Source organism: Rhinolophus ferrumequinum, chromosome 15, assembly GCF_004115265.2.
Source record: "Rhinolophus ferrumequinum isolate MPI-CBG mRhiFer1 chromosome 15, mRhiFer1_v1.p, whole genome shotgun sequence".
NCBI classification, from domain to species: Eukaryota; Metazoa; Chordata; class Mammalia; order Chiroptera; family Rhinolophidae; genus Rhinolophus; species Rhinolophus ferrumequinum.
The window spans coordinates 36,171,669-36,419,748 of NC_046298.1; the positions used below are offsets into that span (position 1 = coordinate 36,171,669).

Sequence of the window (248,080 nt, forward strand, 5' to 3'; positions counted from 1 at the left end):
CAGTAGATTAGATGAAGCAGAGGATCGAATCAGTGATTTAGAAGATAAGGTAGCAGAAAACACCCAAATAGAACAACAAAAACACCCTATTACTTTAAATGTAAATGGATTAAATGCTCCAGTCAAAAGATAGCGTGGTTAAATGGATAAGAAAACAAGACCCTTACAAATGCTGCCTATGAGAGACTCACTTCAGATCAAAAGACGCACACAGACAGAAAGTAAAGGGATGGAAAAAGATATTTCATGAAAATAGAAACAACAACAAAAAAGCTGTGTCAGTATTGCTGGCCTAGCAATATTTATACCAGACGAAATAGTTTTGTTAAAACTATTTTGTTAAAACAAATGCTATAATAAAAGACAAAGAAGGACCCAGTAGTCTCACTTCTAGATATTTATCTGAAGAAACCCGAAATGCTACTTCGAGGGGACATGTACATCCATATGTGCATTACAGCGTTATTTACAATGGAGGCAGCCTGGGTGTCTTTCAATGGAAGAATGGACAAAGAGTAGGTGGTACATACTTGCATATACAGTGGAATATTGCTCAGCCATGGAAGAGAAGGGGTTCTCACCATCTGCAGTGGCATGGATTGACCTGAAGGATATTGTGTGTTGGGTGGAGTGTGTCAGACAGAGAAAGACAGATGCAATGTGATTTTGCTTATATGTGGAATCTAAAGAACAAACAAACAAAACAGAAACAAACTGATAGATACAGAGAACATTTTGATGATTGCCAGATGGGCGGGGGTTGCGAATGGGTGAAAAAGCGGAAGGGATTAAGAAGTACAAATTGGTAGTTACAAAATAGTCATGGGGATGTAAAATAAAACATAGGGAATATAGTCACTAATATGGTAATAACTGTATAGTGCCAGGAGGGTACTAGACTAGTCAGGAGCTCACTTCTTAGTTATAGAAATGTCTAACCACTATGCTATACACCTGAAATTAATATAAAATAATATTGAATGTCAACTGTAATTGAAAAATTAAAAAACGAGGAAAAAGGTGAAGAGGAATAAGAGGTGTAAAACAAGTAAGTCTTGGGGATGTAATGTATAGCATAAGGAATACAGTCAATAATATTGTGATAGCATGGTATGGTATCAAATGGTTGCTGGGTTTATTACAGTTTCTGGTGATCACTTCTTTAGGCAGGTAAATGTTGAATAACTATGATGTACACCTGAAACTAACATAACATTGTACATTAGCTATATTTCAATAAAAAATCTTAAAATAAAACGAAAGAAAGAAACAGGCAGAGAAAAACCTAACAAAGACTGAGAATGAACCATCAGCGATTTTAAAAAGAAAACCAGGTGTGATAGCATTGGGGAAGCCAAGGGAAGTGAGTGACCCAAGAAGGAGGAAGGTCCCTCTGTTCATTGCAAAGTTGGATGCCAGTCTGGTAGGGCCTTTAAGCCTTAAAAGCACCCTGGGAAGTAGTTGGTAGCACTGTCTTCACATGGGTGAGCTAAAACTAAAGAGATGAAACTTATTACATTCCAAAGTTAGTTCTCTGAAACACTAAGTCCTGTTTCTATGTGTTTCGTGACATATTTTAAGAAGTACAAGTTAAATACAATCAAGATTAAAAAAAGAAACATCAGCATGCCCCTGATGCATTGTCTGGGGGGGGTGGAGACTTGGAGGCCACCCGGGTGTCCATCCCAGGAGAGGTAAACCACACAGCTAGAAGCAGCAATTGCAAGCAATGTATTAGATGTTCACAAAGAGACTTGGATAGACTTTAAAATCCAAGTGCTCAGTGGAAAAAGTATGAAACAGAATGAAATAGATAACATAACACTATTTGCATACATCTTAAAACATAACACCCAAATTGAAGGAGAAGGACATGAGGGAATTTCTGCGGTGATGGAAATGTTCTATAACTTGATAGAGATTTGAATCGCTCAGGTGTTTGTTTGCATTTGTGAAAGTTCATCAAATGGTACATTTACAATTTGTGCATTTCATTGTATGGAAAATTTACCTGAAAAGAAATAAAATACTGTAAATAATTATCAAACTCTAATTAATTAGTGATATGCATTCTGAAGCATTTGAGGGGGAAGTGTACTGATGTTTGCAACTTACTTTGAAATGCATTGAAAAATAAGATGGATTGATGGATGGACAGAGCAATGGATAGAAGGACAGATTATGATCTAAAGCAAGTATAGTTATGTTAACAGTGGCAGGTATATGGGTGTTCACTATAAAATTCTTTCAACTTCTTTGTATATTTGAAAATTTTCGTAATGAAATGTTGGAAAAAATATGCCCCTAAACAGTATATACTTGGAAAACCAAAATCATAAATCATAATAACAAAGAGATATACATTATACAAGATGGAGAGTGGGTGCCAATGGCAGGCAGGGTAGAACTAGGACATGGAAATAAAAAGGAATGAAAGAATGCTTGGATGGATGGATGGATGGATGGATGGATGGATGGATGATTAAACCAGACCTCATTGATCTAATCATAATTTCCAGCCATCCAGCACACACTGGCATAGCTGAGTTGCTTGATAAAATATTGATATACTTTCTTCTGGTTGATAAAGATCTTCTGTCTCTCACTACTACTCAGAGCTCCCGGCCCCTGGGCCCCTCCCCTAGAACCCCCAGATGACCCATATTCCATCCATTCCAACCATGCTCCAGGGCCATAAGCACATTTATTCTGATTGATCTGAACCTGGAAAGTAGTGGTAGTTACGTCTGAATATCCCACTGGCAGGTACCTGCTACACCCCAGTCCAGGGACTCTGCTTATCCGAGATTCCCCACCAGTCATTCACATCTCCCCCAGCTTGAGATCCTTACCCGCCCAGAATCCATGGCTTCTGCCAGCCTCTCAGAGCACAGCTCCAAGGAAGCCCCTGGCCTTCTGATCCACGAAGTTAGCTCCTTCTGGAATGGGGTGGCGGGTGGAGTGGTGAGGGGGCCGGGTAGGCAGCCACCCCCTCCCCCCACATCGGGCCCATCGCTTACACAGAGCCGAGTGCTGGTCAGCGCCGTCACCTTCAACTGCATGAGGATGTTCCCAGTTGGGCCAGGGTTCTCCGGAAGGCCTCGTGACAGGTCCACACACCGCAGCATAGCATTGAGGTTCCCCTCATACCAGGCCTCACTGCTCAGCCAGAGGGTATCAGGTACTGGAGCCCGTTAACCCCTTTCCGCCATCCTCCCAGCTTCCTAGGGCTCTGGCCCCCTTCTCATCCAGTCTTAAATTTTTTTTTAACATAACCTCCCATGACAAGCCAGGGACTAGGCACATGTGGACTGTGATGACCCCATGAGGGGACTGTGCTTACTCACCCAGTCTTGACAGCTGAGTCTGGCTCCTCCTCAGTGGGCACTGCCAGCAGGGGCCGGAGGCCTAGGGTCTGGAGCTGTTGGACACAGCCCCTCACCTCTTCTGACGTCTCACCAGCCACAAACTGCCCATAGATGGATGCTCGAAGAAGTGCGCCTGAGAGTCGGGAGCCCAGGAGTCGCTGAGACCAGGCCTGGAGCTGGCGGGACAGGGAGGGAGGGCTCAAAGCTGGCCTCTGTGGAACAATTAGACCAGTCCCCAGGATCACTGCTCACCGCCAGGCCGTGGGTGACCAGCGGGGGCCAGGCGCACAGCCGTAGCACCAGCAAAGCCCGCATCAGTTCTCCTGTGCCCTTGAGGTGGAAGGCCCCACCGTCAAAGCTCAGGGCCTGCCAGGCCCCAGTGGAGGGGCCGGCCTGGGAACAGAGCACTTGACAGGTCCGGAGCATCATGAACCCTCAGCACTACTACACCACGTAAAGGGGCTTTGGAGGCAGCAGGGCTACCAGTGCCCCTTGCCCGGCCAAAAGAAGTGATTCATTAACCAGGCAGTAGCCAGGGAAAGGCAAATCTTTAGGATCACTGGCTCCTTGGGGGGCAGTTAATTATTAACTGATGAGGACAGAGTTCAGAATAACGGGGACAAGAAAGGAACCCCGAATAACAGTCCCAACAACCCTCAGCATAACAGCTCACAATTATTAGGTGCCCACCATGTGCCAATGGGTGCTAAGTGAGAGCTGAGCTCTGGGAGCAAGGACCTCTGGGTTCAAGGCAGTTTGGCTTTGTGTCTTGGGAAAGTCACTTGACTTCTCTTGTTGCAATTGCTTCATCTTAAAATGGGAGAGTGCAGTGTTATTGAATAAATTTGAAAACACATATAACCTCTAACCCAGCTATTTCATGCTAAGTACATATCCTAGAGAACTTGAACATGATCATTCAGAAATATATATAGGAAGGAATGTTCATAGCAGCCCTCTTTGTAATAACTCCAAATGGGACTCACCCAACTGTCCATCAGCTGAAGAACGGATAAATATACTATGGTATATTCGTACAACAGAATACTATACAACAATGAAAAAAGAACGAACTACTTATACAATCACATGGATGCATCTCACACATATAATATTAAGTGAACATGAAAGTAGGGCAAATGAAGCACTAAAGTTTTGGGGATACATACATAGGTGGTCCAACTATAAAGAAAAAACAAGCAAGAAAATGATTATCACAAAAGTCAGAGACGTAATTGCCTCAGGAGTTGGGAGGAGTTGTCACTTTGTAGGGGCTCGCGAGGGCTTCTAGGTCCTTTTTTCTTAAACTGATGATGATTTACAGTTGTTTACAAAAGTATTTTTAGAGCCATACATCTATATTTCATACTCCTGAATGTAAAATACATTTCACAATAAAAAGTAAAAAATAATTAATCGTGGGTGGGGGCATGAGGATAAAAACCTTAATCATAGTATCAGTGTCACAGGGTTGTTATGAGAATCCAGTGAGTTCCTGGAGACACACAGCCTGGTCCACAATATGGGCTCAGTAAGCACTGGCTGTGATTGTTACATACTGTGCATGAGCAGTCCCATTGGTGCCTGTGCTCCTGGTGAGGATGTACCATCATTACCCTTGCGTCTGGGGATCCCAGAAACCACCTCATGTTCAATGATTCACTAGAGGGACTCACAGAACTCAGAAAAGCTTTTTCACTCCTGATTATGGTTTATTACCCTGAAAGGATACAGATTGAAAATATCAAAGAGAGGAGGAGCATAAGGTCCAGGAGATGCCAGGCACAGGCTTCTAATTGTCCTTTCCCGGTAGAGTCCAGTGAACAGCACCCAGCTCTCCCTGCAACAGTGTGTGACAACACACATAGAGTACTGAAGCCAGGGATACTATCGTGAGCCTTGGTGCCGAGGCGTTTTCTTAGGGGTCAGTCACATAGGCATGGCTTCGTCTCCAGCCCCTAAAGAGAGCTGACACTGTGCAGCCCAAGGTCCCCAGGTAAATCAAAGCACTCTTAACAAGTACGATCTTCCAAGGGCTTAGAGGTCACCTCCCAGGAGCTGGGCAATTAATCCTTTATTGAACAAAGTTAATCCTTTATCGAACAACCCCCATTCACAGATGTTACAAGAGGCTCAGAGAAGTAGAGATACCGGCCTGAAGTCACATAGCCAGCTGGTGGCCAAGTGTGGGCTGAATGATCTGGTCCTCTAGACCCTACCTCAAGATTTTAACCACTTCTTTCTGCAGTTTTTTCTTTCTGTACACAATTCACAGAACTGAGTGACAAGGCTCATTATAAATCTAGCAAAGCCTGAGCTAAAAGAGTCTTTAAACTATTTTTAAAAATTACATGCACAGTTCATATTAAAAATAAAACAATACAAAAGGGGGCAAAGTGAAAAATTAGTCTTTCTCCTCCCACTCCTGAATTTCAGTCCCTCAATCTTCTCCCTTTAAGGTAATGGGGTGTCCTTGCAAAGATAGTCTGTGCGTAGAATTACACCTCCATATCTCCTTTATTTATTATATAAATAAGAAAATTATACTCGTCCCTTTACACATTAATTTTTTTTTTACTTAACTATGTTTTTTTAAAAGATCATTCCTGTCTCAGAACTTATAGCTCTGTCTCAAAAATTGAAAGAGTCTATATTATTTCTTTGTGGGAAGGTGTTTAATCATGAATTCACTTTCTTTAATAAATATAGGACTCTTCATATCTTGTATTTCATTTTGCATTAGCTTTCATTCTTTGTGTTTTTCAAGGAACTGTCATTTCATCTAAATTGTCATATCTGTTGGCATAAAGTTATTCATAATCTTTTTATATCCTTTTAATGACTACAGAGTGATGAGTTTTCGTTATTTTTTAGAATGCTATTTTATTTATTTTTTAAAGATTTTTATTAAAAATATAGCTAACATACAATATTATATTAGTTTCAGGTGTACATCATAGTTATTCAACATTTATGTACCTAAAGAAGTGATCACCGTGATAAGTCCAGCAACCATCTAACACTGTACCACGCTATCACAATACTGTTGACTATATTCCTTATGCTGTACATTACATCCCCGAGACTTATTTCTTTATACTTGGAAACTTGGACCTCTTATTCTTCCCTTCACCTTCCCCCCCTTTTTTAAATTTTCAACTACAGTTGACGTTCAATACTATTTTGTATTAATTTCAGGTGTACAGCATAGTGGTTAGATATTCATATAATTTAAGAAGTGATCCCCTGACTAATCTAGTACCCACCTGGCACTATACATAGTTATTACAATATTATTGGCTATAATCCCTATGCTTTACATTACATCCCCATGACTATTTTGTAACTACCAATTTGTACTTGTTAGTCCCTTCACCTTTTTTCCCTGGCCCCCAACTCCCCTCCCATCTATTAACCCAATTAATCTAGTGCCCATCTGACACCATATATAATTATTACAATATTATTGACTATATTCCTTATGTTATACCCTACGTCACCATGACTACTTTGTAACAACCAATTTGTACTTAATCCTTTCACCTTTTTCACCCATACCCAACCTGTCTCCCATCTGGCAACCATCAAAACGTTCCGTATCTATGAGTTTGTTTTTGTTTTGTTTGTTCATTTATTTTGTACTTTAGTTTCCACATAGAAGTGAAATTATACAGCATTTGTCTTTCTCTGTCTGACTTACTCCACTCAGCACAATGCACTCTAGGTCCATCCATGTTGTTGCAGATGGCAGGATTTCATTCTTTTTTATGGCTGAGTAATACTCCATTGTATATATGTACCGCCTCTTTTTTTTCCAGTTAGCCATTGATGGACACCCAGGTTGCTTCCATATCTTGGCTATTGTAAATATGCTTCAATGAACATATGGATACACATGTCCCTTTGGATAAGTGTTTTGGGTTTTATTAGATAAATATCCAGAGGTGGCATTATTGAGTCCTTTTTTGTCTCTTTTATAGCCTTTGTTTCAAAGTCCACTTTGACTGGTATAAGTATTGCTACCCCACTTTTTTTTTTCTCATTTCCATTTTCACGAAATATCTTTTTCCATCCCTTTACTTTCAATCTATGTGTGTCTTTTGATCTGAAGTAAATCTCTTATAGGCAGCATATGTAAGGGTCTTGCTTTCTTTCTTTTTTTTATTTTATTTTATTGGGTAACAGTGTGTTTTTTCCAGGATCAGTCAGCTCCAAGTCAGGTTGTCGTCCTTCAATCTAGTTGCGGCTGGCGCAGCCCACCATCCCATGCGGGAATTGAACTGGCAACCTTGTTGTTAAGAACTCACACTCTATCCATCTGAGCCATCCAGCCTCCCCGGGTCTTGTTTTTTTATCCATTCAGCCACGCTGTGTCTTTTGATTGGAGCACTTAATCCATTTACATTTAAAGTAATTGTTGATAGATATGTAGTTATTATCATTTTATTATTCATATTTTTTCTTCTTCTTCTTAAAGAAGTCCCTTAACATTTCTTGTATTACTGGTTTGGTGGTGATGAACTCCTTTAGCTTTTTCTTGTCTGGGAAGTTCTTTATCTGTCTTTTGATTCTAAATGATAGCTTTGTTGGGTAAAGTAATCTTGGTTGTAGGTCCTTGCTTTTCATCACTTTGAATACTTCACAGCAATCCTTTCCCGCTTGCAAAATTTCTATTGAGAAATTGGCTCACAGTTTTATAGGAGCTCAGCAGCGACCATGGAGGGTTCTTGAATACGGTCCCAGATGGTCTGTCTGTGGGTCATATATTTTGTGATGAGAGGGAAAGGGCTTTAATTTTAGTACAGAGGCAGAGTTCTAAGTGGGAGAACAGCTGTGGGGCCAGAGTCTTCTCATTGGTTCTGACTGGGTCACCTGAGGACCCTAAGCCAATCACTGGGGTTGGAGAATAAGACACTCTGGCATATCCAGATGATATGCCTATCCATGGAGCCCCAAGTTGAGTGGGCTAGATACAACACACAAAGCCTAGCTGAAATGGGGAACTAGGCACTGCTGCTTCCCAAGAGTCACCATGGAAAAGGGTGAATGGACAGTGGATGACAAAACAACTGGGCTCATGACTGACTATGATGGTCCCAGGAGAGAAAACATAAAAAGAACAGAATAGGGATTGGCATGTGGAAACAGCTCACAAATGGTGTCTGTCGTTGTTTCAAGTATTCAATGGCTTCCTGTCACCCATAGGATAAAGTACAAACACCCTAAGATGACCTTCGTGGTTTATCATTGCCCATCTCACTGGCCTCAATTCCTGCCTTGACCGTTATTTTCCAGCAACAATTTTGGGAAAATCCCTCTGCACACTGTGCTCCTGCGGTCCTCTATTCCTCCATGCGCTGCACAGTTACTTAGCCTTGAATACTGGAGCTTGGTGACCACTTAACGTGCAGAGGACGCCCGCACCACCCCCAAGTTTTCATCGCAAGCACATACCTTTTCGCTGAGCTCTAGACCCCAATATACAACCGCTTATTTAGAATCTCAGGCTAGATTGGCTCTTCTCAAACGAGGCGGTACCGCCTCCTGGTGGGAGTTTGAAAATTTGCACAAACGTTATTGGTTGCCATAGTGATTGGAGAGCGCTGCAGACTTTTAGAGGTCAGGGACCAGAAATGCCGGACACCACGTCTGCGTCTGCGTCCTGAACAACTTGAAAAATGTCCTTCAATGCACTCATGTGGACAAAAAATTGTTTTATAATTACCTGAAATTATTAATATAACACATATACATGCATGAAAATGTTTAGTATGGTTGAAAATATACTGACTTTTTCTGAAATGAAACTATGATGTAAATACCCCGGGTGCCAAAATAAATTGTGTACATGTGCCTTGTATTCATCTTTTGTTATTGGTATATATTGAGTATTACAATTTTGATAGTTTTTTCCTTTCTTAAAATGTGTATACATTTTTCTGGCACCCTCTGTATAATGAAAATTTGTTTTTGTTCAGCACAGTACCACAGGCTGCTCACCATATCAGAAAACCACAATTCCAGCTCTAATGCCATCTATGAAATGTAATGTAAAATTTTAATGATGCATAACACACGTAAAGAAATGTGCCCATATCACAAGTGTTCAGTATGACAAATTTTCAGAAAGTGACATCTGTGTAACTACATAGTACCCAGGTCAAGAAACAACATTATCAACCTCCTAGAAGTTCTCCTTGTACCCTATTGCAATCACTCTCTCTTTCCCCCAAAGGTGACCACTCTTGACTTCTACTGCCACAAATTTGTTTTGCCTGTTTTTAACTTTAAGTGGATGAAATCATACAGCATGTTCTCTCTGAGTCTGACTTCTTTGATTTAATATTATATTTGTGACAGAAACAAACACATAGATACACAGAACAAACTGATGTAAACCAAGCTGAAAAAAGTTGGTATGAAAAGTATAAATTGGTAGTTACAAAATAGTCACGGGGATGTAAAGTACAGCATAGGGAATATAGTAAATAATATTGTAATAACTAAGTATGGTGTCAGGGGGTACTAGATTTATTATGGGGGTCACTTCATAAATTAAATAGATGTCTAACCACTATACTGTACAATTGAAACTGATATAATATTTTTTTTAAGTTTTTATTGGTGAATATTGGGGAACAGTGTGTTTCTCCAAGGCCCATCAGCTCCAAGTCATTGTCCTTCAATCTAGTTGTGGAGGGCGCAGCTCAGCTCCAATTCTAGTCGCCGTTTTCAGTCTTAGTTGTAGGGGGCGCAGGCCACCATCCCATGTGGGAATTGAACCAGCAACCTTGTTGTTAAGAGCTTGCGCTCTAACCAGCTGAGCTATCCAGCCACCCCAGGAGGCTGTTTTTAAAGTCACCTCTGTTGAGGTATAATTTGTGTACCATAAAATGAACTCAAGTGTACCTTTCAGTAATCTTTGACAAATCTATACACCCATGTAACCACCACCAAAATACAGAACATTTCCTTCACTCCCCAAAAATTCCCCCCATCCCTTTTTCCAGTCAATTCCCTTCTCATGGCCTCAGACAACCACTGATCTGCTGTCACCATAGATTAATTTTGTCTGTTTTAGAATTTCTGTAAGTAAAATCATAAAGTCTGTATTCTTTTGTGTTTAGCTTGTTTTGATAGTCTATTTTATTTTCTATAAAGTCCATTTATGTTTATACATGTGTCATAGTTTATACATCATGCTTTAGAAACTGTGGGAAATAATAAAAAAGTAGGACATAACAATAGTTCACAAATTCTACTTATTATTAGCTATTTCAGATGTAGTTCAACTCAAAATGAACTGAGCTTTTAATATGTCTTTCCCCACTTCTGAAAGTATTACTTTAAAAAGTATAAAAACCTTCAGAATAACTTTTCATTATTGTCTTTTACAACTCACTGTGTCCCTTTGAAGAAGTTTAGTTTTTAAAGCTAACCCCAGGAGGTGCCTTGTTTATACTGTGATACTAGCTTGAATCATCTTTTGTAATTTATACACACTCCTCCATGCCCTCTCCTGAAAAAGTCCAGTCCCTTTGTGTTTTATGGGGCTCACTTATCAAGCTCAGCCCAGGCTGGAATGAAAAGGACTACTGGAATATTATGTCCTGCAGTGTATGAAAAGGTTGTTGAGAAGCCTCTCACACCAGATGTCCCCTCAGCTCAAAGGGTAGAGAATCAGGTTCCGTAGGGTCCAGATCTCCTGCCACTTGATCATAGATTCCTCTTGAATCCTCATACTTGTCCTCAGGCCAGTGGAGGTCACGAGGGCCCTGACAAGCAAATGTTTAGTTAGAACCATAAAGAGATGCCCTGTGGGTCATCGTTGCAGCTCTGGAGGAATACACACTTCTACTCAACTTCCCAGAAAAAAATGTGTTACCTTATAATTATGGAAAATTCCACCATATACAAAGAAGAGAGTGATCATAATGCACTCTTATCCTGAACCCCCCTATATCCATCACCTAGCTTCGATATCAACATCTGGCCAATCTTGATTTATCTATATCTTTATATTCTCATCCCTCACCCCCACTAACTGGATTATTTTTAAATATGTCCAAGATATCTCATGATTTCCTGTCAGAAAAATGATTTACATGTCAGAAATATGACACTTTTAAAAACCCACAATATCAGCTATGGAAATTTTGGAATATGAGTCATGATTCTGTTAGTCGTATGAATTTCCAAAACATTTCCTCATCAAAAGAAAAAAGACAAAAGACCATGTAGGGTGGTTCTTACTAGAGATGTGCTTTGCCCTAAGATTAGGAGAAAATGGTTGTTTCAGCTCAGCAAATTTTAGAGCAGATTTGCCCATGGGCCACATATGGCCTGCTGCCTGTTTTTGTCCTGTTCAAGAGCTAAAACAGTTTTACATTTTTTAATTGCTGGGAAAGTATCAAAAGCAGAAGAATATTTGTGACATATGAAATTCAAATTTCAGTGTCCAAAAAAAAAGGTTTTTTGGAACTTAGCCATACTTGCTTGTCTCTGAATTGTCTATGGCTGCTTTTACATACAATGGCAGAGCTGAGTAGTTTTGAGGACAACAGATCCTGCAAAGCCCAAAACATCTACTATCTGGTCCTTCACAGAAAAAGTATGCAGCCGCAATCTGTGCATTAGAGAGCACTTGTGTTTCAGCACCGTGGACAGCATTTTAGGCTCCTCATTTCTACCCTGGTAGGGAGAAAACAGTGCCCTGTTACAGAGGGAAATCCTTGGCTCCTAGGTACCAGCATTAGCCAAGGCCACACTGAAAGGTAAGGGTTCTGCCTCACCTCCCTTACTGTTGGGCAGTCGATGGGGTTAGTTGATGGTCAAAGTGCTTGTCTCCTGCTTTTGCCTACCTGGCCACCATGTTCATTTCTCTCTGGGCTCTGTCCCTCTCCCAGTTTCAGTCCAGTGGATTGAGTGGGGCCTGCCGCTACTCCTGATGCCATGGGTGGGCACTGATCCAGACCTGTCCAATTAGCATATTCCATGCCCTGCCTCAGTGGTTCACCAATGAGAATGTGACCAAAGCTAGACCAATAAATGTCGGAAATGGGGCTTTGGTGCTATTGGAAAAGATGCATTCTCTTTCTTTGAAGTTGTCTAATCTAATAGGATACAAACCTGGATTTTCTAGGGTCATCCTTAGGGAGTAAATTCTGGGTCCAACTGGGTAGGCTTGAAGACAATTCTATGCCTTGACTTTTCAATTGAGTGAGCAAAAAAAGTCTTTCTCTATATTTCTCTGATTAACCAGTGTGCTGGAGATGGCTACTATCCAACGAAATGCATACTTTCCTTCTTCCACAGTAATAGAACTATAATGAGGTATATAGCTGCCAAGATAGGCTACATTTCTCAGCCTCCTTTGCAGTTAGGTGTGGCCATGTGGCAATATTCTCAGCAGGGGAATGAGTAGAGTGTACAATTTCTGGGCCCAGACCATAAGGCAGGGTTGTGCCTCCGTCACATTCTTTTTCCCTCTCTCACTGATGGAAACCCCCAGTGATCTGGTCCATCCATGCAAACTTGGATGATTCGCTAGGGGATGGCACAGGACAACAGTGGAAAGGACTTCTGTAAAAACTATGTGCAGAAGGGCCACTCACCTATGTGAGAAAGAAATAGACTGTCTTCTTTAGGCCACCGGGTTATGGCCAGCCCTGTTTTTTATTAGTCAGCTAGCTTACCCTGACTAATATAAGCAGGAGGATGTGGGGTTTGGGCACTAGACAGGAAAGACTTCTGCTGATACAAATTCTCCTCACCATTGGTACTTCATCATAGAGGGGTCCCCAGGTTCCGGACGGGGAGTACAGTCTTTCCACTTCATCATATAGGTGTCCAGGAAAGGCCATATCCTCCTCTTCAAGACCTGTGAAACCTGGAGTGGAAAGAAGGTGTGATCAAGGGACCCAATCCAGCTGTCAGGGGTATCTATGAGTTCGGGGAGTTCTGATGTGGTCATAACTCACCTCGGGGGTAAGACACCTCCTCCAGCATTGGTGGCAGCTGGGGGCTGAACTCCTTCATAGAGTGATAATATGGCTCTACATCTGTTGTGCTAACCTGTCAACACCCCCACCCCCAAAAGAAAAACATATGAAGTGTTTCCATCCTCTGACTCCCTATTTCCTGGAAAGGGCAATGATTAACCTGAAGCTAATAGCAGAATTTTAGACCCAGTCAGTTCCCTGCAGAGGGGCTGTCAGGAGCACCCCCACTCACCGTGGAGCTTCGAGTGTCCCGGTCTCCAGACCAGTGGCTCTCCTCATATTCATTCCTGATTTGGTCCTCCTCCGACCTTCCAGGATGGTGGTATGGGGGGCAGTTGGGTGTTGACTCCCTGAGACCTGTCACCTCCAAACCTCCTCCCTCAGAGCCTTTCTTACAGAAAAATATCCCCACTTACCCTGCCTCTGTCTTCTCTGAGATGCCTGAGGGAAGTAGGAAAAAAGGGGTCAGTGACACCCTCTTCAAGCCCACCTGACCCCAGGAAACCTTTGATATGCAGCAGCCCCAAGGTTCACCCTCACCCTTGGGCCTCCATCCCAGCAGGGCAAGTGTCTCCTCACCCTCAGCAAGACGTCTCAGTCTCCTCTGCCAGAGGAATGCTCCAACACAGGCGGCATTAGAAAGCAGCAGAAGACCACCAACAGCAAACAGCATGGGTAGCAGGGGCAGCTCTGAGGAGCCTGAGGGCAGAAGGTACCACCCTCAGTGAGTCCACAACAACTGGCTCTAAGCCTGGAGCGAAGTTCTCTGAGAAAGCCCATCCCTGACCAGGTAAAGCCCTCCTCCTAGTTCAAGGAAGCAGATGGACAGGGGTTTCCATGTCCACTTCTTGCCACCCCAGGGCCAGTGGCTCTTTTCTCAAGTCAAGCCACTAGCAGAGGGTCCTAGCTTTGCATGAGCCCTGTGTAGAGACTCAGGCAGAAGCTTCAGCTCCTTAGCTGGGTACTCAAGACCTTCTGTGATCTGGTCTCTTCTGATGTCTCCAGTCTACCCATCAACCATAGACCCTTGTAGTGGACCGTCCAGTCACACAAACTAACCATGCTGTTTCCAGAATCACTGAGGCAAGCCCACACCCCTAAGCCTTGGAATAGTCAAGTGTATGTTCTTAAATGTCCTTTCTCAACTTCCATTCACCCTTCCAACTCCATCTCAAATGACTTCCTCTTTGTACAAACTTACATCCCAGACAATATCAGACTCCTCTGCCATACCCCTGAGGACAAGACTAAGTCCCTCTAAGTACACATCTGCCCAGCATCCATTCCTCCATCTTCTGCTAACAGCACTCATTTTCCTTTGAGGAAACAGCCACTCCTCTGCTCTCAGTCCGTATGGCTCTGCAGGACTCCATGGAGGACACATGGCTCAGCCTGGCCAATAACAGCACCCATCCCTTTCCACAGTGATCGGTTCAGGGACCAGCATTTGACCCAAGGTGGATTTTTGCCAAAACATTCAGGACACACCTCCACAGGCTGCTAAGAAGTGGAATGGAATGAAAGCTGGAGGTGTATGTGGGACTTCTTTGTACCCTTGATGAAAAACCCTGAGAAGGAAGCCATCAGAGATGAAGGCAAAGTTGAGAGAGAGTAAGAATTAGATCCTTGGTGAATTTTGGGAACACCTGAATCTAGCCAGACTTGGAGTTTTTAATTTCGTGAGCCAAGCAATTACTTTTGTTGTCAATAACAGCTGAATTTCTGTCATTTGCAACCTCCTCCTCAGGCTCTGTAAGAGATTGTTTGCAAAATGGTCGTAATTTTCTTCCTGTATCCATACTCTTGAGTAGTCTCTTCTACACTGATTCTGAGTTGAGTTACTTCACTTGCTTCAGCCATTGAGACAATAGCAAATGTTACAGAATCAGATGCTTAAAAGGTGTTTGTAAATTGGAGCTTGCCCTGTTTTGCTTCTCTTGGGACTCCTATAACCACCTCCATGTGAACAAGGAGTGACACATGGCCCAGTTATCTCTGTTGTCCCAACCAAGAGCCAGATTGTCAGACATGTGAAGAGGAGGCCATCCTGGACCAACCAGTCCCAGCTGAGCTGCCAGCTGACTGTAATCCAGACCAGAACTGTTCAGCCACTCATAAAATCATGAGAAATAATGTTTGTTGTTATAAGTGCCCATGTTTAGGGTGATTTGTTATGCAGCAAAAGCCAACTGATACAGACTCTGCACAGGCATGAAATCAGCTAATTCTTTCAGAATTAAACTGAATTAGGGAGAGAGGAAATTTATCACATCCAGGCAAGAAGAAGAACTAAAGAAATGGGGGAGGGCCTACAAGGAAGTGCAAAGTCTTAAGGGGCAGTGTCCATAGGCAGAGGGAGCGGGGTTAGAGACCAGAAAGCTCTGTTCTCAGGGGAGAGAGAGTTTTACAGGAGATTGAAGACTTGCCTTCAGGCTGCTCTGTGGGCAACTGGGAGTCAGGTTCTCCAGTAGGCTGGTCTAGACCTGGGGGTTGGGTAAAAAGATTGTGAATTAACACCAAGAATCTGGTATAAGTCTTAAATAGTTCTCAGTCTCCTATTAAACTTTTCATCCCATTGTGAGACTCATGGGAATAGGTTTATGACTTCCTAGAAACATTTCAAAAAGAGCTGGAAATTGCCGGTAAGAATGACAATGCTATTAATAGCTATTCCAATGCCTATTATAATTAATTATTGATGAATGCTTTATGGTGTGCAAGTTCCTTTTAACCTGAATTGTCATTTTTTCAGGTTAACCAAAAAAGATGTGCTGGACTCTTAAGGATCCCTTAATAGAGGTATAACTTCTAGAGCAAGGGAGGTGAATATAGTACTTTCTGATTTAGTACTTAAAGGGAAAACTGGAATGGGGCGGAGGGGAGGAGGAGAGAGAGAAAGTAAGATTATAGAGATGGGAATCGATCCTTACTTTCATGGGGTAAAAGACTGCTCTGTCAAAAAAGGAAAGACAGAAAGAGGGTGCTTTCTTGGGGCAAAGTAAACAGAAGGTGAACAGGGGGCATTTCTTAAAAATTAGCATTTACATAGCACTCACTTTGTATAGGGCCCTTTCCTGAACACTTTAGATATATTAACTCATTTAATGCTCACAATTGTCTAAGATATATATACCTTACTTTCAGAAACTAAGGCACACCTTATTTTTAAAAACTGAGGCTCAAAGAGGTTTAACTGAAGTTCAAAGAGGTTAAGTAATTTGCTTAAGGTGTCACAACTAGGACTTGGCAGAGCTGGAACTAGAACCCAGGCTTGTCTCTATGATTAACCACCATACCACAGAGCCTGTCAGAGGTAAAATGTTCCTATTGGTCATATTCAAAGAACTTGTCCATTTCATCAAAGTTGTTGAATTTATTGGCATAAAATTGTTCATGATATTTTCTTTTATCCCCTTAATGTAATGTCCCTTCTTTCATTCCTGATATTGGTGAACTTGTGTTTTCTCTTTTCTGTTTTTTGTTTTTGTTTTTATTTGTTTTGCTTTGATTAACTTTATAAAAGTTGCTGATCTTTTCAAAGACAAAGCTTTCAGTTTCATTGATTTTTCTCTGTTGTTTTTCTGTTTTTGAGTTCACCAATTTCTGTCCTTACCTTTATTATTTTCTTCCTCCTGTTTACTTTGGGTTTAATTTGCTCTTATTTTTCTAGTTTCTTAAGATGGACTTACAGTGTCAATTTGAGGCCTTTCTTTTTTTTTAATCTAATATAAACATTTAATGCTATAAATTTCCTGCTAAGCACTGCTTTAGCTGCACCCCACAATTTTCGTATGTTTTCATTTCATTCAATTCAAATTCTTCTAATTTCCTGTGTGTCATTAATTGTGTTCTGACAGTATAATTTAGTGACTAAAGACTAGTCTTTGGAGTTCATCTGCCTGAGTTTCAATTTCATCTCTACCTCCTTCCAGCTGTGTGACCTTCGACAATTTCCTTAACCTCTCTGGTCCTCAGTTTCTTCATTTGTAAAAGGAGAATAATAGTACTGACTTCACTATATCATCCTTTAAGTGCTCTCTAAGGAACTCTGCAACCTGCCCAAGATTGTCCCTTCCCACCTGGCGTGGTGAAAGAGATCTGGGATCCTTTGTCAGCTAGTCCGCTGTCCCCCAGGGCATTGCTGGCCAGTAGCCAGACCTTGTATCGAGTAGAAGGCTGCAGCCCAGTCAGTGTGAAGGTGGTGGCCTGGGACGGTAGGACATCTATGTAATGGAACCCTGGGGTCCCCAGAGCTTCATACCTGCACGAGAGAGAGGGCAGTCACTCAGGGGGGTGTCCCCAGCCCTGTTGGCTGCCACTCCTTGCCATAACAGGGACACACCTGATTTGGAACTTCTGTGGCAAGCCCCCATCAAAACCAGGCTTCCACTCCAGCCCCACTGAATGTGGGGTCACGCTCATGACCTTTAATCCCGATGGAGGATCAGGGCGGCCTTTAAGGAAAAGGATGAAGAAAGTAGTCAGAAGATACAAAAGGACTCTGGAAGATCCCTTTCAGATTTTTCCTAAGAATGATTTTAAATATACAGTCAATTCTCATTATTCATGGTGGTTATGTTTTATAAAGTCATTGTGAACACCGAATTAGCAAATACCAAAACATTGCTGCTTAGGGGAAATGCAGAGTTAGGTTCCTACAAGCATATAGTCACAACATTTTTATCAAACAATCACTACATGATCTTGTTTTATGTGTGTTTCTATTTAAAGGCACCTTATTTAATATATCACGTTGATTCATTAACATTAAACTTATAGTCAACAGTGCTATAACTCATGCCTGAATGAAGTTTTTCTAACAGAAGGATTTTATTTTCTCCATAAGGCATATCACAGCCTTCTTGCACTTAAGAACACCCAACAACACTTCAGCACTGTGCTTAGGGGACATTTTAAATAGCAAAGCCACCAACAAAAAACACAGCAACACGTGGCACTGAATAGACCTCGGAAACGACATGCATTTACGTATGAGAGCTGAAACAAGAAGACAGAATGTGGCTTTGTTCTATCCCTGCTGAGAATGTGCTCATTGAGTGTCTCAGATTTTTCACCCATTCTGTACATGTCCCTGAATGATTGAGAATGCAGTATGAGTATTGATTTTGGGGTTACAAAAAAATTTTAGCAAGTAAACAAATTTGCAAATAAAGACTCCACAAATAATAAGGATCAACTACTGTGTTTCCCCGAAAATAAGACCTAAGAAGAAAATAAGCCCTAGCACAATTTTTCAGGATGCTCGTAATATAAAATAAGCCCTACCGTATTTCCCTGAAAATAAGACCAGGTCTTATATTAATTTTTGCTCCAAAAGACGCATTATGGCTTATTTTATATTACGAGCATCCTGAAAAATCACGCTACGGCTTATTTTCCGATTAGGTCTTATTTTCGGGGAAACACGGTATGTAATATATATGTTTCTTGTAATGGATTTTTTTGTGCTTCTCTTATATCCATTCCCCTCATTCTTTCTTGTTACCAAACCTTGAATATCCTTTGGAGAAAAACTCTCCCACATTCTCAGGCCACATGCTTCTGATGGAAGTGACTCTGCTCCTTATAGGAGGGACATGTGACCCGGCCTGGACAACCAGAGTGTCTCCTTCCCCTGACTATATGGTTGTTTCAGGGCTGGGAGCCAAGTACAGCCAATAAATCTTAATTCTAGTACTTTTATACCACTGTCAGGAAGAGAAAAACTTCTCTTTCCTCTAGGAAATCTAACACCCACTATGAGGAGCCTTAGAATAAAGCCAACACAGAGAAAAGCAGACCTGATAGATGGAGAGTTCTTGATGACAGCTGAAACTAGATCCGGTGACTCCTGAAAACCTACTTTTGAGTTACTTGGTACAATAAGTCCCCCCTCCTTTTTTTCTTTGTTGTGGGTTCCCCTGCAGAGCCAGTCTCCATTAGAATGTTCAGGTCAGGCAAAAACTCCATTCTTACTTATAAACACTTCCCAGGTTTCAGGAATGCTGCCAGTCTGGGGACAACTGGAGACTTAAGGATTGACCCAGGGAGCCCCCCCCAACACCCTCCCAGCCCCCTCCCACCATACTGATGCTGACGAGTTGAATGTTGGTGCGGTCCGAGCCAAGGGCGTTGGTGGCTGTGCAAGTGAAGAGGGCGTAATCGTGGGCTGCGGACACATTGGCAATCGTCAAGAGACTGCTGTGGACTCCGCCCTGGTGGTATGTGTGCTCCGTGTACCTGGAGAGGCGGGATGGCAGGAACTCAGGGAGAGTGATTGGGGCTGGGAGACCAGAGTTGGGGCTGGGGTGCTACTTGGTTGGGCCTGGGCTCACCTAGGATCCTGGAGATCCAGAGGGACCCCGTTTTTAGACCAAGTGAAGACAATGTTGGGGACACCTCGGGCACGACAATGGAGAGTGGCAGAACTGGTGCTGTCTCCAGCTGCAGCCACCTTACTGAGGGGAGTGGGATGTTCCACCTTGGGAGCAACTAGAAGGGGTTGGGGGCCAAATGAGGCATATGGAAGAACATGAGTGTTGTGGTTTTAATGGCGGGCCTTGAAGTCAAGGGTATGGGTATAACTCACATCTGACGACAAGACGGACCAGCCCTCGGGCTGGAGGTGACACCCCATTGTCCACGATGCACTGATAAGCACCAGCCTGAGCCAGCTTGGCATCGTGAATCCGAAGGCGCCCTGTGGACCCCTTTGACATCGTCTCCATGTCATCCAGGCTCTGGTCTTCCTCCTCTTCTCCCTGGAGGCCCAAGACTCAGGGAGATGGTGCCCCAGTCTTGCCCCAGCTCAATTATTCCTCAAACTGGGTGCCTTCTTTGCCCACTCTCCCAGCCACAATCAACCTTTACAGAGCTAACAAAGGAAAAATTCCCCCTGTCATACATTCATCCATCCATCCATTTATCCAACGATTCATGCATGGAGCTATTTATTCACTTATTTGTTCATCTATTTAACCATCCACTTATTCACTGATTCATCCACTTATCCATCCATCAGTCTATCTCTCCCTCCATACATTCATCCATTCACCCATTTATTCATCCAACCATTTGTATTCCTTCTATCCATCCATCTATTCACCATTCTATCTCTCCACCCATCTACCCCATGTATTCACTCATATGTGCACACACTCATAAGCACATGAATCATTGATTCATCCAGCTACCTATTTATTCATCTCTCCATCTCTCCATCCATCTATCCATCCATCATCTTTTAACAGACATCTTTACACTGATGGTGTATCTATCCATCCACCTACTTTCTAATCTAATCCATTTATCTACTCATTTCTCTCATTCAGTCATCTAGTCACTCATCTATTTATCCATTTATCCATTCATTCACTTGTCCCTTTATCCATCTGTTATTCCATCCTCTCATCCATCCATCCACCTGTTTATCCACCCATTTACCTATTATTCCATATACCCATCCACCTGCCTACTCACTCATCTGGTTATCTATCCACTCATACATCCATTTATCTGCCATTCATCACTTAGTTCTTGGAGCATGCCCTGTCGAGTATATGTAGTTATACAGGGTCATATAGATGTGATCCCTCCTCCCAAGGAACTCACAATCAAGAAACCACCTCTCCCAGTCCCACCCCCATTTACCAAAGGTTGGATCCTCACCAGTCTCTCCCAGCTGAACATCTCCGGAAGGATGGGATTGGCATCAACCGTGCAGACTATGTCCACAGAACCCCCGATATTCACCTCAGTGGGATCTTGGAGAGCTCGGATGATGGGAGCGTCTGGAGAGAGCAGGGGCTTGGGGAAGGCATTCCGGCCCACACAGGCAGTGGTGGGAGAGGGTCTCGGGTGGGAGAAGCATCTTAGAGGTCTCCAGGAAAGTTATGAATGTGACATAGTCTACCCTTCTATGTGGTGCCCTTGGAGTAGTACTCAAGGTTAGTGAAATTGTGCCCACCCTCTACTGTGCCTCTGTAGTGACAAGAGTAAGTCCAGTGAACTTCCAGAATTGTGCGGAGGTGGGGCTTCCACAGTGGGTTTGATGGGAGTAACTCCCATGTAGGTGGGTCCCCTGTCTGGGCAGATTCCACGTAGGATCTCTCTAGTAGGCAGTGTAGCCAAAGTGGGTGTGGTTCAAACACAAGTGGGGCTCCCAGAGTGAGTTGACTATCCCTGAGTGGGAGGAGCTTCCACAACAAGGAGACTCCACAGTGGGCAAGGTTCCCTGGGTGGGTGTGGTTTCTATGATGGGTGGGGCAACCAGAGCCGCCTAGTTTCCTAGGGTGATGGGGGCTCACAGTGTACATCCAGCCGCACTAGAGCTTCAGCGGTGCCCTCCGAGTTCTGGCAGTGCAGCTGATAGAGGCCATCGTCAGCACGGGTCACATTCCACAGCTTCAGAGCTCCACCAGACAGGATGCGATGCCTGGGGCCGCCAGCTGAGGGAGGTCGGGGTGAGGGGGTTGCTAGGCCCCCTTTCTGAAGACCTGCACCCCTCTCCATGCCCATTTTGCACACCTGGGCTGAGGCGGTAGCCCCGGAAGGTCCAGTTGAAGGCCTCCGGGGCCGGGTTGGCAGATACCAACACGGGCAGTAGTGCTTCGCCCTGTTCCACCGCAGTCACCACAAGCACCTGCTCCCCCAGGAACTCTGGAGGGTCTGCGCCGCCAGGAGTCAAGATTGTTCTTAAGGTTGGGGACCGGGATGGATTTGAGATCAAGTACAGGTATAAAGGGTTAAAGTCGGGGTTACAACTGGATTTAAGGTTGTGGACAAAGTAACAATTAAGTTCAGAACTGAGCTGGGGGGTTAGCTTCAAGCTAGAGGTTAGGATCCAATTTAGGAAAAGGGTAAAGGCCAGAGTCAGGTTTAAGGATGGAGAGTGGGTTCAGGGTGGGGCTCATGCTCAGAGGTTAGGATGGAGAACAAAGGCAAGATGGGGTTTGGGCAGGATAGGAGTTCGTGGAAGGTCGGGGTCAAGATAAAGGTCAGGAAACCTTTAAGGTTTAGGGTGGAGGTCAAGGACAGTGTCAATGTGAAGACTCAAGTGGTATATTGTCAGGAGGAAATCAAGAGGGGTTCCAAGCTGGTGCACATACACAGCACGTTGAGGCGGTAGAAGGCGCTCACGGTTTCCTGTAGCTCAGTGCTGTGGGCGCGGCAGGTCACGCGGTGGCCGTGGTCTCGGGATGACATTCTCAGAAGGACGCTCCTGGCAGCCGCAGAGCCTTTGAATGGCGCACTCCGGGGCCGTGCGGCCACGTCTTCCAGCCTGTAGACGCGGCCGGGGGTGGTTGGATCAAGTCAGGGCTAGAGAGGCTGGGGGTAGAGCTGGAGGTGGGCTGGGTACTGGGCAGGACAACAGGATTCGGAAGGTGACGGAGGGGGCCAGCACCGGAGAGGGACGTGGCCGCTCGCACGCTCACCTCTCTCCTTCCTTGTCCCAGGACAAGTTAACCGGGGGGTTGCTGCTAACGCTGACGCACGTCAAGTTTAAGGCATCCCCGGGGCGCAGCGCTGACGCGTTAGCCAGGATCGTCACGTTAGTCGGGGGGACTTTGAGAACCAGGCGGAGGAACGAGGCTCAGAGGGGAAGAGGAGGCCCGGCCTTAACCCGGGGCGCCGCCCAGCCCCGCGTCCCTTGACGGGGCCTGCGCGAGTCCTGCCCCTGTGGTATCTATCCCCTGTTCCCCCCAAGCCCTGCCACCCGGCCCGGTCGTGTGTGCCCTCACACTGCACCACCAGTTGCGTGGACGCGCTGAGCTGGCCCGCCTTGCACGTGAACTTGGCCTGGTTGTCAGAAGGACCCGTGACCAGCACCAGCTCACGGGAGAAGGTGCTCCCCGACTTCTCCAGACTTCCTAGCTGCACCCGCCGCGGCTCTTGGGGCTGCCGTGGTTCTGTCACCGTGCGCGAGTCCTGAGGCAAAGACTGACTGGAGGACAGCGGGTAGCCCTGCCATGCCCCCCACCCCCGCCAGACGCCCCCATTGGGTTATCCGCCAACCTGGCCCAGATAAAGCCTTTGTGAGATGAAGGAAAGGCACCCCCTTCCACGGGCAGCCGGCTAGGGCATAGGAATAGGGTCTGCAATGGATCACCCCCAATCCAGAACCTCTCCCGCCTAACCTGGAGGCCCTGAGCCCAGCGGTTTTGCTGTCTGATCCCGCCTCCAGTCCCACGCCTCACCCCAACCCCGCCTCTTCTGCTCTCCCACAGGCCGGCAATCGTTCCTGCCCCATTCCTCAAAATCCATTCCAGCTACATTTACCAAAGACCATACTCCAGGAAACTCCCTTAGAATTCCCAAGCCTTTCCCAGAATTCCATCGTTTTTTCCTGTCCTTAGTTCTTTTTCTTGAAATTCTCCTTTTCCCCAAAAATTTCCTTCGATCTCTCCCTTAATTCCATTGTTTTTCCACAGATTTCTGAATCCCTCCCCAATATTCTCTTATTATCCTCGTTTTTTGCTAGAATCCCTTGTGTGGCCCAGAGTCTTGGCATGTCCCCAGAATTCCATCCAATTAAATGTAATTCCATTTCCTTCCTATAACTCCTAGTCTTTCCCCCAGAATTTCCTCTTGCTCCTTAACTTCCCAGGATCTTCCCAGAGTTCTGTCAGAATTTCTTTTAATTTTACCGGAATTTCATTTACTTACCCGCAAAGCCCAAGAATTCAATTTAATGCTAACTAATGGATTTTCAACGTTCTGTGGAATTGCTAGTCTTTCCCAAATTTCTAGCCTTTGCTCATCATTGTCTTTGTTCCTGGAATTCTTAGTCTTTCCCTAACAATCCCTGTCATTTCACCTGAATTCTGAGATTTCACCAGAATTTTGTTTAATTTTAATAAAATTATTTGCCTTTTCTTTAGAATTCCTAATCCTGCTCCAGAATTCCTTCTTTTAAGCTAGAATTCTCACTGAATTCCCAGAACTCCCGGAATTTTCCTAGGATTCCATTGAATTATTATGTCCTTGTGTCTTTTCCAATTCCCTGCCAAAACTCAAAATCTCCAATATTTTTCAAGAAATTCAGGTTTTTCCAAGATTTCCCAAGACTTTGGAGGAAAGACAGGGCTTCATTCCTCCCCCACATTCCTGGCCACCTCACAGCCGTTGCTGGGCACCCACCTTGTACCAGGTGAGGGAGGGGTCTGGGTTGCCTCCAATGGCCAAACACACCAGCCTCACCCGGGTCCCAGCTCGAAGGCGCTGTCCTGCTGGGGGCCCCTCAATCCATAGCTTCTGGGCCGGATCTGTGGGGAGAGCCAGAAAGAGTGGCTTTTCTGTCTGGGCTGGGGCCTGAGGGTGGGGCCTCTAAGGCAGGGAGTACCCCTGGGACGAGGGTGGGGGCTCACATTTCACGTTCAGGGTGAGCGACTTTTTGAAGGTCTCCTTGGTGAAGGCCTCACTAAAAGCCTCACAGGTGAGAGTCAGACCATTGTCCTCCCGGCGCACCAGGAACGTCACGTTGGACATGGAGATGTGGCCACCATGAAGACCCTGGCAGGAAAGAGCTTCAGATTGGGGACGAGGACACCCTCATCCATGGTACCAGAGACCGGAGTCTACCCCATATCCCAGCAGGACACATGAAGCATCTCAACCCCCTCTTCTGTCAGGCTCTGGAGACCCGAGCCCCAGTCCATGCTCCCCAAGGACCAAGGGTCCAGGCTGCCAGATCGCTCTTCTTCGAGATCCAGGTGTCATGCCCTCAGCACTTCCTCCCTCAGACCCAAAAACCTGGCCCCCCGCCTCACATCCACGACAGTCTCCTCTGTGGGCAGTAGCTGCCGCCAGCCCAACCACCATCTCAGCAGGACCCGGGGGCGACTGGACTTGGTGATACACGAGAGAGTCACATTCTTGTTCTCAGACTGGGATGCAGATCCCAGGATGGTAACGGCACTGGGGGGAACTGCAGGGATGATGGGCAGAAGAAAGACACGAACCTGGGCTGGATGCCTCACAGACCAGACCACACAGACAGGGATCTGGGGACAGATGATGAGGTCTTTGGCATCAGACAAGCATGATTTGGGGGCACAAACAAATGGTTCTCTGGGGCACAAACTGACAGACGGGCGGCTGGCACCAGGACTTACAGGTGACTTGCAGAGTGACCCCACGTTCCTGGACCCCTTCCGATACACTGTTGTGGGCCTCACAGCTGAGCCTCGCCCCATGGTCTTCTGGCCGCACGATCATCACTAGCATACTGCGGGCCACTGCCTGAGCATGCTCTGTGCCCCACGCTGTGGACATGGGCTGGCCATTCTGGAGACAAGGACAGGCCTAGGCCAGCTCCGGGCCCGCTCCTGGCCCCTGCCCTCCTCCTCACCCCCCGGTCTGCCTCTGCCCTCACCTTTAGCCACTGCAGTGTGGCTAGCGGATTCCCTCCTCGGGCCATGCACAGGAGCTCCAAGCTCTGTCCTGCCCGCACATGTCCCTCCTCCAGGCCTGGCCACTCAATCACTGGGGCTCCTGGGGGGACTGGGGAGCAGTTATCACTCAGTGGGCCTGGGGAGCCCATACATTCTTTCCAGGCTCCATAATCTGCCTCTGAACCCCCATGTTTCTCTTTGAAAGCCAGAATCTTTCATAATCCCTGTGCTCCCCCGGAATCCCCCCAATTCCTGCTCCCTGTCCCCAGTGCCCACAGCTTCCTCAGTTCCCCACTTACACAGAATGTTCATGGTGATTGAAACCTTGATAGGGGTATCCAAAGCGGGGCTGGACCCCTCACAGACCAGCAACTGCCCATTGTCCGAGCTCTGGGGTGTTACCCTGGGTGGGAAGTTGGGGTTCTAGAGTCAGAGTCATCACCTGAAATTTAGGGAATCAGGGTGAAGAGGTCCCCACACTTGGTATAAGTCTCCATGCTGATTCCCTCAAGGAGCTGAAGTTCCATGGAGAAGATTTGGGGGGTCAGCAGTGAGAATTGGCCCACACGTAGCCAAAATCTTGGCACTTGATACTTGGTACTCTGGAACCAGGGTTCCCATGAAGAAGTTTTTGAGTATCAGGGTGACAAATTGGGTCCCAGATGTTCATACCTGACCCAAGTTTCCATGCTTGAATCCCTGGGACATGGGGTTTTCATGGAGAAATCGAGAGGTCAGGCTGAGGGTGGGGCATCCCAACTCCCATACCTGGCTGTGGCCTCTGTGGTGAAGAGTTTCTCCTGGGACCCCTCATTCACATTAGCAGAGATGTCAGAAATTACTCGTCCACCTTGGGGCAACAAGAGGGCAGGAGGGGGTGCCAGGTTCCCCCCAAGGTAGATCTTGGGGAGCATGGCCTGGAAGTCATCAGGATGGATATACTGCCCCCTCTCTCTGATTCTGGAGGAAAAGCACTAACTCCATTCCCTCCACACATGCAGGCCTCCATGGATCCCAGAGTCCTCAGGGCTGGATCCTGGGCCTCTCCCTTTTCTTCCTCTCCTCGCGGGGTGCATCACCCACCCCCATTACCTCGGCTTCTCATTTTTGCACCAACAATGACACCCATATCTCTGGAGCCTCAGCCTCTTCCCTGAGTCCCAGACAACAGTCCTGTGATCTTGGTGCCTTTCCCCGGATGTCCCCTCCCATCCACCAGGTCCCACACTGGCCTCAACATCTCCCCAAGCTGTGTCCCCATCTCAGGAATGTCATATTTTCTGGGGCCGCTAGGAGGACAATGGGCAGGGACACACCTTCTCCCCAATGCCCCCAGCAGTTCACCCACACTCACTCTGGAGGAACGTGATATCAGGTGCTGGCTTTGCATCCCCAGACACACAGCTGATCTCGTATTCCTGCCCAGCTACCCACGTGACTGTGCTCCCTGCCTCTGGAGTCAGCTGAAGCACCTTGGGGGGCACTGGTGAGAAAGAGTCTGGGATAAGCCGCCACCATGGAGAAGGATATGAGGATTTGGGCTTTGAGTCTCATTGCTCATGAAATGAGTTCTGCACCTCGCATCTGAGGAAGGAGAGGGTTTGGGGCTTGGACTCCTGAGCCCTAGGGTAGGAAAGGGCTGGAAGCTCAGATTCATGGGTCCTGGGGGTTCTCTCACCCATACCCAGGACAGAGAGGATCACTCTGGGAGATATGAGCTCAGGGTCTGTCTCTGAGCGGCCGACCTGGCACTCGTACTCTGCGTCGTCACTGAGGTCACATGCTTCAATATGCAGGTGGAATTCACCTGCAGGTGGGACCCAAGGTCAGGGCCATGGTCAGCCTATGCTGGTGGCTCAGGGTGTCAGGCTTTGATCCCTTACCTCTAGTAGGGTCCCCTTCCAGGTGGTACCGCGGAAAGCCGGGGATCCTAGGATCAGGGCCTAGGAGTAGTCCGTCTTTGGCCCATTGCACCGCGCTGCCAGGGGCACTGACCCCACACTGCAGCTCGGCAGCGGCCCCCTCCACCACCGTCATGTTTTCAGGTAGAGCCCAGAAGCCTCGGGAGGGTGAAGCAGGGATCTCCAATTGGGCCAGGCCTAGGGACACAGGAAAGTCAGCAGGAGAGGGCAGAGTGTCTGTCTGGAGAATGTGGGTGGGAAATGAGAGACTTTTAAGGCGGGGTCACAAGGCCAGGATCCCACTCACCTGTGGTCAGCAGCCCCATGACGAGCAGGGGAGCCCAGATGGGGATCCGCAGGGCCATCCTAGGTCCTCTGCCTGTGGCTCCCGAAGTGCCCGCTGCCTGCCCCCTGCGTCTGCCTCTGGCTCTCTCTGGGTCCCTCTCCCTGTGTCTCTGTCTCTTGCTTTTGTCTTTGTCTCTCTTTTTCCATCTATTACTTTCTGTTTCTTTGCTTTTATCTCTTCCCACGAGTCAGTCTCTGAGTCAGTCTCTCCCTCCCTCCCTCTTTCTCTCCTCCTTTCTATCCTTCTCCCCTTCTGTCTTTCTCTCTGCCTGCTCTAAGTCCCCTCCACCTTCCCTCCTTTTGCCTCTGTCTTTCTCTCTCTCTCTCTCCCTAAGGCTCACGCTCTTTCTCTCTGAGTTTCTATCTTCCTTGCCATCAGTTGTATTTCTTTTTCTTCTCTCCTGCTACCCTCACCTCTGTGTTCATCTCACCACTCACAGCCGCTCAGGGGAGACCTGCTTCTCAGACTTCGGCAGGCTCCACCAGCCAAGGAGAGCGATGAGGCCAGTGAGCTCAATGGCAGAGATGTGCCTCGTTCTGGGACCCAGGCTGATCCTGTCCTTGCGCTGTCACCTCCCCCAGGCACTCTCTGGAGTCTCCAACTCCGGGCCTCTGCCCAGCAGGCTCCTCCCGGCTCAGCTGGAGCATGAAATCCCCTGTCAGCACATGCCAGGCATTTTCCTCCATGCCACCCCAACCCCCATGACCCCAAGGGCTTGGCTTGGGCCAGGGATAAGAGGATGCAGGTCAGCCCTAGGCAGTCCCAGCTCAGCATGGGGAGCAGAGAGCTGGGACTGGAGTGGGGATAGGACTCCCCACCTCTTCCCTGTCCTGGTACATGACCTTGGCAAGTCCCTTCTTTGCTGAGTAGACATTATCTCCTCAGTGACATCAGGGATGTCTGCTGGAGAGTGTGCAAAAGTGTGTGTGAGAGACTGGGAGAGTGCAGATGTCTGGGTGCACGTGTGTGTGAAGTGCATGTGAGCATGCGTGTGAGTGTGGGGAAGAAGAGAATGAATTGCAATCTGTGAAAGCATATGCAGAGTGCGTGAGTGTGTACAAGTGTCTAAGGTGTGCAGGGGCAGGGCAGTCAGAGTGGGTAGAAGTGAAAGGTAGGGTCCAAGGCCACCAGCACCAAGTGTGGGTATAGCATTGAGTCCAGTGTGGGAACCCTTTGTCGAGGGCCTCGCGAGCTCTAGTCCACGTAGCTTCTTTCTGTCTCTCCAGTCTCTTCTGTGTCTGTCTCTCTCCCTCCCTCTATGCATCTCGATTTATCTTTCTCCATCTCTTTGAGATTCTCCTCTCTGTCTGTGTCTTTCTCTCTCTCTTTCTCCCTCTCTCTCTCTCTCTCTCTCTCTCTGCATTAGGTGGTTACATCTTAGTCAACATTTAACAATGTCACTGTCTCTCTCTACATATGTCTCTGTGTCTCTGTTTTGCTGTCTTTCTGTTTCTGTTCTCATCTCTCTCTCTCTCCCTTCTACCCCATACCCTCTCACACACACCACGAGCTCAATCAATATTTGTTCTCCGTCATCTGTTGACTATACCTCTTTCTTCTATTTCTCCATCTTTGAGTCCTTCTGATCGTCGCATCTTTAAATTTTATAACCAGGGCTAATTGGCCTGCCCTCCCCACCCCGCGTGCTCTCATACATGCTCACAGAGGATAAACTTCTTCTGTCTGCTTATCTCCTGTAGGAATTGGAACTGCTCGTTTTCTCTCTCCCCCCGTGCCCCCCCTCCCTTACGGTCCTGCTCCAGGAACAAGATGAGACATCTGGCCTGAGCTCCATCCTTGATGCTCATTCTAGTCTTTCTTCTTCTATCCCATTATTGCCTCCTTGCCCTCCTCCTACATTTCCTCTCCCAACCCCCAACCCCCCCGGGGAATGGACTGGATGCAGAGATGGAGGTTCTGTCATAAGGGCCCTCACCAGATGGTGTCCTTTGGGGCCAGGGTGTAGAGGTGTCAGTTGCTGGGACCTTTAATTAGCACAAACCTTCCACCCTCCACTTTGGCTGTTTTCCTTCTCTGGATGCTCCTGGGACCCCAGGCTCTCCATCTTTCCGTGCCTATGGTCCCAGAGAGCCAGGAAGGGGAAGCGATATCAGGTGTTTAGAAAAACAGCCTTACTACCTGACTTCCTCCCTAAGCCTCAGGAGTACTGGCTCCTAGCTCATCCTATTTCAAAATCCAAGCACTGGGTCTCCAGAACAAAAGCCAGAAGTTCAGTCCCCCACATCTAGAAGCCTGTGCCCCCAGGACCCACCCCTCTCAGACTCAGGAGTCCAAGCCCACAGCCCCTCTCCCCAAATTTCCAGGAGTTGAGGACTCCATTTCCCGGCTCCCCATCCCCCCAAACACACACACACACACACACACAAACACACAGAGGACTTAGGGCAGATGTTCACTGTTGATTTTCAAATCCTCCTGGGCCTGTGTGGGGGTGGGAGAGAGATTGAATCCACTGACCCTAAGACTTAAGACCAGATTTTCTGAACCCCCATCATCTTCTCCCAATGGCACTCTGCTGCAGTCAGATGACCTAGTTGAGTCCCCAGCTCCCCAGAACTCGGAACTTCTCAGTCAACAGAGGTCTGAACCCCTAGTCTTAGAATCCTGGAAGTCCAAGCCCCTGCCATTTGGGGACGCAAGACTCTGAGCTCAGGAACAACGGAAAACCTGAGAGTGCACCCCCAATCCTTACAGGTTCTGGAATGTCAGACCCAGGTTCCCAGGGCTACAGTCGCCCCTCAGTGCCTCGGTGTCCCGCCCACCTGCCCGGCCAGCTGCGCAGCGCACCGGTGGCCTGCAGCGTGGGAACGCCCCAGCTGGGCGGCCTGCAGCCGTCAAGACAAGCTGCGCGGTTCCCAGCCTCCCTGCCTGCCCCCGCCCGGGCACCGCCGCCTCCCAGCCGTCTCCAGGCAACTACGGCTGAGTGGGGCAAGAGACTGAGCCCGGACTACCCGGTCTTGGGAAAGGAGGGGCTGGGAGGCTGGATTCCAGGATCTTAGGACGTGCTATGGTTCGCAGCGGTTACAGGCAGACAGAAGGATATTTTGAGAAGGGATTTTGAGGCGGGAAGAGCAGAATCCCGCTTCTTCTCGAGGGTCCCAGCTGCCCCCCAGGAATCCCAATGGCCTCTTCCTGACCCGAAGCCTGGCCTCCCCAGGGCGCGGAAACTAGAGAGGCCCCAGGGGGTCCCGTTTATAGCTCTGTTTCCACTCTGCGCGGTCCCTGCAGGACCTGGGCTGAGCAAGTTTCTTCCACTCCCTCCCCTCTTTCCTCCTCACCCAGGTGTCCAACCCAGCCAGGACCCCCTCCTTCGATCCAGGTGTTCCGGCTCCCAGATACCAATTGGGCTGGGGCGCCCGCCGCCGTCAGTGCCTCCATTCCTGGGCGTCTCAGCCACAGGAGTTTCTCAATGGGAAGAGGGAGGGTCCCCCAGGGGGTGGGGCGCGTTGGCGCTGGGCGAATGGGATCAGACCGGGGTCTCCCAGAGACGCGGCGCAGGCAACTGGGCCGCATTTCCGAACGTCGGAGCCTCGGCTGAGCAGACTTGAGAAACTCCAGGCCAAGGAGGGACAAGGGGGGGCCGTAGCCGGGGGTGAAGAATCGGGCGCGAAGGGGTCTCCGGGCTAGAGTGGTGGGAGGTGTGCTGTCGAGGAAGCCGTTGGCAGGGAAGCCAGCGCGATAGCAAGTCTACTGGTTCTTAGGGGACATTCAGGATGCTGGTTCCCGCCCTCCTCGTTCTGTTCTTCTGCCTCAAAGGGCATGCAGGTACCGCGAGCGGCCGGGGAGGCGGTAAATATGGGGGAGGATGGTTTGACAGCTGCTGCTTTACTGGGGTGAATGGGGCTGAGGGCTCGGACTCCTGGATCTGAGGGAGAAGTCTGGAAGCCTGGGCTTCTGGGTCTGAGGAAAGAGAGAGTTGGGAACTGGACTCCTGGGTCCTGAATGAGGGAGCTCTTGAATGTGCTAAGCTCAGCTCTGCTCCCCGCTCCCATTTTCCTAGGCCTGTTGCCCCACTTCTTGCAACAGCCAGCTGACCTGGTGGTACTGCTAGGGGACGAGGCCCGGCTGCCCTGTGCCCTCGATGCATACTCAGGGCTGGTTCAGTGGACTAAGGATGGCCTGGCTCTAGGTGGTGAAAGGGACCTGCCAGGTGAGGCTTTCTTTCTACTGGGGAAAGGCTGGCTCCAGGGTGGAGGTGTTGGGGTTGGGCTATAAGTGAAGTATCTATTTTGACATTTTCAAGTTTGTGAAATTAGTGGGCTCAGATAAACATTTGGGAGTCCTGAATTTTTAGCCTATACTTTTGGTGTAACCCACAAGGTTTGGGGATTTTTATTTTTATTGTAAATTATTACATAAATGCAGAAAAGCACACAAAACATAAATGGAAGATTTGCCAAATAATTGTAAAGTAGACACCCATGAAACCACTACCCAGGTCCAGACGTCCTCCTTATTCCTTTCCCTTATCATAGCCCACTCCCTCTGCACCCCAGAAGTAGAATCTAATCTGACTTTTATGGCAATTGTTCTCTGGCTTTTTTTCTGAAATTATCACCCCCAAGTTTGAAGTGAATCTAGATTGGGAGAGGGTTAGTGTCTTGGCCCAGCACCCACTTTTAGTCGCGTCTTTCTGGTGTGGGATGGGGCTGGGAACTCAGAACCATGGTGACTGCCTCTTCCCTGATTCCAGGGTGGTCCAGATACTGGATATCAGGGGATGCAGCCAGTGGCCAGCACAACCTCCACATTAGGCCCGTGGAGCTAGAGGACCAAGCATCATATGAGTGTCAGGCTACACAAGCAGGCCTCCGCTCTCGACCAGCCCGATTACACGTGCTAGGTGAGGAGCCAGCCCACTCATCCCCAGGAGCGCCCAAGGGGGAAAGCCAGTCCTACTTGGGAGTCTAAGAATCCAGGGAGCACAGTAGAGTGGTCAGTTAGAGCTGGGAAGATCAGGGTCTCTGGGCCCAGGATCCAGCTCTGACCCCAGATCCACCCCACAGTGCCCCCCAAAGCCCCCCAGGTGCTGGGTGGCCCCTCTGTGTCTCTGGTTGCTGGGGTTCCTGCAAATCTGACCTGTCGGAGCCATGGGAATGCACACCCCACCCCTGAGCTGCTGTGGTTCCGAGACGGGGTCCGGCTGGATGGAGCCACTTTCCATCAGGTCAGATGCAAGTACCTGTGCTAGCCCTTGCCCATTTAGGGAAATGTGGGGGTCCACTCAGACCACAGGCTCATTCAGAGGAGAAAAGGGCATGGGAGGACATGAGTTCAAAGGTTGGAACCTTTGGTATGTGATTAAGGATAAGGACTTTAGGGCTGGACTACCTGGGTTCAAATCCTGGCTCAGTCACTCGCTAGTTTATTGATCTTGAGTAAGTAACTTAACCTCTTCTGTCCCACAGTTTCCTTATCTGTACAATGAGGATAATAGTAGTATGCACCTCATAGGGTAATTTATCGTGAGGATTAAATAAAGTGATCCTTATACGTGCCTAGAAGAGTGCCTGACACATAATAAGCACTATATAAGGGTAGATGAAATCATTATTATCATTCATAACCTCCAGACCCTGCTGAAGGAAGGGACCACTGGGTCAGTGGAGAGCATCTTATCCTTGACCCCTTCCAGCCGTGATGATGGAGCCACCTTGGTCTGCCGGGCCCGGAGCCAGGCCCTGCCTGCAGGGAAAGACACAGCTATCACACTGAGCCTGCAGTGTAAGTGCAGTGTACACTGGGTCCTAAGCCGGAGGTCCTTGGGGGATAGGGGGGCTGGAACCTGGACTCCAGGGTATGAAGAGGGAAGGGCTATGGACCTGGAGTTCCTTGGGGGGAATTGGGAACTGGAGGCCTGCCTGGACTCCTAGCTCAAAGGGAAGAGGGGACTGGGGACCCACACTCCTGGGGTAGCGGGGCTGGGAATTGGACCCCCAGGTCTTCAATGGAGATGTTCCAGGTGCTTGACCACTGCTGATTACTGGCCCACTTCCACAGACCCCCCAGTGGTGACTCTGTCTGCAGAACCACAGACTGTGCAGGAGGGAGAGAAGGTCACTTTCCTATGCCAGGCCACAGCCCAGCCTCCTGTCACGGGCTACCGGTGAGGACCAAGGTCACCTCTCCACAGCCAGAAGCACAGGCTTGGGGAGGGCAGTACTGGGACATGAGTAGGTGTGCCTGGGGAGCAGAGACAACACTAAGAGCCCCACCACCTCCACAGGTGGGCAAAAGGAGGCTCCCCAGTACTCGGGGCCCGAGGGCCAATGTTGGAGGTGGTGGCAGACGCCTCATTCCTGACATCACCAGTGTCCTGCGAGGTCAGCAACGCCGTGGGTACCGCCAACTGCAGCACCGCTCTGGACGTGCAGTGTGAGCCGCGGGGGATCGTGGGTGTGATCAAAATGGGACTAGCTTAAAGGGGCCGGAGGCTAGAGTGGGGCGTGGCTGCGACGGGCTGTGGAAGGAGGTGAGACCGGCATAGTACGTAGGCAGAGTTTGGCTGTGTTGAGTCAGTGCCAAAGTGGAGCTGGGACGGGGTGAGGGCAGGGCCGGGGCGTGTAAGCAGAGTTGTGGACAGGAGCCCTATACTTGGGTTCTCGAGGGTGCCGTTTCTGACCAGCGAATCCTGGGTCAGATGTTGCAGCCTCCCCAGTTACGTGAGCCTCTCTCCTCCAGTCGGGCCCATTCTGCTGGGAAAACCGGAGCCTATGTCTGTAGACGTAGGGGAAGACGCCTTCTTCAGCTGTGCTTGGCGCGGGAACCCGCTCCCACGGGTAACCTGGACCCGCCGCGGGGGCGTACAGGTAAGGCCTGATCTGGGGCCAGTGGTGGTGGCAGGCAGTGGATGGAGCTTCCTCCCAAGGTCCTGTCCCTGACGCCCCTTCTTATCCCAGGTGCTGGGCTCTGGGCCCACGCTCCGTCTTCGGTCGGTGGGGCCCGAGGATTCAGGTGACTACGTGTGCAGGGCTGAGCCGGGGCTCACGGGCCTAGGGGGCGGTGCTGCGGAGGCCAGGTTGACTGTGAACGGTGAGAGAGCGCTGCTTCCTCGAGGATTGGGCAGGTCCTGGGACCGGGATGGGCGGAGGGGCCCAAGTCTAACGGGAGTGGGAGTGGCCTTGAGAGGGAAAACTTTATAGGGACGGACTGGGGTTACCAGCTGGACCCAGTGACCGAGAGCCTCGGAGGGGTTCGGAGTTTGCTGAGGGGCGTGGCCTGGTTGGTGGGGGGTTAGTGGGCGGTGCCTGGGCCCGCCTAATTGAAAACTAGCTTGGGGGGGAAGGCGGGGCCTCTCCTCTGATTAGTCCACTATCTCCAAACCAGCGCCCCCAGTCGTGACCGCCCTGCACTCGGCGCCGGCCTTCCTGAGGGGCCCCGCCCGACTCCAGTGTCTAGTCTTCGCCTCCCCGGCCCCAGAAGCCGTGGTAAGGAAATGTCCCTGCTCTCCTGACCCACCCAACAGTGATCCCTGACCTCCCAGCCAGAACCCCAAAACTGCGTGACTTCCTCTGATTTTCCCGACCCCTCCCAGTCCCCTCCCGCCCTCCCCAGTCTTCTCTGACCTTCCTCTTTTGTGCCCCCAGGTTTGGTCTTGGGATGAGGGGTTCCTGGCGAAAGGGTCGTGGGGTCGGTTCCTGGTGGAGACGTTCCCAGCCCCGGATAGCTACGGGGGACAGGGTCCAGGTCTGATTTCTGTGCTACACATTTCGGGAACCCAAGAGTCCGACTTTAGCCAGGGCTTCAACTGCAGTGCCCGGAACCGGTTGGGTGAAGGAGGCACCCGGGTCAGTCTGGGCCGTAGAGGTGAGACCGTAGGCCTAAGACCCCAAATCTGAGCATCCCACACCCCCAAAATGCCACAATCCCCAAACCGAGGACCTCCAAATGCAGAGATCCCCCCAAACCTTGGGAGCCTCAAAACTATGAGTCCCTTGAAATCTGAGACCCCAAAACAATAAATGCCCTCAAATAAGGAATCCTAAACTGAGACATCCGTCCTACTCAGGGGCCCCAAAGAAAGAAACCTCAAAGGTAAAGTCCCTCAAATTCTAAGATTCCCTAAAGCCAGGGAGTTTAAACTTGTGGAATCCCAATTTCATGAGCCCTTAAGCCCAGGAACCCAAGCTAGGGGACTACAAACCTTGGGTAGCCCAAGTTTGGCAACCTTTTGAACCCAGAGACCCCAGCCCAAGCCCTAAGTCTCTCTTCCCCAATTCCTCCTCAGTCTTCAGCTCAGCCTCCTCAGAATGTTCTCTCTTCTCCCTGCAGACTTGCTCCCCACTGTGAGGATTGTGGCTGGAGTGGCCTCCGCAGCCATGACACTCCTTATGGTCATCACTGGGGTGACCCTTTGCTGCTGGCGCCATGGCAAGGGTCAGTACCCAAGCTCCACCCCAGCGCCCTTGCCTCCACCCCCACAAAACACGTTCACTCTGCCCACTGACAAGCTGGGCCTTGGGACCTTGTCCCAGTGCTGCCTCCCGTGGGGCTTGGCTCACTTTCAGCCCCTGGTTCTTCCTTCAAGCCCTAACTCTACCTCCTCAGGGTCACACTCCTTGCCCTCTCAGGCCAAGGCTCTAATTGGTTCCTAGCTCCTAACCCAGTCCTCTTTCTTCCTGCTCATTGGTCTCCACAAACTGTGACCTGCCCCATGGCTTATCTCTGTCTCCCCCACAACCCCACTCTTCCTGGCCTCAGCCTCTTTCTCCAAGCAAAATAACCTGGTGCGAATCCCAAGCAGCAGCCATGGCTCCAGTTCTCGGGGCCCTGAGGAAGAGGAGACAGGCAGCAGCGAGGACCAGGTAGGAAGCCAGGGTCCCCAGACCTGACTGTGCCTCTAGAACCAAATAGTAACCCAGTCCCAACTGGGCCCCTAAACTCAAATTGGGCCCAACATTGACCCTAGACCCAAATGTCCTCCAAATCCAAATACAGCCCTGACCAAGTTATTCCCTAGATCCAATATGTCCCCAGAGCCCTTTGTTTTCCTGAGTCCAGATGCCAGCTCCTTCCTGCCTGGTCTCCACTATCCAGTTGAGGGTCCTTGGGTTCTGGACCTGGGGCAGGAGGATTCTCTAACAACTCCCTCTCACTGACTACCCGACCCCAGGGGCCCATTGTGCAGACAGATCACAGTGACCTGGCTCTGGATGAGGAGAGGGCTCTGGAGACCAAGGTGAGTGTTGGGAAGTGTCGGACTCCCTTCTCTGTGTCTCCAACTCTCTCCCTGTTTCTGTCCCCTCCTTTTATGTTCTATTTCCTGCGGAGCTGGGACCTAGCCCCCTCTGCTCTCTGCTTCCTGCCTTCTGAACTATCTCATCCACTGTCACAGCCTCAGTTTGCATGTCTGCTGACTCTGCCCACATACCTGTCCCAGCCTTGGCCTTTATCTTGAGCCCCAGATTAGTCCTGTTTCAGGCCTGGATGCCTCTCCCTGGTTGCCTCCCCCAAGCCCCTTCCACCTACCAGGTCCCACATTGGTCTTACATCTCCCCAAACCTGCCCCTCCTCTGGGGGTCCCATCTCAGGACAGGCCCACTACTTCATTCCCCAGTCCAGAGCCCTTCTCTTTCTCCTCTGTACCTAGCACATGCTTTCTGCTATTCTTTTGGCCTAAAACACTCCCACCTTCTTTCCCACATCCACCTAATTCTCTCCCTCCATTCCTCTGGTCTCAGACATTTCTTGTTCTATAAAGCCCATGCTTTCCTCCTCACAGCCCTGATCATTCTGTCTGTGTTTCGACTGTCACAGTCAGGATCACTCTGATCTGGGTTTCCCCATCCCAACTTGATCACTATGCTGAAGGTTCCTCCATCACAGCCCTAGTTACTCTGCCGAGGCTTCCCCATCATAGCCCTGATAATCCTGTCTGTGCTTCCTCATCAAGCCTCATCACTCTTCTTGTGTTTCCACCATTGCAGTCCCAGCCACTCTGCCTGTATTCCCCCTGTCAGAGCCCTGGCCCCTCTGGGCTCTATCTGGTGATCTGTCATTTCCCCTTTGGCCTGGGATCTCCATGAGGGCAGATCCCGGTCTATCCTAGTGATAGATGTCTCTAGGAGCAGCACAGGGCATGACACGGAATCAAAGTCTTGTGGCTGTTGGGCAGATGAATGAATAAATGTCTTGGTCTCGATTTCTCTCTCTTGTTCGCCCTGTATCTTTTTCTACACCAGCAGACCTATATCCCTCTGTCTCTGCCTTTCTCTGCCCATCTCCTTCTGTGTCTTTGTCTCTTGTCACTGTTTTTCTGCCTTACTTTGTCTTTCTACTAGTCTATATGTCTGTCTCTCTGTCTCTGGGTCTCTGTCTGCTCTTGTTTCTGGTTTGTTTTTTTTGTGTGTTTTTTTTTTTTTTTGTCTCTTACTAGGCCTGGCTCTATCTCAGTATGTCTGTCTGTTAGTGGCCCTCATACCCCTATACCCTCACACATCCCATTTGTCCCCTCAGGACCCAACCAATGGTTACTACAAGGTCCGAGGAGTCAGTGTGAGCCTGAGCCTTGGTGAAGCCCCTGGAGGAAGCCTCTTCCTGCCAGCTCCCTCCTCCCTTGGACCTCTGGGTACCCCTCCATTCTATGACTTCAACCCACACCTGGGCATGCCTGCCCCCTGCAGACTGTATAGAGCCCAGGCAGGTTATCTTACCACACCCCATTCTCGAGCTTTTACCAGCTACGTCAAACCCATGTCCTTTGGAACTCCAGATCTGGCTCCTGGGACTCCCCCCTTCCCCTATGCTGCCTTCCCCACATCTAGCCACGCACGTCTCCAGACTCATGTGTGACATCTCTTCAACTGAGGAGTGCTGGGATCTTCAACTTGCCATAATGGATTGTCCTGGTTTCTGAGGAACCAAAACAAGTTGGTGACCTTACTCCTCCAAAACTGAACATTGAGGAGAGGGATACATCATTACTATTTCCTGGGTCACTGGTGTACAGTTTGTTCGGCCAAAGGGATGCCCCAAGTGGGAGCAAGAGGGCCACTATGCCCACCTATTCCCCTGTGTAAAAGAGATTCAAGATGCCTACTGGGCCTTTTGCAGAGGAATAGGGACGGGAGGTGATAAGAGTTAGAGGCAGGGATGGAAGTTGTTTCCAGAAACTGAAAGAAGATATTTCAAGATAACCACTTGTACTGAGAAGAAAGGTAACATGGGGTAGGTTAAGATGGAGTCCAGACCAGGAGCTTTCCTGGCTGTCCCTGAGGGGCACTTTGCATGGCCAATGCTTGTGCAGGCAAGATGGCTGTTCACTCTTTGGGAACCCACGATGGCCACCATCTTGATTCCCTCTACTTTCCTTAAAGGCCCTGGAAGAATTGGGCCCAAGGAATGAGGATAGGGTGAGATCTGCCACTGGACTGGGTGGGCGTGGAATCTGGGGATGAAAATATTTATGTTTAATTAAAAAAAAAGTCAAAGAAGTGACTGCGCGTTCAGGATTCTCTTGGCCTTATTACCCTCCATCAAGAAAAGGATCCATCAAGCCTGCTCCAAGGCCCTTCCTCTACCCTAAGCTATGAAGTGGCTTTAGGAGCAAACTGGGAGCTAACCCTAAACCCCTTGCTACATGTTTAATGCTCCAGGCTCTTTTACTATATACATCTACACAAACATACATGCACAAATGTACACATATGACAAGGCTGCCCCAGTTGGCTTGGGGAGGACAAGTATTCTACACTGTCATTTAAGGAGACAACACAGTGAGCCCTGAAGGGGAGGCAGGGGAGGGAGAGGCTATGGGTGGGAAAATAGAAATACCCTGGTACTTAGAACAAAGATGGGAGTCCAGACCCTTGTCCTGAGGTGCTAGGTACCTGACTCAGGTCATCCTTTAAAAAGGGGCCTGGAGGCTTTTTGTCAGGGATCCTTGAACTAGGAATTAAAGGTCCAGACACCTGAGGGCCTTTGGAAGCGGAGCAGAAGGCCTAGGGCTCTTGGGTCCTAGGGAGAAAGGGCTGGGAGATTGGTCCCTGGTCCTGAGAGAGACGGTATTTGGGACCCAGACTCCTGGATCTGAGGGAGAAGAGAGCGGGGGCTCAACTGCTGTGTTTTTGACTGGGGAAATTTTGGACGCCTGTATTCCTGGGACCTCAAGAGAGGAATTTGTTGGGCGTGGGAGAGTATCTCCAATGCTGACAATCCCTGGAAGAGAAGGAAGCTGATTTGCGAGTGTCTGGGTCCAAGGGAGGAGAAAACTGGGGATGAGGATCCTGAGGGAGCACACAAATCCACAACCGTGGAGCCTATGACGTAGCCTCCTGGCTAAGCCCTAGCATGAGGTGGGACACCTGGAATCTCAAGGGGACGGGGGCTTGACGCAGGCCCCCACCCAAGGTTCGGAGCTGCTCCACATTGCGCAGAGCTGGCACGCTATTGTCCTGGCCAGGAAGGCGGGGCCGGCGTGGGGCGGGGCTGGCGGCGCCGGCGCAGCCCGGGGGCGGAGGGAGGAGGAGGCGGTGGTGGTGGCGCTGGGAGCTCCTGTCACCGCTGGGGCCGGGCCGGGCAGGGCGGGAGTGCAAGGGACGTGAGGGCGCGACGGCCCAGACATGGGGCACGCCAGTCCCGCCACGCGCGGTCTGGGCCGCCGCCGGGGCCCGCCGCCACTGCCGCTGTTGCTGCCACTATTGCTGCTGCTTCTGCGCGCGCAGCTCGCCGTCGGGAGCCTGGCCGGTGGGAGCCCCGGCACGGCCGAGGTGAGACCCGGCCGGGTCCTGGGGGATGGGGGAAGGGGCGGGACCCGGCCTCTGGACCCCCACGCGAACATGTCCAGGGCAGAGAGTGCAGTCTTTCCAGCCAGGTGGCCGGCCCCCAGGCACCCCTAACGGCACTAGGCATTCATGAACCCAGAAATCCAGGCCCCAGCTCCCCATCATCTGTCGTTCCAGGCCCCTCCCACCCCCAGCATAGGAACTGGATTTTCCAGAGCCCCTGGCCCCAGAAGTCCCGTCCCCTCAGACACTCTAGACTTAAGTGATTTAGCCCCAGCCCCTTCCCACCTAAACATAGGACCCACCAAGCAGTAAGACACTTAGATCCAAGAATCTGGGCCCCTTGCATCCTCTGGATCCATATGAGGGCCCTGCAGCCTCCCTGGGCCCAGAAGTCGGGGCCTCGACCACCGCCCCCCGACCCAGGATGTAGTTCTCCAGCCCTCAAGGACTTGATGTCCAGGCCTGCAGGGCCCTGAAGCTAGGCCTTGTCTGTCGTCTTTGCACCGAAGAATGGGAGCCTCAGCTAGGGATGGAGGGAGGAGGGGCCAGAACGCCTGGGTTCTGACCTCCTCCCCCGCGATTCAGATTTAACCCCTTCGGGCTTCAGTGCGGCTGCGCTGGGATGGGGGCGGAGCCTGTCTCCGCCGCAACAAAGCCGCGAGAATCCTGGGGGACCCAGGTCGCCATAGCAACAGGAGAGCTGGGGCGATCCCGCCCCGTGGGAACTGTTTCCCGGGAAACCGTACCTCTACTGAGGCGGGTGCATAGTCCTTGGTGGAGGGGACTAGTTATGGGGGTCTAAACATCTGAGTCCTAGAGAGCAAAGGACCAAGGGACTAGCATGCCGACGTCCCCCGGGCCCTCACTGACCTCTCCGCCTCCACCCCCAGGCCCCGGGATCCGCTCAAGTGGCTGGACTATGTGGGCGCCTAACTCTTCATCGGGACCTGCGCACCGGCCGCTGGGAACCAGACCCACAGCGCTCGCGACGCTGTCTTCGGGACCCGCAAAGCGCGCTGGAGTACTGCAGACAGGTGGGCGGGACCTACTGAGATGGGCGTGGTGAGCGGGGTTCAGGTGCTGCCGAGTAGCCCACGGGAAGCTAGACATGCAAAAGGCCGGGGAGATGAGGGATCTAAGAAGGCTTGGAAAGCTAGGCAGTGTGGCTAACAGACAAAGTTAGGGTAGGGCAGGACCTGTTGTTGAGAAACTAGGTCAGGAAAGCGGAGAGCCGTGCAAAGACTACCTAAGGAAAGTATCCCTCCAATGAAATGAGGGAGTTTAGCAGTAGATGGTGGGCTCCTTAAAGAGTAGGGGTATAGGTGGACGTGGCCAAAGGAGAGGCGGGGCTAAAACAGAAAGACCTTAGGGGCCAGCAAGGTAGGAAAAGGGGTGGAGCCCAATGAGAGTGGAAAGTTAGGAGGCGTGGCTATGAAAAGGCAAGTCTAACACAGAGAGAAGGGACCCTTACTGAGAGTACAAAAAGGGAAAGAGGTGAGGCTTAAAGGTTGGTGGAATCTATGGAGAGATGAACCTGACTGGGGAAGGGGGGCCAAGGTGACCAGAAGAGAGGTGGGCTTAGAGAAATTGAGCTTATGGGCGTATGGAGGGAACCTTTGTGAAGAAACTGGACAGGCAAAGGGGAGGGGTCTAAGGATGGCGGAGCTTTTAAGGGAGTTACTAGGAGGTGTGGCCAATGAGCCTGTGGGACTTAGATATCTAAGACCGGTTCTTTGCAGAAAGAAGTAGGGCCTAAGAACGAGAGGGCCTTATGAACACTGGAGCCTTGAAAAGGGAAATGGCCAGTAAAGAAGAGCAGCTGGTAGGGGCGGGCAGTGGGTTGATCGCCCCCATCCCCTGCCCCCAGATGTATCCGGAGCTGCAGATTGCACGTGTGGAACAGGCGACACAGGCCATCCCAATGGAGCACTGGTGCGGGGGTGCCCGGGGTGGCCGCTGTGCCCACCCTCATCACCAGGTTGTGCCTTTCCGCTGCCTGCGTGAGTCACAGGCTGGGGGAGGGAAATGGAGGTGGGGGTCTCCCAGGGGCGAGATTCTGGACCCCATTCTCAAGGCTCACATTAAGGAGATGGATGCCTGGGTCCTGAGTGGGGCATAGAAGCCTCTGAAGATAAAAAAAAAAAAATCTGAATTCGGAAGAGAGTGGGGCTAGTGGCTCTGTGGGCAGGTCTCACTCTGGTGCCCCCTATTCCCCAGCGGGTGAATTCGTGAGCGAGGCCCTGCTGGTGCCCGAAGGCTGCCGGTTCTTGCACCAGGAGCGCATGGACCAGTGTGAGAGTTCAACCCGAAGGCATCAGGAAGCACAGGAGGTCTGTCAGAAACCTGGCCCATTTATCCTCACCCCCAGACCCAGGAGTCCAGTCCTCTAACACCCTCCTTCTCTAGAACCCAAGAGGCTGGGCCTCAATCCCCTCTTCCCACCAGACAGAACCAGGAATCCAGGCTCCTAGCCCCATGAGCCCCCAAGACTGGCACTCAGGCTCCCCCTTTTACCCTTTCCTACTCCTCAATCCTGGCACCTGGGCCCATTCTTCCCACAGGCCTGCAACTCCCAGGGCCTCATCCTGCATGGCTCGGGCATGCTTTTGCCCTGTGGCACGGATCGGTTCCGAGGTGTGGAGTATGTGTGCTGTCCCCCTCCTGTGACCCCCGACCCGTCTGGGACAGCAGTTGGGTGAGTGGGAGGGAATCTTCCATGTCCATCCCAAGGCTCCTGAGGCAGGAGATGGAAGCCTGGGGGCCTGGGCCAGGGTTCTTATTGCCTTGGGTCTTCTGCTCCCTCAGTGACCCCTCCACCCGGTCCTGGCCCCTGGTGGGCAGAGTAGAGGGGGGTGAAGATGAGGAAGAGGAAGAATCCTTCCTACAGCCAATAGACGATTACTTCGTGGAGCCCCCACAAGCTGAAGAGGAAGAAGAGAAGGAAAGAGTCCCACCTTCAAGCTCCCACCCTCCTGCAGGGATCAGCAAAGGTGAGGCCATTTCTGAATCCCTAGTCCCCTCTATCCTGGAGGGAGAGTGATTTGAGGGAGCCTTGGTGTAGGAGAATCTTTGAGAGGAACCTGTAGGGGAGAGGTCTAATTGTGGGAATGGAAGAGATGAGAGCAGCTTTGGATAAAGTAGAAGTGGAAGGGCTGGCCTGTGAAGAATGCAAAGAGTGAGAGTGGTTTGGGGGTACCTGGAAGTGGAGGAGCCATTTGGTAGATCCTAAGGATTATTTGGGGAAAACTTGGAGGATGGTGTAATGGATTCCTAAGCTTTGCAAGAAGAGGCCTAGTATAGAGCTACATTCCCATGAGGCTAGGCAGCAGCTATGGACACATGGTGGTCTCCAGTGCACTCTAGGAAATGTAGTTCTCCAGATAGAAAAGGTGACCTGGAGATGGGATTCAGGCTGACCTCCTGATCCCTGGCCTTGCAGTGACTCCTACCCCAAGGCCCACAGATGGTGTGGATGTGTACTTCGGCATGCCTGGAGAAATCAGTGAACACGAGGGTTTCCTGCGGGCCAAGATGGACCTGGAGGAGCGAAGGATGCGCCAGATTAATGAGGTAATGATACTGGGAGCCCCAAGATCCCCCACAACACAGAACTTCCTACATACCAGCAGATTCTTCAGGACAAGTTGGGACTACCTCCAAAGACTCCCCAAGCCCCCATCACCCCTCAATACCACCCCTTAGATGACTAGGGATCCTTGACTCTTAGAATCCCATTGAGCTGCCCCCAGATTCTAAGGGAATTCTGGTGCATGGTACTCTTCTACCTTAAATTCCTCTGAGTCTTCTTCTCTCTTGGGAACCCAAGAGCCACTGCAACTTAAGGGATCTGGAGCCTATGAGGTCTTGAAGAGGGATTGGGGACTCACGGGGTGAAGCGGGTGGATTCTAGGATCCTGAAGTTACCCCTGCCCCCAGGTGATGCGTGAATGGGCCATGGCTGACAACCAGTCCAAGAATCTGCCTAAAGCCGACAGACAGGCCCTGAATGAGGTAGGCCAACCTGCAGCGGGTACTACTCATTCATGCCTGTCCACTACCTGGGACACATCGGGTCTCAGCCTGGCTCACGCCTTGTCCTGGCCTCATCCAGTCCCACTCCTTTCTATTTACATCAGCCTCTCCTGGCCTCACCCCTACATTTAGCTTCACCCCTCTTGGCCTATATCAGACCTGACGTTACTCTCCTTCTCCGATTGGCCATGTTTTGCCCTGTCTTAACTCGATCCTTACCTCTAGGGGCTGTCTCTAGAGTCCTTTCCCAAGCTGGGCCTCCTGCAAATACAGCCAGTCCCTCTCAGCCTCTCTTTCATACATTCTTGTCCGTGATAGCCCCCGCCCCCTGGCTTTGGTCCTGCCCCTCTAATCTCACTTTTAACAATCCGTTCTCAGTAGGCACAGCTTCATGATTCTTCATCCTGCCTGTCTCCTCCTCACCTTGATACAGGCCTAACCCCTATACGCATAGACCCCACTCAGGTTATCCCCATTCCCTGACTCTTGCTCCCCACCCCTACCATTCTCATTTAGATACAGCCTGTCTCCAATTGGCCCTGCCCAGGCCTAGAGCCCTACCTTTCCTGCAATACTTGCTCCCTTTCATCTTAACACGGGCCAACTCTGTTCCTAGATTGTTCCCACTTAGTACAGTTTACACCCTCAGCTTGGCTACCAGTTGGCCTAGTCCTTCCCCTGCTCTACCTGGCCCTGTAGCCCCAGCCCTCCGTCAGTCTCCTGTGATCTAGTCCCAACCCCAGGTTGACTCTGCCTGGACCTAGACCCACCGCACCCACTTTGCTTGGCCCATAGCCTGGCCTTTCCAGAATGCCATTGACGCAGGCTTTCACCCATCTACGCCTCTCCTGATCTGTGCCCACCCCCTCACCAGCACTTCCAGTCCATTCTGCAGACCTTGGAGGAACAAGTGTCTGGTGAGCGACAGCGCCTGGTGGAGACTCATGCCACCCGAGTCATCGCCCTTATCAACGACCAGCGCCGGGCTGCCTTGGAAGGTTTCCTGGCAGCACTGCAGGGGGATCCACCTCAGGTGTGGGAGCTGTGGGGGCAGAGGGCAGTGGGTGAAAAGAGCTGGGGCAGGCCTGGGCAGCCTTCATCCTTTCCACAGCCAGAGCGTGTCCTGCTGGCCCTGCGGCGCTACCTGCGTGCAGAGCAGAAGGAGCAAAGGCACACGCTGCGGCACTACCAGCACGTGGCTGCCGTGGATCCTGAGAAGGCCCAGCAGATGCGCTTCCAGGTGCTCAGATTCTTCAGCTCCCAAATATCCTGCTAGCCTTCAGACCCCAGTCTCTTTGGACCCCATCCCTCAGACTCTTCTTTTGTCCCTCAGGCTCTTTCCCTTAGACTTCCTTCCTATCCCTGGAATGCCTCCCCTTTTGTGCCTTGGGACCCTTCCCAGTCCCTTGGATCCCTACTTCCTGACCCTGGAACACTGCTCCCCCTCCTGTGTCTTTGACACCCATCTTGTCCCTTGGATTTCTACTTCCTTTTCCAGAATCCCCCTCCTGTGCCTTGAACCCTATTCCTGTCCCTCGATTCTCCTTTCTCATTAACCCCACTTGTCGTCCTTGGAGCCCCTGTTCTGTGCCTTTAGATTCTAAGTCCTGTTTCCTGGAAGTTGTCTTCCTGTCCATGAACACTCTACTCTATGCTCCTGAGCTCCAAGTCTTGCCCTTGAACCACATTATTTCTATGTGTCCCTCCAAATCCTACTTCCTTTTCTGAAACCCCCTCAAACCTCACTTTCTATTCTTCAGACCTTACTTTCTGCCCCTCCTACCCACTTGCTTCTGCTTCCTATCTTCTATACCATATTCCTTGTATCCTACACTTACCATGTCTCCTGTACCGCACTTTTCCAGCAACTGCTCCTTTCCCTCTACCTTACTTCCTTTCCCAAGCCCTTTACTTCCTGTCCTGTGTACATCTTTCTTTTCTTTGTATTCTGCTTCTCCTCCTCCAATTTCCTTCTTCCTGTGGCCCAATTCCTGTCCCTTGCACCCTACTTCCTATTGTATGTGCTACTTGTCCTTGAATCCTATTGCCCTTCCTCCTTCACCCTGCCTCAGTTTCCCCATCTCTAGCCCACATTGCCCAGTTCATTCTCCATACTCACTCCCCCACAGGTGCAGACCCACCTCCAAGTAATCGAGGAAAGGATGAATCAGAGTTTGGGGCTGCTTGACCAGAATCCCCGCCTGGCTCAGGAGTTGTGGCCCCAGATTCGTGAGTGCATATGACCCCTGCTTCCCATTCCAGATCTGTAAGGGCAGCTCCTGACCCCCAATCTTTGACACCACCCCAACTTGAGTTATCTATTCCTATGTAACAAACACCTGAACTTACTGGCTTAAGTCAACCATCTCCTTCGCTCTTGAGTCTGCCGTCTGGTCTGGGTTCTGTTGGGTGCTGCTTCTGCTGGTCTTGCCAGTAGATAAGCATGCAGCTACGTCTGGCTAGCAGGTCAGCTAGTGGCTGAGACTTTGGCACGAATGGGCCTCTCTACCTCTCCATGTAGGCTCAAGGCCTCTCTTCTCCAAGGAGCCCCTCCATGTCATCTTTCCAGCAGGGTGGCTGGACTTTCCACATGGTGGTTCAGGCTCCTCAAACCTGCAAGTGGAAATTGCCAGGTCTTCTTAACGCTCGGGCCCACATTCTGTTGGTTAAAGCGAGTCACAAACCCAGTCCAGATTCAAGGGAAGAGGCCTACTACACAAGAGCACAAATACCAGAAAATGTGACCTACCACAGCCCCCAGATCTATTGCGACTTCCCATTGGATGCCCCACACCTTACCCCAATTCTCCTGCTCTTTAAGAAGGCCATTCTCTTGAAACTTGAACCTTCATCCTCCCTGCCAGGGGTGCCTCCAACCAGCTCCACACTTTCCCAGATCACACTTAGGGCCGCCCCCAATCACTTTACGCTTAAGGTGCCATCCATTCATCTAGTTTTTTGTTGTTTGTTTGTTTGTTTTTGTGGAATCCCTATGCTCATGACCTCAACCACCTTTCTGCATGCTTCCTCCAGAAGAACTCCTCCACTCTGAACACCTGAGTCCCAGTGAGTTGGAAGCCCCTCCCCTTGGGGGCAGCAGTGAGGACAAGGGTGGGTTGCAGGCTCTGGATGCCAAGGATGGTGAGTTAACCCAAATACAGATAAACCCAGTTTTTGGAGACAGGCTCCAACCAACCTCATTTCTAGTCCCCCAAAGTCTGGGGGGAGTCTCAGCTACCACAACGAGTGGGAGAGGATGGGGAGGAATGTCGCAGGTTGTGGTGGCCTCTATAGGATCCTTAATCCTCCTGCCTTGGCCCTGGGAGGGTGTTTCTCCGCCCTTTCTTCAATGAAGCCCTCCTCTCTTCACTGTTCCCCTTGCCTTGCCTCCTCTGGCTGCCAGCAGACACCCCCATGGCCCTTCCAAAAGGTGAGTATCTCACAGAGTACACCCCAGCCACCAAATCCCATTGAGTCCCCAAGCCCAGAATGGAAAAGGGTCCATATATTTGAGACCCCAGAGTTCCTGGGGTAGAGTTCGGTGTCCCTCTGACCCCCTCCTCAGGCGGGGCAGCACCACTCTGGACTCTCAGGAGTGAGCTAGGACTTGGGGGGTAGGGTCCACAGAACAAGATGCTGCACCCCGTGGGAAGGAGAAGCTGTCCCCCCTGGAACAGTATGAATGGAAGGTAAGTCAGCCCTGTGGGCTCCTGAGGGAGGCCTGGGGAGGGGGCCTGGACTCCAAGGTCTGAAGGAGGAGGGTGCTAGGGGTTTGGATTCCTTGGCTTAAGGGAAGAGGGGACTGAAGACATGGACTGCAGGGTCGTAGGGAACAAGAGGGGGATGCCCTCTTCAGCTCTGGAGGAGGAGGAGTATGGAGCCCAGACTCCTGGGTCCCTGACCCCTCCTGCTTCCCCAGGTGAATGTGTCTGCTCCGAGGGGTTTTCCTGTCCACTCATCGGAGATACAGAGAGATGAGCTGGTAAGAGGAGGAATATTTGGGGTACCTAGAAGGAGAGGTCAGAGGTCAGTGGCTACGCTGTGACTCCCAAAGCCACACTGGGCCTTGGCGAGCCTCAAAGATGACTCCTGCCCCATCTCTTCTCCCTGCAGGCACCAGCTGGGACAGGTGTGTCCCGAGAGGCCGTGTCTGGTCTGCTAATCATGGGAGCGGGTGGGGGCTCCCTAATCGTCCTCTCCATGCTGCTGTTGCGCAGGAAGAAGCCCTATGGGGCTATCAGCCATGGAGTGGTGGAGGTGAGAGAGTAAAGATGTGGTATAGGGAGGAGTTCCAGAGGTTGGGCATGGAGGGGCTGTAAGATCTGTGGTCGGGTCCCTATGCTCCACTGTCCCTGCCCTGCCCCGATTGCAGGTGGACCCCATGCTGACCCTGGAGGAGCAGCAGCTTCGTGAACTGCAGCGCCATGGCTATGAGAACCCCACTTACCGCTTCCTGGAGGAACGACCCTGAACCAGCCCCCTTCACCCCTCTGCTTGAACCCACACCTTCCCTCTTCCTGGAGCCCCAGAACCCCAACTCCCATCCTGGGGAAAGGGTCTTGACAAAGTTCATTTCACACCCTTGTGAGGGGGCTGGAAATTCTTATTCCCTTTCCAATTCCCAATCCCATTCCTAAGAAATCCCCAGGTATTCCCAGCTGCCTCCCTGCTTGGGACCTCCTCACCTTAATTTATTTTGTAAGTTAATTTATTGTTCCTTACGGTGACCACCAGCTTGATCTCAGTGTCTCTTGTTCCCTGAAATGTATCCTCCCACGTGTCCCCCTCTAACATCCCAATAAAGTCCTTTTCCCCACATGGCCCTCCTGCATCTCTGGGGGGGAATCGGTGAGTAATCAAAGTTCTGGACGCTGGTGTACATTCCTGTCCAGGCCTCCTTCACCTCTTTAAACAATAGTAGGAGGGATCTTTGAACTGGGTGGGGCCTGTGGAAGGGGGCGGGGCCCAGAGACCTAGGATAGGCTCCTGCTCCCACCCTGGAGCTTTCCGTGGTGCTGAACAAGCCACCACTTCTAGGCCCCTACCGGCTGGGTCCCAGGGTGGACTCGGGACTGGGCTCTGGCAAGTTCCCCCTGCCTCCTACTCGCCCTCATACACAATTACACACACAGTAGCCACCCGCAACCTATGAGCCCAGTGAGGGCCTGGGAATCTTGAACCACTATTCCCAAGTATTTCCAATACTTCATCCCTTCTTGGGAATGTGATAGGAATCCCCTTAGGGTGTGGGAATTATAGTTATGTGTCCCAGAAAGGGTTATATGGTGTCTGCAAGCACCTACTGGAATTTATTTCCTCGCGTGTTCCATTTTGTGACATGTTAGAGTTATCCCTTTACATAGGCTGTTACCTGTCCCAGGAGGGTTATTATGGGGATTAAAAGGGTTAATATTTGTGGAGACATTAGAACTATGCCTGCCCCTTCACAAATATTTGTTGAATAAATTGTAAAACAGTATGGCAACAAACACTCCTGTGGCACTCACCCTGCGCTGGGCACTGCTCTGAGGCATGTTGGCACACTTCCCTTTCATCATCACTTCTACCCATGAAGTAGGTACTATGACTATCCTCATTTATAGATAAGGAAATAGAGGCAAGACGTTACATCACATTCTCAAGGTCACCATCTAGGAAAGGTCAGAGCTAGGAATTCAACTCAGGCCACCTGGTTCCAGCATCCATACTCTTGGCCATTTTGCTAATCCGCTGTCTAATAATTTGTAGCTGTCCTACATGCTGTTAAGGTAGCGCACTGCAAAATTCCAAGTGATACATTCATCTCCTAAATATCGTAGATTTGCATTTTTACCACAAATTCCCAGCAGATGGCAATAACGTACCTTGTTCTAATATCAGCACAGCACACAATTTTCTAACAGATGGCTTAGGGAGGAAGCACCTATTTCTACTTCTCTCAAAGGATCTATGAGCTTACAGTGGCTCTTCATAATATATGCATGTAAATGCCAGTCTTGTATATTAAAAATAGACCTGGTAGGTATTGACGGGAAGATGCCTACGTGATTCAAGTTGGAGACAATGTCACAGCTTCATTAGAGAACCTAGTTTGCAATGTCATTTGATTATACCTTCATTTGTCCTCAGAAAACCCTAGCAGGAGTCTATGACGAGCACCACAGGCAGAGGAAAAAGCTGCCTTTCTGGTTTGACAGCCAAGGGGGATCAACAGACAAACAGTGGGTAAGGAGCTCCAAGCAGGTGGTATAGCAAATGAAAGAAATTTTTGCTCAATATGCTCAGTGCCTGATTCCTTAATAATGCTTACATTTTAATAGCGATTCTTGGAGTAATTAATTTAAAAACACTATTATTGGGGTAGCCAGTTAGCTCAGTTGGTTAGAGCGTGGTGCTAATAAAACCAAGTTTGCTGGTTTGATCCCAGCATGGGCCACTGTGAACTGTGCCCTCCTTTAAAAAAATAAAAAATAAGCGTGGCCAGATGGCTTAGTTGGTTAGAGCACGAGCTCTCAACAAGGTTGCTGGTTCAATTCCTGCATGGGATGGTGGGCTGCTCCCCTGCAACTAACAATGGCAACTGGAACTGCGCCCTCCACAACTACGATCGAAAGGACAACAACTTGACTTGGAAAAAATCCTGGAAGTACACACTGCTCCCCAATAAAGTCCTGTTCCCCTTCCCCAATAAAATCTTTAAAAAAAAAAAAATGACAATAACTACTAAAACTTGGAAATGAATGCACAGAATAAAAGGGGATAATTTGTGACAACAAAAACAGAAAAGGGCCCCCCCATACATAAAAATTAACTCAAAATGGATTAAAGACAAATATAAGACCTGAAATAATAAAATACATAGAAGAAAACATACGAGGTCTGACAATTAAGTTCATGAACTTGTTGCAATGATGTTGCTAAACTTTTTTGATATTAGAGGGATTATTCACTATGAATTTGTAACAACTGGACAGTTAACCAAGTTTACTATTTGAAAGTGCTGAAAAGGCTGTGTGAAAGTTAGATGACCTGAACTTTTCGCCAAAAATTCATGGCTCTTCCATTACAATAATGTACCAGCTCACATGGCACTGTCTGTAAGGGAGTTTTTAGCCAGTAAACAAATAACTGTATTGGAACACCCTCCCTACTCACCTGATCTGGCCCCCAATGACTTCTTTCTTTACCCAAAGATAAAGGAAATATTGAAAGGAAGACATTTTGATGACATTCAGGACATGAAGGGTAATACAATGACAACTCTGATGGCCATTCCAGAAAGAGTTCCAAAATTGCTTTGAAGGGTAGACTAGGCGCTGGCGTTGGTGCATAGCTTCCCAAGGGGAGTATTTCGAAGGTGACTGTAGTGATATTCAGCAATGAGGTATGTAGCACTTATTCTAGGATGAGTTCGCGAACTTAATAGTCAGACCTAATAGGTACTAAACTTATGGACCTTGGTCTCAGAGAAGGTTTGACCCCAAAGGCAAGGGAAGTAAAAGCAAAAATAAATGAGTGGGACTACAACAAACTAAAAAGCTTCTGAACAGCAAAAGATATCATCAACAAAAAGGCAACCAACTGAATGGGTGAAGATATTTGTAAACAATACCTCTGATAAGAGGCTAATATCCAAAATATATAAGAAATCATCCAACCCCACAACATAAAAACAAATAACCCTGTTAAAAAAAAAAAAAGGGCAGAGGACCTGGACACTTTCCAACAAGGCATAAAAATGGCCAACAGATATATGAAAAGATGCTCAACTTCACTATTAGGGAAATACAGATCAAAACCACAATGAGATACCACCTCACACCTGTTAGAATGACTATTATCAATAAGATAAGTAATAAAACAAGTGCTGGAGAGGATGTGGAGAAATAGGAACACTTGTACACTGCTGGTGGGAATGTAAATTGGTGCACCCACTATGGAAAACAGTATGGAGGTTCCTCAAAAAATGAGGTCCATATGACCCAGCAATCCCTCTTCTGGGTTCTACCTCAAAATTTTAAAAACATTTATCTGTAAAGATATATGTACCCCAACATTCACTGCAGCATTATACACAGTAGCCAAGACATGGAAACAACCTAAATGTCCTTCAATGGGTGATTGGATAAGGAAGAAATGGTAGTTATATACAATGGAATACTACCCCGCCATAGAAAGGATGAAATACTGCCACTTGCAATATGGATGAAGCTTGAGAGTATCATGTTAAACGAAATAAGTCAGATGGAAAAGGACAAGAACCACAGGATTTCACTCATATATGGGATATAAAACAGGAGGCAACAAACAAACTCATCGATACAGACAACAGTATGAAAGTTACCAGAGAGGAAAAGGGTGGTGGGGGAGGATAGAGAGGGTAAAGGGGGTCAAATAAAAGGTGACAGAGAGAGACTGGACTTTGAGTGGTAAGCACACAATTTGTAGATGGTATATTATAGAATTGTACACTTGAAACTTATATAAAGTCATTAACCAATGTCACCCCAATAAAGTTCATTCGAAATTAAACAAGGCTTCCTGGGGTGGGGGCCCTTGGATGATGAGATTGGGATAGAGGCAGAGCAGAGGTTGTGGGGCACGTATGAGAAGGGGACATTGTGGAGGTCTTAGTTTAGGTTTCTCCAGAAGCAGATGCTGAGGCAAGGATTTGAGATCATTTGGAAGGGGTGACCATTGGGAGGGGAGGCAGGAAGTGACATAGAAAAGGGAAAGCAGCCAAGAAAGGATATGTTATCAAGTCAGAACCACTGTGGAGAACAGGGGCTTACTTCTCTTGGGGAGCTTTGAGAACCCATGTGAACACGCACCTCTAAGTTATCCCCACAGACAGGTGAGGGACCTGGAATATTTATATACCATCTCCTATCAGTCACTGGACGAGGGCTCTTGAAATGGAAAGTTGCATGAACTCCCAGACATGGAAGGCTTACCACACTCATACTTGGGGCCTAGCGGGCACCAGTGATCTGAGAGTGTCCACAGGCAAAGCTTCAGGTGCACACTGGCAGTCAAACCACCATGTGTTGATATGGGGAGGGTGACGGGATACGGACGTGGCACCCAGTGTCTGCCACATGCCCCCACCCAGGCACATCCATGCAAACACTCCTCGGCCAGGCACCACAGCCACTCCCCTGCACTAATACCTCCAGAGATTAGACAAGGAGAGTTCGAGTCCAGATTGAGTTTAATAGGGAGTTTCAAGGAGGGATTCACTAGCGATGCAGAGGTCTGGGACAGGGCCCGGCTGAGGTCTGAATTAGAAAGCAGTAGGACCTAGGGGACTCTCATCCAGGAGAGTCCTTCCTGCGTCTCAGGGTTAAGGACCTGAAGGGTGTGGGTCCTGGGGAGGTTGGGGGATTATCTGAAGAGCTCTACTGGGAAGATACTGGGAATTGTTTTGGGATGTAGGGGAATATGAAATTCCCCTACATGTAGTATCATGCAGGGGAATGACATCTCAGGTTCCAGGTGCGAAGAGCTAAATTAAGGGAGGGGATCCCAAAAGATCCCAGAGGGGAAAGGGTTAGGAGTCCAGGGTGTTTCACAGAAACAATCAAGGGGTCTCGATTTCACAGAAATCATCAAGGGGGCTCCTTGTGGGGGGGAGGGATATCATACCACCCCAAATATTGGGGACTGTTTACCCCCCAGCAACCATTTTGGGGTTTTAATGTAAGACCCCAATGGCAGGATATTCCATATACATTATCATGGATTTGCAACATTCGCATACGCTGGCTGTCCCACAGGACGGTGGGGACTGGAAAATCAGTCCAGGTTCTGGGTTTGAGTCCTAAGAGGACAGGCCTGGGGCTGCCACACGGCTCCTCTTCAATAGCTGCCGGAGCTGTGAACAAGACAAGGCAGGGGGAGAAGTATTGGAGGTTGCCATGCAAGGAGAGGAGGGGAAGGCACAGCCGATGAAGCTGGGGGTTAAAGAAGAAAAGCTGAGTGGGGTCAGTTGGGTTCGAAGGTCAGAGGTTCAGAGTTAAGAGTTGGGGGTAGGGGTAAAAATCTGGGTTCACACATTGAGAAAAGGCGCAGGAGCCAGAAGTGGGGATGAAGGGAAAGGAGTTGCTGGTTGGGACTTCCCACCTTGGGGCTCACATTGAGGACTGGGAGTTGAAGGGTAGAGATGTGGGGTCAGAGGTCACAGGTCACAACTTGAGGTCAGGATTTAGGGTTAGGAGTAGAGGTTAAGCTTTGAGGTCATGGTTGAAGTAGAGGTCAGGAGTCAGGATTACAAGGTAAGGGATCAAATACTGGGGTAAGAGGTCACATTTTGAAGTCAGGGTTGGATAGGGGTCAGGGTCACCTTCTGAGATTATAAGTCACCCTCTAAAGTCAGGAATGCATAGGGTCAGGGATTCACCCTGTTAGGTCAGAGGCCACTCTGCAGTCAAGGTGGGTTCAGCACTCACCCCCTCAAGGCCCGGCCCGGGCCGTAGCAGGTGGACAGGCTGCTCGTTCTCCAGGTTGCGCAGTGTTGGATCCGCCCCAGCTGCCAGCAGGCGCCGCACAATGGCCTCCTGGGGTGGCCCAGGGGGCAGGGCAGCTGCCATGTGGAGAGCTGTGTTCCCATGGGCCTGGGGACAGTGAGGGGAGGTCTGGTAAGGATTCAGACTCAGCTGGCCTGAGCCCTCAACATCACACTTCCTATTCTGCCACATCCATGGTGCACATTTCTCCCTTCACATCCACATCCCACACACCCTTTCACATTCCAGAACCTCCTCCACAACGACATTCCACACACCTCTGTCTACGTCCATATCCTACACAGTCCCTGCCCAGGTCCCATGCGTTGTCCCCTCATAGCCACAGCCCACAGGACTCTCAACATCCCACCGCCCTCTCTACCACACCTCTCACATCTGCACAATCTAGCCTCGGCCCCCACCTTCATGTTGACAAAGGCCCGCAGGTCTCCCCGTGGCAGCTCCAGCAGTAGCTGAACCAGGGTGGGGTTGGCAGCCTGCACAGCCAAATGAAGAACTGTCTTGTTACTCTTGATCTCCTACGGGGAGAGGAACGGCAGAGGTCAGGCCAGTCCTCACACCCAGGCCCCCTCCCAGAGCCCAAAAGCCTTGAGAGACCCTGTCTCTCCTTTGCAAACACTCAGGGGTACCTTATACAGTTGTATGTGTTGTGCACTATACAAGAATACAACATTTAAGGAGGTGCCGTTCACATCATACACATCCCAGAACTGTACATTTTATTAAGATAATTTTCCAGCCCAAGTGTCTTTGAGAAAAAGCTCCTTTCCTAATCCTCCACAAAGTCGCTCTCTGGGCTAGCAGCCGCCCTGACCACCCCACATTCTATTAAGTATTAAGCACAGTAAAATGCACCCACATCCCACATGGACTGTACTTATCTATAAGGATGGGAGTTGAGCACCATTAATTAGTGAACTAAGACTATTTCCACTTCCATATTGAGCTGTTCTCTTCATGTTTTAGAGCAAATAAAGCCACTTTCTACAATGAAACTATTATGTGCCTTTAAAGAGTCTGTAATAATAATGAACATTCAACATGTTATGTGTCTATACAGGGCAAAACGACCTAGTTGGCTCACCAAATAAATTATGAAGAGAAAACAGAGATGGAGGAAGAAACGCTAAATTAAGAGTGACTTAAAAAGACATATCATTGCAATATGTGGGCTTTATTTGATCCTAGTTTTGGGGGGTTTTTTAATGAAAAAAATAAGTGTATATCACTTTAGAGCCAAACAGAAATTTGAACACAGTCAGGATATTTGACACTATGAGATTATGAATTATTTTAAAGGTGGAATAATGGTATTGAGGTTAAAAGACTTCTTATAACTTAAAGATACACAAATATTTATGGATAAAATTATATGCGTAGATGTACTTAAAAATAATAAAGTGGAGGAATACAGGGCAGGACTGGCTATGAGTTGCTGGTTGTTGATGACTGGTACACAGAGTTCATTATACTATTTTCTGTACTTGATCTGTACTTGATCTGTGTCAAAATTTAACTGAAAAAACCCCCAAAAACCAAAAACAGTATGTGGATGTTTAATTCTCTCAGCCAGTCTGTAAAGAAGCTACGATCAGGGGAAAGAGAATAATATTATTGTTAAAAGCTCGATTCTGGGATCAAACCACTTGGGTTCTAATCCCTCTCTGACACTCACAAGCTGTAAGATTTTTGACTCCTTGTGCCTCAGTTTCCTTATCAGTAATAAATAAGAATAACACACACGTCAAAGGGTGTTTGTGAGGATTCCATAAGTTAATCTATGAAACTCAGTGCCTGATGAATATGAAGTGCTTGATAAATATAAGCTAAAATCAGTAATATTATTTCCAGCTGACATGTGGGGCAGAGAACAGTGAATAATGTGCTCAAGGACACACAGCTGGGAAGAGGCCAAGTCAGTGTTTGTTTGGAGCCCCTGGACATCCCACACACCCTCCTAGGGACCAGCTGCCCACAGCCCAGCTCACCTGACTGGTGTGATCAGCACCCATGTGCAGCAACATCTGGACGCAAGACAGCCTGTCTCGAGCCTGGGTACTCAGCACCCGGGGACACAGGTCAGATGGGTGCATAGCAACATTGAGGGCCAGGATGGCTGTGTGGAGTGGGGTGAGGCCTGTGGAATGGAGATAGTGAGGGCTCTGCGTCTGGAGCACCCACCCTGCCCAGCTCCACCTGCCACACAGGCCCTGCCCACCACCCAACTTACCCTCGAAGTCTCTGGCTTCTAGGTCAACCCGAACCCCTGAGTTAATCACAGCCTGGGAGGAGAAAGCAGAGTGCTGGATTAGGATCTTTCCAGGCCTCCTAACCCTGAAAGCTAGGATCTGGGCAACAAGTACACCCCAACTGCCGTGGCCATACCGTGAGGACTCCTGGGAGCCCATAGGTAGCAGCCATGTGCAAGACAGAACGTCCCTGATGGTCAGAGGCATTGGGCTCCGCTCCCAGGTTCAGTAGATCCTCAACAATCAGGGGTTGGTTGGCAGCAGCAGCCACCAGGAGAGGGGTCTGCAGGTGACAGGAAAGGTCAGTCAGGCCCCCAGCCTCCTCCCCTCCGAAAACCAGGAATCCGGCCCCCAGACCCTCTGTCCTCATATTCAGGAGTCCAGGCCCCTGGCACTCACCTTGCCCTTATGTTCACGAATGTCCAGACGTCTATACATTTGGAGCATCTCAGCTGCAGCATATGCTGCCCAGCGTAGCCCCCGAGCAGCGAACAGGTGCAGAAGCCTGAGGACAGGTGGGGGCAGCAGTGAGCATAGCCCCCCAGCTGAGCGAGGATCCCAGACTCCATTCCCCTATACTCACGTGTCTCCCTCCTCATCCTGGGCCAGCAGCTGTTGTGGCCCCAAGGCCAGCATATGAGCACGGGCTGTGTCCAGGGATGGTCCAGTGACCACAGGGGGCAATTGTGGGGGTCCTGTGGGGAGTCCGGAACCTTTCCAAGATCCCGCCTGTGGCAGGGAAGGTTCTGCATGAAGCCGAGTATCCAGGGGATCCTGAGGATGCAGGTAGTGGGGAGAGCTAGTCAGCTGAGGATTCCTTCTTCCCAACCCACCACACCCATAGACACCTAAGGAGCGCCAGGTAGAGTGGCTACATGTCCCAGTTGTGCCAAGTAAACTTGGACCTTTGGGCCTCAATTTTGCCCATCTGAGGAATGGGATCTTAATCCAGCCCCAGATAACTCAGAATGCTGCATGAAAGCAATTGGGAATTTTGGGGGCCCTTCAGTCTCCTGTCCCCACTCTGAATCTCACCTCCATCCCCAAAGGAAATGGACACGGCCGCCCTGAATCCAAGGGTGGGTAGAAGTCAGGAGTCAGGAAACTCTCAGCAGCAGAAGTAGGGTAAGAGTAGTTGTCTGTGTAGGTAGCATGCGTGTTGGGGTCCCAGTCCAGAAAGTTTGTGGGGGGGACCAGGCTGCCAAGTCCAGAACCCACAGTCTCTTGGTGTGCTGAGAAGTGAGTATGGCCTGTGTGTGAGAGACGAAGCAGGGGCAGTCCTGGTTACCATAGTTAGGAAAGTCACAGCCAAGGCTGGAGGACCTGTGTGAGGGCCTGGAGTCTCCCAAGGTACTGAAAGCTAGTACTTCTGGGACAGCGAGGGGCTGGGACCTAGAATCCTGGGACATCACGGGGTTGGGAGGTTGGAATTCTGGGACCTGGACTCCTGGGACAACTCCTATGGGTTAAAGGCCTAGACTTCCAGAGCACCAAAACGTTGGGAGGCTGGGCCCCTGGGACACAAAAGGACTGTGCACGGACTACTGGGCTGCAGAGAATCTGGAAAATCAAACTTCCACTGGGTCCCAGCAAGATCAGGGCCTGACTCGTAAGTTCCCCAAAGTTCTAAGAGTTGGGATGTTTGAGTCCCTAAGGGAAGCTGTGGCTGAAAGCTAAGGGAACCAGGTGAGTTTCCAGACTTACCAAGCTCACCCTCGTTCACAGAGGGGGTCAGGGGCTGGGCCAGGGGAGGTGGGAACTCTCCCTGTAGAGACATAAGCAAAAAGAAACAAGGGTGAATTTATCTGGCAGATTCCTCAGCATCCATTCCCCATCTATAGGGCATCTAAGGACCATGTCTCTCATCAGCCCTGAGGACCCAGCAAGCCAGCAAGTCCCTGACCAACAGGACATGGCCTCTATCAAGCTGTAATTGACAGGGCTTCATGGGCCTCACCGGTGCCCCACCAGCGTCAGGCTGTTGCTGGCGCCGCCTCTGTTCTTCCAGTAGCTTCTTCACCGTCTGGGATGGGCAGTGGCTGCGCTCATTCCGGCTTACTGCGGGGGTAGGGGGAGAGAAGTAATCAGACCCCAGTGCGCGGGAGAGGATTTCAGCGTCCTCCTTGCCCTCCCGCGCGGAAAAACTGGCACACTGATGCCGACTGAGAACTCCAAAGCCAATCTAAGATTTCGGGTGCGGCGCCCGCCTCCGCCGTTTCCTTCCTTTTGCTCCGCAATTTCCCCGCTGACCCAACTTTCCACCAGCGTCGTGGAAACTGAGGACGGGGGAGGAGGGCGCCCCTCTGCGCTCCCGCTACTTCCGTGAAAAATGCCACCACCACCACCCCCCATCCCTCCCACCCCCCAGATCTCCCACTCCTGAGGCCTCGGGGGTCACTGGACATCACATCCTGGACTTCCCAACATCTCTGCCCAAGAAACTGCTCAGATATTCTTTCTTCGGGAAACCAGGCGTCCCCAGCCCCTCTTCCGGGGAAACCACGAGTTAGTAGCCCCCTAGCTCATCAGAGATCTAGACGTCCGGACCCCACCCCCACCTTCAGACCTAGGAGTCCAGGCCCCATCCCGCAGTAGTCCAAGCGTCTAGCACCCAGGAGTCCGGACCTTCAGCCTCCTCCTTCCCTTGGACCTGTCCTAGTTCCCATACGCCTCGTTCGCACTGCCCAGGAACTTTGGACCCTCAACCCTCACTCTTCCGAGTTCTGGCGGAGGAAGGGTTAAGCGGTGTAGGGCAGACTCGAAAACAGCCCAGACGCGACGCGCTGACGTCACGGCGCTCACGCAAGGGAATCTTCCATCTCCCCCTTCCTCTCTCAGTCCCGCGCCCCAGGTGTCCGGCTCGGAGGTGGGGCGCGCGGCCAAGCGTGGCGCTTGTGGAATCCCCGCACGTGGGGAATTCCTCCTCAGCCCGGGGACCCTAGATGGGTGGCGACTCGGGAAATCCCGGGGCTGGGACAGAGTCACAGCCAGCGTGGACCCTGCGGCCAGGCGCCAGACCTCCACTGAGACCCGTGGCTGATTTTAAATAACCACGCCCCCAAGGATTTAGTCCGGCCGGGCTTTCTAGGGGAAGAAGTCCAGGCCGCCAGCCCCCTACTCCCACAGAACCCAGGGGTCCCGGCTCCCGGCCCCTGGGACCAAGGGTCTCGGATCCCCAGTCCCCTTTCGCCCCCAGGACTTAGGAGTTCAGAATCCCAGCCGGTCCTCCATCATGACCCCGGATTCGGGGCCCTGTCTCCCCTCCAAACACCGGGTACTCTCAATCTCAGGACCGAGGACATGATGCTCCAGCTCCGTCCCTCAGGGTCTCAAGAGTCCGACTCCCAACCCCTCACTCTTCCGGGGCCGAGTGTACCTCACCTCCCATCCCTCAAGTACCTCGGGGATTCCGTGGCGCGGATTGCGGGCCCCCAGGGCCCCGACCTCGGCGCTGCGCCAGCCTCGCTGTTACCCCGCGGAGCCGCCGCCGGGTCCCAGATCTTGGGTCTGGTCCCCCGCGAGTTTTTAAACCGGGGTTGTGGCACCGCCCAGTCCTGGGCAAGGCCCCGCCCACAGCCTGGGAGTCCCCGCGTCGCGCTTGAGCAAACCCAGACTGAATGGGCGAGGCTGATTTTAAGCACCCGACTCTTGAGTATAGGGAAAAAAGGAACTGGGGGCCTCCCTACCTTTGGTCTGAGGAAAACGGGCCTGAGATACTGGACTCCTGAAGAAGGAGGGCACTGGAGGCCTGGATTTCTGGTTCTCTGTCCCGGGGTCCTGGAGACCTCCATTCCTGGGCCCTGGGCTGGGGGCAATATTACTGGGTCCTACGGGAGGAGGGGACTTGAGGTCCGGACTTCCAGTTCTTCAGGGAGGACTGGTCCGTAGGTAACAGTGATAGAGGTGGACTCAAAATTTTCCCGTTTCCCCACATTGCCCTCTCACTTTTCATAGGTCAGTTCTCATTTATGTATTCATCATTTAAAATAATGTGTTACTGCTGGGGAAGCCCTTTGCTGCTGGGTGCTGTGGTATAGCTGTAAACTAAGCAGGCAGGAATTCCCAGCCCTCAAGCTGACTGACATTCCAGTGGGAGGTGGTTCTCAGTTCCCACCTTGGTGACCATCCACAACACTGACCACGTGAATCATATTTCTCCCGTGCTTTCAAGACTCCATGCTCTCCTGGTTCTCCTCCCTCACTTGCTGCTCCTTCTCAGTTTCCCTGGCTGTTTCCACCTCTACACCCATGGGGGATGTGTTCTGTGTCTCACTTTCTTGGTGATCTCATCCAGTCTTGTGGCTTTAAATACCATCCATAGGCCATCAACCCCCAAATTTACATCTCCAGACCAGACTTAACCCCTGAACTCATACAGGCAGCTGTAGTCATTCAACTTCTCTAAAGGGAAATCTAGCGCGAATTTCCAAATCAGTGGGCCAAAACCTCAGCAAGTACCCCTCCCCCCAAAAAAAATCTGCTTCCCCTTCTTCTCCATCCTATCAAAGGATGCTCCATCTTTTCAGTGCTCAAACCAGAGGCTTTGGTTATCCTGGATCCCTCTCTCTCATACACACACTTACGTACTCCATCAACAAGTTTTATTGGCTCTACCGCCAAAATCTTTCCAGAATCTCCCCAGTGTCCATACTGTTGTCCACTTGTCACCTCCCACCTGGACAATTGTAGCAGCCTCCATGGTCTCTTTAATTCTCCCCCCACTTTGTCCCCAAAGGCAGTCACAGGGACCTATCACATCTCCTCCCACACACATACAGGAAACAGATGGTCTTGCCACTAGCAGGGTGACATCCGCTATTTCTGCCTCTCTACTCTCCCACTGTTCCTCAGAACATCTCTGGACCAAAGCCCTTTGCCAGCCCCCTTCTAGCCCCCAGCCCACCATGGTCCCTCAAGGCAACATCCTGTTCCTGCTTTTGCTGCCAGGTGAAGCCAGCAATTATGTGTGTGTGGGGGGGGTGTCAGGCAGAGTATTGTGAAAGGGGTGGCTTGGATGGCATCTGAAATGAGGGGTGCTGAGTGCGGGTCCTTTTCCCCCCGTGCCCCTTCCTTTCCCAGAGATACATTTGGCTTCAGGGCTTGGTTCTTTGCCGCGGGGGGGAGGGGGGAGGGGAGGGCGGGGGGTCGTTCATCAGGTTGGGAGTAGGAAGCATCAGGAATGACTGAATCCAGGCATCAGGTTGTTGAGGGCAGTGGTTTGGGCTCATCTGTAAAACTGCCTGTGTGTTGGGGGTGGGGGGGGAGCTGAGTTCTGGAGTGCCTATCCGTTAATCTCTCCCTTTCTCCCTGCTAGGTCTTTGCCTCTTCTGATTTCCAATCTCTCTCTGCATCTCTGGGAGCTCCCCTCCCACTTGGCCCCTCTTTCTCATTTGATCTTTCTGGAGTGGAGGTTACTTCTCAGGACATCACCTTTCCCTGCACCTTATTTTGGGAACCACCTCTCCCTGCTGACTACCTTTCCTCTCTTTCCACAGTGGCTACAGCTCAGATAACTCCAGGTGAGAAATCAACACTCCTTCCCCTTTGCCATGCTACTTCAGGTACCACTTCCATCCCGAAAGTGTAGCCTGAGGGTCCTGGGACATCCCCAACGGCTCTCCAGGTCACCATTTTACCTCTCATCCTCAAATCAGAGTCCTGAGATGATCTGCAGACCCCCAGCTCCCCATTTCACCAAATTGAAGCCCTAGGATCAGCCAACCCCCCAGACTCTCTTCAGTAATACCCACAAAGCACAGCATGTCTCACTATGCTGGGACAACCCCAGACTCTCTCTGGATTTCTATCTCCCTTTTTATCCCCAAGCACAACCCCAGGGAATCTGGGACACCCCAGGGACTTCTTCTACCCAGATGCCCAAAGCACCGCCTTGAAGGCTTGGAACCCTACTCAGCCTTCTTGTTTTGGACCCTACCCTCTCAGGTTCCTGTTCCGGATGTGGGCCCCTCTCCCTGCCACTCCTGGCGGGCCTTGTGGCCATCGATGCGGTTGTGTCCCTGCTAATCACGGTGATGGTGTTTGTATGTGCACGCCAACGCAGCAGGCCCACCCAAGGTGCGGGCTGGGACAGAGCAAGGCCTGGAGGGGTGGGGGTGTCCCTAGGGAGGAGGTCCCCATGGAGGGGGCCCCTGGGGAAGCCCTGGAGGCACTGCTGGGGAAACCCTGGGGGCGCTGCTGAGGGGAACTCCTGAGGAAACCCCTAAGGCACGGGGTCCCCACAGAGGTAGAGATGTGTGTGTGTGGGGCGGTCAGGCCTCATGCTTTCTCTCCCCCACCCCCAGGAGATAACAAAGTCTACATCAACATGCCTGGCAGAGGCTGAACCCCTGTAACTGCGACCTTTGACTTCTGAGCCTCTCATCCTGTATTATGTGTGGTGGCACAGAAAACCCACTCCCCTCTTTGGGTTGAAATAAAGTGATTGAAATACCTGACCTCTAATTCTTCCTCAAAGAACCCCAGGGTCCCCAAAGCTTCCCTCCCATTTAGCTGTTTCTGGGTCCATGACCCACCCTCCCAGAACCCCACATATCCACATCCCATCAGCCCAGGGATCTGGAATAACTCAACAGTGTTTTGAGCTCCATGTTTATTTGGGGTTGGGGTGGGGAAACGTCTGATATCTCAGGGAGGGCACTCTGTGGATTGTATCTTGGTGGGAGTAGAAATAGGGTGCTGGGTAGGCATCAGGAATGACTGAATCCCGGCATCAGGTTGTTGACGGCAGCCGTTTGGGCTCATTTGTAATACTACCTCTGTGTGTTGAGGTCACTGTAGACATCTGACCTCTGACCTTGGAGTTCCTAAAACGATGGCACAGGGTGAGGACCATTAGCGGAAGAGGCCACCAAACAAACTTAAAACAAAATCCAGCCTCCTCCCAGTGGCCTGCAAGGCCCCTGGTAGTTTCTTCAACCTTGCAGTCATGTTAGAGATCTCGATTTTATTCAAGTGCATTCAAAGTTCCCCTTTCTCCTCTGCCTCATCGTTATGCCCCAGTTTGAGGGCCTTGGCACATAACGTTCTCTCTGCCTGGTTCCTTCTCCCCCTTCAAGCGTCAGTTCATGTCATTTCCTCAGAGAGGCATTTCTTTATTTCCCAATCTATAGTTTCTTCCCCCCACACCTCAGTCACTGTCACCCCAGCCTGCTTTATTCCTTCCTGATGCCTTCCAAAATGATTTGATTGGTAATTGGCTTTAAGTCCATCTCCCCAACTAGGACATAAGCTCTGCTGCTGTGTTTCCAGCATCTAGCACATATAGGTGCTCAACAAATTCCACCAAAGGAATGAATAAAATGGAGCAATGCTTTGCCCTAAAATTTCACTGCCCCCAGTAACTGGAAAGCCTCTTCAAGCTTCTGGACCTCACAGAGCTGGACTCGAGATTCTTACACTTCATAAAGAGACCTTTTCATCCACAAGTGAGGCAAAGCAAAGCTGGTTGCCAACAAGAGCAGGGCTCACAGTTGCGGGGGGTGGGGGTGCAGGGGGGAGGGTCTATGGCCCCAAGAGGCAGGCGTCAGACAGAACCCCTGAAATCATATGCACGTGGCCAGTCTGAGTGTGCATCTTTCTGGGGAGGGTTCTGTTTGGCTTCCATTAGATTCTCAGAGGAGCTCATGAGGCCCTAAAGGGTTAAGAACAATGTTGATAGAGAGGCAGGAGATGGAAAGATGCCTGAATCTGCATCATGGTTCTTAAGAAAAGTTTCAAGGATATTTGCACCACCCTTAGATTATATCCACAATTTTGTGTTTTTGTGTGGATTTTTCTGAGGAGTCTCTAGCTTTCATCGGCTTCTCAAAGGGACTCAGTATCTCTGCCCCGCCAAATGGTAGCTAGAACTCCTCTCTTTGGAGTTACCAAACTAGGGCTGAATTATATCCTCTGCTCTTATGAGAGCTTCTCCTGGAAATTAGCCTGTCCCAGGAGGGGCTTTTCCAAAGGAATTCGGAGACTGCTTTCTGGCTAAGGCCTGCACTTGCCTTTACAAAGGCAAACCATCCCTGTATTTCTTCTCCACACATTTTAAGCTGAGCATAAGGTGATAATTCATCACTGAAAGTAGTTTTGGACAGATGCCCCATTAGTCTTCAAGGGTTTGAGGAGCTGCTGAGAAAGTGGCTTTAGGGTCTACATTCTAGAGGGACTGGGGACAGGGGTGGGGTGGGGTGGGGTGCAGCGGGTGCAGTGTTTAGGACAAATACCCACAGGGCAGGACTGAGGTGTGAGGAAGAGAAGCTGGTTTCCTCACCTGATAAGGCGACTCTGTCTCTGCGATGCGCTGTTTCTTGGTCACTGCTAGAGGTGGGGAGTGTGGCAGAGTGAGTGAGAAAATAGACATGGTTGTGAACTGGGACCATTTGCTTGGTGCAAAATCAACCCCTCCATCACCATCCCTTTGGATGGTTGTGACTTGGGACCTTACCCCTCCCCTCCAGACAACTCCTCAGAGTGTCCCAGGCCGTCCCCTACCAGCCCCACTCACCCTCCGCGGCCCCTCGCCCCCGAGGGACCAGCCGGCCCAAGGAGTACACAGCCAGCGCGATGAGGAGGGTCAGCACCAGGTCCCCCAGTACAATCCCCGCCAGCACACCAGGGCTCACCACGGAGCAGTTGCATTCTGGGAATGTATGTGGCACTGGGGTCAGGGGAGGTCAATGGGAGTTGGGAATTGGGAGGAGGTGTCAGTAGGGGGAGGTTTGGAGAGATCTGGGAAGAGACAGAGATGAGGAGTAGGGAGGGGAATTTCAGGATCTAGGCATACCGCTCTGTGCCTGGGCAGGGCTGAGACCTGAGGAGAGAAAAAGTAGGTAAACTGGGGCACGAGGCTATGACTGGAGGGTGGGTGTAGAAGCTGGGGAGGGTGGGTCCTGGTAGCAAGGGGGTGAGGGTGGAGTCTGGTAGAATCTGTGGCCAGTGTAAAGGCCACTGGACTGTATTATTTCTACACCGACTTGTCCTATTACAACACCCTTAGAGTTCCCTCTCCCTGCTTCTACCAGACGCCAAATGTTGGGGTCTCAGGTTCTGGGAGAGACACACAGGGTTTGGGGGGCTAGGGATATGCTCCCTTCCCAACCCTCTCCTCCCCTTAAGTTCTCTCTTTCCACCGGTTTCTTGCCCTGCCCCAAGCTGAGCCCAGGGACTCAGGAGGCAGTTGCATAAGCCCCCAACTCACCACCCACAGTCAGAAGGAGAGGCAGGAGCAGGAGCCTGTTGGAGGGTCCAAGGTCCCCCATGACGCAGCGACGCTGCTGGACACTTCAGTCCAAGGGCCCGTGGGATATGGTGTAGTGTCCAACCAAGTGAAGGAGGAAGTCTGAGATGGGTGGTGGCAGGAGGAAGGAGGGGACGATAAGGGGAAGAGGGACAGAAACAGATAACAGCAGAAAAAATCAGGCCTAGACACCCCACAGACCATGCTATGGCCTGCAATGGCTGAACGTGAAGGGCAAAGGGAACGTGTGTCAACTCGTCCTCCATCCCCAATCAGGGGTCAGACATCATTGTACCAGGAGGACCAGTGGCTGGCTATGATAGAAACCAGCTCTGCCTCTCCTAGCTGGGCAACCTTGAGCAAGTACGTCAACCTCTCTGGGCCTCAGTTTCCTCATCTGTAAAATAGGGAGTAAAATAGTACCTACTTCATAAGGTGTTGTGGGAATCAAATGAATTAATGTTTCTAAAACAGAGACTGACACTTTTCAGCTTTTTATAAGCACCAGCTATAATTATTAATCAGAACTTTGTGATGTTCATAGGATATTAAATGAAAGCCATCAGGATGTGGGCACTAAAGATGTGCAGGCACTCTGTCTCAAGTGTTAACTCATTCAACCCCCACAACACCCTTCTGAGGTGGATGCTCTTATCATCACCTTTTTACAGAAAAGTAAAGACACTTGCCCAAGGTCACACAGCAAATAAGGATGGAAATGGAATGCAGGGCCCAAAGTCAGATATTGACCCTTAGAGAGAAAACAAAACAGAGCCAAGATGGAAGAGAGTGGAGGAGAAAATGAGAAAACGATGGTAAAGCAGAGAAAGAGGGAGAGGAACAGACAGTGACACAGATATACACATCACAGACACAAGATTGGGGGTGGGCTGAGGCAGGTGGGAGACGATGTGGTGACCACTGGGCCAGGCTGGGCTGTGCCAACCAGTGAAGAAGTGGCTGGAAGTGAGAACGGAGGGAGGCCATCCAGGAGACAAGGACTTCCAGCCCTTGGCAGGAGCCTGAGCTGGGGCTGCAGAAGAAGGAACCTGAGGTTAGAGCACTGGGGGGATGGGCCAGCAGCAGGAAGCCCCCCTCCCCCGTCCAAGCGTCACACCCCACAGCTCCCTGGGCCTGGGCTCAGGAGAGAAAAGGGGAAACTGGATGCCAGTCATGGGACAGACACTAAGTGGCCCTGTTGAGGGTGGGGGTGGCGGGTTGAGGGAGGGGGGGGATTTGGAGTCCGGAGGAGGGTCAGGGCCCAGTCTCCAAGGCAGCACTGGCTTCTAACTAGGAGAAAATTCTGAGGTGTACTAAATTGAATTACAGCAGGCAGGAGGGTGGAAGAGACAGGAGAGGTTAATCAGTCCACAGTTAAAGGGCAAAAGCAACAAAAGACTGCTTACATTCCTGAATGAGTGTTGCGACTTGTGATTAACTTCCAGCGGGCTATTTCTGCAATTACCTGGAGAACGGTGGAGTAGCCCTCTACCAGGCACCACCAGCCCCAAGCACCTCAGCTTTTGCTTAGGCGTGAACTTTCAGGACTGTTGCCCACAACCAACCCAAAACAGTAAATACTTCTTCCTTATGGACAATACATCTATCCCAGAACTAGCCCTGCCTCACCTCTTTATCTATAGCCAATCTAAATTCTTTCAAAACAACTTACATCTTTCCTCTCCAGACTCATTGTACAAAAGGGCCGTCAACTCCAGGATGGTGGACTGTTATCTTCTCCATCTAGCCCTGCTGTTGGTGGTTTAGACTGCGTACTCCAGGACCTGGTACTTTTCTGGTTAGCACTTAGCTCAATAAACGCTTTCTTTCAGAAAAGCTTTTGGCTGTGAAAGGTTTTTTTTTTGTTTAACGGCCGCCACTGCCCATACCTGGCGGAGTCCTGCTGCTAGACAACCAACACACCCGCCAGGCCAGCGTGATGGCTGTCAGGTCTGGAGTGAGCATGAAGAGAATAGGCCCTGCAGGCCCGACTGGCACCTCAGGCCTTTCAAGGTGGTGTCGACTGAAAAATAATATCGACTAGGTGTTTGGTCACCAAAAAGGATTTATTTGGGAAAAAGAAAGGGTTGCAACCCAGCGCAAGCAGATACGGGAAACCACATGCATACTCTGGCCTGCGTGCCAAGATGGAGGGGTATTTATATAAGGGAAAAGGAAGCCAGTGGAAGGGGAAGTTAGAACCATAGAGCTTTATTACAATCATAGAGTTCTTCCTTTAGGATTTTCGCATACGGTTCTTGTGATTACGTAGAGCGGGAGAACTTCCATTAGCCCTAGCTCCTCCCATAGACCCTCCTATGTTTACTTAAAGTTTCAGTTCATCTTTAGCAGTGGCTGGAGCAGAATGAGCCAGGGATGATCAAACACCAGGGCAGGCTTTGAGCCCAGAGGGCCCTGCTGTTCACTGGCTCCCTGGCTTGGCATGGGAGCAGACTGTAGGGGGCAGGGACAGGAACCAGGGGCCAGGTTGCTGCAATGGCCCGGTTTATTGTGAGGATTTTGTGAGGTCTATTAGAATAATGCCTGCCTGGCACACTGTACATGCTCAATGAACGTTAATTGTTATTATTATTATTATTATTATTATACTTCGACTATCCAGTTGTGGGCTCACCTTCATAAAAATCTTTCCTCAACCCCTCAGCCTGAGCCTCCTGATCTGATCCTCCCAACTCCAGCTAGGCCTGGGCTGTCCCCAGAATTCCATCTAATAGCCGGGACATCCAGGCCCCAGCCAATCAGAACAGATGTGGCCTGGGTCAGAGTCCTGAGTCCCCCTTTTGTTGCTGAGATGTGGGGAGGCCTGTGGTGTCCTGAGGGAATAGACTGGGATGGTGACATATATCTGTGGGATGGGGGAGGGGCTCTTTACTAACCAAAAGAGACCTCAATATTTTGGTAACCAGTATGACTGTACTGCTATAGACCACAGAATGTCCGCCTGGGCTGGTCTCTGATCCATGGTCTCCACTGGGTGAAGGAAGAGACTGAGATGGAGGGTGCCATCTGACTGGGTGCCACCCCAGTCCCATGGTGCCAGACTCCAGGAAGCAGGGCAATCACCCTGGCCCCCATGAGATTTGTGAAGTGTCTCAATTTCTCCTGGCAGCAGCCCAAGAGTTGGGCAAGGCCAAAGCTGACTTTCCCAGAAAGCAGGCAATATGTGTTGAGCTTGTGACAAGCTCGCCTCTGTGGAAACTACAGGACTCCACACTCTCCCTGCTTCCATTTTTGCCTCCTACAGCCCATCTTACCCACAATAACCAGAGGAAGCTCTTTGAAAAATCAGACCAAGAACCCAATTTTTTAAATGGCCAAAAGATTTAAAGGCACATAACAGAAGAAGAGATTTGAATGGTCAATAGCATATGGAAAGGAACTCAACGTCATTAGTCATTAGGGAAATACAAATTAAAACCATAATGAAATACCACTACAAACCCACTAGAATGACTAAAATTAAAAAGACTGACCCTATCAGTAGAGATGTGCAGCAACTGGAAATCTCATACTGTTGGTGGAAATGTAAAATAGAACCACCACTTTGGAGAAGAGTTTGGTAATTTCTTAGAGAGTTAAATACTCACCTATGCAGAGATTCAGCAATTCCATAAAAGCAGGCACTACCCAAAAAAAATAAAAACATAAAGATCTGACCATCCCTCTATCTTCCTCTCCTACCTCTACCTCTCTTCCCCTCGTTTACCCTACTCTTACTACACTAGCCTCCTCGCTGTTTCTTGAACCAGTCAAGCTCATTCTCTCCTCAGGGTCCTTGTACTTGCTGTCCCCCTGCCTATGATGCTATCTCCAAAGTCTCTGTATAACCAGCCCCTTCTTACCCTCTATGTCTCAGCTCAAATGTCACACCCTCAGAGGCTTCCCCTGATCACCACTGCTCAAGTCACCTCTCACCACCAATTTAATTTTCTTCCGGTATTTGTCACACCTGAAATTCTCTAATTTATGTGTTCCTATTTCTACTGTCTGCCACTTCCTCTGGAATGGAAACTCCATGAGAACAGGGACCTTCCTGCCTTGTTAACTGTTGTGTCCCCCATATACATAGCAAGATGCTCAATAAATATTCCTTGGATATTGGACTAAATGATCATCAGTGATAACAGGACAGATTAAACAGGGCTCCTCATCTCTGCAGAGGTTTAAGTGTATCCCAGACATGTCCGCTGTTGTTTCAAGGAGGGCGCAGCTCACAATGGCCCATGCAGGGATCGAACCGGCAACCTTGCTAATAACCGGCAACCGGCTAATAACACCACGCTCTAACCAACTGAGCTAACCGGTCACCTCCCCATTGTTGTTCTTGAATTGATTGCTTAGCAGATAAGAATGCTAGCATACCCCCAATATCCTCTGTTCCTTCTTCCACAGAATCTTTAGCAAGGCATCTGGCCGCTAGACTAAAGACTATATTTCCTGGCCTCGTTTGCATTTAGAGTGGCCATATGACTTCATTCTGGCTTATGGGCAGAATGGGAAGTGAACAGGGAATTTACAAGTCATAGCCTTTGTGGAAAGGTACACTCTATTCCTTTTCTTTGATTTTCTCATTTGCTGGACTTTGAATGTGGGAGGGATCATTTTGGAACAAGTGGATGGTGGCAACATCATAAGGACCAAAGAGCAATAAGATAGAAGGAACCTCAGTGCCCATCATCTTGGAGGAACCACACCAGCCCTGGATTGTAGAGAAGCTTCTACCTTATTTAAGCCACTAGTGGTACGTGATCTCCAAAGATGGTCACCAAGAATTTCTTCCTCCAATATGCACATGCCGTACTCGCATCAAGAAGTAGAGAGTCAAGTTTTCCTCCGCTTAAATTTGAGCTGAACTTGTGACTTATTTTGACTAAAAATGCAATGGAAGCAATGCTGTGCCAGTTCTGAGCTTAGGCCTTAAGAAGCCTTACAGCTTCCACTTTTACTTTATTGGAATTCAGCTGCCACGTTGAAAAGAAGTCCAAGCTCCCTTCTTGGAGAGGGAGGCTGTACATAGAGGCCCTAGAGAATGAGATATGATGTGGAGAGAAAGTCCATGTGGAAGAGAACCAAGGCTCTGCACCGATAGCAAGTTCCAAGGCTCCAGGCAGGTAACAGAATTCACCTTGGATCTCACATGCCATGCCAGCCACCAGCCAAATGAGTGACCCCCGGCAACAACATGAAGAGCAGAAGAACCACCCAGTCAGCTCACTGAATCATGGGAAATAATAAATCATTGTTGTTGTTTTTTTTAAAAAAAAGATATTTTTTATTGGGGAAGGGGAATAGGACTTTTTGGGGAACAGTGTGTACTTCCAGGACTTTTTTCCAAGTCAAGTTGTTGTCCTTTCAATCTTAGTTGTGGAGGGTGCCGTTCAGCTTTAAGTTGTTGTCCTTTCTCTTTTTTCTGTTTTTCTTTTTTTTAATATTTTATTGGGGAAAGGGAACAGGACTTTATTGGAGAACAGTGTGTAATTCCAGGCCTTTTTTCCAAGTCAAGTTGTTGTCCTTTCAGTCTTAGTTGTGGAGGGCGCAGCTCAGCTCCAGGTCCAGTTGCCGTTGTTAGTTGTAGGGGGCACAGCCCACCATCCCTTGCGGGAGTCGACCTGGCAACCTTGTGGTTGAGAGTCCACTGGCCCATGTGGGAATCGAACCGGCAGCCTTCGGAGTTAGGAGCACAGAGCTCCAACCGCCTGAGCCACTGGGCCAGCCCACCATATCATTTTTGTGTGTGTGTGGAATAGAGGGAGAGGGATGGAGGGGAGAGCATGTGGACACTTCCTTCTTCATATTTGGCTGTGGTTTTATAATGGATGGATCAGGCTAACAATATTACCAAAAAAAAAAAAAAGTCCAGACGTTTTTAAGTGCCTTCTGATAGATGAACGTGACATCACCCATGGAGTGTACTTACCCCACACTGAACCTGAATATGACCCAGCCTCTAGATCTATTAGTTTGCAGGACATACAGGGGACAGAAGAACATATTCAAGGACAGCAAGTGCAACCAGTCAAATCAGACTGTGAGATGAATGAGAGGGAATGGGAAACTGTCATAGAATAAGATTTAAAGAGGTACCAACAAAACGCAATGCACCTATCCTGTTTGGATTCTGACTTAAACAAGCCAACAGTTAAAAGACACTTATAAGACAATCGGGGAATTTGGAGATGGGCTGGATATTAGATAATATTAAGGAATTGTTCATTTTTAGGTGTGATAGAGGTGTTATTATGTTTTTTAAATGAACCTTGTATTTTAGAGATACATATGTAAGTATTTATGGGTGAAATTATATGATGTCTGGAAGTTGCTTTAAACTAATCTGGTGAGGAGGGAGGCAGAGAAAATAAAACAAGATTGGCCATCTGTTGATAATTGCTGAAGAATGGTGATAGGTACCTGGAGGCTCATTATACTATTTTATATTTGTGCATGGTGTAACATTACCATAATAAGGTTTTTTAAAAGGTGTGTGTGTGAAAAAAGAGAAAAGAAGGGAAAAAGATTTTTTTCCCTTTAAGACTAGATGGAGCTCCATGAACAGGCGGGATCGCTGACAAGGGATGGCAGAGATGCAGGAGAGCCGGAAGGCGGCTGAGCGGCCAGGACATACACAGTGGTGGGGATCTCGCTTTCCCTAAAGTAAGGGACTGCGAGGCCTCCACCGCTGCCCTAAGTTATGCTCCGAGGGCTGTGGCTCCTGGGCCAGAACGTCGGTCCCTACCCACCTGTTAACATCCAGAGGTTAGACAGACCGCCCGCGCCTGCGCAGCACACCCGCCTTGGTGCGCGGGGTTGTCTTTACACCCCAGAATCCCCCGCGCCGCTCTGGAGGCGCGCTTTCTGAGAGGGCGAGGGCTCCGCCTCCAGACTTGAGCAAGGTGAGGCAGAGGGTGTCGCCTGGCCTTCTGGGAAATGCAGTGCGCATGCCAGGCAAGGACCACTCTTTAACCCGCCCACGAGACTACGCGACCCACAATCTCTGCGCGCGCAGCAGCTGAGCGGTGTGTTGCTGCCCCCACGTGGCGGCTGAGCGGCCTGGGAGTGGTGCTGAGAGGGGCAGGGGTGGGGACGGGGCTGGGGACGCCGAGGGTCGCCTTAGGAACTTCTGGGAGGCCTTTCCAGGGATGAGACTCCCAGACCTGAGCCAAGGAAGGGTGGTAGTGGTGAAGAAATTGGAGGTCGGGCCCTCTATGAGGATTAAACCAAAGTAACAGTTATCTGCATGTTAGCATTATTATTACTAGTACAGCTAGTAATTACAGAGTAAGCACTTAGGTGCCAGACACTGCTCCCCGCGCTTTGCGTATATTATCTCATTTAATCCTCCCAACAGCCGTTTGTGGTACTATTACCACCTCCCCCCGCTTTTACAGGAATTAAGCTGAGGCCCACAGAAGGGAATAACTTGCCCAAAGTTACTCTGTGGCTCAGTGACTGAGCTGGGATTTGAACCCAGGCTGTAAGTAAAGTTTCAGAGTCTGTGTTCTTTATTATGAATAAAACACCCTTTGATCACTCTTAATTTAATCCCAAAATTGTAATTAGCACATGAATCAACTCAAGATGGCAATTAGCATGTGGATCTCTGAGTTGGTGATTTCGCACATATTCCTGCCCGAGTTTGTGATGTAGCCCAGTTCCGGGACAGAGTTGACAATCAACGTAGATTTATAATTTGCACATAAATCAGCACAGGTTAGTATTCATAGGGACCAGATTTCTGATTAGCACTTGAATCAGCAGTGGTGTTAGGAGCTGGAATCATTAGGCTTCTGATTAGTACCCAGATTTACACTCAGCGATTATCTTCATGTTTAGAAAGCCGTATCCGCTTTTGACCCAGGTGACCTCTTCAAATGTTGCCCCATCCCTCCCCTGAACCCTTACTGCCACCCCCATGATCACTGATCACTGGCCGGCAGACTTGGTGGTTTTCTTGTCCCACCCCTCTCCCCACTCTTGTTCATAGTGGAGTATCACACAGTGACAACCTCAGGTTCAGAAATTACCTGTTCTTCTGTCTTATAAGGAGACATAATTCCAAAGGACTGTCTGATTCACGGGCATGTTCCCAGCATCCGATCTGGAACACAGCAAAGGCTCAATAAATGCTTAGAGTAAAAGCGTTGGAAACTCACCATCATCCTTCTGCACTGACCTAGAGAGTTATCAAATCAAGCCAGATTCACTTTGCCCTCAAAGGGGTCATATTTGTGATCAGCCACTCCAAAGACAGGGGCCAGGATAGGTGTGTGAGTAGTTAGTGTGGGGCTAGGAACTTCTCCGTGGAGCAGGGTTTGGTGTAGTGGACGAAAGCAGCTCCCACAGCCTCTTCCTGCAGCTGCCTCTCCTGAGGTTAAGGATCTGGTCGTGATTGATGTTGAACCCATTATAACCTACACTCTCTTTGCATAGTCATGACTGGGAGGGAGCTGCCGAGCCTGGGAATATGTTCTCAGCCTCCTTGCATCCAGGGTTGCCATGTGACTAGTTCTCTCCAATAAAATATATGCAAAAGAGAACTTTGCAGGTCATTTTTGGGCCAAGTTTTTTGTTTTTAAAGATTTTTAAAAAATTTTTTTTATTGGAGAACTGTGTTTCTCCAAGGCCCATCAGCTCCAAGTCGTTGTCCTTCAATCTAGTCGTGGAGGGCACAGCTCAGCTCCAAGTCCAGTCGCTGTTTTCAATCTTTAGTTGCAGGGGGCGCAGCCCACCATCCCATGTGGGAACTGAACTGGCAACCTTGTTGTTGAGAGCTCGCACTCTAACCAACTGAGCCATCCGGCTGCCCCTCTGGAAGTTCAGCGGCAGCTCATTATCTTCAATATAGTTGTGGAGGGCACAGCTCACTGGCCCATGTGGGAATCGAACCAGCAATGCTGTTCAGTTTTTCAGAGCTCACGCTCTAACCAACTGAGCCATCCAGCCACCCCCTGGGCCAAGTTTTTTAAGAAGTTCGTGAAACTTCCCCATCCTGTCCCTTCCATTTGCCAGGTGGAAGCAGATAATTCTGAGCCCCAGAAAATAATGAGGCACAAAATTAACAAGCATGGGGTATAAATCACCAGATGGAAGACAGCTGCCAACCAAGCGGGACATATGTGGCGAGAAATAAACTATCGTATGAAGTCACTGAAATTCAGGGGGTTATTTGTTACAGCAGCTGGCATTACGCTCACTAATGCATTGACTTTTCCTCTCTGGGCCACTGATATCAGAAAAGCTTGAGCATCACTCATTCGGTAAAATGAGCCTCTAACCCCCTATTATATTGGTCAGGCTTTTATGTGGCAGGTCTACACAGTGGCCCAAAGTTCCTATGTTTGCTATCTAAAGTTGTCAGTATATTTCTCTCTATTCTTTGCACAAATGTAAATGTTTCCCCATGTTCTTATGGCAGTCTTCTTCCATGTTGATAGCTGGAAATCCTTAAAGCAAACCCTGAAAGTTGCAGTAGGTCTTCCACTGTGCATAACCTCATGCACAGGGTCTATGTTTGCCCTGGAGAAGTTGGTGCTTGCCTGGGACCCATCAGTCTGATTTAGGGTGATTAGTGTATGTGTATGGGGGATGTACTCATTTTCCTACCCCACTTTTTTGACTCTTTCGTATGGGGGTGCCCCTTTAGGCCTGATCTTTAAAGTGAATCCCTAGGCCTCAGTACAGATTCATGTGTTAACTACAAAGGTGAGCTAATTCCAGTTAACCCCATTGGCTGCACTTGAGTTGGTGAGTACTACTAGTTGAGGATAAAGGGACACCACCTCCATCCCTCCTTGCTTTAATGCCCACCTTGACTTGGAAGGGCCCTAAGTTTATTTATAAATTGACCTTATTTGGGCAGACAGACTGCATTGATTTGAGTGTATGTGCGCACATGTGTGCATGTGTGTACCCACCCCTTGCAGTTGTTTGATATGACTCTGAATATGTTTCTTGTGTGTATATGTAGGTGTGTGACTCACACATGCGTGCAAGAGAGAATCTGTGTGCAGAGTGTGTTTCTGCACATGTTCCCTCTCACGTGCCTGTGAGTCTGTGTGTGTTTCAGAGGTGCGTGTATCTACGTGTGTACTTGTATTTGAGCACGAGTCCAGGTATATGTGTTCCATGTGCCTGTTGTATCCGTGTGTGTTCTGGTGAGCCTCCGAGTATATGATGTGCAGGTGTGAGTATGGGTGTATCTCCTGTATCTGTATCTATTTGGGCAGATTCTGTGTACGGATGCTAGCAGTCTTCGTCTCCCCTAGGTTCCCTCAACTCTCTGGCCGTTTAATTTCATTCTTTGTGCTGTGATTGTTTCCATTCTTATGCCCCATTCTCCAGATGTTGAAATTAAGTAAATGCAGCAATTAAGCAGAGTCTCCCAAACAACCATCCCGCCAGGATCCCATTCCAGGAGCTGATGAGCCCATGCACAGTGCTATCCAGGCACCCCAGGGCCCCCAGACTGCACATGCTATGGCATAAGGCTCCGGTGAGCTGCATACAAAATAGAGGGGCCCTTTGTTCACATGCTTCATTTGTATGTATCATTCAGGTCTCAGCATAAAGGTCCCCACTTCTAGGAAGCCTCTCTGGGGAACAGAGGAGTTGGACTCTGTTTCTGGGGCTCTACACCCCTCTGCTTCCCCCATCAGAGCCTTGAACACTCTGAGCTGTCTGGAGATGTGTCTTTCCCCCCTTTTTGGAACATGAGCTCAGTGAAGGCAGGACCTGGTACTGTCTCTGTCACTATTTTTCTGCAGTGTCATCTAGCACACAACCATACCCAGAAATCTATAGTAAATGCTGAACTAGCATCTTTACCTCTGCCTGTCTCTGTTTCCGAACCCTTCTTTATGTACCTAAATACGTTGGTCTCTTTGGCATACACTTGGGGTGCTCATCCTCTCAATCTATCAGGTTTGGGCATAGCTGTGGTGGACAGTTCCATGCACATTACAGATGTCCCTGTTTAACCCAGTGGATCTCAAAGTGTGGTCCTTGGGGAGGTAGCATTAACAAAACTTGGGAACTTGTTAGAAATGTAAATGTTTGGGCCCCACCTCAGACCTACTGAATCAGAAAGTCTGGGGTGAGGGCCTGGAGGACTATAGTTAACAAGTCCTCCAGGTGACCCTAATGCGGCTAATGTGTGAGGCCCACTGATCTAGCTCACACAGGCAACCCTCCGTGATTTCCTGCCTTAGATCTTAGATGGCTCTCAGTACCAGCCCCTCCCTCCAAAGGGACAATCATCACCCAAGGGGATAAGAATGGCAGGATAAATGCCCCAGCCTCTCTGAACTTTGCAGGGGGAAAGGGGGCGGCGGGCAGGGGGAAATGACAATTCTGATGTGTTCTACAAGCTTGTTCTACAAGTTCTCCAGCAGAACTGAGCCCTAGTTGCCCAGAGAGATAACGTCATCTGCACTTTCTGTTCACTTTCTTCCTCTTCTGCCTCACTCTGCCCCCTCCTTTGCCCATTACCTGGGATCACCCCCCCCAAATCAGCTAGTTCCACTGAATTCCAATCCCAGTCTGCCTGTGGGATTATTATCTTCAGGTGTTTCCTTCTGCCTCTCCCACCTCCACCACTTCTGTAGCATCTCTGTAACTTCTGCGTCCTTTTTTCTGAGTGTCTGCCTAACCAGTATCCACTGTGGAGGCCAGGAGCACTGATGAACTTTGCTAATGATCCGGAAAGGCAGACTTTAGAGCTGAGCTAATTTTAGCTGCAATTTTTCAATACACATAAGTGGAAGAGGTCAAAAGTCTGTTTTGAAACCTTCAGCAGCGTTAGGGATGCCAGGGTGGATGTTCCTGCCCCCAACGAGGTCGTTTTACTCCTCCATTCAGTTGTGGGATCCCAGGGGTGGTTTGTGACCATCCAGGTTCCTGCAGGGGAGAGCCGTGACTACAGGCCAAGGCTGTGTTCCCTTTGGACCAGGGCTCCCAAAAGATCAGGACCATGTTGCTATAACCAAGTTCCCAGACCAGGCTTGTAGGCCACTGCCTACATCCCTCTTTCTGTGACACCATCAACCAGGAGACATGTGGGACCCTTTACCCTCCCCTCTCCTATCTTCTCACAAGCATCAGGATAGGCAGATACCACTCCTGGTAAGTCATGTGTTGGTACAATTCAGTAGCGTCTTCTGTGGGGACAGTGGATGTGAGTAGGGGACAGGGGAAGTTAGTGGACACACTTCTCTGGGTCATCCTGGCAAGCCCCCTGCCTCTGTCCCATTTCCTAACTTCTCCTTTCTCCATGGGATATCTGGTCAGTGTGTCTTGATATCTAGCTTTAATTCCAGAGGGCACAGGTCTTGGAACCAAGTTTTTCCCTTGCAGCCAGGGCAAGGAGTCTTGGGAAGGAACAGAGTATTCCCTCTGGCCTGAAAGAGGGAAGGGTCCAGGTAAGGCAGCTCCATCTGTGGAAAGGACATCCAGGGAGATGGGTGGAAAGAGACAGGCTGGGGCCAGGGGAAGGGTTCTGGGATGGAGGGCCACATTCAAGACTGTGCATGAGAACTGGACACACACACACATATACACACACCCATCCTCACAGCTGAGTTGCCCCACTTCCGTCTCTCTCTCTCTCTCTCTCTCTCTCTCTCTCCTCTACCCACTATGTCTCTGAATTTCTCTATGTTTTTGTCTTCGTCTGTCTCTGACTTGTCCTTGTGTCTGGTCTCTCACTGTCTCTGTGTATCTCCATCTCTCCTTGAATATGTCTGTGTCTTTCTCTGTCTTTGTCTCTCTCATTCTACTCCTCTCTGTCCATCAATCGAAGTCTGCCCATCTTTCTTATCTCTGGCTCTATCTCTGTCTCTTTCGGTATCCAAGGATTCTCGTTCCCAATCAGCGTCAGGGCGACTCCCTGGGAGTGGGGCTGGGGACGCGCCTTTTGAGAGAGGGAGGGCTGCCTACACCTTTAAGCGCGGGGGCGCGCGGGGCCTGCGCCTTTAAGCGCGGGCGCGCGCGCGGCCCTAGGTTCCCGGCGAGGAGGCCGCGGGAGCACCAGGACCCGGCTTGCCTGCCTGGCCCCCGCCCGGCCCCCGCCCCGGCTCCGGCGGGGGAGGGGTCTCTGAGAGCGGCCCCTCCCCCCTGCGCCCCCGCCTGCGCTGCGGTGCCCCTCACCCCGCGTGTCCCTGTCTGTCGGTCTGTTCGCGCCCAGGCCTCGCCCCACCCCGGCCCCGGGGCTGCCTGGCCGCCCCCCATCCCCACACCGCAGCAGACCCCTTTCCTCCAGTCCAGTCTCCCCTGCAGCCTGGGAAGCAAGCCGGGACGCCGCCGCCCCAGATCCAGAGCCGGCACCCCGACATCGGGGTCCTACACCCGGAGATTGGATCCAGAGATCTGGAAACCCGAGCCTGGGGTCCTTGTCTGGGGCTGGGACCCCAATACCTGGAGCCTGAACACCAATATTTGGGGCTGGAATCTCAACATCAACTCCTGGGACCCCAATATTTGGAGCCTGAACCCCAAGACGTGGAGCCTGAACCTCAAAATTTGGCATTTAAAACACCAAATCTGGAGCTGAACTTTGAATTCTGTGCCTGGGACCTTGAAATCTGGGATGGAATTCCCTTGTCTATCCCCTGGAACCCATTATTTGGGACCTGAACCCTGAGATTTAGGCCTCAGATTCCAAGATCTGGCATTCCTAGGGGCCTAAACCTGAGTTCTGGCCTGAAGTCCTTGCTGCAAACCTGAATGCTGAAATTTGGGACTAGAGACCTCCAAAACTTGACTTAGCACCCCAATATCTGAACCCAGCGCCCAGTGTTGGATCCCAGGACTGCGTTTGGAACTTAGAACCTAAACTCTCTATTTGGCTGTTTAGCATCACAAGACTGGAGCTGGGCGACCCTAATTATGAACAACCCAAAGTGGTGCCTGGGTCTCTAAAATTGCATCCTAGAGGCCCAATATTTGGGGATCTGGTACGCTAAGTACCAAGGTCTGGAGACTGCGACCACATAGCTGAGACAAGATAATCCCTGTACAGAGGCCTTGGGGACAAGGAGGCATGACCAGGTCCCCCTCCAGAACCCTGACCCCTGACCCCCTTGGAGCCTGAGGACTCTGCTCCCTGGGGCGGCTTCCAGCTCAGGTAAGGCCCATTGTGGGAAGGGACCAGGGAGGAGCTTTGTGGCTGGGGGTGGAGGTAGGTGAGGATCAGGTACCCCCGGGGCACCCTTGGGGTTTTCCCTGGAAGCAGACACCCCCACCTATGGGTCTGCCTCCAGCTCCTTCTCTGCCTCAGACATTCTCTGGACATTTGGCCAGCTCTGTCCCTCTCTGATCGCCTCTTCTCCAGTTGGTGGCATCTCCAGATCTCTGACCCACCCCTAGTCCGTCCTCTAACTTCTTCCCACCATCTGTCTTGTTTCACCATCTCCAGCTGCCTTTCCCGTCCACCACTCCTCTCTCCCGTCTCCTTTTTCCACCTCTCCTCTCTCTGACCATCTTTGACATTTTTGTCCACTGTTCCTCTCTCTGGGCCACTTCTGGCCACTTCTTTCAGTGACCATCTCTGTCCACCTCTTCTGTCTTTGATCATCTCTAGCAGACCTGTTCACAGATCTTCTCTCCGGCTACCTCTGTCTACTACTTCACTCAGTAACCACCTTTGACATCTGTGTCTGCTGTGCCACACTCTGATCATCTTTCACCAGCTCTCTTGCCCTTGTCCAGTACTGACTTGACCTGTGACTGTCTCTGACCATATTTGACATCTCTACCACTCTTCTCTCCAGGCACTTCGGTCCATCTCTCCTCTCTGGCTTCCTCTGTCTGCCTTTCCTCTGATGACTCTCTCCACACCCATCACCCTACCCAGCTCTCCTTTCCTCTCTGACCACCTCTCTGGCTTTTGACCATTTCTGACCATCCTTGACCATCTCTCCTGGATCTGACCGCCCCTGACCACTCCCCCTCTCTTTGTCCACTGCTCATGTTCTCGATCATCTCTAACCACCTCTCTTTGGTCATGTCTGACTACTTCTAATCACTCCCGCCACCCTGACCACCTCTTCTCTCTTTAGCCATCCTTGACCATCTCTCTGTGACCATTTCTAAAGCCCTCTGGCTTACCTTCTACCCACCCTGACCAATCCTCCCATTCTCTGACTCTGATCATTTCTAACCACCTCCCTTCTCTCGGACAATCTTTGTTCATTTTATTCCATCTGTCTTCCCATGACACATCTCTCTGAGTCTTTGACCATCTTCTCTGGCTTATGATATGTCTGACCTCTCCTCTCTGACCATCTTTAACCAACTCTTCTGCTCCCATCTCACTGTGACCTTCTTTCCTGGTCTTGGACCACCCCAGCCCCCTCTGGTACCCTTCTTCTGACCTCAGCCTGCCCTAATGCCTCCCTTCTTCCCTGTAGGCCGCCCCTGCCCGCGATGGCCGTCTTCCCGCTGCTCCTTTGCCTGCTACCGCTGGCCCCCGCCTCGTCTCCATCCCAGCCAGCCATCGCCCCGTGTCCCCGCCGCTGCCGCTGCCAGACACAGTCACTGCCCCTAAGTGTGCTGTGCCCGGGCGCAGGTCTTCTGTTCGTGCCACCCTCACTGGACCGCCGGGCAGCTGAGCTGCGCCTGGCGGACAACTTTATTGCGGCTGTGCGCCGCCGCGACCTGGCCAACATGACGGGCCTGCTGCATCTGAGCTTGTCACGTAATACCATCCGGCATGTGGCAGCTGGTGCCTTCGCTGACCTTCGCGCCCTGCGCGCCCTGCACCTAGATGGCAACCGGCTGACCTCGCTGGGCGAGGGTCAGCTGCGCGGCCTAGTCAATTTGCGCCATCTCATCCTGAGCAACAACCAGCTGGCTGCCCTGGCAGCTGGTGCCCTGGATGACTGTGCTGAGACACTGGAGGACCTCGACCTCTCCTACAACAACCTGGAACAGCTGCCGTGGGAGGCTTTGGGTCGCCTGGGCAACGTCAATACATTGGGCCTTGACCACAACCTGCTGGCTTCTGTGCCTGCCGGCGCCTTTTCCCGTCTGCACAAGTTGGCACGGCTAGACATGACCTCCAACCGCCTGACCACCATCCCGCCTGACCCACTCTTCTCCCGCCTACCACTGCTAGCCAGGCCCCGTGGCTCACCCGCCTCTGCCCTGGTGCTGGCCTTCGGTGGGAACCCTCTGCACTGCAACTGCGAGCTGGTGTGGCTGCGGCGGCTGGCGCGGGAGGATGACCTCGAAGCCTGTGCCTCCCCGCCTGCTCTGGGTGGCCGCTACTTCTGGGCTGTGGGTGAGGAAGAGTTTGTGTGTGAGCCCCCCGTGGTGACTCACCGCTCGCCACCCCTGGCAGTGCCTGCAGGTCGGCCAGCTGCCCTGCGCTGTCGGGCAGTGGGGGACCCTGAGCCCCGTGTGCGTTGGGTGTCACCCCAGGGCCGACTGCTGGGCAACTCAAGCCGTGCTCGCGCCTTCCCTAATGGAACGCTGGAGCTGCTGGTTACAGAGCCAGGTGATGGCGGCATCTTCACCTGCATTGCAGCCAATGCAGCTGGCGAGGCCACGGCTGCTGTTGAGTTAACCGTGGGTCCCCCCCCACCCCCCCAGCTAGCCAACAGCACCAGCTGTGACCCCCCACGGGATGGAGATCCTGATGCCCTCACCCCGCCGTCTGCCGCTTCTGCCTCCGCCTCTGCCAAGGCAGCTGATACTGGGCTCCCTACCGACCGTGGTGTCCAAGTAACTGAGCATGGGGCCACAGCTGCTCTCATCCAGTGGCCAGATCAGCGGCCTATCCCAGGCATTCGCATGTACCAGATCCAGTACAACAGCTCAGCCGATGACATCCTCGTCTACAGGTGCAGTGTCCAGGAAGTGGGCAGCGTGAGTGGGGGAGTGAGGTGGAGGGAGGGTTAGAGCTATGCTTACCGATACCCAGGCGGCATAGCTGAGAAATGAGGCTACAAGGTCACAAAGGAAATCACATAGCAAAAGTATAAGAAATCGGTCAGCAGTGATAAAAAGAAATAAGGCAGCACAAGTAAAAAGTAACCAGACCAGAAGAGTAAAAAGTTAGTTGGGAGGCAAGTTTGGAGAGAAACAAACAAATTTAAGTAGTAAAGGTAAAGAGAAACCAGGTGTATCCAGATGACAGGGCTAGATACAAGCCAGACTGCAGGAAGAAAAGGAGATCGAGCAGGAAGGTATGGGATCATGGGAAAAATGAAATGAGGCAGCCCTGCTGCAGAGGAACTCAGGCCGGAGGTTAAAAGGAAAATGAGGGAGGAGCTTAAATAGAGACTTGGCTTTGGGTTTGTGTAGTGTGAACTGCTCCACATGTTTGGAGTTCTTATATGGTGACATCTCGATTTTTGATACTCTAAATCAAATTAAACCTAGTTTAAGCTCCACCTGCTAGGTGAACAGGAACTTTCAGTTTGCCACTGTTGGAGATTCCCTTCTATCTTCTGTTGTTGCAAACACAAAACCTGGGGCTTACACTCTTCAAGAGGTGGGTCAGTACACCTTCTGCCCTTGAACTGGAGAGTACTTGGAATATCTGCTGTGGCCACATGAGGTCAGTAGTGGTGGCTCTGACCTGGGTGTTGCTGACACCTCTCATCCAAGTCCAGCCTTGCTGGACAGCTGTGGATGGCTCCCTATTCTCACTGCCAGGCTGGGCCAAGGGTGCAGTCAGTAAGGCCTGGCTGCAGAGAACTGGGCCTCCCTAGGCCTGGGGTCTGCACCTTGTAAACCTAGCACCTGTGTCTCCTTTCCCTCCCCAGGCACCCATACCCCAAGGGATCGTCACTTGATTTCCTTTTCAGTCCTAGAAATCCAATGAGCTCATTCTACTCCCTTTCACAGGCAATACGCAATCGATTCCATGGAGGGGCCACACCTGAAAATCACACAAGTCTTGTCTTGTCCACCATGCCTGGCAGGGGATAGGACGAATGCTTTCCTAGATACTCACCCTCCCACAGACAATCACGGAGTTTCCTGTACCTCCTTTATTAAAGCAGTTTAAGAATGAAACAGATTATAAAAACAAGTTAAATCTCCAAAAGGATGCTGTGTTACAAAAGGAAATATAGTGGAATTGGGTGCTAAGGATAAAAGGAAATGGATAAAGAGAAACCAGGCAACAGAGATAAAAGGGAATCAGGAGGCAGAGCTGGAAAGAAATAAGGCAACAGGGAGAAAAGCAGTGGTGACTGAGGCACATCAGTTTAATGAAAACGGTACTAAATGATAGGACTCACCGGAAAGCAGGCGACAGGTACAATAATGACAAGGCAGCAGGCTCGGAGGGATGTTCTTTGGAAGGTTAGAAGGAAATCCGGCACCAGCAGCGTGGGGGGATCAGGCGGTGAGATTAGAGAGAATCTAGCTGTACACCAGAGGAAAACGGAAATCAGGCACAGGCTGGAGGCAAGTCAGATGGGAGCAGAAGGCACAGAGGGAGACTGGGAGGTGGAACTAGAGGGAAATTGAATGGGGGGGCTAGAAGAAAAGGGGCATCGTGTTAGAGGGAGGTCAGACAGGGTTAAAACAAAATGGGGCGGTGAGCTGGAGAGACGTTTGGCAGCAGGGCCAGAGGGAACTCGGGTGGTGGGCTGGTGGGAAAGTGGGTGAGGGACTGAAGGAGCTCAGGCAGTGAACTAGGGGAGAATCGGATGAGGGGGATCAGAATGAAATCAGGCAGTGGGGTGGAACAGAATTGGGCAGCAAAGCTAGAGGGAACTTGGGCCACAGCCTGGTGGGAAATTGGGTGGCAGTGCAGGATGAAAATCAGGCCGTTGGGTGTAAAATGAAACAGGACGGGGACAACTCAAGTGGCGGGCCACCGAGAAACTGGGCAGTGGAGCTAGAGTGAAACTAGGCAGCAGAGCAGAGGGGAAGGGGGCAGTGGCACTAGAGGGAATTTGAGCATTGAGCCTAGAGGGAGATCACACTGGGGAATTTGAGTAGAATGCGACAGGAAAGTGAGACAGTGGGCTCAGGTAAAACTGGCTAATAGGCCACTGACGAGGTATTAGTCCAAAGGGAATTCGAACAGTAGTTAGAGGAAATTCAGAAATCAGAGTGAATTGAGGGGCAACTGGACTGGGGGGAAATCCTCTAGACTGGAGGGGGGACAGAGTGCAGGGTGGGTGCTGGGCAACTGGAGACCTGACCCCGACCTGCCTGTCTCTCCAGGATGATCCCAGCTGACAGCCGCTCCTTCCTGTTGACGGACCTGGTGTCAGGACGCACCTACGATCTGTGTGTGTTAGCAGTGTACGAAGATGGCGCCACAGGGCTGACAGCCACGCGGCCAGTGGGCTGTGCCCGCTTCTCCACCGAGCCAGCACTGCGGCCTTGTGGGGCCCCACACGCACCCTTCCTGGGCGGCACCATGATCATCGCGCTGGGTGGTGTCATTGTGGCCTCGGTACTGGTCTTCATCTTCGTTCTGCTCATGCGCTACAAGGTGCACGGCGGCCAGCCCCCAGGCAAGGCCAAGGCATCTGCGCCCGTCAGCAGCGTTTGCTCCCAGACCAACGGCGCCACGCCAGCCCTGCCTGTCCCTGAGCCCGCCGCACCCAGGGCCCACACCGTGGTCCAGCTGGACTGTGAGCCCTGGGGGCCCAGTCACGAACCCACGGGACCCTAGCCTTGCGCCCACCTCTATGGCCCTTCTGGCCCAAGGGGTGGCAGGACCCAGGCACGCTGTGGGACCTGGCCTCAGACTCACCAAATTGTTCACGGTTTTTAAAACTTATGGGGAGGGTGTCAGGGGCACTGGGGCACAACAAGAAAGTCCTATTTTTCTAAGCTTGGGCCTGGGCCCTTGCCCTTGTCTCTGTCTGTGGGGGTTGGGATCATGCAAGGGTCTGGAGCTGGGGGTGCCTCCTCTGGTGAGAGACCCGCCTAGTTCTATCTGAGGTCCCTGGATGAGGCTGAGGATGGTCATCCTCCTCGAGCATCGTCTCTGGGCATGCCCTATGCTGGGTGATACTGTGACCAGACAGCCCCAAGCCCTGACCTCAGATGGTGATAGCTCAGAGTGATCAGAGATGTGGTGATGAGGGAAGCCTGGGGGACTGTGGGAGTCCAGAAAAGGAGTCTGACTCAGCCTAGGGTGTGGTCAGGGAGGGCTTCCTGGAGGAGACATGTGACCTGAGAATGACACCTGAAGGAGATCATTGGGCAAAGAGCAGAGGGAAAGGTGTTCCAGGCAGAGGGCACAGCATAAGCAAGTACTTAGTAAGTGCCAGGCACTGGGGGTCCTGTGGTAGAGGTGAGGAAGGACGGGTGAGCAGGATCCAGGATCTCCAGGCTGAGGAGCTCATACTCTGGATTGTTAGTATTGGGAGCCATGGAGAATTCTATGCAGGGGAGGACAGGGTCAGTTTTGGGTTTTAGGAAGATCCTTCTAGCTGTCATGAGAAGGGTGAACCAGAGGGGAAGACTGAAGCAGGGAGCTTGGGGGAAGTCCCAGTAGGGACCTGGGTGGGTAAGGACAAGGCTGGACCAGGGCAGGGCTGGGGAAAGCAGTTGGGGGTTAGGTGAGAGAGGCATTTCAGGAAGCTGAGTGAGTGGGTTATGGAGCTGAAAGACCATGGGGGAGGGACGAGGCCCAACGCTCTGGCTGGGGAGGGGACAGTGGAGCTGCTCTAATGCAGAACCAGGGAGAAGGGGCAGATTTGGGGAAGATGCTGAGGCCAGTGTGGGACTTGGTGGATGTGGGGAGCCCAGAGGATATCCAGGGGGTGGCAGCCAGAAGGTGTCAGGACCCCTGGTCTGAGGCAGAGGCTGGGGACAGAAATGAGGGCTCTGTCAGCAGTGATGGGGAGACTGAGGCCACCAAGAGGGTGAGATGGCCTCTGGGACTTTCTATGTTTAGGGGACAAAGCAAAACCTAGACTGAAAAATAAAGACTAAACAGGAACAGCAGGTGGAGGGACAGAGTGAAGCAAACCAGACAACTGAGAACCAAGTGATTGTTGTGTTTACTGATGTCAAGACTGCAGTGAGAACAGTGAGGAGTCCAGTAGGACAGGTGCCAGACTCAGCTGATTTGAGAGTAGGAGCTAAGAAAGTGTGGATGGGGAGTGTAGACCTGCAATTCTATGGGCCTAGAGCCTGGTTCAGGTGGATCTGGGCCTTTCTGTCCCATGTCTTTCCAGGGCTCGTCCTCACTCTGTCTTGGATTGCCCTAGACCACCCTCAGACACCCGGAGGTTTGGACGACCAAACCCTGGGTCTTGGAAAAGGGCCTCCCTGAAGATCCAGGAATGGGATGAGCAGTAAGAGGAATACTGCTCCTTGACCTCAGGCTACTTGTAGTGGGCCCAGAGGCAGGTATGCGGAGGGAACTTGGGTCCTGTCATTTTTCTCTGGACTGATCTGGTATGAGGAGCATGGTGAAGAGGGCCCAAGACCTGAGTGGCCGTTCTGATGATGTGGTGTACATGACTTGTCTTCATGGGATAACATCCTAGATTCTGTTGCAGCTTTCTTGGTGGGCAAAGGCCTTGGAAATGATCCTCTGTTGGCCACGGGAACAACCTGAGTCCCGGGGACCTGGTCTGACACCCCAAGTCTCCCAGCAGCATCATGAGGTCTTCCCTCCGGTGGCTGAGGTCAGGAGAGGCCATCAGGGACAGTGAGGGATCCTGGGGAAAGGGCCTAGGGAGGGAGAGGTTTGGATACCTCGAGCCACCTACCGAATACCCGTTGCTGCCATGAGGGGGAGCCAGAGCGCACGTTCCTCAACCCTCATTTTTAAAATATTAATTTATTGAGTGCCTACATGTGCTACGTGCTGGGTACTCAATAATGAACAGTTACAGGCCTGTCCTGCTCTTACATCCCTCACCGTTTGGTGGGGAACAAGTGCTAAACAGTCACACAAGCAAGTGTGGAGCATCTGTGGTGACAAGTGGGGCCATATAGGAAAGATACATGGAACTGTGAGCTCCTATACCAGGGGATCTGACCCAGGAAGAGAGGTTGAGGGAGGCTTCCTGGAGAAAGTGATGCCCCAGCTGAGATCTGAAGGATGCTGAGGTTGGAGTTAACTTTGCAGGGGGAGGAAAGGGCATTTCATGTGAATAGAACAGCATGTACTGAGGTCCAGGGGCTGATGGACACATGGTGAGTAAAAGGTACTGAAAGAGACCGGGGAGCTGCAGTGGGATGAGGGAAGGGAAGTGATGTCGTGTTGATGCTGGAGAGTGATAAGGGGGTAGGTGATGCAGGCCCCTGTAGGCTGCTGGGATACGTCTGGATTTTATTCTAAGTGCCATGAGAAGCCATTGGAGGGTTTCGAGCAGTGAGGAGAGCTGTGCTACCTGATCCTAAAGAAGCTGCAATGGTGGGTCTGTTTGCACGTGAGGAACAAAAGTGAAGCAAGGAGACCAGGAAGGAGGCCACTGCAATGGTCCAGGCAGAAAGCTGACCCTACCCAGGTTGGAGCCCGAGTGGATGGATTGGACAGAGATTTGAGACCACCTCACTAGAGGCCTCCATAGGGAATGGAGAGGAAGGTGTGGACCCCGGTCGAACTACCCAGTTCTCAGGCAAAATTGCAGAGAGACTGGGGATGAAGAGTTGTGGGGCCTTGGATATCTGATATCCAAGGATCCATCCCTTAAATGGGGGGAGCTGACCTCTCTGTAGCATAGGAATTACTAATCTTTTCTAGGTTCAAGTACCAGGCAAACAGAGGACCGGGGCTCAGCAAGGCAGAGGCTGTGGCTGATAGGGGGGATATGGACAAAGGAAATGCAGGCCCAGAAGGGGAACACACACCTAGTGGTAGCTTATTACATGTTTGGAAGCAGGGAGGGTAGGAGGAGTTATGTAGGGGCAGGCTGGTCCCTCTAACACGGCCCCCCACTGCCTTCCCCGCAGGATGCCCGGCCCATCTCCCACCCCCAGGCAGAAATAATAGGACTGTGGATAAATGATCACATGTATCTAGAATTTAAAGTTAAAATGTAGCTTGTCCGACACTAGCCAGCTGAGTCCACCAGTATCCTGAGCTCAGTGAGTACTACTCCCTCCACTGCCCCTCCCCTGTCTGGCTTTGAGAATGCCCTGCACATTTTTGAGACCAGCTTCCCTGGTACAAAGGACCAAGTTACTGGAGGATTTTTTTTTAAGTGACTGGTCCTGACACCAGGACTCTGTCCTGTCTGTGTGTTGCCTGATCCAACCCATGTGTCTGAATGTGGCTAGTCTGACAGGCCAAGTGTCTGGGCATCCCTGTGATCCTTTGCAAGGCCTCAGCTCATGCCAGGCTTTTACAGCTCTTTACATGGGCGTATATGTGGGAGAATCAGATGAAGGGGTCTTCCCAGTGGGTTGAACCTGGGCATGACTCTTTCCCTGGTGCCTGTGCCTTTTCATGCCTCACAAAAGCAAGGATATGTATCCATGCTTGGTGTTGCCCTGACCTGTGTAGAGTGATGCTGGTGACCCACAGCCCCAGACCCTGCCCTCACAGAGCTCCAGGCCCATGGAGGATACAGATACCAAACAATGGCAGCCCAGAGTGGTCAGGGCTGGGATGGGGGGAGCACAGGTGAGTGATTAGGGCCTATTTAAGCCAAAGGGACTTTGGGAGTCCAGAAGGGGCTCCTAACTGAGCCTGGGATGGGAAGTGGAAAGGATCTAAGATTTGCTGAAGGCCGGGCCAGTTTCAGGGCAGTATGACCTGTGCAGCCACACAGCCCCACTTTTCGAAGGACCCTGTGCTTTGTTGAATGCCTTGCTGTCACTATTGTGAAATTCGTAATGATTTTTGAACAAGGGACTCCACATTTTCGTTTTGCACTGGGCCCTGCTCACTTGAAGGATATGCAAGCTTTGTGCAGGGCCAGTATTGTAGCCAATGAGGTTTATCCCAGGTGCGATTTTTGCTAATTGAAGGATATATAAAGAGAGCCAAGAGAAGAGAGGGTCTTCAAGGAGACAGAACATCGTGTGCAAAAGACAAGAAAGGAGGAGAGGATTGTGCGCTTGAAGAGCTGGTCAGAGTTCTGTGTAGCTGGAGCACAGCGTGGGAGAAGGGGGTGGGTGACAGGTGAGCTCATCACGTGGGCAGATGCCAGCTACCAGGCTGAGTAGCTGGGACTCCATGCCAAAGGCACTGGGGAGCCATGAGGAGGGACAAGGTCAGGTTCGGACTTCAGAAAGATCCATCTGGCTAGGGTGGGGAGAAGGGCTGGGCGCACATGGCAAAGAACAGGTTGGGGTGAAGGGCTCAGTTGCCTGAGGGGGTTGGGAGTGTCTGGCTGCTGTAGGCAGGCTTATGAAGAGCCTTGACTGCTTGGTGACACCAGGAGACTGGCTGGGGAGACCCCAAAGCCACAGGATAAACCCATAGCTTCCTTTTCACTTGAAGAGTTTCACTATTGAGGGTGGGAGAGGGTGCACAAGGGTAGGTTATAGGGTATCACTGGTAAGTACTTGAAAATCTTTTGATATGAGAACTCACATGGATAGACTAATCGAGATGAATGCAAAATTGGCAAGAATTTAGAGTATAAATGTGAGACTTCAAAGAACTTTATTCTGGGTATATTCTGGCTTCAACTCTGTGGAACCCTTCTCCCCATTCCTCTGGATAAAATATCAGTTCTTTGGGAACCTCCTCTTCATCCACAGCGCTCAATGCTGTAGCCCCAGGGCTGGGAACCAACCCCCTTCCTGCTTCTCCATTCACCTTCTGGGGCATCACCCTCCCTACATGCCCCGCCGCCTCTGTTTTCCTTCTCTGCTGATGACTCTACATCTCTGTCACCAGCACTGGCCCCTCTCCTAACTCTTCAGGCCTCTCACACCCACTGTATCCCACACTGGCCTTAGCTTCTTCCCAAACCTGCCCCTCTTCCCGGTCCTGTCTCAGGGCAACCCCTCTCAGCCTCCTGAGTGTCCCTCCCATCTACCCTTCCTCCCTTATCTGGCCCTATTCTGTCCTAGCTCTGACCTCACCTGCCTGGGACCCTGCATCTCCTCCCTCTGGGCTCCAGGCCTCAGTCCCCCCACCCCCACCCCTAGCTCTGGCCCAGGGAATTTCCCTAAAGCCAAACCTGACCCTACTCTGCATAGAACCCTCAGTTATCCGGGGTTCCTGGCCTTGCAGGTCTTGCCCTCCCTCTCCCAGCTCTGTCTCTGGCATATATGTTCCCCACCTCCAGCTGGAAGGAAATGACTGCTCGCTGAAAGGTTCACACTATAATACTCCCAGACCTGCCCTCACATTGTTTCCTGTGGTCTTGGTGGAGCCTTCCCTGTCTCCTCTGCTTGTGATGAAGAGCCTGGGGAGGATCTTAAGCAGGTGAGAAATGACGCTATTGAAAGAAAGTGGGTTTCTTCTTGAATTCTCCACTACTCCCTCTACCAAAAACAAGGGTTCTGGGGAGAAGAGGGCTAGGGGTACAGGCTCCTAGGACCTAGGGGAGGAGGGGCCTGGGAACGATCTGAGGTCCCTTGCCTCTCCCTGTTTGGAACCAGCCTTGTCCTTCTTCCTGGATCCTCCATGGAGGGTGAAGCTCCATTGTTCTCCAGCTCAGACTGTTCTGGGAGGATGGGAGTGATGTGGAAGCCATTGTCTTCCCTTGAGGAGCTCCACCCCAAATCCTCCAGACCCCCACATCTGTCAAATGGTATCCCCTCCTGCCTCTGCCTCTAGTCACTTCCCCAACCTAGGAGTTCAGGCCCCCAGCCCCCTCCTCCCTCAGACACAGAAGTCCATTCTCCATTCCCCTCCCTTCTCAGAATCCAGGAGTCCTGGCTCCTCGCCCTCACTTCCCCAGTACCTCAAAGGTTCAAGCCTGAAGCCTCTCCCTCCTCAGCAGGCTCAGGAGGCTGCCCCTCTTTTCTTAGGAACGATGGTATTCATTTTTTGTTTTTATGAGAAATAATAGCACATGTCCAAGTATATGAATGGAACCATCGTATTCTTGCCTTGCCCCTTTTGATATCCTAATTCATAATTTTCTGTCTCAAACTTGGACCTCTCCCCCCCCAACACAACCATGTCCTCCACACCCAAAGGCCCTCCTCTGAAGAATTCTTTCTTGTCTCTCTTTTCATCTTTATATCTCTCCCCCACTCTCTCTCTCCATTCCTTACTCTGTCTGTCCTTCTCCCCACACCCATCTCTCCATCTGGCTTGTATTTTTTTGTATTTTTCCTCTCTCTCTTTTAGTGTCTCTGCTCATCTCTGTCTTTCCCCTTCCCTTAACTGTCTCTCCCTTCTTCTCTGTCCCTCCCCCTTCCTTCTCTGTCTCTCCACCTGCCTCTTCTTCCTATATCGCTCACATAATTAGACCTCATTATAATCAATGGCACCACATCAGGCTGGTGTCAGTGCTAACGGGGACATCCGTGTGCTGACCCAGGGAGAGTACTGAGGGCCAGACCCAGGCATCCGGGACTACAAATGCCCCCACAAGGTGCCTGGCCTCGCCCAGCTCCTGGCAGGTGAGACTCCCAGTCTTGTCTTTTTCCCTGGGCTCTGAGGCTGAGCCCTTCTCTGGGCTTCTCCTTGTGCTCCCCTCTGGTCCTGCAGGGGGAGGGCTGGAGGACAGACTAGCAGCAGAGATTACACTGATGAGCCATTATCTATGTACCCCTCACCAGCCATGGCTGTCCTCACACTTGCCCTGCTGTGCCTTGAGTTCCTTGGTGATCTGTGGGAACACAGAAGACGAATGAGCTGGTCTGGATCTGGACTGGTTGTGCTGGCTGGGGTTGGGGGGCTGCCTGGCGTGGATATGTGGCAGGGGATTGGCCACAGGGGCTTCTTGGGACAGGGCCCTGGCCAGCTGAGACAAGGGACTATTTGGGCAGACTCTGGGACAGGGGATTGGCCAAATTGGTTGTGGGAAGGGAGATGGGACAGATGGTCCAAAGGAAGTGACTTTATTTTAAGCTAATTTTTATATACTAGACATTTTTCCATGGCCTTCATATATATTATCTCATCTAATGCTCTCATAGCTCTGTGAAGGGTGTGCTAACATCCTCTTTTACAGATGACACAACTGCAGACCAAAGAAGTTAGGTACCTTGCCCACGTTCACGTGGCTAGAGAGTGGTGGAGTCAGGATTAGAACTGGATGTATTTGGCTTCAAATCCACCTGATTATGCTGACTCCCTTCTCTCTCCTCCTGGTTCCCTTAGGCCCGGTGGCTTCATTTGTGGGTTTCCAGGGCAGTCACCTCATCATCACAGCTTTCTTAGAGAAGGGGGGACGGGGAGAAGCCCAAATTCCTGCTGTTCGTGTAGCTACCAGCGCTGACAGCGATGCACGTGCGTGGGCGTGCCTTCCGGGAGCAAGCACTTCCGAGCCACCTGCTGGGTAGTTGCTCCGTGGTGGTGACACCCTGTCACTGCAGGCCCAGGAACGGCACACGAGTTTGTTGTGGTGGCCTCAGCATCGAGCACGCTGCCCGCCAGCCACTCCTCCTGTACCTTGAGCCCCCTTCCAGGCGCTGTAGGTGCAGAGCGCAGAAGACTTGTCCGGCACCTGCATCGTGCCCATTTATTCCGTCGCACTGCTGGCTGGCCACAGTTGCCTGCAAGCGGGAGACCAGGCCTGGGGCCACATATCCGAACAACTGCTACCCTAGGGTTCCTGGGACCACGTCTATGCCGTGGCCCAGTTTGCTCCCGCAGACCTGTGTACGTGGCGGTTGGGGCCTGAGCAGCCTGCATTTGGGGGACTGGGCCAACGCTGAAAAGGCGCAGGCTCTGAGCCCTGGCGCGTGCTGCGCTCGGCGGTGGACCCCATGCTCCCACTGGTGATGCGCTTCTCGGCCCAACCATCCCTACTTTGCCGACAAGCCCTTGGTGGGCGCGTTCAGCCACAACTTTGCGCTCACCGCACAGCCGGACTTTTCCGACGTGGCGGCGCTGGTGGCGTGCGAGCCCACCCCGGTGCTCCCGGGCCGCGGCTGCTGTCTGCTGTCGGACCTCATTCCCTCCGGCTCAAGCCGCATCACCGGCAATATTCTGGCAAAAGCCAAACCCTGGCTCAGGGCTTCTCCTGGACCGAGGTGGTCTCTGGGCCGCGGAGTGGGCGTGGCGCCGTGCTCCGCCTGGAGATGCGCGGAAGGGGGGGGGGGGTGGGCCGTGATCCGCATCGGCACCACCTACGGAGCTGGCTTTGTGACCCACACCACGCGACAGCCCATGATGGCGAGTAAGCAGCCCTGGGGCTCAAGAGAGGTTGGCAGGTGATGGGATTCCTGGGGTCAGGGGTAGGGCAACACGTTCGATTGATCACAGAGCAGCGGGAGAGAGTTTAAAAAATGCAAGTCACGTTCTTCCTCCACTCAAAATCTTCCCATGCAATCATTGCACCTCACTCCCAGCAAAAGCAAAATCCGTTCAGTGTTTTAAGAGGCCCCATATGATCTGTTGTCATTACCTCTCTGATCTCATCTCCTCTCACTCTTGCCCTTCCCTGGCTCTGTTTTCCAACCACCTTACTTTACGCCCCAGGACATTTGCACTGGCAGTCCCCATGGTATCCTCACAGATCGCTCCCTGGCCTCCTTCAACTCTGCTCAAATGTCACCTTCTTACTGAGGCCAAGCTGACTAATTTAAAATTGCAATCCCTCAGCACCTACAATCTCTAGCCCTCCCCTGCTTTTTTTTTTCACAGCACACATCACTTTCCATATATTTACTCTCTTTCTCTGCTACGCACTATTTCCTTGAGGGCAAATTGTTTTAATTTTTAAGGAAGTTTTAAGATACACAGTTTAACTGTACAATTTTTGTGTCCAGCCTGACACTTATAGAATATTCCCATCACCCCAAATAGCTCCAGGAGGTCAGATTGTTACAAAAATGTTTTGTTCACTGTTGAATCGCCAGCACCTATGACAGTGGCCAGCACTCAGTAACTATTTGTGTAATGAATAACAGTAATAATAATAATTATGTAATAGTAATAATATAATAATAATAACGATTTGTTAAATATGTGCCACTTCATATGCCAGGTGCTGGGCTAAGAGATGTAGTTATTGCAGAAGGTCACATGCTCTTTTTCTTTATTACAGTGTAAAATGTGAACAATAGGGTGGGAGGAAGGGATTAAATAATAATAGTATTGAGTGCTTAACCTTTCTGCTAGCCTTTGAGGTAGACTCTACAATAAGATTGTAGTAATTCCTTTTTTCCTGGAGTGGGAAACGGGGAAGGGCCAGAGCTCAAATCCTTTTCTTTTTTTAAAAAAATTTTTTTATTGGGGAATATTGGGGAACAGTGTGTTTCTCCAGGACCCATCAGCTACAAGTTGTTGTCCTTCAATCTAGTTGTGTAGTGTGCAGCTCAACTCCAAGTTCAGTCGCTGTTTTCAATCTTAGTTGCAGGGAGCGCAGCCCACCATCCCATGCTGGAATTGAACCGGCAACCATGTTCTTGAGAGCTCATGCTCCAATCGCCTGAGCCAGCCGGCCTCCCTTTTGCCAACTTCTTTCAGCTAGAAAGTGGCAGAGCCAGGATTGGAACTTGTGCTTCCAGAGCACAAGTTTTTAACCACCTTTTTTTGTTTGTACTGCCTCACAGGACTTATAAATAGCCCTGACTTATGAGTTGAGTGGTAAGTGCTTTTATATATAATGTATGTACATTATACAATGTATTCCTAATAGCCACCCTCAGGCAGGTATTATCCCCATTTTATAGAGAAAGCAGTTGAAGGTTGAAAGCAAGAAATCACTGCCCAAAGCTACACACTGAGCAGGTGGCAGCTGCAGACTCAGTGTAGCTGGACGCTGACCATGGTTCTAAATATATTATACTGTGGGACTCAGGATTTTCCCGTAATCCTGGAATTAGGAGGCTCCCACCCAATCTTTTCCAGTCCTGAAAAACAGCAGGAGACGAGAGAAATGCAACGGGATACTCAGAGGGAAGCTAAGGTTTCTTAGAAATGAAGACATGGACTTCAGTTCATTTATTCACAATCATTCAGAGTTTGACTCCGGAGTCATGAGGTCTGAACTAAAACCCTACTATAAACTGTGTGATCTCGGGCAAATCACTTCACCTCTCTAACCCTCTATTTTCTCCTCTGTAAAATGGGATAATAATACCAACAACATCATAAGGTTGTTGTGGCATTGTTTAAAATGAGTGAATAGAACAGTGGCATGCAGTAAATATTTGCTTTTCTTCAATAATCTTTTTTTAATCTTTACCTCAGGCCAGACCTGTTCCAGGCACTGGAGATGCAACAATGAACAACATAAACAACATTCCTACCCCGGGAGCTGACACTTTAGCTCACATTCTAATCCACATCAAAGCTCTGTATTTTGTATCTTAATGGAAAATATGCAATGCCCTAGTTACTTTGTAGATGGCTGACTTCATGCACTAACAGCTATGAAAAAATAACTCCCCTCCCTGGAAATTAGGGCATAATACATCTCCAATTCCCCACAAAGAACAGGTACACACACACACACACTCACACACACACACACACACACACACACACACACACACACACAACTAAGTCTGCTTAATGTGGAAAGCCGGAAGTCCTCACCAGCCAAAATCGACATACAGATGTGTTTGCACTTATTGGCACAGAGATTCTTAAATAGTTGATATAGCTGTCTTTAGATGGAGCCTGTGCTCTCCAGCTCATCAAAGCCCGATTCTACACCAAGCCAGCGCGATCAATTCTGTATTGTTCCACAGCCCACTCTTCTCTTTCTGCTGATATGGGCCCACTTCATTTTACATTGGGGAACCCTGATAGATTCTGAATGTTGAGTCTCCGATGTCAGGAACCCGGGAGGGCTTGGATGTGGAGGCAGGTCAGGAATGAGACTAAATGTTAGGATCTAATTCTCTTGCATCCTCTCCTCATTTCATCTCCAGATAGTCTGACTGAAGACTATCCGAACCCTCCCATGGAATCCATCCCCTCCTGGAGTCTTCTCTGATGATGTCATTCCAGTTGTCAGTCTCTGGTAAGAACCATACATGCTCCAGTGGGACCACATGTCATCTTGTGAAGCCTAGGTGTGTACCCAACACCTAAGCCACATCTGGACCTAAGACCATCCAGTTCCAAGATGATATCTCTGGAGGACTCCAAAATAGTGTCTATCTCCAGCTCTAAAACCAAGGCAATGGCCAAACCAGGATCAGAGAGCACACCTAAAGCTGACCCAGGGCTTGCACAAGGAGCTGTGAATGAACCCTGGCCTGAATCTGTAGCTGCGGTTGAACCAGCACGCACCTGTTCCCCTGCCCTTGCCCATAGCTGATCCAGAGTCCAAATCTAAGACACTGTCTGGATCTGGGTCAGAAATGGTTTCAGTAACCAAGCCAGGGCTCCAGGTGGTAGCACTGATTAGCCAGGCTGTGACGAAACCAGATCTTGAAACTGTGTCTCGGTCCAAAATGGTATCGGTGGACAAATCAGAGACAGTGGCTATCTCTAGTAAGGGGCAGTGAGGCATCACAGAGGGTACCTGCTGGGCCTCCAGGCTGCCATACATCTGCACTTTTTATGGCTACTCTTTCCCCAGGCCTGGGGGGCTGCACCTACATGGTGAACCATTGCCCTTAGGCCTCCATGCTTTCCAGCTATGGTCTCCCGCCCTGGAGGTAGACAGCCCATGCACTTTGTCACATTGCACATGTTTGGGATCACTGTCATTGCTGTCAAGCATGAGTTTCGCTTTGTCTGGGTAAAAATAATAGTGTATGAAACCCTGGGTAACTCCATCCTTCTCTGTCTCTCTTTTTTTGTCATCTCTAAAATGGAGGCAGCACACAGGTCCACAGTCTCTTATCTAAAATGATTGAGGCCCTGTGCATTTCAGTTTTTGGAATTTCAAATGGTCGTACCATGCGAATGCCATATGTTCTCCCAGTGGGTGTTACACAATCACAAATTTTAATATCTCTGCAGTGAAATGTCTGAATATTCACATTCAGTAGAATAAATCAAGATTTTAAGCGACCCCACATAAGTTCAGGTCAGCTTTTGCTGTCAATCAAGTTTTAACATCAAACACACACACTTTTCAGTCTTCAGACCACTTTTGCATTTGGGGACTGTGGATCTCTTATCATGTTTTTGTGGGGTGAGAATGGGTTAACATATGGAAAGCATTTGGAACAGAGTCCAGCTCATGGAAGTGTCATTTGGAACCTGCAAATTTTCTGAGCTTTGGACATATCCTAGGACCACATGCAGCCACTGGCATGCCCCAAATTTTTCCTCAGAGAAGATTTAGGGGCATTGCCCTGGTTGGAAGGTTGTGGGGGCTGGACTATATTTAATCAAACTGGTGGAGGTTATGGATGTACGAAGTCACCTCTCAGCACCCCTATGGAAAGATAATGGACTCTGGATCCAATTGACCTGGGTTCGAGACCAATTTTGGCCACTTGTTATCTGTATGACTTTGGCCAAATTAGTTAACTTCTCTGGGTCTCAGTTTCTTCATCTATGAAATTGGGACGATGCAAAGACCTAGCTCACAGGGCGGTAGTGAGGGCTGAAGGAGCTAATATACGGAAAGCTCAGAAAGTGCACGAGGCATGAGCTGTGATGCTCCATACTCCCCTCCACACGTCTTGGGAGCTCACCCTGCCACTCAGGAGTTCCCCAAGTGCTCTTATGGCTCCCCAGCACCCAACAGCCTCCACTCCAGGTACCCAGCACCCTCAAATTCTCAAAGCTCCAGATTTTTACTCTCACCAACATGGGCCCCCATCTCCTAGGGACCTGATATTCCTGAGTTCCTTCATCAATTCAGGAATGTTTTATTAGTATGTACCAAACTGTGTTCAAGACACTAAGGACATGTCTGTAACCAAGACAGATAAAATCCTCGGTCTCATGGTGCTTATATTCTATTGGAGAGAGATAAGCCATAAATGTAAATTAATTATATAGCATGTTGGAAGATGGGACGTGCTAAAGAGAAAAAAATAGAGCAGGGCAAGCGGGATCAGGATTTCTGAGAGTGTAGTTTTCAATAGGAGGGCATCGCTGAGAAGATGACACTTAAGACAAGACTTAAAGGAGGTGAGGGAGAGAGCCATGTGGATATCTGAGAAAAGAGAATTCCAGGCAGGGGAAACAGCAAGTGCCTAAAGTGAGAATCTGCCAGGCATGTTAGAGGAGCAGCAAGAAGCCCAGGAGGAAGTGGTGGGATTGTGGTGCAGAGCAGAGGGGGAGAATATGGGGGTCACATTGTATACAGCCATGTGGGCTCTTGTAGCAACTTTGGCTTTTATTTTGTGTGAGGTGGGAGCCAAGGAAAGATTTTGTACAGAGGAGGCATGAGATTTCACTTGGGTGTTAGTTAACAAGATCCCCTTGGCTGTTGCGTGAAGCACAGGCTATGGGGCTTGTGAAGAAAGCACTGGGAGACCAGTAAGGAGACTGCTGCAATAGTCCAGTCCAGGCAGGAGATGATGGGCGTTGGACCAGAGTGGAGGCAGCAAAGGAGAGTGAAAGATGGCTTGGGAACTTTCTGGGTGGGAGGTGGGGGCAAAAAAAAGGAAATCGTGGATTAGGAGAAGGGAGGTAGCCTCTGATCTGTTGAGGACTCTCCAATGAACTGGAAGAGGTGGGCACTCCCAGCGCCTTAGTGGAATTACTTATCTGAATTCCTGAGAGGAGGACCTCTGAGTTTTGCATGAGGACACATCTGGGAAACAAGACTCCTGGTTAGTGGATGAGAATGAGAACTAGATCCCTAAAGCCCCCACTCCCTCAGTATCCCAACATCCAACCCCTCAGCTTCCATCAAATGATGAAAGCAGCCTTTCCTCCTCACATGACCAGGAATGCAGGCTTTCTGGTGACCCCAGATCTTGGATAGCTCCTGCAGGTGAATCAGCAGCAGCTGAAGTTGCCAGGTACCCTGAGCGACAAGCAGCTGCAGTTGTACTTCTGCACTTTGGAACTGTGGGCAGAGGCAGGTCTGGAGCAAGAGCCACCTGCACTACACATAGCCTATGACTGGCAGCACGTGCTGTCCCTGCAAGTGACCTAGAGCTACTGTGAGCTCATGGTGGGGCTGTGCAGTAACTTCAATGGACCCACAGAAAATGTGGGCAGTCTGGACCTACGTCTTCTTGCACACTTGGGCCCTGCATCCACCTGATGCCCCTTGCCACAGCCTCTGGGCTGCTCTCTGTGCCAAGCCTGCATCCCCACGGGAGATCCTGGGGCCCTGCACAGTCCTAGCAGCTCTGAACAGGATCTTTTGCCACCGACACAGCATGTTGCCACCTATGCATTTTGAGACCAGCTGCAGTGCTTGGATCTCTACCCATTCTCCTACTACTTACCTGCACTTTGTGTGGCTGTTCAGGTCTATGTGTATACCTGTCAGAGCCTGGGTGTCAGCATGGGCCCCTGGAGATTCCAGGCTAGGTGTCATGAGTGAGCCTTAGAGAGAAAGGGCTATGGGCTGCTGGGGAAGGGGATTCTGAGACTTTGCGGCGACTCCTTGATACTGGAGTAGATTCCGGGGGCAAGGCTCCAGGGTCCCTGGGGTAGGACAGCCTGTGGGTCTTGTGGGCAGGACAGCAGAGGCCCAGGAGGCAGAGCTCCTTGGGTCTGGGGATGGAGAGTCCTCCACTGTAGAGGCGGGATTTCTGGGTTCTGGGCACTGGAACACTTAGAGCCTGGGTGTTCCAGGGTCTTTGGGTCTTGGGGCTGAAGACATCTAGGCCCTGGAGCCCAGAACTAATCAATTCTAAAAGGCAAGATTTCTGGGTTTGGTGGATGCAAAAGTCCTCTAGGCAGCGAGAACTCCAGATTCTGGGGTGACTCTGTATCCCAGGGCCAGACTTTTATGTTCTGGGGAGGGGACTTCTGGTTTCTGAGGACAGAAACGTCTTTACTCTGGGAGATGGAGACACTGGGTCTGGGGGCTTGGAAAGGCTCCATTCCAGAGGGTTGAGGACCCTGGGATCCTGGGTGAGATACTTGGTCTGAGGGTGCGGATGTCTCTGCTTCAGGGGTAGCTGAATGCTTGGGTCTCCGGAACCAGACACGGAGGTCCTAATATGAACACTCTCCCCTCTACCTTCTTCCACCACCCCACTCCCACAGCCTTCGAGTGCCCCCAGAATAGCCACTATGAGCCTTGTGGGCTGGGCTCATCCTGCCCAGAGACGTGCGTGGGCCCATTGGGAGTGACATGTACCAGCGATGCTGGCTATAGATGCAGGAGCCAGGCCTGCTACTGCAGCATCCCAAGCCGCTGTGACCGCACAAACCGGGGTAACTTCTGGTACCCAGCGAGGCCTTGTGGGAGGGCGCGGGCTGTGCACTCTGCTGCCTCTGTCCAGCCTCAGGAGGGAACCTGATCTGCACTGAGGCCAGTTGCAGGCCAAGCGCTGTGCCCTGTCATGTGGCCGGCACACGTGTGCCAGCCAGCATGGCTACCTGTGGGGCAACCAGTAGAAGCCACTACATCACCTTCGACTGGCACTGCTTCCGTGTCCCTGGCTCTTGCGCGTACCTGTTGAATGGCCTTAGTTCTCTGGTGCCACATAAGCTCGCTGACTTCCGTATGCTCAGGGGCACTGGTACTGATAGCATCCTGAGCAGCCTTAAAGTACACGTGCTTGGCTACCACCTGAGGCTGGACCCCAGGGAACCCAGCTGGGTCCTGGTGAGAAAATCCCGTCCTCCCCACAAATACACCTAGGGACTCCATCTTATAATCTCTGTCCCCAGAGTCCTCACCTCAAGACTTTCAAACCTGATCCCACGATCACCTCACCCTAACCTTACCCTAGGGTCATACTTTGACTTTTTGTCCTGTAGTACTGGACCCAAATCCAGGACTCCCACCTCCTTTCTTTTGCCCATGTTCTCTGACCCAGAGGCGTAATGTCAAAAACCCCCAAGCCTAACCCCCAAATTAGAACTCAAACAAGCTTAACCCTTTAGGGCTGAACTATAAGTCCAGAATCCTCTACTCCAGTCCCCCACAACTTCTTGGAAGAGAAGGAAAGAAGTTGTAAGGCTGTTGGAAAGGCCACATGTAAGGCACTCACTAGGTGCCAATATTGTAAAACATAATGAACAAGAGGCTTTTTAAGGTAGGTACAATTGGCATTACCATTTGCCAGATGAGGAAATTGTGGCTCAGAGAGGCGAAGCAACTTGCTCAGGGTCACAAAGCAACTAAATCGCAGAGCTGGGATTTGATCCTTGGCAATGTGGCTCCAGGGTCTGTTATGCTGTCTCTGCAAATGGTCAGAAAACACATGACCACAACTACCTCATTTGCAAAACATGATTCAGAGTCCCAGTGACTCTGATACCACTTCAACATGGCAAATTTTCCCATCAAGGTAGAGAAAAAACAAAGAAAAGATAGGAACACTAGGAGAGTAGCCCCTGGAGCTGTGGGGATGAGTGAATCCACTGACCACAGAGGACAGGACCCAAATGGTGTCAGTTATTTTACATCGATGGTTTGCCCTGGTGACCGTTTAAATTTATTACTGAATTAGTATTTTTAAATGAGGGTGGCTGGACTATGGCGTCTCTTGAGAAACCAGAAGCTCTGGCAACTAGTCCTCTATTCTCATGGCCACTCATAGGTCGGACTTCCCCCTTGAGCCAGGACAAATATTTTCTCTCCAGTTTGTCACAATCCCCATCACATCTCCACTTCGCTCATTTAGTTACTCACCTGGCACTTGGAAGCATGTGGATTAGGACTGGATTTTATGCCTTTCCTGGGACCAGGGGTCTAGTCCGAACTTCAGCTTCATGGGGGGGCTCTAGATCCTCATGGGCCATAATCTCTCTCCTACCCCAAGATGTGTGAGACATAATTATAAATCCTCACTTTATCCTTATAACAATTCTTTCCAATGGGTACTATTATTTCCCTCATTTTACACAGAAGTAAACAAATTGCCAAAGTGAAACAACTCAACAAGCCAGCAGCCAAGATTTGACAACTTGGCTCCAAAGTCAAAGGACATTTAACTACCATGCTTCACTGTGCTGGCACATGTAGGCGGACCATGTGAAGTTGCCAATATTTGATGTTTTTATCCATCAAATGTGGCAACTTAGTATAGTTCAACCTAAATGTTTGTATCCTGAGTATTTGTAGCCTTGATGCAAGATTCCTAGAACCTTCCTTGTGAGACCCAGTATACCAGAGCTTTCAATCCTGATTCTGGGATCCTGTAACTCCAGTCCTGACCTAAGAATTCCATTTATTCATTCAGCAATCACCTACTGAGTATCTGCTGTGTTCCAGCCACTATTCTAAGAACTTTTTACATGTGTTAACTGAATTTCAGACCCCACTCTCAGTTCAAATCCTGGACATCTTCAGACCCAATCCAGTAATTGTAAATCCCCAATTCTCAAGGCTTACAAACCTTCACCCCCAATTCCTAGACCCCCAGCCTCAACAGCTGTGGGCAAATGTGGTCAGAATCACGGACAGCAGCTGCAGCATTTGGTGGTGGTGTGGACAGACAGACCTTCCTGCCCTATGCCACTCACCACAGCACTCTGTAGTGCCTGCCATTACTTAGGAATCCCAGCATTCCTGGGACTCTATAGCCTGACTTGATCTATGAACCTCATTCACCCATTCATTCATTCATTAGTTCCACAAATATTTATTGAGTATTGACGATATGTTTTGTACATACAAGAGTCCCCAGCTTTCAACTCTTCACATGTGATCTAGGAATACCACAGTCCCAATCCCCAGAATCCACAGTTCTCACCTTCCAAGTACTTGTTGGAAAAAGTTCTAGGATCGTGGACAGCATCCTAAGCATTTATAGGCCATTGTGGACAGACTCCTGGACCCTCAACAGGGCTCCCTGGAGCCCCTGCTCATACTTAGGAATCCTCGGTACTGACACTGTGTCTCCAGAGCCCCAGAATGGCATACCTTCTTCAAACAGGTGAGTGGGGGCTGGCAGAATCTACCGTTCCAGGTTCTAGGCAGCGGTACACTCATCGTTCATGGTGGCTGTGACACGGTGGTCAGCTGCCTCTTTGCCTGCATGAGACCTATGCCCCTGGGATCCATGTAGCTCTGGCTTTTCCAGCAGCATATAGGGGCCATGTGATGGCGCTGTGGGCAACAATGGGGATTCCACAGATGGCCTCCAGGTGCCAGGAGTTGTGGCAAGCACCACCAAGCTGCCTGAAGATACACTGGCCTAAGCCTTTGGCGATAACTGCCTGGTGGGTTCTCCAGATGGGTGCTTGAATCCTGCTGTCAAGATGCCATCTCTAAAAAATAAATAAATAAAAAGATACCATCACTGCCACTATCCTGTGTCGCCCTGCCAATCACCCGCACCCCAAACCCACTTTGCCCATATCTGTAACATCCACTTGGGTCCCCTGGGGCCCTTCTAGTTATGCTATTTGCTGGCACCAAGCCCCTATTTCCAAGATTGCATGGTGGATGTATGCCTGGGCACCAGCCGCTGCCCCATGCTCAGCCTCTACTATGAAACCTGCCATCTGCTGGTTGGCCAACTCTTCCCCTGGTGGAAGTCGAGCCTGTGCTGTGAGTGAGTGCCCAGGGCCTCTGTCCAGGCTTTCTGTCTTTGCTCATCTGGGGAGCCTGACCCCACTTGACCAGGGTTCAGTTCCTTGGTTGTTACCCATCCCAGGGCACCAGCCCCTCCCTGCACAATTTAGTCCCTGTAGTTCTCATAGCGCCAGACTCCAACCACCCTTCCACACCCCACATCATGATCCAGACCCTCGACCTTTGTCCCTCCTAAAGTGTCCGCCCTGCTCTGATGAAAGCCCAGCTCCCAGCTCTTACCCTTCCCAATTTTCAGCCCTGATTATGGTCCTTCCAACACTTACCTCTTTAGGGACCCAGACGTGGTCATGGACCAGCCCCCAAGCCGTTATGGATGATCAGCTTCACCTGTGATCCAGGGTTAGCCACCTGGTCTTTCCCCATGTGGAGCTTCCAGCTTCAGCTCTGCCCAAGTCGGAGCTTTCCAGCTCTTACCCCTGCAGGGCCCCAGATGCCGAATGCTAGCCCTAGTGGTGGAGTGGGGGTGAGACTCCAGCAGCTACTTTCCTCCAGGAACCCTTGTGGGGACAGAGCCCCAAAAAGCAGTTTCCAGGCTCTCAGCCTCACATAGAAAGGTGCTGGCTCAGGTAGTAAATGGCCATCGACTGTGATCAAATGGCCATCAGCTGTGGCTAGTTGGCCGTCAGCTGTAACCAGTGAGCAATTGGCCATGAATATAACCGCCGTGGCTAGGCTAGCAGGAAAATGGGGGCTAGCAAGAAGATGGTGGCTGAGTCTGCAAGCGGCACAGTGAGGGTTGAGAATTGTGTGGCACTTGTTTCCTGTGTCTCCAACCCAGCCACCAGTGAGAGTATAGTGGTGTGACTCCCCCATCTATGGCTCCGTGGGTGTTCCTTTTTGGCCTCACCATGTCCTGCGTTTTTGTGTGGGGAGTGGGACCAGAGACCCCGCGGGACACCCCGCATGACACATAGCGAAGTCGGCAGGATGCCCTGCACTACAAATGGCGCAGCGAGCAGGGTACGGTGCTGGCCAAAGCTCCCCGAAAGGCTGTGGAGCAGTTTGTGTGTATGAACACTCAGTCTCTAGAAGACCAGGAGGAGCAGCTGCCTGAGAGCTGGACCCTAGTGGAGGGGTGGGAGGACGTGGACGGTTCTCCCACCAGCACAGGAAAAGCCATGTAACTGCTGGAGAGCTGGACCCCCGTGGAGGGGTGGGAAGACGTGGACAGTTCCCCAACCAGCAGAGGCCAGAGAAAGCAAAGGTCCTTGCGGCCCTGTGAGCTGGGAAGTGCTTGCTGAGGCAGTCCGGATGCAGGACTTGTAGTACCAGGAGGAAACACTTGCTGAGTCCTCCGTGGGAGATGAGGGTGAGGTCAAGGTCGTCCCTCACCCCCAGGACAGCCCTGGCAAATGACTATGGACTATGGGGAATTGCCTTCCATCCCTAATTTAATGGACCACTTGACTGTTTGGGAACATACCACCATGTAGTGGAACTGGCAGATATTTGCTTTTGTGTCTTGACCGGCCGCCATCGAGAATATGTAAGCACCTTGACTGTGAGCCGCTGTTGTTCCAGCATGTACCCTGAGAGGCCCAGAGAGAGTGGCAGTGCCCTGAGAGCCCTGGCTGAGTCCAGGAAGTCTGGCTGTGTCCAGAGAGAGTGGCAGTGCCCTGAGAGGCTCTCGTGTGCCCGGGGAGACTAGTGGTACCCTAAGAAGTCCAGGAAGTCTGGCTGTGCCCAGAAGTACTGGTGGTGCCCTGAGAAACCCTGGCTGTGCCCGGGGAGACTAGTGGTACCCTAAGAAGTCCAGGAAGTCTGGCTGTGCCCAGAAGTACTGGTGGTGCCCTGAGAAACCCTGGCTGTGACCAGAGAGCTTGGCTGTGTCCAGGAAATAGCCTTCACCTCCAGGCTCCTCGCACAGGGCCCCTCGCGGAAGACGCTTGTCGCGTAGATTGTGAGGTGAGAGCCTGTAGGGGTGGCGTGTGGGGACAGAGCCCCAAAAAGCAGTTTCCAGGCTCTCGGCCTCACACAGAAAGGTGCTGGCTCAGGTAGTAAATGGCCATCGACTGTGATCAAATGGCAGCTGTGGCTAGTCGGCCGTCAGCTGTAACCAGTGAGCAATTGGCCACTAATATAACTGCCGTGGCTACGCTAGCAGGAAAATGGGGGCTAGCAAGAAGATGGTGGCTGAGCCTGCAAGCGGCGCAGTGAGGGTTAAGAATTGTGTGGCTCTTGTTTCCTGTATCTCCAACCCAGCCGCCAGCGAGAGTATAGTGGTGTGACTCCCCAACCTATGGCTCCGTGGGTGTTCCTTTTTGGCCTCACCATATTCTGCGTTTTTGTGCGGGTAGTGGGACCAGAGACCCCGCAGACTCCGCAGGCCACCCTGCACGACAAATGGCGTAGTGGGCAGGATCCCCCGCAGGAGACCCCGCCGGACGCCCTGCATGACACTGGGCGTAGTCGGCAGGGTCCCCTGCACGACAACCCTCCATTCCTACTCCTTGCCGCAGGCTCACTGTGCCCCGCACACTCACACTACTCCGTGTATGTTCCAGAGTGCCCAGTCACTTGTGCGAGGCTAGAGCCACTGCCAAGCAGTGAGGAAGGCAAGCTCAGTGTGACTTCCGTAGCGCGGGCTGCTACCTTGAAGCTGGCATGGCTCTGCCACCCTTTCACCCCGTGACCAGTCACTGCAAATCTTGCCACGTAGCCCGGAGTGGCCCAGACCTCTGCCTCGCCTTGGGCTCCATCATCACACCTTCAACCAATCCACTTCCCGGGGCACCGATACCTATTTGTTGGTGGGGAGAGGCACAGGCTGCCAGCGAAGTGTGTGGGCCTTCGAGGTGGTGCTGGAGTAAGGCCCACGGACATTGGAACTCTGCTGGGTCCTGCTCCACGTGCATGGACACTGCTTCAGTCTAGACTGTGAGAACTGGGGTTATGTCACGGTGAGCACCCCCCTGCCCTGTCCCTTGCCTCAATGGATTTTTAATTTGTATGTCTTATTAGGAGGTTGAGCATCTTTTCAAATGCCTAAGAAACGTTTGTATTTCTTTTCCTATTAACTTTCTGAATAGCCTTTGCCCATTTTTTCTATATTGGGTTGTTGCTCTTTTTGTCTTTAATTTCTAAGAATTCTTTATATAGTAGGGAAATTCATCTTTTGTGATACGTGTTACACATATGCTTGGGTGTTTGTTGTGTTCACAATGTTTTTTTGGATCATATTTCGAGTCTGTCTCTGCAGGTTAGGGCGACACTGGTCCTGCCTGGCTGCCAGGAATGCTACATGTGCTTGAGTGGCCAAGGCCTGCATGCTGGCCCTTTTCCTGCCCACAGGGCACAGACTGCATCCTGGATGGGGGTGTGCAGTACTGTGAGGCTGGGAGGGTGCCACATGTCACCTAGTGCCTGTGGGCCTCTTTGATGGCTTCAGTGGGCTTGCACCCATGCCGGTTATGCTCTGTGCCTGTGAGCTAGCCACACAGTTGGGTTCCAGGCCCCAAGGTCTTGATTGGTTCCATATCATTACTGACTTCCCGCCTGTCCTGGCTGTGCTGCCCACCAACCATGGGTGATCCATGGGTGAGTGATCCTTGGCTTCAAGAATGGCTGTGCAGCTATGGGAGCCAATCAGGAAACACAAGTAAGGGACTTCCTCAATTCCAGCCAAAACCTTTGTGTAACCTGACATTGATCCCTGGGGCTTACTGACATTCCATAGCGTTTTTAAAAAAACTTTTATTGGGGAATATTGGGGAACAGTGTGTTTCTCCAGAGCCCATCAGCTTTAAGTCATTGTCCTTCAATCTAGCTGAAAGTCCAGTTGCTGTTTTCAATCTTAGTTGCAGGAGGCGCAGCCCACTGTCCCATGTGGGAATTGAACTGGCAACCTTATTGAGAGCTCCTGCTCTAACCAACTGAGCCATCCGGCGCCCCTCTAGAGGCTCCGTGGCAGCTCATTGTCTTCAATCTAGTTGTGGAAGGCACAGCTCACTGGCCCATGTGGGAATCAAACTGGCAACCCTGATGTTCAGAGCTTGCGCTCTAACCAACTGAGCCATCCGGCCACCACCTCCATAGCCTTTTAACATAGAACTGTTCTCCCATGATTCTCTGATCTCCCATGATTCACATTGATCTCCATTGGCTCAGTGTCCTTGGCCTGATCTCCCATGACCCTCTAGACCCCACATAAATTTCACCCTGGACTTCTCAGGATCCCCTCACCTCACCTTTTCCCAAGACTTACTGAACTTCTAGGAACTACTGAGTGATGAAAGTTGTAATAGGGGTAGCACAGGCCAGAGTGATCAGGGCTGGGAAGGGGGAAGCACAGGCAGGCTGTGGGAGCCCAGGGGAGGTGTCCCTAGTTTAGGGGATCAGTGAAGGCTTTCTGAAGGAGGTGACACATGAGCTGAGCTGGGGAAGAGATCAGGGAGGAGCATTGCAGAACAAGGCCAGGCAAAGGGAGGGACTGTGGTGAAAATCAAATAGTGTGTATAAAATATCCCATTAAATGTCCATGGACTTAGGGTCAGGAGGCTGTGGGTGACCTAAGAAATCACAAGATCCAGGGAGCAGGGGAGCAGCACCTGGATTGCAGGGTTGAGGAGTGAGAAGTAAGAGGAGACAGCAAACACAGACATCACTTTTGACAAATTGTCAGTGCCTAAAGGGGAGAATAGAAATCAGCCAGGAAGAGGCAAGGTTATCCTAGAACTGGTTTATCATTATTGTGATTTTGAGAGGGGAGAAACTCAGGGATGTTTAAGCGCTGATGGGAAGAAGGCAGACAAGGAGGGGTTGGAAATCCAGCAGAGAGAAATGCCAGGGTGGAGAATATCTGGCTCTCTAAGAAACGTGGAAGCCAGAGAGCAGCAGGAGAATTGGAATCTGGGCAGACAAAATGGATACTATTTATAAGTAAGAGAAAAACAAACTGAAATCCCATGCCGACAAATACAATCCAGTTGTGAATTCGAGGCTAATTGTAGGAGTGGAAAGATGGGCCAGCAAGAGAATAGCTGGGGTATCTGCCATGACCTGGCAGGGAAGCTAAGCCAGAACCTTTGGTAAAGGGTCAAGAGATCCCTGACTGTCTTTTAAACGGTTAGTGTAACGTTCGGCAAATGACTCAACCTCTGTGCCTCAGTTTGTTCATCCACAAACTGTGGTAATAAGAATAGTACCTACCGTACAGAGTGGCTGTGAGGATACATGTAAAGTGCTTGGCATATACTAAGCTATGACTGCTCTTGCTGCCACTTTTATTCGTATATTATTATTGGAGAGGCTATGTGTATATATATATATATATATATATATATATATATATATATATATATATATATATTTCGGAACATAGGTCATGAAATCAGACTCCCGGGCTCAAAACCTGGCTCTGCCACTTAGTGTAAACTAAGTGTGAACTAAGTGTGAACTAAGTTCACACATAGTGTGAACCTGGGCACACTATGTTATTTCTCTGTGCCTCAGTTTCCTTATCAGTAGAGGCAAGAGGCATATAGTATAGTATATAGTACTGCAGATCTATCTTGTCAGGGTATTGGTGAGGATTTAATATCATTTAAAATAAATGCTTAATACATGTAAAAATATTCACTATTTTTAAAAAATGTATTACATAAAATGTAAATTAGGTGACAATATATTAAAATATCGATTGCATCGTGCTATATTGTATATTTTATTATATTAATATACACTCATACACTATCTTATAAAAGAAATAAGGGAGGAGGGCAGACAAGGGTTCCAACCTCTAGCTCCCAGGACCCAGGAGTTAGGTCAGAACCTCGTCCCCTTCCGACCCAAAACCTGAGTCCGAGCACCTAGCTCCGCCACCTCCACGGCCACCCCACCCCTTCCTCTTCCTCCTCCTCTTCCGGGCTCCCAGAACTGCTGTCCCCTCAAGGACAAAGACTCCCTTTGGGGCAGGCCAGTGAGCCAGCAGCTCCGCCCCTTATCCGCAGCATCGTGATACGTCACAGCCAATAGGACGCGACAGCCAATAGGGCGCGAGCGACCCGGAAAACAGGAGGCGGGAGGCTAAGGTTTTGGAGCGCGAAGCGGAAGTGCCTGTTGCCTTACACCCCAGTTCGTCCTAACTGTGCTGCAATTCCGTTGTTCTGGGCCGTCCCCTGCGCGAGCCCGCAGCCCAGCTCTACCATGAGCCGGCTCAGCCGGCTCCAGAGGCAAGTTCTGAGCCTGTACCGCGAGCTGCTGCGCGCCGGGCGCGGAAAGCCCGGCGCCGAGGCGCGGGTGCGGGCCGAGTTCCGGCAGCATGCCTGCCTGCCACGCTCCGACGTACTGCGCATTGAATACCTGTACCGCCGCGGGCGGCGCCAGCTACAGCTGCTACGCGACGGCCACGCCACGGCCATGGGCGCCTTCGTGCGCCCGCGGGGCGCGATCGAGGAGCCCAGCGGCGCCAGGGCCCGCAAGGCCCCTCTTGAGGATGGTGACGGTACGAGGAGCCCGCTCGACGGAGTGGAGTCACCGGGGACCCCGCCCAATGGTCGGTGACAGGCAGAAGAGCTCACCAGATGACACAGAAGAACCTAGGGTCCTGCCTGACAGCGTGGAGAGGACCAGGGAACCCGCCTGATGGAAGATGAGAGGTCTTGAGAAACTGGCTCGATGTATTGGGAAAATCAGAGAGCCCTCCCGGCGACGGGGGTGTCCAAAGACCACTGTGATGGATGGCGAGAGATGTCCGACCTTGTCCAATCCGTGGTAACTTGTCGGACTTCCCTATGAGGACTTGGGGCGGCCAGGGTTGCCAGCTGGCTGTGTCAAGCTGAGAGCTACTTACTTGAAGGCATGGGGAGCCAGGATGTCCCCGTTGGACGGAAGGAGACTGGTACACCCTTCTCTTGACCCGTGGTTCATGAACTCCCCTCTCTGTGTTTAAATCTGAGAGGAGCAAACTTTTTGCTGTGGAATTTGAGAATATTCGGGTGAGAAGCCCGAATACCCCTTTGGAAAACTTCCCCCCATTAATTGCGACAAACTAGGACTGGTGAGGAAGGGGTTTGGGGTTTCTCACCCCAGCTGATCACTTAAAGACCCCTCGAGACTCTATACCTACTGGTTCTGAGAGGGAACCCTGACTCCTGCAACCTTCTGTCCTCAGGACTTTTGAACAAAGGGAATAAAGTTGGGGATGTGTTTACTTTCTTTTGGTAGTCTTTAAGATTTTATGTCTTTGGGATTTTTGAAGAGGCCCCCCACGCACCAAGGAGTACCCTCTGGGAGGAGTGGGTGTCTCTTCCCCTCTGGAACCTTCTAGACTGGTCTCTCTCTCCTGGGCAGATTCAGGGGACCCACCCTGGCTTGACCCTAAAGAAACTCCTTAATGGAGAATAATGAAGTGGGAGAGGAAATGGTGAAGCTGAGGCCTGGCTGGCAACCCCTGAGGCAATAGTGGGACCTCAAACCTGGCTAAGGAATTCAGCCTCAGCGACAAGCTGGGAATTTTGTCAGCAAGGCCCAGGGGTGATAGATGGACCCTCTCCTATGTCCGTGTGGGCCTGCCCTAGACATTCTTTAGGGTACTGCATTTTGCAATCCTGAGCTGTATGTACACCCAGGTCAGTTAAGTACGTGAAAGCAGCTGAACTCTTGGCAGATGTATTTGAGAGGAAGAGGAGGCTTAGGAAAGGAGCCCAGACCTTAGACCAAGGGGAGAACGGCCAGAAGAGAAACAGTCTCTGCCCTAATACCAATGGGGGAGGCAGATACCCAAATACTTATAAAGTGGGGTTGAAATTTGAAGAAGTACAAAGACTACCAGAAGGCAGGGATAGGCTTCTAAGCAGGAGGACCAGTGTGGGCAAAGGCCTGGAGGAGGTTAAGGGGAGAAATGCAGGGTCCCAGCTTGGGCCTGCAATGCCCCAGGGCACAGGCTTTGCAGCTCCTAGTTTAGTTTAGTCTCTGGTTAGTACTCTTGTCGCTTGGGGCCTTCTTCACCTTGTTCATCTCTCAGCCTCAGTATTTTTCATCACGGTGATACTGTTAATCCTCCCCTGGCTCCAGCTCAGAGTAAAAGCCAACGTCTTGAAAGTGGCTAATAGGGGCCTACCCATTCAGCCCCCATTATTTCTCTGCATCTCCCACCTCTCTTTCTCACTCCTGGTTTCAAGATCTCAAGCCCTAACAAGCTCCTGGATGGGAGCTTCTGGCAGCGCTGCAGGCAATGAGAGAGTTCCCTCTGGGGCTGGGCTCCTGAATTAGGAGAGGAGACTTATCCGCACCCCCACACACACCCCCGGTGAATGGAGTTTGCCTGTTAGAGAGGATGGAAGGGGTGGGGTGGGGAATGCCTGATTTGAGGGAGGAGTGTTGTAGGTGAGTGGTGATTAAGAAGCTTGTTCACAGCAGGTTGTTTTATTTTTAGATCAATACTTTTTTTATATGCCAAGCAAAAAGGAGAGTAAGTGAGCAGAGTGGAGATTTTACAGGCTAGTAAGTTTACATTGAAACTTCGTGGCCCATGCAAAATTGTTAATTGGAGAATGTGTATATTATACCTATAACTTTAGAATTTGGATATGCAACTAAAACTGTACACAGCTTGGAATAGTATTAAAATCTTATGATTTGTAACCTCCCCCCCGCCAAAAAAAAAAAGCTTGGACCTCAGAACTGGAATGCCTGGGTCTGAATCCCAGCTCCACACTTACTGATTACATGATTGTGGGCAAGTGATTTAACCTCTGAGCCTCAACGTCCTTATCTGTGAAATGGACATCCTATAGTGCCTCCCTCATGTGGCTGTTATGATGTTACAGTGAATTAAGTACATGTTGTGGCAGCAGATGATAGTGTCCCAACCGCAGGACCCTCTTGCCTACTTGAGTTCACTTGGCCACTGCAGAAGAGGGTTCCCAGGAGGCTTCCAGCTTCCTGCCCTGAGCCCTGGCATCTCTGCTCCTCTGCTTGAGGGCTTTCTGGGAGTTATAGGAGGTGAGGTGGGTCAATGCTCTCAGGGGAAACAGTCAGCCTAGGGGACAGCAGTCACTGGTGAGAAGATTGCAACATGTATTCTACAAGATTCCGCAGAGGTCCCCCATGGGACTGAGTCCCAGTTGCCCACAGTGGCTACCACTCCATGAGCAGCCTTTTTGGCTTTCTTCCTGCCTGTCTCTCCCCCTACTCCCTAACTCCTGCCTCCTGGGATCAAGTCCCAAATAAAGCACCTCACCCAAGTGCTTGGCTCCACGCGTGCTGTGTGTAAAGCCCGCGGTGGGTACTCTCCGTGCCTGCTGCTGTGTTTTTTACTCTGCTAAGGCCCGGGCCAGCGCTTCTCAACCCCTTGACCCTGTCTGTTAAACAAGAATCTCCTGATCTAAGAAAATTGCTATAAAGGACTCTACATAGCAATATTAAAAATGAACAATTGCTAAAATTAATTTCACCTGTTTCTACTGTTTAAATGTGACTACTAGAAAATTTGGAATAATTTTGAATCTGAATTGTGGGTTAATAATAGAACTGAATTGAGTTGTTAAATTTCCTGATTCTGATAACTACTCTAACTGTGTAAGAGAATGTCCTGTTCTTAAGAACGATACACTGAAGCATTTAGGAGTAAAGAGTATCATGTCTGCAACTTACTCTCAGGGTCTTTGCACTTGCTGTTTCCTCTACCTGGAATCCTCTTCCTCTAGGTCTATGCTGTCCGGTACAGCAGCTGGGGGCCACCTGTGACTTGAGCATTTGAAATGTGATTAGTGTGACTGAGGAATTTCTTTTTTTAATTTATAAATTTTAAGTAATTTAAATTTTAAAACTGAAGCAGTGTGAAATATTCCATTAAACAACTTAATGTTTGGGTAGGACTACATTTTATTTTATCTGTTGAAAATTAAGTGTCTGAATTGAGATGTGCTATAAAATGAAATACACACCAGATTTCAAAGACAGTAAGAGAAAAAGGATTGTAAATACCTCATTATGTATTTTTATGTTGATTACATATTGAAGTGATAATATTTTGTGTATATTGGGTTAAATAGAGTATAAGTTAAATTATTTAAATTAATTTCACCTGTTTCTACTGTTTACTGTGAAAATTAAAAATAACATTTATGCCTCACATTGTATTTCTACTGGACAGTACTACTCTAGGAGTCCATGTGGCTTATTCTCTCACTACAATTTGCTAAATGACATAATTAGAACAGTGACATAATTGTCTCCCTGATGCTTTTCTCAACCACCCTAGTTAAATTGTACCCCCTTTCCCTTGGCCCACTTTAGTTTTCTTAGCACTTATCACTATCTAACCTATTACATATTTCACCTATTGCTTTTATTTACTGTTGATTTTCCCCACTAGAATCTCAGCCCGACAAGAATAAGAATTTTAGCCTGTTTGGCTCAAATAAACTCTTGTAAAGAAAATAATAATTTTAGCATGTCTTATTCACTGTTGCCCTTGCCCTGTTCTTTGATCTGGCTTACAGCAGACACTCAGCAAATATGGAATGAATGAATGACACAGATTTGCTTCATTACCCAGTCTGAGGGGTCCATATCTCCAAGATTGCCCACCCTCTTTGTGGAGACTCCAGGGAAACTGCCTCCTCCTTGGTTAGGGACAGAAACTCGGCCTGGCATTTGGAACAGGACAGACAGGTCTGCATCCTGACTTGTCCCTGAACCTGGAGACTCCCAGAATCTGCTGCGTCCCTGCCCCCTCCCTCAGTGTCCATCCCCCACTTCCAGGGGCAGCTCCCTGATTTTCTCTAGAGACCTATTCCTCCCCCAATTTTAGTACACATGGTTTAGTACACATGACAACAGTCCCCAGTGAAGCATGTGACACTAGCCAAGGGAGCCAGCGCTGGGACTTTGGTTGGAACTATAAGGGAAGAGTGATTCTCCTAGTGGCTGCTAAATGAGGGGGTGTATGTTTGGAGGTTTTGAGAGACGCGCTGGCCACCACCAAATAAGAATGAAGTCAAATCAGAGGGAGGAACTGAGAGATGGAGATAATGTTTGAGTCCCGGATCTAGCAGTGCTTGCAATCCTGAACTTTTCAGTTACCCACAAAAATAAATTCCCATTTCTGTTTAAATCAGTGAGGTTTGGGCTTCAGTCTCTTGCTCCCGGTGTGTCCTCACGCCAGTGACTTCCTCTCTAGAGACTCAGTTTCCCATTCTGTTAAGTGGGGACACATCATTGGGTGGCTGTGAGAATTAAAGGAGATGGGATCTAAGGTACACATCCAGGAACCTAGCACAGGGTTCCTGCCTCTGTTCTTGAGTCTGATTCTGCTCTACCTCTTGTCCCAACACTTTTAGCTCTGGGGAGGGAGCAACACTTTTTAGCTCTGGGGAGCTTAGACACCTGAGGCTGGGTCCTGGACTCCAGGACTGAGCCCTGGAAATTCAGCTTGGTGTCATCAAGACCCGGGGAAGAGGGGTTTCACAGTCCTGTACCAGTGACAGCCCAGCCTGGGAGCCCACCATGTAGAATGTTTGAACAGCACCAGTATGGATGCAGGACAGGGGCTACAGAAGGTGCTGTTGGCACCTTGCCGACATCACCTGCACCCTTTCTGTAAATACCTCTAGCTTCCTGTGGCAAGCACCTGTGCTTTGCCTGAGGGGTCTTTACAGACAGGAGAGGCTGGAAGTTCTGGGGAACTGACAACATCAGTAACCAGTGAGTGATGGGAGTTGGTACATAAACGCCAACTTCTTCGACCCTTGGGTAGAACCACCTTGAGTGTGTTCGACACAGTCTCCTACAGGTCCCTAGTGGGGTAGCACCCCTGGGGCCCAGGGCAGCAACCAGCTCTTCAACTCCCTTCCCTGGCTTACTTCCCACTCTCCTATCAATCTGCCTAGGATCCCCTTCTAAATAAATTATTTGTGCTTGAATTTTTTTTTTGGGGGGGAAGGGGAACAGGACTTTATTGGAGAACAGTGTATAATTCCAGGCCTTTTTTTCCCCAAGTCAAGTTGTCCTTTCAATCTTAGTTGTGGAGGGTGCCGTTCAGCATCAAGTTGTTGTTCTTTCAGTCTTAGTTGTGGAGGGCGCAGCTCAGCTCCAGGTCCAGTTGCCGTTGCTAGTTGCAGGGGGCACAGCCCACCATCCCTTGTGGGAGTCGAACCGGCAACCTTGTGGTTGAGAGCCCACTGGCCCATGTGGGAATCGAACCGGCAGCCTTCAGAGTTAGGAGCACGGAGCTCCAACCGCCTAAGCCACTGGGCTGGCCCCTGTGCTTGAATTTTTGTCTCAGGGTGTGATGGACTGTCATTTCTGTGTTCCAGGCGCAAGGCAAAGGGATCTGTGGAGGGAGCTCTCCAGATATATCAGGGCTCTATCCCAGATTCTGAGTACTCAAGCACCCAATAGCCTCGTCCATCCTGCTTGTGTCCTCTCAAAATTCTGATGTTGAAATCCTAATCGTGATGGTATTAGAAAGAGGAATCTTTGGAAGATGGTTAGGTGATGAGGGCGGAGCCCTCATGGAAATGATTAGTGCCCTTCATCTCTTTTGAGACCCCAGAAAGCTCCCTGCCCCTTCTTCGATGTGAGGAGACAGCAAGAAGATGGCTGTCTATGAACAAGGAAGCAACCCCTCAGCAGACACTGAATCAGCCAGCACCTTGATCTTGGACTTTTCAGGATGCAGAACTGTGAAAAATATATTTCTGTTGTGTATAAGCCACCCCTGCTATGTTATTTTGTGATAGCAGCCCAAGACACATCCTTCGACAGTTACCATTTATTACATATGTCTGGGCTGTGTACTCAGATTGGGGGGGGACCATTGACATAGCTGAGTACCAGGTAAGGTGTCCTGGCCAGTCGGACGGGAGAGCAGCAGGGGCCCCCTGACTGGGGCAGGAGCAATGTGGCACCCACCAGGAGAAGGAAGAGGAGAAGGAGGAGGAGGAGGAAGGTCAGGGGCCGTCTGGGTGCAGGAGCGGGGGCTCTGTGAAGGGAAATGCAGTGTTAAGTGCACGGTGGGCTACAACCATGAGCCCTGTCCCCTACACCCCCAGACCCATCTCCCAGGCATCTCACCCAGAATCTACCTCCAGCATCACATCCTGGAGATTGGAAGATGCTTGCCTCTTCTTGTCCTAAGGATAGATAGCAGCCAGCAGCAGAATGGGTGACAGTGACACTTAGTGTGGACTTTCCATTACTCCTATAGCTTTATAGGGCTGGGCTTATTTCTCCTCCTTTCCTGGCACCCACTTGATCCCCAGGAGCCTTCATGGGCTTGGAATATCTCCAAGTGTAGTGGATGTCTACCTGTGCCTTCCAGCCAATCCTCCTTTTGCTGGTAACAGTGGCTCAATTTGGCAGCAGGGGTGTCACACCTCTCTGCTCTCCTAACCCCACACCTCCACCGCCATGATTGGGCATGTGATCTATATCTGGCCAATCAGAGCCCTCCATTGGCTTGACCACTGTGATTGATATAGGCCATGACACAAGCTGGGCAAGTGGAGTCAGCCCTGGGACTTTGGTGCTAGTAGGTCAGAGGCATGCTCCTTCTCCTGGGTGGGTAAACCAGTGGAAAGTGAGTGTGTAGCTTCTGGGGCAGCAATTTTTGCTGAGAAGAAATCCACCTCGGGGAAGTAGATTTGAGAGAGGGAGGGACCGAGTCCGAGATTCCCAAGTGGTACACCTGGCTGAAGACCAGCTCACCTGAGACTTCCGGAGCAGGGAGCGCCTTCGGTGACCTGCTAAGTGTTTCTGGTGGCTGAAACCCGACATAAGTATGTCCTGTGGGGGGAGAGAGGTGTGGGGTCCTGGGAGAACCACTGACAAAGAGACAAAGAGACCCAAGGTTGGGGAAGGGCCACCATGGGGGGTGTCACACAGATGAGATTCTGGGGGAAGAGAAAGATCTTGGGAAGAGACGAAGAGAGGGGCAGGGCCAAAGGAACCAAGAGAGGAGAGACATTATTCATTCATTCATTCAACAAATATTTAATGAGTGTCTATTACGTGCCAGGCACTGTTCCAGGAGCTGAGGACATAATGGCAATGGAAACAGGCTAAGTATTGGCATCCATGGAGCTTTTATTCTAGCAAGAGAGAGACACCATAAATTAGTAAATAAATGTATAATGTAAAGGTGTGGTGAGTGCTGTTAGGAAACAAAGAGGATAAGGAGCGATAATGTTTGGAGGCCAGAGCAGGCCTCTGTGAAGAGCTGACATTTGAGGAGAGACTGGAATGAAATGAGGAGGCAAGCGGGGCACGCATCTGGGGGCTTTGAAATGGGAGTGGATTTGGAATGTTTGAAGAAGAGCCAGGAGGCTAGTATGGCTGTAGTGAGTTAAGCCAGGGGGAGAGTGAGAGTAAAGGAGGAAATGTAGACATAGATGAGAGAGAAACAGAAAGAGGGAGATAGAGGAAGATACAGAAACTGAAAGAGACACAAGGAGGGAGGAAAACACTGAGACACCAAGAGAGAAAGAGACACTGAGAGAAACAGAAGGAAAGACAGAGCCACCAGCCCTCCATGAAACGGAAGGACCTTTCTAGGAGGTACACAGAGGTGTCCTATGAGTGCCTGGGTGGAGATGTCCCCCACCTGCTCTTACCTCAAGGCCTTGTCCCCTGCTTTGGGGGCCCCTGTGGCCACATAGCTCACAGGGAGTCCCTGGTGTCCAGGCTGTCTTTTGCCCCAATGGCTCGAGGCCCCCAACGTCCCCTGCTGGGTCCCACTCCAATTCTGCGGGAGTGGGGAGGCTACTGGGTGCCCAGTGTCCCCAGACCCCACCAGGTGCTGGCCAGTCCGAGTCCCCCTCGACCTCTAAATCCTGGTCCAGTGTATTGGCCTCCTCAAACACCTGGTCAGAAGACAGAGGTCAGAGGTCATGGGGGTTGTGAAATTGGCACCAGGGCCGGGGACAGCCAGGGTGGGCCATACCAGGCTGTAGCTGACCAGCTGGGCCTGCAGCTGCCACAGCCGCCGGAAGATGCTGTCTCGGTGGGCTCTGAATGCCCTCAGGACCTGCTGCAGAGATGCCCGGGCCTGAGGCTCACTCCGCTGTGCCAGCCCCTCACCAAACGCCAGCAGTGCATCCACTCTCTCAGCTGCCCCACGTAGGTCTGCCTGTAGGGTCTGTGGACACATGGTTGGACACCACTACCTATCCCCTCACCCCCCGCCACACATACCAGGGGCACCAGAGACCTGGCACCTGGAGTTACATGCCCCGCTTTCCTACCCAGACACCTGGAACATAGAATAAACCCATTTCCCACCCAGAGAAACAGGCACCCACTCCTGAGGCTCTGCCCGCCCGCCCACATCTTGGCCTCCCATTGCCCACCTGCAGCTGGACCATCCCGCTCTGGGCTGATGTCCAAGGCCCCGGGCCTCGCTCTAGGTCCTGCAGCTGGAGACGCAGGCCCAGCAAGCAAAGGTGCAGGTTGTCCTGCTCAGCCTCCAATACCTCCCAGCCAGAGATGGGGCTCTGGGGAACATGGGGGCTGAGTCGTGCTGGTGCACCAGACAAGAACTTGCCCCCACTCCCATTGCCACCCTTCTTTTGCAGATTCCCGCCTTCTGGATGCTTCTCTGTAGCAGAGTCCATCTCTGGGTCTGTACCAGGGCTGTTCCCACCTGGATCCTTCCCAGTGGAGCAGTGCCTGGGGACCTCTATTTCAAAGTCTCCAGGTTTTCAAGGCTCCTGGAAACTTGGATACGTGGGTTCTGGGGGTCTGGCAAGGGGAGGGGTGATGGAACTGGATACCCCCACAAAGAATGGGACTACACCACGGCCAATAATGAAATAATTCTCTCAGTTTGAAATAACTCCTACAATGATTGGTAAAGAATATTTTCTAGAGTGTCCCTCCCGCCACAGGTGCCCAACTTTTCCAGAATCATCACCTCATCCCCAGTGTGGAGGCCAGATTCTGGGGGACAGAGAGGAAGTGGGGGCTGGCACAAGGGGCCTGGGTCACCTCAGCTCACCTCACGGTGTTTGCTCACAGCCGGGTCCTCATGGGAAGAGGGTGTTGGCAATCTGGGGTGACCAGCAGTAGGCTCAGTGTCCCTCAGCCCACCCTGGAAGTGCTCGGGAGGGTCCAAGGAGTCCTGCCCCAGTTTCTGGGAGTGTTCTGGCCTGGGAGGTAGAAGACATTGATAGGCCCTAGGGTGAGCCTGCGTGCCCATTATCTACCCAACCCTACCCCTGCCCCCAGCTCCCTCTCCCCAGGTGATCACAGCCACAGTACCTCTTACCCTTAAAGCACCCCTGCTACTGCCCCCATTCTGTTAGGACCCCCAGCCCCTACCTGATTATTTCCTCTCCAGAAGCAGGGCAGATGGTGCATCTGGCAATGTCCACTTCCCTAGGAGCTCCAGGGGGGTGGTTGAGGGGTTCTGAGGGGGGTCTAGGGTCCAGAGGTGGGGGCAGGGCCATAGCTGGAGGTGGGGGATAATCTGTAGGAGCCCTTTTCCTAGCCAGTGGTGTCCACCCACACCTCCACAGTAGGACTCACCAAGGCCTGTGGCAGCTGGAGGCCCAGGGGCAGGCTCAGCTCCACCTCCTTCCAAGCGAAACCTGGACCCAGGTAATTCGATGCCTGCTCAGATGACAGTGGCACTACTTAACTCCTTCCTCGCTGGCGGACCAGTAGCTTATCTTCCCAAGCTAACTGCACCCCACCCAAGGCGGTTCCAGATATAACCCTGCCCTCTCAAGAGTCTTGGACCCATACATCTGATTCCCACGGCCCACACTAGCTAGCTAAGTTCCCAGACACAGCGCCCCTCAGGAACAGGGCATCTAGCCTCCCACCCCCAAAAATTCAAAGCCAAAGAAAGATTTTTGTTGGTTTATTTGAAATGGGGCCTTTCCCCGTGGTTTCCACAAAGTTATTGGGAAAATAACCAGGGGAAGAAGCCTCTGCCCCAGGATTTCAAGGTTGCAGGATCGCAGCTGTCCGGAGGAGGTGAGAGCCCGGGGAAGCCCAGCGGGTCCTGGGGCCAGGTGTCACTTGCTAAGCAGGAGGCCCGCGCGCAGCACGCGGGGCACCCGGCGGATGGTCAGCGAGACGCGGGTGCCGCGGACCAGGCAGGCTCCTGGCCGCGCCGACGGGCAGGCAGCGGCGTTGAGTGGCAAGGAGGCGGTGTCGAGTGGGTCTACGCGGGATGCTGCGATGCCGTGGAGGAGGCGCGTGTAGGCGGCGCCACGGAGCACCAGGAGGCTGCGCGGTTCCAGCAGCAGCGAGATGGCCGGCCGGGGAGGGGGCCGGGGCTGCGGGGCAGGTCGACGGTCAGTGGGTCTCCAGAAGTCGGGGTTAGGATGGGCGAGAAATTAGCAGACTTTGGGAGTCCAGGGGGCGAGGGTCAGCGAGTCCCCAGAGGCAAAGGCTGAGAGGCAAGCGTGCTCCCAGGGACATAAGCGTTGGGATGAAAATCCACGGGTACCAGGGCCAGGGCTACCGGGAACAGGAAGGGGGTGCGGGTGGGGGTTAGCAGTCCCTCGGGTGAAGCAGGAACTAGGCTGCACATGGGGGGCGTCTTAGGGAACTGCAACTGGAATCTCCAAGGGGCTAGGGCTGGGACAGAGGAATCAACAGTCCCAGGGAACTGGGCAGAACTGGGCTGATGGTTTGACAAAAGCCGGAAAGTAGGGAGGAGAGGGGCATAGAGTGAGGCAGAGATGATCCAGAGTGGTCTGGGTGTTGTCTGTGGACATCGGGATGTTTGAGGACACGCGCAGAGTAGGCGGGGTGGGGTGGGGGTGGGGGTGTGGGGGGAGTGAAGGGGGTATCCAGGAGCATGTGGAGCTAAAAAGGGAAGTCCTAAGGAGCAGTGGAGTTAGGGTGTGTTGTGTGTGTGTGTGTCTGGGGGGGGGCTGTTTCTGTGAACATTGGTGGTAAGAAATGCATCATCAGAGAAAGGTCAGGGAAGCTGCTGTCATGAGCAACTCTCACAGAGGACGGCACTCAGGCTATCGGGGGTGGGGTGGGAGGGTCCTTGAGCAGCCAGGCATGGGTTGAGGTGCCAAGGAGAATCTGGGGATGCCCTACACAGCAGATCACATTATTGGAGTGGCAAGGAGGTCCGAGTTAGGGAGCCCTGTGCAGTGGGCGGAGTGTCAGGATATCTGGGAGGGCATCAGGGACACCTACAAGTGAATGGTGTTGGGGTAACCTGAGGATATTGGTGTCTGCTAGAGAATCCGGGAGCCGTGCATGGGGTATATGGACCTTGGGCTACTGGAACACTCTGAATGTGTGGGGCCAGGGGATCTCTAGGGTGCTGGGGCATTCCAATCAGTAGGTGGGGGTATTGGGGTGTCTGTGTATGTCAAGATTTCTAGGGCCCCCGGCAAGCAGATAGGCTGGGGGTCTGGGAGGATGTGGGCGCACTCCATGAGAGAATAGGGAAGGTGTCTGGGAGGGTATCAGGGTACCCTGCAGGCAGGTGAGATTGGGGCCTCTTGGAAGATGTGGGATGTCAGAGTGCCCACGAGTGGCTTGGGCAGTGTCCCAGGGCCCACCTGCTCTGTAGGGTCATCATCCTTTGGTTGTCGCGGCTCGTAGAGGTCCAGCATGGTGTGGGAGCCCAGGCTGATGGTGCTGACCGTCGGGTAGTACAGTGGCCCATCCTCGTGGGGCTGGGGAATGGGCACCAGGGCTGGAAAGGGCAGGAGTCCACACCCCCCAACCTCTGGGATTCAAGGGGGGCTCCCCAGCTGGGGATGGGGGTGGGGTGAATGCTTGGTTGGGGTGTGTGGCTGCTTAATGAGAGTAGAGGTGGGTCAACATGATGCCCTGTGGATCAGAAGTCTGGGGGTTGGAGTTAGGGTGTGTGGTTACCATGATGCCCTCCCCAGGCAGATACTGGTTCACAAGGACGTGGTTGGCTGGGAGACCCCCAAAAAGACTGAGGTCAGACACTTTGTCCACGTAGCGCTGGAGCCACAGGGGCAGTCGCTCAGGAACCATCCCCCGAGGATGGGGAAGCCCACCTGAGGGAGGGCAATGGGGTCCTGAGGGCACCCAACCAAGGAGCCCTGGTACCTGAAGCCCCCATTAGGGATATTCCCGGGGTTGGTAGCACACTGACCTCCTCAGAGACCCCTGACTCTTTGGAGATTACCACCCAACCCTTAAAGGGTTTTCTGATGCCTCCAAACCCCTGGATCCTTTGAGACCCCCAACTTGTAAGAAAATTCCCTAACCCCTCAGGAACTCCGCTGACCCCTCAGAATCCTCCTGGCCCTTGGGAACCCTTGAACCCTCAAGGGCCCCCGATATCTCGAGACAAACCAACCTGAACCACCTGCTCTGGCCCACATCCCCAAATCACCCATGCCCTCAGGCGGGAATACTTACCCCAGTTCTGTAACTTCCTCCCGGAGAGCTGGGTCCACTTTGGCTTTGGGGCATTGAAGACCTGGGAGGTAGGGAGGGGATCATTCCTTTTTCAGGACCACCCTCTCTGATTCTCCCACCCAGGCCAACATCAGGGTCTTTACCTGGGGTGGAAATGGGTCATCTCAGTGTCTGTGGGCTTTCTCTGGGATAGAGAGTTCCCAGGATTTTGCTGTTTGCCCTTTCCCCTGTGGAGGCTGCTGGCCCCAAATCCCATCTGCGTTTACTGGGATTAAGGAAAAGAACCAGGGCTACACAATTGTGGTCTGAATATACTCAGAGGCCTGGCTTAGATTGGGCTCTTTGAGCTCAGCAAATAGTCTAGACCATGTAATTTCCTGATTCCTGGGCTATCTCAGAACAGTCTGACTTCTGGAACCTCCTTGTTCCCATCACCTGGGGGAGAGAATGTGCTAAATTGGGTTATCTCAGCAGAACAAAAAGAGTACTTTGAAAATTATCCACTGCCAAGATCCCAAGGATCTAGAATGGGCAATCTGCAAGAAGTCCAAGAAGTCTACACTCTACTCAATAATCTCCTCATTCCCTCTATGGAATGGGGCTGGAACGGGCTCTGTCAGCACAAGTCTGTTTTCTGTGGCTAACTTATTCCTGGGGCTCAAAACTAGACAGGACTAGTTGGGATAGCACAGGGAAGATCTGTGCTCTATAACTAAGACTGGGGCTGCAAGGGCTTATCCCAGTCCAGGACTCTGTTTTGAAAATTCTTCTTTCCCCAAATCTCAAAAGCAGAATACAGACTGCGTTATGTCAGCACAGGTGGTCTGTGCTTGGAAACTTTGTTCCCAAGATTCTGGGTCTGCTGAGTTATCTCAGCAGAGGAAGAGTTTACACTGTAACATTCTGAGGTCTGGGCTACCTCAGCACAGAAATCTGAACACTGCAAATTCTTCATTCCCCAAATATTAAGGGCCTGAACTGGGCTATCTCAGCACAGAGAGTATGTGCTCTGTAACTTCCTTGTTTCTGAGGCTCTGGGCTTGTCCCGTGCTGTTCCAGCATTAGGAATCTGATCTCAATAACATTCTTGTTTTGGAATCTGGACCAGCGTATCTCAGCACACGGAGTGTGAGCTCCATAATACACCTCCTTTCTAAGAATCAGTTTGGTTTCTTCTAAGCCTCCTGGGAAAAGCATTTACAGGCCCAACAGGTCAGAGAGGAACAGGGAAGGTGAGGGATGGGTGCTGTGTGGCACTCTCCTTACTGCCAGGACCCTCACTGTAGCCTTGGGGGCTCTTACACAGGACCTAGGATCTGGAAATATGGGAGAAAACAGACCAGAAGGACATGGGGTCACCTGTCGAAGCAAATACTCCTCCTCTTCCTTGGAGATGAAGTCAGGGACATAGTAGATTACAGGTGGTGCCTAGGATAGAGAGATCCCCTGAAGGTGGGGCCCTTCGACCTACACAGGTGCCCTAGCATCGCTGAGCAGTCCCTCCCTCTGGAGTGAGGCTCAGGATGTCCTTGGACCGGCCCAGACCTGAAGTCAAGGGACCAATGCCCATTTTGGGGGTGGGAAGTGGGTGTGAGGGAAGGGCTGGGCCCTGAGAGTAAGAATGAACTTGGAGGGAACAGTACCAACTCACAAACCCAGGAGTCAGCCTGCCTATCCCCACTCTACCTCCCGCCTCTAGTCCCCACCTTCACCCTCTGTACCCCCAGTCCTGACAACCTGCTCCACCCTGAATGCTTCCAGGGCTGGGACCCTGGAGTCCTGATCCTCCATCGACACCAACTCCATGCACCCAGTCCTGTGGGAAGGGGAGGACATGCTGAAGTCACCAAGCCTCCCACTCTCAGGCTATGATCCTGCTTTCTGTTCTGTCATGGGCCAGGGCCTCACCTCAGCCCTTTAATCAAACTAACTTGGTTTCTAAAACCTGAGTCCTCAGCATCTGAAAAGCCACCCAGAACCCTTGCCCAGACACTATGAGCACCCAGAACACTCACCCAAACTCCATCCACCAAAGGCCTATCAAACTACACATATTTGTTCTCTCAAGCCTTTTACATCCTGTGCGTCCAGGGTCGTACCCGAGCCCCTTTAAATACCTTAATTTGAGACCCCACCCTAACAACTTCCGACCTGCAGCCATGAGCCCCATTCCCTAACAGCATTCAGAGTCCCCAGGGGCCCTCCTCCGGCTGCAAGCCCTTTCAGATGCCCCATTCTGAACCCTTCTGTGCCCCCAATCCGAGTCTCCTCTGACAAGTCCACTCTGTCTCTTTGGATCTCCCCATTCTGGACACCCTCTGATTTCCCTTCCCGAGCTCCCCTTCACTGCAGCACCCTTGGATCTATATAGCCCCGAGCCTGACTCCTCTCAAACCTTTCCTTCCTGAACTCCTTAAGACCCCTCTGAGTCTTCTAGGACTGCACACTCTGAGCTTCCTCGGACTGCTATCTGAGCTTCCCTGGATCCCCACCCTCAGCTCCCTTGGACCTCTATTTCCGCCCTCTGCCACCCACAAAACTGACCGTCCACCAGCGTCCCCTCCAACATCCAAATTCAACACCCCCATTCCTTTCCCAGCCACTTCCGCCTCCACGTTCCTGACGAAGGAGTCCTCAGACCAATGGGAACTCTCAAAGGCCTTAAGGTCCGCCTTCCACCCAATCCGCGCTGTCACTCAGTGTTGCCCGGTCCCTTCACCCTCGTTCCGTGATAGGCTGTACCTCAGGGCCTCTGAGCCACTGGGGACTTTTCGGAGACGTTTTCTGTTGCCACCGACCAATCAGAGCTTCAGAACGGAACCTGTCCATACTGCGGAGTTGGCCCAGATAGGAAGGGCAGCCGTGGCGACCGCAGGAAGGAGGCAAGACTGTGAGCACTTCCCGCAGGCTAGACCATCCTATGCCCGAGCAGCAGGGAAACGAGATTGAAGATTTCCTCTCCCATCCTCCCTCGACAAAGGTTAGGGAGGCAGGGCCGTAACTCCCCAAACACTGGCCTGACACAGAAAAGCCATAGAAACGTCTTTATTGAAGGGAGCAGGGGTCATGCTGAGTTCAGGGACATGCAGTGAAGGGGCAGTCGTGAGCTGTCCTTGATAGTCAGGGCTCCAGGTTCGCCCTGGACTCTTGGGCCTTCAGGGTCTCCCCCAGGCTGTTGGTCTGGCCTGGGTGAGGTCCTTTGGGGCCAGTGACTCAGATTTGGTGTTTTGGACCTGTGACCAGAACGTAGATTGAAATGGGGGCTCCAGGATTTGGGATTCCCCTCAAGGCCTTGGGGTCTTTCATGTATTAGAAATGGAGGTTTTAGGATTTGGGGTTCTCTTGGGGCTAGGGCTCTTGGATTTGGGTGTCTTGAGATCAATGACTCAGGGCATTGAGGTCCTCCAGTTTTCAGGGATGAGCATTCCTGTTTGGGGTCTACTGGTGCCTATGAATAGGGCTTGAGGTGCTGTGGGAGCCCGGGATGCATATCCTGACCGCAGTCTCCTCCATCCCAGGCACAAGGACCTCCATGATGTGTTTCCTGGGGACTTGGGACTGGATTTTTAATATTGGGATTCCCTGGGGATTTGGGGATTCCATGGTTTGGGGGTCCTGGGAATTAGGGCCTTGGGGTCTTCTAAAGGCTGTAGGACTTAGGGGCACAGGGGAGCTTGGGACGTGTACCCTGGAGTTTGGGATCCCCAGTCTCAGAATGGGGTCTCCAAATTTTGGGGTCCCCCAGAGGGGGAAATCATTACTTAAAAAATAGACAATTTTCTGGGAACCTGGCCAGCACAGGAGCTGTGGGCCGTGTGGGGTGGGCTTCATACAAGGCACTGGGGGTTTGTTGAGGGTGCAGAGGGTAGGAGGCTTGGGGGTCCTGAAATTAGCACTTCCAGGACTATTGTGGTGTCTATAAATTGGAGGTGACAGTGGGCTGGTTAATGCGAGTCTCTTCTTCAAGGGTTAGAACAGGGATCTTTGTTAATGGAGGGGGGTCTCTGATTGCAGTATAAGGGTTTTGGAGTGACCATGGGGGATCACAACATCTCGAGGGGGCTGATGTTAAATGTGGGATAGTGACATAAAGGTCTGTAACTCTGTTGCTCTGGAGGTGTGATCTGTTTATTTCAAGGGGACTTGATGGGAGAGTTTTTATCCAGTGATGAGTGACTCAGGAATGTTCTGCTATGTAGCGTTATGTGGAGGTCACCTTCATTTGGGGTGATGTGGAAATCTGTTAATGGGGGCTCTGCTCTGAGGGGGGGGGACTAGCCTGAAGGTGCTACACTCAGGGAATCTTTCTGGGTAACATCGGGTCTGTATTTGGGGGGTTTTCATGGGGGAATCTGATAATAATGGGACCTCAGTGATCGAGGACTGGCTAATGGGGGATCTCTATTCTGAATGTGTTACTGGGAATATCTATCTCAGGGTGACTTGGGGGCTCCTTGTGTCAGGAAATGCTAGAGGGGGCTGTGTCTCTTTGTCAGGCGTCCAGGGCCTCTAAGACTGCATCTCCGCCCTCAGCATCCAGGGAAACCAGCAGCAGAAGAGCAATCTGGAAAGGAGAACTGTGTCACCCCGATGCAGGGGCAGGGACATCTGGACTATCTATCTCCCTCAGCTCTTCCCCAAAAGTTTGGGATTCGGCCTTGCTGGATTCTGCCTCTCCCTCTCTGGCTGTGCCTTCTCAGGCTCCCTTTAAGGGGCAGGTAGAAGGTATTCTCCTTCCTCTACCTGCCCCTTAAAGGTTGAATTCTCCAGAATTCAATGTGGGGCCTCAATCCTTAAAGACTGTTTCTGGGTAAGCTGACTAGTCACACGTTTTCCTAACCTCTATTTTCAGCCCCAACCAGAGCTCCAGACCCTTGTGACCAATGGCCTATGGAAGCCTCTTCCTAAATATCCCACAGAAGAGGGGGCCAGGGGTTGGCTACGAACCTGGAGATTGAGTTCTCTGATGCGATGTCCTTTGGGGTCCGGACTGTCGTGAAGGTGCGTTTGGGCTGCGTCACTGAAGTGGAGGGCAGGGTCTCAGGTGAGGTGATGATAGACCTACCTGTGCCCTCAATACCCACCCAAGCTTCTGAACCCGACGTTCCCAATACCCATCCGGACCTCTTTTGTCAATACTATTCTGTGTCCCCCAGTACCTACCCAGGGGCTCTGTGCCTGCCCAGAGCCTTGTCATTAATACCCCATATCCCAAAGCACCTATCCTCTTTGGGATTCTGTTTCATCAGTGTCCTGGATCCTGTGGCCCCAGTTAAATACTGGGGATCATGTCACTAGCATATAGCATGACCCTTCTTCCTACCCCCGTACCCACACTCCTCCCCACACAGCAGCCCTCAACTCACTTGTCACTTGATGTACTTTTTTGGCTCCGACATTATCCCCAGGGGGGTCAGTGGATCCACCAATCCTGGGGAGACATGGGTGGGAGGAGTCAGTGCCAGAAGCCAGGGTCTGACATGGAGCTGGGGGCCAGGAGGCCAGGAGCCCACATGGAAAGAGCTCACGTGTGGGGGTAGGTATCCACACTGTCCTGCTGGTCCAAGGGGAGGAGACATCTGAGGGGGATCAGGGTTCTGGGGGATACCTTGGGTTAAGGTCAGATTTTGGGCTCACCTCTGAATTCGGGACGCTGGTGCAAAGACTCCATGCTTTGGGGGGCAGGTGAAGTATCGGACACCGAAGACAGAGCCATCGTGCTTGCCTGTGGGCTGGTCTAGCTCAATGCCATACCAGTAACCTGCAGCAAGAGAGTGTCAGGATGACTCTAGGCCCTGTCTGCCCCACAGCCCAGATTCCCATCCTCACCTGGGGCAAAGTCTGTCTTTCCGTAGAAGCGCACAACCCCTTGCTTCTGGCCTGCTACAAGGACTTGGTCTCCAACCTCAGCCTTGGCTCCCTCGCGCTGCTGCAGGCTGCCCAGAGACGGGGATGATGGGGGCTTCTTCTTGCCTGGGGGTGGAGGGTACGGGGGTGGGGGTGGGGCTCCCAGACACCAGCCCTGGGGACCTCATGCCATCAGAAAGCCCCAAGGCAGAAACTCTGTCCTGGCTCCAATCAAGGGAACTCCAGAGCCTTCCCCAGAATTGCAGGGCTTTGGGCTTGGAAGGAAACAATCCCAGCTGCCAGAGAACTGCAGGGGAAGGCTTTAGGCCTGAGGGCAAACTGAGTAAAGAACCAGGAGAACCCCAAAATCCTTCCTTAAAGCTGAGGATATTTGGGTCAAAGGAAAAACTGAGTGACAGAAGTCAGGAAACCAGAAATTGTCCTTTTAAAATGCAGGAGGGAGATGGGTCTGAGGATAACACAAATCACTAAAGCCAAGAACACTATAGATTCTTCCCTAAAACTGGGGGAAAACTTTTGGGCCTGAGGGGAAACTAAGTCATAGAAAGCGGGAAACCCACAGGTCCTTCCAAGAACTGGGTGGGGCCAGTACTAAGTCAAAGGAGAAATTGGGTCACAAAAGTCAGGAACTCAGAGATCATCCTCTAAAATTAGGGAGTTTAGGTCTGAGGAGAAACTGAGTTTGGGCTACCCACAAAATATCCCCAAGACTGGCTCTCCTCACCCCTAGGGCCCCCCCTCTGACCTCTGTGTTCCCTGCGGCCTTTGCCTGTGACACGGGAGAAGTCCATCCGGGGAGTCCGAGGCGTGGAGGTGACAGATGAAGGGGGTGCATCTATTGCCTTGGAGATCTTGGACACAGAGGCAAAGAGACCTGGGGGGACAGAGCCTGGGCTGGGAGTTGTCCAAATTTCTGCCCTATGGCCTCTGCCCCACCACCATCCCCCGACCCTCATTACCCACTCGGCAATATCAGAACTACTGAGTGGACCCCATCACCACCCCTTTTGGGCCCCGGTGGGACTGACCCTGTTTGGGAGGGCAGATGAAGTACCGGACACCCCCAACACTGCCATCATTCTTGCCCTCAGGTTCATCCAGCTCCACGCCCACCCACTGGCCGCTGGCGAACTCCGTGGTCCCGCAGAACCGCAGCGTGCCTGTCTGAGGAAACAAGACAGGCTTGGAGGGACTGTGGGAGGCCCTGATAGATCACTCACACACAGGCAGCATGGTGAGGTGGATGAGGGAGCCCCAGGCTCAAATCTCAGCTCAGACATCACCACTTACTAGCTGTATGGCTTAACCTCACCGTACCTCAATGTCCTCACCTGTGAAATAGGAACAAAAATTGTGCCCACCTTACAGGATTGCTATAGAGCTACTCTGTCAAGTGCAGTAAATAGCCACCAGTCAGATATGACAATTTAACTAAAATTAAGTTAAAATTTCATTTTCCCAAACTAGCCACATTTGAAGTACTTAATAGTCACATGTGGCTTGTGGCAACTTCTCTGGACAACACAGACACGAAACATTTCCATCATCACAGAAAGGTCTATTGGATAGGGCTGTTCTAGAGAAATGCAAGCCCTCAGAACAGGGCCAGATGCTGAGTAAGGGATCAGTAAGTGTTGACTATTATTACTCTTCTAACTTTGGTCCAGGGACCTCCTGGGTCTCAGTTTTCATCTGGAAAATGAGGATAACAACCCACCTCATAGGCTGACTATCTGTCTGAAACATTTTTAACATATGTAAAGCTGCTTAGCTGCAGTGAGTGTGGTTATTACCATTGTGCGAGTCTCCTTCACCTCTCTAAGCCTCAGTTCCTTGTCTAGGAAATGGGCTAATTGAGAGTGCCTACTTTGGAAGGTTGATGGGGAGATCTGAGCAGTGCCAGGCACAAAAAGAGCACTCAGGATGCACTGAGCCCTGTTCCAGGGACTTTACACATTTTAACTAATTTAAACCTCATACCACCCCGAGGTGGGTACTGTTATTAGCTTCATCGTACAGATGAAGAAACTGATGCCCAGAGAGGCAGAACCACTGGCCTCAAGCCCCAGAGCTGGTGAGATGTGCCCGAGCAAATACCTGAGCCTGAGCTCATAACCACTGTGTTATCCTGCTTTTCTAAGGCAGGGATGGTTATTACATATTTTCAGACAAAGGGTTTCACCTCTATGAGCCACTTACAGTCTTCGGGTTTGTAAAATGAGGACATCCTGCTTTCAGAATTGTCACATGGATTTGATTAAATCATGTACAGAAAGCTTTCCAGATGGGGTTGCTACATGTACAAACCTTGATTAGGAAACAAAATGTGACTTTTATGATTTCTCACTGTATAAGAAACAAAATGCAGATTCCTTCCAGTGGCCTGCAGGTCTGGTGTGATCCAGCCCCTGCTGACAGCGCCAACTTATCCTCCAGTCACAGTATTCCTTCCCTCCTCTGGCCTCTGTACCTGCTGTTCCTCTGTCTCCCTATTTTTTCAGGGTAAGCTCCTTCCCATCCCAGCTCAGATATCATCTCCTCAGAGAAGTCCTCTTGGAACACCCCAGCTAAAACCACCTTTACTCTCAGCCAGGGACAATTTACTAAATCCAAGCACTTAATGGTTTTCAAAGCCCTTGTTGCTACGTGAAATTATCTTATGGGTTTAGTTTATTGACTGTTTCTCCCTTATTAGAAATGAAGCTCCATGAGAACAGGGCTGGGGCTGACACAGCCCTTTATTCCCAAGAATTGGCTGGGTCCAGCATGGAGCCTGAGGGACCCAAGTAAATGAATCGAAGTTGGAATGCCTGGATGAAGATTCTCTCTGCCCTCTGGGCCTTTTTACCTGCTCCCACTACCTGAGACTCTTCTCCTGGCTCCCTCCTCCTCATCTTCACATGGATGCATCCCCTATCACACCCCCAATCACTCTGATCTGTACTTTTTTCCCAAAGTACTGACCACTCTGGGAGCAGAGGTGGGCCCTAACTGGGGACAAGGCCCAGGGTGACCCAGATGGAGCAGAGCTGCACTGATCACTCTTTGCTTGTGCTTCCCCGTGATAGCTACAGCTGCTCTGGACTGTCACTGTCAGTTGATGGATCTCTCTTCCCCCTGGACTGAGACCTCAGCCCAGGGCGGGGCACAGAAGAGGCACTCACAGAACTGTTAGGTGAAATAAACACTGTGTGAATCCCTGGGAGAGTGGGAGGACAAAGGGGCAAGTCTACACGCTGCCCGAGGACCCAGCTCTGAGGGATGAGGCCCGAGTCCTGCCCTCCCCCACGCCGTCCAGTCCCTGACCTTCTGGCCATCCAGCAGCACACGGTCTCCCAGGCGCAGGCCCAGTGAGCTGAGCATGAGATTGCCTGGGACGTTGTCATAGTTGGGTAGTGTGACCTTGGGGAGAGAGCAGGAGAGTGGCACAGCTTCCTCCAGCAGCGTCCGTAGCTCCTTGGCCACCAGTGCCGCTTCTGCCTTGTCCAAGGACATGTCCATGGGGTCTGGGACCACCTCTGCTGGCACCTGTCCCTTACGGTTCTGTGGGCCAATGGGAAGAGAGAGAGTGAGGACTCAGCGGCATAGGCTGCATCCCCACTGAGCCCAAGCCCCTAGACCCCAGGTCCAGGTGAAGCATAGGTAGGACTAGGTCACACTTTGGGCCAACATGGGAATAAGAACGGGTGGGGCAGCATTAAGGTACAGACCACGTCCCAGGGAAGTCCATCCCTGAGACCTCAGGCTGGGGATGTCAAGTAATTGGGGGTGGCACTAGGGGTGGAGTCAATAAGGAATGAAAGTTACACTTAAGTGCTATACGTCTCCCCCAGGCCAGGAATGGGGCCATATGAGAGATGAACATTGAAAATGGGCTCCTCTAGTACTGAGCCAGGGGTCCGACTGAGCCAATGGGAAAGGAGAGACGGGGCACAGGTATCACTCCAAGATATCTGTGCTTGGAATGCTTCAGAGTAATTGGCATAGGGGACAGGACCTGGAAATGCATAGGTTGAGGTCAAAGTCATATTGAAGACTTATGAGGAGGTCCAACCCTCTCATTCACCAAAGATCTCAACTAGACTTTCTTCATGATCTCGAAATGCTGTCTACAGACACATAGCCAGGACTGGAAGACATTTCTTGCTGGGTGACCCTGGACAGATCACTCACTGTCTCTGCCTCAGTTTCCCCATTGTAAAATAGTGCTCATAATACAGTTCGCCTGACATATCACGAACACTAAGTAAATGTCAGCTGTTATTTCATTTGTTGAATGTATAGATGATTTTTATAATATTTTGAGAGCTTCCAGAGACACAAATGATCAGGGCCCCCCTCATCTTCTGCAAAGGCCTGCTGGCCTAGAAAGAAATGTGGGGAGGAAGGAGAAGGAAGATAACAGAGCTGGGCCAGGGTGACAGTACCCGAAGCGCAGGGTTGGCACCGTGCTCCAGCAAACATTTGGCCGCACCCAGGCACAGGTTGGAGGCAGCAATGTGCAGGGCTGAGCCATGGTTGAAGTCACTGCACGTGGAATTCACCACTGGGTGGTGGGCGAGAGGAGAGATTCAGGTGAGAGCCCTTGGCACCCAGGCCATCCCCCTACCTTCCAGCTTCCAGAAGTCCATCTCTTAACCCCCTGCAGGCCCCAGTGCCTCCTGCAGAGCCCTGCCCCTCCCTTCTCGGCCACGAGCCTCCCAGCCAGCTCAGGCCCTGCGGCGTGGACCACTGAGCCCCATCTCCCATGCCTCCTGCCTCCGGCCTCCCAGTATCTCCTCAATCTGGTCCCCTCTCCCCACCCAGCCAGGCCTCAGTTTGGCCCCATCACTTGGCATCCCTCCTTCTTCACTCCATGTCCCCTGCCCCAAAACCCTGGGTACCCTTCTGTTTCCAGGCCTCCTCTCTTGCTGGGTCCTGCCTCCCACCGCCAAGCCTGGACTTAACCCCTCACCTCGTGGCCGTGAGCTCTTCAGCAGCACACAGACGAGGTCGGGAACATCGAAATAGGCCGCGTAGTGCAGTGCATTCATGTTGGTCCAGCGGCTGCGCAGGGTTACGTCTGCGCCCAGCACCAGCAGCTGCTGTGAGAGGCGCACTGCCGCCGCGGGGTCCCCTGCGTGACAGTCCAGGTGAGGTTGCGTGCTGTCCTCCAGAGCGTGGTCCCAGGGCCTGGGGAAGGCCCTGGGCCTCAGGGGCTGTACTGTGGGGTCTTAGGCTGCGGGTTCAGGATAGGGACCTGAAGACAGAGGTTCTGGGTGGTTTTGAGGCTGTTGGGTCTGGGGGGGTCTAGGTTTTGGGGCCCGTGGTTTGGGGGTTTGGGCCCTCACCAACTCCATGGGCCCCAGCCTTGCACGCATAATGGAGCAGTGTCATGTCGGTCAGCCCATCACGATCGTTCACATGGCAGCCTCGACGCAGAATCTAGGAGTGTACCAGAGGTCCATGGAGGCTTACCCAAACATGTGAGGGACCCCATGTTCTCCCTCTCTGGTTTCCCCAGTGTTTTTACCTCATTGCCGATGACGTCAATCTTGTGCTGAACTTGGGGGACCCACTGGCGCACAATGGCGAACAGCTCAGGGATGGTGGTCTGTGGGTCAAACAGAATCTCCTGGCACGCCGGGTCATTGGGGTCGAAGAAAGTGAAGGCTGAGGTGGCGAGAGGTCCAACGTCATCCCAGGCAAGCTGACCCCCTCCTCCCATCCTGAGGCAGGGGAGCTCTACATCTTTGCCTTTCAGACCCTCTCTAATTTAGGGTCTCACGTAGTGGTACGTAGGCCACAGGTATATTCTATGCGGCCAGCATGAGGTTTCAAAGTCAGCAGTTTTCACATAAAAATCTGGATGCCCAGTATGTCTTGAAAAATTGGCAGATTGGGCAATTCCCGTAAAGAGCAAACACCACCCCTCGAAAGAAGAGTGTGGTAAGGAGTGTAGCATCCTCGAGTCTGCGTGCCCAAGGAGGCTGCTATAGCTCTAACCCACTGTTGCTCTGGCAGAGTAAGGGCTAAATCTCCAGAGTAAAAAATGGTTGGCTAAATCTCCAGAGTAAAAAATAATCCTAATAAAACCCAGAAATCCTAGTTTTTAAGAAAAATCTCCCCAATTTTTCAATGCTGGGCAGACCACATAAAATGTACGCATGGTTAGGATCCAACCTGTGGCCAGCCAGGCTGGTACCTAACGGGACTTCCATCTCCCTCCACTAGACTCTGATGAGAATTGCTCTCTGTAGCAACATCAGCACCCAGCACAGAGCCTGGCACGTGGCAGGAACTCAGTGCATGGTGGATGAATGATCCAGAGCCCAGGGAAGTGCCGCATGGAAGGTGTCTCCAGGAATCAGCCTGTGTCCTTTAAAAACCCCAGTCATAAAACAGCCCACCTTGGCTCAGAACCCTGCCCTGGCTCACATTCAGAATATAGACCACAGTCCTCACCACTGCCCACAGGCCCTGCACTAACTGGCCTTGTCTGCTCTTTCCCCTTACTCCTCACTGATTCCCCTCCAGCCACACTGGCCTCCTCTGTCTTTCCAACACACCAGGCAAATTCCTGTCTTAGGGACTTTGCACTTGCTGCTTTTCTCGCCTGGGATAGTCTTCCCGCAGACCTTCCCAAGGCTTTGCAGGTCTTTGCTCAAATGTCACCTCTTCGGAGAGGCCTCCGCCACCACCCTGTCTAAATCAGCACCTCTGCCCTTTTCCATCTCCTACACTTTTTTGTTTTTTTAATCACAGTACATATCACTACTTAATAGAACTTGTTTACACCTCCATCCCTCTGTTTCTCCCTCCCTCTTTTCCTCTCTTTCTCTTCTGCCCTTTTTTCTTCTTTCTCTTACGTTCTCACTTGTCTCCCTCACTAGGACAAATACTATGTTCCCATTCCGCCTTGGTTCCTCCCTTATCTCCAAGGCCCAGCACAAAACCTGGCATGCAGTAGGTGTTCAGTCGATCTCTGCTGAATTAATGTACGGATTTAATAAACAAATGCATGAGTTCCTCTTGGAGTCCACTTTAGCCCTCTCTCTGTAATGGGCCACATTTCCAGATTCCTTCACCTTCTGTGACCAATCCTGCTTGTTCTACAAGCAGTATTCCTGGGGTGGGTGGGGTGGGGTGGGGTGGGGGGCAGCCTAAACCCTCTGACTTCCCACCAGGCCAAAGACTCCTGCCATATCCAAGTGTATTCCAAAGGAGATTTTCCCATTTACCAGGGTGGACCAGCTGCCCCGGACCTCCAGGTAACTTTCTTATTTTTGTATCAGACTGAGGTCAACTTGTTGCTTCTCTGATCCTCCTCTAGTGGTGACATGTCCACAGAAGCCAGATGCCTTGCTTTATCCTGGTAATGCCTCTTCTCTGAACCTAGTGCCTAGTTTCTGAACCTCAAAGCCAATGTCTTCTAAAAGGTCCCTCTTATATAAAACCCCCAACTCCAGCCGAGCCCCACCTTTTCTACCTTGGGGACAGAGAGAGCTTTTAAACATACAAATCAGATCTGCCACTCCTCTGCTTTTAAACACTGCCTCAAATGCTCTCCCTCCATCACACTTAGAATATATCCAAAGTCCTCACTGTGCCTTTAAGGCCCTTCCAGATCTAGCCATTGGCCAACCTCTAATCTCATCTCTGATCACCGCCTAATTGCAGCTCCAGGAGCTTTCAGTTCCAAGCTCAGTCCTGCCCCAGGGCTTCTGCACTTGCTGCTCTCTGCCTGGAACTCTTTCTCCAGCTCTCCTATGGCTGATTCCGCCTCATGCTCTGGGTCTCAGTCTCAATGCCACCAGTCAGAAAGACCCACCCTGATTTTTCTGTCTCAAGTTGCTGCCCTCTAGCCATTCTCTATTATATTTCCATCTTTTCGTTCACAGCACTCAGTCTAATCTGAATTTACATGATTTATTTATCTGTTCATTATTCAGTCTCTTCTCTCCTGAGAGCAGGGATCATACCTGGATTGTTCACCATTAAATCTCTATCACCTAGCATAAAGCTTGTCACAGAGTCGTAGTAATGGGTAAATATTGCTTAGTGGATGATTAGATACTTTCAGGTTCTCCAAGAGGCCACACTCTCAGCTCCACACCCTCCTAACTCAGGGCTTTTATTCTTGTGGTTATCCTGCTAGGGCCCCTTTCTCCCAAACCTTCCCTGGTTAACCCCCAACTCATCCTTAGGTCTCCCTCAAATGTTACCTCCTCAGAGGAACCATGTCTTAAAAAGCTCCTGCAACATTCAGTTCTTGGCAAGCACAACTCTGATGTCTTGTAATTATATATTTATATTTTTATACTTATTTGTGGGTGGTCATTATTGACGCCTGTGAGTTCTCTCAGGGCAAACACTGGGTCTGTCTTGCTCAATGCTGTGCCCCCAGCTCCTAGCACAGAGCCAGATCCATAGCAGGCTTTCAACAAATATTTGTCGAATGACTAAATGATTGAATGATGTATCATGAACCAAAGATTAGGATTATTCCAATTCCATTCTCCAATGGGTGAATGGATGAATTAATGAAAGGGGGGGGGAGAATCCAGGACTCAGCAGCTAGGACTCCTTGTGACCACTTTCAAATATCCCAGCCTCCCACCATCACCATCAGCAGAGCTCAGCTCAACCTCCCTAGCCATCCAAGGCTTCAGGCTAGATTCCAGGGTGGGGAGGATGGTTACCGTAGTCCTTTGGGAGAGGGGCAGGTGCAGAGGGGTGCACAACAGGCTTCTGCCGTCGCTCCTGGGTGGGGCTGGGGGCCTCCGGAACAGGTTCATCCTCTTCCTCTTCTTCCTCCTCCCCCCTGAGCGGTGGGGCCATTGGGGCAGGATCTGTCTTAGTCATGGTCCTCGGTGGCCCCCGGGGGGGCGGATGCAGAGTTGGGGGTGGCCTTCAGGCAAATCCTGGAGGCAGAGGTCAGCTAGAGAGGGCACCCCACAGGCCCCAGGATCTCAGCCTACAGAAGCTCCCAGGGCCCCACGTTCCCAGTTCTGGATTTGGAGTAATCATAAGGATGCCTGTTACCCATAAGAGGACCCTGGTATGTGAGCCCAGCGCCTATCACGTCCCCCAGGCCCAGCCCCCCATTCTTCTCTTCTCGTGCCAATCCCGGGAGTCTAGGCCGCCCCCTCCCCGGGTTTGTTTATCTCAGGATACAGGATGCTTCGCCCCTCCCCTTCTCCGAGGGCCTCCCCTCTACCCATCTTACCTTGGGAAGACCGGACTGGAGACCAAAGCTGATGCTAGGGGTACAGGAATAATGGGGTGTCAGTGTCGGGGGAAGTGAGGGGTGAGGATAGGGAGACAGAGAGAAGGGGACGAGGCCCAGACTCGACGAGGGATGGGGGTGGAGAGGGAGGGGCGCTGAAGGCGCATGCGCGGTGTTACCCCTAACCAGGCGCGCGGTGGGGAGGAACGGGGGTGGGGAGGAGGAGATACTGGGAAGCTGCTCGCATTAATTGAAAGGCTGGTGGCAGCCACGGGAAGAGGATAGACACAGAGCGCGCGGAGAGGAAGAAACCGTGGACAAGAAGAAGGATATGAGGCACGGAGACGGAAGGGGAGAGATGAAGCAGAGACAGGGCAAAAAGAGAGGCATGTAAAAGTGGGCGTAGTTCTTTTTGACCCCCACCCCCACGCCCGTGATGGAGCCTTCCTGTAGGCCTAGAAACCGGTCCAGTTAGCGAAGGGATCTCCGTGTTGGTGGTGATGGGTATTTTCTCTCAGATTTCAGAGCTGGCCCCTTCTCCACGATTGCCCTATATAAGGGGGTGTCTCAGAGGGATGATTCCTATGGTCATCAGCTTTCTTCATTATCATCACATAGCTGTCACACTGCACTTACCACGCCCAGAGAGGTTAAGCCACTTGCCCAAGGGCGCACAGCAAGTAGGTGATGGACCAAAGACTTGAAACCAGGCAGCCTGGCTATAGTCTGGGCTTTTTGTCACCACGCTACATGGCTGTAGCAGTGTCTAGGGGACAGATCTGCCAATGGACCCCTCCAACCCTCTCAGAACATTTATCTTCCCCAGGAAGGCCTGGGGCCAGCCCAGGACCCAGGCCTTCCTTGGCTGTCACACCTGCCTGGCTGTGGCCTGCACTGCCCACAATAACCCTAGCCTGAATAGGGTTGGGTGACTTTGTCTTCTACCCCTGATCCTCCTAACAGGCAGGGCCAGTAGCTCCATATCCAAAATATTTCCAGAATTTTGTTCCTCACCCCCCCACCCAGGCCCTCATCTTGGTCTATCCTTCATCCTCTCCCACCTGGACTATGGCAGCAACCTCTTCCCTGTTCTCCCTGCTCCGCCTTTCCCTCCACAGCCTGCTCCCTACATGCAGCCAGAGGGACCTAGCACCTATCACATCAGGGCCCTCCTCGACTCGGGCATCGGCTTGCTGCACCTCACTCCAGGTACAAGCCAATGTTCTCAGCCACAGCCCACAAGGCCCTGTGTGAACTTTCCCATCATCTCTCCACCATCGTCTCCTCACTCTCCCCGTCACTCCATTCCAGCCACATTGGCGCCCGTGCTCCTCGTCACCCTAGGACCTATGCGTCGGCTTTTCCTTCTGCCTGGAATGTTCCTCCCCAGATACTGGGGATCTTTCCTCTTTTAGAATTTTACTTATTGGTGCCTTTTCAGTGAGACCTCTGCTCTGAAACTGCACACACCCCGACCACCCCCCACACTCATTTCCCTCTCTGCTTCAGTTTTCTCCATAGCAACAATGCCCTCCTCCAGCTGACACCCTAGATGGTGGACATTCGCAGGGACTGTTCTCCCTGGAACATCCAGGCCACATGGTTCCAGGCCGGCTCCTTCTCATCACCCAGGTCACTGCTCAAACGTTATCTCCTTAGAGATTCCTCTTCACCACTCCCACCCCAACCCACACAATTACATTTTCATTCAGTCTTTACAGCATTTATCAGAATCTGAAATTATCTTGTTTATTAGGTTACTAGTTCATCTTCTACTAAAGCAGAACGTGAGCACCATGAGGACAGGATTTTGTCTGCTGTGTTCACTGCTGTATCCCCAGCTCAGCACCAGTCTTGGCAAGGGGTATGCAGGGCTCTTCAGAAGCAGGTAAGTGTCCAAACAAACAACTCTTGTTCTGCTCTGAGGCTGTTTTACTGACTGCAAAGATTCAAGCTGAGGGGGGCAGGCACCTGGTACCCAGGGGAATCAGGGTTGATGGGGGTCTTGGGCCCACCATGGCCCTACGCCCTAAGGTTCACGGGGTACCTAGAAGGGAGTGGTGGGAGCCAGACCCATGAGGGAGGCCCTGCTATGCCCCAGGATGGGTGGTGGGGCTGAGCCAAGCCCTTATGCGATCAGTCTCTTCCTCTGTCTTCTATCGTCTGTCAGATGACATTATCTGTACCGGTCCTTATGCACTGGGCGTCTGAGTATCCAGGAGCTCAGGCGTGGCATCCAGTGTGGGAGGTAGAGGACCTTGGGCAAGGACCACAGCTATGTCAGGCTCTCCACAGATGATGGTGAAGGCTTGGGATTCCTCAGGTCCAGAGAACTGGGCAGTCCCAGGCAAAGTGGTAGAGATAGAGAACATAGGGGAGTGAGGGGCGGAAAGGAGGAAGGTGGGGGAGAAATGATGAGGAACAGACAGGCCAAGGTGGGAGGGGGTGTCAGGAAACAGAGAGAGATGTGGGCAGAGATATGGGGAAACAGGGAAGCAGATGTGACAGCCAGCGAGACATTCATGGGGGAATAAAGAGGTATGGGGAAACAGAGAGATAAAAGGGGACAGAGACATGAAGAGACAGATATGGGGATAGGATAAATGTAGGGGCAGAGAGATAGGGACATAAGATATGGGGGACACAGAAAGATGCAGTGAAGAAAGACATGGGGAAATAGGGACATAGGTGGGAGGACACAGAGATTGAAGAGCATGAAGACAAAGATGAATGGAGGAAAGAGGAGAAGATTGAGAGACAGGGATCGAGTAGGGGTAGGGGAGGCAGAGAAAGACGTTAAGGCCAGGAGCCCTGGAAGGCTTCATGAAGAGCCCCCAGCCTGAGTCTGAGCTCTGTCCTTGTCCCACTGTATGGCCCTCTTGTGCCCCAGTATGATTCAGGCCACAGTCTCAAGTATAAAGCTCCAGGGGCAGCCACACTGCAGCTCCAGCTGACTGCTACTAACTGGGAATATGAACCCAGTGCTGCTAGATCTGCTGAGCCTTCAGGAAAGACCAGAAATTATTTTAAAGCACTTCTGAAGTCATACAAACAATATCTGTGGGCCATGTCCAACCCACTGGCTGTCAGGTTGAGACACCTTAGCTCAGAGGAACTGTCAGGGCTCCTTTCTGAACCCCACTCCCACCTCTTTTGTCCAGGCAAGGCCAAAGTGCCAGGATCTCAAGCGTGGCCTTGGGGTTTTAAGCAGAGAAAAGGCCTGGACAAACTTTGATTTTTAAAGACATGATAACTCTCTTCCCCCTCAAAAAAATATTCAGCAGTAAAATAGAGAGGCAAAAGGGCCTTAGATAGGGTGTGGGGGACTCTAGCAGAGGGGTTGCAAACTCAAGCTCTACAGGGGCCGGGCAGGGACTCTCCAACAGGAGTGCACAGGCCTCTTCTGGAGCCAGAGACCTGCTTTGAATCCTGGCTCTGCAACTTACTGGCTACCTGACTTTCTGTGAGTTACTGTATTATTCTGTGCCTCAATTTTTTTCATCTGGAAAACTCAAAATCATAGTGAATTTTTAGTAAGTTATTAACTCTGTCTGGCAGAGAGTAAGGGCTCCTTAAATATTACTAATAAATGGAACAGCCAATATTCTGCCTTGACCAATAGTTGCTTGGTATTACCAGATTGTTTTTTGGTGTTTTCTTTTTCAAGAAAAGCTACAAATCTGGAAACATGGGTGAAATGTTCTGATTTTTAAATATTGCGCTCTACCTTAAAGGAAAACACACATGCTGTGTGGGCCAGTCAGGTCGCACTCACCGAGTGCAGCAGGTTCCGGCGTACCAGCGTCAGCAGGCTCTCCCTGCACAGCTGCTGCCCCAGCTCTTCTAGAGCCCGCAGCTGTGCCTGGTGCCGTTCCTGGCGCTGCTGCAGCCTCTGCACCCGCCGCTGCAGCGCTCCCAGCGCTGAGCCCAGTCCAGCCCTGGGGTGCTGGTAGGGGACTCCAGGGCGCGGCCCTATGGGAGCCGGCGAGATGATCAAGGGGGTCAGAAACATGGTGGCCCTGGCCTCGGGGTCTCCGGATGCTGGCTCCAGCATCACCAAGTGTACAGGGCCTGGTGTCGTGATGGCTGGACCTGGGGACAGGGACGTGGCCTCCTGGGGAGGCGCAGGCACGCCTGGCTTCTTGTTGCTTCGAGGAATCCGTTGCCTCTAGAAGACAAGGCATGGGGTGAAGGGGTGGACATCAGGGCGGGAGTCCAGGGGAATTTCCTCAGGAGGGGAGGGTTGGGGTGGGTTAGACTACAAGGGGGACTTCCTCAGGTAAGGCCAGAGTTTAGGGAAGAACTCTCAGGAGAGCAGGACTGGGGATCAGACTCCCACGTGGGGAAGGAGGGCGTTGGGAAGTAGTCAGCCTCCAGCAGTGGGACCTCCTTGCGCTCACCTTAGCAGGCGGTGTCCCAGAGAAGATGGAGGGCACCGCATCCGGCCTCAGGTAGCGAACGCCCCAGCGCCACTGGAAGCAGGAGGGTGTGAAGTGCTCGCTGCACAGATGCTGGTGGCAACTGGGCACCCAGTGCTCACAGCCCATGTGCCGCAGCCAGGCCTGCAGCCGGGGGCCATCCTTCAGTGGGAACCTGCCGGGTGGTGGGGTCAGCTATGTCAGGTCCAACCCTACCCCTCCCTGATAACAGTCACATCCAGAGATCCCTGGGCTTCAAACCTCTGTCTTCCACCCATGTCACATCCTCTCAATCCATCTTTTAAATACTCAGCATCAACCTGCATCTCCCACTTCCGCTGCCCCTCTCATCCAGCCTCTACCCTCTCCTACCTGGGTTTTTGCAGCAGTCTCCTTCCTGTTCTCCCTCCCACAGCCACCTCCCCCCCCACTCAGTTTGTTCCTCCACAGGAACCTGAGGGAGCAGTTTACAAAACTGGACAGATCTACACTGTGGCAGATTCTGCATTCATGGTGGGGAGGTTATAGATTAAAAGACATTTAAGAAACATCAACCCAAATGCATGATGTGAACCTCGCTCTTTTTACAAACCACTCTGTAAAAAGACATTATAACATAGTTGGGGAAAATTGAACATGAATTGGATATCAGATAATTGCAAGAAATTAATTTTGCTAGGTGTGATAATTGTATTGATGTATTTTTTTTTAAATAATCATCTGTTACAAAAAGATTCTGAAATATTCATGGGTAAAAGACCTAGTGTCTGGAATTTATATGTGGGAGAAAGGTGGATGAAAAAGATTGGCAAAATGTTGACAACTGGTGAAGCTGAGTGATGGATACGTGAGGATTCATTTATACAACTCTATTTTTTGTGTATGCTCGAAAGCACCTATTCAACAGTTTTTAAATAACTCAACAACTATAAAAATCAAACAACCTGATTAAAGAATGGACAAAGAACTTGAATAGACATTTCTCCAAAGAAATACAAATGGCCAACCAGCATATGCAAAGATGCTCAACATCACTAATCATTAGGAAAATGCCAATCAAAACCACAAGATATCAACTCATAACCACTGGAATGGCTACTATAAAATAAAAAACAGAAAATAACAAGTGTTGACAAAGATGTACTGAAACTGGAACCTTGTGCACTGTTGGTGGAAATGTAAAATGGAGCAGCCTCTATGAAAAACAGAATATGGTGGTTCCTTAAAAAATTAAAAATAGAATTACCATAGATCCAGCAATTCCACTTCTGGAATTGAAAGCATTGAAAAGAATTGAAAGCAGGGTCTCGAAGAGATATTTGCATACTCATGTTCATAACAGCATTATTTGCAATAGCCAAAAGATGGAAGAAACCCAAGTGTTCCTCAGCATATGTATGGATTAGCAAAATATGGTATATACATACGATTAAATATTATTTAGCCTTAAAAAGGAGGGAAATTCTGACACATGCTATAATATGGATGAACCTTGAGGTCATTATGGTAAGTGAAATTAGTCAGTCACACACATACAAAAAAACAAATACTTGTGATTCCACTTATATGAAGTATTTAGAGTAGTCAGATTTGTGGAAACAGAAGTAGAATGGTGGTTGCCAGGGACTGGGGAGAGGGGGAAACAGGGAGTTGTTCAATGGGGACAGTTTCCATTTGGCAATATAAAAAAGTCCTGGTTGCACAACAATGTGAATATACCGAATACTACAGAATTGTAGTTAAAAATGGTGAAGATGGCAGATTTTTATGTGTATTTTACCATAATTAAAAATTAAAATTAAAAGAAGTGTTTTTAAAAGAAATGAACTAAATTAAAGCTTTCGTAGTGGGAGTGGGTGGGGATTATCTGAGAAGGCACCCTCTAGGGGCGCCCCACTACTCCTCTGTCCTGGTGCCACTTGTGCCTAACGTCTGTAAAGCAATACACTTTCTATTTACCTGGCCTCAAGGCTATCCACAATAAAGACCTCCTTTCCTAGCTTCATTTACAGTCAGGGGTGGCCACATGATTAAGTTCTGGCCATTTTGTCCTGTGGCTGCTCCCAGAAACTGAGACATTAAAAGTTTATTTTAAGTTGCTAAATTTTGAAATAGTTTGTAATGTAGCATAACTATTATAGTCAGTCATCCACATCCCACCCTCACAATGTCTTCCACATCTGTGACATTATTTACTTAATATTTTTCTTAAAATTGGTTAAAGATACCTAAGAGAGAAACTTTACACCAAATTGCAAATGAACAACCAGTATCAATTTCATAAATAGAAGTGAACCACAAAAACACGTGGATACCTTTACTTGCTGAGGGCTATGAGGCCTGCTCTCTTTTTGTTAAAAAGGAAGAGTAAGGAGTGTTAGAGAGTGGGGGACAATACCATCTATAGGGAGACAGGGTAAATAAACTTAGCCACATGTACACAAAAGAGTACCATACAACTCTAAAATAGACTGTGGAGGCACTCTAGTAACTGACATGCTATTGTTAGGCATATATTTTGGGAAAAAAGCAAGGTTTCAGATAGAGTATGTCAGCTTTTAGTTATTGTGGTAGGATGAATAATGGTCTCAAAAGATCTATGTCCCGGGGCCGGCCTGGTGGCTCAAGTGGTTGGAGTTCTGTGCTCCTAACTTCAAAGGCTGCCAGTTGGATTCCCACAGGGGCCAGTGGGTAAGGCAACCACAGGGTTGCCAGTTTAACGCCTCCTGCAAGGCCCGCAAGGGATGGTGGGCTGCGCCCCCTGCAACTAAGATTGAACACGGCACCTTGAACTGAGCTGCCTCCCGGATGGCTCAGTTGGTTGGAGCGCATCCTTTCAACCACAAGGTTGTCACTTGGACTCCCGCAAGGGATGGTGGGCTGCGCCCCCTGCAACTAGCAATGGCAACTGGACCTGGAGCTGAGCTGTGCCCTCCACAACTAAGATTGAAAGAACAACAACTTGACTTGGAAAAAAGTCCTGGAAGTACACACTGTTCCCCAATAAAATTCCTGTTCCCCTTCCCCAATAATACAAAAAAAAAAATCTATGTCCCTGGAACCTGCAAATGTAATATTACATTTTACGACAAAAGATTGGATTAAGTTAAGGATCTTGAGATGGGGAAATTATCCTAGATCATCCAGGTTGGCCTAAAATGCAATCACAAGTATCCTCATAAGAGGAAGGCAGAAGAAATTACCAGACAAAAGAGAAGGTGATGTGACCATGAAGGCAGAGATTGGAGAGATGTACCCACAAGCCAAGGAATGCCAGCAGACACCAGAAACTGGAAGAAGCAAGGAACAGATTCTTCTCTAGAGTCTCCCAGGGACTGCAGCCCTGCTAACCCCTTGATTTTGGCCCAGTAAAACTGGTATAGACTGAGAGAATAATTCCTGTTTTAAGCCACCAAGTTTGTTATAGCAGCCACAGGAAACTAGTACAGTAATAAAGGGGGAAATAAAAACATATATTCAGATTTGCTTGTATTTGCATAAAGAAACACTGGGAAGGACACAAAAAAAACCTAAAGAGGTCACCAGTGGGAATGAGGTGGATGGGATGGACAGAAATGGGGGCCAGAGCAAGAATTCTCAGGCAAAAGGGAGACAGAGAGGGCAGGTGGGGGGCAGCTGGTGAAAGACGACAGAAGGGCTGATTCAGAGAAGAGCTGTGGCACCCAAAGACCAGAATAGCAGGGCCCACAGCGGCTGCAGTCCCTTCAGCCTCGGTCTTGTTGGTCATCTTATCTAGAGCATGAAGTGGCATACAGTGCTAGAAGATCTTTCCTTCCTTAGTAATGTTAACTCAAAATTTCTTCAGGGTGATTAAATGCTCAGCTAAAAGACTACATTTCCCAGCCTCCTTTGCAGTTGGGGGTGATCAATGACAAAGAACCCAACACTGGGTGGGGTTTCTGGGAAGACTTTGTAAAGGGGACTGACTCAGTTTAGAGTTGAGTCCCTTTTGCTCTTCTTCCCTTTCCTTTTCTTCCTACCAGGAATGGTAGGGCACAATGGCTGGGGCACTGGCAGCCATCTTGAATGGAAGCTACCTGCTAAGATGATAGAGCAGGAAGACAGGACCCTCATCCCTGATGACTGTGAAAGCCTCTACACCAGTGATGGTCTGCCAATCTCTGTACTTGTTTTATATGAGAGAAAAATCAACCCTGTGGTAGGTAGACTGTAGTATTATTCAAAATATTTGCTCCCATCCCCATTTGAAAATTACACATTTCCACTCCACTGACCCTGTTCATAGACCCTATGGCAACTGTACATAGTAGCCAGATGACTTTATAAAAATCAGTTTATGTCTGTGTGTTAAGTTGCACCAATGGCTGTCAGGCTTTTCCTCACAAAGGCTAGTTCATTTCCATCTCAAGGCCCATGCCTGAGTCAGTCTTGCACAAGCCACTTAGCTAAGAGTTGGGTGAGGAGCAGGCTTACCATAAACTTATTTTGGCCGACAGAGTGCAACTGACGTGGGTCATTTCTAAATATACAATTTACCAGGAGCCATTGGGTGATTCTCCCCACTTGCTCTTCTCCCTAGCAATATTCCACATAGGGGCGGCTTCTTCAGCCTGAGTCCACAATTAAGATAGTATAGAGTAGGGCTACAAATGACCTGTAAAGGGCATAGTGTGAGCAAGAAATAAACCTTTGTTGTAGTAGTCACTGAGATTTTGTGAGTTTGTTACTACAACATAACTTAACCATGCTGATTTCTACATACCCCGTTTGTTTAAGCCACTATTATTTCAGGACTCTGTTACTGCCAACCAGATACAATTCCTAAATGATACCCCCTGATTAGAGATGACTGTCACTTGTTCTTGAAGGGCCTAAAACAGAACTAATGTTTCCTTTGGCTGCTGGGCAGTTTAAGTTATTCCCTGGCAGCCACTTTCCCTGATATGTTTCACCTTGTTCCTACGTAGCATCCATGCCCTCTCCTGAATCTCCTTTAGAAACTGCTCTTCACCCAACTATTAGCTAAGTGACTTCTGTAAAACTGACTCAGGGGTGGGCCTTGAGGTGGAAATGGACTAGCCTGTGTGAGGAACAGCCTGACAGTCATTGGTGGGACTTAAATAACACAGACATAAATTGATTTTTATAAAGTCATCTGGCTACTATGTATCGTTATCATTGTTCTCCTTCCTATTATATGTGAAACACTTAGAATAGTGCCTGGCATACAGTGAGTGCGTCTAAGTTGTTGTTGTAAGGGAGGCAAGAGTGGAAGCAGGGAAACCAGCAAGCAGTTATCACAGTGTTTCGTTAAGAGATGATGGCAGACTGAACTATGCTGTGACAGCAGAGGTGACAAGAAGTGGTCAGACTGGGAAAGTGTTTTTATTTTCCTTATTTCCTACTAGTTTAGTTAGGAGTTTCCTATTTGTGTTTATAACTGCGTTGCCAAGGTGTTAGGGGTTTTGTTGTGATTTTTGCAGGATGGGAATGTGTCCAAAGGGTAGAGTAAAAGGATGGGATAATGGACTAAATTGGGGGCAATGGTGCTAAAGAAAAGAAAGGCTTATGGATGATGTCCAGATTGTGTATTCATTTCTTCAATTTTGACCCCTCACCTTTCCATGAGCTCTGTCAGGGCAGGAACAAAATCTGTCAGGGTCCTTTGTGTCCTGCAGGAGCTTGCTTTCTCCAGGGAGACACTCAGAGTTGCTGAATTAACAAATGGTGCCAGAATGATATATTTTAAAAAGCAAGTCTGGACACAGTGATTTAGGTTTAAAGACTCATATGCAATCCTCCTACCCTGTACCAGGGTCCCTCAAGGCATTTGTACTGTTGGGTTTCCTGGGGAGTCCATCTGAAATGCATTCATTGAATTCATCCAACAAATATTTACTGAGCACCCTCTATGTGCCAGGCACAGTTCTTGGTGCAGAGGGACACAACAGAGAATAAGACAGACAAAAATCCCTACCTTCATGGAGCTGACATTCTAGTGGAGGAAGACAATAAATGAATACATCAAATAGGTGGCTTGCCAAACAGTGATAAGTGTAAAGGGAAAAATAGAGCAGGAGGCAGATAGGGAGAATATGTATGGATCTGGGAGAGGGTTATCATTTTACATAGAGTGATGGTCATAAAGGGAAGAATTTTCCACACAGAAGGCACAGCACAGGCAAAGGCCTTAGGGCAACAATGTGCCTGGAGTGCTAGAAGAGCATCGAGTAGGCCAATGACACTGGAGCAGAGTAAGGGGCAGGAGGGACATGAGGTCATACAGATATTGGGGATCCAGTTCCTGTAGGGCTTAATAGGCCTGCTTCCTGCCTGCTCCAGCCTCATCTTCTTGTCTTTTATAGCGTGAAGTGGGAGCCAGGGGAGGGATCTGAGCAGAGAGGAGGACCGTGATCTGTCTCAGGTGTTTATCAGATCCCTGTGACTGCATGTTGGCAGTCTCACCAAACAAAGGAAAACAACAGAAGTATTATTTGGGTTTGGGGAAAGGGTGAAACTTAGATGAGATATAAATAAAAGTGGATAGGCTCAAAGCAAAGTAGAACTGTGCGCAGAGGGATCAATATTAAGTCTGGATTGTGAAGTGGGCCCAAGGTCCTGTCCACCAGGAAGCAATCAAGTGTATATAGTTGTGGAACACTGTGTCCAGCAACGCCTTACCTGAAGCTCTGCACCTGGATTGTAAATCGAGGCTGCTTCTCTATGTCAAAGTGACTTAACTCCTCCAGGCGTTATAAGTGAGATGTTCAATTCTTACTGATATAACTTCAAACAGCAAAGTTTGTGATAGTCTATGATTTTAGAGAATAAAGTTTCCTAGTGAGTAAGAAAGCAGTAGTCACTCAAAGAAGGGAAGTTGTGTCACTTTACATCTGCAGCATGTCCCTGAGAAAAATATAGAAATATTTTTTTCCTATTAACTCTTCATCTGGCTTTTTCCCCTGTCTATTATTACAGCCAAATAAATGGGAAGGCCGATTTTTTTACAGTTCAAACTAATTTTTACTTTCTCAAGTGTGGGGAAAGAGAATAGGTAAGGATGATTTTAAGGTTTCTAGCCTGAACTACAGGAAGGTTGGAGTAAGCTATTAACTAAGATAGGAAAGGTTGTGGAAGGTTTGGGAGGAGGCAAGATCAGGAATTTGGTTTCCGAAGTTTTGAGTTTGAGATGGCTCAAATTCGTGGAGCTGGCCCTTGGGCAGTTGTAGGCTCTTACAAAGCCTGGACCAACCTCACTTCTCCCTACACAGCACTCCCCGTTTTCCGCTCGCCCCGTTCTCTGCCTATTTCCCATATTAGCACCTTTGTATGTGCGATGCTTACTGATGAAATGCTGAAAATACCGTCTCTTCACCCTGCTAACCCTGCTCTAGAGGCCTGAAAGCTGGACCAGGTGCGAGAACAGCTGCATTTATTATCGGGCCCCGCCCCCTACAGGCCCCGCCTCCCTGCACGCCCCGCCCCGCACTTGCGCTCACTTGTAGAAGCTCACAGGGCGGTTGTCGGCGCCCAGTCGGCCGGCAGTGTTGGAGCAGTTCGGAGCCCAGCAGTACTTGGGCATGGCTGTCCAGCCCCGTTGAGTTTTGCACGGTCTGCAGCCACACTTTGGTCGTCGCCGGGAGCCACCGAACCCGCCCCGCCCGCGCGCTCTCCTCCTGCTTCATGTGAGGAGCTGGGTGCCTCGTCACGTGCCGCGGGAGGGTCGAGAGCGCCTGCGTACTATCCGGCCTGCCGCCTTGCCACAGCTACGCCCTGGTCACGTGGTGAGTGGGGGAAAACGAATACGTCTTCTTCTAGCCACCCGTACTTTGTCACAGGTTTGGGGAGAGGTGGCGTCACGGCGTTTCTGAGCCAGCGCCAAATCGTCAGTCTCTTTCGGCTCCACCCTACATTTACATCCGGGAGACTGCCACTGCGCGTATAGTCACCCGGGGGCAGCAGCAAAAAGCGAGATGAGGCGGCTTTGGTCTTAGTCACGTAAAAGTTAAAACCAGTATGTTTCAGTGAATGATGAAAACACAGACTGGATAAAAAAACGCCACCATGCTTGGTCAAGCATCAAATATACTAATTGTGGCTCCTCCCCGCCAGACACGCCTTTCCGCCTCTTAGCCCTCATTGGTCAAAAGCGCCACCCGGCAGCCCTGAGATTGGCCAGACCAGCGGCTACCGCATCCAATGGGCGGCAGCGCCGGTTTTCCCGCGGCTGTTCGTTATTCGAGTAGGTCTTGGCGGCGGCGGTGGATGAGTAACGGTCGCCCGGCTCCGGTACGACGATGGCGGCCTTGGGCTCCGGGGGCTACGCGCGGAACGATGAAGTCGAGAAGCTGTCATCCGTCATGGCGGGAGTTCCGGCGCGGAGGGGCCAGTCCTCCCCGCCCCCCGCTCCAGCGCTCTGCCACCGGCGGCGGACGCGACTCCCGGCGGCACCCGAAGACACGGTGCAGAACCGGGTAAGGAGCTGCTTGTCCTGCCCTCTCCTGGTCCTGCCCTTAGATCTTTGGCTCCGCCTATCAGCTCCTGGCTTTTCCCCTCAGGCTGCTCTCTGGACCCGCCTCATCTATAAGCCCCGCCCCTTTGGTCAAGGCTCCTCCCACTTTCCGTCTCATTCTCTCAGGTACTGTCCGTCATTCCTAGTCCCACCTCTCAATCTCTGGCCCCACCTTTAGCCCTTGGAGCATTTCTGGGTTCCTCCCTAGTCCCATCTTTCGGAGTGTATTTTAGTTCTAATCACCTCCTAGTCCCGCCTTCCTGCGTGTGTATCGCTTGTCTTTAGACTTCTTTCTGGGCCCTTCCACTTTTGTTGACCTCGCCCCCGCTGGGTCTTTAGGGTCCTGAGGCCTATTTGCCCCAACTGTCCCTCACCTGTATGTATCCCTCCTTTCCTTACCCCCTGCCATCTCTCTTACCAAGGTGGGATTCTTATTCCATATTGCCATCCAAAATTATGGAGCGGATGTAATATTTGTAAAATCTCAGCAGCGCTGCCTGGAGGGGAGGGCATACAGAATAGTTCCCTAAGTCCTGAGACATAGAAATTTTGGAGACTATTTTAGAGTAGGTACGTAGAGGGAATTCCATTAGCACAGCAACAATTTAAAAAATTGTTCTCCAGCTCCCTGAGCCACAAAGTCTGCTTTTATAACATGGAGATAACAACAACCGTACCATGGAGTTGCAGGGAGATGAAATGAAATTGTGAATATGACTTGCCTAGCAGAGTCCAGATAAAGGGTGGATACATGATAGCTGCTAGTAGATCTTGTTTCTGCTTCCTGCTGCACTTTGATTTTATCACCTACTCCTGGCTGAAAGGCCCTGAGCAAGTGGCCCCTGCCCACCTGTCTGGCGGTACCTCTCTCATTCACCCTCTCACAAAGGTCCACTCACACTGTCCTGTCTGTTTTCCTGAGGCGCCAAGGTCTTTCCCTCCTCCTAGCCTTTGTGTTTGGTGAGTTCTCTGTCTGGGCTGTTTGTTGCAGTCTCCTCATCCCTCAGGTCTCAACCCCAGCCTAAAGCAGACAACCACCTTCATCTCTCACCCAGCGCCCTATATTTCATAGCCCTCATCTTGTATTTTCCACCTGAAAGTGCCTTATGAGCTCTAAACTATGTATAAAGTAGAGGAATAATGATAAGAATACACCTTAAAATCTCCCTCTTAGGAACTTTTCTGTGCCTCAATTTCCTCATCTGTAAAATGAGGATAATAGTATAAATATGCTCTTATAGAGTATTTGTGAGGATTAAGTGAGGTCACATATCTTAAGCACTTAGAACAATACCTGGCACATTGCAAATACTCTATTAGTGTTAGCTACTACTGTTATGATTGTGCATTTTGGGTAATTGATGTCATTTATTTTGACATCAATTGTTTGGTGGTGCAGAGTCCACTTGGCCTGCAAAAGACCTAGTCTGAAAATTACCAGTTATACTAATGCCCAGTAGTGCTGATTGCCAGATAAAAAGTGAGTGTCATTGCTTGGTTGCCTGGATTAGAGTCCTGGCACTGCTTCCTGGATGGCAACCCTTCTGGGCATCTGTTTCCTCACCTGTAAGATGGAAATGATGATGACAGTAGTGACCAAAGCACAGGGTCATTGAGAACATTAAATAAGTTAATAGTTATAGGTATTTGAACAACACCTGGCTCCTGGTAAATGCTCAATAAGTGTTAGCTATTATTGTCTTATATTTGCCTTTCATTTCTGAGGCCAAGGACTTGCTTGAGAATATTTTACTTTACAATTAGAAACTAGTCTATTCAAAATATGAAAATATCACAGTTCTGTTTGATCAACCATGATGGGGGCTGGCCCATTTAGCTTACTTTGCTTAGAAAATTTTTAAATTTTAAATGTGATTGTTCATTTGTTTCTTTAGTTGGTGAACCTCTAGACTATAAATTCGATGAGGGAATGGACAGTGTCCACTTTTGCTCGCTGCTGTGTCTCCCCTGCAGGGCCCAAAGTCCTGGCATTGGAGCCAGACTACCTGGGTTTGTATCCCCACCTTGCCAATGAAGGTGTGGGACCTTGGGCCTCAATGTCCTCATCTGTAAAATGGGGCTGATAATAGTGCCTTCTTCCTTGGTTTGTTGTGGGGTTTCAGGTCTTTCAGCCACATAAAATACTGAGAAATTATTCAAAGGTCACCTCCTCCGTGTGGCCTTCTCCCCTTCCCCTGTGCTCCCAGTTTCCTTCCCTGCTTTGCTTTTCTCTATTTCTCTTATCATCACCTGATATCTATTTTGCATATTTTTTCTGTTTTCTTGGAATGTCCTTCATCCCATTGCTGCCAGAATGTGAACTCCAGGAGGGCAGGGATTTTTATGTTTTCCTCACCATTCTATGCCCTTCACCGGGCACTGTGCATTTGTCAAAGGAATGTTGAAGAAAACAAGTGTTAGCTCGTGGTAGATGACTATAGAAGCTCAGTCAGTGTATTGAACATAAGAGGAACTGAATGGGTGGCTGAGGCGGCTATGCCACATGGGGCCTGCTAGGGCAGGTGCTTTTGACTTGGTCCTTTTCCCTGCAGGTGTCACTGGAGAAGGTGCTTGGCATCACAGCCCAGAACAGCAGTGGCCTAACCTGTGACCCCAGCACAGGCCATGTGGCCTACCTAGCAGGGTGAGTGAGTGGGTGGGCCTCAGCCTTTCCATCTGTAGAATGCAGAAATGCTGCCTACCTCTGAGGGCTGTGGAGAGGATTCCATGGGTCCATCTGTGTCTGGAACAATATCTGGCATGTAGTGAGTGCTATGAAAGCCCGCAGGTGAGAGGTGGCAGCGATTATGGGAAAGACAGATGGTTAAGACCCAAGCTGTGGTGTCAGATGACCTGGATTTGTGTCCCAGCTCCACCAAGTACCCCTCTCTGACCCTCTGCTTCTATGCTTATAAAACAGAAATAGTGATACCCTCCTCTTGGGTAGTTGAGAGGACTGAAGAACATTCTGTAACTGTTTATACCACAAATACTGTTCTACCCTGACACTGTACTAGGCACTGAAGGGACCCGAGACTCTATTACTTAGTCTTGGGGAAGTAAGCAGTCCAGGGTAGAGAACAAGGGCAGGCTCTTGAGTCTGACAGGTAGATATTCACATCCCCACTCTGTCCCAGACCTACTGGGTAGCCCTGGGCAAAGGACTTCCCCTCTCTGGGCTTCAGTTTCCGCATCTATAAAATGGGACTAAGATTCCTGAGCTTACCTGACAGTTGTGAGGATTTAAAGAGATTGTGCACATAAGGTCTTTATTAGCCCAGGGCCTGGCGGGATAGTTACCACAGAGGACGTGTTGGTTTCTATTTAAGAATGTATTAGTAATAATGTGAAGTGCCCTAGAATTCTCAATGTAAACACCTGGAAAAGGAGGTGACTAGAGAGAGAATCTTTTGCTCCAAGGGAGCCTTGTTTATATGTGGGCTCTCTTCTGTTGGGAACAGAATCATCCTTGAACCCCAATACTCCCCTCAGTTTGGACACATTTTCCTCTTTCTCCCCAGTTGTGTGGTGGTGATTTTGGACCCCAAGGAGAACAAGCAGCAGCACATTTTTAACACTGCCAGGTAGGCTGGGGCGTGGGTATGGGGTAGGGGTGGGACCGGGGTCCTGGCATATCACCCCTTCCCCACATTCTGTGGAAGTCCTTGTGGGTAGGCGACTCATTCATTCACTCACCCATCAGTTCAGCAACATTCACCGAGTATCTGTTCTGTGTTAGGTACTATCCTTGTTGCTGGGGACACAGCAGTGAACAAAAGAGGAGAATCTCTGCTCCCTGTAGAGCTGACAGTTCAGCGGAGAAGACAAATTATCCCAATTGGCTAGTAAGACCCCTGTGACCACTGCTATGAAGGAAGTGATGGAGATGTCTTAGGGCAGGTTTGCAGGCAGAGAGTGGGGGGGAAAGCCGTAACAGAAGGCTCTGGGAAGGCCTTCCCAAGGCTGAGACCTGAAGGAAGTGGGGATGACCCATGTGAAGGTGAGGGATGAGCGTTTCAGGCGGAGTGAACAGCAAGGACCAAAGTCTGACAGTAGTTAAGACTCTCAGGTTGTTTGAAGAGCCGCCAGGGATTGATGTGCATGGAACGGAGGAGTAGATGAGGGACAGAGAGGCGGGAACCGGCAGAAGCCACATCACGTGGGTCTTGGGGAGGGTGGGGTGAATACTGATTGCAAAGAGAAACCACTGGAGGGCTGTTTATAGGCTAGGAATATGCTTTCCACATCCCAGCCCTCCAGCACGCTCTGTCTCCCTTCCCTGTTTTACTTTTCTCCACAAAGTATACTCCTTTCTCATATGCTATCTAATTTCCTCACTGATGATATTCATTGTCTGTCACCCTTCCACAGTGTGAGGGCAGGGACTTTCTCTTAGTTAATTTCTATGTCCCTGTCACTTAGAGTGGTATCTAGCACATTGATGACACTTATTATTTCATGACTGAAAGTGATTTAGAAAGAGCCCTCTTGCTGCCAGTTTATTGGGCAAGGCCCTTGGCCCTGAGTAGGCCCAGGGTGGTGCCCAGCGGTCTGCTTTGGGGCTGCTTGATCACTGTGTCATCCTGGGCCTTTGGTCCCAATTGGGTTGTGACCTTTGGGGACTGCACGTCACTCAGTGGCATAGCTGAAGCTTAGCTCCTGTGGCCTTCTTTCCCAGGTGAAAGGATAAGGGGTGGGTTTTCCCCTTCCCTTACAGTTCCGAAGATAGGTTCCTTAAGCTATGGCAGGTCCCTATGGTGTGGCAGAAACAGGTTCGCTCTCAGAAGGGGCTCCTTGGACGCTTGGCTCTGACTGTTGGTTCTGTCACTGGTGGCGTGGGCAGAACTGGGTTCCAGTGATTTCAGGTGAGACACTTCTCTCCGAGCCTTGGCATCCTCTAAAACAAAACAGCTACCTCCTATGGTGAATGTGTTCTGAAGGCAGCAGTTGCAAACCAGAGTCCCACAGACTTGTCTGACACAGTGTGTTAAAGATTGGACTTGGTTGACAATATTTAAGGTTTTTTTACGCAAAAACCCATCTGTCTCTTTCATTTTGGAAAAGTGAGGGATTCTGGTCCCTAGGGCCCACGTTTCCATATGGCAGTGATGTGCTGGAGCTTCATGGAATTTGTCAGAACTCCCGTTGGCCAGTTCATCTCAGCCTCCATGTTGCCTCCCTGATTCCTGTAAGGATTGGAGTAGCCAACCTTGATCTGAAGCAGATGGCATGAAAAAGGTCCACTCTCAACCACTGATGGGTCTGTCTTAGGAGGTGGTGTGGCCACAGTAGAGGTTTTTACCCTGGCTGCAATTCAGAGTCACCTGAACCCGGGCCTCACTCCCAGAGAAGGCCTAATTATTGGTCTGGAGTGAGGCCTGGGCATTGGCAACTTTTAAACTTTTTATATTGAAATAATTTCAGACTTACAAGAACAGTACAAAAGGCATATGTATACCTTTCACTCATATTCCCCAAATATTAACATTTTACCATATTTGCTTTATCATTCTCTGTCTATATACGTATTAATGTTTTTTTGAATCATGTGAGAGTAAGCTGCCGACATGATGCCCCTGTATCTCTAAATACTTCGGCGTGTATTTCCTGAAAAAAAAAAAACAAAAACGACATGGTCTTTCAAAACTACAATACTTTCAACAAAATCAGAAAATTAGAATTGGTACATCACTACCATCTACTCCTCAGTCAAGTTTCACCATTTGTCCCAAAAATGTCCTTTATAGCAAAAGAATTCTGTCCAGAATCATGCATTGCATGTCATTATGTCTTTATTCTCCTTCAGTCTGAAGCTGTTCCTGCATTTTTTCTTAATATATATATTTTAAAAATTTTATTGGGGAATATTGGGAAGCAGTGTGTTTCTCCAGGGCCAATCAGCTCCAAGCCGTTGTCCTTCAATCTAGTTGTGGAGGGCGCAGCTCAGCTTCAAGTCCAGTCGCTATTTTCAATCTTAGTTACAGGGGGCACAGCCCACCCATCCCTTGTGGGCATTGAGCTGACAACTTTGTTGTTAAGAGCTCTCGCTCTAACCATCTGAGCCATCCAGCCGTCCCTCTGGCAGCTCAGCGGCAGCTCACTGTCTTCAATCTAGTTGTGGAGGGCACAGCTCACTGGCCCATGTGGGAAGTGAACCGGCAGCCCTGTTTTTCAGAGCTTGCACTCTAACCAACAGCCATCCGGCTACCCCTCTTCGATCTTTTCTTGACTTTCGTGACCTTGACACTTTTGAGGATTACAGGCCAGGTATTTTGTAGAGTGTGCCAACATTTGGGTTTGTTTGATGTTTCCTCATAGACAGATTCAGGGTCTGCATCTTTGGCAGGAATATCTCAGAAGGAATGCTGCGTTCTTTTCAGTGCATTCATCCTACCAAAAAGTTCATGATGTTGATCTCTCCTATGACCAGTGGTGTTCACTTTGAGCCCTTAGTTTAGGAGATGTCTTCTAGGCCTCTCCACCGTGGAAGCCTTTCTTTTCCCCTCTATGATTAGTATCGTAGGGGGAGCTTCTCTGAAACTCTGCGGATGTTACCTTGTTCCTCACCAAACTTTTACTCACGAATTTTAGCATAGCTTTGACATTTTTTAAAAGCTTTCTAGGGGATTCTGACGTGCAGCCAGGACTGAGAACCTCTGGCCTTGGGGCCAGGGCTCTGCCCTGTGTGGTTGGATAACCTTCGGCAGGGGAGTTCCCTGTGTTGAGGTCTCCTCGTCCAAAACTGACTAATGAGAATCCTGACTTCATGGAGCGTGTGTGAGGAATCAGTGTAGTGATGCATTTGGCAGAGGGCTGGGCATAAGGTCAGGGCATGTGACAGTCAGGTTAGGAGTAGCTGCAAACAATAGAAACCCCACAACAAACATGGTTCAAACACACGGGCATGCTCTTCCTGCATGTAAGAAGTCTGGAGGTAGGTACCCAGGGGGCTGGTGTCTCTTCAAGCATCAGGGACCCCACTCCTGTCTTTCTGTTTCCACCATTCCACTATTGTAAGGCTTCTGTTTTTGAGGTCACTGCATGACCCCAGGTGGAGTTCTGGCTGACATGGCCTCTTTTCAGAAGGGGAATGAGTGGGGAGCAGGGTGAAGAGTTCCCTTTGAGAAGCTATTCTGGAAATTGCACACAGCACCTCTCGTTGGCCAGACTAAGTCATGTAGCTGTACGTGTGTAGCTACAAGAGAGGTGAGGAAATGTACGCTAGCCAGGAACATTGCCATCCCCATTAAAATTGGGGTTCTGTCAGTGAGGAAGGAGAGGCGAGTGGATATTGGGTAGGCAGCTCACCTTGTCTGCTGCTGTAGGAGTGGTGGGAAGCCACCAGGGGGTTGAGTTGATGATGATACATGTTCTATGAGGTTGTCAAAGACTTAGCTCAGAGTTGCCTGCGCACTAATTTACTCGTGTGAGGGAAACAATTACTAGACTGTTAAGGAACAGAGGTGAAAACAGGGTTAAAAGAAAGAGGAGAGAGAAAAAAAACAATGCAGTCTGGGAATAGTGAGACTTGCTGCCAAAAATTGTGCAAACTCGTCTGGTCAATCAGTCTTTGTCCGGGCTAGCTGGGAGTATCAAGGACAAACACATTGGTTGTTTATCGGTTTTCCAGAACACCTTGAGCAGTTAGCAGTAGAGCACATGCTGCAGCTGTCTCAGGGTGATGTCTGCCAGGGTCCTCCCTTTAGCACCACCTCCAGTGTTAGGCCAGATCTGTGCTATTTCCTGCATCTGAATTTCGCAGTGTTACAAGGCTGGTAGGGTCTTAGGGATCTCACCCCTGCAGAGGGAGAAGAAGGAGGGTCCCCATTCAGTGTCTACCCCATCTGGGTTTGAGGTTTTAGGGAGGAAAGGGCCTTTGCTTTTACAGAACCCCATTTCCCAGTGCCACTGCCCCTTTCTCCTGGCAGCAGGGAATGCAGGAACACCCTGTGTGCTATGCTGGGCTGGGCATACTGGCATTTCTGGCTCTGTGGGAGCTGCTGGCGCTCACCTCTCGGCTGGAGCGAGCCGGGAGCAGAGTGCTGTGAGCACAGCCAGGCTGAGGTCTGGCTGTCCACCCTCAGTGGAACCAGTGATGAATCCCTTTCCTTGCCCCCAGGAAATCTCTGAGTGCTCTGGCCTTCTCCCCTGATGGGAAGTACATAGTGACGGGGGAGGTGAGTTGTGGTCATGAGTGGGTGGGGAGGGGTATTGGAGCCATTCCTTCTGTCCCTCCTGGGCCTGGGGAGTCCGTGGAATAGCTCCTTCCTGGGCCAGAAAAGCCTCATGGCAGATGGGGGAGGTGGCTTTTGGGCACACCCTGGGGCAATGCCAATTTCAGCCCTGCCAGCCCCTCTAGCCCTGCCTGGTGCAGAACCCAGCAGCACTTCATGGCCCCACCTTCCCCAGAACGGGCACAGGCCTGCTGTGCGCATCTGGGATGTGGATGAGAAGAGTCAGGTGGCGGAGATGTTAGGCCACAAGTACGGCGTAGCCTGTGTGGCCTTCTCCCCCAATATGAAGCACATTGTGTCCATGGGCTACCAGCACGACATGGTACTCAACGTCTGGGACTGGAAGGTGAGCCAACTGGTGGGCGTGTGGGCAGGCAGCTAAATGAGATAACTTGGGAAAGTGCTCACTCATCCAGCAAATATTTATTGAGCACCTACTCCGTGCTGATCCCTGTTCTAGGCACTTATTGTAGGGCATATGATGAGTTCTCAACGATGGAATATATAATTATTTTTATATTGACCAGCTGTGACCTTGATCAAGTGACTTAACCTCTCTGTGGGTCTGTTTTCTCTTCTGTAAACTGGATATAATAGCATCCATCTCGTTGAGTTGTGAGTTTTCAATGAGCTGATATGTAAGACTGGACTCGGGAACAGCTAGGGGAGGACTTGGAGTCGACAGAAGTGGGTACCAAGTCCTGGCTGTGTTCCTAACCTGCTGTGTGACCTTGAGCACATGACTTCCCCACTCTAAGCAGGGCAGGGTGGGAGGAGCAGCACCTCCGTGATAGGGCTATTGAGGGAATTCCATGAATTATGCTGTGAAGGGCTCAGCAGGGCCTAGAGTCAGAGCCCTGTGGCAGCCATGCTTGTGTTGTCCTTACCTCCCAGCCTCAACACCTTATATGGGCTGTAGAGCTTGGGCAGAGTTCTGGACCGTACTCACATGGGAACCTTTCCAAGCCTCAGTCTCCTCTGTAGTGGGAACGATAAGAGCGCCACACATAGGTTTTCCCATAAAGCAGCTCCCTGGCGGGCCCAAGGAAAACAGACTTGGAGCAGAGGAGAGGGATGATACACAGGGCTGAGGGCATAGGCTGAGAGCAGGTGTCCAGGGGCTGGGTGCTGGCGTGAACTTCTCTGCACTGATTCTTCCAGAAAGATGTTGTGGTGGCCTCCAACAAGATATCGTGCAGAGTCATCGCCCTCTCTTTCTCAGAGGACAGCAGCTATTTTGTCACAGTTGGGAACCGGCATGTGAGGTTCTGGTTCTTGGAAGTCTGCACTGAAGCAAAGGTGAGTTTTTGTCCCTGCCACGTCAACCAGCCTGGGAAGTAACCATCGGGGGCAGTATGGCCTCGTTTTTTTTTTTTTTTACCTGAGATTTGGGAGCAGTAGTCTCAGAGGCTGGCTGGCCTGGGGGGGTGGGGGGGTCTGGCTTTTGCTTCTGGCCTGCTCTCCGAGTGCAGACTGCCAGGCCCTCCTGGGAAACCTCCCTACCGCGTTCCCCTCCTCCCCCGACCATGGAGCCAGACCTCGTTCCTGGACTGCTGCCTTCTAGCCACTCTGCCTGGAAATGTGTGTTCTGTTTTTTCTTGCCTTCTCCTCCACTTGGAGGAGTTCTTTAGCGTACTCCTGTTTAGTTGCGTTGTATCCTCTGGTTATGAGAGGCCTATCATGACCTTGTCGGGGTCTAAACCATGTGGACATTGTCTCACTGTTCCCTGCTGTGCCTCCAGGTGACGGGTACGGTGCCCCTCGTAGGGCGCTCAGGCATTCTAGGTGAGCTGCACAACAATGTCTTCTGTGGTGTGGCCTGTGGCCGGGGCCAGATCGCAGGCAGTACCTTCTGTGTGTCCTACTCGGGCCTCCTTTGCCAGTTCAACGAGAAGAGGGTGCTAGAGAAGTGGATCAACCTGAAGGTACCCCACCCTCCCTCTCTGCTATCCATGGGGGGAAATACTCTTTCCATGACATGGTCTCCAGGGACGCTCAGCAGTGTCCCTGCCTGGTAGTTGACCATACCAGCTCTGGATATGACTTCAAGTTCTGCTTATGTGACTCTGGTGAATGACTTTCCCTCTCTGAGCCTCAGTTTCCTCATTTGTAAAATGGAAATACTGCCATATACTTCACAGAGTAGATAAGAGAGTCACATGAGATAATATAGGTAAGGCATTCAGCACAGTGGTACCCTGTAATGGGGGTCAAGGTTATAATTGCTTTCCCATCACTGTTTGATTCAGTTCACATTTCTTTTCTTTGAGCACTCTTGGCTAGTAGGACTACATTTTTTTTTTTTTTAATCTAAGGTATCATTGACTTAATAATTAACTTTCAGTCAAAAAAGACTATACCAAAAACAACTAAACTAAAGGATGATACATCAATAAATGGCAGAACCACTTTTCTTCAGGATCTGAGGGTTTGAGTCCAAGCTGTCTTTCCATTTCCATATTTGGATGTCCATTTGGCTATGGACAGGAACATCTGGGTTTTCCCTCCTTTTCCTAGTCCTGCTCTTGTGACTCCTCTCCAGCGCTCACCGTTAGGGTTAATGGTATGGTGTCCAGCATATGGAAGAATACCGAGTTTTATCTGTCTTTCCTAGTTGGTTAAACATCTTTTTTTTTTTTTTCTCATTTGCTAGAATCCTCTTTCTAGAACTCATGCAGCTTTTTTAAGCATGTCAGAAGCTTTTGACAGATAGATGTGTAGCCCCTGAGCACTTGTCTTAATGACTCATAAATTAAGTCCCTGTAGATTTGGGAAAACTCCAGAGTTCTGGCACTTCCTGCGCCTTCTCTCTGCACATCCTGGCAGGATAGACAGACCTTCCTGTATACAGTAACTTTTTTCTGTGCTGCTTTGAAGTATAATCTCTGTAAAGTTGTTTTTAAGCAACAGGAAATAAAAGTTAAACCTAAAATTTAACCCTGTTACCTTTCTGAAGTCACAGTCTGCTGAACACATATTTTCCCCCCACAGCTGAATTCCTCTATAGGGAGCAGTGACAACCCCATCCCAATTCATGCTTCGGTCTACCTGCTGGCACGTTTCCTTCAGTAGTGACCTTATGCCATATCCTGGTTCCAGAAATCTTAAAATTTGCTGAGATGAGCTTCTTAGACCCAAGAAACCATAAGGCTTTTTTGGAGGCCCAACACTGTCCTGTCAGTCCTCATGTCCCTGAATTGGGCCACACAAAGCACAAAGTCCACTTGGGTCCCTTTACCCCCACAGGTCTCCCTGTCTTCCTGCCTCTGTGTCAGCCAGGAGCTCATCTTCTGTGGCTGCACCGATGGAATAGTTCGCATCTTCCAGGCCCACAACCTGCACTACCTCGCCAACCTGCCCAAGCCACACTACCTTGGGGTAGATGTGGCCCAGGGCCTGGACCCCAGGTACTACCTGGCAGGGGCAGGGTGAGGGGTCCAACCAGAGTCTGTCTGCTCGTATCCATCTATGCTTCCACACTGGCCTGCCCTGGGCAGGAAACAGGATACAGCTATAATGAGGCAGCAAAATCTCTGCCACTGTGAAGTCTTCAGTCTAGTGAGGGCGGGAGCTCAGTCATACACAAGTACACCAGTAAGATAATTTCTGATAGTCATAAATGCTTTGGTGAAATAAAGCAGGGCCGCAGGAAGGAGAGTGTCTGGGGCTTAGGGCTGTATCGATTGGGTGGCCAGGGGAAGTCTCTCTGGTGAGAAGGAGCCACTGTGGAGACCTGGGTCCTGACAGTAAGTGGAAAGGCCGTAAGGAGATAGCATACTGGGCCTGGCGTGTTACAGGAAGAGCTAGGGGCTGTGGCTGGAGCCCAGTGTGCCGTGGGAGACAGGTCTAAGAATTGATGGATCTGGTGGGAGGAGCTTGTCCATTCTCTGGTCCATGGGCAGCCACTGGGGATTTCAGGCATTGGCATTACGTGGTCAGACCTGGAGCATTAGATCCCTCTGGTGGTCATGTCAAGAGTGGGTGGAAGAGCTAAGCTGTGACATATTTTCCCTTTGTTATAAGTAAGTTTTGTGGGGACAGGAGCTACCTAAACGGGGTACTGCATGGCTGGGGCTGCCTCTTTGTAGATTGCCAGACACTACCTCCTGGGTGCCTTTTCTGAGAGCCCAGAGGGGCTATTGAGTATCTCAAAGGAAAGAGGGTAGATCAGCAACCCACAGACAGTGGTGTGTTATAGTGGTTAGGCTGCCCCGCTCTGTGAGGTTCTGCTATGTGCTATGTGGCCTCAGGCAGGTCACTGTATCAACCGGTCCTTCAGTTTCTTCATCTGTAAAATATAATACCTACCTCTCATGGAGATTGTAGGAATTTAGTGCAGCTAAAGCTCTTGGCTAGGCATGCAGTAGGTGCTCAATAAAACTGCAGTCTTTGTAGGGAAGCCCCAAGCCAGAGGACGGCTCCCCCACCCCCTTGCACAGAGATTTTTGATCACGTGTTGGTGGGGCCCACGAGAGAGAAGGCCTGAGGTACCATGTTTCCCCAAAAATAAGACCGGGTCTTATATTAAGGTTTGCTCCAAAAGATGCATTAGGGCTTATGTTCAGGGGATGTCATCCTGAAAAATCATGCTAGGGCTTATGTTCTGGTTAGGTCTTATTTTCGGAGCTTGGGTTGGGTGAAATGAGGGGAGAAAAATGTTAACAGGAGTCGAAAATTCAAATGCTCTCAGGGGTTAAGTGGAAGCTTCCACTTTACAATCTCTGTATTAGAAACAAAACAAAGGAAGAAGGAAGAGGGAGAAGTGGAGTTGGAGTAGGAGAGATGAACCACCATGGCATTGCCAGGCATGAGACAGCTTCAGTGTCACCACAGGCAGCTGTCACTGCCCACAGTGACAATTAATGATGATTGATGACCTGTGTTGCCTTGGTAGCTTCCTCTTCTGCAGGAAGGCAGAAGCAGTCTACCCGGATACAGTGGCTCTGACCTTCGACCCCACTCACCAGTGGCTGTCCTGCGTGTATAAGGACCACAGCATCTATATCTGGGATGTCAAAGACATCAACAAAGTAGGCAAGATGTGGTCGGAGCTCTTCCACAGCTCCTACGTCTGGAATGTGGAGGTGAGCCCCTCTCTCTCTTCCCCGCCCTTGCTCAGCCTCTATTTGGGGAGTTTCTGCAGAGTTTGGGGAAACCATTCAGCTATTCCTTCAAAAGATACTCATGGACTCCAGCTATGTGCCGGGTGCTGTTCTAGGTGCTGGGGACACAACTGGGAAGGAAACTGACAAAAGTCCTGTCCTTATGGAGCTCACATTTGGGTGGGAAAGTAAACCCATAAACATCACCAGTATATAACATGCCAGGTAGCTGTACCTCCCGGAAGAAAGATGAAGCATAGTAGGGGAAAGACGGACCACGAGTGCTTGGTATTGTAGAGAGGAGAGTGGTTAGGGAATGCCTCCCTGAGGATGTGGAGCAGAGACCTGCAGGAAGTGAGGGGATGAGAGGCACATGGCAACCCGGGAGAAAAGCAAGAGCAGAGGTCCTGCAGCAGGAGCCTGTGTCCCCCAGAGAGCCTGTTGTGGAGGCCATTTGTGTTGTTTAGTGCTTTTTTTATTTGTGTTTTAGTTATTATTTTCCAAGAATGCATCTGTGGGGATTTTTTCATTCTCTAAAGCTGTTCTAAGTACTCCTTGCAGATAAGACAATTGGTGGAGAAAGAATTATATTCTGCTTTTTTTTCCCCCTGAAAATTTCTTCTACTAGGAATGTTTGTCCTAGAGAATTTATGTTTTCAGTGGGCCAAATCAGAATTGGGAAAAATAACTTAATCCTTTTGAATAAGCGTTATTTAGCCTTTTGATCTGCTTAAATCCATCTGTCTTTGTAGATCTGATGCTTGTGTTGCTAGCACTTCTCTCACTTAGCAAGAATGTTCTTAAATAACTTTAAAAATGTATGTATAAATATTTCCTCCTTGAAAAAAAGGTGAAATATTACAGATAAAGCTAAAATCTCTTCGATCATTTCCCCACCCCCCAGTCCTGCTCTTTCTCACCCTCACCCATCCCCTTAGTCTTTGAGAACTAGAATTGTGGAATGATCAATCCAATAGCTACGAGCATCCCTAGCACCCAGACTGTGATTTTAAAATACCAATTCGAATTGAAAAAACAAAAAAACAAAACCCAAGGGCTTCTTTAAGAAATTGCTGATTCCAGGATTGGGACAAGAAATGTAAAAAATGAGGCTGGAACATCTTGTCATCCTAGATAGCAAGGTAGCTATCAAAGACTATTAGGGTCATGTCCCCAGGACTCAAGAGCTAAGTGGGACAGGCTGTATGTTTTTTCAGTTCGTTTTCTGTGTATCTGCCTGTTATTTATTCATATTAATATTTATATAAATATAATTTTATTTATTGATTATATAATTATGTATATAAATATCATTTATATGTTATATATATAATTATGTATATAAATATCATTTATATGTTATATATATGTATATCCATCCTCAACAAAAGTATCTGTGGGTGGATCTTTTTAGGATCTTTTTATCAGTTCTGAAAAATTCTCAGCCAGTACAGATTTAAGAACTGCCTCTACTCTGTTCTCTCTCCCCTTTTTTTTTTTTTTTTTTTTAATAGGGGAAGGGGAACAGGACTTTATTGGGGAACAGTGTGTCAATCTTAGTTGTGGAAGGTTCTATTCAGCTTCAAGCTTCAAGTTGTTGTCCTTTCAATCTTAGTTGTGGAGGGCGCAGCTCAGCTCCAGGTCCAGTTGCCGTAGTTACAGGGGGCGCAGCCCACCATCCCTTGCGGGACTCGAGGAATCGAACTGGCAACCTTGTGGTTGAGAGCCCACTGGCCCATGTGGGAATTGAACCGGCAGCCTTCGGAGTTAGGAGCATGGAGCTCTAACCGCCTGAGCCACCGGGCCGGCCCTTTCATAATTTCTTTTTGATTTTTAAGAATTTCCTCCTTTTCACTGTTTCTTAATGCCTTATCTCTTGTGTTTATTCACTGTTGGGTTCCTTTTAATTTGGCCTTTATTTCTCAAATGGTTTCTTCATTTATTTCTAACTCTGAATTCTTATCTGAGTTTTTCTAATGATTTAGATTGTTTTTCATATTTAGATAATTTTCTTAATGTCTTTTAGCTTATTTTGAAATAGTAAGTTATAGTTTTGACCTGTTTTATGGAAATGTGTTTCTGGTGTGCTCTTTTTTTTTATTTTAAAGAGTAACTTTGTTTGGGACTTAGTCTTGGTCGTCTTCTTGTTGTTCATGTTCATGTCATAATAGTTCTTCTGAATTTTTTGAAGTTGGTTCAGGACAGGTTTTCTAACTTCCCAAGAAAGAACTCCATCTTCTGATTTTCATACTGTTTAAAAAAATACGCAGCTTGCTTTGTGATATTTCTTTTTATATTCCTATTTATGTGTTATGTCCCTGCTTTTATCTGAACTTCCTCTTTACTTTGTCTTGTCCCTATCCTGATCAATTTTGTTTTCACTCTGAGCAGTTTCCTCCTAGTGTGGGCCTTTGTCCTGGAAGGGAGCCCTGGCAGGTCAGTTTTCAAGTTCACAGGGCCTGGGCTGCTCCGGCCCCTTTAGACCTTACTGCCAAGCCCTTGCACACAAGTTCAATTGAAGTGGATAAAACCCTCCCAGTTTCAGCTGCTGTTCAGTTTGGCCCATTGTGCTTTCCAGTGAATATCTAGCTGGCTACTTGGGCGTTATGCTGTTCTTGGGTCTGTCGGGTGCCTCACTGCTTCTCCCATATACGAGTACACGTTGATAGCATGTAGCTCTTATTACTGGAGGTAGTTTGTCCCTACCTGCTTGTATTTTGAGAATTATGAGAATAGCTAGTTTTGCAGTAAATGTTGTCCATGGGGTTTGGTTTTGCTACCTGGTTGCTCTTTTTTATGTCGGGATTTGGATTTAAAAATCGATGCTGCTGCTGTCGTCATCTCAGAACCCAGTCTTCCATATTTTGAAATCTCTTTATATGTTGTCTCTTTGTCTCTCTGAATTGCATTTTGAGTAATGTTTAGTTCTTTCTTTCAATTCATTTAATTTTCAACTATGTCTAATCTTTGGTTTTTAATATGTTTTATTTTTCATTTCTATAAATAGTTCTATTTTGTTCTTTTTCAGCCCTGCTTGGTTATTTATTGTTTCTAGTTGGCTGCTCATCCTTTTAATCTTGTCAAAGTTCTTCTACTTCTTTAAGCATATTAAGTATAGTTATTTTATATTCTATTTGATAATTCCAGTATTTGAAGGTAGACTATCATTTCTCATGCTTCTTTCTCATGTTACCTTGTTTCCTTTTGTGCTTAACGAGCTGCCCATTTTCCTTGAAAATTTATTTGTGGGGATGTTTTATGGCCTAGGCTACAGATGGCACATGGACAATGTATGGCAGCATTTTGTGTTCTTTTTCTCTTGATTATTTTTAACATGGAAAGCATTAAACTATGCCTGTTTATCTGCACCTTACTTTTTTCCCACCAAAACGCAACAGTATATCTAGTGCTGTCATTGAAGTAGTTGTAATGAATTGCCCTTTGCTTTGTCCTCTGGGCACTGTAGGTATATCCTGAGTTTGAAGATCGGAGAGCTTGTCTGCCTTCAGGATCCTTTCTGACTTGTTCCTCAGACAACACCATTCGCTTCTGGAACGTGGATAGCAGCCTTGACTCTCCCTGGCAGAAAAACATCTTCAGTCATGTGAGTGGCTTCATTGTGAACCATCTTTTAGGAGGAGCAAAGACGTACTTTAAACTAGGATATCGGGGCAGCAGGGAGTCTCACAGAACCTTGCTGTTCGGCTTCATTAGGGGCAGGAACCAGGAACCAAGGCAGGCCACTGTCTGTCTCCCTCTCTCTTGTTTCTCTCTCTCTCTCTCCCTCTCTTTCCTTCTGAGTAGCACAGCCTGCTCTCTCTGCCAATCAGCAGCTGCTGTCCAGGTGTGTTGACACAGCTACTCCAGGCGACCCAACATGCTCAACAGTAGAGAAATTGCTCCCCAGGCCTTCAGCTAGAGCTCCCGGGGAGAGCACCTGATGGACCAAACCAGGCAGGGGCTGCCCCTGTTTAGCTAGCTGCCATGCGGTGAGGACATGGGTGGGGTTGCTGGCAGGACCCCAAAGAGAGCCATGATGGGAGGTTGGGGAGAAAACACTTTGCTAAAGAAATGGTTTGTATTGCTATGTTTGTAAGTGAGTTTTTTTGAGGAGCTGAGACCGGAATGTATTTATTTATTCTGCAGAGACTTATTAAGGTCTGTGCTAGTGCCATGCTACATGCTAGGGACATGTCAGTGACTAAGACAGACCCTTCTGCACTCGTGACACCCACAGTCTAGTGTGGGGAGGTAAACAGTGAACCAATAACTGCACAAGTTATGATATAGTGACAAATGTAATCACCATGAAAGAAAATTGCAAAGTGCTAGTAGGATACATAACAGAGTCATCTGATCTTTTCTGTGGCATCAGGGGCAGCTTTCTGGAGGAAGAGACAACTAAGCTGAGATATGGAGGATTGGGAGGAGTAAAGAGGGGAGGGGAGAGTGTCCCACATCAAAGGGATAACCTGTGCAAAGGCCCTGAGGTGGGAAAGAGCTTAGTGAATCGGAAAACCTGAGAAGTCAGTGTGGCTGGAACAAAACAAAGCCCTTCACGCAGGGTGTGTATAACATGTGCTCCTTTACTGCTCCCCTCACCCCCACACAATACTACCATGTTCTCTTCTGCACTTGTGATACGTGTGTTATATTTGACTGTACACAATAAAAAAACCCAAACCAAGAGGTAGAAGTTTGGTTTTTTTGACTCATAAAAATAGTCTGGAGATAACCATTCCAGGCTGTTGTGGCGGCTGTAGGAAGCCCTTAGAGATCTAAGAGCTTTCTAGCTCTCCATTTTACTATTTTGAAGGAGTGGCCCTTGTCCTAAGCATCCAAAATGGCTGCTGGAGCTCTAGTCATCACATCAAAATTCTAGGCCTCAGAAAAGGAAGCAGAAGCGTTCTTGCTTGCTTTACTTTTCATTGATCAAAATTTATTCACACATCTAGCCACATCTAGCTGCAAAGGAGGTTGGGAAACATAGTTATTATTCTGAGTGGAGTTCTGTCACTAATGAAGAATGGGAGACTGGCTATTGGAAGACAAAATTGCAGAAGTGCTTCAGAGCTGCTCACAGCACTGACCTTAGCCCTCTCCTTCCTGCAGACCCTGCTGAAGGTAGTGTATGTAGAGAACGACATCCAGCACCTGCAGGACATGTCACACTTCCCAGATCGGGGGAGTGAGAATGGGATGCCTATGGATATGAAAGCTGGTGTACGAGTCATGCAGGTCAGTCCTGATGGCCAACACTTGGCTTCAGGCGACCGGAGTGGAAATCTGAGGCAAGTGGGCCCCAGGGGGTATCTAGTGTACAACTCCCAGCTCGGGCTTGGGTACTCAGGGCAGTGGGGAGGAGCCCTGGCCTTCGCATTTCCAGCTACCCGTTGGGAATGAGGGGCTATGAGTAGCAATCCTGTGACCAGCCACCCCTGGGAACTGTCTTCCAAAAGGGCTGAAATGTTGGTAGCTACCAGGACCTCAGCAGTTGGGACATGTGAAATTTGCCTACAGAGTAGACCGGCAAATTTGCCTGACACTAGGACAGGATGATATTATATTAGCCATGTGGTACCACTGCTGAACCATCAGAGAAGATGCCCGCTGCCCCTTGGTGTGTGGGGGTGGGGAGGGGGTTGTCCTGGTTGCCCTGGGAGAAGGGCCAGGAGGATGGGACATTTGAGGGCTCGTTTCACATTGCAGAGGTTTTTCAAGATGTTACGGCCCAGTATGTGCTGACAGAATAGTAGCCGGTCACAGGGACCAGGTTTACGTTGATGAATGATAGCTGTGACCACCTGGGGGCTAAGGCTGTTGAGGGATGGAAGGGACCGGCGGGAACAGGGTAGCATGTCCTCCATAAAGGGGCATCCACCATGCAGCACCAGGAGTATAGGCTCCAAGTTGTCATGTGTTCCCATTGTTCAAGAAGAACAGAAAATGCAAGGTGGTTTTTTATGAAATTTCTATTTTTGAATGCTGGCAACTATTCTGATATCAGTCAAGCATGAGGCAAACCGAATGTGCCAGCGGGCAGCTCGTATTGAATGCTCTGCTGTGAATGGTGAAAATAAGAACTACATGGGCATAGCACTCTTTCCCTAGGCTGGCTGCTGGCCTGATACTATGTATATCGACCAATGTACCGTGTTTGCCTGAAAATAAGACCTAGCCGGACTATCAGCTCTAATGTGTCTTTTGGAGCAAAAATTAATGTAAGACCCAGTCTTATATTATATTATATTATATTATATTATATTATATTATATTATATTATATTATATAAGACCCGGTCTTATATTATAGTAAAATAAGACCGGGTCTTATATTAATTTTTGCTCCAAAAGATGCATTAGAGCTGATGGTCCGACTAGGTCTTATTTATGGGGAAACATGGTAGTCCTCTCGCTGACCCTCTGATGTAAGTGCTGTTATCAGCGTCATTTTCCGATGGGTTAACTGAGGCAAGACAGGCCAAGTGGCTAGGCTAAGATCACACAGGTAGAGAGCAAAGGAGCTGGGGTGATTATCTCTTTATTTCAATCCTGGATGACCTGTTGATTGATTGATTTCACTTGGAAAGAACGAGGAAAATCTAGATTTAAGATTCTTAAAGAATGAGAGATTGGAATCAAATGTTCCCACCCATAGGTCCTATCCTTGAGTGTGACCTCTGACCCCTGGTCCCTGCCCCACCCTCAGGGGTCACCTCGGATACAGCTCTGCTCTAACCCTTGTTGCCCCCAGAGGGCTGTCCCAGATCTGGCCCATGGAACCACAGGGGTGGGTGCTCACTGAGGTACTCCCATGTTCGCAACTGCTTCCTTTAAGAGGGCAGGTTTCTAGATGATAAGAGTGGTTGGGCATCTCTAGACTAGTTGGCCAAGGCAGGGTGTTCCCCATGTGTCCTACCTGGCAGTGGCAGGGTACCTGGGGCGGGAGTGGGGATGGGGAGGCCCTCTGAGCAGAGTACAGCAGGCAGGTTATGTCTCCCAGGATCCATGAATTGCACTTCATGGACGAGCTGGTCAAGATGGAGGCCCATGATGCTGAGGTGCTGTGCCTGGAGTACTCCAAGCCTGAGACAGGTGAGCCCACGGCAAGGTGAGGGGAGAGCAGGGGAGTGTGCCCCCGGCAGAGCCACAGAGAAGGGGCAGTTGGTATGTGATAGGGCTGTGAATGATGGCTGAACGTCCTGTGTTTAGTAAGGGCCCGTCTCGGGGCCCTGGGAGCAGAGTGATTAGGACTCCAGAAGGCAAGATACTGGCAGCAGGGCTCGATTTGTTTACCCCGGTGCCCAGCACCCCAAACAGTACTCAGGCTACAGAGGTGAATGAGTGAATGTGTAAATGAGTTCATCCTATACTGGAGAAGATAGATCCACAGTTAAACATGTTATTTTCAAAAACTTCGATGCCTACCAAAAATTGCAAGACTATTACAATGAATACCCATATATTCTTCACCTAGATCCCCCAAGTTTTTTCTTTTAAATTCTGTCTGACCCTGTGACTGTATAATGACTTCATCTGCTTCCCCTCTCTCTATTTCTGTCTGTGTAGGTACATACACACCACATATAATTAGATAATGGCACATACATTATTGTTGTCTTTTGTTAAACTATTTGAGAGTAAATTGCAAGCATGATGCCCATTCACCCTTAAATGTTTCTATAAGCGTTTCCTAGGAATGAGGTCATCCATTTACATGACCACAGTACTTAGCAAATGTGGGAATTTCACTTTGATGTTATATTGTCATTTATCTTAACGGTCCTTATTCACATTTTGCCAGTTGTCCCAATTTTGGTCCTTTATTAAACCACCTTTATTTTTCCAATCCAGGTTCAAACTGTAGTTGTTGTGGCTCTTTTGTCACCTTTATTCTGGAACATTTCTACAGATTTAACTTGTCTTTCTGCAGAGTATAGTCTAGTCATTTTATTTGAATTTCCTTCAATTTGGATTTGTCTGTTTGTTTTCCTCATAATTTGATTCCAATAATACACTCTTGGCAGGAACGTAACATAGGCAGGGTTATGTCCTTATGTGTTAATGATCTTTCCCCTGCTCTTTCCTTCCTCTTCCCCTGTTCCACCAGTTTCATTACATCTCTTTTCACTCAGTTCACCTTTCCTGAGCTCACCTCCACCTCCGTTCACATGTTAGGCCTGGGTAGGTCACCATGTGACCAGGGTAGGCACTGTCTGAGGGAGCCAGCAGGGAAGGTGTAGTGGCAGAAGGAAGTGTGGCAGCAGGTAGGTAGTCAGTAGGGCCTAGACAAAGCCTGTGTAGCCAGAGCTCAGAGTTAGGGGACAGCATTTTCAGGAGGCTGAGAAATTGGGAGGGCTCCACATGGCGTGCCAAGGAGTTGGACTTGGTAGGAAGGAGTGCTGGGCTCTGCTAGAATGTCTGCTGTGGCACAAGTGGAGGAGCATCGCCGTGTACACGAAGATTCATCCTCCCTAAACTGGTGGCGTGGGATATGAAATGCCAGGGTTTGGGGGCTCTGGAGAAAGACTACACAGAGCTGAGGGAGCAGCCCCCTTCTGGATTTGGGGCAAGTTAGTGGTAGTTATGGAACCAAAGACCCCTTCTTCAAGGCCTGGATAGCTCAGTCATGCTGCTTTCTGGGAGGCCAAAGGCATCAAGCAGCCTCCCGGGAACCCAGGGCCACCCTCTGCACTCACAGGGCTGACCTTGCTCGCCTCGGCCAGTCGGGACCGACTGATCCACGTACTGAACGTGGAGAAGAACTACAAGCTGGAGCAGACCCTGGATGATCACTCCTCCTCCATCACGGCCATCAAGTTTGCAGGTGAGCCCTTTCCTTCCTGCTTCTGGCATCTCATTAGATGGGCTCTGATGGCTACAAGTAACAGCAAAAGCTCCCTTTAGCTTAAACACAAAAGGGAGAAACAAGCTCTGCATTCAGGCACAGCTGGATCCAAAGGTTGAATTTTTAAAAATTAAATTACCAGGATTCTCTCTCTCTGTTAGCTGTGACTTTCTTTGGAGGGCAGGATCTCATTTGTCCCTGGGCCACTAGCAAGAGATTGCCCCTCTTCCTATCTATTTTGACAAAAATTGGGAGCTTCTCACAGCACTGACTTTCCTTTTGCTGGTTTGAGGCACCTGCCCTTTTCAGAACAGATATCGGTGCCAGGGCTTTGGGGTGTTCTCTTTGGCTAGGTCTGACTCATGTGCCCAGCCCCCGCCTACCTTCATTCCTGATCCAGAAGGACTGGCATTAGGCAAGTGCTGCTCCCCAAAAAGAAGTCAGGGTGCCAATCCTGTGAGAGGGCAGGATGGGCATTGGTGATCTTGGCCGAAAAACAGGTGACAAGTGTTGGAGGCTGATTCTGTGTGGGGACGATCCTTGCACCATCCCGGCAGTTTGCTTCTTCCTTACCCCATTTTGCAGCCAGACACCAGCAAGTAGGTGCAGGCCCAGGATCTTGCCTGAGGCTGTCCTTCTCCAAAGCCCACGCTCAACCAGGAAATCAAAGGGATTCCTCCAAGACTGAAAAGATTCAGTATGGAGATCACTGGTTCTAAGGGATTCCAAGGTGAAGGGAGGCAGGCCCTATGGGATGTAACTGATTGGAACTGTTCAAAACTATATTTAAGAAGAATATATTCATTGGGAGAATATATTCAGGTACTCTATCTAAATTCTTGACTATGAAGTGTGACTCAGAGTCTATTAGTGTCCCTTAGTCCTCCCCACTTACTGCCCTACCTCTCTCTAGCTACAGTGATAAGGAACTGTGCAAAAACAAGTTAACAATGTTTGATGTATCTTGATGAAGACCTAACAAAAACTGAGGCAGTTTGGCCAGCAGTGACCTCACCTTTAATGAATGGTCTACATTGCACAGAGGTGATGACTGGACTGGGGGTGGCCCGGGAGTTGGTCCTTAGGCCACTTTCTGAAGGGTGTGGGCCTTCCTTAGAGCCCCAGCCAGTCTGAGAGGATACAGCTCCTAAACCCAGCCTACATATGTCCAAACGCGTGAATACAGTACATCTAGTTTACAGGAGACAATCATGTGCTGTAAAACAATGTTTCAGTCAGTGACAGGCTGCATATATCAAGGGGTCCTGTAAGATTATAACAGAGCTGAAAAAGTCCTATCACCTAGTGACACTAGCTGTCATAATGTCGTAGCACAACTCACATCATAGAGGTCACGTGTTTGTGGTGACGCTGGTGTAAACAAACCTGCACTGCCAGTCGGATGAAAGAGTAGCACATACAATTATGTACAGCGCATAATACTTGATAATAAATGACTATGTCACTAGTTTGTGTATTTACTATACTATACTTTTAATCATTTTCTTTCTACTTATAAAACAAAGTTTCCTGTAAAACAGTATGCTGTGTTACGCCGGCACCAGGAGTATGAGCTCCAAGTTGTGTGTCCCCGTTGTCTAACGAGAACGGAAAGTGCAGGGTTTCGTGCTGGCAGCAGCCTCACACTTCTCGTGTTTACCGTGTCTCTTGATTGCATCATTTTCTCTAGTGCTGGATTTAATCTCATGTTGTTCTGAGCAGTAACACGCAGTACAGGCTGGTAGCCTAGGAGCGGTAGGGTGTACCATCTAGGTGTGTGCAAGTGCTCTCTGGTGTTCTCACAATGATGAAATCACCAAGTGATGCATTTCTCAGAACGTATACCCATCTTAAAGCTGCGCATGACTGAAACTCAATGAACAGCCACATCAAGGTTCATAGTCAGTATGAACTAGAACGCGCACACCCGTTGTTTATAGCCAGCAACTCTTCTGGTTGTTCACGGTCCTAACATTGCTAAGTGCTTGGCTCCGGCACCCCTGGTTAAGCAGCAGAACATTACCAGTAACTTGCAGGCCGTCTCTGGGCCCCTTCCATGTCACATGCCCTGCCCCACACAGGGCGCACTCCCTTCTGTGAGCCAGTGACTCCTGGGTGACATCTGAACTTGTATGTCAGGCCTGAGCTCTCTCGAATGTCCTGTCATCTGTCATACCAGGTCTCTAAGTATTTATTGTCTTTTCATCCTCACCACAACTCTGTGAGGGACTTGTGCTGTTATTATTCTTATTCTATAAAGAAAGAAGAATAATAAAAGCAAGGACATCTGTAGTGCTTACCATGGCAGCCACACAACTTCTTGGGACAGGAGCTGTCACTCCAGGCCCCATTGTACAGATGGGAAGCTGAGGTTCGGAGAGGAAGCTGGGTTCAGAGCAGTGTGTAACCAGAGGGTGCCTGGCTTCAGTCCTGGCCCTGTCCTCACTGTCTGTGCCCTGGAAGGAGGACTGTGTGACTCTGAGCCCCTGGGTCACGTTTGTACAGGAAGAGGGAGGCACATGGGGCACGGGGCCTGGCCTGAGGTGTGTGTGGATGTTCTGATTGTTCTGGATGGCGTGAGCCTCCCAGCGTCTGTCTGCTTTAGACGTGGTGCCCCTTCTGTGTCCCTGGCCTTTGTCTCCCTATCTGCCCTTGCTCTGCAGAGGCCTCCCTTGCAGCTGCTCCATCTGCACCTCCTCAGACACACAGCTCACATCTTGCAGAGCCCTGCCTGTGCTCAGCCCCCACTTCACCTCTGGGAAACCCTCCCTGACCCCCAGCAGATCCCTCAGAGTGCAGTTCCCTAGGTGGGACCCCTGGCCCCAGTCAGGCCTAGGGGTGGCCCTTCCCGGCCTAATACACCGCCGCCTCCTCTTCCAGGCAACGGAGACATCCAGATGATCAGCTGTGGGGCTGACAAGAGCATCTACTTTCGCAGTGCCCAGCGGGTAGGGTGCGGGGCCTCCTGGGGGCTGGGGTGGGGCCTGTCAGGGTCGTCCTCTGAAGGCCCCGCCTGCCCTGCCAGGGCTCAGAGGGGCTTCACTTTGTCCGTACCCACCATGTGGCTGAGAAGACCACCTTGTATGACATGGACATTGATATCACCCAGAAGTATGTTGCCGTGGCCTGTCAGGACCGCAATGTGAGGTGAGGAGCTGCCCTGGGCCCTCAGTCAGCCTGGCCTGAGCTGCTTTCTGACTGGGGCCTGTGTGGAACCTGCTGCATCGGATTTCTCAGGAGCTGTCTGCTTGCCTTGCCCCTGCTCATCTGGTCCCTGAGAAGCTGAGTGGGGTGGAGGAACCCAGCGGTGTTTCCTAGGAGCTGAGCTCACCCAGCGCTAGCCTCCAGATCAGCACAGGGTTCCTTCTGGCTCTCCAGAAGCTCTGTGGGGCGACTGAGAGGTGCTGATGTGGCTCTTAAACTTACTCATTGATCTACACTCCCTGGGCACCTGTCTGGGACAGACAGTGCAGGAGCACAGCAGTGAGCAGGGCAGCGCCAGGCCCTGCCTCACAGTCTGGTGGAAAAGAAACAGACCCTTCACCAGACAGTGACAGCATGGAGTGATCAGGGCTGGGATGCGGGGAGCTTAGGGGCTTAGGGGCCCTGGGGAGACACCCGACCCCACCTGGAAATCAAGCTGGACTTGATGGAAGGACATGGAAGAGTGAGCCAGGGGAAGGGAGGAGTGTGCAGGGGACAGGGCATGTGCTAACAGGTTCTCCACCTCCATCTGTTCAATTCAAATTGGGTGCCAGGCACTCACCTTGCTCTGTGGTCGGGGAGATGGACATTAACTCAGCCGGACACCCCAGCCTGAGGTGGCATCTCATTCTCTGAGATGGGATTTCAGTCCAGGCCTTGGATAGGGGATAAGAGGTGGCAGGGGGCTTCTAGGAGAGTGGAAGGAGTGGATAGGCAGGTCCATGTTGGCTGTGTTTTGCCCTCATGCCCCCAGAGTCTACAACACCATGAATGGGAAGCAGAAGAAGTGCTACAAGGGCTCCCAGGGTGATGAAGGATCCCTGCTGAAGGTGAGGAGACGGGGCCCTACGCACAGACCCCCAGGCACAAGGTCCCCCTGTGTCCGCTGCCCCAATGGGCCACCTGAGACCTGTGTCCTCCTTGGCACCTGATCAAAGGATCACATGCTGGCCAGCACCCACTCTGGCCTGGCTAACCAAGGACACTTGGGAGCCGGGGTGGACCAGATTACTTCACCTTTATTTGCTGAGCCCTTCGCCAAATGGGGCCATTTTGAGTGGCAACAGAATGGGGTGGGAAGAATCAGAGAGGCCTGGGCTCCCTCATCAGGCTTGTCCCCTGCCTGTGTTATCCAGGCCAAGGCAGGGACCTTCTCAGAGCCTCTGGATTAGTTAGGAGTTCAGGCTGTAGGGTCAGACCCCCTCTCAGCTCTGTCTCAGGCTGACTGACCTTGGGCAAGCGTCACCTCCTCTCAAGCCTGTCTTATCATCTGTAAAATGCAAATACAAAGAGCCTCTTGTCATAGGGTTATTCTGTGCAGGAAATAAGTAAGTTACACACGCGCAATGCTTAGCAGGGCCTGGCTGCCACCAGTACCATTGTTGCGGTTGTTAATTTCTTACCTGTGAAACGGGAGCAGGAGTTTCTACCCTACGGGGGTGCGTGTCGTGAGGGATATCTGGGATGAGTCCACATGCCAAGCATCCAGCACAGGTGGTCTTCAGTTAGTGGGGGCTGTGATGTGTGACCCGGCCTCACATTAGGGAAGCAGCAGGCCGCCCAAGCATCACTGTGTCCTCTTCTCGGCAGGTCCACGTGGACCCCTCAGGCACCTTCCTGGCCACAAGCTGCTCTGACAAAAGCATCTCGGTGATTGACTTTTACTCGGGCGAGTGCATTGCCAAGATGTTTGGCCATTCCGGTGGGTGTGCCCCCATACAGCCTTCTGACTCAGAAGGCCAGCGTTTGAAACTAAAAACAAAACAAAACAAAAAAAAACCTCACAGCTTCTCTGCTCTGTTTCTAGAAATCGTCACTGGCATGAAGTTCACCTACGACTGTCGTCACTTGATCACAGTATCCGGAGACAGGTGGGAAAGGCCTGGAGGCTGCCCCTGGCTGGCCTCCCTCTGGGAGTGGTGGGGAGAACGGGCTCAGACACCAGCAACGCCGGGCTTACAGCCGGCCTGTGCAGAGAGCTCTTCTGAGTGTTCCAGCTTTCTCTCTCTTTGGATGGGTGCACCTTGGTGTCACACCCAGACCTAAGTTCAAATCCCAGGTCTGCCACTCATTTACTTGTGACCTTGAGCAGGTCATCTTCCCTTTCTAACTCAGTGTGCTCCTTTGTAAGAGAGATGATACCATCTACCTTGAAAATTGTATGGTAAGAATCAAGTGAGATGACTATATATGTCATCCTGACATGTTTCCTTAGGTAAATTTTATGTGTGTGTGTGTATGTGTATATATATATATGTGTATATATATATATACACACATATATATACATATATAGTATTTTATATATATATAAAATAAGTTACTTAGCATGTGGTTGGTGCTCAGAGAAGTACCTTTTGTTGCTCCCTTCAATTTATTACAATCCTTCCTCACAGCCCCCTTGAGTCTTGATGCCCTCAGAAGGGGCCCTGGTTAGCTGGGGTGCCCTGCAGCCTACCCATGGTGTAGACCTGACGTGGTCCAGAGCCCCTGCACTAAGATAATGGGGTGTTTTCTGGGAGGGACCAGGGAAGGGTGTCTTGGCTGTCGTGACCCAGGTGGCTCCATAGTCACTGTTCCTCCCCCTTCCACATCTCTCTCTGGCCTCTGCAGCTGCGTGTTCATCTGGCATCTGGGCCCGGAGATCACCAACTGCATGAAGCAGCACTTGCTGGAAATTGACCACCGGGAGCAGCAGCAGCGGAACACGAAGGCTGGGAAGTGGAGCAGCCACCCCAGGTCGTGACAGCCACCTGTCCATCTCCATCTGTCCTCCCCCAGAGGAATGTTGTCCTGCCCTCGGCCCTGAGAGGAGTGACGCGGGGGACATAGTCATGGCCAAGACAGCCCTGCTGTTTGTGTACTCGCAGCCTAGTGGGGGAGATGAACTTTGAATACAAAGTAATGATAGTACACGGGAGAAGGGTTTTGAAGTGGAACAGCAGAGTGCTCAGAGAGCCTGTGCACACTGTGATGGGGAAGCCCCCGGGTGCTGTGGGGACCAGAGGAGGCCCCTGCTCCAGCCGGCCATGGGGAGGGGGTGGTCAGGGAAGGGTCTAGTGGAGTTGAGTTGCCTTCGTATTCTTTAAAGTCTTTTGCTGCAAGACCACTTTTATTTGGAGTGGATTCGTGTTCTAGTTTTCAATTTAGAATTTGGGTTTGGAGGTCTCGTTTTGAGTAGGAGATTTTGGGTTTTTTCTTCTCTTAATCCAGGAGCATCTCTGTCTTGAGGCTTTGCCTCCTCTTGGGGACCGGGCCTTGACATGGGCCGCCTGTCCTACAGTGGTATCGCAGGTACTGCAGATCTAGACACCAAGGGAGAGAGCAGCTCCCTTTGGCTCTTGGTTTTGAGGCTCACAGCTAGAGCAGGGTCCTGGCTCCAGTGCCCACCTCGTGTGAAGCGTGTTTTAGATTCCTGTACTCCAAAGGAGCTAAAAATCTCACTGCTACCCCTCACTTCCGAGAACAGAACCAGCAACTCAAACCCCACTATCTGCTTTCCTTTCTGTCCCATTGCTGTGGCCCTTGGAGAGTTTGTCTTATTTTTTGAGCCCAGGCTTTTTTTTCTTTCTTTCTTTTGCCCCCACCCTCCCACCCAACCCCCAGTTTGGTTTTTTTTTAAGCTATTGTTTCTCATTCTAGTTGTAGGGTGCAGCTCCCTGGCCCATGCTGGTATTATGAGCCTTGCGCTCTGCTTGGCTGACGCAGTCGGTCGCTGGTTGTTGGTTGGCGGCTCACAGCAGCTCACGGCAGCTCTTGTCCGCTGGCCACTTACGATGGCTGCCGTTCACATGCTGACTGCCGGCCACTCACGCTAGCCATCGGCCACTCATGGTAGCACATGTCAGCACACAGCAGCCCACGGCAGCACACAGCAGCTCACACCGAGCTCCGGCTGCTCACGGCAGCCCAGCTCCAGGGAGAGCTGTTGTTCACAGTCTTAGCTGTAGAGGGCGCAGCTCACTGGCTCATGTGAGAATCGAACTGGTGGCCTTCGGCGTTAGGAGCACAGCGCTCCAACCGCCTGAGCCACCGGGCCACCCCTCCAGCCTTTCTTATATCTCATTTATTGGGTTGATATATTTCTAGCAGAGCGGTGTAGCAGATGAGACCTCCCAGCACCTTCTTGACCAGAAGTCTGTCCCATATGTTCGTGTGCAACCTAGCACGGGGCCCAGCCCTAAGCAGGTCCCCCCAGCACCTCATTTATCTATTTCTCTTCCTTGCCGTCCTTATTCCCGGCTTCAGGCAGGAGACATTTGCATCCGTACCCAGTGAGGTTTGCTCCCTAAGCCCTGGAACGCAGACAGAGGATGAGCTGGAGGATGAGTGCGAATCTGAAGAGCTGCTGAAGACACCATCCAAAGAGAGCTTGGATCCAGGTTGGGAAAGGGGCCCATCCAAAGGGACCCTCTTTTGACCTCTGTCAGTGTAGGAGTCATTGCTGGGTTTTGCCCACTGCTTTGTTTTCTGAGCCTGGCATATACTGAAGCTCAGTAATCATATCAGGGCTCTCAGTGTAATAGCAACCAGACTGTCATAGGCTTAAGCTGGAAAGAGATTTATTGGTTGATGTACGTGAAAATTTCAGAGGATTGGCTTCAATCATAGTTGGATCCCGGTATTCAGGTGATGTTAAAGGAATGTATTTTTCTCTATCTCTTGGCTCTACTTTTCTCCATATTGGCTTTTCTGTCAGGCAGATGCTCCCTTTCCTGGGAGAGGTGTAAAGAGTATGTCCCAGGGGAAAAGCAGAGTGTGTTAACCAGAAGACAGAACAGATCTATCTGTTCAGGCAGAAGAGAGAGTGGTGGTTTAATGACTATAAAAGGCCAGGCCCTCTGCGTATTTCTGTCCCTCTGTGTCTTCCTTTGGCGTAGGCCCTCGTGGTTGCAAGATGGTTGCTAAAGTTCTAAGCATTGGAGGCATGGTTGAGTATTACATTCCCTCCTGTCGTCTCCTTTAGAAAGGAAGTTTTTTCCAGAAGCTCCCGGCAGGCTTCTCTCAGGTCCCACTGGCCATGATTGCTCCAGCTTTGAGAGAGGCTGGAACAGTGATTAGCACTGGGTGCTTTTAGTGCTTTTCCCCACCAACAAGGGGAAAACAGGCATGGGCCAACTGGGTGGCTGGTTAGTAGGCAGCAGCAATATGAGAATTCAGCCTTGGAAAAAAATCTGAGTGTGGTAATTTTCTTTGTTGCCACTTTCACTTCTGATCCAATGTCCTCTCCAGGGTGGCCACTTTTATCAGTTTGGTGTGAATCCTTATAGGCCTTTTTCTGAACATTTAATATACATATATATACATATCCATAGGATACAGTCATATTTATGTCCATAATTATACCGCAGTTATCTCAAAAGCATCTTATCCACCTGTATGTTGGTGGATACAAAGCAGAGGCCTCTTTTAACCAGCAGCATAGTAGGGTATTTTAAGTTGTACCCTCTGAGTGGGCATTTAGGTTTTTTCTAACTGTGCACGGTTGTGAAGGAGGCTATGCTGACCACTTGTGGGCTACCTCTTTGGACATGTGTGAGAGTTTTACTCCAGGACGGAGGCCGAGGACTAGCACGGCTGGACCCTGGGGTTACACTTTTTCTTTTAGAAGAAAACTCCAGGGGCCCTCAAGATCCAGTTACTGCCCCACACCCAGCAGCCAGTGTGAAGCCTTCCTTCCCCCATACTTCTGCCAACATTTGATAGTCTGAAGCATTTTAATTTTGGTCAGATATTATGGGTAAAACATATCCCATGGTGTAAATGCATTTCCCTGACAGGTAGTGAGGTTGAGCATCTTTTGATATGTCTGTGGGGTCCTCTAGTGTCTGTTTGGAGAACTGCCTGTTTGTGTGTGTTACCCATGTGTCTGTTGGGTTTATTCTCGTCTCATGGATTCCATGTATCCCTCCAGACCCTCGGTGCCTGCTAACCAACGGCAAGCTGCCACTCTGGGCAAAGCGGCTGGTGAGTCTGCCTGGAGACTGGGATGCCTGGGGGCTGGCAAAGTAGGGGTGCCCTCCTCTATGCACTTGTTTCCTCTAGGGGCCCCTTTCCCCCTCCACGTCTCTCCTTTCCCTGGAGAACCCCATCACCCTTCCAGCCTCAGCTTAGCTAGCCCTTCATTTATGCAACACGTATTTACTAAGCACCTACCCTGTGCTAGGCCATTAGATACAGCATTAGATACATTATTCTGGCCATTAGATACAGCAATGAGCCAGGCAGACAAAATTTCTGCCTTCATGGGCTCATTTTCTTGTGTGGGGGGATGGACAGTATCCACATTAAACGGATAAAGAGTATAATATTTTGGGAGCTGAGAAGTGCTAGGGAGGAAAAAAATTGCGAAGGAAATAAGGAATGTTGGGGGAGGGTGACAATTTTAAGGTAAGCAGGAAAGGCCTCACTGGGACGATGATATTTGGGCAGAGCTAAAGTGAGGAATGCAGGTCCAGAGAAAGAATGTTGAAGACAGAGAGAACAGTCTGCAGGGGCCAAGGCCATGACGCAGGATTATGCTTAGCATGTTCAAGCAAGTGCAGGGAGGCTCCGGTGCCTGGGTTGAGGGTGGATGAGGGGAGAAGGGCTCAGAGAGGCCATGGGGGCCAGATGCTGTGGGCTCCGGTGTGTTCCCTCGACATTCCTTGTTGTCCTTCTCCAATTATTTTTTCCCCATTGCACTGAGTGAGATGGAGGCAGGGGAGGGCTCTGAGCTGAGGACAACCATGATCTAACTCAGGTGTTAACAGGTCCCTGTGGCTGCTTGTGGGAAACAAACTCTGAGAGGCAAGCAGGGGGACCAGGGAAGAGGCTGCTGTGATAATCCAGGCAGGAGAGATTGGAGGCTGGACCAGGGGGGAGAAGAAATGGTTGGATTCTAGAGGGATTTTGAAGATGGAACCAAATGATTGGATGCGAGGGAAAGAGGGACCGAGATGATGTTAGGATGGAATGAATGATTGTTAACTTGGAGGAAGGGTAGACGAGGAGCTGGTGGGTTAGCAGTTGGCAACAGAATCCTAAACCCTAGGTTGGAGGGTTTATTTCAGGAACAGTGTCAGACCTCGGATCAAAGCCTAAATGTCAGCTCCACAGGGAAATCCCCTCTGCCATCTGATTCCCTGCAGACCAGGTCAGGACATCTGGCCATGCTCTCTCAGGCCCCCAAGCTTCCTCTTATCGGTGTACATTATAATTGGAATTATAGTCAACGAATAATCACTGTGCACTTACTCTGTGTGGGCTCTGTTCTGAGTCTTTTATATGTATTATCTCGTTTAGATCTCATGGAGGTGGGGGCTTTTCATATCCCTATTTCACAGATAGGGAAATTGAAGCCCAAAGAGGTTAAGTAACTTGTTTAGGGTCACACAACTAAGAATCAGAGGACGTAGGATCGACCCTAGGTAGGCTGGCTCCAGAGCCTGAATTCCCAAACACCCACCCTCCGATGTCTGTCAAGCAACAGTCTTGGTAGTAGACAGCGGTGGGCTAGACCATGGTGGGAGGAGAAGTGGCTGTATCTTGGATGTGTTTACATGGCAGAGCTAACAGAATTTGCTGAAGAAATACAATGTGGAGTGGAGGGACAGAACAAGAGAGAGGAATGAAGGATGACCTCAAGGTGTGGGGCCTGAGCAACTGGAAAAAACAACTTAAATAAGGAAGGAAGCTTTAGGAGGAGCAGGTTTCGGGGGAAGATTAATTGTTTTCAGCATTTTCACTTTGAAATACCCACTAAACATCCATGTGGATCTATAGAGCGGTTGCATGTGACTTCTGAAGTTTAAGAGCAAGGTTCAGGCTGGAGATAGATGTCTGGGAGTTGTTTCTGAGTAGTACGTAAAGCCAAGAGACTAAGTGAGGTCTATGCAGTGTCCTTGGTCCTCGTTGGAGTTGGTGTTCGCTTGACTGGCTGCTTGACCATCCCCTGTCACCCTCAGTTAGGAGATGACGATGTGGCAGATGGCTCAACCTTCCACACCAAGCACAGCTATCAGCCACATGGCCGCTGGGCAGAGCGGGCTGACCAGGAGCCCCTCAAGACCATCCTGGATGCGCATGACCTGGATTGCTACTTTACCCCCATGAAGCCCGACACCCTGGAGGACTCCATTCTGGATACAGTGGAGCCGCAGAGCCTCGTGGGCCTGCTGAGTGAGGTAAGGCTGCCTGCCCAGCCTGGCCTGCAGCCCCTGCACCACGACTGCCCTCTCAGGACTTGGGGCCTTACTGCTCTCATTTTGAAAATAGGGCTGCCTGTCCTACTGTAGGGGTGCGAGAGGATTACCTGAGACGATAGAGGGCAGGAGGGTGAGCCCCGGGGCTGGTGCACAGTGAGACTTCCTAGGGCAGACCAGGAACCTGGGAGGCTGGTCACCTTGGGGGTTAAGAGCTTGGGTCAGAGAGCAGGCCTGTGCAGGAGTCGGGGGGGCATTTGAGCAAGTGGAGCCCAGTCTTACCCCTTCCAGGCCATGTGACAGAGCAAGGCTTGCCTTTTTGAGCTTTAGTTTTCAGGAATACGCACATTTTTTAAAAAGATGACCAAGAAAAAGATTTCAAAAAAAAGGTCATTAAAAAATAGCCCCCAGGGGACCTTTACAGGAATCCAATGCTAAGAACGGCCTGAGGTCCCCTTAGAGGTGCAGAAGCAGTTTTTTTTAGCTGTTATTCTATTGTTTTCCAAATAAAATTCTTTTTTATCCTGTTTTCTTTTTATTGTGGCATTTTATATATATATATATACACATATGTATATATGTAATATACATACATATATATAATATACATAATATATATATATTATGTGCTCAGATCTTAGGTATATAGCTTGAATAATTAATTGTTACCTGTGTATATACCTATGTATATCCACCACCCAGGTCAAAATATAGAGCATTTTCTACCTCCAGGAAGACCCCTGTGCCCCTCCCAGTCGGTACCTCCACCCAAGGTAACCAGCATTCTGACCTCTCTCAGCATGGATTGGTTTGCCTGTTCTTGAACTTCCTATGAATAGACTCTTAGAGGGTTGGAGCCATACCATTTCCTTGTCTGTAGAGGGGCTGATGCCAATGCAGTGGGGGCACAAAATGAGCTCACGGTGAGCAAAGCGCTTGGCCCAGGCCCTGGCGCACAGTGAGCGTACAACAGTGGGGGCTGCCATTATCCCTGACGTCTTTACCGTAACACTTAGCAGCTTGTAGGGGTCCTGGTTTCCGCAGCTGCCTCAGATGGCTGTGCTTCTTCACCCCACAGTCAGAGAGTCCCCAGGAAGATGGCTGTGGGGATCCCTCCTTCCTGCGCCTACAGAGGGAGTCCTCTGAGGCCAACGAGCTCACCATCTACTCCCTGGAGGCGGAGGTGACAGTCCCAGAGACAGACAGGTAGGTGTCCTTTGTACCAAGGGGAGCCTTAGTTGGCGAGAGGAAGCCTCAGCTGACAGGTATACCCTAGAAGAACTGCTCTCCCAGAGAGGCCTAGGGCGTGGGGCCCTGAAGGGGCAGGAGCCCAGCCCTGTGGCCTCACTTGCAGCCGTTTCCCTGGTTCTGGATGGAGGTGCAGGGGGCCTTTGGGAGGAGGCAGGAGAGGCGAGGTGTTCCCAGGAGGAGCAGGGTGCCGATGTCGGGTTCTGGGTGGAGGCCTGTTGTTTACTAACTAGCATGTTATCCTTCACCCCACCCCTGTTTGCACTGCAGCAAGTACTGCGAGAAGGAGGTGGAGCGGGAGCCTGGAGACCAGCAAGGTGACTCCTACCTCAGGGTCTCCTCCATCAGCTTGAAGGATCAGAGCCCACCGGAGGGTGAGAGAGCCAGGCAGGGACGCTGCTGTAATCTGATTGTCTGGCCAGGCCCCTTTCTGGACACTGATCATGACCTTGACACAGTCATCCTGAAACTGAGTCTGTCACAGAAGACAGACGTGGGTCCTCCTGGAACCTGACTGCCCACCAGTGGGAGCCCAGCTCTGACACTTCCTCCAAGTGTAACCTTGCTGGTCCATAAAAATAGAAGCCGGGTATTATCATCCCCGTTCTCTAGATGGGGAAACTGAAGCCCAGAGAAACTGAGCCACTGATGTGACTCACCCAGAAAGGGCCTGGCTTTGGGCTCCTGACACTCCCCACCCCGCCCCTGCTCTGCTGTTTCAGATTCAGGGGAGTCAGAGACCGACTTAGAGTGCAGCTTCGCTACCATCTACTCCTCACCTCCACAGCTGGACCCAGACCCTCGGTTTGACATGACAATGACCCCCACACCAGGTAAACGGGGGCCAGATGAGGGGAAGGGCAGTGTATGGCCTTGGCTAGGAGATGGTCATGATGCATAACTACTGGCCCCACATCAGCCCTACACCTGGCGCCCACTGAGCCTCAATTTCCTCACCAGGAAGACAGCCATTAGTTTTTCCTTCTCAGCCTGGTGGCAACAAGGTGTGTGTTGGGCGAGTCCAGCTGTCTCCATTGTTAAGTTTGTGGTGTCTTTGTCAGGGTGTCTGCCATGACTCATGGTGTTGAAGGTTCTCTCCTGCCAGCCCCCTTTGCCTCTCTCCAGAATGCCCAGGAACCACAGAAGAGTTGACCCGGCCTGAGGTGTCAGGCATATCCAATGGCTCCCTGCCCCACACCCCTGAGCAGGAGAAGTTCCTCCGCCACCACTTTGAGACGCTTACTGATGCCCACCCTGAGGGTAGGGCCCTGCCCCTCTCAGCTCTGCCTGGGCATGCCATCCGGTGCTGGGCACAGTGTGGGCGTCTCTGGGCTAGGGCTTTCCCCAGCAGGGCTGGTAAGGGTGGTGAGAGGGCATACGTTTTATCTTAAGGACTGAGCTGCACAGTTTCCTCTCCTTGATCCAGTTGCTCTGTGTTGTCTGTTGATGGGGTTTTCTAAGGATTTGCCTGCTGGTCTGTGGGTCTGCCTGGGCGCAGGGCTGCTTGGCTGGAGGGATTCTGAGGGCTCCTTCGGCATCTTCCCCTAGAGCTCTTCCACAGATCCCTAAGGGACATGAAGGCCTCCGAGGATGAGGACTTTTTAAATCCCCGGCTGAGCATTTCAGCCCAATTCCTCTCACGCCTCCAGAAGACATCCAGGTAGGAGCTGGCGAACTAGTGAACCTTCCAGCTTTCCGTATCCCCCCAGGGCGGGGCTGTGCCCTCTCAGGTACCCTCAGAGCAGACACAACCACCTGGTTTCCTCCCCACAGGCTCACTCATACCTTCCCTCCCCGGCTGTCCCTGCACCTCGTGAAGTCCCCGGAGGTCAAACTCACAGATCTCGGGGGGAGCCAGCCCAGAGCCGAGCCCCTGAGAGCAGGTACTGGCTACGCCTCTCCAGGCAAGACCAACGTGAGTACTGGGGTCACCTCCTTGGGGCATAGGCCTGGGAGCCAGGAGACCTTGTCCTCACCTCAGGACTGTGCTTACAGGTCCTCTCTGGGGAGAAGGCTCAGGAGCCCCTTGACACCCTAGAGGCCTGGTGCTCACAGAGTAAGTGTCCCCATCCCCAAATGAATAGCCCCAGCCTTCTCAGCAAATGGCCCTGGGTGCCCAGCTGCCATGGGTGGGGATGGACAGGCTCCATTCAGACCCTGCAGCCTTCTGGGGTGGGGCCCTGTCCATTGGCTCTGCGGCTGGGGTGTGAGAGTGAACTGGCTGCTTCCTTTATAGCCCCCTGCCTCACAGACCTGGCATCCTGTGTCCCCTCCTCCTCAGTGCTGCTCGCAGACAGGAAGCCTCTGACACCCACAGCCCTACCCGCTCCAGGCCTGGCTCAGGGTGTTCACACCTCCTCTGCCTGCTCCTACATGGAGGCCACTGACAGCTCCCATGCCAAGATGTCACACAGCATCTCCCTTGAGGACAGCGAGGACCCTGTCCTGGCTGAGCTGACCAGGCCCCTCCACAGGCCCTCATCCATGGGGGAGCTGGCCTCCCGGGGCCAGGAGCTCCAGGCCATCACCACCGCGGAAGCACCCAATTCTGACTGCAAGGGCCACGCGCCTGCCCAGCCCTCCCGGGGCAACCATGAGGCCCGGGCCAGCCTCAAACTGAACCTGTCAAGCGTCTATGACGGGCTCTTGCTGCCCCCACTCCCACTGGAGCCACCCACTAGTTGTGTCTGGTCCCAGGAACCTGTGGCCACACAGCCCGATGTCACAGTCAAAGCAGCTAGCTTCCCGGCTCCCAGCCCCATGGATGGGAGCTCCCTGAAGTTCCACAACTCCACCTTTCTCCCAAGGCTCTCTGAGCCCCTCAACACCCCTGCCGACCCCGACAGCCCCCAACTTCTGGAGACCAGGCCAGGGGTTCCTGGCAGCATCACCCCAGGTGAGTACCACCCTTGGGATCAGGAGTTGTCCTCTAAGCTTACCCCCTGTAACAGCTGGTTCAGCTCCAAAGGTAGGCACTTGACCAGGCCATAGGGTTGTGCCGTTCGTTTATTTCCTGAAATATTTAGTGAGCAATTTGTATGTGTTGGGCTTTGTTCTAGGTCCTGGGAAACTGGGTCATGGTGGTAAAGGAGACTACAGAGAATTGACCCCTTAAATGAGGGAACTGCCCAAACTAAATCTATGAGGAAAATGTTAAGTGTGCCATGAAGTGGTATGTGCTAAGGAGAGAAATAAGAGAAAGGGTTTAGGGAATGAGAAGTGGGGACAGTGGTTACAGTTTCAAACAGGACGATGAGAAAAGGCATCAGAGAGAAGGTGGCATTTGAACAGAGACCTGCAGGTAGGGAGGGAAGGAAGCCTTGGAGAATGAAGGAAGTGTTCCAGGCAGAGGGACAGCAGTTGGGATCAGCCCAGCCACCCTGGCTTCTCTTCGACCAGCTAGAAAGTAGAGGTGTCTTTCTCATTCCCTCCCCTCCACCCCAAGTTGCGCTCAGTGGGATCCGGAACAGCCCTGGACACTGGGGGGAGCCCAGGGTGCCAGCCAGGCGCCTGTCCCCAGCTCCCCTTGAGCTGAGCAGTGTGGGGACCGTCGTGCACAAACTGCAGACTGCCTTCCAAGAAGCCCTGGACCTTTACCATCTGGTGAGCCAAGCCCTGGGGTCGGGAGAGGGCTGAGGGGGTGCACTGGGACGGGCCGGCCGGATGGCCCCTAACTGGGACTGGTCGGCCTGGATGGCCCCTAATCCTTGCAGATGGTGTCTAGTGACCAGGTGAGCACCGAGCAGCAGCAGGCACAGACTGAGCTGGCCTCCACCTTCCTTTGGATCCACCGCCAGTTAGAGGCCGATGACTGGCTGGTTGGGACTAATGTGGCCCCAGCCCAGGCCCTACCCAGCCCGGGTCCCCCCTCCCCACCTACATTGTGCCCCCTGGCCAGTCCAGATTTGCACGCCCTGCTGGAACACTACTCGGAGCTGCTGGTACAGACTGTGCGAAGGAAGGCACGGGGCTACTGAGGGCCAGCAGCGCTGCTCTTTTCTCATGAAACAGGTATTTTAAGCAAATAAACTGAGCTCAGAGGAGTGATTCCTGATGCCTATCCTGGCACATCCACAGAGCCCCCTGCAGGTGGACAGAGGGAGGGAGGGTGGAGAGCAGTGGTCTTTGGTGGTTGGTCCAGCACCAGGAATGCTCTGAGGCCCAGGTCCCATGCCCTGTTCTCAGGCTGCATCAATGGGAACACAGGACCATTGTTCAATGTTCCCAAGAAGTTTGGGAACTGCAGTAATGATGATCCTGGCTCCCATGTTGCTTATCCCCAGCCCACTGAGCTGCTGAGGGAGCACATGTGGTCCTTGCCCAGTGGGGCCCAGCTGTACCAGAGGGAGGGGCCAGCCCTTCTTTTCTACCCCCTACTGGTGCCCAAGAACCCACTGGAGCCGCTGCAATCACCCTGTGCCAGACCTTGGCCACCAGTACACATTGCCACTCCACTGACCCCAGGGCCAGGCCCAGGCTGGATCCTATGAGGTGCAGGATTTTGTCCCCATCCACAGCAGGGAAAATTGCAGAGACAAACAGGCTCATCCACTAGACAATGTGGGCAGCATGCCCAGGCCATCCAGCCGCTGAGCCTAGTAATTCCTTCCTCAGCGAGAGGATTGTGTCTAGCTTCAGCATCCCATGAGCTCCCAGCTTCCCCAAGCAGCAGGCATGGCCCACCACATAGACTGCTGTGGCCTGAACCCCCACTTCCCTGTGAGCTCCTCCCTGCTCTGTTTGGTGGTCACAGCCCACCAGAAACAGGCTCGGAGAGACCCAGTGCCCAGGGTCCCAGAGAGCTGAGACTTGAACCTAGGCTTGCCTGGTGGCAGAGCCGGACCCTTCAACTTGAGGACATGGCCCTCTGCTGCCTCCACAAACTGACACATCAGAACCAATCGTTCCTGCCCCGGTGCCTGTCACTGTTCCACACATTATGGGTTGAGTGAGGAATAGGACAAGCAGTGTCTGCCCTTGTGGTATTCGCCTTTTAGAGCAGAACACACAGAAATCAAAACGATAACTATAAGTAGGTAAGCTGAGGGAATTCAGTGTGCTGATGGAAGGGTCAGAGAAGGCTTTTGTGAGGTGACCTTTGAGCTGAGGCTTGATAGAGAGCATAGGCCATGTGGACATCTCAGGAAAGCATCCAGGCAGATAGATTAGCCAGTGCAAAGGCCCCATGAGGGGATCAAACGTACATGTGAGGCATAGCAACAAAGCCAGGCTGGCTGGAAGGGAGTGAGCTGGAGGAGAGGCGGTGGGAGGAAGAATGGGTTCTACCAGGCAGGGCCTTGTTGCTTCGTGACATTTAAAACCAAGAAACATTCACAATACAATTTTTTCCCCTAAATTAAAATCCCTGATCTTGGTGTTTGGGGAGGTGCCCAGTCTTGTTTATTTTCAAGGCGCCGTTTCCCTGCCTCAGTTACCCCAGGTGGTCCAGGTAGGCTGCACCTCTGCCAGGAAGCTCCCTACGCAGGCCCACATGCCACCCCCGAAAGATGGGAGACCCACTCTCCCCCTGCCTAGCTTGGCCACAGTTGCCTAAGATTTCTGAGGCAAGGTTTGGCATGCAGGCCCCTGAACACCCAGGGGACCATCTTGAGGCTCTGTCCCTGGTGGAATTTACCCCTCATGCCACCCTGTGTTATAGTTAAGACTTCAACTCCAAGTAGCAGACACCTGGCTTACAGGGGTTGAGGGGAGGGCCACGCTGTACGGACATTTGTTGCTCTTGATTATGTTTCTGCTCTGTCACCCTCTATGAGTGAGTTTCACCCTCCAGCTTAGGTCCCCACAGTTGCTACACAGCTTGCAAGCACTTAGCAGTACACTCCTACCAACCAGTAGAAAAGCCACGAAGCAGGGCAGCTGTCTGGTAATGGGGAAAACGCAGACTTCCTACATGCCTGCCTTTTCGGAGTAGTTCCAGGCAGTAGGAATGGAGATTGCTTTGATTTGCTTGGACCAGCCACCTCTCCTGCCCTGGACATGCTGCTCAAACCAAGCTGGGTTCTCAGCACAAAAGGAGGGTGGGCTGGTAGTTAAAGAGGACCCAGTGTGTCTGCCACTTTCCACACTTCCTAGTGGAAGGACCAGACTTGCCTTGGACAAACCAGCTGGTTAAGAAACCACTGCTGATGAATGTGTGTGGGGGTGGTTTGTGGACCCACACGATCCCAGTGGGAAGGCAGCATGCTCACGGGATATTTCAGAGTTTAGCGAAGGAGCCATTTGCAAAGGAGTGAGTAGGGAAGAGTGAAACCACAGCACCCCAGACTGGTAGCAGAGGAGAGCTGTCACAGACCCCCACCCTAGGCCACAAGGCACAGGGGACAAAATGGAACCCCAAAGAGCAAATCCTGGATTGAGGGCTGCCCTGAGGGGAACTGTGTCCCTGGCAAACCGCCCCCCCCCAGGGAGGGAGGTGGGGGATCCCCTTCCATATCTTTAGGACTCCTCATTGTCCAAACACTACTGGAAGCCAGAGGAGTATGGCAGCCCAGGTGATGCCCACTCAGGTCAGCCTCCCAGGACACAACAGGACAGAGCGGTGCTAGGGACAAAGACACCCAGCCCCAGATTTCTTCCCTAATGTGTTTTCAGCAACATCACAGAAATCAATCACCCCAAGAGACATGTGTTGGGCATGTCTCCCCATTCATCGGCTCATTCTTCAGTGCCACCTGCCCTCTGTATTCCACATTGGGACAGATCCTACATACTGGGCTGTCAGACCTCTGCCAGACACACTAGTCACAGCTGTTATGAAATCCAACAATTGTGAAATGGCGACACTTAAAACCCTGTTGTACAAATGGGTCGACTGAAACGCAGATGCTTGCCTAGCCACCCCACCCGTTCACACTTCCTAACAACCCCTTTATTTATGTCTTGCCATGTGCTAGACCCCATGTTCAACATTCTCCACACGTGATCTACGTGGATCTTTAACACAAACCGGAGATAGGGAGATTCAGTAGTTCCACTTTCCAGATGAAGAAGCAGGCTCAGCAAGAAATGACCTGACCTAAGTCCTGCAGAGATAAAGTGGCAAAGCTCTGGGCTAGCAGACTCAGTGCTGCCTCCTTTGCTACCCCAAATGAGTCAGCAGGACTGACTCAGGGAATGTGAAGAAATGAATAAATATTCGTTCTTTTACCACCAAGCCTTTGTATAGACTGTTCCTTCTGCCTAGAACACCCTCTCCTTTCACCCTAAACCTCCACCTCAGGGCTCCCACCCCAGAAGTCGTTCCTGAACCTTTAGGTTGGATCAGGAGCCCCAAGTCTCCTGGGTTCTCCCCAGCACAGCTTGGATCACTCTGCCTGTGCTTGCCCCATCATGCCTTAGTCATTCTTTCTGGGCAGTGACTGGTGTCTCCCCTCATGGACTAAGTGTTCATTTTCAGTGCTGAGCTAGGCCTGACCTCTAGTTGGAGCTCAGAAAATTGTTGGATGAATAAATGAAAGTAACTGCGTGAGGTATGTTCAAAATCCTTAACCCGTGTTTAAGAGGTCAATGACCAATGTAGAACAACAGTCTGGTCAGAGTGCTGAGGTAGGGTCCTGGGAGCCTCTGACTGTGTTTGTGGAACGTGGGAGAGTGGGGGAGAGGTGTCCCAGGTACTCACTAGGAGCTGGTACTGGTACTGGTACTCACCAGTAGTTTAATGCCTGCTACCCCTGAGGAGTATGCTTCTGGCTGAACATCAGCTCTGGGCATCTGAGGATCAGAGTGGTGAAGCTTCCTAAAGATGCACAGCCTGGATCCTCACTTTGTCCTTATCTATTAGAGGGACCTGCTGTCCCTCTATCCTCTGGAGTAAGCAATCACAGTCACCCTCTCCCCTGCTTCCTCAGCTGCTGTGATTTGAATAACCCAGCAGGCTGTTGGATGTCCTGTGGTGACTGATTTGCCTGGCAAACAGACCCTCCGGTCTTTGGCCCTGCTGGTACTAAGGGAAGACACTCAGCTCTACTGGGATCTGTTCCCTCTTCTCACCCCAAAGAGCTGCCTAGGCTCCAGTCTTGCCCTTGCTTGATCTTCTTCGGGGTCCTAGCGCTTGTCTGCCTCTGGAGGCTGGAGAGTGCCCTCAAGACCTGCCACAGAAGGGGAAAGAATGTAGGCCCCAATGCAGAGGTAACTGGAGCCAACTAAGTCTGCTCACTGGGCTTGTCATGAAATTTGCATGGAGCGAATAAGAGGCTCCGTCATGGCTGCCCCCTCCCTTCCCACCTGAAATAGTCATCCTGGAGCTGAAACATCTCACCATTCCCGGAGGTGATGCCCCGTGCCTTCCTGGTCAGGAGCAGGCGTCCGCAACCACCCAACTGGGGCCAGTTGCCTGACCAGCTCCGGGGAGATGCCTATGTCCCAGGTGAGCCCCTCACTGGGCCTGGAGGTAAGGGGTAGGGAAGACACCAAGCATCATCCTCTGGCTTCTCTTCTCAGACTGCAGCAACCTGGGGGTGGCACCAGCACACCAATCTTCTGGCCTCCAGGACTCTTGGACAGCGGTGAGTCTGCAGCTGGCCTACAGGATCCAGCTCAGTTCCTCTCTCAACCTCAACAGAACCTGACTGCCCCATCCATATTCTTCAAGCCCATTGCATATGTCCCTCCAGCCTCAGGACCTTTTCACCCATTGTTCTTTCTGCTGGGAATGCCTTTCTTTTCTGAGTAGTGAGCTGTTTGGCTTCATCCCAAGCACCATTTCCTCAGGGTGGGCAGCCACAGCCCCTGCCTCCAGGGATCTCTCCGTTCCATGGGGCAGAACAGGATTCAAGCTTACAGGTGGATGGCGGTTTGCTTTATGTTGGAGGATCAGACAAAGTGACAGGAGTGGGATGGGGGATGGAGGTTGAGATTGGGGCCTTTCAGAAGGGGTGCTTGGCTGGGTGTGCTCAAGATTATTCCAGTGTTTATTGAGAGCCAGGAACTGTTCTAGGCAATGGGTATTCAGCAGCAGTAAGACAAAAATTTCCTACTTCCTGGAGTTTATAACCCAGTGGGGGCTGCAGATATTGACGATAAAATGGGAAGGTATATAGGTATTATGTTGGAAGATGGTATGTACTATGGAGAAATAAAAGCAAGGTTAAGGGCAATGGGGGTGGTCAGGGAAGGCCTTGGAGAGAGGGTGGCATTTGCACACACAAAGTCTCTGGTCTTCCTAGACTTCCTTGGTTCTGAGTTCTAGGCATTCCATTTGCTCCTGTGTGTCTAACTCCTGTGTCCCTCCCACAGCCCATGCAGGGCACTTTGGTCCTCACTCCCAGGGGCCCTGGGACCCTTGGCTGTCCACTCTGCCCCAAGGCCTTTCCGTTGCAGCGCATGCTGACGAGGCACCTCAAGTGCCACAGCCCTGCCCGACGTCACATGTGCCGCTGCTGTGGCAAGGGATTTCACGATGCTTTCGACCTCAAGCGCCACATGAGGACTCACACCGGTGAGCAGTGGTAGGGGCCTGCTGAGGGATGTAGAGTGAAGACAGGTACTGGTTACAGGATTCAGGTCCCACACTGCAGGGTACAAGGGAAAGCACCCCCCACCTCAGGGGAAGGAACATCCCGGTGAGGACAAAAACACAGCTGTCTGGCCCATGATGTGCTGGGCGGAGGTTTGCAGATGGTGGGATGTAGGCGGAGGAGTCTGAAGAACTTGGAGTAGGACTGGGAAAATGCTCACGGAGGGCAAGGTGAGTTGGCTTTAGTCTGGAGGCCACTGCCCCGTCTGTCCTTTCCCTTTTGGGTTATCGTGCAGGGATCCGCCCATTCCGCTGCGGAGCTTGTGGGAAAGCATTTACGCAGCGCTGCTCGCTGGAAGCACATCTTGCCAAGGTGCATGGGCAGCCAGCCAACTACGCGTATCGTGAGCGTCGTGAGAAGTTGCATGTGTGCGAGGACTGCGGTTTCACCAGCTCCAGGCCAGACGCCTACGCACAGCACCGCGCCCTGCACCCGCTGCTTGAGACTGCGCACGGCTCGTCCAACCCATGAGAGGCAAATAAAGACAGGCCATGCATGCACAGAACAGACCATTTATTACATGTGGGGGAGGGTGGTTCAGGTTCACTCGGTCCAGCGGTGGCCACAGTGTGGAGCCGTGCACACGTAATACAAGCGCATGGCGTCCTGGCAGAAGAAGGCACAGTTAGGAAGGGTCTGGACCCACAGAAGGGCACAGCAGAGCCTCACCCCAAAAGAACAGACAACAAGGCCTTCCCCATTGTTAAGGGTCCAGCTCAGGACGCCAGGAAGGGTAGGCTCCCCTCCGTATTGGTATCCCCGCCCCCGGAAAGGACCAAGATCACGACATCCAGAAAGCCTTCCTCATGCTACTCACCTCCGCCCGGGCACTGTGCGACTGGAAAAACACCGCCTCCTTGTGGCCGCACCTGAGGGAACAGTCCGTCACTTAGAGCCTGCCGTACCCTTTCCTCCTCCTCCTCCCCTCTCCGTCGGGTGAGGACAAGCCACTCTCCCTCCCGTACACCAGTAGCGCGCTCACTTTTGGCACGGGTGGTCCTCGGTCCGCGGCAACGTGGGGTCCTGGGAGACGTCAGCGATGATCTGGGTCAGTTCGCTGAGGGAGCACAGGGTGAATAATTATGCTGACAGGGGCTCCTAAGCCAACAACCCGGTCCCCAAGCCCCGGTCCTGCCACTCACTCCACTTCGTGCGTGATTTTATTGACGTAGATGCAACTGTTGTCGGCTTCCTGCTGGTAATCACAATTCCGGCACTGCGGGAAGGGCGAGTGTAGCGGAAAGGGGATCACGAAGGGATCCCCGATGGAGCTGGAAGGGAGGGCAGAGTTTTCCCCGGAGGGGATGGCTAGGGGATGGAGCTTTGTGGTTGGGATAATAGGGGTGTATCGAGAATAACCTCAGGGATTGGCAAGACGGGAGAGTCGGGGATAGTCAGAGGTGAGACCAAGACCAGTCGGGGCGGAACAGTGAGTAGGGATCACGTGAAGCAGGGCGGGCCACAATGGGGACCGGTAGACCGGTGGGGAAGACCGGGACACTCGAGGGCTCGCGCTCACCGCGTAGAGCAGAATGCGGTTCTCCTTGTCCTCCTTGGGGTAAAGCATATTGTTACTGTGGGGAGAGGAAGGTCAGAGATCAGGCCTGGGGCCATTACTTGCTCCCCTTCCACACCTGCTGCCCCGGCCTCACCATTCCTGGCAGAATCGAATACCCACGAAGCCCGGCTCGTAGGTCCCGTCCGGTTCCATAGTGTCGTACCGCCCGCCAAGCCTTCCGCGCTTGCTCCGCCGCGCGACAGGTCACGAGAAGGGTCAGATCTAGACGCTTCGCCCAAAGAGGGGCGGGGCTGTGCACACGTACTCGCTGCTGGAGGTTTTGTGCTCGGCTCTCCGCGCTGATTTGATTATTTGTTTCAGTCTTTTGATATCCAATCTTTTGCTTCCAACCTGTAGGCCTCACTTCCCCAGTTTATAGAATAGTATGGCACGAGAGCCGGGAATACGATGTGTCACGTCACCCGCAAAGCGCTGAGCATAAATGAAGAAGCCATTGCTCTTTACTGGCCGAAGGCCAGTGCACATGCGCGTGTTTACTCGCCGCGACTGGGGTAATTCCTGCCAGTCCTTCCTCTCGGCTTCAGCCTTCGCTCCCCGGGGCCGTTTCCCCGGCCGCTATTGGAAGAAACGTACACCCGTGGCAGGCCTCTCAGGATTGGCTGGACCTAACTGAAGAATAGGGAGAGCATCTGGCAGTAAGGAGACGGCGGCGATTGGAGAATCATCCTTGCGGGAGAGCGTGGATTGGCCAGGTCGAGAGCAGGGGGTGGGACTGATATCCCAGAAGCGGCGGCGGCGGCTGCGGAGCCGGTGTGAGGAGGCAGACCGGGCTGCGCACCCCAACAGGGCGCGGCGACATGGAGGTGACGGGCCTATCGGCGCCCACAGTGACCGTTTTCATCAGCAGCTCTCTCAACAGCTTTCGCTCCGAGAAGCGATACAGTCGCAGCCTCACGATAGCTGAGTTCAAGGTGTGGCCGTGGAGGCGGGGTCCGGAGGGGCGGGGCGTAAGGCTTGAGGGGAGGAGCAAAGGAGAAATGGAGGGGCTTCCCGACCGCAGTGAGGGGCCAGAGATAAACCTAGGTTGCAGAGATTGACAGGGGACGGGGCCTCAGCGTGGCAGGGCCAGAGGGAACATGAAGTTTAAGAGAATGGGGGCAGGCCTCGGAAAATCAGAGGTTCCAGAGGGCGGGGGCAAGAGCAGAAGGAGCTGGGTCTGGGATAACCAGGTGGGTCCTAAATGGTGGGTCTCTTGGAAGAGCAATGATGAGGTGCTGGTTATTGATACACGGGGCGGAGCCTCAGGTCAGAGGCGGGGCCACTGACAGCCTTCTAGCTTTCCAACCTTTCCCCATCCCCTACTCTTCGCAGTGTAAACTGGAGCTGGTGGTGGGCAGCCCTGCTTCTTGCATGGAACTGGAGCTGTATGGAGCTGACGACAAGTTCTACAGCAAGCTGGATCAAGAAGATGCACTGCTGGGCTCGTACCCGGTGGATGATGGCTGCCGCATTCACGTGAGGCCTCCCTACCTGGGCTCCCTCCCCTCCATTCATCTATTTATTCGACAAATGCTTGCCATACTTTGCCCTATGTGATAATCAAGATAGACTCCCACGAAGCCCCAAGTCCAGCATGGAGAGAGACAGACCCATCACCACACAGTGACAACAAGAGTGGTCTGGGCTGGTGAAAGCCCAGGGGGCTGGGGGCACCCAGAAGAGCCGCCTCACTCAATCCTGGGGTATTAGAGGGGGCTTTCTGAAGGAAGGGATGGATGCCTGAGCTGAGACCTGAAGGATGAGGAAAGGGCAACTTAGGAGAAAAGGTGGGAGAGGAATGGCAGCTGGAGGAAGCAGAGTGTACAGAAGCCTAGAGTGTGAGGTGGGTCAGGGGGAGGGATGAGATGTGCTGGGAGAAGCCAGAACACAGAGGACCTCTGCATGCGTCAGCTCACATCATCTTCTCCATCCTCCTCTCCCCCACCCAACCCCCCGCCGTACTCCTCAGACATCTCAGTATTCTAGGTGAGCTCCGTGTCAGGGCCTTTCCTCCTTCGCATGTACTATACCCTGTGCCTGAATGTGTTTTTTTATTCCCCTATGCCCACATAGCTCACTCCTTCCAGTCTTTACTTAAATGTCAGCTTCCAAGTGTGAGGCCTTCATTAACTTCAGTGTAAAATTTAAACCTTCTCCTTTTTTTGCTTTATTTGAATTTTGTCCTTAGCTCTTATCATCGTGTGACATACTGTGCATTTCCCCCCAGCACCTGGAACAGTGCCTGGCACAAAAAGGATGCTCAGTGAATCATTGTTAGATGATAAGTTGAATCCATAAAATAAGACTTGGAAGATGGTATGATTAACCCTATTTTGCAGAGGAGAAACCTTAGCTTCAGGATGGAATATACTTTCCTGAGGATGAACTATATCTAGAATTTTTAGCTCAGTCTGCATGACTCCAGGAGTCAATGTGCCCAGAGAATTGGTTCTTTTTTTTTTCTTTTTTTTTTTTTATTGGGGTGACAATTGTTAGTAAAGTTACATAGATTTCAGGTGTACAAGAACTGGTTCTTTTTTATCTTTCATTTATTTAGTAACTGTTTGTTGAGCATCTTTGTTACCCCCGGGGAATAGCTGTGAGCCAAGTCTGAGAAGGTCTCTGTTTAGCTCTGTCCAGTGTGTGGGATAGATGTTAGCTAAATAGTCACAAGAACAAATGTGAAGGGCCAGTGAGGTGAAGGCCATGCAGGAGGCCATCAGGAGCTGAGAGATCCTACACTGAGAGACATGACTCATCAGTGAGGTCTGGGAGGACCTCCTGGAGGATGTGCAACACACCCGAGGAACAGGAAGAGTTAACTAAAGAAGGAAAAGAGTGCTCCAGGAGGAGCGTACAGCATGTACAAACTCTCTGAGATGGGAGGGAGCATGGTGGGTACAGGGGACTGAAGAGTGGCCACTCCTGTGGCAGAAGGAAGTGGGAGCCAAGGAAAGACTCTTGAGTCAGGAGAGCCCTGGTCTGACTCCGTTGTTCACAGGCTTCCTCTCTGTGTGGGGAGCAGACTGTGGAGAACAAAAGGAGTGGGGAGACCAGGGAGGAGGCTGCTTCCATAGTCCAGATGACGTGGTGGGGTGGGAGTGGGTCAGGACTGTGTTGGGCCCACAGTATTGAGACTGGCTGACCTGGGCAGTCTCAGCCGAGGTATGCTGGTGGGCCCGGCGTGGGCAGTGGCACCCTCAAACGGGAGGTTTTCACATGTGGATTCAGGTATAGACAGACCTCTGACTTCTGAGGCCATTCAAGGAAGGTTTCCCAGAGGTGCTCTCTGGGGAACTTTTATTTTTTCTAAAACTTTTCTCTTTATAAATATTACCTATATTCGTTGCTTAAAATAACAACCTCAAACTTACAAAAATTCCTACTATAGAGAGTAGAAATTCTTAGTGATCCTTGACCATAGATAAAAGCCATTTCTCTTTTGCTGTGTTAGTCCAGTCGTTCAGGCCAAATACCTCGGAATGTTTCCTGACCCCTCTCTTCCTCACACCCACATGCAGTCTATCTGGGCTCTACCCTGTGGGCTCTACCTACAAAATCTATCTGGAATCTAAACTCTTTTCCCCCTCCACTGCCCCATCTTGACCCAGCTTCCATCTTCTCCCTCCTGGACCTCGTTGCTGCCTCCTCCCTGGTCTGCTGCTCCCATCCGCACCACACAGTCTGCTCCCCACACACAGGCTGAGGGAGCCTGTGAACCCCTGAGTCAGGTCAGGGCCTCCTGGCTCAGAGCTTCCCGAGCTGCACCTCATTCCTGGTCAAAGCAAAGTCTGCAGTGATCTGTTTTGTCCCGCCCTCTCCCCCGGCTCACTCCACTCGAGCCACATTGGCCTCCCCGCTGTTCCTCAATAGGGCTAAGGACAGTTCTACATCTGGGGCTTTGCTGTTCTTTCTCATCCTTCAGGCTCAGACATACCCTCCTTTTGGCAGCCTTCCCTGACTACCCTTCCCAGGCTCCTTAAGTCTCTTTGTGGTATTTTTCTACATTGAACCTTGTTACCTTCTGGTGTGTAATACATGCACCTGTGCATTTGTTTATGATTGGTCTCCCAGCAGAATGAGCATTCCTTATGTATTTTTGCACCACGTTCCTAGCACCCAGCACAGGGCCCAACTGGGAACCTTGGAAGAGCTCAGCAAGCAATACGTGAATGAATATTGAGGGTGGTACGAAGAGATGCTCCAGGGTCTGGAGGTTGGGGCCAGCATAGGAGGATCCCAGAGGCCCAGAGAGGACAGATGTTCTGCCCAGAGGGCTGGTGAGCAAGAGCTGAGCTCCGCCCTTTTGATTCCAGTGACTGGGCCATCAGTGATGGTGATGCCAGCATGTGGGGATCTTCTGGGGCAGATCCAGCCTCCACGGTTTGGATAGCGGTGAGAAAAGGGAGATGGCAAGATGCAAGTGTAGATACCTGCTCTCATCCCTTCTGCTGGGCTCAGAAGCTGAGGGAGGGCTGCGGTAAAGGTGGGGGTAGCATGTAGCTTACTCTAGACGATAGAGCCTTAAGTCATAGAATGCTCCAGTGTGCAACTGGACCACCTGCCCCAGCGTCCCAGGCCTCCCTGGCCAGACCCTGGTCTCCACTGACCTTCCTTCACTACAGGTCATTGACCACAGTGGTGCCCGCCTTGGGGAGTATGAGGATGTGTCCCAGGTGGAGAAATACAAGATCTCACAAGAAGCCTATGACCAGAGGCAAGGTATGGAGCACACAGGGGTGAATGGGGGTGTGTGGGGGGCTAGAGGAAGTGTGTGCAGATGGGCGGAGGTGTCCAGGGGGCAGACAGAATAGACAAGGACGTAGGGGAAATTGGTAGTGTGGGCAGTAGTGGCAGATATGCAGGGGAGAGTGGAGGGGGTGGCGTGAGGTTGGTGTGGGGACAGATGGGGGCATGGGAGAGCAGTTGGAGTGGAAGGGCATGGGGAACGAATGGGGGCTGGGAGGTGTGAGCGGATGTGGGCAGGCAGATGGGTGCTTGGGAAAGCGGAGGGGGCATGCGGGGGAGGGCTGGGTTGTGAGGGTTCAGGTGTGGGAGGACTTGTCAGGGTCACATGGTGGGGCAGACAGGGTGGGGGCAGAGCATGGTAGGATACGTGGAGTGGACAGGGCAGTGTGGTGACCAGTACAGGCACGTGGGTAAGATGAGGGGTTCAGAGAGGCCGGACGGAGGCGGATGTGATGCTGAGGGATGTGGGGCGATGGGGGGATGTGGAAGACTAGGGGCGTGCCTCTTCTCTGTAGTTTCCGGATTGTGGGGAGGCTGCAGGAATCCTGGGGACAGGCCAGGGCGGTGGTGGGAGGGTTTGGGTGACAGCACTTTGACACCTAAAACAGGAGAGTTTCTCTATGAATGTTGGCCCTATGTGGGTGGAGGTTTATCTCATTAGGCCCGAGGCCCTGCCCAGGAAACCGAGGCTGACCCCCACGCCCCACCCCACCCACAGACTCAGTCCGCTCCTTCCTGAAGCGCAGCAAGCTAGGCCGATACAATGAAGAGGAGCGGGCACAGCAAGAGGCTGAGACCTCCCAGCGTCTGACAGAGGAGAAGGCCCAGGCCAGTGCCATCCCCATGGGCAGCCGCTGTGAGGTGCGGGCACCCGGGCAGCTTCCTCGCCGGGGCACCGTCATGTATGTAGGTACGTGGCCCATTGAGGCCTTATGCCCTGACCTGAGGTGGGCAATGCTGGGGACCCAGCTGTCAAGGAGATCGCATTTAATAGGAGAGACAAACACGGCAGCTGGCAGTGACAGCCCCGAGTGTTCATGGCAGGGAAGTGGGAAGCAGAGACAGAACGATCTGGGTTGTGATAGAGGACGTGGAGGCCAAAGTGATCAGTTCTGAGGCGAAAGCACTGGGCACAGTGGGCAGAGCTAAGATGGGGGAAACATGGGCAGAATTATTAAGGCGGTGATGGGGAAAACAGGCCCAAGTGGTCAGGGAGGGATGAGGGAAGCTTAGGAAGCTCTGTGAGCTGAGAGGAAGTACGAAACCTGTCCTTGAGAGTAATCCAGGAGGGCTTCTGGCGTGGGTGGGGGTGGGGGTGCTACCTGAAGGAAAGGGAGAAGTGAGCCAATTAAATAGTGGGGATGAGAGTTCCAGGCAAAGGGAGTAGTAAGTGCAAAGGCTCTGAGCAGGAGCAAGCGTGTCCTGTGTGAGGCAGAGAAAGGAAGTCAGTGGGGAGTGAGTGAGAGGAACGGTAAGAAGTGAGGTCTGGGGTGTGGGCAGGGCTGGTCCGTGCTTGGCCTTGGAGACAGTAGAGAGGAGTGTAGTTTTTTTTTGTTTGTTTGTTTTTGTAACAGCTTTATTGAGATATAATTCATGTATCGTAAAACTCAGTCATTTAAAGTGTACATTATTCATTCATTGGTTTTTAGTGTGTTCACCGAATTGTGCAACCAATACCACAATCAATTTTAGAACATTTGCATCACCCCAAAAAGAAACCCCATAACCATTAACAGCCACGCCTCATTTCTGAAACCCCAACTCCCCCAGTCCTAGGCAGCCACTAGTCTGTGTTCTATCTCTATAGAATTGCCTGTTCTGGATGTTTCATATAAATGAAATCATACAATATGTGGTCTTTTGTGACTGGCTTCTTTCACTCAGCATAATGTTTTCAAGGTTCATCCATGTTGTAGCATGTGTCAGTACTTCATTTCTCTTTATTGCCAAATAATATCGCATTGTATGGATAGACCATATTTTATTTTTTCATTCATCAGTTGATAGACATTCAGGTCTTTTCCACTTTTGGTCTATTATGAATAATGTTCCTATGAACATTCTTGTATAAGTTTTTGTGTGGACGTGTATTTTCCTTTCTCTGTAACTAGGAGGAGAATTGTTGGGTCACATGATAACTATGTTTAACCTTTTGAGGAACTGCCCTATGGTTTTCCATAGTGGCTGCACCATTTTACATTCCCACCAGAATGTATGAGGGTTCCAATTTCTCCGCATCCTCTCTAACACTTACTGTTATTTATCTTTTTGATGATAGTTATTCTAATGGTTGTGAAGTGGTACGGCATTATGGTTTTGATTTGCATTTCTTTGATGGCTAATGATGTTGAACATCTTTTCATGTACTTACTGGCTATTTGTATATCTTCTTTAGAGAAATGTCTAGTCAGATCCTTTCCCCATTTTTAAATTGGGATTTTTTTGTCCTTTGGTTGTTGAGTTGTGTATTAGTTTGCCAGGGCTGCCATAACAAAGTATTACTGGGTGGCTTAAACAACAGAAACTTATTTTTCACAGTTAATGGAGGCTAGAAGTCCAAGATAAAGGCCTTGGCAGGTTTGGTTTCTTCTGAGGCCTCTCTCCTAGGATTCTAGAAGGCCTCCTGGCTTTGTCCTCACATGGTTTCTCCTCTGTGTGCAAGACCATCCCTCTTGTCTCTTTATCCAGATTACTTCTTACAAGGACGCCAGTCAGATTGATTAGATACCATCCTAATGGCCACATTTTAACTTAATCACTTCTTTAAAGGACCTACCTCCAAATATAGTTACATTCTGAGGTACTTGGAGGTTAGGGCTTCAACATGTGAATTGTGGGTACACAATTCAGCCCATAACAAGTTGCAAGAATGCTTTTATATTCTAGATATTATACAGTTCCTTTATTAAATATATGATTTGCAAATGTTTTCTTTCATTCTATGGGTCGGTTGTCCTTTTACTTTCTTGATAGTGTCCTTTGAAACACTAAAGTGTTTAATTTTTATGAAGTTCAATTTATTTTTTCTTTTGTTGTGCTTTTGGTATTATAGCTAAGAAACCAAGGCCTAATACAAGATCACAAAGATTTACATTTGTATCTTCTTCTAAGAGTTTTATAGAGTTACAGCTTATACATTTAGGTCTTTGATGACCCGTTGTTTTTTTGTTTGTTTTGTTAATTTTCGTGTATAGTGTGAGGTGTATACTTCATTTTCTTGCAGTTGTCCCAGCATGATTTGTTGAAAAGACTATTCTTTTCTCACTGAATTGTCTTGGCACCCTTATCAGAAATCATTTGACTGTAAGCAGTGTGGATTTTATGCTGAGTGGGATGGGCAGACTTTGAGGAATTTGGGTCAAGACAATGGTGTTATTTCCCTTCTATTTTTACAAAGACCCCTTTGGCGGGGGTGTTGAGTAAACAGGGAGTCGGGTAGGAGTGGGGATACAAGTGTACGGGGCTACCATATTAGTCTGGGCAGGAGATTGCAGTGGTTCTGGGTTGGTATTAAGGAGTGGTTTTCGCCAGGATGGGCTTTATCGTCATTGGACAGGCACAAATCTGGGGTGAGCTGCGTCTGGAAGTTTATTTGGGATTTCTCTCTTGGGCAGGACTCACAGATTTCAAGCCTGGCTACTGGATTGGCATCCGCTATGATGAGCCACTAGGGAAACACGATGGCAGGTAATAAGTATTTCCACTCAGCAAATGTGTGTCGGTACCTGTGTCTGCTTTCATATGTGTGCATATATGTGTAAGTGCATGCACAGACTACTGGGTAAGCCTTTCTATCCTAGCATCGGGGGAGGGAGCCATGTTGGGGACCCTCTGACCGCTGCCTTCTCCATCATGCCCTGCAGTGTGAATGGGAAACGCTACTTTGAATGCCAGGCCAAGTACGGTGCCTTTGTCAAGCCATCACTTGTGACAGTGGGGGACTTCCCGGAGGACGACTACGGGTTGGATGAGATGTGACGCCCAATGTGATGCCCAAGGAAGGACATCCTGCCCCAGCTAACTTGCCCACTTATTGCCCCTCCCTGTGTGTGCCCATGGCCTTCTTCCTCTGACCCCTTTTTTGTTTTAATTACTTTGTCCTTGTCATTGACTTTTGAGACTTGTGTATTAAATTTGCCCGAACTAGAAAGCGTTAGGAGGACTTGATGATTACAGGAGGGGCTGGGGGAAGCTGGGTAGGTGAGGCTGAAATAGGGGGTTGGGCAAAGTAGAGGTTGGGCAGGATGAGGCTTTATCCCTTAGCTCATAGCTGGAGGCCCATGAGACTCTTCTTTGTGCTTTATTAGTTACTATAATATTCTGCTGCTATGACAAATAGGCCCAAAATAACAGTGGCTTTCACAAGATGGAAGTTTATTTCTTCTCATGTCAAGTCTCATGTAATCAGCAAGAGCTGCCGGTAATACGGTGACCTCTCCATGTCAAAGGCCAGTCTCAATCTCCATATATCTTGTTGCTCTCCATCTCCTCCTGATTCCCACCTCATGTGCTCCAGGCACCAGAGGAGGGAATTGCCCTCATCTTTAAGGAATGTATATGTACAACTCAAAACTTGTTCCTATTTCATTAGCCAGAATTTTGTCTCATGGTCACTTAAAAATTGCAAAGGAGGCTGGAAAATACTGTTTTTATTCTGGGAAGACATGTTCCAAGCCAAATATCAGATGTTCCTGTACTACAGAAGCTGGGGAGAAGGGATATTGGGGGTTAACAAGTACTTCTACCACAGTCCCTGTGGGTGGGGGACCTTATCTATTCATTTAATACAGTTGACCCTTGAACAACATGAGTTTGACCTGTAAGGGTCCACTTATACATGGATTTTTTTCAATAAATAATGTAAATGTATTTTCCTTATTTTTTTAAAACATTTTCGCTAGTTTACTTTGCTGTAAGAATAGTATATAATACATATAACATAAAAAATATGCGTTAATCGACTATGTTATCAATAAGGCTTCCAGTCGACAGTAGGCTATTAGAGTTTCTGGGGAGTCAAATGTTATGTGGATTTTTGATTGTGGGGGTGGTCGGCACCCCTAACCCCCATGTTATTCAAGGGTCAACTTTATTTGAAAAAAGAAAGAAATCTAAAGTCTTTAGAAGTAGCATGGAGCCTTTTATACCATTGTAGAACTGGGCAAAGAACACGTACCCTCAGGTATGTGACATGTACGCATGCAGCCTGAATCACACCATGCGTGTGTCTGCATGTATAGTAACCCCTTGTTGGCTCCTTGAAGGGATTCTTGATGGGATGGCTATTTAAGGGATTCTACTTAATTGTTGCAGTTAATTGTACTGCTGGAGAAGTTGGCAGTGGCAGGAGCAACCACAGTAAGCAGAATGAGGTTGAATTGTCTGAGGGCTGAAGGGATCTTTGGGGGAAGTGCTCACATCCACATAGAGCCTCAGGTAGATGCACTCTGATGCCCACCATAATACACACACACTCAGATACACAGAACACACACCTAGCTTCACACTCCAACACCACTCGAAACACAGACACGGGAGGTCACATGCAGAAACACAGTGCACAAGGTTTCTCTCATGGGGGAGCCACACATACACAGATTCATATCAAACACCCAGTAGGAATAGATATAAACCTACACACTCACACACAAATCAGTTTTGTCAATATACAAAAGAACAAAACAAAACTTTAGAAAAGGACCCCGAGGCTTAGGCCTCTTCCAAGTCAGGGAGTTGTCAGAGGGAGGAGCATTAGAGGGGCATCCCCAACTTCCCAGCCAGCACCTGCCAACCAAAGTTCAGCCAGAGTCCGACAGAATTAGGCCAGCTAATGGATCAGCCCTGAGACTCACTATAAGATTCGGCCTCAGAGTACACCTCCATTGAAGCCAAAGGGTAGGGGCAGGAAGATGATCGCCCAAAGTTACACCTTTGAGGTCACAGAGTCACTGTGCATGAGGATCTGCCAAACTGCAGTGGAAGAGCTATACACAAACTTCCAGGGTGTGCTTTCATGCCTTCCAGCTGTCAACATGAAAGAAGCTGGCCTCAGATTAGAACATGGGGTAACGTTTAAATTGTTGATGACAATAGAAGGGATCATGCTGGTAATTTCTATAAATAGGAAACCTACATGTGCTTTGTAAAAGTTGACCACAGGGATTTAGAGAGTCACTTATAGAATGGCCTGGTGCTTTAGCTTTAATGGTATCAGGGGGCCCAGAAAGGAAGGAGATAGTGGTCAGTGTGTTACGGTAATACTAGCTGCTATAACAAATACCCCCTTCCCCAAAGTCCGATGCAGGGATTCTGGTTGATTGGCAGCAACCTCCATGTGTTGATTCACACACCCAGACTCCATCTTGTGGCTCCATCATTTCCATGTGCTCAAAATTATCTGCTTCCAGCTGGCAAATAGGAGGAGACAGTGTGGGGAAGGTTCACCATATACTTTAATAACCTGTTCTGCACATTTCACTTCTGCTCATACTGTATTGGTGAGACTTGTCAGCCGTGCAGCCACCCTAGATGCAAAGTGGGCTTCAGAACGTACTCCTGTGCTGATTAGTTTCTTCCCAACCAGTACTATGAACACAGGACCATGGATTTTGGCAGCCCCAGCATTGACCACCCTCTACCTGTCACTAGATCCATAACCTCAGGGGAAGCGGTAGGAAGAGGCTGTGGGATTTCCTTCCACCAGACGCATTAAATCCTCCTGCCCCCCAACAACTGCCCTTGCCTTTTGCACCATCCACCTCACTCCCCTTAATCCTCAGGTCAGTGCTGATGGAAGACAGTGAATGTCCAACCTTGTACATTTTTTGAGCCCCTGTTGTATGTCATGCCTGATGCTGAGAACACTCATGAATCGGACGCAGTCCTTGCTTGGGAGTTGAAGACAAAAACATAATTACCAAACGTTGCCTCTTGTTTCTTTTTTTGGCTGTGATATTTCATTATGAATGAGGTTGCTGGCAGTGGCGGAGGGAGAACAAAACTGCTAAATCTGCTGGGTGGTGCTGGTACAAAAGAAGGGATGGGTGTGGAGACATTTGAATCAAAGTCACATGAACAAAAGGGGACAGGGCTTTGTAGGTCTGAATCCCTTCCGTGATTCATGCTGATCAGAAACTTGATCCCTGTGCTAAATACAAACTTAGGCTGAATGCAACCTTTGTGCTGGAGCTGGGCTAAATCACTAACTCAAACATCCCAATGGCCCACTTGAATTGATTCATGTACCAGTTACAAACTAGGGATAATTCAGTCAGTAGGTTAAGAGGTGGTGTAACTTCAGTGAAGAAGCACAGTCTGAAATTGGATAGCCTCCGTCAAATCCCAGGTCTGTCACAGCTGCGAGACTGAACAAGTATTCCTTCTCTTTAGATTTCAGCTTCATTCCTATAAAGTGAGGCTGATAATAGTACCTACCCCAAATGATTGTTGTGAGCATTAAATGAGCTCATAAATGTAAAGCGCTTAAATTCAGAGCCAGGCACATAGGTAAATGCTTACTCAGTAATTATCAGCTGTAGGTATAAAAGTGACTATACAATATTAGAGTCAACAGTTACTATGCTGGCTTTCATTTAATCCTCACAGTGGGCCCTGTCCCCAATTTCTTCCCCGTGTCCCCTCCCATCCCACCTTTCCTGGCCCAAGTCTGCAGGTAATATAGTTTCCCTGGAGGACACAAGCCTCCCAAGCCCCTGCAACCTCAGCGTCCCCAGCTGCGGCCCTGTTCCAGACACGGGCAATTACTGCTCAGCCGCCACGTGGGGGCAGGAGCGCACCGAGCGCGGCGCATTGTCGCGTTGGGCCGTCGCTCCAGCTTGGCACGCGAACTGAATTTTCCAGAAAACTTAGCGACACTCTCAGCCTCACATGGCTCAAGTCTGGAAGTGAAGGTCTTGCCTCCCTGCCTGACGCGCGGGGAATTGGGGGAAGGGATTTGGCTACCACGTGGGGGCGGTGCTGCGCAGGCGGAGGCGACCCGCCTATCCTGCCAGTTTAATCAGAGTGGGAACCGACGTTCTGGCGGAGGTGCTGGAGCTGACTTTCTGGCCGCAGTAGAAGAACCCAGATGGCCTCTCTTCTTGACCGGAAGCCTGCTGGCCTGTCTGCCCTCCTTCCCGCTTTCTTGCATCTCAACCGGTCACTCTCCTGGGCTCCTGGTCAGCTCTCAAGCCGGGTCAAGGTACTCCCATCTTAAAGGAAAAAAGTCCCTTTTCTTCTCTGTTTTCTTCTTCGGTTAAACTTTTTTTTTTTTTAACGTATTAAGGGATTTTAAAATTAGAGTAATATAAGGATCTCTTAAGTACCTATCACTCAGCCTCAGTAATTGTCAAGATACTCGTATGGCCAATCGTGTTCAAATTTTCTGGCCCTTCCCTTCCCCCGCTCCCTTATAATAAAGTAAATCTCAGGCAACATATCATCTCATCCAGAAATGTTTCCATATGTGTTTCTAAAAGGTAAGGGGTGTCCATCACGCCTAACAAAAATGCAGTAATTCTTTAATATTATCTAAATTACGTCCAGTAGTCAGAAGGCCCAATTGTGTCATAAATGTCTTATTACTGTTGGCTTGTTCAAGTCAGAATCCAAAGCGTCCACGCGCTGCGTTAGGCTGATACCTCTCAGTCTCATTTGGCAGCAGTTCCCCGGCTTTCTCCATCTCCCTGTAGGCTTCCCCAATCTGATTGGGCTGGTTGCACCTCTTGGTATCCTTTAATATGCTTTTCTATCCCTGTATGTTCTACAAACTGGTAGATCCAAAAGCTGGGTCAGATTCAGATTCCATTTTAGGGTAAATATACTTTATGGGTGGGATTGAGTTCTTCCATCAGGAGGGACATACCTACCATCTGGTTGTCTCTCTTTTTGTGACATTAAGATCCAATGTTGTCTGCCTGATGTGTCCATTATCAAACCACACCCAAACTTCAGGAAAAAGGTGTCTACATGGTCCTCCCTCCATCCCTCTCCCTCTGCTCCACAAAAACTAAACTTTTTATTGCTAAACTCAAGAGGCAATTCTTCACCTCAGCTTACTGGTCCTGCCGTGACATTTAGACGAGTGGTTCTCAAATTGTTGTGTCTCAGGACCTCTTGGCACAATTAAAAACTCTTGAGGACCTCAAAGAGCTTTTGTTTATGAGGGTTATATCTGTAGATATTTAACACATTAGAAATTAAAAGTTAAAAAAATAAACCATTACATGTTAACATTTTTAACTTTTTAATAACTTTTGAAAAAATTAGAAGAGTGGCATTATTTTTCATTTGGAAATCTTTGTAATGTCTGGCTAAAGAGAAGATAGTTGGATTCTCATATCTGTTTCTGCATGCAAACTATTGAATACTATCATGTAGCCTCTGGAAAACTCCTCTGCACACTCATGAATGAGAGTGGAATAGGAAAAGAAAAGTCTTAGTATTATTATGAAAATAGTTTAAACCTCAAAAAAACCCTGAAAGGTCTCAAGGACTCCCAGGTGTCCCCAGTGTTGGAAATATCCAAATAGTACCCAGGGCAATCCTGATTTCTGGCTTCTGCCATATTAAGACATCTGACAACACAAAGCCTGCTTCTCTGCTTGGCCTGGTGGGCTAGATCTGTTGTACCTGTCAGGGGCTAACTCACAATACACAGAGGGGCGTTATCACATGGAGGTGGTTATGCAGTAGATGGAGGAGCTGACAGGCCCAACAGGAGCTGGTGAAGCAATTGGAAATTAGCAGCAGTGGGAGGCTGCTGCCACCCTAGGCTGGAGGAACAAAGGTAGGAAGGGTTACCTGGTAGAAGCTGGAAACACTGTGGGATTGTCGGGCTAGTAGGAACTGGAACTGGAACTGGAGAGGAGCCACAACCAAAGGGAGAAAGAGGAGAATTACCCTGGCCTCTTCCTCCCCATCTCCAGTCTCTGGCTGTTTCCCATCGGCTGAACTCCAGGTGAACATCGATGAAGGGAGAGACTGGGAACTGGGCCTAGGATGCGGGCAGAAAGGGGAGAGTGTTGAACAGGTGTGGGCGTAAATACAGCCTAGAGCAGCACAGCATGATACCCCGGTGCCCCAGGGTTCCCACCAGGCCCTGTTCTACACCAGGCCCCGCTCACTGATTTACATTACATTTCTGGCTGCTTTAGGATTAGAGTTAGGGATTCAGTTTGCAACCTCTGTTGTGGAGGTTTTAAAATATGTCCACAGATTCTTTGACACATCTCTCTTTAAGAGCCCTCCCTTGAGTGTGGGCTGGACTCAGTGCTTTGCTTCTAAAACAAATAGAACATGGCAGAAGTAATGGTGTGTGACTTCGAAGACCAGGTCATAAAAGGCATTGCATTTTTATCCTTGTTACTCCTCTTGGATCACTTGCTCTGAGAAAAGCCAGCTTCCCATATTGTGATGACACTGAAGCAGCCCTATAGAGAGTGGTCCATATGGTGAGAAACTGAGGCCTCCCAAGAGTCAGCGAGGAACCGAGGCCTCCTGCCAAGAGCCCTGTGAATGGGCCAGCTGGGAAGCTGATCCTCCAAACCCGCTCAAGCCATGAGATGACTGCATCCTGGCCAGCAACCTGACTGCTTCCTCATGAGAGACCCTGAGCCAGGACTACCCAGTTATGGGTATTGCCATTCCTGAATTCCCGAGCCATGGCGAATGTGAGATCAGTATGGTTTTAAGCTGTTAAATTTTGGTTTTAATTTGTTAGCAGCAATAGATACCTAATGCACCAGTGTTCCAATCTATCTATTGCTGCATTAAATATTATCTAAACTTCAGCAAGTTAAAACAGCCATTTAATTTTTCCTGCATTTTTGTAGATCAGGAATTTAGGAAGGGCTTAGCTTGGGATCACTCCTGTGTTTCAGTCAGAAGTTGGCTGGGGCTGGAGTCATCTCAAGGCTTGACGAAGCTAGATGTCTAACGTGACTCAGCAACTTGGCCGGCTATTGGCTGGGAGCTCCGTGAGGACTAACTAGAGCACCTCCATATGGCCTTTCCAGCACGGTTGTCTCAGGGTAGTTAGACTTTTTGTGTGATAACTGGCTTTCTCCAAAGCAAGTATTCTAGGAGAAACAGACAAAAGCTGCATAGACTTTTCTTACCCAGCCTCAGAAGTCACATAGTATCACTCCCTCTGCTGCCTATTGATCAAAGTGATCACAAACCCATCCAGATTCAGGAAGAGGCTACATAAGTCCCAATTCTCCATGCAAGGAATGTGAAAGCCTTGGTGGTAAAGCTTTAAAAACAGTCCCACCTTGCTATGCAGAACATTCTTTAAGGTACTAACTTGGGGCCTTTTTTCTCCTCATTGTACACATTCTTTTCTGATCTACTCTTGTGACCGATACAGGATTAAGGAACTGTTTTCTGGTTACCTGTGGGCTTTGCAGAAAAAGGGACTACATGTTTTTCACAATATAAACAATCATAATGCCAGCACAGGGCCTGCCACTTTTTATTCATTCACCCATCCATCTACTCATTCATTCATTCACTCATTCAACAGATATTTATTGAGATCTTGTGAAGCGCCAGGCACTTGACTAGGTACTATGGTTACAGCCGAGACCAAAGCAGACAAAATCATTGTTTTCACAGAGCTTACATAATTTAAAGTGTGGTTTTAGTGTAAGAACAATCCATTGGATAATGTAACAGAATGGTTTTCCAGACTAGAGAACGTAAGAATTCGTAATAGGCTAGACGCATTGTGTCGTGCCAATTGAATCGATCTCTTACCTGTTTGGGAGAAAATATCAATTTGGAAATTCATCTTACATGATATACCAAAATGAATTCCAGTTGGAGTAAAGTTGTGTGTGTGTGTGTGTGTGTGTGTGTGTGTGTGTATGTGCTGAGAGGTGGTGTTGGAGAATTACACATGAAAAGCTAAAGGTTTTCACCAGCAAATATTGAATGACCTCTGTATGGGGAAAGACTTTTTGAACTTCAGTGTAGTGGGGGAACAAACCACCAAGGAAAAGACGGATGAATTTGGCTGTACAAAACTCAGAATAGGGGAAGAGGCGAGACATAAGGCCTCTTGAGACCTAGGCTGGGAAATATTAAACTGTCCTTCCACCTCATTCTATTGGTTAACGACAAGGCCAGTCAAGCTTCAAGCTTCAAAGGGCTGGGGGATAGACTCCTTGATGTAAGAAGCTGCAAAGTCAGATTGTACAGGGTAAGGATACAGGGAGGGGTGGAAAATTAGGCAATTTTTGTAATCAGTCTACCACAGAGCTCTTTCTTCATGGAATGTATTAGTTAAAATAAATAATGCTAGCTGCTTTTAACTGAAGAAACTTTAGAACTCAGTGGCTTAATAAGTCTATATTTTAATTCACACTACAGTCCAATGTAAGTCAGTGGGGTCACTCTGCTCCACAGAGTCTAGCAGAGACCCAGGCTCCTTCCATGTTGTGGCTCTGCCCACCTCTAGGTCCTCAGAGTCCCCTCTGTTGAGCCCATGGATGTTGAAAAAAGTGAAGACCACTTGTGGGAGGTTTTTAAGGTCAAGCCTGGAGACTGGATATGACACATCAGCTCACATGCCGTTGGCCTTAAGTCGGTTACATATCCATACAAAATTGCAATAGATGACGGGAAATGTAATTCTTGTGTGGAAGAAAAAAGGGGAGCAGTTTTAGTCAAGCAATTAGCCAATCTCTGCCACATATTTTGGGACATGCTTTATCTGAAAATAGAGAAGGGTTACATTGTTTATTTATTTCCTTGTTTATTGTGTGTCTTCCTCTGCTAGGACATAAGCCCCGGGAGTTTTGTTCACCACTACATCCCCATCACACATCTGGGCGCCTGGATTTAGTAGGCACTCAATAAATGTGTGTTGAATGAATGAATGAATGAATGAAAAAAATTCTAGTAACTTTCAGAGGATGGAATATTATGAAAACACAAAAAATTATATTTTTAGGGACATGGGAAATTGCTCTCAGGGTGTATACGAGTATAATAAATCTCTTTCTTTCTCTCCCTATGGCCTGTTAGTTCTTTCTCTGGAGAACCCTGACTAATACACCATTGAAGGGAGGGCAGAGGAGGTACAGTAATCTGGAATAGTCATCACATAACTATTTGGCATCAACCATGCTTGGGTTTAGACCTGGCTCTGCCATGCCGCAGGCAAATGACTCCACCTCTCTGAACCTCCACTTCCTCTCATGTTAGTTCCTTTTTCAGAAGGTTGTGAGAGGCCTTCCAAGACGTACCTGTAAATTACTTATTCTAATCTGGTCCCATCAAGCCCTCAGGAGGCATTAGTTAGGACAGTCATGACTATTGTGAGTTTCCTACTTGGTAGCATTGTAACATTAATATAATTGAGGCAGCAAATTGTGAGGATTAAAAGCATGAGCTACAAAGCCAGCTTTCCTGGGTCTGAATCTTGACTCTAGTATTTATTAGCTGTGTAATCTTGGACAAGTAATTCCATTTTTCTGGTTTCCTCATGGACATCATAACAACATCTACTTGCAACAGTCAGAATAGGCTAGGTTACACTGTGGTAACAAATGAGCCCTAGATCTTAGTGGACTAACACCTCAAAATTTATTTCTTGCTCACAGAAACAGGCACAAGTCCTCCATGCCATGGCTCCGTGATCCGGGTAGCTTCCTTTGTGCAGCAGCTCTGTGTTTGCATAGCTCTCCCAAGGTTGCCTAGGAAGGAGGTAAGAGCCCGGAGCATCCTGCACTGGCTTTAAATGCTACACTGGGAAGTGACACTTCCAACATTTCCACTCACATTTCATTGGTCAAAACAAGTCACATAACCATGCCTGAGTTTAAAGGAGTCCGGAAGATGGTGGAAGACTTTAGTAATGCTTGCTGTACTATCTCATTGACGGTGCTGAAAATTCAATGAGAAAATCCACACAAAGTATTTCATACATTCAACAAATACCTATGTACCTAAGATGTTCTGGGCACTGTTCTGGGAACTGGGTACATAGCTGTGAACAAGACATACAGAAATCCCTGCCCTTGAAGAGCTCACATTCTAGTGGGGGAGAGAGACAAGAAACTAGGTAAATAAGTAAACCACTCAGTACGTTAGCAGGTGATAAAGAGCAGTGTGGAGTGGGATAGGGAGTGTGGGGCTTCCTGAGGTCACTAGATGTGCATACTTGAGGCACTGAGGTGGGGCTAGAGAGGGCCTTGGTAATGGAGTAGCGGCCCCCTGCTTAGACATTGATGTGCTGGCAGAGCCTCCTCCTCTGTGTCTTGTCCGTGTTCAGCTGGGAACATCCAGGTCAAGCTGCCAGTAGGGCTTCTTCCCACTTTCTTAAGAGGGAGGAGATGAGGGCAGAGAGGAGACAGAACAGAGCACTAGAGACTTGGTGCCCATGGTGAGGCCTTTGACTCTTATCTGGAGTGAGGTGCAGTCTAGGAAGGGCTATGAGCCAGGTGGGCCCTGACCTGACACGGGTTCACATGCTCCCTTTGGTTGCCTGTGGGGAGCAGACTGTGGGGACAGGGATGTGAGCAGGAGACTGGGGAGGAGGTGCCCGTGAGGTCCAGGAGGCAGAGGATGGAGGTGGGGGTTGGGGAGGAGTGGAGGAGGAGAAGAGTTTAGATTATGTAGGTAGAGTCGAAGAGGTTTGCTGATGGGTTGGAGTGGGTGTGAAAGAGGTCAAGGATGACCCTGGGGTGTTTGGTCTCAGCCACTGGAAGGACAGAGATGCCATTAACCTAGGTGGGGAAGGTGGGGAGGAAGCAGGTTTGGGAGGAAGGTCAGGAGCTGTTTAGGATGTGTGAAACCTGAGGCACCTCTAAGACCCCTATACAGACGGTGAGTAGGATGCAAGATATAGGAGGTTGGAGACGCCTGGGCTGAAGATAGAAATTTGGGTATTGATAGCCTAGGGATGGAATTTAAGCTACGCATGTGAGGGAGATCCTCTATGGCTTCAGTGGGTTAGAGAGGTGGACCAAGGCCTAAGACCTGGAGTTGGCCAGGGTTAAAGGTCGGGGACACAGACCTGGACCACAATATGATTGTAATTGGCAGTGAGTGCTAAGAGAAAGAACAAGTTACAAGCATGTAACTGGACGCCACACCTACTCTCAGATGGGGGTGGAGACAGGGAGGGCTTCCCAGGAGAGGTAACACCTCAGCTGACACCCAAAGCCTGAGGAGATACAAAACCAGGTGAAAAAGGGAGAAAGTGTTCCAGGTAGATGGCACAGTCCATATTGAAGGCCTGGCAGCAAGTGAGCCCTGGAGAGGGCAGAGAACAGAAGCTGCTCAGTCTGGCAGGGAAGGGTGTGGTGAGACGGGAATCTGGATTAGTCATCACCAAGAGTTTTGGCATGAGCCAAGCCTAGCTTCAGACCTGGTCATGACACCCTCTGTGACCTCAGGCAAGTGACCCTGCCTTCAGAGCCTCCATTTTCTCTCCTATTAGTTCCTGCCTCATAGACAAGGCTTGTGTAGGAGTTCCTTGACCTGGCCCCAGCAAGCCCTCAGGAAGTATTAGCTGTTGACTGTGGGTTTTGTCTATTTTGATCTTATCTGAGCTATTTTCATATTAATTATATTATTGAAGAATCAGTTCATTAGGGTAGTGGTTACCAGTACGAGCTAGGGAGTTTAACTTCAGAGGTAGTTTACTTATTTGTAAAATGGAGAGTGTGTAGCATCCATCCCATAAAAGTTATGAGGATATATGAGCTGATACATGTAAAGTGGTTAGGAGAGTGCGTGGCAGTTATTTTTATCAGTATTATCTAAGGATGAGCAAGAGTCAACCAACTGAGGAATCCAGGTGAGCAGGAGGGAAGAGCGTGGTTACAGACACAGGATAAGAGCTACTATTTACTAAGCTTTAATCACTTAATTATGATAGGGGCCTTGTGAGGGGGCCATGGGAAAACTTGTTCCCATTTTACAGATTAGAAGATCTTTGCGTAGAGACTTCAAATCACTTTTTCGTATTTCAGTTATTAGGGAGCAGAAGCAGGATTCAAACAAGCCTAGCCAGCCTCCAGGGGAGAGGCTAATGGCCAGATGGCCAGACTGCCCAGTAGCTAGATTTAGCTCCTTCTGAAGAGCCCTGAAAAAGTACTGGATGTGCACAGGTTGGAGTCTGGAACCGGAGAGCAACAGAAAGGATTCTAAAGGCAGGTTGAGTTACCACTTTCCCTACGTTTCTTCATTTCGCGCCCATCACCCGACTTTGGGAAGGGTAGCCTGGGACACCAGGTCTTGGCCGACACTCTTCCTATGTCCGGGCTCCACTTTAGAGACTGAGGTGACACTTTGGGCCTCTTCAGGAAAAATTATTCTGGTGACCCTGACTTGGGGGTGAAGGAATGCGGGTGGAGGGCACAAGGCCGCTTTCTTAGGCGGCGAAGTCCTACCCGCAGTCTGACTACCATCCTGGCTACTACAAGGTCCGGGAAAAGCTAGTCTACCCTTAGTCATTGCCAGATGCGGATGCTTGTTCCCGGACTGTGAGCCAAATAAAACTCGGGGTCTTAGGATGTTGTCTGTCGCAACAAGGCCAGGATAGGGGCCGGGTGCCAAGAGTCCCGTTTCGAGCCGACAGAAAATCACATCTGTAGCCGGGTGGAGGCCGGCTTCGGGGCGACCATTCCCATTACAACCTGCGGTGTCACTCTGGAGTTCTCGTCCCCGGGTGTCTTCACCGGGCTGGCGAGATGTAGGGACAACCTCAGACCTATGAAGTCACGGCCGGGATACAGCCCGCGGCGCCGGAAGAATGCTGGGCTGGGCCCGGGCGGTCTCATCCCGTTAGCAAGGCCGGGCCCGCGCGCGCAGGCGCAGTTTCAAGGACCGCGCTAGGACCGCGCGGATGCTGTCTGGGCGGCCCCCGAGAGCCTAACCCGGTCAAAGTCGCCTGAGTCACGGGCCCCGCCCTACCAAGCCGGACACAGCCAGAGGCCCGGGAGCAGCGCAGAGGAGCGGACCAGCGGACGTGTAAGACAGGCGGTGAGCGCCCGGGCCAGACCCCCCTGTACTCCGTAATCCCGGCCTTTACGGCTCCCAGACCCTACAAGACCCTAAAGTCCCGGCTAGATCCGTGCTCCCAGTTCTAATGGAGAACCCCGTTATCCCGGGCCCGGGGCTTACACCCACCATCTTGGACCGGAGCCCACAGACCCGGCGGTGACACTGTAATCCCGCTGCTGGGAGTACCTAAACCTTCAAACCCACATCCTGGATTTCCCAAACCTTGTCCCGGGGGCCTCCAGGCCGAGAATCTGATCCACGCCCCTGAACCGCCCAAGACCCTTAGTTCAGTTCTTGGGCTCTGGGACTCAGATTTGGGCGTCCAGACACGTCCAGGATGCCTTATACCAACTTGGGACCCCCGAGAACCCAACCAGACCTGGACCCCTACCCTTAATGATGCCTATGTGTAGACTCAATCCAGGCCTCTCAAGTCTGACCGGGACCCTTTCAGTCTGGAGGAGGTTTCATACTTGATCCTCTGTCCCTATCGCACCCACCCGAGAACTGCTCTCCTTCAGAAGCCCAGACCCCATCCCGAATGGACTCTTCAAGCCCCAGCCGGAAGATTGGTCCTCCCCTAGAGGCCTCATATTACTGCCTACGTCCAGCTGCCAGAAATGCGTATTTTTGTGGGGAGGGGGCGGGCTCTGGGCGAGGAGGCCAGCTGACCCCTTTTTCCTCCTTAGGAACTTTGAGTCGTAGCCATGTTCCTGGTTAACTCGTTCTTGAAAGGCGGCGGTGGAGGGGGAGGCGGAGGCCTGGGCGGGGGCCTGGGGAATGTACTCGGAGGCCTGATCAGCGGGGCCGGAGGCGGCGGCGGAGGCGGTGGCGGCGGCGGCGGCGGCGGCATCGGCGGCATCGGCGGCGGCGGCGGCGGTGGTGGAACTGCCATGCGCATCCTGGGCGGGGTCATTAGCGCCATCAGGTAGGGCGGGGCCTGAGGGGGCGGGGTCTGGCGGAGGAGGCTTGTCCGGGAAGAATAGAATGGGGTAACCTGGAGATTGACCTGGAGCCTTAATTAGGCTGGGCGGGACCTGGGCTGGGAGGCCAGCCTTGAGGGGGCGGGCCCTAATGAGGCTGACCGCAGTTTATGAGGGCGGGGCTTGACATGATTTTTAGGGAGACGCGATTGACTGTTGATGGGTCCCGGCAGGGGTTTAGGAGGTGGGGCTTAGGGAGGCTGGATATCGCCTGCTTCCGCTAATCTGGAAACGAACGTTAAGGGGGCGGAGCCAGTGAGGCTGGGTGTCACTTCGTGGGGGCAAGGCTTGTCAAGTGGGCTTGGTGTGGACTTTTAAGTGGATAAATGAGAAGTTGCGCCCTGAAGAGGCCGAGGCCTACTGAGATAGGAGAAACGGTTTTGAAGGGGCACGGCATTACCGGAAACTGGCTGGATTAAAATAGAAAAATGTCGTAGTGGAAGTAGGGCAGGTTGTCTAATTCGCCTAATTAGGGACCTAATTAGTCTTGGCCACTGAGCAGTGATCCCTCGAAGGGGCAGGAAATAATGGGGCTGGGGTGGGATGTTGGGAAGACACAAGCATTCAGGAAGCCCTAGGGATGGAGTAGGTTCCTAGACAGACATGGAACCTGAGGAGGGCGGGGCCCCGCGAAGCTGGGGCAGCTTTTATAGAGTACGCCCTTCAGGGGGCTGGGTCTATTGAGGAATCTTGGTAGGAGTGGAGCCCACCGTAGGGGGCTGAGCCTGTTAGTTTCCTCGCAGGTGCAATCAGGGCAGCAAGGATAGGGACACGTGAGGACAAGGACAGATAAGGCAGGCCAAGGGTGGCAGGCTGGGGTTTGGGGAGGTTGAGGTGTGGGGGCTGGCGCTGCCAGTTGGACGCCCCGCCCCCTGGCGCTAATTCCCGTTTCCCTCCAGCGAGGCGGCTGCGCAGTACAACCCAGAGCCCCCGGTAAGCCGACCTCCACAACTGATGACTTCTCACTAAGAGGCCTTTTCCAGCATCCCTCCATGTCCCTTTAGAAAAGCCCCTCTCCCTCTTATGATATCCCTCTTACTAAGTCTCTCCCTTTCCATGTCCTCAAACTTAGCTATTACCTACTCCCTGTTCACTGACCACCTCTCATTCCTTTGATCACTCAGCTACACTGCCCACTCTGACTTTCCCACCTAGGCCTGTACTGCCCCTCCCCTTACTTGCTCTGAGATCTTCTCCCTCTGTAGCCCCCACGAACCCATTACTCCAATGTCGAGGCCAATGAGAGTGAGGAAGTCCGGCAGTTCCGGAGGCTATTTGCCCAGCTGGCTGGAGAGGTAAGTAACCCGGGGTCCCCAGACCTGTCCTAACCCTTCCATGCCTTCCCTTGGATGGCCCTTGCACATACACACTCAACCATGGCAATCCAAAAGTTCCTATCCTCCTTCATGACACTCCTAGACCCCTTTCAGTCACCCCTGATCTACCCCTAATTTCTCCCTGCAGGACATGGAGGTCAGCGCCACAGAACTCATGAACATTCTCAACAAGGTCGTGACCCGACGTGAGTGACTAGGGTCAACCCATAGGGCAGGTTTAGAGGCATGGCAGCTGGGGTAGCTGTGACCTCTGGCCTCTGTCAACCTGTCCCCTACAGACCCAGATCTGAAGACTGATGGTTTTGGCATTGACACATGTCGCAGCATGGTGGCCGTGATGGATGTATCCTTAAGGGCAGTATGGGAGAGGCCTTGTGTGAAGAGGGAGTTTTCTGCGAGCATGAGTGGGAGCCAGGATGTAGCTTTCATAAAAAGTGGAAGGATAGGAATTTGGATTCAGGTCTTCGGGGCTTAAGAACCCAAGCTTATTATAACTGCCATAGGTATGTGCACATGCGTATGTGTGCCAGGGTACACCCATATGCGTGAAGATATATGCACAGGAAAATATGTCTATTTGCACATGGGCCAGTCATTAGCTAATCTTGGATACATGCGCACTGAGCACATAAGGCAGTGCAGACATACGTACATATATTCATGTCATGTGATCACGTACGTGTGCGGCATAGTTAAATAATGGCTCTGCCCCTTAGCAAGGTTACTGAGCCTCTCTGTGCTTCAATTTGCCTATCTGTATAATGGGGTGAGTGATAATGTGTTAGATGTTACTATGATCTTACACAAGTAGACTCTTCAGCTCTGAATGTTTCTGTCTCTGACTGGAGAATAATATTGGTGGGGCTGGTGTCTTGAGGACTTAGTGAGAAAAGTTACGTTCTTGAGAAGCTTAGTATTCTCTGGTGTGTACTACGTAATCTGTTAAGTCTTGGCCACTGTTGTTGTTGATTGAGAACTAATCAAATGCCAGCCCCTGAGCTAAGGGCTTTCTGCCAATATCTCATTCTGCTCTGATCACAAACCCAGTAGGTATTCACTACCGTCACCTCATTTCCTTAGAGCTCTGAGATGTCCTTGTTTTTTTACATGTCCTAACATTTAGGAAATTGAATTACTATCATGAATTTTATAAATGAGGAATTAGCAACTATTTTCAGGTGAGGAATTTGTAGCTTAGAAAAGTTCATTATAATTCCACATGGTTATGTTGAAAGATTCCTTATCATTTAGGAATATAAAGTAAAATATGTATGGATAAAATGAGAAAGCCACACCCACGGTGACATGAGGAGGGTGAGATAGGAGCTGGGGTTTTAGCCCAGGTTCCCCTGATTGGCTGTTATCATTGTTGTGTACACAGGGTGTACAATGCATGCATTTGGGTACAGCTATTCTTAACACCGTTCTACCAGAGTGACACGACAGGAAAGCTGGGTTTTGAGGAATTCAAGTATTTGTGGAACAACATCAAAAAGTGGCAGGTGTGTGGTGACCTCTGAAACTCCCAGCACAAAGACTTCCAAGCCATGAAGATGCCATGACCCAAGATGCTCAAATGAACCCCAACCTCTCTGTCCCCACAGGCCATATACAAACAGTTTGACGTTGACCGTTCAGGGACCATTGGCAGCAGTGAACTCCCAGGGGCCTTTGAGGCAGCAGGTATGGCTGGAGGCACATGGTGGGGTAGGGGGTGGGAATGATGAGGCAGCCTCCACTGAGCTGGTCTGAGCCTGAATCTGGGGCTGGGAGTAGATTGGGCCATATGGCCCCCACACCTGAGAGACTAAACCATTGTCAGGGTTCCACCTAAATGAGCATCTCTACAACATGATCATCCGACGCTACTCGGACGAGGGAGGAAACATGGATTTTGACAACTTCATCAGCTGCCTGGTCAGGCTAGATGCCATGTTCCGTGAGTAAAACCACAGCTCTCTTCCTGGGGGCGGATTTTATTTGTTCAGCCTCCACTGGCCGGGGTGTTTGAGCCTAACCCTGAGGTGGGCAATGGTAGGGGCACAGCAGTGACCAAAACAGCCCCAGATCCTGCTCTTGTGTCACGCATAGTCCAATGGAGGAGAGGCAAATCATCAGTGACAGCTCAGAACGGATGCTGCTGGGATAAGGGAAGCTCATGGCGCAGCGCGTTTAGATTTGTGACTGGGGAAGCTCTGACGGCTTCTAACTTAAGAGGCACCTGATGCAGCCTGTGGGGTCAAGAAGGGCTTCCTGGAAGAAGGCACATGTGAGTTGAGACCTGAGGGCTGAGGAGGAGTGAGTGACCCCAGTGAGACAGTGGGGACGAGAGTTGTAGTGGGAACAGCCTGTGCGAAGGCTTAAAAGGGAAAGAGAAGATGGTACTTTTGGTGTTTTTTGTTGGATTCAGTTCAGAGTGCTGAAGAGGGCATGGGATAGGGAGACAAGGCTGTAGGAGGGGCCAGTAGGGGCTGGATCATGAAGGCGCCTTTGAACACCAATACACTGAATCCAATCCTTAAGACCGCCCTGAGATGTGGAAATTATTGTCCCCATTTTATGGAGGAGGAACCTAGGATTCAAGGAGGTGAAGTTGCTGGCTCAGAGCCACTCAGCGAGGAAGTTGCGAAGCCAGAATTTGAACTCAGACATGTCTGAGAGAGTTGAGTGAAAGGAAGCAAGAGCACTGGGCAGGTCAGACTACGGAGGGCTATGAATGCCAATTTCAGGGGTGTTTCAACACTACTGGGGGCAATGGAGAGCTACAGTAGGTTCTAGGCAGGGGAGGGACAGGGTCAGGTTTGGCTTTAGGAAGATGCCCTGACCTCCCAAGAGTCCAGAGAGGACAATGCATTAAGAGCATTGGTAGAAGAAAAGGGACAGGTATGTCAGGGACGTGAACGGAACGTGGGAGTGGACAATAGGGCAGATGATGCCAAAAGTCACATCAAGAAATGGCCATTGGGGCGGCTGATTAGCTCAGTTGGTTAGTGATCGTGCTGGTAACCCCAAGAAATGGCCATTGGATTTACCAGCAAGAGGAGCAGTAGTAACTGCATCGAGTGCAATATCTAGGCCAGCAGGGGTGTGGACACCTGAGGGTGGTAACTGAGCAGTGAATGAGAGCGAAGAAGCAAAGGCATTGTGGGCACCTGTTTACCTTAGGTTTGGCTGTGGGTGGCGAACACGGAGTGGAGTTTCAGGGCAGGAGTGGGAACCACGCCAGACTGTAGGGCAGGAAGTGGAGCCTGCAGAGCCTCCTTCCAATAGTCTGCTTAGGCTGGAACTGGAGGGGTTAGAAGTAGGTGGGAGGCTGGGACTTGGGCAGAGGGTGACGGGGGGCCCCGCAGGTCAGTTACATGGAGGCCATTATTGAGGTGGGTAACAGCCTGGGTTTCAATCCCAATTTCCTCACTTTCTCACTGTGTGCCCTGGAGCACATTACTTCTCTGTGCCTAATTTTCAAATGACACTTACCTCACAGAATTGGATTAAATAAACTAAGACATGGAAAACACTTTATGGAGTACTTGGCCAGAGTTAAGAATTCAATAAAGTACTAGCCATTATTACCGTCATCCTATATATTAGTATATTTTTATTCTGAAAGCCAATCCCCCCCCCCCAACCCTTCTGTTTTCTCTAGGTGCTTTCAAATCTCTTGACAAAGATGGCACTGGACAAATTCAGGTGAACATCCAGGAGGTAAGAACTCCCATGCTGTGATGTGGGTTCCTAGCAGGGATCCCTCCCATCTCTGAGCTGGGCTCTCTCCCTGCTATTTTCCCTGGGTGAGGGCAGACAGGGCATCTGTACTCCCGGGTTCCCTGCTCCTCATTCTCTGCGTTCCTCTCCCCAGTGGCTGCAGCTGACCATGTATTCCTGAATGGGAACCCCAGACCTCTCCCGTCATCACCTCACCACCTCACCGTAGGACTCACTTTGGACTCTTCAGTCTCTCCCAGGGCTGAATGTGTCTGCAGTCATGTCTTCATGGGTCCTGCTGACCCACCGGCCTTTCCGTATTCTCTCAGCCGTTGGCACCTACCGTAGCTTCTCAGTCAACAGCCAGGCCCAACATGTCCCAACGTGCCATGTCCCAAGTCACCCCTGGCTCTAAGACACTCTAACACACCCTACCCCACAGGTCGCCGCACCCCCGGCACACCCATCTCACACCCACTCCATAACCCTTCTAGTTCATCTGTGCCAACCCCAACACTTGTATTGCTTCTACTCCCCAAGGGCCCTTCTCCAAGTTCTAGGAGGATCACTCCAGTGCTATGCACCCTGGCACACCTGTTCAGTTACCACCCAGGCAGCAGAACTCCAGGCCATAACAGGCCCACATGCCCCAGTGCCTTTGCCTGTGTTCTGCTCCCAGCCTGCCAAGCCCAGGAAGAAATAAACGTACCCCAGTTGCTGCTCTTTGACACTTGCCTCCTGTTCTGAGAGTTGAGGGGTGGCTCAGGCTCTCTCTGGGGCACAGGGAGTCTGGGTCCCAGGGGTGGGTTGGCGTTGGTTTTGTTGGTCTTCATATCTATCCCCAAGTCTGGATCTGCATGTCTCCTACTCCTTTTATCTTTTTTCTCATACTGGATCCTAGTTGAGCTGTAGTCTCATTCTTGCTGAGATGCCTCACAAATTCTGTGAAAGCTGAGATTGGGACCCAGAGGCCTGGGTGATCTCTGCTCCTGCTGCAGGAACAGGGCTAGTGGGAGGTGTCAGTGCCACCCCTGGTTCTGTTCCCCAAGGCCATGTTTGCCTGGCTCTGCTGGGCTCCAGTTTGTCCTCACTTGCCTATGCCTTTGTTTTGTCATGACGGGGCTTAGCATCTGCCTTCCCACCCTCAGGCCTCTGCAGGGACAGGGGCTACTATCCCAGGATACAGAGTCTGTCCTACTCAAGGACACCACCCCAGGTCCCCAAACTTCGAGGGGCAACCCAGGGCTGCCTTTTGGGGTCCTTCACTCCTCTGGGAGGGCTGAGAGGCAGCGACATCCTAGGACTAGTCCTGGTCTAGCATGAAGGTGGGGCAGTGGGCTTGCTAGTGGGAAGATGGGCTGAGGGACACACACAGAGGCCAGAGCTGGGCTGGGTTCCCCACGAAGCCAGCACATTTATTGATGTTTGTTCGAGTCCCTTAGGTCCTGTAGGCGTCTTGGTCTCATTTCTTGTGGGGGAAGGAAGCCCAGCCAAGGCAATACAGGCTGTAGACGGTGCCTAGGGAGGGAGTGCGGGGGATACAGAATGAGACCCGAATTGCTTCCCCAAACCCATCTCAGCTTTTAAGCCTCTCTGCAGACTCCCTAATCACCAGTCTAGATCCCAGCCCCAGTTACGGCTCCAGCTCCCTCCCCAAACTGCACTCAGGTAGGAAATCCCCAGTCTTTGATCCAGACCAGGCCCTAGGCTTTCTCCCCAGCTTGTGCCTGGGCTCCAGATCCCCTGCTGGGGCAGATCAAGCCCTAGGGAGCTCCCTCCCTATTTGCCAGCCTGGACTCCAGTACTGTCCCCAAACCTGGCCAGCTCAGAACCCAGTTCCCTCCCTAAACCCCAGCTCAGACGCTAGTCAGCCCTCTCCCCAAATCCCAGCCTGAGGACCAGACCTTCCACACTCCAGCTGGAGCCGGCCTCCTGCAAGCTCAGGCCTAGCCCGGCCCCGCACTCACCCCCAACACACAGCGCCATGGTCAGTCGGTACAGGACGTTGTCGATTCCCCCGCCTTTCAAGTGCACCGGGAGGTCATTGTCCTCCTGGATGTTGAGGGCGTCCAATAAGAAACGGGAGCTGGCTGTTGCGTAGACGGTATCCCCGCCTGCCCCGGCGAGCTCCGGGCCCCAGGTCTTCCCCTCGCCCCGCCCCTGCTCCGCTTACCTGGAAGAGTTTCTGTTTCTCAGCCACTCGGTTCTCCAAGCGGTTCCGGGCGGTTGAGCTGAAGGAGCGAACCAGTGCCTGGGAAACCTGTGGGGAAGGGGTGATCGGGTATTGGAGGCACCTGAGAGGAGTTTCGAAGTGGGTCCAGCGTGGGGTGGGCTGGGGGGAGACGGTCCCAGGCCCTGGGAGCTTCCCAAAGGCAAGATCAGAATTGTCAGCATGAGTGGGGGAGGGTGTCCTGTCAAGAAAGGCCCAGAAGAGGACTCGCGTCTAGAAGGTCTGGCTTGGAGGTTACCAGGCTGTCTGGAAGGTCCTAGGAGAGGAGCGGACCCAGAAGACAAGCTCGTGATCTGCGGGTCCAAGTCCTGAGATTTTTTTAGGGGGAGGGTTTCCTGGATTAATGGGAGGAGCCCAGATCCCGGCAAATTTGGGACTTGACCTGGAGTACCTAACGGGGTTTCCAAACAGCCTAAGAAGTCCGGGGGAGGGGAAGGGGGTGTTAAATTCCCAGTACCTGGGTCCCGAGGTGTTAGGGGAGCCCTGGATGAAGGAAGAAATTCAAACCCGGGGCTTTGGGCCATGTTAGGTTTCCCGGCTGTCTCAGAAATTCTTGGATTGGGAGGTGAGGGGTTGGGGGGGTGCCCAGGCTGTTTAGGAGGGAGTCTCAAACCCTGAAGGGGGCTCACGTTCCAAGGCCCCAGATCCCGGGATGGTTAGGGAGTCCTGTATTGGGGATGAAGGCTTCCAAGTTGGGGGCCCTCACCCGCAAGGCCCTCATTTTGCGTCCTCTTCGGCTGGAGTCACCTCCCCTCTACGCCCAAGGACATAGCGTAGCCTCTCCTCCCCGGGAACCCCAGGCCACGCCCCCGGCGCGCCACCCGGCCGCCCAGTCCCCGGCGCCACGGAGTAGGGTGGAGCCGGGAAAATCTGGCGGCCAGATTAGGATTCATCCAATAGGCGAGCGAAGAAGACGTTCCAACCCCGCGACCCAGCCAAATGGTTGAGGCACCCATCTGTTACTCGTCTCGGAATTTCCATTGGTCCAAGTGAAGAGGAAAGCGGTACCAGGGAATACATTTTTGTTTTGTTTCTGTGGATATACTGGCGTAGGGCAAGTGCGTTTCCTCTCCAGGGTCTCTCGGCTCTCCTCCTACCCGGGTTGGTACTGGAAAGCGAGTGAGGGCGCAGGTAAACTGGGGTTCGAATTCCTTGTTCTATGTACATTGACCGAATGATTGCACCTCTGAGCCCTGGTTCCCATATCTAACGTGGGGCTAAGTCAGAATCTTCAAGGTTTGCTGAGAGCAAAGCTGAGCGAACAGTTATATCCAAGCTAATAACTATCGCACAGAAACAGATAAAAAGCCGTTATTTTTACTATTTCCTAACAAGGTTCATATATAAAACATTTTTACATTTAGTTAATTTCGTTTTATCATGGAAAACTTCAAACATGGGTACAAAAATGACTCCACTGCCTGGGAACTGTCTTTGCTTCTTCGTATCTTACCCTCATCGCCACGCTCAGTTTTTTTAGTCTTCACCCTGGAAAACAATGTCACTGCTTTATTTATCTATCTGTTGGCTTTAGATTCCCTAGTTGACATTGCATCCCTAGCACCTGGCAGGCACATGGGTGGACTTGATAACTATTTGGTGAAGGAAATATAATCCAAATGTTCTCTAACTCCCACCACTTAAAAAGTAGGACCTCAGTGCTTCTAGTTTCTAGCCATCTCTAGATATTTCAGGGGATCTCCAGGGAGTGGCCGCATTTGTGCCCACTCACGTAGCTACCCCTGTTATCTGCAGTTGTAGCAGTCAGTGTTCAGGGAAGAAAATAGAAATCTAGCTAGGGATAGGAAAGGTTGAAAAGTCTGGGATTGCCTTCTAACCAGGACTACTACCTAATTTATTGGGCTCTGTGCAAAATGAAAATGTGAGACCTCTCATTCAAACAGCAGGTAAAAAGTGTCATTAAAAATACACAAAGCTTTTTTTCATTCTTCCATGATCGCTGCCAACCTGTCGTGGTGTTTTTAATGTGCTATTTAATGCGGTGCTCCCTAGAGCAAGGGGTACTCCTGGAGTGAGTACAAACACTCAGGGGCACCTGGGGGACTTGCCCTGCAAATTTGTGTGTGCCTACACGTGTGGCCCACTGGCTGCCGGGTTCCCTTCTCCCCACCAACCACTGAACTGCCCTGGCCAGAGGTGGAGGAGTCAAACCAGGCATCTCCTTCCCACATGCTTGCTTCCCACAGGGTAATGGCAACTTCCCTGCCAAGAAGAGCTGGGGGCCTGGATCAAAGGTTGACGAGACACTCGGCCCTGCCTGGTCGCCTGCTTACTGTGCCCTGGTGTGCCAACTGAGGAGGGGGTGGCTGCCACACTGCCCTGCCCTCAGAGGCCATGGGGGTACGTGTGTTGGACCTTGACCTTCCCTACACCCATGCCCAGGCCCTTAGGAGTCAGAAGAGTAGGCAGCCAGGAACCTGTCTCCAGGTGGCAGAGTGGTGGGAGGAGAGAATGAGCAAGTCCCTGGTGCATTGCGCGCTGTCCCATCAGACTTCACTTACAAAACACAAAATCCAAGATACCATTATTAAGAATTTCAAGATGGCAACTGCAGAGCATTAAACCCCAAGCACGGAGCCCTTCTGAGTGGGGCCCTGTGCAGCAGCACTGGACGCATGTCATGCTTCTAGGCTAGTCCTCCAGGAATGACTCTCAAGAACACCTCAAAACTGACCTGGGAAAGCTGTCGCTCTGAAGCCGCCCCTGCAGGGGTGAAGTTGAGACCACACCCCTGTAGTACTGACCTAGGGTCAGGAAGCCCAAATCCAGAAACTGCTGCAACCATTGCTCTCCTTTAGGAATGGTTTTGTCACCTTACAGGACTAAAGGGCTCAGACTCAGGATAGAGAGTCAGCTGGGAGATGTAAGCTATGCTGCCCTGTATTAATTAGCATGAAGACTTCGTTGCTTTAATAAAAAAGCACCAAAATACTGTGGTTTAAAGAAATGAAACTTAAAAGCATACCAACCAATCTCAATATGTGGACCTTATTTGGATCTTGATATGAACAAATAGTTAAAAATAAGTTATGACATTTTTGTGAGACAATTGGAAATTTGAACAAAGATTGACTTTCCTTCAACATTTTATTATGCAAAGTTAAAAGATAGAGGAAAGGTGAAGGAATCTTATGGTGAACACTGATATACCCACCACCTAGATTCCGTAATAAATATTTTGCTACATTTGCTTTATCACATAATTAGCAAACATATCTCTTATCAATCATCAATTGATATCAGTGTGTATCTCGTTACTGACTTTCTTTAACCTGTTTAGTATTGTCCCTCATAACAACCAACAAATTTCAGTATGATAGCTCCAATCTTCAACAAAATATATTTAAAAATTCAGCTCTATGATGAGCTTCCTTTTAACAATTCTGGCAGTGTTTTCAAGTGCATCTAATGAGATTTAGAAGAATCTCTTTGGGTGTCAAAGCTTTGTTATATAAAGAATCGTTCCTACAATTCTTCCAGCAATTTAATAACTCCACTGTGTTTTCTGATCATACTCATATCTCCACCACTTGTAATTCCTTTACAATTTTTCCAGTTTAATGTAAACTGATTAACAATGCATTTTTCTAATCCTGTTAGTATATTCAATCCTATGAATATAAAATTAAATTTAAATACAACTAAACCTCCATAAAATTATCTTTCCTGATATGTAACATAAATGAAAGCATGTGCAGTTTGGAATATTGGTGCTCTAAGGAAATGGACCATCAGATCTGTGCCAGACTTAATGGCCTAAAAAGAATTGCTTCTCAATACTCTTTTTTTAAAATTAATTAATTAATTAATTATTGCTTCTCAATATTCTACAACAGTATAAATTTAATGAGATACAGTCTTACCACTGAGAGGTAGAGTTTCTAATTTATCAGCTGATTTACCATTGAAAAATTATACACACCATATCCACATACCAAAATAGAATAAAAATTTTGGCTGATATCTTGCCACACCAAATGCAAGTAAATCCAATAAAAATAAGACTTTTCATTAACAGTCATAGCACAATTAAAATATTAAGCTGAGCACTTCGACCTTCTTCTTTCTCTGAAAATATCAGGACTCATCACAGCTCAAGATCCAAAGGAAGCAGACTCTGAGGGGGGATCTGCAGGAAGTTTATCAGGTACTAGAATGGGATGAACATCTGTAGGGGAGTGAAGGCAGCAGGACTGGTATGGGGCAGAAGATGGGCTGCAGTGCAGCTACAAGCCTTATTTAAACCCCAGGGGGAGCTGTGGAACTGGGATGGAATGGCCCTACAAAGCTGCCCAATTTGGACAATAAGGCTGACGAGCCCTTGTATCCCCATCTACAAGCGCATGAAACAAGGGCCATTATTGTAGGAAAGGCTAAATGAAAATACTGGAACTTCCATTCCCTTCCAAGATAGTAAGTCACAAGCAATACTGCATACTTGCAGGAACTGCAGAAAGTAATGCTACAAAAAAAAAAAAAAAAAAAAAAAAAAGAAAGAAAGAAAGAAAGAAAAAAAAAGACTTGAAAGAAGCAGGGGTGGTGATACCTATTTATCACATCTTATTTATATCACCAGTTTGGACTATTGAGAACTTAACCAGATGGTGGCTCCAATTGCTGCTGCTGTCCCACATGTAGCATTTTTACTAGAAAAGGAAAATGAACATATTCCCAGGCACATGGGATGCAGCTATTGACCTGGCTGCTGCCTTTTTCTCTATACCAGTTTGGAAGAACTACCAGAAACAATTGTATTTCATCTGTATACCTTCACAGTGTTGTCTCTGGGCTATTTAACTCTCTTGTTCTTTGCAGAGATCAGAGGTTACTTTCCATAGAACACCTTTTCTGTCCACAGAACAAAGAGGCACAAAGCTTGGTAAGCCTTTTTGCATTTTGGAGGCAACATATGTGACATGTGAATGTGCTACTTCAACCCAACTACAGAGTCACATTTAAGGCTACAAGTTTCTAGTGGAGATCAGAACAAGAAAAGGCTCTGTAGAAAGTTCAGGCTGTAGTACAAGTCATTCTACCACTTGAGCCCGATCCAGCAGATCCAAAAGTTCTTGAAGTGTCTGTAGCAAATAGGGATGCTGTATCAAGCCTCTGGTAAGCCCCATAGGACAATCATGAAGCCGACCTCTAGAATTTTGGAGCAAATGTATGTCCTCCTTTGCAGATAATCATTCTCTTTTTGAGAAACTGCTTTTGTCTTGCTACTGGGCCTGGGTAGAGACGGAAACCCTAACCATGGATATCAGGTGACCTTTCATCCTGAGCTCATCGTAAGCTGTGTGTTGTCTGACACATCTAGCCATAGGCTGGGTATGAGTAGCAGCAATCGATCATCAAATAAAAATGGCATATAAGAGACCGTGCATGGGCAGGTGCAAAAGGCACCAGTAAGTTGCATAAACAGGTGGCTTAGACTCATGACACCAACTCCTACGCATTGGCTCTTCCCCCTCAATCCAGGCCTATGGTCACCTGGAGTTTTCCTTACAATCGATTGACTGAGGAAGAAAAAACTTGAGCCTGATTCACAGATGGGTCTGCATGATATGCTGGTACTACCCAAAAGTTGATAACTACAGCATTAGAACTTTACTCAGAGGTGACCCCAAAGGACCGTGGCAAATGACAATCCTTTTAGTGGGCAGGCTGTTGAGCAATACATTTGGTTTTTCTCATTTGTCTAGTATGAGAGATGGCCAGAAGTCTGCATCTGCATAGATTCAGGGGCAATTACTAGTGTCGGTCAGGGACCTGGAAGAAACAATATTGGAAAATTGGTGACAAGGAATTCTGGGAAAGAGGTACATGTATTGAGCACACTGATGAGTACAGGCTTTCAAGTATGTGTGTTCCATACTTGAGACCAAAGGGCATCCACTGCAGAGGAGATTCTTAATAATTAAGTAAACAAAATGACACATTCTGTTGATATTATTCAGCCTCTTTCCCCAGCTATCCAGTGCTTGTTTAATGGGCCTATGAACAAAGTGGTCATGGTAGCATGGATAGAGGTCATGCATGGGTTCATGTACGAAGGCTGACCCGGTTAACTCTACTGCCAAATGCCTCATCTGCCAACATAGTAACAGGGAAACCAAAATAGTATCCTTGACAGGGAACTTTCCCTGTGGGGAACCACCAGTGACTTGGTGGGGAGGTTACATTGGACCTCTTCCATCCTGGAGGGGCAGGAATTCGTCCTCATGAGAATAGACACAGATTGTGGAAAAGGACTTGCCTTTTCTGCCCGTAATGCTTGTTCCAGCACCATGAGATACGGACTCACAGAATGGCTTACTCACCATCATGGCATTCTTTACAGCATAGCGTCTGGTCAAGGAAGTCATTTCATAGCAAAGGAAGTGCAGTAATGGACTCATGCCCATGGAATTAACTGGTCTAACCAGACACCCTACCATACTGAAGCAGCTAGCTCAAGTGAAAGGTAGAATGGCTTACTGAAGACTCAGTTACAGTGCCACTTGGGAGTCAAAAACTTGAAAAGATGGAGTTCTGTTTTTACGGTTCAGTATATGCTTTGACCCAAGACCGTCACGTGGTGTTGTCTCCCCCAGAATACATGGGTCTGGGAAACAAGGAGTGGAAGTGGGAGTGGCTCGTCTTACTGTTGTACCCAATAACTCACTTGCAGAACTTTTCCTTACTGTCTTGGAAAATCTGGGCTTTGTTAATTTGAAGGTCTTTGTCCCCAGGGAGAATGTGTCCACTAGGGATACCACAATGGAGCCACTGAATTGGAAGATAAGATTATCACCTGCACATTTTAGGCTCCTTATGTCACTGAATTAACGGGCCAAAAATAAAAGAGGTGGGAACAATATACTGTTGGAGTCATGGATCTCCATTGCCAAAATGAAATTGGGTTGTTTCTACTCAATGGAGGCAAGAAGACTATGTGTGGATGGATCCCAGGGGGTTCTCTGGGGTCATTTCTTAGTACTTCCATGCGCAATAATGATGGTTAATAGTTAATGGAAAAGTTACAGCAACCTAAAAAGGCAGCATAATTGAGAGTTAGACCTTTTGGGGATAAAGGTTTGGGTTCATGTATTGTAGACCTAAAATTTCATGACTTGACATCTTTGAGCCTCACAGGGCCCAAAGGCCTAATGTTTTTGAGTTCCCTGCTTTTGCCAGATACACCTCCCTACCCAGAGGAAAAGACTCCCCACCTGGTTAATTCCCCTATCAGCCAGACCAGCTGCATCACCCAATCCTCAACTTAATGGGTTTCACCTCTCTGCCAGTGAAATTATTTAAACAAGCCAATGACATCCTTTCATGGGAACTAAGGGTGACCCCACTCTCTGGTTACTATAAGTCCTACCTCACGCAGCTACTGTTTATTCACTCTGTTCCTGAGTGTAACCCCCATTTGGGCCCTGCGTGGCATTCTGGGTCCTCCTCTGGGGATATGAGTATGTTTGATTAATAAACTTCTGTTTGATCTCACCTGTTCAGTGTTGGGCATCATGGTTTTGGCTGTCTTGTAGTATTTAGGGTGGCAGAGCCCTCCCTTACCAATGCAGTTGTGGGGACAGAGTCCAAGAGAGCAGTTTCCAGGCGCTCTGCCTGGAAAGGTGCTGGCTTGGTTATTAGATAGCCATCAGCTGTAATCAGATGGCCATCCGCTGTGGCTGGGTGGCCATCAGCTGTTACCGGTTAGCCATTAGCCACTAATATAACTGCAGTGGCTACGCTAGGGGTTGGTTGGTTGGCAGAGAAGCTGACGGTGGATTGTGGCTAGTAAGTGAAGTTAGCAAGCAGATTGCAGCTAGCAAGAGGGTTTGGTTGGTTGGCAGAGAAGCGGACGGCCGGATTGTGCATCGTGTGGAACCTGCTTCCTGTGTCTCCAACCCAGCCGCCAGCGAGAATATAGTGGTATGACTCCCTTATCTATGGCTCCGTGGGTGTTCCTTTTTGGCCTCACCATATCCTGTGTTCTTATGTGGGGAGCGGGACCAGGGATCCTGCATGATACTTGGGTAATAGATGGCCATCAGCTATAACTAGTTAGCCACTGGCCACTGATATAACTGCCATGGCTGAGCTAGCAAGCGTGGATTGCAGCTAGCTAGTGGGTTGATTGGTTGGTTGGCAGAAAAGCGGACTGCGGATTGCAGCTAGCAAGTGGGATTTGTTGGCAGAGAAGCAGACGGCAGATTGTGGAGTCTGCTCCTGTGTCTCTAACCCAGCCACCATCGAGACTATAGTGGTATGACTCCCCTATCTATGAGACCCTGCATGGTAGCAGTGAGTAGGATTCAATCAAAACAGATCACTCCACCAGGTGAACCTAGAGGATCTGAGGTTCTGACTGAGGGTGGAAATACAGAATGGGTTGGGAAACAAGGAAGCCATAGATAATCAATTATGACCCATTACGAAATGAGGATTATAGTGGCTTTGCATTATTTTCTATTTGTTTATGATATATATGCATTTATCTGTATAAATCTTTGTGCACTTTTATTTTATGTGCAAGTTGTTGGAAGTTAGTTTACAATTTGGCCTTTTACTAGCATTCAGTCAGACTGCTGCTGAATTTGAGGATAATGAATATAGCCATTGATGGACAAAGTGACTCTTGCTTGGGTCTGTGTATCTCCTCATTTGGGGGAAATGATGAGAACTTCTTCTTTTGTAAGAAGAACAGCTATATCTTTTTAGGTACAAAGATAAAGGATTTTTTGTTGTTGCTGTTGTATAGGAGTGCATAAGTGTAGAGAGGGTGCATATGGATGCTGGTTAGTCAAAGGGGTAGATTGTGCTGATTATGCATTTATTGCCTTTAGCTCTAAATTTACCCTTTTTGTCTGCTCTGTGAAAATGGATATGGGCCCATTTAAAAATATTTTTCCTTTGGCACCTGGCATGATGCTAAGCTTTGTCAATAGAGGTTGATGAGGAGACACTGCAGACTGAAAATGGGTTTTGCTTCCTGGTTCTGGTGAGCTCGATTGCCAGCTTCCTACAGCGTGTTTGGCTTCTCCAGGGCCAAGCTTCAGCAGTGTGGGCTGTTTCTCTAGCACCAGGTTCCTTCCACATTCTCAGCTTCTCCAGAGTCAGGGTCCTGCAATGCGCGGCAGCCAGCGACACCTAGTGGCCAACAGCTTCCTAGGGAGTCCTTTGCGTGGTTTTGTAGCAGAGTGCCTCGGCTGAGATTCTTCCCCTGGAACAGTTGTTCTTGGCGCACGAGGGGTGGATTTCCAAAGGGCAAGATTCTCAAGGGCAGATTTCCAGCAAGATCTGCTGGCACAGCACCACAGCGACTGCTCTGCCTTTCAATGAGCCATTGGCCATGTCCTCTCCAACAAGGTCTGGATTTCAGGAGGGCTTTTTCCTTGGGTCCTCTACACCCCTAGGGGAGCTGGGGAACTCGGATGGCCCCACAGAGTTGCCCAAATTGGGACAATGGGGCTGGAATCCCCAGCATCAATGAGTCACTGGATAGAAGTTGTGCCTGGGAGGGGATACTCGTATTACATTGAAATCTCTCCTTGAGAGCACTCACTGGGAAGAACTCAGTTTCAAGGCATCACTAGCCAGTGCTCTAATCAGATGAAGGATTGAATTCCTTGGTCCTGAAGCAGTGATCGGAGCAGCGTATCACAACATCCTATAGCCATATCAACAGGTAGGGGTGCTGTCTGTCCATGTATCTTTAATTTTTTTTGCCAGAATATAATTACAGAGACTATATGGTGGTGTGTCATTTTCATTAAGTTTTATACATCTGATAAAACCATATTTTAAATAATCTTTATTGTAAAGTCTTGCATTTGTTTTTCATAATGTAGCTCAGAAAAGTCTGCTGAAGTAACATTTTTTTCCTCAATATTCCCATTATTTATGCTTCCAGATCCAGCAGTGGAACTTGAACACATCTCATTTCATCATTCTTTTTTTTTTTTTAAATAATTCAACCATCCATTGTAAGGACAATTAATAGTAGTTCAAATAAGACGTACAGTTTGATACTTTCAAAAGTCTCATTTGATAATGGCCTTCATAACTGAAAGTCTGTAATGAAACTGTTGAAAATTTCTGTTGCCAACAGCAGATAAAATTCTCCTGCATTTCACTTCATAACTAAGTAGAAGTGCTAGTATGAAAGTAAACTCAGAACGTTGATGAAAGGGTGAACTTTTCTGCAAATTAAAAAAAAAAAAGCATATTATTTGTCACCATTACTTCCTTCCCTTCTTCCTCATACCCAGGAATAGTTGTGAACCTTTTGCTCAAAGATATAATAATAGATAAGAGTCAAGTGCAGTGCCAAGAGCATCCAATGGGGGAAAGAATAGTCTTTTAAACAAATAGTGCTAGGGCTACTGGATATCCACACGCGAAAGAATTAAGTTGGACGCTCCTTCACATCATATACCAAAATTAGCTCAAAATCGATCACAGAGCTAAAACTATGAAACTTCGAACAAAACATGGGAGTAAATCTTTGTGATCTCGGACTAGGCTATGGTTTCTTAGACATGACACCAAAAGCACAAACAACAACAATAACAAAATACATAAATTGAACTTCATCAAAAACAAAAACTTGTACATCAAAGGACACTATCAAGAAAGCGAAAAGACAACCCAGAGAATGGAAGAAAACACTTTCAAATCATATATATGGAATATAGAAAGAACTCTTACAACTCAAAATAAAAAGGCAAAAAGCCAATTAAAAAGGGGCAGATAATTTGAATAGACATTTCTCCAAAGATTAAAAATATTGAATTACAAATGAAATCTCAAAAAATATTAATTTATAAAAATCTAGTTCTGATTAATACCAACTTAGCTTCCATAGTGTACAAAAACTTTGCTCCTACATAACCTCATCCCTTGTACTACAACGTATTCTCTCAAATTACACCTTTAGATAGTCAGCCCAGATTTGTAATTATTGCTTTATGCTGTTATCTTTTAAATCAGACAGGAAAAAAGAGGAGTTACAAACACTACCCATTAGTACTGCTTTTCATGTTTATTTTTGTAGTTATCTTTACCAGTGTTCTTTACTTCTACTGTGTATTTTAGTTACTGTCCAGTGATTTTTTTTTCATTTTAGCTTGAAGCATTTCTTTTGCTTCTCTTGTAGTGCAGGGCTACTAGCAATGACTTCTTGATTTTTGTTTGTCTAGGAATGCATTAATTTCTCCTTCAGTTTCTTTTTTTTTTTTTTTAAAGATTTTATTGGGGAAGGGGAACAGGACTTTACTGGGGAACAGTGTGTACTTCCAGACCTTTTTTCCAAGTCAAGTTGTTGTCCTTTCAGTCTTAGTTGTGGAGGGCACAGCTCAGCTCCAGGTCCAGTTGCCGTTTTCTAGTTGCAGGGGGCACAGCCCACCATCCCTTGCAGGAGTCGAACTGGCAACCTTGTGGTTGAGAGGATGCACTCCAACCAACTGAGCCTCAGCGGCGGCTCAGCTCAAGGTGCTGTGTTCAATTTTAGTTGCAGGGGGCGCTGCCCACCATCCTTGCAGGACTTGAGGAATTGAACTGGCAACCTTATGGTTGAGAGCCCATGCTCCAACCAACTGAGCCATCTGGGAGGCAGCTCAACTCAAGGTGCCTTGTTCAATCTTAGTTGCAGGGGGCGGAGCCCACCATCCCTTGCAGGACTTGAGGAATTGAACTGGCAACCTTATGGTTGAGAGCCCACTGGCCCATGTGGGAATCTAACCAGCAACCTTCGGATTTAGGAGCATGGAGCTCTAACTGCCTGAGCCACTGGGCCGGCCCTCTCCTTCAGTTTTGAAGGATATTTTTGCCAGATACAGACTTATTGGTTGAATGTTTTCTTTCATTCTACTGCCTTTTAACTGGTTTCTGATGAGAAATCAGATATTAAAATCGTATTGAGGGCCAGCCCAGTGGCTCAGGCGATTGGAGCTCTGTGCTCCTAACTCCGAAGGCTGCCAGTTTGATTCCCACATGGGCCAGTGGGCTCTCAACCACAAGGTTGCCAGTTCAACGCCTCGAGTCCTGCAAGGGATGGTGGGTAGTGCCCCTTGCAACTAAGATTGAACATGACACCTTGAGCTGAGCTGCCGCTGAGCTACCAGATGATGGCTCAGTTGGTTGGAACGAGTCCTTTCAACCACAAAGTTGCCAGTTTGACTCCCGCGAGGGATGGTGGGCTGCACCCCCTGCAACTAGCAACCGCAACTGGACAGGGAGCTGAGCTGCTCGCTCCACAACTAAGACTGAAAGGACAACAACTTGAAGCTGAACGGCACCCTCCACAACTGAGGTTGAAAGATGACAACTTGACTTGGAAAAAAGGTCTGGAAATACACACTGTTCCCCAATAAAGTCCTGATCCCCTCCTCAATAAAATCTTTTAAAAAAAAATCTTATTGAGGCTTCCTTGTGCATGATGAGATGCTTCTTTCTTGCTTTCAAGATTCTCACTTTGTCTTTGGCTATATATACTAAAGACCTACCTGTGTTGCAATTCTATAATAGCTAATGTTCAAAATGCTGCCAGGATTTTGTAAATTAGGTTTATATTTCTGATAGTGTGTGCTTTTAAGCTTTTCTGATGCTTTTCCAAGAGAATGTTACTGTTTCCTAAAGGCAGGATTTCTACTTACATATTTTGAAAAGAGAGTGCAAATTTGGTTTCCTTCAGCTTTTTCCTTGTTTTCTTATTCGGCATTTTGAAAACATATGGAATGTATTTAATTTTGCACTACTATTTGTGAGCATATAAATAGGACATGAGATGTATTTTTCATGTTTGCTTCCCAAGGCTGTTCCAAAAACAATATATCATTTTATTATCTTTCAATAATACAATAATTATAATATAAATATTATTAAATAATATATACCATACATAATATATAACATATTATTATATTATAATAAATTATTAATTAAGGAATAACTTCCTAAAAATTTGTCCAACCAAACACCCATCAACCTTGGCCATTGTATCAGTTTTCTATTGCTGCTGTTACAAATGACCACACAATAGTGACTTGAAACAATGCAAACTTATTCTCTTACAGTTCTGGAGAGAAAAATCCAAAATCAATCTCATCGGACTAAAGTGAAGACATTGGCAGGGCTAGTTCCTTCTGGAGGCTCCAAGGAAGAATCCGTTTCCTAATCCTTTCCAGCTTCCAGAGGCCTCCTGCCTTCCTTGGCTTGTGAATCCTTGAATCACTCCAATCTCTTGCTTCCATTGTCACATCTCCTAATACTCTGATCTTTTGCCTCCTCCTTATAAAACCCTTGGGTTTACTTGGGCCCACCTGGAGAATCCAGGATAATCTTTCCACCTCAATATTCTTAATTTAATCAAAATCCCCTTTGCCATATAAGATTTTAGGGATTGAGATGTGGTCGTCTTTGGGAGGCCATTATTCACCCTCCCACAGCCGGTTATTTTGGAATGGAGCTGCCTGTAACCCTGTCCATGAGTGTAACTGAAACAGAGGCCTGGCACAGGGACTGACCATAGCAAGCGCTTCAATAGTTTTAAAGGACTTGAGGACTAGTTTAGCTTTTAAGCAACTTCAGTTTTTGTTTTTTCCATTGTCTGTTAATATTGTGGTTGTTTCTTTCTGCCTGTCTGAGGTATCTTATTGGGCTCTCTAATAACCCTAATGTGCGTTCAGATCGTGGTTCTGCTGCTTGCTTGGCTTTAGCCACCCCAAGTCTGTTTCTTTTTGGAAAATGGGGCTGTTGCTACATCCTCAGGCAATGTGTATGAGAGAGGGAGAAGGGACTGATCCTCAACCAGTATGGTATGAGGGGACTATATGGGGTATATGGGTGTCAGAGAGTCATGATTGATTCCCCAGGTTTGCAGGAGGGTTCACATAGTCAGGTGAGTCTTGGACCCTCTTCCCTGTCCTTCCCCAGCTGTCTCAAGAACCTCACCATCCCCAGGAGGGAGCCGGAGTCAGGAGATGCCCTCTGGATTTTGATGGCCCTGTCCTCAGTTACAGGTCATCCACGTTCCCTGAGGGTGAATAAATATTCACCCTCAATAAATATTGTTGCAGTGAGTTTGCTTGCCATGGCCTGGAGCATCTTTCCTTCCAGGCACCACACCAGGACTCTGGGCATCTAATGGAGGGTGACGAAATGCCCAGGAAAACCTCCTGTCTTTCCTGGTACCCGTCTTCACCCAGTCAGGCTTTTTCCCTCAGATTCTTATTTTAGCAAAGTCATTTAAGCCAGTGATGTTTGTAAACTGTCAGAACCACTTTTATTTCTATTGAAGTAGAAAATGAAAAGTAAATTGATGTCCTTGACACTTTATCTTAGGAAGTCTACTACTGGATTTTTTGTCAGGTGAAACATATATAAAGTCATGATTAATTTTCACACTGAACATTATCTGAATAATGTTTCGAAAACTAAAAGGGATCTAATGGATCCTTTAGTTTCTAAAAGTAATATGTTTACTAGCACTAAAATAGTTCTTATCTTCATCCTGGGTGTCTGAAGCTATTACCCCATACCTTGATGTTTAGTTGTTTTTGTGGTTGCAAAGCATCCTTTTCTCTCATTTCAGAGAGAGATCATAGAGTGACCTTGTCCCTCTCTCATTTCATCACGTCACAGAAAATGATATATTTTGTGATGGGCTGCAAGTGGCGTAGGAAGTTCCAGTGGGAGGGCTCAGAGATGGAGCTAGTGACTTGAGCAGGGTATAGATACAAGGTTTAGGGGAAGGGGAGCAGGCTTAGCACTAGGTTAGGGAGCTTGGCCTCTAGTTATTAAGTGAGCGAAGACAATTGATACGACAAACTTATGTTTGGTTTTCGACTCAGCTCTCTGGTGGCAAATAAGAGATGATGAGGACTGAATTAAGGCAATATGAAAAATTATAACAATGATCAAAAATAATTACTGATTATAGAAATAACAAGACATTTATAAATTATTAGTGAATGTAAATAATTATTAAATAACTTGGTAATGAGAATAAATAGTAATAACTGTAATTGCAATCTCCCCTCACATTTCTGATCTCCTTTACCTTGCTCTTTTTTCACCTTAGTACATACCACTTTTTAACATACTACAAAATTTACTCATTATGTTGGTCACTCTTCCCCTATTGGAATACAACCTCTATGAAGGTGGGGCTTTTGGTCTGTTTTGTTCACTGCTGTATCCTCAGTGCCTAGAATTGTGCTTGGCATACAGTAGGTGCTCAATAAATATTGTTGAACTGAGTTGAAATAAATGTACTCAACCCGTACTATGATTCAGGCATGTTCTAAGCATATATTATTTATATCCTCACAACAAAGCTACTGCCTACATACAAATTATGAAATGAGTTCAAGCTCATACAACAAGCAAAGCAGCAGCATTTGGACTTGAACTCAGGAATTCTGGCTACAGGGCCTATTACTCTAAAGCATCTCTCTTACGGTGCTCAGGAAAGGGGTATGTGTGTTCCCGAAATGTCCTAATGGTAGAAGCAAACTAGATTTCAAAAGGGATAGGGAGGCCAAAGATAATCAATCCCTGGGTGTTTGGCTTAGGGAACTGGGTGGACAATGGGGCTACTTGTTGAGAGAGGAAGAGTTAGAGGAACTGATTAACGGGACTAGGAATGGTTCAGTTTAGGTGCCTGCAATTATTTAAGGAACTTGGAATTGTTTTGTAATAGCAAACTTTCTGAGTTTAGGCTTACTATGAGATGGGATCTCGGCTAGATGCTTGCCATTTAAGTTTCCACAACTCCACAAGGTACTATTATGAGTCCCAAACTGATGCTTAGGGAGGCGAGGTTATCATCATCGAGCTGGTGATAAGAGTCCAGACCTGATTCCAAAGCTCGTATTTTAACAGTGGAAGAAGATAAGGTGTCAGAAGTCTTAGCTGACAACTTATTGCTGGCTTGGGAAACAAGGCGGACTGTGACATTATTCAGCAAGACATTAGAAATACGGAAGGAAAAGATTCACTTGGAGCTATACGGTAGCGGGGGTGGAATTTAAAATCTGGTTTTAGATACTACATTTGAGATGCCTGAGGGAGCTATATCTAGGTGGATTAGTCCAGCATGCTGCTGCATCATTAATGTTGTGATGAATCTAACAAAGATGAGATAGCAAACGTTAGTTCTAGAATTAAAATATGTGAATTCTTTGAAATGATTGGTGAAATTCTTTAGTCAGAGTTGAAGGTATGGTGACTTCTAAGTGCAGAATTTCGTATCTTTTTTTTTTTTTTTTTTGGTGAAGGGAAGTTTCCCACTCCATCTTCTCTCCATAAAAATATTCTATCATTTGCCTAATTTATTAACTTAGTCATTCAACAAATATGTGACTACCTTCTAGGAGCAAAGATGCAGATACAATTCTCAATATATCAAGGATTTAGAATTATGGTTAAGAGTTGTACCAATTCAGTCAATTTTGTTTACAAACAAAAACCCTTCATATTTCACAATTGCACCTGAAAAAAAAATTTTTTTTGAAAAGAGAATGTTGGGAAAGAATTTTGTTCCTAGGAAAATAGTTTCCTAAATTCCTAATTCTCCTAATACGTGTGAAACAACTTTCTCTACTGTAATCACGAGAATCATAGGATCAGCTTAAACCACACTTCGGTAGAAAATTTTATTGTTCTCCCTCCCTACTAATGGCTCAAGAGTATAAATTATTACTGATTTTTTTTTAAGTCTCTATCTTTTAGGGATAATTATGGAAATATTTATGAATGGCATCATATGACATCTGAATTCTGCTTTCAAAAGAATCCAGTGAAAGAGGAAGTGGGTGTGAGTATAGACAAAGCAAGACTGGCCATGGATTGATGGTTTTCATAGCAGGGTGATGAGAATATCAGGGTCTATTGTACTGTACTTTCTACTTCTGTGTATGCTTGACGTTTTCCATAATAAAATACTTTTATTTATTTTAAGTGTATTTTGACCCATCAGCTCCAAGTCAAGTAGTTGTTTCAATCTAGTTGTGGAGGGCGCAGCTCACAGTGGCCCATGGGGGGATCGAAACAGCAACCTTGTTGCTAAGAGCACTGAGCTCTAACCAACTGAGCTAACTCACTGCCCTAAGATACGAATTTTTAAAACCTTAGAAGCTAGAAAGAAATATGCAAAAATGATAACATTTATGGTTGAATGAATGTTATTAAAAGGTTTTCCCTTAATTTTTCTACATTCTTTTTTTTTTTTTAAAGATTTTTATTGGGGAAGGGGAACAGGACTTTTATTGGGGAACAGTGTGTACTTCCAGGCCTGTTTTCCAAGTCAAGTTGTTGTCCTTTCAATCTTAGTTGTGGAGGGTGCCGTTCAGCTTCAAGTTGTTATCCTTTCAGTCTTAGTTGTGTTGGGCACAGCTCAGCTCCAGGTCCAGTTGCCGTTGCTAGTTGCAGGGGGTGCAGCCCACCATCCCTTGCGGGAGTTGAACCGGTAACCTTGTGGTTGAGAGGACGCGCTCCAACCAACTGAGTCATCCGGGAGGCAGCTCAGCTCAAGGTGCCCTGTGCAATCTTAGTTGCAGGGGGCGGAGTCCACCATCCCTTGCGGGACTCGAGAAATTGAACTGGCAACCTTGTGGTTGAGAGCCCACTGGCCCATGTGGGAATCTAACCGGCAGCCTTCGGAGTTAGGAGCATGGAACTCTAACCGCCTGAGCCACCGGGCCGGCCCTTCTACATTCTTTGTATTCTTTTATTTGAACATTTTTACTTTTCAGAGAGACAAAAAAAATTTTTAAAAAAAGATTCTTAAGTTCTTTCATATCTTTGTTTCTAGCATTAACACTTTCTGTGTTAGGACCATGAACTGACTGCATTTTATAGATTATCTGCTAGAACACTGATTTTTTTCTTTGCACAGTTACACATTCTGAAAGATGTAGACATGAAACTCTCCCCTATTTTGCTCTTGTCCTTGAGATTAGGATTCTCCATTTAAGAGGCCTTGGACAAGTTACTTAATTTCGTTAACTCTCAATTTCTTTATCTCTTAAAGTAGGAAAAAAGAGATATAAATGACAATGTTTACAAATAACAAGGCAGGGAACCAGCACTTGGAGTTTCAGGCATTGTACTGGCAACTTTATATACATTTATTCCTCTTAAAAATAACTGTTTTAGTAAGAAAAATATGACTACCCAATATTAAATGAATGAAAGCTATGAACATACAATTTACTCAATTCACAAATATAATTGAGTACCTACTATGTTTTAGGCACTATGCTAAAAACAATACCAATGGTCAACAAATATACAAGTAAAAACAAATGATCATCTCTACATTAATCATAATAAAAAATGCAAATGAAAACAAAACTGGCATTTCCATTTTCACTGATCAAATGATCTATGTTCAAAATGTTTTCTCCAGGGTTGTGGTGCTTTGGCATCTCTCCTACTGTGGGTAGATGCTAGATGCATAATCTTCTGAACACACTAACTCAAACAGCTTAAAATATGTATGTTTCTAAAAAAAGTCCAACCACGGGGGTAAAGCACTCCTAGCAATAAAATTGTGGTTTCCAAATACCATTTGGGAAAGTACCAAAATACCAAAAGAAAAGAGGACTCCTTAGAAATGGCTACTTCCAGGTGGGAGGCAGGAAATGAGCCTGGCACATCTTGTAGCAGATAGCAAGCAAGCGATTAAAGACTACTGGGGTCGTATCAAAAGGATATAGGAGCCAACTGGTAGAAGCATTCATACACCAAACACGAAACAATTTGAACATCAATGAGGTACAACTTAAATGGGGTTAAACCTGTTAAATGTACTTCACATTCTCCCCTCCCAACTCATTGGTCACTATGGCAAAATTCTGGGGAACCGACTCGTTTTGAAAACCAGTAAGGGGAAGAAAGAAAGAAGCATTTATCCTGCCCTTCTTTACTGTAACATGGGTAACCAAATAGTAGTTGAAGGGAAGTTTCTCTTCATAAAAATATTCTAGCTAATAAAGGAAGAATAAATAATAGGATATCATCATTTTGCAATCCCTAATGAATTAATAGATTTATCAATTGAACATCAGTGGCTGCTAAATCATAAGACACCTAAATATTATGTCTCTTAATATTAACCACCTATAAGTATTCTTAAGAAAAAAATTGGATTTCAGTCTGATTAAGCTTCTACATATCAATTACCAATTTATAGGAAATACCAAGGACATAGGAGCATGTTAACTACACCACAGGGTGCAGCCAACAAAAAGAAGACTCAAGATATTCTACAAGGCAAACAACCTTGTTTCTTCAAAAAATAAATTGCAAGAAAAAAAGGATGAGGGAGAATGCATAGATTGAGGGTTATGAGACATAACAATTAACTACAATTTGTGGACATTATTTCGATCCTAATAAT

The 248,080-nt window shown here is 49.8% G+C and overlaps 19 protein-coding genes across 40 annotated transcripts in view; 9 read left to right on the plus strand and 10 right to left on the minus strand.

Moving 5' to 3' along the window:
* Nucleotides 1-3,860, minus strand: part of PRODH2 (proline dehydrogenase 2) — a 13,750-nt gene extending 9,890 nt beyond the window's left edge. For both annotated transcript variants that reach the window (XM_033128481.1, XM_033128483.1), the window contains exons 1-4: nt 3,621-3,860; nt 3,348-3,544; nt 3,021-3,159; nt 2,853-2,939 (exon numbers count right to left, since the gene is read on the minus strand). In XM_033128481.1, the coding sequence (XP_032984372.1) occupies nt 2,853-2,939; nt 3,021-3,159; nt 3,348-3,544; nt 3,621-3,797 (600 nt within the window). In that variant the 5' untranslated portion in view covers nt 3,798-3,860. The remainder of the gene's footprint in view (nt 1-2,852; nt 2,940-3,020; nt 3,160-3,347; nt 3,545-3,620) is intronic.
* Nucleotides 3,861-10,534: 6,674 nt separating this feature from the next.
* On the minus strand, nt 10,535-28,027 carry NPHS1 (NPHS1 adhesion molecule, nephrin). Its single transcript, XM_033128382.1, has 29 exons — nt 27,970-28,027; nt 27,645-27,860; nt 27,446-27,568; nt 27,116-27,244; nt 26,530-26,611; nt 26,061-26,164; nt 25,743-25,870; nt 25,483-25,654; nt 25,138-25,295; nt 24,736-24,880; nt 24,509-24,633; nt 23,110-23,296; nt 22,804-22,933; nt 22,477-22,649; nt 21,896-22,036; nt 21,676-21,816; nt 21,038-21,159; nt 19,959-20,130; nt 19,705-19,861; nt 19,458-19,609; nt 17,712-17,823; nt 17,449-17,630; nt 15,796-15,852; nt 13,949-14,068; nt 13,786-13,810; nt 13,602-13,677; nt 13,349-13,442; nt 13,142-13,257; nt 10,535-11,143 (listed from the first exon to the last, which is right to left on the minus strand). Exons 1-29 carry the CDS (start codon nt 28,025-28,027, stop codon nt 11,012-11,014), a joined length of 3,729 nt encoding a protein of 1,242 aa, XP_032984273.1. The 3' UTR covers nt 10,535-11,011.
* Nucleotides 28,028-31,525: 3,498 nt separating this feature from the next.
* KIRREL2 (kirre like nephrin family adhesion molecule 2) lies at nt 31,526-39,414 on the plus strand. The gene is made up of 15 exons (XM_033128414.1): nt 31,526-31,794; nt 32,030-32,179; nt 32,723-32,872; nt 33,036-33,196; nt 33,603-33,753; nt 34,030-34,135; nt 34,256-34,404; nt 34,711-34,838; nt 34,929-35,061; nt 35,356-35,456; nt 35,616-35,835; nt 36,301-36,405; nt 36,730-36,833; nt 37,142-37,207; nt 38,485-39,414. Exons 1-15 carry the CDS (start codon nt 31,743-31,745, stop codon nt 38,818-38,820), a joined length of 2,112 nt encoding a protein of 703 aa, XP_032984305.1. The 5' UTR covers nt 31,526-31,742; the 3' UTR covers nt 38,821-39,414.
* Nucleotides 39,415-40,401: 987 nt separating this feature from the next.
* APLP1 (amyloid beta precursor like protein 1) lies at nt 40,402-49,609 on the plus strand. Of its 6 annotated transcripts, none has more exons than XM_033128424.1 (17): nt 40,402-40,736; nt 41,645-41,788; nt 42,622-42,754; nt 42,972-43,084; nt 43,316-43,449; nt 43,560-43,744; nt 44,194-44,324; nt 44,691-44,765; nt 45,661-45,819; nt 45,898-46,026; nt 46,916-47,015; nt 47,820-47,927; nt 48,193-48,216; nt 48,405-48,475; nt 48,706-48,768; nt 48,900-49,043; nt 49,159-49,609. In XM_033128424.1, the coding sequence occupies exons 1-17, from the start codon at nt 40,590-40,592 to the stop codon at nt 49,255-49,257; spliced, it is 1,959 nt and encodes a 652-aa protein (XP_032984315.1). In that variant the 5' UTR covers nt 40,402-40,589; the 3' UTR covers nt 49,258-49,609. The 6 variants fall into 6 exon arrangements, with proteins under 6 accessions (XP_032984315.1, XP_032984314.1, XP_032984316.1 ...); XM_033128423.1 differs by having other exon boundaries at nt 40,483-40,736; nt 48,190-48,216; nt 49,159-49,602; XM_033128425.1 differs by having other exon boundaries at nt 40,483-40,736; nt 47,823-47,927; nt 48,190-48,216; nt 49,159-49,602.
* Nucleotides 49,610-53,987: 4,378 nt separating this feature from the next.
* Nucleotides 53,988-61,033, minus strand: NFKBID (NFKB inhibitor delta). Of its 2 annotated transcripts, none has more exons than XM_033128485.1 (12): nt 60,943-61,033; nt 59,519-59,619; nt 59,266-59,326; nt 58,597-58,811; nt 58,145-58,335; nt 57,961-58,066; nt 57,698-57,844; nt 57,543-57,594; nt 57,301-57,449; nt 55,714-55,830; nt 55,235-55,399; nt 53,988-54,660 (listed from the first exon to the last, which is right to left on the minus strand). In XM_033128485.1, exons 1-12 carry the CDS (start codon nt 60,947-60,949, stop codon nt 54,607-54,609), a joined length of 1,365 nt encoding a protein of 454 aa, XP_032984376.1. In that variant the 5' UTR covers nt 60,950-61,033; the 3' UTR covers nt 53,988-54,606. The 2 variants fall into 2 exon arrangements, with proteins under 2 accessions (XP_032984376.1, XP_032984375.1); XM_033128484.1 differs by lacking the exon at nt 60,943-61,033 and adding an exon at nt 60,128-60,258.
* A 1,303-nt stretch (nt 61,034-62,336) lies between these two features.
* HCST (hematopoietic cell signal transducer) lies at nt 62,337-64,016 on the plus strand. The gene is made up of 4 exons (XM_033128569.1): nt 62,337-62,508; nt 63,057-63,080; nt 63,505-63,636; nt 63,864-64,016. The coding sequence occupies exons 1-4, from the start codon at nt 62,466-62,468 to the stop codon at nt 63,902-63,904; spliced, it is 240 nt and encodes a 79-aa protein (XP_032984460.1). The 5' UTR covers nt 62,337-62,465; the 3' UTR covers nt 63,905-64,016.
* Nucleotides 64,017-64,156: 140 nt separating this feature from the next.
* On the minus strand, nt 64,157-66,925 carry TYROBP (transmembrane immune signaling adaptor TYROBP). Of its 2 annotated transcripts, none has more exons than XM_033128559.1 (5): nt 66,767-66,925; nt 66,353-66,379; nt 66,074-66,208; nt 65,840-65,883; nt 64,157-64,385 (listed from the first exon to the last, which is right to left on the minus strand). In XM_033128559.1, the coding sequence occupies exons 1-5, from the start codon at nt 66,825-66,827 to the stop codon at nt 64,332-64,334; spliced, it is 321 nt and encodes a 106-aa protein (XP_032984450.1). In that variant the 5' UTR covers nt 66,828-66,925; the 3' UTR covers nt 64,157-64,331. The 2 variants fall into 2 exon arrangements, with proteins under 2 accessions (XP_032984450.1, XP_032984449.1); XM_033128558.1 differs by having other exon boundaries at nt 65,840-65,886; nt 66,767-66,924.
* Nucleotides 66,926-80,489: 13,564 nt separating this feature from the next.
* LRFN3 (leucine rich repeat and fibronectin type III domain containing 3) lies at nt 80,490-86,631 on the plus strand. The gene is made up of 3 exons (XM_033128440.1): nt 80,490-80,942; nt 82,228-83,661; nt 86,006-86,631. Exons 2-3 carry the CDS (start codon nt 82,244-82,246, stop codon nt 86,460-86,462), a joined length of 1,875 nt encoding a protein of 624 aa, XP_032984331.1. The 5' UTR covers nt 80,490-80,942; nt 82,228-82,243; the 3' UTR covers nt 86,463-86,631.
* Nucleotides 86,632-111,452: 24,821 nt separating this feature from the next.
* SDHAF1 (succinate dehydrogenase complex assembly factor 1) lies at nt 111,453-112,354 on the plus strand. The gene has a single exon (XM_033128556.1). It carries the CDS (start codon nt 111,574-111,576, stop codon nt 111,928-111,930), a length of 357 nt encoding a protein of 118 aa, XP_032984447.1. The 5' UTR covers nt 111,453-111,573; the 3' UTR covers nt 111,931-112,354.
* Nucleotides 112,355-117,596: 5,242 nt separating this feature from the next.
* SYNE4 (spectrin repeat containing nuclear envelope family member 4) lies at nt 117,597-122,161 on the minus strand. 3 transcript variants are annotated; one of them, XM_033128500.1, is made up of 8 exons: nt 121,693-122,161; nt 121,370-121,520; nt 120,723-120,866; nt 120,317-120,511; nt 119,978-120,236; nt 119,083-119,186; nt 118,450-118,508; nt 117,597-118,357 (listed from the first exon to the last, which is right to left on the minus strand). In XM_033128500.1, exons 1-8 carry the CDS (start codon nt 121,818-121,820, stop codon nt 118,174-118,176), a joined length of 1,224 nt encoding a protein of 407 aa, XP_032984391.1. In that variant the 5' UTR covers nt 121,821-122,161; the 3' UTR covers nt 117,597-118,173. The 3 variants fall into 3 exon arrangements, with proteins under 3 accessions (XP_032984391.1, XP_032984389.1, XP_032984390.1); XM_033128498.1 differs by having other exon boundaries at nt 117,598-118,357; nt 118,461-118,508; nt 119,083-119,160; nt 119,988-120,236; XM_033128499.1 differs by having other exon boundaries at nt 117,599-118,357; nt 119,083-119,160; nt 119,988-120,236.
* A 59-nt stretch (nt 122,162-122,220) lies between these two features.
* Nucleotides 122,221-127,368, minus strand: ALKBH6 (alkB homolog 6). Of its 4 annotated transcripts, none has more exons than XM_033128539.1 (7): nt 127,291-127,368; nt 126,484-126,562; nt 126,106-126,174; nt 124,747-124,807; nt 124,228-124,379; nt 123,909-124,025; nt 122,222-122,657 (listed from the first exon to the last, which is right to left on the minus strand). In XM_033128539.1, the coding sequence occupies exons 1-7, from the start codon at nt 127,332-127,334 to the stop codon at nt 122,394-122,396; spliced, it is 786 nt and encodes a 261-aa protein (XP_032984430.1). In that variant the 5' UTR covers nt 127,335-127,368; the 3' UTR covers nt 122,222-122,393. The 4 variants fall into 4 exon arrangements, with proteins under 4 accessions (XP_032984432.1, XP_032984430.1, XP_032984431.1 ...); XM_033128542.1 differs by lacking the exon at nt 122,222-122,657 and adding an exon at nt 122,664-122,841; XM_033128541.1 differs by lacking the exon at nt 123,909-124,025 and having other exon boundaries at nt 122,221-122,657.
* A 408-nt stretch (nt 127,369-127,776) lies between these two features.
* On the minus strand, nt 127,777-139,986 carry CLIP3 (CAP-Gly domain containing linker protein 3). 2 transcript variants are annotated; one of them, XM_033128451.1, is made up of 14 exons: nt 139,823-139,986; nt 139,296-139,517; nt 136,127-136,266; nt 135,945-136,038; nt 135,569-135,730; nt 135,042-135,160; nt 133,921-134,157; nt 131,643-131,778; nt 131,360-131,488; nt 130,576-130,719; nt 130,384-130,507; nt 130,113-130,177; nt 129,694-129,766; nt 127,777-129,310 (listed from the first exon to the last, which is right to left on the minus strand). In XM_033128451.1, exons 2-14 carry the CDS (start codon nt 139,456-139,458, stop codon nt 129,256-129,258), a joined length of 1,641 nt encoding a protein of 546 aa, XP_032984342.1. In that variant the 5' UTR covers nt 139,459-139,517; nt 139,823-139,986; the 3' UTR covers nt 127,777-129,255. The 2 variants fall into 2 exon arrangements, with proteins under 2 accessions (XP_032984342.1, XP_032984343.1); XM_033128452.1 differs by having other exon boundaries at nt 139,296-139,534.
* A 1,425-nt stretch (nt 139,987-141,411) lies between these two features.
* On the minus strand, nt 141,412-151,861 carry THAP8 (THAP domain containing 8). Of its 3 annotated transcripts, none has more exons than XM_033128537.1 (4): nt 151,736-151,861; nt 144,223-144,415; nt 143,598-143,990; nt 141,412-142,155 (listed from the first exon to the last, which is right to left on the minus strand). In XM_033128537.1, exons 2-4 carry the CDS (start codon nt 144,367-144,369, stop codon nt 142,015-142,017), a joined length of 681 nt encoding a protein of 226 aa, XP_032984428.1. In that variant the 5' UTR covers nt 144,370-144,415; nt 151,736-151,861; the 3' UTR covers nt 141,412-142,014. The 3 variants fall into 3 exon arrangements, with proteins under 3 accessions (XP_032984428.1, XP_032984427.1, XP_032984426.1); XM_033128536.1 differs by having other exon boundaries at nt 141,413-142,079; nt 151,722-151,854; XM_033128535.1 differs by having other exon boundaries at nt 141,419-142,155; nt 151,722-151,854.
* Nucleotides 151,862-151,884: 23 nt separating this feature from the next.
* On the plus strand, nt 151,885-196,313 carry WDR62 (WD repeat domain 62). Of its 6 annotated transcripts, XM_033128372.1 has the most exons (34): nt 151,885-152,006; nt 152,469-152,696; nt 155,287-155,378; nt 156,256-156,318; nt 160,854-160,911; nt 161,144-161,314; nt 162,130-162,267; nt 162,711-162,893; nt 164,215-164,375; nt 165,863-166,052; nt 169,537-169,674; nt 171,183-171,361; nt 173,073-173,164; nt 174,771-174,896; nt 177,798-177,865; nt 177,943-178,064; nt 178,876-178,951; nt 179,712-179,823; nt 179,929-179,992; nt 180,735-180,860; nt 182,370-182,503; nt 184,036-184,088; nt 186,068-186,286; nt 187,383-187,510; nt 187,823-187,926; nt 188,275-188,385; nt 188,678-188,812; nt 189,101-189,212; nt 189,326-189,467; nt 189,548-189,608; nt 189,789-190,448; nt 190,998-191,155; nt 191,266-191,563; nt 196,013-196,313. In XM_033128372.1, exons 2-33 carry the CDS (start codon nt 152,520-152,522, stop codon nt 191,527-191,529), a joined length of 4,617 nt encoding a protein of 1,538 aa, XP_032984263.1. In that variant the 5' UTR covers nt 151,885-152,006; nt 152,469-152,519; the 3' UTR covers nt 191,530-191,563; nt 196,013-196,313. The 6 variants fall into 6 exon arrangements, with proteins under 6 accessions (XP_032984263.1, XP_032984261.1, XP_032984265.1 ...); XM_033128370.1 differs by lacking the exon at nt 196,013-196,313 and having other exon boundaries at nt 191,266-194,711; XM_033128374.1 differs by lacking the exon at nt 196,013-196,313 and having other exon boundaries at nt 189,834-190,448; nt 191,266-194,711.
* On the plus strand, nt 195,845-197,586 carry OVOL3 (ovo like zinc finger 3). Its single transcript, XM_033128551.1, has 4 exons — nt 195,845-195,938; nt 196,013-196,077; nt 196,808-197,009; nt 197,324-197,586. The coding sequence occupies exons 1-4, from the start codon at nt 195,845-195,847 to the stop codon at nt 197,557-197,559; spliced, it is 597 nt and encodes a 198-aa protein (XP_032984442.1). The 3' UTR covers nt 197,560-197,586.
* Nucleotides 197,585-199,109, minus strand: POLR2I (RNA polymerase II subunit I). The gene is made up of 6 exons (XM_033128555.1): nt 198,741-199,109; nt 198,608-198,662; nt 198,231-198,304; nt 198,071-198,145; nt 197,906-197,957; nt 197,585-197,694 (listed from the first exon to the last, which is right to left on the minus strand). Exons 1-6 carry the CDS (start codon nt 198,797-198,799, stop codon nt 197,632-197,634), a joined length of 378 nt encoding a protein of 125 aa, XP_032984446.1. The 5' UTR covers nt 198,800-199,109; the 3' UTR covers nt 197,585-197,631.
* Nucleotides 199,110-199,313: 204 nt separating this feature from the next.
* TBCB (tubulin folding cofactor B) lies at nt 199,314-208,392 on the plus strand. Its single transcript, XM_033128547.1, has 6 exons — nt 199,314-199,578; nt 199,979-200,122; nt 203,272-203,368; nt 204,114-204,305; nt 207,010-207,082; nt 207,259-208,392. Exons 1-6 carry the CDS (start codon nt 199,465-199,467, stop codon nt 207,371-207,373), a joined length of 735 nt encoding a protein of 244 aa, XP_032984438.1. The 5' UTR covers nt 199,314-199,464; the 3' UTR covers nt 207,374-208,392.
* Nucleotides 208,393-220,286: 11,894 nt separating this feature from the next.
* Nucleotides 220,287-227,164, plus strand: CAPNS1 (calpain small subunit 1). Its single transcript, XM_033128533.1, has 11 exons — nt 220,287-220,390; nt 221,101-221,339; nt 222,294-222,327; nt 222,600-222,689; nt 222,859-222,916; nt 223,010-223,074; nt 224,165-224,233; nt 224,336-224,414; nt 224,554-224,670; nt 226,378-226,436; nt 226,591-227,164. Exons 2-11 carry the CDS (start codon nt 221,119-221,121, stop codon nt 226,615-226,617), a joined length of 819 nt encoding a protein of 272 aa, XP_032984424.1. The 5' UTR covers nt 220,287-220,390; nt 221,101-221,118; the 3' UTR covers nt 226,618-227,164.
* Nucleotides 227,165-227,814: 650 nt separating this feature from the next.
* Nucleotides 227,815-229,506, minus strand: LOC117034995 (cytochrome c oxidase subunit 7A1, mitochondrial). Its single transcript, XM_033128566.1, has 4 exons — nt 229,373-229,506; nt 228,610-228,696; nt 228,404-228,488; nt 227,815-227,954 (listed from the first exon to the last, which is right to left on the minus strand). Exons 1-4 carry the CDS (start codon nt 229,385-229,387, stop codon nt 227,899-227,901), a joined length of 243 nt encoding a protein of 80 aa, XP_032984457.1. The 5' UTR covers nt 229,388-229,506; the 3' UTR covers nt 227,815-227,898.
* Between the last annotated feature and the right edge of the window lie 18,574 nt (nt 229,507-248,080).

What these genes read in the sequence shown, in the direction of transcription:
- THAP8 (XM_033128535.1), bottom strand. Translation starts at nt 151,804, where the DNA reads ATGCCCAAGTACTGCTGGGCTCCGAACTGCTCCAACACTGCCGGCCGA. An exon ending in CGCCCTGTGAGCTTCTACAA is followed by an intron (nt 144,416 to 151,721) that starts GTGAGCGCAAGT and finishes ACCACCCGGCAG; the next exon opens with GTTCCCACTGAAGGATGGCC. An exon ending in GCCGGAACCTGCTGCACTCG is followed by an intron (nt 142,156 to 143,597) that starts GTGAGTGCGACC and finishes GGGACTGCCCAG; the next exon opens with TTCTCTGGACCTGAGGAATC.
- POLR2I (XM_033128555.1), bottom strand. Translation starts at nt 198,799, where the DNA reads ATGGAACCGGACGGGACCTACGAGCCGGGCTTCGTGGGTATTCGATTC. An exon ending in ATTCGATTCTGCCAGGAATG is followed by an intron (nt 198,663 to 198,740) that starts GTGAGGCCGGGG and finishes CTCTCCCCACAG; the next exon opens with TAACAATATGCTTTACCCCA. An exon ending in ACCGCATTCTGCTCTACGCG is followed by an intron (nt 198,305 to 198,607) that starts GTGAGCGCGAGC and finishes CCCTTCCCGCAG; the next exon opens with TGCCGGAATTGTGATTACCA.
- TBCB (XM_033128547.1), top strand. Translation starts at nt 199,465, where the DNA reads ATGGAGGTGACGGGCCTATCGGCGCCCACAGTGACCGTTTTCATCAGC. An exon ending in TCACGATAGCTGAGTTCAAG is followed by an intron (nt 199,579 to 199,978) that starts GTGTGGCCGTGG and finishes TACTCTTCGCAG; the next exon opens with TGTAAACTGGAGCTGGTGGT. An exon ending in ATGATGGCTGCCGCATTCAC is followed by an intron (nt 200,123 to 203,271) that starts GTGAGGCCTCCC and finishes CCTTCACTACAG; the next exon opens with GTCATTGACCACAGTGGTGC.
- OVOL3 (XM_033128551.1), top strand. Translation starts at nt 195,845, where the DNA reads ATGCCCCGTGCCTTCCTGGTCAGGAGCAGGCGTCCGCAACCACCCAAC. An exon ending in GGGAGATGCCTATGTCCCAG is followed by an intron (nt 195,939 to 196,012) that starts GTGAGCCCCTCA and finishes TTCTCTTCTCAG; the next exon opens with ACTGCAGCAACCTGGGGGTG. An exon ending in CCACATGAGGACTCACACCG is followed by an intron (nt 197,010 to 197,323) that starts GTGAGCAGTGGT and finishes GTTATCGTGCAG; the next exon opens with GGATCCGCCCATTCCGCTGC.
- LRFN3 (XM_033128440.1), top strand. Translation starts at nt 82,244, where the DNA reads ATGGCCGTCTTCCCGCTGCTCCTTTGCCTGCTACCGCTGGCCCCCGCC. An exon ending in GATGACATCCTCGTCTACAG is followed by an intron (nt 83,662 to 86,005) that starts GTGCAGTGTCCA and finishes CTGTCTCTCCAG; the next exon opens with GATGATCCCAGCTGACAGCC.
- WDR62 (XM_033128372.1), top strand. Translation starts at nt 152,520, where the DNA reads ATGGCGGCCTTGGGCTCCGGGGGCTACGCGCGGAACGATGAAGTCGAG. An exon ending in AGTACATAGTGACGGGGGAG is followed by an intron (nt 160,912 to 161,143) that starts GTGAGTTGTGGT and finishes CACCTTCCCCAG; the next exon opens with AACGGGCACAGGCCTGCTGT. An exon ending in CACTCTGGGCAAAGCGGCTG is followed by an intron (nt 184,089 to 186,067) that starts GTGAGTCTGCCT and finishes TGTCACCCTCAG; the next exon opens with TTAGGAGATGACGATGTGGC.
- CAPNS1 (XM_033128533.1), top strand. Translation starts at nt 221,119, where the DNA reads ATGTTCCTGGTTAACTCGTTCTTGAAAGGCGGCGGTGGAGGGGGAGGC. An exon ending in AGTACAACCCAGAGCCCCCG is followed by an intron (nt 222,328 to 222,599) that starts GTAAGCCGACCT and finishes CTCCCTCTGTAG; the next exon opens with CCCCCACGAACCCATTACTC. An exon ending in AGGGGCCTTTGAGGCAGCAG is followed by an intron (nt 224,415 to 224,553) that starts GTATGGCTGGAG and finishes AACCATTGTCAG; the next exon opens with GGTTCCACCTAAATGAGCAT.
- NPHS1 (XM_033128382.1), bottom strand. Translation starts at nt 28,027, where the DNA reads ATGGCCCTGCGGATCCCCATCTGGGCTCCCCTGCTCGTCATGGGGCTG. An exon ending in AGTGATCCTCTCTGTCCTGG is followed by an intron (nt 27,245 to 27,445) that starts GTATGGGTGAGA and finishes CTTTCTCACCAG; the next exon opens with TGCCCCCCAAGGTGCTTCAG. An exon ending in CATTCAACTCGTCAGCATCA is followed by an intron (nt 17,824 to 19,457) that starts GTATGGTGGGAG and finishes TTTTCCTTAAAG; the next exon opens with GCCGCCCTGATCCTCCATCG.
- APLP1 (XM_033128423.1), top strand. Translation starts at nt 40,590, where the DNA reads ATGGGGCACGCCAGTCCCGCCACGCGCGGTCTGGGCCGCCGCCGGGGC. An exon ending in GGCATCAGGAAGCACAGGAG is followed by an intron (nt 43,085 to 43,315) that starts GTCTGTCAGAAA and finishes TTCTTCCCACAG; the next exon opens with GCCTGCAACTCCCAGGGCCT. An exon ending in CCCAGCAGATGCGCTTCCAG is followed by an intron (nt 46,027 to 46,915) that starts GTGCTCAGATTC and finishes ACTCCCCCACAG; the next exon opens with GTGCAGACCCACCTCCAAGT.
- LOC117034995 (XM_033128566.1), bottom strand. An exon ending in AGAAACAGAAACTCTTCCAG is followed by an intron (nt 228,489 to 228,609) that starts GTAAGCGGAGCA and finishes CTCAACATCCAG; the next exon opens with GAGGACAATGACCTCCCGGT. An exon ending in CATGGCGCTGTGTGTTGGGG is followed by an intron (nt 227,955 to 228,403) that starts GTGAGTGCGGGG and finishes CTCCCTCCCTAG; the next exon opens with GCACCGTCTACAGCCTGTAT.
- ALKBH6 (XM_033128539.1), bottom strand. Translation starts at nt 127,334, where the DNA reads ATGGGGGTGTTGAATTTGGATGTTGGAGGGGACGCTGGTGGACG. An exon ending in AGGAGTATTTGCTTCGACAG is followed by an intron (nt 124,808 to 126,105) that starts GTGACCCCATGT and finishes CCTACCTCCCAG; the next exon opens with GTCTTCAATGCCCCAAAGCC. An exon ending in GAGGAAGTTACAGAACTGGG is followed by an intron (nt 124,380 to 124,746) that starts GTAAGTATTCCC and finishes GCCCTCCCTCAG; the next exon opens with GTGGGCTTCCCCATCCTCGG.
- CLIP3 (XM_033128451.1), bottom strand. Translation starts at nt 139,458, where the DNA reads ATGACTAAGACAGATCCTGCCCCAATGGCCCCACCGCTCAGGGGGGAG. An exon ending in GGCTGGGGCCCATGGAGTTG is followed by an intron (nt 135,731 to 135,944) that starts GTGAGGGCCCAA and finishes ACTGTCACGCAG; the next exon opens with GGGACCCCGCGGCGGCAGTG. An exon ending in GTGCCAACCCTGCGCTTCGG is followed by an intron (nt 134,158 to 135,041) that starts GTACTGTCACCC and finishes ATTGGCCCACAG; the next exon opens with AACCGTAAGGGACAGGTGCC.
- HCST (XM_033128569.1), top strand. Translation starts at nt 62,466, where the DNA reads ATGGTCCCTCAAGGCAACATCCTGTTCCTGCTTTTGCTGCCAG. An exon ending in GTTCCTGCTTTTGCTGCCAG is followed by an intron (nt 62,509 to 63,056) that starts GTGAAGCCAGCA and finishes CTCTTTCCACAG; the next exon opens with TGGCTACAGCTCAGATAACT. An exon ending in TACAGCTCAGATAACTCCAG is followed by an intron (nt 63,081 to 63,504) that starts GTGAGAAATCAA and finishes CTACCCTCTCAG; the next exon opens with GTTCCTGTTCCGGATGTGGG.
- SYNE4 (XM_033128500.1), bottom strand. Translation starts at nt 121,820, where the DNA reads ATGGCCCTGCCCCCACCTCTGGACCCTAGACCCCCCTCAGAACCCCTC. An exon ending in GCGGGATGGTCCAGCTGCAG is followed by an intron (nt 120,512 to 120,722) that starts GTGGGCAATGGG and finishes ATGTGTCCACAG; the next exon opens with ACCCTACAGGCAGACCTACG. An exon ending in ATGCTGGAGGTAGATTCTGG is followed by an intron (nt 118,358 to 118,449) that starts GTGAGATGCCTG and finishes TTCCCTTCACAG; the next exon opens with AGCCCCCGCTCCTGCACCCA.
- SDHAF1 (XM_033128556.1), top strand. Translation starts at nt 111,574, where the DNA reads ATGAGCCGGCTCAGCCGGCTCCAGAGGCAAGTTCTGAGCCTGTACCGC.
- NFKBID (XM_033128484.1), bottom strand. An exon ending in TTCGTGAACATAAGGGCAAG is followed by an intron (nt 57,845 to 57,960) that starts GTGAGTGCCAGG and finishes TGTCACCTGCAG; the next exon opens with ACCCCTCTCCTGGTGGCTGC. An exon ending in GTGCTGATCACACCAGTCAG is followed by an intron (nt 55,831 to 57,300) that starts GTGAGCTGGGCT and finishes CTCTCCCCGTAG; the next exon opens with GAGATCAAGAGTAACAAGAC.
- KIRREL2 (XM_033128414.1), top strand. Translation starts at nt 31,743, where the DNA reads ATGCTGGTTCCCGCCCTCCTCGTTCTGTTCTTCTGCCTCAAAGGGCAT. An exon ending in CACCGCTCTGGACGTGCAGT is followed by an intron (nt 34,405 to 34,710) that starts GTGAGCCGCGGG and finishes TCTCTCCTCCAG; the next exon opens with TCGGGCCCATTCTGCTGGGA. An exon ending in CTGCTGGCGCCATGGCAAGG is followed by an intron (nt 36,406 to 36,729) that starts GTCAGTACCCAA and finishes TCCTGGCCTCAG; the next exon opens with CCTCTTTCTCCAAGCAAAAT.
- TYROBP (XM_033128558.1), bottom strand. Translation starts at nt 66,827, where the DNA reads ATGGGGGACCTTGGACCCTCCAACAGGCTCCTGCTCCTGCCTCTCCTT. An exon ending in CCCTGCCCAGGCACAGAGCG is followed by an intron (nt 66,209 to 66,352) that starts GTATGCCTAGAT and finishes ATACATTCCCAG; the next exon opens with AATGCAACTGCTCCGTGGTG. An exon ending in GGGGCGAGGGGCCGCGGAGG is followed by an intron (nt 65,887 to 66,073) that starts GTGAGTGGGGCT and finishes CCCCACCTCTAG; the next exon opens with CAGTGACCAAGAAACAGCGC.